The sequence below is a fragment of the Lacerta agilis genome, chromosome 1 (genome assembly GCF_009819535.1).
Source record: "Lacerta agilis isolate rLacAgi1 chromosome 1, rLacAgi1.pri, whole genome shotgun sequence".
Classification (NCBI taxonomy): Eukaryota; Metazoa; Chordata; class Lepidosauria; order Squamata; family Lacertidae; genus Lacerta; species Lacerta agilis.
In genome coordinates, this window is record NC_046312.1 from 19,961,134 (window position 1) to 20,249,491 (window position 288,358).

The 288,358-nt window shown below is 43.2% G+C and overlaps 10 protein-coding genes across 16 annotated transcripts in view; 4 read left to right on the plus strand and 6 right to left on the minus strand.

The window, feature by feature from the left end:
• The window catches only part of LOC117041578 (alpha-1-antiproteinase-like), a 13,344-nt gene extending 10,436 nt beyond the window's left edge, over positions 1–2,908 (plus strand). Inside the window, exons 4-5 of the mRNA XM_033140524.1 lie at positions 627–774; positions 2,659–2,908. Coding sequence (XP_032996415.1) covers positions 627–774; positions 2,659–2,850 — 340 coding nt within the window. The 3' untranslated portion in view covers positions 2,851–2,908. The remainder of the gene's footprint in view (positions 1–626; positions 775–2,658) is intronic.
• Positions 2,909–15,259: 12,351 nt separating this feature from the next.
• Positions 15,260–24,813, plus strand: SERPINA10 (serpin family A member 10). The gene is made up of 5 exons (XM_033140535.1): positions 15,260–15,395; positions 18,114–18,839; positions 22,348–22,621; positions 23,641–23,788; positions 24,597–24,813. The coding sequence occupies exons 2-5, from the start codon at positions 18,140–18,142 to the stop codon at positions 24,786–24,788; spliced, it is 1,314 nt and encodes a 437-aa protein (XP_032996426.1). The 5' UTR covers positions 15,260–15,395; positions 18,114–18,139; the 3' UTR covers positions 24,789–24,813.
• A 3,597-nt stretch (positions 24,814–28,410) lies between these two features.
• PPP4R4 (protein phosphatase 4 regulatory subunit 4) lies at positions 28,411–106,852 on the minus strand. Of its 2 annotated transcripts, none has more exons than XM_033140548.1 (25): positions 105,895–106,852; positions 104,840–104,913; positions 78,740–78,842; positions 67,887–68,034; positions 66,808–66,881; positions 61,901–62,007; positions 59,098–59,205; positions 56,612–56,733; positions 56,335–56,457; positions 53,586–53,755; positions 52,679–52,798; positions 49,767–49,844; positions 48,225–48,308; positions 47,592–47,774; positions 45,462–45,567; positions 43,725–43,872; positions 41,317–41,461; positions 40,482–40,523; positions 40,317–40,391; positions 38,853–38,928; positions 37,524–37,601; positions 36,656–36,749; positions 34,262–34,329; positions 33,518–33,660; positions 28,411–29,554 (listed from the first exon to the last, which is right to left on the minus strand). In XM_033140548.1, exons 1-25 carry the CDS (start codon positions 106,012–106,014, stop codon positions 29,477–29,479), a joined length of 2,667 nt encoding a protein of 888 aa, XP_032996439.1. In that variant the 5' UTR covers positions 106,015–106,852; the 3' UTR covers positions 28,411–29,476. The 2 variants fall into 2 exon arrangements, with proteins under 2 accessions (XP_032996439.1, XP_032996447.1); XM_033140556.1 differs by having other exon boundaries at positions 33,510–33,660.
• Positions 106,853–117,385: 10,533 nt separating this feature from the next.
• DDX24 (DEAD-box helicase 24) lies at positions 117,386–140,977 on the plus strand. Its single transcript, XM_033140568.1, has 9 exons — positions 117,386–117,622; positions 122,727–123,454; positions 127,649–128,038; positions 128,978–129,131; positions 131,030–131,545; positions 135,154–135,229; positions 136,246–136,434; positions 138,834–138,963; positions 140,079–140,977. Exons 1-9 carry the CDS (start codon positions 117,429–117,431, stop codon positions 140,333–140,335), a joined length of 2,634 nt encoding a protein of 877 aa, XP_032996459.1. The 5' UTR covers positions 117,386–117,428; the 3' UTR covers positions 140,336–140,977.
• LOC117041614 (cytochrome b-c1 complex subunit 6, mitochondrial-like) lies at positions 126,590–127,173 on the minus strand. Its single transcript, XM_033140581.1, has one exon. It carries the CDS (start codon positions 127,093–127,095, stop codon positions 126,826–126,828), a length of 270 nt encoding a protein of 89 aa, XP_032996472.1. The 5' UTR covers positions 127,096–127,173; the 3' UTR covers positions 126,590–126,825.
• A 6,876-nt stretch (positions 140,978–147,853) lies between the features above and the next one.
• LOC117041623 (cytochrome P450 2C19-like) lies at positions 147,854–170,039 on the minus strand. 4 transcript variants are annotated; one of them, XM_033140600.1, is made up of 9 exons: positions 169,828–170,039; positions 166,273–166,435; positions 152,982–153,131; positions 152,153–152,313; positions 150,604–150,780; positions 150,217–150,358; positions 149,223–149,410; positions 148,595–148,736; positions 147,854–148,253 (listed from the first exon to the last, which is right to left on the minus strand). In XM_033140600.1, exons 1-9 carry the CDS (start codon positions 170,008–170,010, stop codon positions 148,072–148,074), a joined length of 1,488 nt encoding a protein of 495 aa, XP_032996491.1. In that variant the 5' UTR covers positions 170,011–170,039; the 3' UTR covers positions 147,854–148,071. The 4 variants fall into 4 exon arrangements, with proteins under 4 accessions (XP_032996491.1, XP_032996509.1, XP_032996500.1 ...); XM_033140618.1 differs by lacking the exons at positions 166,273–166,435; positions 169,828–170,039 and adding exons at positions 154,486–154,648; positions 156,498–156,746 and having other exon boundaries at positions 152,982–153,137; XM_033140609.1 differs by lacking the exons at positions 147,854–148,253; positions 148,595–148,736; positions 149,223–149,410; ... (2 more) ...; positions 152,153–152,313; positions 152,982–153,131 and adding exons at positions 159,762–159,958; positions 160,273–160,414; positions 160,902–161,089; ... (2 more) ...; positions 163,885–164,045; positions 165,001–165,150.
• Positions 170,040–179,241: 9,202 nt separating this feature from the next.
• Positions 179,242–189,710, minus strand: LOC117041646 (cytochrome P450 2C19-like). The gene is made up of 9 exons (XM_033140629.1): positions 189,517–189,710; positions 187,760–187,922; positions 185,726–185,875; positions 184,431–184,591; positions 182,995–183,171; positions 182,492–182,633; positions 180,677–180,864; positions 179,795–179,936; positions 179,242–179,482 (listed from the first exon to the last, which is right to left on the minus strand). Exons 1-9 carry the CDS (start codon positions 189,697–189,699, stop codon positions 179,301–179,303), a joined length of 1,488 nt encoding a protein of 495 aa, XP_032996520.1. The 5' UTR covers positions 189,700–189,710; the 3' UTR covers positions 179,242–179,300.
• An 11,749-nt stretch (positions 189,711–201,459) lies between these two features.
• LOC117060815 lies at positions 201,460–215,160 on the minus strand. Its single transcript, XM_033173364.1, has 9 exons — positions 214,929–215,160; positions 210,533–210,578; positions 209,678–209,854; positions 208,240–208,397; positions 205,807–205,889; positions 205,344–205,570; positions 204,076–204,186; positions 203,253–203,369; positions 201,460–202,048 (listed from the first exon to the last, which is right to left on the minus strand). The coding sequence occupies exons 1-9, from the start codon at positions 215,027–215,029 to the stop codon at positions 201,863–201,865; spliced, it is 1,206 nt and encodes a 401-aa protein (XP_033029255.1). The 5' UTR covers positions 215,030–215,160; the 3' UTR covers positions 201,460–201,862.
• Positions 215,161–234,145: 18,985 nt separating this feature from the next.
• ASB2 (ankyrin repeat and SOCS box containing 2) lies at positions 234,146–254,709 on the plus strand. Its single transcript, XM_033173401.1, has 7 exons — positions 234,146–234,439; positions 240,848–241,111; positions 243,522–243,582; positions 246,302–246,540; positions 250,511–251,072; positions 253,684–253,837; positions 254,133–254,709. Exons 2-7 carry the CDS (start codon positions 240,891–240,893, stop codon positions 254,267–254,269), a joined length of 1,374 nt encoding a protein of 457 aa, XP_033029292.1. The 5' UTR covers positions 234,146–234,439; positions 240,848–240,890; the 3' UTR covers positions 254,270–254,709.
• A 7,754-nt stretch (positions 254,710–262,463) lies between these two features.
• On the minus strand, positions 262,464–265,975 carry FAM181A (family with sequence similarity 181 member A). 3 transcript variants are annotated; one of them, XM_033140660.1, is made up of 2 exons: positions 265,802–265,975; positions 262,464–263,820 (listed from the first exon to the last, which is right to left on the minus strand). In XM_033140660.1, exon 2 carries the CDS (start codon positions 263,643–263,645, stop codon positions 262,725–262,727), a length of 921 nt encoding a protein of 306 aa, XP_032996551.1. In that variant the 5' UTR covers positions 263,646–263,820; positions 265,802–265,975; the 3' UTR covers positions 262,464–262,724. The 3 variants fall into 3 exon arrangements, with proteins under 3 accessions (XP_032996551.1, XP_032996535.1, XP_032996542.1); XM_033140644.1 differs by lacking the exon at positions 265,802–265,975 and adding an exon at positions 265,164–265,406; XM_033140651.1 differs by lacking the exon at positions 265,802–265,975 and adding an exon at positions 265,128–265,406.
• Between the last annotated feature and the right edge of the window lie 22,383 nt (positions 265,976–288,358).

Consider the following 288,358-nt stretch of genomic DNA (forward strand, 5'->3'; position numbering starts at 1 on the left):
ACCGTCCAGGGATCCTTTACCTTTACCTTTACCTACAGCTCTGTCCATCAACATCTTGTTGTCACTCCCTAATTTCTGCCACCTAAGACAGCTGCCTCACTCTGCCTAATGCTACGGCTGGCCTTGTTCTGAGATAACGTACATGGAGCTCCTCAAACTTGAAATGTGCTCTGTAAATGCAAAGTATAACGGATAGAATATTCTTGCATGCTGCAACAAAAGGAAATATTGCAGCTCCATTCACAGGCTGTGGAACTGGGTGCCATTTTGCTGAGTACCTTTATACTGAACTGGGTGCCATGCCACAACGTTGTGCACCAGCTGAAGCCTTTGAAAGGTTCTCATAAAAGTTTGTTGCTGTAACGCAGCATTCAGCAACCTGGTGCACACAGGATCTTTTAGGCTACAGCTCCCATCAGCCCAGCCAGCAGGGCTGTGCTAACTAGGGCTTATAGCAACCGTAGTCCAAAATACATGGTACGTCCCAAGATGGTGATGGTGGCCATAGTTGGACAAGGAGCACATGTTTCTATCATATCCACTTGGGAGCCGTGAGGTGCCCTTTTAGATGTCAGCCATTTGAGCAAATAATTGAAGTAATTTATTGTATCTTTCTGTTCCTGAAGTGCTACAGCATCTGTGTTCCTTCCAAAGTTTAATATTTCTGCCAAATATGAACTAAAGGAGCCCCTCAGCAAAATGGGCATTACTGATGTCTTCAGTGATCAAGCTGATCTGACAGGAATCACTGGGCAGCCTTTGAAGGTGGCAAAAGTAAGTTGAAAACAATAATTCCCATTAGTCACATGACTTCATTTTATTTTATTTTTTGCAAAGGATCTTGTTTTATTTGGGCAAATTGAATTAATTGTGCTCCATCTCTTTAAATTATTCTTATTCTTATAAATTAAATTCATCCAAAGTTCCCATTAAATTTGTATACCGCTGTTCATCCAAACATAAAAATACAAAATGAGAACACAAAATACATAATAAAACGAAAACAAACCAATAAATCCCCTCCAACAAACACATTTAAAAGGGGTATAGGATTTTAATCACCAAAAGGCCTAGTTTAAGAGGAATTTTTCCCCAGCACCTAAGGATATATACCATATATACTTGAGTATAAGCCTAGTTTTTCAGCACATTTTTTGTGCTGAAAAAGCTGCCCTCGGCTTATACTCGAGTGAGGCACGCGGTGGGGGTGGCAAGAAAGAAGCCCTTTCTCTCCGCTCGTGCCGCCACCTGCTCTCCCCAGTCAACCACTCCTTAAGTGTACAAGAACGGCGGTTCTTTACTCTCCCCAGGCTGTTTGTTCCATTCCTGAACTGCTTGCATAAATGCAAACTTGGCAAAGGAAGAAGAGGAAGGAGCAGCCCAAAGGGCTGCTTTCGGGCTACTCGTTCCTCCTCCTCCTCCACAGCGGCAAAGGTGAACCGGCTTATACTCGAGTCAATAAGCTTTCCCAGGTTTTTGTAGGAAAATTAGGTGCCTCGGTTTATATTCGGGCCGGCTTATACTCGGGTATATACGGTAATGAAGGAAAGCCTCGCTAGTAGGTGCTGGTAGGGATGGTAAGCAAAGATTCCCTCTTACAAATCTTAAGGACCATATTGCCTAATAATACAAGTTGTGACATACCACAGAATTAAGGAGACGAGGACCAGAGAAAGTGGACATAGTGAAGAGGAAGGAGCTATACGACCTGCTCGAATGAATGATAGATTAAATTGAGCACAACTACGATAAATAAAATAAAACTTACATTTGGCAGGATTAAAATTTAGCCATAATGTAGGCCCAGAGCAAGTGGCAGAAGTGTTGGATACTACTGGGGTCTTGGCAGCTGTCCTAGGAGACTGAGTATTGAAGCCAGGCCTTGTCCACCCCAGTAGCGTCACAACAGGGGGGTGGCGGGTGCCATGTCTGGGGGGTGACAAGAAGGCGCCCTGCGGGGGCTCGCAGCAAACGGAGGATTCGCCGTTCGCGGCTTCAGCCGCAAATAACAACAACAACAACAACAACAATTTATTTGTACCCCACCCATCTAGCTGAGTTTCCCCAGCAAGCACAGGATCCCGGCACCGTCCGTACAGCGCTGGAGCGCTGCTGGCGGCATACCACTATGTACACCGCAAGTGCAGCGTCGCTATGTACAACGCATGCCCCGTATGTTGCGACGCCGCACATGCGCCATACATAGCGGTTTGCTGCCCCAGGTGTCACGACGCCTTTGTTCGCCCCTGGTCCACCCTGTTCTCTTTTTATTTGAAGATGTGTGTTTGAAATAGGACTGCGCCGTATGCTGTCTGACTATGATATTCTCTTCAGCGTTAGCCTCCTCAGTGCCAACAAAGCTCACATTTCTGAACATTAGGGTTCGCCCAAGAGTTCTGATACCCTTTTGAGTCCCTGGCTGCTAAGGGTCTCATTTGCCCTCATAGGCATTTATTGTGATTGGTTGCACCAACCCATGTGTTTTTGTGGTGTCACCTCAGCAAAGTTACTCATTGACAGAAGGGGAAATCACATAGATGGCCAGAGGTAAGTGGCAGTGAAGACAAAGGCCTTTAAAAAAAAAAAAAAGCATTTCCTTCACAAATGAAATCCTTTTCTCCTCTCCAAACTCTGATGTCTTTCTTTGTTCTTCCTCAGGCTACCCATAAGGCTGTGCTCACCGTGGATGAGAAAGGGTCAGAGGCAGCGGCAGCCACTGTTGTGGAAGCCATACCTATGTCTTTGCCTCCAACCTTAGAATTCAACATGCCTTTTTATGTGCTAATGTATGAAAGACAGACCAACTACACATTGTTTGTGGGCAAAATAGTAAATCCCGTTCAGCACTAAGTGTCAGTGAATTCTGAATGCAGCTCTGAAATAAAGCATCTTGGCAACCTAAAGTTAATGTGAAGTCCTTCTCTTTTTCAAACCAGAGGCAGTGCAGAATGATGTGGGAATGAAAAGGAGTCTCCAACTACTTGTTTTCTGACTATTTTCCATGCACCCTTCAGAGCATAAACAGTAGGTGTCCTGGTATTGTTTTTGCAACAAGCCAGAGGTTGAATCAAACATTACAGCCCCCCACAGGAGAACCACGAAGAAGACTGTAGTGTTTCCTGTGATTTTTCAGCTGATCAGATATAATCTATACACTTCCTAGATGGGTTGCCAAAGATCTGGATTTTCATGGACATTTCAGCGATTTCAGCCCAGACACTGCTTCCGATGGCAGAATCCCAGCTATGTCTGGGAAATTCCGGGTGTATGGCAGCCCTACAGGTGGTTATTGTTGTTATTGTTTACATTTATAGCCCACGCTTCCTCCCAGAGGAGCGCAGGACAACAAACACACAAACAGTAAAGCATATGAAAACAATTCCAGTACAGAAGCAGGCTATGAAATATGTCTAGTTGAAAGGCTTGTTGGAAGAAGGTCTTCTCGAGGTGCCAGAAAGAAGATGGAGTCATCATTTGTCTAATGTTTAAGGGGAGAGAATGCACAAGAGTAGGTGCAGAATGGACCTCCACATTAAAATAGGATCTTCAGGAGGCCCTCACCTTCAGTAACTGGACTGCAAGAAGATCAAATCTATCCATTCTCAAAGAAATCAGCCCTGAGTGCTCACTAGAAGGACGGATCCTGAAGTTGAGGCTCCAGTACTTTGGCCACCTCATGAGAAGAGAAGACTCCCTAGAAAAGACCCTGATGTTGGGAAAGATGGAAGGCACAAGGAGAAGGGGACGACAGAGGATGAGATGGTTGGACAGTGTTCTCGAAGCTACTGACATGAGTTTGGCCAAACTGCGAGAGGCAGTGAAGGATAGGCGTGCCTGGCGTGCTCTGGTCCATGGGGTCACGAAGAGTCGGACACGACTGAACGACTGAACAACAACAACAACATAATGGGTGGGACTATTTTTTTCAGGTTACAACTCCTATCATTCCCGATTGTTGGCCATTCTGGCTAAGGCTGATGGGAGTTCGCTGGTGTCCAACCACACCTCAAGGGACTCAGATTCCCACAACCTGACATGGATGATCTTCATGACACTAATTCACAGAAGTAGTTTTCAGAGGTGCTCCGATTTGGGGCGGGGGGGGGGTAATATTTGAAGGCCTTAATGTTTGGAGTTTGGCCCTGCTGGGTTAGATTCAGTTCTCACAGTGGCCAAATGATGAGACACACACAGAAATGCAGCTGGAGCATGAGCCCAAGCAACTGACACCTAGAAGCCATGGATAGCCTTATCTGCATGAATAATAGCACCATGAGCACAAATCATCATGAATGCAGAATAAAAAGGAGATCAAGAGAGGCCCCAATGATCTGTTACAACAAATTCTCAAGTCACCAAAACTGCAATCTTTATTGATTTTTGAGTGAAATCAAAACAATTAAACTTGCTTCCCTCTTTTTTTGTGTGTAGTATAAATGTCCCCTATCTCCTAAGAGAAGGATTTTGGTCTGAACCATGGAAATGCTCCCTTTTATTTCTCTGGCAGCTGTTTCTTCTCAGCCCCATTGCTGATCTTCTTGGCCATCCCTGTCTTTGGCCTCGTTTATCTTCACTACTGTTCAGCGTTGACTCGTGTTTAATTGTTCCCCATGGCATCATCACATCAGATTGTGATGACAAAATCACATATGTAGGTCTCTCGTCAGTCAATCAGATTCAATGGTTGTCGGGGGGTGCAAAGGAAAGCATAGGAAGGGCCCTGCTAGATCAGACCTAAAACCCATCTCATCCATCATCATGATCCTATAGTGGCCAATCAGATGCCCATGGGAAGTCCACCAGCAGGATTTTCTGCAACAGTGCCCTGCCCAGGTGTGGTCCCCAGCCACTGGCATTCAGAGGCACAGGGCCTCCAGCGGTGGACATTCTCCATGATTTTGCTTATGATCATTATTTTTTAAAGTCATCTAAATTGGAACAAAGGAGTCCAGAAAGAGTAACAAGGAAATGAAAGCAACCGGGAGAGAAAAGGGGGGCTTGAGCAGTATGCACAATGTATATTAACATACTTATTTAAAAGATGATGATGATGATGATGATGATGATGATGATTTTAGATTCATGAAAAACGAACAGGAAAGTAGATGACTGAACTGGTGCAAAAAAAAAAAGTCACGGAAGTCACCCACGTCTAAGTCCTGCTGTATCCAACGGAAGTCAAATCTGCCTCACCTTCATTAGGTTTTCTTTTGACTTAGATAATATACTGCCTAAGCAATTTCGTACTATAGTGCCAAGCCAGGAGCACAGCATCCTGCAAGTACATTGCCAATCATATTCACATGGAGCCAGCTCTTAAAACTATACTCCAGTTTCCAGGGACAGGATTACTTCAATGGCAGGTGCGCATTGGACAAATAAATCATAGCAGTATTCATCTCCCAAGCTTGGCTTCCTACCAGTGACACCTACAGAGACTACACATATGCTACCTTGACTGTCAGTTCCTTTGCATGCTGGCATCCATCTGTTTGAGAAGGATTGTGCAAGGATAGCTACACTATACTTGCATCGACAACGTTTGGAGTACTCCTTCGTTCCCTCTCATGTTCACACACGCATGGCTTCATTGGCAGCTGAGGTCCTGGGCTAGTCAGTTGGATTGATTCGATTGATTTAGATGCCCCCTTTCCATGATGAGCTGTGCCTAAAGTGGTTTACAACCACTTCTTAACAAAATGCAAAAGAGTGAGACATGGAGTCTAGGCGGGAGAAGGAAGTTTACAAAGCATGCCTGTAAAATCAAATAAGACCAGAAATTAGAAGCACACAGAACAAATTCAAGACTAGAAAAGATATAAATACATAAAAGCAAATCAGAAAAGAAAGTTATCGGACAACGCAGTTCCAACTGCTGGTGCAGCGCTTTGAGCACTCCAACAGCCTGTTTTAAATACAGTTGAGAGAGAGAGAAGGGTCTTCTCTGCAGGCTAGATGATTTACACTGATGACGACTTGAGACACAGAGGCGTGTCTTGCTCGTTTCTCAACCCAAAGCTATGACTTGGAGGCTGCCCTGGAAACCCAATGAGGAAGCAGGATTTGCAGGAGTGTTAATGCTGTGATCCCCTCCACCCTATGCTCGGGTTGTACATGTGTGTAAATAAAACCGCATATCCTAAAAACACCACAAACTGCAGGGGTATGTATAAAAAAATAAAATAAAATAAAATAAAATAAAATAAAATAAAATAAAATAAAATAAAATAAAATAAAATAAAATAAAATAACCTTCATTCCAAGGAAACTGAACCCAGGTTGGCACTGGAACTCCTGCAGTCTCTTGCTGCTCGGAGGTGGGGGTTGCACATCACCTTATGTTCTCTGGGCAGCTTGCAAACATTCTGTTTGCAGCACTGGCTGAGAGAGAGGGGAAAGAGTGGCCATGTTTGGAAGAGAGAGTCAGGAAGCCCTTTCTCCTCCCTCCCATCCTGCTAAATTCCAGAAATAGAGCCAAAGGACCATCGATCCTCCTGATTGGCTGGCTTGCACTCCAGAAAACATTTTCTGGTTTCTCTTCAGATTGTATAAATCTTTCGCCTTTTACACAAAGCGGGTTCTCCCTCAAAGAGAGCATGTGTTGCGGTGGGGGCCAGCAAGACACCTCCATTGCTGTGGGCAGAATGGTATAGATGGCCACAGCTCTGATTGGGCTTGGGGGGTGTTGTTAGGGAGATTCACATGTATCAATTGGTGATGGACAGCCAGCAGCCTATATATGGGTCAGCCTCGTGACTGACCACCCTCTTGGCTGCATGCTGTGGATCACCCACCCTCCGCGCCCCCCCCCCCCGTGTTTAGGCCTCTGTGTTGACCTTGCTATGCCTGTCATGGGGTCATCTGCTTTGGAGCAGGGGCCTGGTAGGAATTTTGCCAGTTGGCTGATTGGCTGTTGCCATCTGGTTTTTGCCTACTGCTTAGCAACTAGTCACAACTTGTAAGGTTGGCAGTTAGGCGTTGATCATTATGTGGGAGGGGCGGTAGTCTCTCCAAATGGTGATGGTGTGCTGGGAATTCTGTTAAAGGAATCCAGGGGCTCATATGCTAGTCCAAAACCCCAGTTGGGGTCAGGGCCCACGCAAGAGCCCCTGGGACCCACTGGGGAGGGGGAGGGTTCTGCGTACCAACCCCCAGATCTCTCCCCAGATGGGATTTCCCACTGCTGACACGTGGTGAGCTCTGTCCTGTCCGGCAGCTAGTCTGGACCAATGCCTACGCAACCACTCACATTGATTTGTAATTTAATAAAGTTGTACCCTAAATTCTGCCAAAAACCCAAACAAAAATGATGTCTCATGTCTGAATTATTTGGGGGTGGAGTTGGGGACCTCCACACGCAAAACATTTTTGGGGAACCTTGAAATCCACAGTGGAATCCAGTACAGGCAAAGTTTGTTTGTCTCCCTGATTTCCCTCACTTCTAATGCTGCAATATAGCGAGAGCTACCAGGGAGTGTAAATGAGCAACTGACACAACGTTCGCGCTTTCTCTGCCAAAAGTCACAATGTCCATTCCAATTAGTGTGTGTGTGTGTGTCCCCCCCAGTATTTTTCCCTTTCGCTGCTCCATGTCTCTATCGTGTTCGTTCTTTGCATTTTCTCTCTGTACCAGCCATTCTTCGCAGCCTCCCACTCTAATGCCCACATGGCAATAATTCCTTTCCCAGTACACAGCCATTTGTACAGAAGGTGGACTCCGCGATCTCTGCTCTTGCACAGCCTATGCTAGTTGATTACACTCCTCCATTTGATACCGGCATGGGCTTGTTCAGGAAGAAGAGGAACAGGTCCTGTGGAAGCTAAGGCAGCCTCTCACCTTCACCTCCACCAACATTTAGACAAGAAGAAGAAGAAGAAGAAGAAGAAGAAGAAGAAGAAGAAGAAGAAGAAGAAGAAGAAGAAGAAGAAGAGTTTGGATTTGATATCCCGCTTTATCACTACCCGAAGGAGTCTCAAAGCGGCTAACATTCTCCTTTCCCTTCCTCCCCCACAACAAACACTCTGTGAGGTGAGTGGGGCTGAGAGCCTTCAGAGAAGTGTGACTAGCCCAAGGTCACCCAGCAGCTGCATGTGGAGGAGCGGAGACACGAACCCAGTTCCCCAGATTACTAGTCTACCACTCTTAACCACTACACCACACTGGCTCTTGTAGCACCACACTGGCACACGTAGCATGATGTTGGCAAACAGCACTAGCTCCAGTTTCAGGGGGCCACTGGTAAGGACAGTACAGGCAAAGTTTGTTTGTCTCCCTGATTTTCCTCGCTTCTAATGCTGCAATATAGCGAGAGCTATCAGGGAGTGTAAATGAGCAACTGACACAACGCTTGTGCTTTCTCTGCCAAAAGTCACAATGTCCATTCCAATTAGTGTGTGTGTGTTTTTTTTCAGTTCTTTTCCCTCTCGCTACTCCCATGTCCTCCTCGGCCCCCACCACCTGGGATGAGAAAATGTCTCTATCGTGTTCGTTCTTTGCATTTTCTCTCTGTACCAGCCATTCTTCGCAGCCTCCCACTCTAATGCCCACATGGCAATAATTCCTTTCCCAGTACACAGCCATTTGTACAGAAGGTGGACTCCGCGATCTCTGCTCTTGCACAGCCTATGCTAGTTGATTACACTCCTCCATTTGATACCGGCATGGGCTTGTTCAGGAAGAAGAGGAACAGGTCCTGTGGAAGCTGAGGCAGCCTCTCACCTTCACCTCCACCAACATTTAGACACGTAGCATGATGTTGGCAAACAGCACTAGTGCCAGTTTCAGGGGGCCACTGGTAAGGACACCCCCTAGTCCTAATCCCGGCTACTGCTGTCAGCCCCCCAACTGCAGATTTTATCTAGATGTGGGTTAGGGTTGGGCAATATCTGGTTTTCAACATTGTGACAGATCACCAGCTAAACATTGCGATATAAAGGTAAAAAAATGGTAAATGACCCCTGGACAGTTAAGTCCAGTCAAAGGCGACTATGGGGTTGCAGCGCTCATCTCGCTTTCAGGCCGAGGGAGCCGGTGTTTTTCCACAGACAGCTTTCCAGGTCATGTGGCCAGCATGACTAAACTGCATCTGGTGTAACAGAACACCATGACGGAAGCCAGAGTGCACAGAAATGCCATTTACCTTCCCGCCACAGAGGTACCTATTTATCTAATTATACTGGTGTGCTTTCAAACTGCTAGGTTGGCAGGGGCTGGCACAGAACAACGGGAGCTCACCCCGCCGCGGGGATTCGAACCGCCGACCATCTCATCAGCAAGTCCAAGAGGCGCAGTGGTTTAGACCGATAGATCACAATGTCTGAAATAAGGGTGGAACTATGCAGAGGCGAACAGTAGGGCTGGTGTCAGGAGGCTGTCAGTGGTTCCTGGCTGGTTGTCCAGGAAAGTATAAAGACAAGGAAATATTTCTTACCATCCTTTTTCATTTCAGTATTTACAGAGAGAGGCTATAGAACCCAGCCTCTTGGATAATGGCATCGTCCGGAGTGAATCTCCACCCCTGTCTCTCCCACTTCCTCATTTGGGTGCTGCTATGTGCCCTCTGCCTTTGAGCTCTTTGTTCTCCTACTTTTAAGGCCTGCCGGGTTCTGGGAGATGGAGGGTCTGGGATGCTTTCTAATGACACCATGTCAGCCAGCTGCCTCTCCGCTTCTGCCCTCTCCTCCTCATTTCCCATGATTTCCCAACTTTCCCCCTCATCTGCCTCTGAGCTGTGACCCCCCGCAAACCCCTGTTGTAAATCAATACTGTCTTCCTCTTCCTCCTCCCTGGAAGGGTCAGGATGGGGAGGCGGTCTCCATCATTCCTCCTCTGCCCACTCCCTGACAGCTGGGTGATATCTGGTTTTCAACTTTGCAATATATCACCATCTAAACATTGTGATATATTGATCTATCACAATGTCTGAAATAAGAATGGAGCTATGTAGAGGCATTGGTCAACCTCACCCTTTTCCCCGCATCGTGATTTTTGCATAGCGCACTCCCACACAGACCACGATTTGATTTGCAATATATAGTCAGGTCAAAAATTATGAAACCGATATCACAGCATGGACTTCAAATGGGTTTGGGATGATATATCAATATATCGCCCAACCCTAATGTGAACTTATCCACTAGCCATGGCTGGGAAACAACTGACCAATTTGACTGCCCACAATACCTCAGAGCAACTTGATTTTCCCAGGATCCCTCCCAGGATCCCAGGGCTGCATTCTGATTCCCACTTACTGATGAGATGGGAGGGACCATGAGGATCGTCTAGTCCAACCCCCTGCAACACAGAAACCTTTTTTGCCCAACATGGGGCTCGAACCCACGACTCTGAGATTAAGTGTCTCATGCTCTACTGACTGAGCTATCCCAGGAGTATGTAAGCCCCTCTGAGCTCAGCACAACTTGCTTCTTTGTCAACACATAAAGGGTCTGTAAATATTTTAGTGGCATGACTAAAATGTAAACGAACCTCTCTTTTACATTAGTGAAAATTGCAGGGGGGGGGGGCGTCAAACGAATGCAGTGTACAAATTTTAGCACTACCAAAGTTTACTGCATAGATATTTCCTAGAGTGAGGAAGCTGAAGAAGTCACCTCAGCCTGCTCCCAGCTAGACTGCCCTTCTTCTTTTTGGCAGCTGGGCTGTGTGCCGCGGTGGAAATTCCAAACAGAAATTTCAGACCATAATAGATGAGGCCGGTTTTACAGGATTTCCTACACCAGGCATGCATTCTTCCCTTAATGCAAGTTAGTTGGAGCCTCGCGGATGCTATATCTGTGTTTTAACGAGTGAGGCCATCACCCCCACGCTGCAATCCTGTAACTCAGTCACTAAGTATTTTGCAACTCAATGAAGATGGCTGAGTGGGCTCACAACATTTCACCATTGTTTGTTCTGCTTTATCTCGTTGCTAAATAATCTAGCTAGCCTTGCAGAGAGCCGCTTTACCTCAGAAGGAAGACATTTTAGGTGCATGAAGGCACATGCATATATTTATAAAATGATTTGTGGTAAATTTTTGAAGTTTTTTGGGGATGCTTGGACCAGCTGGGCCTATGCGCTGTTCCAGCAAGGCGTTTCCTATGCTCTCCATAGCCCTCCACTGATGTGGCTTCTCAGCAACTGGTATTCAGTGATATATTGCCTCTGAAAATGGAGGTTCCTTAAAGCCATTATTTTTTGTTGTTGTTAAAATTACACACCTCTTGATTAGAAAAAGAAAAAAACCTCAAAGTGGTTTACAAAGAGCCACCTGAATTTAAGTCATCTAAGCTTCAAAGTCTCGGCATTTCCTTCTCGTAGACTCATTTTTTTACATTTCTGCTGCGCTATAATTGCTGTGTGGCTCCATCCTATGCCACTCCAACAAAGTAAGATCTGTATATGCATTAACACTTGGGAGCGCGGAAGCACCATCTGTTTCCAGCCATAGAAAGGGATGTAATCAAACTGGTTCCACCACTTTTTCCTTCCGATCAAAAAGGACTGCCATGACATCTAGTGGCGCCAGCTGGATCTGAACAAAAGACGTCTGCATTTCTCTTCCAATAACTGAAAGAATGCTAAGGAGCTAAGCCTTAACATGAGACGATGATGATGATTATTATTATTATTTATTTAACCCCGCCCACTCTGGGTAGCTTCCAACAAAATATTTAAAATACGATAAAGCATCAAAAATTAAAAAGCTTCCCTAAACAAGGCTGCCTTCAGATGTCTTCTACAAGTCAGATAGTTGTTTATTTCCTTGACATCTGATGGGAGGGCGTTCTACAGGGCGGGCACCACTACCGAGCAGGCCCTCTGCCTCATTCCCTGTAACCTCACTTCTCGCAGTGAGGGAACCGCCAGAAGGCCATCAGAGCTGGACCTCTGGGTCCGGGCTGAACGATGCTCCTTCAGATATAGACGCTCCTTCAGATATACTGGGCTGAAGCCATTTAGGGCTTTAAAGGTCAGCACCAACACTTTGTATTGTATTGTGCTTGGAAACACACTGGGAGCCAATGTAGGTCTTTCAGGACTGGTGTTATGTGGATTAGTTGTTGTTTCCAGGACACCTTCAAAGGTAGCCCCATGTAGAGCGCACTGCAGTAGTCCAAGTGGGAGATAACTAGAGCATGCACGTCTCTGGTGAGACAGTCTGTGGGAAGACTATAATGAGGCAAAGCCCATTAAAGGGTTGTTTTGTGGCAAACTCCTCAGGACTATGATCTCTGCATTTTGTACTTGGCGGGGTCACCTTCTTCCTCGTCACAACTTTAATCATCATTCTGTGCCTGAACCATCCTGAATATTCAGTGGCATTCTTTGCATGTGCTGTGATGTGTGATGTTCTCACCTGTAGCTTGCAAAAGTCCAAGCCACCACACAGATTACAAGAACCTCTAAATGGCATCTTTATTTTTTGCAATTGCAATTTTTATTTGTTTGTTTGTTTGTTTGTTTGTTTTGCCATCACTGAGTAGGGTTTTCTATGCTCTTTCCCAAATATTTTTTAGAGCTTGTGAACTACGTATTGATTGATGGAACCACCCCACATTTTTATGCTCCCATCAGATACTGATCTGAGACATAATCCAGACGGGCACATTTGCCCTCTGCTGCAACTTTTGCAATGTGCAATAAAAAAATATTTTTTCGAGTTACCAAATGTTGAAGGAACAAAACACAATTATCGGATGACAAATGTTTTGTCAAGGGCCATTACACCATTTTCTGGAATTTGTTTAATAAGGAGGTCTTTACTTTTGGGTGGAATATCATGAAGGCAAATTGGCCAGAAATACTAGCAATGCTAGCGAGAAAGCATGAAATTATTCCCAAAGACTATGACAAGATTTCTCCAACTTTGGCCTAATGCAAAAAAAAGTCTTGTGCAGCATTTCTTGTTGCTCTAAACGAATTATGTCTTTGTTAATAATTTTCACACACTCTCTCTCTCATTCTGTTTTCACCTGTTCGTTGTTCATTTTGCAAGATTTTCAGGTTCCGGGAAATGGTCCAATAATGTTTGATGGATGGCTGCCATCCAATAATTATGTGGTGTTTGTCCAAATGCTTCTGAAGATGCTTCTATCCCTAGCAGATTATATAAGGCTTTCAAAAAAATTGTTTTGTCCAGCTCATTTTAGTAAAGTTCAATATTGCACAGCAGTGGCCTATGTATTTGAATGCATGCTTTTAAAAGAAACTGCAGGGTACAATTGAACTCAGTGCAATTTTAGTAACCGTGGAACTTCAGTTTCCCTAGAAACTGAATAAGCCTAGAAACGAGGCATAAATCAAGCCATTTAAAATGGCATATCCAGCTGTTTTCAAAAGATACATATTTTTAAAATGAAATGGTGTTTAATCTTAAAGCTTATTGCCACCAGAGTTTGATTGTGAGCCCCCCTCCCTCTTGTAAAAGGTTGCAGCCGATGTGCTCTAATGCTTATTGTTAATCTTGTAACTGGGTTCGATGCCCATCTTTCCTAAGGACTTGAGATCAATTTGATCATCCACACAGAGACTGTTAACATGATGATGGTGGTGGTGATGAAGAAATTTAGTGGAGAAGGCACCTGCTGAATCTCTATTGGCAGAATGGGCCAATAACACAGAAGGCTTGGTTTTGTGTTGATGTCAAATGAGCCTCACCAGTTTGGGGCAACCAGCAATGCTCCTACAGACAATCTCAGTGGTCGAGCTGGGATTCAAGGGTTCAGGTGGTCCCCAAGGTAGCTTGGACTCAGTGGGGAGTAAGGAAAAGTGAGCTCAGTGCTACTGAAATAGGCACACTAGTCTGCTCTTTCTCTCTGGGCTGAGGAAGGTCCCCATTGCAGTGATTATGGGTATAGCAACTTAGGTCACACGCTACTTCATTGGTGCTCTTTAAGAAGACCATTGCCAGCACATAGGTCTGATGCTTAGATGCTTGGATTGGCTTCCCTTTTGCTACAGGGTCGTTTCAAGGTTCTTTACGAAGCCCTTAACAACATGGTTCCAGGACCACCTGGTTCTTTATATCCTGGCCCAACCACTGAGATCTTTGAGGGAGTCTCCTTTGACTGTCCCCCACGGCTCATAACTACTAGAAGGAATGAATGCATTGTAGTGGGCCCAAGACTGTGGAACTCCCTCACCCCCTGAGATTAGATCTTGCTATTCCTGACTTTCTTGCTCCCACGGGCATTTTGAGATCATAGAATCATAGAATCATAGAGTTGGAAGAGACCACAAGGGCCATCCAGTCCAACCCCCTGCCAAGCAGGAAACGCCATCAAAGCATTCCTGACAGAGGGCTGTCAAGCCTCTGCTTAAAGACCTCCAAAGAAGGAGACTCCACCACACCCCTTGGTAGCAAATTCCACTGCCGAACAGCTCTCACTGTCAGGAAGTTCTTCCTAATGTTTAGGTGGAATCTTCTTTCTTATAGTTTGAATCCATTGCCCCGTGTCCACTTCTCTGGAGCAGCAGAAAACAACCTTTCACCCTCCTCTATATGACATCCTTTTATATATTTGAACATGGCTATCATATCACCCCTTAACCTTCTCTTCTCCAGGCTAAACATACCCAGCTCCCTAAGCCGTTCCTCATATGGCATCGTTTCCAGGCCTTTGACCATTTTGGTTGCCCTCCTCTGGACACGTTCCAGCTTATCAGTATCCTTCTTGAACTGTGGTGCCCAGAACTGTACACAGTATTCCAGGTGAGGTCTGACCAGAGCAGAATATAGTGGTACTATTACTTCCCTTGATCTAGACGCTATACTCCTATTGATGCAGCCCAGAATTGCATTGGCTTTTTTAGCTGCTGCATCACAGATAATGTTAGTTTTATGATAAACCTTTAAAATGCCTAATAATAATAATTTACAATAAACACTTTAAAATGCCTAATAATAATAATAATAATAATAATAATAATAATAATAATAATAATATCCCAAGATTGTTTGTGAAAGGGAAGCCAGATGCGGGAGAAGTGTTCTTTCAAAGCTCTGAGGTGCATGTTGTTGAGAATCAGTGCTCAATACCTACCAAAACCTACCAAATACCACATACTGTTCCTCCAAGTATGTGGACAGGAAACCGACTTTGGTCTTGCCTTTCAGAAGTGTTTACGTTAAACTTCTTGAAAGCCCTTTCATGCTGTTGTTCTTTTAACTCCACATGCTGCTTACTGGAACCTGCCTGGCATTGCAGCACTTAGTCCTTCTCTGGAAGTCATATGTCCTGTTTGTCCTTTAGTTAATTTGCAACAGACAAAAGCATGAAGCTACACTTTGGAACAGCAAATATTTACCTCAGGATCTCACTCATTTGGAATAATAACATTGCAATTTGATTTGCACGGGAGTCAGAAAAGTAAGAGAGAAGCTGTCCCATTGGTAAGATTTGCAAATCTAAATGCATTTTAAAAGAATATAATGGAAGGGAGGTCAATTGAAAGTGGTCACTAGTTAATTCACGGCTGTATTTTAAACACTGGGGGTTTGTGTGTGTTTTAGGGCAGTTCAAAACGTATCTCCTACTTTTGAATGCTTTACTACTCTTAAGGGGAAATGTGAATAGCTCCACAGGGATTCTCCTCTGTATTTTTGAACTTTTTTGTTGTTCCGAAAGCAATCCCTATAAGAAGATGCATTTACTGTGGTGGCATTTCATTGGTAAATCCTTAAAATGTTCTGGATTAATGCCTTACATTACAAGCAACTATGGAACTGCACCATTTGCTTGGAATAGCTGTACCAAAAATAGGAAGCTGCTATATACCAGGTTTGGCTATTTGTCCACCTAGCCCAGTGCTGTCTACTTTGACTGGCAGCAGCTCTCAAGGATCACAGGCAATGCTTTCTTAATGCTTGCCATGTGACTCTTTAAAACGTTCTCAGACTGGTATCCCTGTGTTGTTTACATTCAAGCTAAGCAATATTTAAAACCAAGCTCTTTCTTATTCTGCATTCACACATCTCCTTCTTCCTCTGGGAGCCTTGAAGGAGGGAGACCCTGCTTTCTAACCCACATTATTTTGAATGTGCCTTTTGGGGGGACAGGAGGAGGGCAGGTGTGGAGGATTCCCTGGTCCTGAATGGGGTAGCTGTGCCCCTGAAGGACCAGGTGCACAGCCTGGGAGTCATTTTGGACTCACAGCTGTCCATGGAGGCGCAGGTTAATTCTGTGTCCAGGGCAGCTGTCTATCAGCTCCATCTGGTACGCAGGCTGAGACCCTACCTGCCCGCGGACTGTCTCACCAGAGTGGTGCATGCTCTGGTTATCTCCCGCTTGGACTACTGCAATGCTGTATGTGGGGCTACCTTTGAAGGTGACCCGGAAACTGCAATTAATCCAGAATGCGGCAGCTAGACTGGTGACTGGGAGTGGCCGCCGGGACCACATAACACCGGTCCTGAGAGATCTATATTGGCTCCCAGTGTGTTTATGAGCACAATTCAAAGTGTTGGTGCTGACCTTTAAAGCCCTAAACGGCCTCGGTCCTGTATACCTGAAGGAGCGTCTCCACCCCCATCATTCAGCCCGGACACTGAGATCCAGCGCCGAGGGCCTTCTGGCGGTTCCCTCACTGCAAGAAGCAAAGCTACAGGGAACCAGGCAGAGGGCCTTCTCGGTAGTGGCACCCGCCCTGTGGAACGCTCTCCCATCACAGGTCAAGGAAATAATCAACTACCTGACATTCAGAAAATACCTGAAGGCAGCCCTTTTTAGGGAAGTTTTTAATGTGTGATATTTTTGTATTTGATTTCTGTTGGAAGCCGCCCAGAGTGGCTGGGGAAATCGAGCCAAATGGGCGGGGTACAAATAATAATAATAATAATAATTATTATTATTATTATTATTAAAACTGTTCATGTATATTCCAAAGCCCACCCCTTGAACGCCCCATTTTTAATTTTTCATCTAATCAGAATGTCATTGTTATATCTATTTGAGACTGGCATTGCAGGGGTCTTTCCATTCACATTCGCATTGTTCAGATTTAAGAGCAGAATTAAATTCGGCAAGTGGCTTGGGTGGCTGCAAGGATAAAATGGGGGGCTATTTAATCTTAGGCTGTGTACACACCATACACAGTTTGTTAAATGTCCTGGGAATTGTAGCTCTGTGGTGGGTAAACTACCGTTCCCAGGATTCTTGGGTTGGGAATGTACTCCAAATTTATAATATGAATGCAGCCTCAGAGGAGCCTTTTCCGAATTTGGATGCTCAGAAGTTGTTGGACTCCAACTTCTATCATTCTCAGCATGGCCAACGGGCAAGGCTGATGGGAGTTGGGGTCCACCAATATCTGGGGACCCTAGGTTAAGGAAGCCAAACTTGGAGAAAAGATTAGATATGAGTATGATGCGTGGGATAAAATATACCCTCCAACATTTCTCCAATGAAAATAGGGGTGTTCTATTCAGTTGTTGTTGTTGTTGTTGTTGTTGTTGTTGTTGTGCCCTGCCCATCTGACTGAGTTGACCCAGGCACTCTGCATGGTTTCCAACATATATAAAAACATAATAAAACATTAAACATTCCAAACCTCCCTCTACAGGACGGCCTTCAGGTGTCTTCTAAAGGTTGTATAGTTACTCACTGTACCTCGACTTACGAATTACTCAACATATGAATTTTTCAACTTACAAATGGACATCTGTTGGCGGTTTTAGATGGGGTTTACTCGACTTATGAATTTTAGATGCGGTTTACTTGACTTGCGAATTTTTACGAATTTTTTGTTTCCAATGCATTCCTATGGGGAAATCGCTTTTTTCGACTTACGAATTTTCCGACCTACGAATGTGCATTCGGAACGGATTAAATTCGTAAGTCGAGGTACCACCGTATCTCCTTGGCTCAGGCATTGCATAACTCCATACTCCCCAATGTTTCTCGGATGAAAATAGGGATGTCCTAAGGAAAAGTGGGACATTCTGGGATCAAATCAGAAACCAGGATGGCTTCTGTAAATCTGCGACTGTCCCTGGAAAATAGGGACACTCGAAGTGTCTGAAATATACTGTATGTCTCCTGGCATTTTGTTTCACTGCAAGAATAAAGTATTTTCATCCATTTCTCTAACCTATTTTCATTTTATTCACCAGAAAGAAGTTCATTGCTGTACTCCAACATGAAATCTGCCTTTTTTCTTGTCTTATTTGAACTGTGGGCTGGCATGTGCTTATCAAATGAAACAGCTGTTGTTTCAGGGGTGGAGACAGAGCAGAGTGTCATCCTAAACCTCTGGCCTTTCAATGACACTGATAAACTATCCCTACATAATACTGTGCCAGATCCATCTGGGGAAGAGTTTGTGCCGGAGTCCTCCATGCGCAACTTCACCGAAAAGAACACCAATTTTGGATTCAATCTCTACAGAAAAATAGCGCTGAAGCATGACAACAATGTGTTCTTTTCCCCATTGTCCTTGTCCTTCGCTTTGGCAGCCTTCTTGCTGGCTTCTGAAGGGGACACACACCACCAAATGATTCAGACTCTAAACCTCCACTTTCTGGATGACAAAGAGAACCGGCTGCCATCTTTGTTCCAGCAGCTAAGTGTCAGCCTCGCCAAGAACAAGGAGTTCACTCTTTTGCAGGACAGCTTCTCTTTCGTCCAGAAAGGCTTCCAGATCAAGGACGTCTTCCGCAACTTGTCCAAGCGATACTTCGATATGGAGTTTCTGACGGTTGATTTCCACAACTCTACTCATGCCAAAAACGCCATCAACCAACATGTGAAACAAAAGACTAGAGGGAAAATCCCTAGCTTGTTCGATGCAGTCGATCACCAGGCTAGAATCATCCTGGTGAACTGCATTCTCTTTAAAGGTAACGATCATTGGGATCATAGATATCTTTGCTGTTTTTTGTTTTGTTTCTTAAGAGAGGTGAACAGAGCTGTGGTTAACAGCTAGGTTTATGGAAGAGTCTTTCTGCCTGCCATTCTACATTACCAGCAAGACCAGACCCTCCAAGTGTCCCTATTTTCCAGGGACAGCCCCAAATTTACAGAAGCCATCCTGGTTTCTTATTTGATCCCACAATGTCCTGCTTTTCCTTAGGACATACCTATTTTCATTGGAGAAATGTTGGAGGGTATGGAATAGGATGTCCCCAGGGCTTTTTTCAGCCGGAGCTCACCAGAACTCAGTTCTAGCCCCTCTTAGGTGGGCGCCATTGCCATTCTAAGAGAATGAGAGAGGTGTTCGTGGTGAGTTCCAGCACTTCCTTTTCTAGAAAAATAGCACTCAACATTTCTACTTTCACTGGAGAAATGTTGGAGGGCATGCAAGTCTTATCACCACATTCATTCCTTTTCTCTCATCTGTCTTGTTCCTTTATCGGCAGCCGAAGGGTCAGCTGCTTCTCTTTAAGGGGCTCTAGGGACCAGCTGCCCATCCCTAGACTAGAGCTATTCCAGAGAAATCTATGTATCTGAAGCTAGCATTGTTGCCATAAATGCCCCCCCCCCAAAGCAGTAACCAAATCTATAAAACAGGAGTCACCAGTCACCTCTCACCAATGTAGTGTAGCTATGTGAACCTTCGAACCACACGCAGGGTGAAGTTGGGTTGTGCTTGCATTCTGCTTCTGACCTCCATGCAGACGGTGGAAGTTGTAAAAGGCGCTCTCTCCCCCCACATATTCAATGAATTTCAGGAAGTGAAAATAGGATTCTTAAAACGTGTGCATGTCCATTGCAGCTCTCCCTGCTGTTTTCAATGTAGGAGCTGGTCTTCTCATAAGAACTTAACATAAAAATACAAGAAGAGCCCTGCAGGATCAGGCCCATGACCCATCTAAATGCAGCATTCTGGTCTCGGCAGAGGCCAACGGGAAGCCTACAAGCAGGATGTGAGTGCAACAGCAGTTGTGATTCCCTGCAAATGGTATTCACAGGCATACAGTGAAGGTAGAATACAGTATTAGCCATCATGACTGGTAGCTATTGATAGCCATATCCTACATGAATGTCTCTCATCCTCTTTTAAAGCCATACAAGTTGGTGGCTGTCACTGTCTCTTGTGGGAGTGAATTCAAAGTTTAAAGATGTGCTGCTTGAAGATACTAATGAGTTTTCTCCCACAAGATCAAGTGGTGGCCATGAACTTACACGACTTTCAAAGAGGGAACCACTGTGTTTTGTTAGGAACATAAAAAAGTTCTCGAGTCATTCCAAAGGCTCATGTAGTTCAGCATCCTGTTCTTACAGTGACCAGCCAGATGCCAATATCACTCTTCTCAATTGTGATTCCCAGCAATTGACATTCAGAAGTGCACTAGCTCCAACCATGAGGTACAACATCGCCATCATGCCTTGTAGCCATTGAGAGCCTTTCTCCTCTATGGATTTGTCCTAATCCTCTTTCAAAGTCATCCAGGTTGGTGGTCATCAGCACATCTATTGGGGTGTCATATAGATGCGGACCTACGTGGTCTCTTTGTTATTGCAGAATTTTGCATGGTGGCAAAAATCAAGGCCATCTGCGTCCCCCCTCAATTTCTGTCGACCCTTTTAATAAGTGGAGAAAAAGACTGCAAGGAATGTTTCCAGCCACTGGGTGTTGCTTGTCAGAAATATTTTCAAAGGGCTCCATGGCAACCAAAAAGACACTGCAATTAAATATCCCCTAATTTCTCTCTTCTATATTTTTAGCTCCTGTTCTGATTTTTCACTCCTTCACTAATTGTTGAGTTGCGATAAAGTGTGCTGATGAGAGAAAAAGAAGATAGAGCTATCTTGAGAGCACAGGGAGGCTACAGAAGCTCTGTTGGCTTTGGTGGGCTTTAAGCAACCTACAAATATGCAGGATGGCACCCCTTCTGCGATTGAAAGGGCAATCCTGGGAGGTCTAGAAGGTGACTCATAGAGAAGAAGAGAAACTATGTGGAGTGTGGAGAAAAGGATGTCATAGAATTGGAAGGGACCCTGAGGAACATCCAGTCCAACCAATATGCAGTTGTCCCTGTGGTGTAGTGGTTAAGAGTGGTAGGCTTGTAATCTGGTGAACCGGATTCGATTCCCCGCTCCTCCACATGCAGCTGCTGGGTGACCTTGGGCTAGTCACACTTCTCTAAAGTCTCTCAGCCTCACTCACCTCACAGAGTGTTTGTTGTGGGGGAGGAAGGGAAAAGGAGATTGTTAGCCACTTTGAGATTCCTTAAAGGTAAAGGTAAAGGGACCCCTGACCATTAGGCCCAGTCGCAAACGACTCTGAGGTTGCGGCGCTCATCTCGCTTTACTGGCCGAGGGAGCCGGCATACAGCTTCTGGGTCATGTGGCCAGCATGACTAAGCCGCTTCTGGCGAACCAGAGCAGCGCACAGAAACACCGTTTACCTTCCCGCTGGAGCGGTACCTATTTATCTACTTGCACTTTGACGTGGTTTCGAACTGCTAGGTTGGCAGGAGCAGGAACCAAACAACGGGAGCGCACCCCGCCGCGGGGATTCAAACTGCCGACCTTTCGATCGGCAAGCCCTAGGCTGCTCTGTGGTTTAGACCACAGCGCCACCCGCGTCCCTCCCTTGAGACTCCTTAGGGTAGTGAAAAAGTGGAATATCAAGTCCAAACTCCTCCTACTCCTCCTCCTCCTCTTCCTCTTCTTCTTCTTCTTCTTCTTCAGATCAAACCTGCAACTTATCAACACCATGCTCTAATCAACTGAGCTATCTAGCCAACTGTTCAGGGTGGGGACAAACAAGAGTCTTTTGAAGGTATTATGATAACCCAAAAGCCACATTCCCTTCTGGGCAATTTTCCAGGCAGGAACAGAGGCAAAAGTGGGAACAGCAATGAATGTAACCCTTATTTTTGTACAATAAGCTAGTTCCTGTACATGCACACACAAACCCCATCTCCATACTCCCCCATATAAGCCTGAGGCATCATCACACTTCAAGGACTCCTTTCATCCCGACAAAAATATGTATGAAGTATGTTCCAACAGGGGCATGGCTTGGGAAGGAGCTGTCTATGAGGGCTATACACCCAGGAACCCTATTAGAAAATAATAATAATATTTATTATTTATGCCCCACCCATCTGGCTGGATTTCCCCAGCCACTCCGGACGGCTTCCAACAAAAATCAAAATACATTAAAATATCACACATTAAAAGCTTCCCTAAACAGGGCTGCCTTCAACCAGTGATCAACCATGCCAAAGTTACATGCTTTGAAATCCCATTCATTTCAGCGGAAGGGTTAAGCACATGCTGAAATGGCAATAAATGGGGACTTGGCTTTGTCCGGATTGTCCCTGAAGTTTCCTGCAGCTGATGTGGATTATGTCAGCGTTATAGAATAAATGGTTGTGTTTCTGTGTCTATTCTCAGGCAACTGGCTACACCCGTTTCCTCCCAAGTACACAGAACCGGCCACCTTCTATATTGACAATTACAGGACTGTCCAAGTACCGATGATGTCCAAGACAGAGAGGGTTGCCATCACATTCGATAAGAGCTTGAGCTGTGTTGTGCTGAAGCTGCCATACAAAGGGAGCGCACACATGCTGATCGTCATACCTGAGAAGGGTGCTGATTTTATGTCCGTTGAAGACCATTTAACAAATGAGCTGGTGGAGTCTTGGCTTAGGACCATGAATAGCAGGTACAGGAAATGTTGTGCTTTTTGTTGCTAAGACGCTAGATTGATGCAAGCTAGAATATTCAAAGGAGAAGGAAAGAAAGAGGGCAATGTACCTGAATAAGGAAGGAAAGGGGTTTAACTATGATGGATCCCTGGAGCTTGTCACCTTTTCCGCAAAGACAAGTTCTTTGCTTTCACTTCTTCTGAGAAATGATCAAGCACTGGAACACAAAAACATATATATATATATATATATATATATATATATATATATATATATATATATATATACACACACACACACACACACACACACACACACACACACACACACATACTGTATCTAGGCCCAAACTTCCTACAGTATGCAGAGATGATGGGAACCATAGAAGTTACATTTCCCATGGCTTCCAGCCTCACAAATGAACACTTGTATGAACAAATGAACTACCATTAAGGGGTTTTATATGTTTGTCAAAGTCCACATTCTCTGAATGATATAGTTGACTCCCCTACACAGGGGTTACATTCTGGAGATATTGCATAAAGCCAAAATCATGTATAGTCAAAACACTCCCTCCCTGTGCCTCTGAACACCTTCCCAAGGCTGCTTGTAGAGCTGCCATACGCCTGGATTTCCAAGGACACAGCTGGGAAACGGGCTTGAAAATGGAGTCCAGGGGGATTTCTGCGAATCAGCAAAATGTCTGGGGAAACCCGGATATATGGCAAGTAGGGTTTTGTTTTTTAAAAAAATCTTCAACAATCCCAGAAAAGCCCATTAAAAACTCAACAACTTTGAAAAAAACCCCACAACTGAACAACTTTGACCCCCCCCCCACCTCACCCCCACAAATGAAAGCTCAACAACTTTTGTCCAGATTTTCACTTTGGGGAATATGGCAACCGTACCTGTTTGTCAATGTTCATTTATGCCCATTCTTCATAGCTGTCCAGTCAATGTGTACAATGAGCAGTTTTTATGCACGTTCTCCATTCAACTTACATTTGTCACCAAATATTGTTTATTTGCATTACAGGAAAATGGACATTTACTTTCCAAAGTTCAAGCTAGACCAGAAATACCACATGCATCAATTGCTTCAAGATCTGGGAATTAAAGATCTTTTCTCCAGTGAAGCAGACCTCAGCCACCTCACAAATGAGAGAGATGTAAAAGTATCCCAGGTAAGTGTGACCACTTTTCCTGCAGAACTGCATGCTATCCCATTTCACAAGGCACAACTGTCCCAACGTTGAGATCCAGGCACACTGCTGTGTACTATTTGTTCAGTATCAGTGTGCTGGGAAGAAGTTTGGCATTGCCAGATTAGACAACGCTGATCACCCGTTTGGAGGCAGGAAAAGAGAAAGGAAACTAGGATCTCAAAGCAATCAAGTGATGGTGCTTAGATTGCTCTGTATCTCTGACCTACCCAATAACTTGCAGATTTGAGGTGTTTTCACTTTTGCAGGACCCAATCCCAAAGAGTTGTCTGTTTGCAGAACCATGTTGCAGTTGTGTGGATAACCACCTTTGCTGGAATGGGACAACATGACTGCAATTAACAAAGAAGTTTTCGTTATATTAATTGCAGTGATGGAGCAGCCTTGAGAGACCGAGAGAGGGTGCATTTTAAGCAGATGTTTGGTACCTTCTCTCTTTGCCATGGTGCTGGCAAAAATCACCTTTCTGAACTTGCTATCTCAGCCTTTGCCAACCTGATGGCCTCTAGATGTTCTGTAGTCCAACCCCCCAAACTTGAGGGAAGCACGTTGGCAACGATTGTGCTATTTGAAGCTGCTTCAGCAATGTCTGGAGTCCTGTTCTCATATAAATCTCTAATGACCCCCATGAGGGGTACCCAGCATAGCGCCCTCCAGATATTGGACTACAACTCCCATCAGCTCCAGCTAACATGGCCAATGGAGATCAGTGTTGCATGAAATGCAGGCCGCTTTACTATGAAAACTCATCCATTTCCGACGTTCTCAGGTTCTCCAAAGAGCAGCTATTGAAGTGGATGAGTGGGGGACCGAAGCTGTAGCTGCCAGTGGGTCAGAAATCATGGCATACTCGCTGCCACCAGTCATCCGGGTGAACAGGCCGTTCCTTTTCATGATCTATGAAGCGAGCATAAATGCATTGCTGTTCCTTGGCAGAGTTATCGACCCTACAGAGCTGTGAATAAAAGCCACACATTTCTATTTGGTCCATCTTCTTTTAGTGGTCCTTTATGGGTCAAGCTACACGTTACATAAAAAGCATGCCTCTTTTCAAACGGTGTTTATTGCATTTCCTCTTCCAGAAAAAAAGCTGTTGTTTGGGACCACAGCCCATGGGGAAGAGATCAGCTCTTTCCTCCCTACAAATGGTTCGATTGGAGACAGCTGCTCTTTGTCCCTAAAGGTGCTGTTTGCATCTCCACAACACCTGCAAAGAGGAGCTTGCAGGTCTTATTCATGTGAAAGGGGCAATGTGGGGGAAGGAGATGAGAGGATGCCATATTTAGCCCTAGCCCTGGGGTTGGGTAAATCCTCCCTCTTCCACCATAATGGGCCATAATGACTGAAGCAGGGAGCCTCTCCTGCAAGCAGAAGCTTCTTGTGTGGTGCAAAATCTAGATCACACCAGAAGCCTCCACGTTTAAAGCTGTCTCCCTAATTCAGGCATCCCAACATGACAGTGAGAGAAGCCATGCAGCTCTGGGGATAAGGCGGGCATTCCACAAACACAGCCCCTTTCACCACACTTGTCCCATTCATGCAAATAATGCCTGAGAAGAACTGCAGTCAGAATTTGTTCTGCTCCTAATGCTGCTCAATAAAAACACTGCTAGTTCAGCTATGTTGTTGCTTTTTCTCACAAGGGTTAGCAGCCAGGGAACCTCTCCCCTCTCCATTTGTTATTCACCACAGATGTCTTTCTGATGAGACCATGCAGCAGATGATCAACAAACACACACAAACATCCCAAGGACGGAGGTCTGAATCTTGCCTGTTGCGTTGCCACCCGAGCACTAGCAAGATCTCAGAAGCTAAATTCGAAATTCACACTTCTCCGAAATTTGCACTGCTGTTCTCAGTCAAGTAAACATATGCATGTTCAAAGATCAAATGCATATATTTCTGAATGTTAACATTAAGGAATCCCCATTATGGGGAATTGCTTTGCAAAAATGTCATTCCATGACACCCCAATCTCTTAGCCACTCCAGGGGTTCCTGCCCTTATTTGGCTCGGTTGCCTTGGAATGAAGCAGAGACTGTGGTGTCTTAGGATATATGGCTTTATTTATACATATACACAACCTGAGCAGAGGATAGAGGGGCTCACAGCATTAACACAACGACAGCTTTAGAAACCAGGGGAGCACCAAAATCCAGCACGAATCCAACATCTCTCTCTCTCTCTGTCACTAGCATCCAGCCTGCCAGCTCTAATAATAATAATAATAATAATAATAAATTACTTAATTAATTAATTGTTTGTTTATTTATACATACCCTGCCCATCTGGCTGGGTTTCCCCAGCCACTCTGGGTGGCTCCCAACAGAATAAAACATTAAACATTAAAAACTTCCCTAAACAGGGCTGCCTTCAGATGTCTTCTAAAAGTCAGATAGTTGTTTATTTCCTTGACATCTGATGGGAGGGCGTTCCACAGGGCAGGCGCCACTACCAAGAAGTCCCTCTGCCTGGTTCCCTGTAACCTCCCTTCTTGCAGTGAGGGAACCGCCAGAAGGCCCTCGGAGCTGGACCTGAACAATGGGAGTGGAGCACTCCTTCAGGTATACCGGGCCGAGGCCGTTTAGGGCTTTAAAGGTCAGCACCAACACTCTCACAAAATACTGTGGCTATTGTTCTTCTGCCTAGGTTCACATGCTCTCTAGCCAGGTGAGTGGAGTGGGGAAATGCCTACCCCGCCTCTGGGAGAGCACCTTCACTTAGCTCATTCTTTGAGATGCTGATGAGCAGTGAACTGGCCAGCTAAAGCCATTACCTTGACAGGGTATGAGCTGTCCCTTTTACATTCAAGCTCCACAGATACAAGAGCCTGAGAATATGAAGCGACCCAGGGGGGACATCCAGAATGACCCTCTCCCAACTCATAAGAGTAGATATATGCAGAACTTCACACTAAAGTGCCAATGCATTTGCATGAGGACCTTTTGTAAGCATCACAAACTGATGCGGACATGTGGAGAAATGAACTGAAGAGCAGATAAATGAGAAACGGAGGGGAACCGAAATCGACGGATTTGACCATCCTTAGTGGAGGGTAGGAGGGGATGAAGGGATGGCATGGAAAAACAAACAAACCAACCAGCAGACAGTGACATCATCCTAATAAGTGGGAGGGAGGTGTGGTGGAATGTGATAAATGAGGATAAGGCATCCTGAGGATGAACTGGCTAATCTCCTGAAGCTATTGGTCCAGGTGCTTTGCCATGCAGGTTCACTACATATGCTACAAGTAAGCGTACATCACTTTAAACCTGGGAGGCAGGAGATAGGGACCACCACAAACCTGCTAATGCTGGGCTGCAACACCCCAGAAAACCCTTTCAGTATTAAGTATTAAGACTGTATTGACGCTGCACCAAATTTTCATGATGTTTGATTTTTGCAGTGATAGTTCCTGTTCTGTAGGTACAAATATTTTAATTCCTCCCGTCTTATCATGCCAGTTCAAAGACATTCCCACCCCACCTATGTGCTGCTGCTACTGCTTTTGTTGCGCTTGGACCCTCAAATATTACCAAAAAGGCACCAATCTTTTGCATGCTGAGATGAAATCATAGATCAGAGTTGGAAAGGAGCCTCAGGATCATCTAGTCCAACTCCCTGCAATGCAGGAATATGCTGTTGTCCCTTACAGGGATCGATCCTGCAACCTTGGTGCTATTAGGACCACGCTCTAACCAACTGAGCTATTTGAGAACCAGCTAGATCGGGGTTTACCATATATCCTTTCCCCATCTAAAATTACTGTCGTCACCCAAACCACTAAGCTGTCCTTTGCCCTGTAGAAGCCACAGTTGCAACTTACCAGGGTGAATCTTAAATCCATTGCAATGCCATTATCCACTGAGCTGCTGGGCGTTTCATGCAATTGCCCTGTGTCACCCTGCTGGTGCAGCATCTTCTACCTTATCCATGTGGCTCCCATCTATATTCCTTTTCTCATACCCATATCAATAAATTACGGGCAGGGATCATGACCATTGTGCATGAAGGCAGTGGTCACACCGCAGGACTCTGTGTTCCGGACTTCCTCTTGCTAGCCACACTGGGAAAGCCAAAGGCACCTGGTTTGCAATTCAGACTTCTCCATATTGTGCGGTGCAGTTCTCCAGCCTGATAACATGTACAGAAATGCATATACGGTGGTGAAGTTTAAATTGTTAATGAAAATATATTAATGAGAATCCTACAAAAGTGCATTATATTAGGGGAAACTGTTCTGGGGAAAGAATTGTATTGGGCAAGATTGTACACACAAATGTGTGTCCTAGGAGAAATTTGCACTAAAATGCTGATGAACCTCCATGAAGACTTGAAAATAAATAAATCAAGAAACTTAAGTGGAAAACTGAACTCAAGAGTGGAAAAATAAGAGAAACTGAAAGTAACCCATCCCTAGTTGCTATATCCGCCTTTGATTATAGAAATGTAAAATATTACACTACTGTTAGGCCTGGAGCCAGAGCCGCTGGTATAGTGATCATAGGATCCATGACTTTATGTCTCAGCTGCACTTCTTAATTGCAAAAATTAGATCTCTCCCACCCAAAACATGCAAATACTTTCATATCCTACGTTTTATTGTGCGTAAAGCATTCATTATTCCACATTGTAAAAAGTAACCACACACATATTCATTCACAAATTAGATTATCTTTATCATACACCAATATATTTTAAAAAACAGATTTCTGATATCAATATAGTTTTGCTGATTGCATTTCTGAAATAGAGAAGCTGACAATAGCTTCATACAGTCTCTCTCAAGTATTGGCATAAATAGAACTTTTTAAATAGAACTGCATGTTGCAGGCAAATTTTGATAGAAATGTTAGGATGAATACAAACAAAATGCCGTTGACATAGCTAAAAGCATGATAGCTTGAAATAACAACTAATTAAAAACTAGATTGCATTATTTCTAAAGTGTTGGATAAAGAGAAACTACAACCTGAAATACTAGAAGTTAAAACAAAGTATTTATACAATGAAACTGAGATATGAAACTCATGAATAATCATTTGTATGCATTTTTGGAGGTATTTGTTCTTATTAAAAGTTGAAAAGAAAACCCTCTTGAGAATTTGTATACACCAGGTAAGCAATCTTACTTAAAATTATAGCACAACTGTATTGTAAATGACTACTCAATATTTCTTTGTCCATGCTTCCAGGTTCAATACTAAAGCTTTTTTTTCCAGAGATAAGATGTTGCTTGGTCGGTTAATCCTATATGCAGAGCAATTTCACCTATATGGTCCTATTTCCATAGCAAATATATAGTAGGAGCCCTACACTCATAAATAAGTATATTTTAAAGTAGGGGGCACTTGTATTCCAATTTGAAGAACCTGAACTATTAAAAGGCATAATTGAGAGGGAGGAAGGGGAGGTAAAACCCTGTCTCTTTAGCTGCAGCAGTTTTTAAGCACATTGCTAAAGTAACATTGAATTAAACACTTCACTTACAACATTGGAATTCTGCACATATTACATTATTTCTATGAAGATATTTTACAACATAGGAATTTATTTAACTGACAGAAGATGTTAACATTGTGAGATGCAGTCAGTCTCTCCTCTCTGGTCCTTATTGTTCAAGATTTTACTCCAACTCCTGCCAATCTTTCACCCACGTTGCCTCCAGTGGTCTTTGGTGTGCATCCTTTTTTTCACCAGCTCTAGGAGTTTGACTTCCTGTTTTTCCTTCAGGCAAAAACAAAAGAACCCAAATCACACAAGTCAGATTGGAATAGCATAAAGCAGAACTGCTGAACTTCACTGCTTTTAAGTATATCAATGGGGGGGGGGAAATATTGACTTAGTACAGTCATATTTTAAAAGTTCTTTCCTATGGATTTTGTGATCCTCAACACATTTATTGCAAGGTAAAAACCCAAAGCCATTCTCCTCTCTTGACTAGAACAAGAAGATATCATATCCGTGCCTCAACTTTGGTGTCTCACGTGTCCCATCCCTGTACCCCTCCAACGTCACCTTGGCAACCATAAAGGCTTTGGTGTACAGAAGTCTTTTGTTTGGCTTCCCAAATGCAGGTGGAATTCTCCCTCACATGAAAGAACTTGCACATCTCTTTCTATGCAGAGAATCAATTAATGAATGAATGAATTCTTTGGTATTGATTCCACCATTCCATACTTTGAAATGAGTGTGGAAACTCGCATATGCTAAACAAAGGCACACATTGGGGCCTCAACTGAGGCAACAATCTAGAGAGGACTAAATCTATTAATGCTGAGTATTTTATTAGAAATATGAGCCATCACAGTATTATTTCTCATCAGTTTTTAAAACTGATCAACAGTTCAAAGTAGGCAGGATGTGATCTGCTTCTAAATTTCACACTGGTCCATATGGGGCTCTTAGTCAAACTGTGCCTTGGCAATACATTTCCTCCTGATTCAAAAGAGGAGCCACAGAGCATAAAAACCCATTAAGTATCACTGAATACAGCATACAGTCTACAGTGGGAACTATGGCACGGCAGTGGTGAGGGATAAGAATGTTCTGTTCCCCACCTCCCTGTGCATATGCTCAGTGTCATCTGGAAGGGCCATTTCAAGTGGTTAACCGGCAATTACATCTTTGTTTCTCCCAGCTAGAGGCTGATGCCTTGGCAGCCGACTAAGACTGACTTTCTAAACTCTTTGGCTGGGATCCAAAGAACTGCACTTCTAGTTCTGTACAGCTGGGGGGAAGTAGCACATCATAGCATGTATCAAACTGCTTTGGAAGCTGGGGTTTTCGTATCAGTAAGGGGGGAAATCAACAACTCCACTGGGCACACCCAAGTCTAACCATTAGCTCACTTGATCTTAGCCATAAACCACATATTGGAGGCATGCATACACACACACACATACACACACACACACACACACACACCTGCCTTCCTCATCTGATCTGTGTTGATCAGGGAAGGAGAGGGGAGAGGGTTTATTGTCCCCTTCTACTCTTCAGCTGATTGATCTGAGGACTGAGGAGGAATGATTTGCATTTGTATGTCGGGGGATGAAAAGAGTTATTGAAATCTTTCCACCCATGACACTGCCATCATAGATGGAAATCACCCACTCCTTGATCAATCTGGAGAGGAGATGATTTACTCACCCAGCACACTTTGGCCCTGCTCTCTGGCTTTGCTGTGGTGAGCAATTTCGACCCTTTCTCTTTCTGTCCTCACTGTTTGGCAAATCTGTGTGTGTGTGTGTGTGTGTGTGTGTGTGATTCCTTCATTGTAGTTCTACGCTGATCAGAGCAGATCAGAAACAGGAAAGGGCACTAAGGTCTTACTTATGTCTCCCAAGTGCTAAGGACTCAGGAAATGTTAAAGCATGCCAAAGTCCCCCCTCCTTTTCTGCTCTGCTTCAGTTGAGGGAGGGGTGGTTCAAGAAAAGAGGGAAGGATGGTTCTTCCTCAGAGGTGGTCCAGGGGGTGGTGTGCAGCTCAGACCTCTGTATTTCCCCCCACAACTCTCTCCACAGATTCCACCCAAATGGATGGTGGTCTTGGCGCCAAAAACAAATGGGTGGGGGGAATCAGACCCAGTCTATGGGGCAAAGTAGTTTTCACTCCTGTTCTTTATCTTGTCTTCAGCAAGGACTTGTTTCCATAAACTGTGAGAAAATATGACCTAAAAGCAACCACCTTCCTTAAACGTAAGACAGTAACAGAGCTCGGCCTAGAAGTCAAGTCCTCCCAACTCACACTGTGTTCAGTCAACACTGAACAATGTGTCTTAAAGTATACATGAAAAGATGCATTATAGATCACTGATATGTGAACATCTCACTTCTCGTTAAAGATACCTGTCTTTTGGGAACAGATGTTAAATTACTGGAATTAATTAGAATGTTGCCATGTACTTCAGCACTGTATGCCCATGTGGTAAATTATTACGCACACTCTCGCCCTAACCCATATTGCAGTGATTCATCTTACAAAGTAAGGACACCTGATTCCTCTCCAGATATATATTCAAATCTGTTGCCATGTAGGAGTGTAAGTGTAAGCTATTATGTTGAGAGAAAATTTCTAAAGCCCTTCACAATGAGCAGACACACAGAGGATAATAAAACCAAGCCCAGCATAATAGTAACAGAACAGATTCTTTTGTTAATCCCCATGTTTATGATTCAGGGCTGCCGTCTATTCTAGGATGACTCATTTAATGCAAACTCCTTTAGCAATGAGTTTGTATGTGCTTCCTTCCTGCCCCCCGAAGAATACCTCCCCTATGTGTGGTCTCCTGCGGGTTTGAGGCACTTGCTGGATGAAAACCTTTCACATTCTACCATGTGCTACAAATGAAATTCATGGGCCTTCTGTAGCAGAGGGCTGATTCAGATATCTGGGGATTCCCAGTGCTCCGAGCTAAGTAGTACCAAAACACACACACACGCTGGGGTGCAACCGTGTGTAACACTCATATTTTCAGGTGGAAATAATACATAACCAGCAAAACCAGATTAAATACCGCCTGTGTGCACACTGAACACATGTGCCTTCTGGAATCTCGCATTTCTCTGATCCATAAATCTACAGGTAGTTAACCTCCTTCCAGCATTCATATATTGGGGGCACACAGATGCAGTCACACAAAGTTTAGCTATACTAGACAAACCTATGTTGACTTTCCTCAAATAATCCCAGGAACTGTAGTGTGGTGAAGGTGCTAAGAATTCTGTCACAAATTCTCAGCACAATCATCTGTTACAGTCCATGGAGGGTGAATTTTTTATTTTAAAAAAACCTTATAGTTTGCTCTTCCCCCCGCAAGAAGTAACCCAAAGCAGTTTACATCAATTAAATATATATCCAATGAGACAAACACAAAACGCATTAAAATATCATCAGAAAATACCCTCATCATAAAAATGAAAACCAGGTAGGAGAAAATTACTCTTAGCAGTGTAGCTTACAGACTTATATACTTAGAGAAACCTCTTCAGCGCAGACATTATTCTAGCCCTCATGCTAGCCAGGCTGCCAGAATTCTAGTTTTCCTTACATCCAGGGAACAAGAACACCATATTTGTAGTTAGTTTGCAATTCTCATTGCAGGCCCTGTTTCTTTCTCTCTTCCTCTTTATTATTGATGTGAGCCATTTTGGGAAACAGTAATTTTAGGAAATAAAGTAAATATAAAAATAAGGTAAAATAACAAAGGAAGGTTGCACATTTTAAACTGTTTTTTGAAGTTTTGATTGTATTGTTTTAGAATGGACATATTTGCCGCTCCATCAGAGGAAGAGAGGGACATAAACCTTAAGAAATAAATAGCAATAGTTTTCAAGAGAACAGAATAGGCACAGCCTCCCCAAAAAGAAATTATCAAATACCAAAGCAGAGGGCTCAATTCTTATTTGCTTAGCTCTGGCTTGTTCAGTCCTATTAATGAATAGGCATGGCAACAACTGCAAATCTACTGCAACCACCAGCTTCACACTGATCCTGAGGCTGTGGGTAAATGCAGTAATTTTAAATAACCAGGCTCCTTATATACTTGCATAAATGTCTACATGGAGAACATTCTCATCATAAAAGCTAACTAACTAAAAATTCAAGGATGGAAAATTAGCCTTTCACTTTAAGGCTGCATAGCCTTAAAATTGTGCCCTAACTTTAGTTGATCACTTACAAGCTAACCTTCCGCGAATGGCTTTCTTTGCTCCCATTGCTCTTCTGATCAACTGAATTACTTGTATTACGAGAGGAAGATGGTAAGGTGGAAGCAGAGGAGAACGCAGCAGTCCCACTGGGGTTGCTAGAGCGAGCACGGAAGGAATCGTCTGAAAGACAATGAGGAAATGCTAACACAGTAATTGGCAGTATGTGGGTGCAGCTGTTGCTACCAGAGCTGTGATTTTGTTAGCTGCTTGTACTGAATGTTTATAAAGATCATGTGTGCTTGTTTATTTATTTCATTTCTTAAAAAAAATATTTTTATTGAATTTTCAAAAATTTTACATTTCAAATTAATTATCTTTTATTATACCATGCCTTTTCTGACTTCCCTCCCTCCCCTTCCAAGCTTCATTTAACTTATTCACCATTCCTGCATATTTTAGTGTATCCATCTAATTCTGTTCTCCTATCTTACATCACTTCAATATATGTAATACTGTTGAATTTACTTTAATATTGCCCATGTTTTCAACTGTGCACAATTATTTTCAATACACTCAACAACAAAAATCCACTCCTCTTTAAATACCTGTTATTCTTGCTCTCCTATTCTACACATTAGACCTGCTGCTTGCTTATTTATTTCAGTCTGGCCAGTGCTAAGGACAATGGGCCCTAAATGTCTTTGAGCACAAGGGGAAACTAATAAAAGAATTCTAATAAACACATTCCCCCCGCCCCCCAAAAAGTAACCAAGCTGCTTACCTGAAAAGGAGAACATAGAACCTTTTCCTACTGTTGAGACTGAAGTATATCCTGTTGAAGAACTTTTGCTGAAGGGGTACAAAAATATGTGGTGATGTTAACCATAACCATCATTAGTCATGAGCAGGCCCTCCCCCTCGCATTTCAGAATGGGCCCAGGTAAATAACAAATAATTTCCCTTCCCAAATGGAAAATAACTTGCATGATTTAAAATCCCATTCTAAGCACTTCTACCAAACCTTCTCCCACGAGCCCCTCCCCCCACTTTCCTTTCCCCTTCCCCCAAATGTGCCTGGTGAATTCGCAGCAACGAAGGCTGACACCAGGACTTCCATTATGTATTTATTGCAAAACATTTGTACCCTGCCTTTCAGTTCAAAAATCTTCATGGAAGCTCACATCAGAAACTAAAACTATCTACAATTCGTTAATAACACAAAGGCTTTAAAGGAGGGGAGAACCAAATTAATGGGTCACAAAATACAGCAGAGACATAAAACAACTGCAAGACATAACAGTGCAAGAATATCCTAATGGTCCATAAATATCAAAACTGAGGCTACTGGTGCTGGGCCTTAAAGGTAAGATAATTCTGCAACCTGGATGCCACTACAGAGAAGGACCTGTCCTGCATCCCAGCCAATCAGAACACTGGTAACTGACAGATATGGAATATGTCCTCCAATGATGGACACGGTACGTGGGGTGGTTCACATGAGAGAAAACAGTCCTTCAGGTATGGCCCAAAAATGTTTAGGACTTTATACATACTGTGTTTCCCCTAAAATAAGACACCATCTTATATTTTTTTTCCTCAAAAAAACACAGTGTGGCTTATTTTCAGGGGATGTCTTATTTTTATTACGTCAGGAGCAGCGTGCCTCTCGCTCACTGGCTCCCTGCGTGCGAGGAGCAGGCGGGCCAGGACTTGGGTGAGAGGAGTCTGTTTGTGCGCGCCTTTTGCTCGCTGGCTCCCTGCACACTGGCTCCCTGTGAGGGGGCGAGAGAGAGGCTGAGGAGGCGGCAGGGCTGGGACAGGGACAATGGCGGCGTTTCCTCCGAGCTGGCGACGGCAGCGGGGCCGCTGAGGCAACAATGGGTGAGTTGCCTGCTCTGTGCCTCGCAGCTGACCAGCCTCCGGCTCTCCCCTCAGCAGGAGGGGAGGAGGGCATTCTCTGGAGGGGCCTGGCAAGCACGGGGAGAGAAAGAGAGGACGCGGGCCAGCAGACTCTCCTTTGCTTTCAAAGCCCTCGTCCCCTCTGCCATCCGCACCAGCTCCGGAGGGCAGATGCTGCTTGGCGCGGGGAGGAGGGTCTCAGAGGGCTTTGTGGGGGCTTTTGGCACCCTCCAGAACTCCGCCTATCACTATGGCTTATTTTCGGGGTACGGCTTCTATTTCGCAAATGCGTAGAAATCCTGCTATGGCTTATTTTATGGCTACGTCTTATTTTAGGGGAAACACGGTAGTGACCAGAACCTTCAATTTGTGCCCATAAATGTACTGGTAACTAATAAAGATGGCATGGCATTGGCCCAGTTATGATTCTTGCTGCCACATTCTGTACCAGCTAAAGCTTCTGAACCCTCTGTAAGGGCAGCCCCACACAGAGCATGATCCACTCATCTCATTTAGATAACACAGAATCATAGAATTGTAGAGTTGGAAGGGACCACAAGGGTCATCTAGTCCAAGCCCCTGCAATGCAGGAATCTTTTCCCCAATGTAGTGCTCGAACCCACCACCCTCATATTAAGAGCCTTGTGTTCTACCGACTGAGAACTAGGGCATGTGAGGTAAGGGTGCATATGGTATACTAACTGAAACTTTGCAAAGGCAGTCCTGTAAAACTGACTCCAGCAGCACCCCAGATGTCAAACCTGGTCAGCAGAAGTGCTACTCCATCCAGAACAGGCTGTAGCTTTCATCCCTGACCGGTTCTGCTAAATGACCACTGTATCATTACAGTGTATCACTGTTCTTGCAGATGGAGGAGAAATCAACGTGAAGTTACATGGGGATTAGAATGAAACTTTTGCAGTGTGGTTTTTGACCAAACATATGCACAAAATGTTTATTTTTCAGACAAGAGGCACACAAAATGCATATTAGGAAAAATGCATATAAAACAATAATAGTTTAGATGTGCTTTTTTTTAAATCTGCAAAAAAACTGGGAAAGAATCGGCTGCTAGCCAAACTAATGCAGAAAGGAAATTGTCTGATCCATCCATCCCTAACTGTCCTTCATTTCTCTAGAAATCAACTAAAGAATAACACCATGCTATTAGTATACAACTAAAGAAAGATAAGTATGTTTCCATAAAGAACAACCATAGTGGTCTATAGGATTACTATCTCTGTCACAGACACATAAAAAAATAAATATTACATACCTGGGACACTTGTCTATGTTTCCATATTTTGAGTGCAAGGCTTGACTACTGAAAGACTGACTTCGAACCAATTTTGACTTTTTCACTTCTTTGCCTAGGGGACAATTAAAAAACCCAACACAATTTATTGTGGGCTTATTGCATTTCTCATTTGTTTTACTACAGCAGTTCCATCAGGTATGTGCCTCCTCCTCAGCACAACATGAGACTGAAAATGCTGTAGCAATACACAGTCTATAATTTGCTGGCAACAATAGGAGGATTCAGACTGCAGGGAAAGAACAATTGGAACAGAGACCTAGAAAAGCATGATGGAGTTCTGGCAATCAGTTTTCATCACTGATCGTAAAGATCTATCTATAATTTCGTGTGATTTTTGGTAAAAACATGTAAGCAGTTACCCGAATTTACAGGGCCTGATATAACTGAAGGTGACTGAGCAGAAAAAAAACTTGTATCAGGTACATGGCAATGAAACCTAAGGAGAGAGATTGCGGAAGCAAAGCCAGCAGGCAGGTTGTCTGAAACCCAAACTGTCCAGTTAGCTAAAGGACAAGGAGGATGTTCAAGCAACAAATGCAGAGGGGTGGGCAGCCACAGGGAATATACCTGTAGAAGCTATGGTTGCAAGGACACCTGTTCCTGGCAGCATGAGAGCATGAGACTGCAGGGACATTCACAGAGCACCTTTGGATCTTGGCTCCTACTGTTCACCATTTGTTCAACTCTGCACTGGCAGCTTGAGAATGAATGGGTTTGGAGCCCACTCAGCTGTCTATCCTGGGGTTTTCTACCTGTGTTTTCTTATGTTCACTGTGGCGTGGACATATATTTTAAAACAGACAAAAGGTGGGTTTTTTCCCCTTACCTGCTGCAGCACCCGGATTTCCGGAAACAGACATTGGTATAGTTTTGGCCAAAGTTGTTGATGCTTTACTGTCTCTACCTAAAACAAAGGTAATTTTAAGCATTCCACTCAGATTAACTGAACAGGTAAAGCCTGCACAACATGACAGTCTGTCATAACATCTTAAACACCACACAACCATATTGAAACTCTAGAAGAAAGTAGATGGGGTAATACATTATCCTGGAGAAAAATCTGTGACGGTGTCCCATCAATGTATCAATGCCATGCTTTCAATCACAGCAGAAACTGACTATACTGAAGAGCAGACCACTATCTATTGCAGATGTTTTAGATGTGATTTTTTTCCTGCTACAGGGCATGAATTGGACTAAGTGCCCCATGTTATTTCTTTCAGCTCTAAGGGGCTGACCATTGAAACTGATGCATGAAGCACTTAGGAAAGTGTGGTTTGGGGTCTACATCTGGATTGTATTTGTTGCTGATGCAGCAACAGGTATTGGCCTAGTGTAGATATAATGCTGGCTCCCGGAAAACCATGGTTTTACACCCCTTTTGCTTGTATTTAGTTTTGATTCAGATTTGTCATGCCCAATGGCTAGTTCAATAAAGTTATCTTGATTGGATTGAAATCAGGAGCAAATATATTCCTTCCTTTTCTATTTTCCAAAGTGATTCCTCCCAACTTCTCTTCCAGTACTGACTATGGTTTTGTGCTACCTATGCAGGACATGTTCTCTTATAGCTATTGTTTGCAAGCCCACTTCAAATTAGAATTTCTGAGCCTGAAAGGAACATAGCTTTCACTAACAATAGTTTGCATCAATGCACATGTAACACAAAAACATAGTCAGGCCTAGTAATGGAAGGAGGGCTAGATGGCTGTAGATTACAGGAGGCAGGCAGGAGGCAGGGTCAGAGGAACCTCACAAGTTATCCAAAAGGACATTTTCAGATTCCACAGATCCAGAAAGCCTGGCACCCTGCTACTCTGGAACCATCTGCTCTAGTGTATTGAATGAGGTTTTGCCTGGTAAGCAGCAGAGAACAGGATCTGCCCCAGTTGCCCACTTCAGTCACACAAGTTATTGATTGTATGACCCCGGCCAAAGCATTTCCTAAATGTTGGGTTGTAAGAGTGTGCTTTGACATGCATTTCTCACACTAAATTAGTAGCAGCCAGAAGATTAATATCGCCATCCCCGGTGTTTGTGAATGCAACATTAACCCAGTTTAGAAATAGTCCTTGCCACCTCCACCTCAGCATCCTCCACTCCCCATAGAAAGAAATTAAGAAGCCTCTGGGAAAAGAAACAAAAGAACACTTACGCTTCTTTTCATACATTTTATCGCTCATACTGGTAGACCTGCCCTCATTTTGCTGTTTCTCTTTTTCTAATTGTTCCTGTTGTGGAAACAATTTAACAACAGTGGTAATGGAAACTTAAAAACCTAAAATTTGTTGGCTGCAAGCTGCAGACAGGCATGCTTCCACAACCCAGTCAGCTTCAGAAGAGAGGAAGATGCAGCCTGAAATGCCACCAATTATAAGTAATAAATTATTATTATTATTATTATTATTATTATTATTATTATTATTATTAAACAGCCGTTTGCTCATAGCACACTCTCCCCAGAAATTGTCCCTCCCCTCTGCCCCCCCCCCAATTACAAATACCTCTCCAGTAATATCACACAGGGTTGTGATATTTTATACAAAGCAGAATGTGGTCGCTTTCCCTCAGCTTTCCCTCTCTGAAATGTCGAGGTAGACTATAGGAATTATGTTGAAAATTGAGCAACCCAAACTTGAACTCATGTGCAAGGTGAAACTTTTCGAGACTACTGCAAGAAAACAGTTTTTAGCACAGAGACTCAGAATATAAGCTGGGAGTCAAGATGTTCCCAGTTAAAATATTGCCTCGGTCATGAACAGGGACAGGTCTGCCATGCAGCAGGGTGAAGCAACCTCACCACTGGCCACAGGGAGGATAAACGAGGGTGTTCGAATAGTGCAGCAAAGTGTCATCCTCAGTAGGGTGTGTGTACCATTTGGGCTCCATTTCACGCAGCGAAAGCTCTTCTGCTAGAACTGACTATGAAATCTGATACCCTAGGGCACTATTCCTTTATTTGCATCGCAGTGCCAGCCTACCTTCAAAAGCTGCTTGCCAGGAAGGACGGAGCTGCCACACTAGCTTTCTGGCAGGTGGACCACTGTTGCTTACCAGGAGACAGAGGCAAAGGGGCAAGGCAGCAGAAAGGGTGGCACACTGCAAACACACTATTAGGAGTGGCAGATTTGCTCCGTCAGTGCGGCTGCAACACTCTGACCTCCCCACCACTTCGCCCTCCTGGTAAGCAACAGGGACCCATCTGCCCGGAAGTGAGCAAAGCAGCTCTGCCTAACCCAGCAAGCTGCTTCTATCTTGGAGAATTGCTGTGTGGGTTATTGAGATAACGTTAGGTTACACTATATAAATACTATTATTACTGCTAAAAGAATCACAAACCTGATGTAGTTTACAGGGCATTTTCTCCCGCCAGTAATATTAAATCTATATACACAGACTGCAGCTGCTAAAGGCTCTGTCCGTTTCCTCCTGCACCAGGACCTCCTCTCAGATAAATAAGTACTGTGACACAGTTTGTCTTGGGTTACATATATGGAGAATGTTTAGGATTGTTGTTCCCTGGCCCTGCTTTGTCAGGGAATTATTTTAAATCTTCACTCTGGATCCACTGGAAAGTCTACATGATACTCAGTTAGCTTAATGTCTATTGTAAACATACCATTTCCAAAAGTAGGTGCTCCTCTCTTTCTTTTTGCTGGTCCAATAGATCATTTTCATAAAACCTCTTCTGAAACTGTTTGAAGGTTAAAACAAACAAGCCATCAGTGATCATGCCAACAGTTTCAGCTTGTTATTTCAGGTTATCATCTTAGAAGATACTTACAGCATCCAAAGAGGTTTCCATTCTGTCCAGTTCCAGCACCATCTATTTAAAAAGTTTAATTGTTATTTTAGGTTGTTTCGTTTATTAAAAAGCCAGTTTGATCTCCTAACAGGAGTCTTGAAATATTTGTGGGATTTTTCACAGAGATTTCCACATAAATGTGGGTAAAGGTGTTGCAAAAAAGAAAAGGAACTAACTAGCAACATGGGAGTCTCACTAAAGTTTTTCGTGTGCATACATTTTGCATTGTTAGAGTAGAACAGTAAGACATTATAGTAAGGAAGCCCAACTAGTGTTCTGTCATCATCAGCATTCTCTGATCTATTGAAATCTAGATGAACACAACTGAAAATTATTTCTAACAACTGTGAAATTTACTGTCTTTTACTGTCTCAGCTCTAGAAACAGGCACTAAATCACAGTTCACACTTTTGCAAATAGGTGAAACATATTCAGAATTCTTCCCACTACACTATATAAACACAATTTTAAGAAGTATGACATTTGCAATCACTGAATGACCAAGGGTTGTGTCCAACTAAATTATACTGAGTAGATACATTGAAATTAATGGGGCTAAGTTAGTAATGTCCATTATATTTCATGAGTGGTATTCAACACTAGTCCTACTCAGAGTAAAACCAATGAAGTTAATGGTCATGAGTAAGGCCTATTAATTTCAATGGATCTACCCAAAGTAGGACTTAGTTAAGCACAACCCAATGGGTTTACTCTGTGTGTGACTAGCATTTGATACAACCCCAGGAAATTACTAAAATGCACTTGCAACATGAAAAAAATACTGGATGAGAAAAGAAGAAACCACCCCACATACTTTTTTAACAATGCTCAGAACATCTTTGTCTTTCTCCTCACACAGAAGTTTTCTTACACACAGTTCTAGCTGCTGCAGTAAATGCTTATCTGTGGGAACCTTGAGAGTAGACTTCACTTTTGGCAATAAATAACAAAGCTTCATTCTACAGAGGGAAAAGCAAGATTTATATAGGAGGAAAGTAAAGATCTGGCAACAGGTTAAGAAAAACAAACAGTGTATCTCTCCTTTATTAGTATCCCTTTGGTTTATGTACATAGGATGACAGGAAGTGGCCTTATATCAAGATAGACCTTTGACCCATCTAGCTTAAGAATGTCCACATTGACTGGTAGCGGCTTAGTGAAAAATACTGTGGTGCACATCACACTACCCCAGCCTCTCAAACTTACGTCCCTCAGATGTTGCTGGACTACAACTTCCATCATTCCTAGCTCTGGGTCCGGTGGTCAGGGATGATGGGAGTTGTAGTCCAACAACATCTGGGGACCCAAGGTTGAGAAAGACTGCTCTATCCTATATATTTTGTTTTGTTTACTCTTTTTAAAAGTGTGCATCCACCTTGACCCATGCATCTCTTCTGCCCTGTCACTTCAAATGCTCTCCCTTTTCTAGGTCAAAAGATTGCTGAGTTCTCAATTGCAAAGGAGCAGAAAGTACTGTCCTTTTCTTTAGCTTGGTCCTGTCTATCTATATAAGGTTTTAGGCCTCTGAGGCAAGGACCATGCTATTTATGTGTCCTCTCAACAGTACAATAGACACTGTACAATATAGAAACGCTAAACAATAAATGTTATGAGCTGTTGGAGAGATATAATGTTCCATCACTTAACAGCAACCAATTTCTCCTGGCCTGCTTTTTAATTATCCTTTCGTGTACAGTGTAGGGCAATAAAGTAATAGTAAGGGAACCAGGAAAAAACTGCAATCTTTGCTAAAATAAGGCAATGCAGTAACAATCTGCTGAACATTTCGGAGCAACGGGACATGCCACTTTGGGCAAAGCCCCCCTTCAAAGCAACCATTCTTAAAACATACGCTATCCTTTATGTATGTGAATTTGTGTAGATGTGTCCACAAGTCAAACAAACCAGCTGGTTCACCAGCCACAGCCATTTCTGGGTAGAAAGAGCTTGACCACAATAATCCATTCTCTAATAACCTCCTTTTTGGACTACTGCAATGTACTTTAAGATGACTTAGAGGCTTCAACTACAGCGGAATGCAGCTGGCATAGTATTAGTTCAGTTCAGTTAGTTGGAATCATGTGACGCTGATTCTAGAAGATTTACATTGGCTATCTACATGCTTCTGGGATGAATTTGAGGTGCTGGTAACCTATAAAGCCCTAAAAGACTTCGGGTCCAAAGAGCTGGAGGGACACCTCTCCCTGTATCTGTCTGCCCATGAGCCAAGATCAGGAGAGGAGGCCCCTCTTGACATTCTACCATTAAGACACATACATCATGCAATGAGACATAAAAGTGTCTGCTCTGCGGTGGCACTCCATCTATGGAATGTCATTCTCCTGGAAACATATTTGGCACTGACATTATTACTGCCAGAGAAAGATTCATTTGTTTCCCTGGTCATTTGCATCAGTCTTGTGGTTTTTGTAATTTTAAAGTTTGTACTGCACTCTAAGTTATACTTGTTCTTTGTTTGATTACTGTATTATAGTATTTTACATATTGGGGGGGTTGCAATTTTTTTTGCTGTACCCAGCCCTGAGAACTTATGATGAAGGGTGGGTTAGAAATGTATTTAATGTAATGAATACATAATAATCATGACAAGCTCTGCTACACACCCATTAGGGTCTTGCTGGAGTGTGGCCCTCATCTCCACCTCCTTTTTTGTGTCTGAAGTTGTCTATTACAGAGTCCCTTTCAACTTCAAAAAGTTATTTGCTCATGCTTCCTTTTTATATTATCTGGAAGGGTACATAGAAAACCACTTCGGCTTCTTCCTTGTAAATATTTTTCACACCTCTCTCCTCATATTTTCTTCTCTCCTCCATATGCCTCTGGGCCACATCATGCCTATTATATATTTTAATTTCTGTGCTGCTTAATACACAATTTGTCAAACAGCCAATATCAAACCTGCTTAAATCAGGAGAAATGTTAGCTTCAGACTTCAAAAGACTAAGGACTGCACTCAGAATAGATAACCTCTTCTAAGGATTGCCATGCCACTGTTACACAACAGTACAATATATTGCAGCATTAATACTGAGATAATACTGGGTAACAAACAAGGTGGCGTAGAGGTGAATTCTTACCACAATACTCAAGAAATGAATGCAAGGCTTCCCAAACAAATTGCCAATCCGCTATATACAACATCGATATAAAACATCTTGAACAAGCCACATAGATTTTTTTTTAACACAACTTGTGCAGTACCTCACGTTTGCAACTGGATCATGTGTAAGCTCAAGCACTGGGAGAAAGAAGTATTCACAGAAAAATGATTTGGAAAAGAGTTCTATGATGAATTCACATGTATCTAAAAAACGCAATCTGTTCCAGTAGCTTTTTCCTTGGCCCAACTCTGAAAAAAAATGATTAAAAGAAACTGACAATCACCATATGTAGATTTTCATTTTATTTTATTGCACAAGAAATGCATAGAAATGCAATATATAATCTCAAAGTTAATTTAATGGGATGAGCTCAATACAAACTGATCCTGAAAAATGTTGTATGTCAGTTTCAATAATGTGAAAAGATTAGTCATAAGTCCTGTCAAGACTCAAGACATAACACTGTTAATGTTTTAAATAAATCTGAAAGATCAAGAGATGACCGTGGGCTCCCTCCCCCTTCTTCCTGTTCTCTAGCATGAACTCCACCAGGGTTTAGCATTACATTGTACCAACAGCCAGCCTCCCACTTAAGGTGGGTCAGCAAACCAGTTTCAAGCCAGCTTGCTTTTCAATCTTAGTTAAGAGAAGCTTACCATGGTTAACACTAATCAAGGTTGACATTGGTACCATGGTACAGGGTTAAAGCTGACAAGAGAAAGAAGTGGAGGTAATTCATGTTAGAGAGCAAGAAAAGCAGAGGGGTCCCATGACCACACCCTAACCACAGCTGAGATCAGCAGTGTTTCATCTACACTGGACCCATTTATTTTCTCAATATGATTTGACCACCAGAAAAATGCAGCTTCCCATGGGAATAATTAATGCCTGGATTGGAAACAGAGATATATTTCATGCTATTGCCAATAAAGTTTGAAGTAAGAACATTTAAACTAATCAACTGTCTCTCATCCTTTACGTATTCTTTTGGTAGACCTACAAGTGCAGATCAGAAAGTCGGTGTCTGTCAGCCATTGTTACATTATTTAAAACCTCTAAATTTATAGATATAGATATATAGATGTAGATTAGATAGTTTTCAGAAACTTTAAAATGCAGCACTTTGAAAAATGGAGGCTCTGGTTACTCTGATACCAATATAACTGTGTTGAAGTGTCTCTGAACATGTTACACCACCATGGTTTCAGACCACTGGTCCATTTCTATTCCAGTTGGCAGGGGTTCTATAAGGTCTTGCTATATTGAGATCCTTCATTTATTTTACTTTATTTATTTATTTATTTATTTATTTATTACCTTTACATACCTTCCAAGAATGGTGTACATGGTTTCCCTCCTCCCTATTTTATTTCCTCCTTATAGCAACCCTGTAATGAGGTAGGTTAGGCTAAGAGATGGTGACTGGCCCAAGGTCACCAAGGGAGCTTCATGGCTGAATGGGGATTCGAACCCTGCTCTGTCAGGTCCCAGTCCAACACTCTGACCATTATGCTACACTGGCTCTCTCACACCTTTAGCTCAGAGATAGGGAACCTGAAGCCCTCCAGAGCTTATTAGACTAAACTCCTCACAGTCCCAACCTGCATGGCCCACTGATGAAGGATGGTGGAAGCTGTACAACAATGTCTACGGCCACAGGTTCCTCATCCCTGCTTTATCTGAAGATATAACTGAATCTGGGACCTTAAGATTGTAAAATGTTTGCTGCACTGTAAAGAGAGGAACCTTCCCCTCTTGTACAACTCTGCACACAGTTGCCACCCCTTTTTCCAAATTACACTGCTGTCCTCAAAACAAAGAGAAAATCAGGACTTACGCTCAATCAGTTTCTGGATGACTTCATGCCTCTGTTCTTGCTTGCGATTGTAACGTAAATATACACACAGGGTTCGAGCAGCTGCTTTTTGGACAGGTAAAACGTTCTTCAAGAAAGAAAGGAAATACATTTAATCCTACAGTCTCTGTAAGTATTCAGATAGGCACAGTGTTGATTGAAGAGCATTAAGGATAATTAATGGCTAATGGTATGCGAAGTGGGGGGTGAAGGGAGAGAGTAGAAAGCAACTGAAGAATTGGTACATAAGAAATCTGAAATGCACGTAAATTGAATTTGCCACTACTCCCCAAAGCCTAATCCTTAAAACTTGAATCTCAAAAATGAAGCATTTTCAAATGTTTATGTGATAGCGGGTAGTAAATTCTCAAAATCATTCCCAATTGATTGGTTTATATATTGCGTTTTACAGCTTATTTTATTTTGCTTATTTTTGCACATAACATATGCTAAGAGTGTTCATAATGTGACATTATTCCTACGGGGAGACAATCGGGCAGGGAGGGGAGCAGGGAAATGTGTGAAGTCAGTGCAAGTTTTTATTTCACTCATGAACACAGTCAGGAAATGGGGGGAGGGAAACACTTTTGTTTAAATGCAGAAGTCAATCTGCCCAATCCACTGAAGTGAATGGAGTAGGCTTTGGAGTTAGGCAAACCCCATTTGCTTCTGAACCGCTAACCTTGCAGCAATCAATAGATTAACACAGATGCCTTTGAGGTCTTCATCCAAAACATACAAGAAGCTGACTTTCCAAATGAGTGGATTTAGAATAGAGGTGTAAACCCTCTGGGAGGCTTCAAATAGAGCTCTTTCTCTTTTTGCTGTCTCAGCACAAGTAGTAGAGTTTTGACCACATTCCACTTTACTTTTAATTTTCAGAAGTTATGCTACCTGCTGAATACTTCAGTGACAAAATATACTTAATAGTAATGAAGAACATTAAAATAAAACAAAATAAAGTTCTCATGCTTCACACTGCTAACAAATGTTTTTCTACTACCTGGCATTTCATACTGCCGTGTCGTTTACTCTTTAAGGTTGAAATTCTACATCCAATTACCTGGGGATAAGACCCATTAAGGACGTGGGTGGTGCTGTGGTCTAAACCACTGAGCCCAGGGCTTGCCGATCAGAAGGATGGCAGTTCAAATCCCCGCAACGGGGTGAGCTCCCCTTGCTCAGTCCCAGTTCTTGCCCACCTAGCAGTTCGAAAGCACGTCAAAATACAAGTAGATAAATAGATACCGCTCCAGAGGGAAGGTAAATGGTGTTTCCGTGCACTGCTCTGGTTTTGCCAGAAGCAGCTTAGTCATGCTGGCCACATGACCCGGAAGCTGTACACCGGCTCCTTGGCCAATAAAGCGAGATGAGCGCTGCAATCCCAGAGTCATCCGCGACTGGACCTAACAGTCAAGGGTCCCTTTACCTTTACCTTAAGACCCATTGAACACAGTGGGGTTTACTTCAGATTAGATAGCAGCCCTGCTCAGAGAGCAGGAGAGCGAAAGATCCACCACTGCACCTGAAGCTCTGGCAGATAGTGCCAGCAGGGTGGAATCAACTTGCCAAGTTTGTCTGCAAGGCCATTTCCCCCCAAACCACGCCCACCCACTGACATCACTCCTGACACATCTAACGGGTGCTTGGGCATCGTTAAATTCTGCATTGGCTGCACACCCATTCCCAGCAGTTTGAAGGATTTAATCTCTGCTCATCCCACCCCATACAACTACACTAGTGGCCAAAATTGCAGAAACCTTTTGCAAAACGTGTATTTCTGAGGTTTGGTGACTAATAACACCACTTCTTTTTGGAGTAATACCATAAAATTATATACCAGCCCTCTCTGAGCAGGGCTGCTATCTAAGCTTGCTTTTGCCCTTCCCATATCTGAATCCAATTGTATCGAAAGAATGCACCACAACATCACCTAGGTGACCTCAGAGATCATTTCAATTTCAAATATTCTGATTATTTCTACTTTTTGTTAAGTATTTTTGTTTTTTTACTTGGTTTAGGGGGGCAACTGCCCCCCCCCGGCTATGCCCATGCCTCCTAAATTTCAGAAGGAAGTACAAGGAAGAAAGAGAGGGGTCACAGGGAACTCACGTTTGTCATAATGATGCTCAACATTCTATGCAAAAAGCGATAATAAATTTGATCACTTGAGATGACATGAGGCAGGCAGGCATATTTTTGTAGTAGCTTCTCATGAGTCCTCCATTTCAAAGAGGTTGCTGCTCTCTGCTCCGCTCTTGTTAGCGCTGGGATCAACTCTGGGAAATTCAATAACTAAAGAATGGCAAGGATCCAGGGGATGGGAGAAGAAATGCAAATTATATCATTGAACAACAAACTGCCATCTTTCAAATGCACACAAAGTCTACTTACTCTGCTATATGTGGTCTTCTGGACATTCACTGTGGTTCTCCCCCACCCCCAGTTGAATTCTCCCTAGAGCGACAGAGCAGGGGGCTACAGCTGAAAAGGAGGACTAGGACTCCCACCCAGTGTGCACACAAGTGCTTTGCATATGCACATGGGCTCTTTGGATCCCAACCGAATCCTCAATGTCAACTCCAGAAATAGCTTAGGTGGTGTGAGTTTGATACTTGGGCCATGTCTACCAAGCAGCAGAAGGAGTAATCTTGGTTGCTTTGTGCTACAAGATGGTAGTCAGTTGCCCCAAAGAGGCAATTGGGAAACACTTCCGATGCTCAGAACAGGATTCTGCCACCTTACCTTGCTCTCTGTTCCAATGCTTTCTCCTCCAGTAGAAAATAGTTCAAGAATTTCAGGAAGGTAGCCTATTAATGCATCTAACACCTAGTTAAAGAAAAGACGAGTCACTGTCATTTATGTGACAAAGACATATCATTAACGTTACATCTCTCTAGTTTTCATTTTAGTCTTCTCCACAGGACTACAGCTACTGCTGTGTGGGGAATTGAAGGGGAAAGGAAAATCCCCACCCTTATCTGTAGGATCCAGGAGGCAGTGGTGGAGGTAAGATACTATACAAGTCTACAGTCACTGAGTGGACAGTTAGTTGGCTGTGGTGCAGATGAAGGCTGTTAACATCAACAGAGATGCCTATCCAGTCAGCAACGGTATGTTCGTATGGTGCTAAAACATCTTTTGTCTCCCAGAACTTACAAAAAAGAGCAAATATCTGAAAGGCTGTCACATGGAAGAGAGCAAAATCTTGTTCACTGTTGCAGAACTAGGTGTAATGTGCTTAAAGTCACAAGATGATTAAGTTGGCTGAACATTAAGAAAACCTTCTTAATTGAAATAACAGTTTTACAATGCAACCAAATTCCTAGGAAAGTAGTAAGCAGACCCTCCCTGGGGGGTCTTCAAGCAGAGACTAGATAGCTATCTATCTCTGAATTTCCTGCATCAAGCATTGGTTAGACAGAGGCCTAAACCCCCTCCTATTCCACAATTCCTCTTCTTTCCAGCATATATTAAAATACTGAGAAACCATCAACATATCTATTGAACAATTCTTTTCTAATTTGAACATGCTTCAATCGGCTCATTTTTTCTTCTTATAACTTACTGTATTTTTCGTCTGTAAGACGCCCCCATATATATTTTAGGGGACTCCGATTTAAGAAAATGGAGGGAAATTTATCTGTATACAGTATAATACGCCCCCAAATTTTGACATTATTTTTTAGGGGGGGAACCTAGTCTTATACACAGGAAAATATGGTCTATTCTACAGCCTGACTTCATACATTTTGATTTACCAACATAAATTTTGTGACACAACTAAACACTTCATTGCAAAATGAGTTGTTATTAGTGTTAAGTAGAGAATTATTACTGATGACTCCTGAATATTATTTTAAACCTAGCCTATAAAATATCAGTAGTCTCTCACTGCTTTGTGCCATCATCTGCTGATAAATGATGACTTGATCAAGTCCAAGTATTCTACAAAGGTATTGAAGGATAGTAAATCCAAGATTGACCCGTTAATCCACGAATCAGTACTGTTTGAATGGCACTTCTGTGTTTACTGTACATTAGTTCATTTGGCTCCACATTTTTTAACCTCTCTTGGGAAGATGACATATGGGCTTAGGTGAAAAGAGTTCAGTCATCACTTTCAAATAAATCTTTACTAAACACTTATCATGTTCTTTATGACTAGACCATGCAACAAGCAGAAATGATTCATTCCACCAAGCCTTTCTTACTTAGTTTTGTTATAGTGTCATTTAGGATAATTGTAAATGATCTTAACGTAAGCAACAAATAGGTTTTTATTACCTCTAATGACTCATCCTGTAATAGGGCTACCAGTTCTTTATGTATTACATACACATCAGTATTTAAAAGCTTAGCAACCTGAAAAATACAGAACCAACAAAACAGGGACATTAGCCTTCTTAATCTGGTCGTATTTATTTTTCAGCAAGGTCTGAATAGCCAAAAGGAAACAAGGATGTAGACTAGATCTCTAATACCAACAATCATACTTAAGAGAGTTGAGGTCATGTCCTTTTCTCACTACTAAGCAGTGTGGCATCACACAGTAGCACAGAAAATGAACATCCTGGCAACAGCACACTTTCAAATTGTGCCCTTGGGTACTGAGATGACATTTTGCTTCTTTTTACATTTCAAATATCCAATATTTTGACACAGCCAAACATTTTAGCCTTCTGCCATGTAATTCCTATTAACTTAAAATAATATAGCTGATCTTCTCCTAGTTGGTCACGTATACTACTATACTAAACACAGTTCCCTCACTTTTTCCTCATTTCCAACAGAAACCATGGGTTGCATTCAGCTAGGTTTTACTCAGTTGACCCACTGAAATTAATGAGTACATTTACTTTGAGTAAAATATAGTTGAAAACCACCCCATATATTTCCACCATCCCACACAGGTCCATGGAATAGTGACGTTGACTGGACTGAATGACAAGTAGCTTCGAGGTTACGCAATATAATGGAAACTTTAAAAATAAAAAATATATATTAATGAATTGTCATCATCTGATAGATTCTATAAAATGGATTGGTTGATCACCTAGAACTTTTTCTTATGAGGATGTCAAAACAATAGAAAAAAAATTATCTAGCTCCCTGGATGAAACATACTTGTTAAGAGCTATGATTGTTTACTATCAGAACAGAAAGAGGGATCTGTAGTCATCTGCAGAATAATATATATTTAAAATATATCCAGTAGCAGAAATAAGTAGATTACTATGGTACAGGACAGCTGATGTAATCCAAGGTTGAAATTAACAAAAGGCACCAAAGATATGTATTTTTAAAGTCTAATAGGTAATTTTTAATTCATATGAAAAGTGTTTCAGATGAGTACATAAAATTATTATACAGCAACAGCCAATTAAAATGCCAGGTCTTACAGTCCTACATAAGTTATGCAGAAGCATTGCCAAGTACTGTATTTTTTGCTCCATAAGACGCACTTTTTTCCTCCTAAAAAGTAAGGGGAAATACCTGTGCGTCTTATGGAGCGAATGGTGGTCCCTGGAGCTGGATTGCCCAGGAGCCAAAAGCAGATTGTGCTTTTTATTTTACAAAGAGAAAAGGAAGTGTTGAAAGGACCCCGCTCAGCAGCTGATCAGAAATAGATTGGGAGAGAGATAAGAGTCCGGGCTCCCTTTCAGCCCCGCCCTCCTTTGTTGAATGTGCTGCAGAGGGAGGTTGTTTGTTTCCCCAGGACATGTGACTGGCTGATTAGATTATCTGTCTGGAAACAGTAGAAATGGCTCCTTTTCCTTAAGATTTTTCAGAAATGTGAGTTAAACCCCATAAAAATGGGGCTTTTCCTCTTTGTTTTTCCCCCTTTGCAAAAGGAGCTTTGCTTTCCCCCCTTTGCAAAAAAAGCTGCAAAACCTTTAGCTGATCCTCAAAAAAAACCCCAAAAAACAAACAAACCAGGGCTTTTCCCTTTGCAAAAAAGCTGCAAAGCCTTTAGCTGATCCTTAAAAAAAGGCCTTTTGCCTTTGCAAAAACAGCTGCAAAACTTTCAGCTGATCCTCAAAAAAGCCAGGGCTTTTCCCTTTGCAAAAAAGCTGCAAAACTTTTAGCTGATCCTCAAAAAACAACAACAAACAAACAGGGCTTTTAGAGGAGGAAAACCAGAAAAATGTTTTCTTCCTGGGTTTCCTCCTCTAAAAATGAGGTGCGCCCTATGGTCCAGTGCGTCCTATGGAGCGAAAAATACGGTACACCTCTCCCACCTCATCTCACATTTGTATCGAATTCCCTTCTGTTTTGATTCCCTCTTTCCCCTGTCATTGTACTGTTTCTGTCTGCTGACAAGGAAACAGAACTCTCCTTTGGCCCAAATTAATTTTCTAAAGCAAGACCCTAAAATCTAAAACTACATTATGCTGGGTTAAATCAATTAGAGCATCGTGCAAGAAACTTCCCTTCGCTCACCTCCCCCACATGCCTCTGCATTCCCCTCCTGATTTGCTTGGAGGGGTTGGCTTAACCCCCCAGAGCAGATTTGGGGGTGTGGGGTACATAGAGGGGGGGAGAAGGAGGGGAAGAATGAATACAGCCAATAGCTTTATTTGTTCATTCAGCCTTTATTGGCACAATTTAGACAATAAAAACCATTAAAAACCATGCATAAAACATTGGTTGTGCAGACATATTAAACACATAAAACATATAGAAGACTCAGTAGCCACCATTAAATAAAATGAAGGAGTTTTACATTTGAGTTTAAAAATCTTGACTACAATAGCTTTATTAAACTGTTGTCCTTTACTTCCTGTAAACAATTGGAAAAATCCAGAGTCCTAATAACACAATTTGAGTTGAAAATGAGCTGCGCATGGCCTCATGCACTTTATTTGTTCATAATGGGAAAAGTATACATAGATTTATATTATATTATATTATATTATATTATATTATATTATATTATATTATATTATATTATATTATATTATATTATATTATATTATATTATATTATATTATATGTATTATACATAAAATACACCTCAATGCAGTCATATGAAACAACCATAAACCAGTAAGAATCCAAGTTAGTAAGTTGTAAGTTGCACTAGTTTCAGTTAGGCAGGTTAGCATACACTAATACTGTCAAAGATGAACATATCAATGAGATTGTATACAATGAATAGTTGCTGAAATTAATCTAAGGAGTATTCCTTGACTTACTTCATAGAAGCCAATAGCCATCGTGTGCCTGACTAGGACTTCAGGGTCATGACATAGACAGAAGAATGTTGAGTACAGTTCCAAATTGAAATTTTTGGGATCCACGAAAACCATCATGGCCTAGGAATAGAAATGATGTAACATTTAATGTAGACAGGAACATATCATAACCACAAAGAGTGGACTCTTTCCCCAAATGCCTACCCTCATGTAGCCAAAAAGGAACAATTCAAATATAAGAAGGAAGCATCACAATGGGCTGTGTGGAATCCCAAGGTGTTTTTTTAAAAAACAGCAGCAGCAACAACAACTTTATATTAAAAACAAACCAACTGGGGGGTGGGGGACAGTGTGTTGTGGCCACATAATGCTGACTGACATTCAGGAGAAAGGGGACAGAAAACAGAGGATGGGGGGTGGGGGGTGGGAAATGGAACGGAGCGGATGGAACTTGAAGAGAAGCACTTTATACTGCAACATTTTGTTGCAGATCCCAAGAGAGCAGGCAAGTGGTAGTGGCCGTTCCACCATCCTCTGCCGCTGCCAGTGTAACAGCAAGGGATGCAGCCCTGCTAGCCTTATAGTCAGTGCTTTTTTTATTAAAAAAATGTTTAGAGGTACCGGTACTCTCATTTTGACTCAAGAAAAACACCATTTTATAGTTCAAATTGGGGAAAATAAATACAAAAGTACAAAGATTCACAAAATGTTTAAGGGTATGTGTACCCCTGTGTCTCCCCAGAAAAAACCTTTGGGGAAAGCATTCTGGAGGTGGGGACTACTCACCTCTTTAAAGCAAGAAGATTCACCAGATTTCATTTTTACTATTAAACTGATTTATATGAATTATAGACACATTGTGCACATATTATAAATGGATTTTTAAGCAAAATAGTAGCCCACTTACTGGTAAATTGTAAGCACAGTTCTTCCTCACTGAGATGTACTTCTTTTCCTGTTCTAGGGTTTGGAGTTGCACCTGGTTGTCATTGTGTCCATTTTCCTGCTCTAATCCCAGTGTGCAAAGCTTCTTGTAGAATTCCAAAAATCGCAAATGCTGCTCTGGTGTAAAAATCCCTTCAAACAAAGGCAATACGTGTTTATTATTTTACATTCACATAACAGCACAAGAATGGTCTGTCCAGTGAGTCGGGTTTGCATAGCAGCTACAGCATTGGAGTCAGGGCCGTTGATGCTTGGGTGCAGATACCTGCTTTGCAACAAAGCTCATTGGCTGATATTGGGCAAGTTACCCTCTCTCAGCTTTGCCTACCTTGCAGAGTTGTTGTGAGGTTTATTTGCACCATGATGTGGAAGAAACCCATTTGTTCCAGAAATCACAGTACAATGCCCTTGTCCATTCTCGTGAGACAACTCCCCTGGGAAAGTTTCCTATGTTAGTGTGAAAAGGCACTAAAAATTTGGAGGAACTAGATATTCATCCATGGGCACAATATTATTATTTCTGTATTATAGAATTTACAAATGCAAGTGCTACATCCCAACAAGCACCTTCGGGCATGCAGAAGGGCTTATTCACACACAGTAGGGCTTTCTTTCCTCTGCGCAAAAGCCAGCACTCCCTATCATGCTGCTAACAGTGATCTGAAATTTCCCTAAGACACAAAGCTAGGCATCATTACCACTGCATGTGATTTCAGCCACATATTCCTTTTGACCAGTGGTTTTCAAACAGTGTGATGTGGCACCCTGGGGTGCCTTGAATGATGGCCAGGGGTGCCGTGGGCAACACTGACCTCTGTCCCTCTTTCATTCCCTCCCTCCTCTGATGCCCTCTTGCACCTCTGCTTCCCAAAGGCTTGCACGGCTGTTTGTTGCAGCAGCAGCCCTGGCTACAAATGCCCCAAGGAAATGGTGCCTCTGGGGCTGGCCAGGGAGTCCTTCCCAGGCCCCTGTGGGGCAGTATGAGGAGGCACCTCTCTTTGGGGGAGGGGGGCGGCTCAGAGACCAGGGGCAGCAGCTGTGGCTGCCCAGAGGACTCAGGAGGAGAGGGGAGAAGAGGCTGAGGGAACACTCCACAAAGAAGGGTGTTTGGAAAGGGATGAGGGGCTGTCAGCTCTGCAGGCAAGGGGTGACTTAACTGGGCTCCTGAGCCCTCCAGGGATGCTGCAGAAAGAATGCAGTTGGCCAAGGGAGCCATGGACCCAAAAAGGTTGAAAACCTCTGCTTTAGACAGTAGCCATGGGGACTGTTTACTCCAGCTCTAAGGATTTAATATGAAAGAGGTATATATTCAGCTCTTGCATTAGGGCTCTTCTGCAATGTGTTGGAAGCAGATAAGTGCTAACCTGCACTGGATCTTACAGGGAGAAGGCATTGTGGGAGTAGGCTTTTGATCATTTAAGATAAGACCTTAGAGCTAAGGCATTGTCTGTTGTTTATAAGGCCTTAAGGCTAGTTCTGAAACTTAACACACTAGCAGAGATTTTACTTTCCAAAGCAGGAAGAACTATTGCACACCAAGTTCTTATCCTGAGAGGAGGAACTCACTGAGGCAAAGCTATTTGTATTGTTATCTTGCACATGCATATGGAAAATACTGACAATCCAAGGACAAAATATTACACGTTCCACAGGCTGGCATTCATTGTTAACACACTGAATATTCATTATACCGTATATTGAATAGTTTTCATGACTTCAGCATACATAACAAATGTAGATCAATGAATATTCATGTGAAATGTAAATGGAGGTATGTATGCTATATCTGTTATTATTAACGCCTTTTAAATGTGTGGTTGCAGCTACTGTACTGAGAGAAAGGGAATGGGTTTTTCCATCAATGCTCCCATAACATCAAACCTCTTTATAAAGAGGGTGTTTGCTGGAACTCTGTGGGAACCTGGCTTCAGTCTTTGCTATCATAATTGCAGGGGGTTGGACTAGATGACCCTCGAGATTCCTTCTAACTCTGGAATTCTATGATTCTGTGATTCTTAGCTGGAAGCAGGTAAGGGGCAGGGGTAGAATTGTTGTGATGTGGCACTGATCTGCTTTCGACTCTGTGCTACACCTCGCACTGACTGATCAGGAAATTCTTTATGAGAACCAGACTGATAAGAGCACAGAACCCTTTTCAAATTCCCTTCCATGGCAAACCTCATTTTAGTGTAAAAATCTTAGGTCAGACCTAAAGTTCTAAAATTTCTGGCACTTGCATACTGTTCAGAGATCTCTAGAATACTCACAAGAGGAATGTACCTTAAAATAGTCTAACTCCAAACAATAACAACAAATCTCTCCCTCTTCTGTTCCTCTTCAACTGTTACATCAAATAAAGGATTTAGAAAAATGTCAGGAACAACAGTTCACAGACAAGTCTGCCATTTCTGCTAGTAGTTAACAAAGTTTTAAATGAATTTTCAGAGGATGTACTGTATCTGTTTCCAATGCTATTGCTATGCAAACAAATGTAGACTATAAATTCAAATAAATGTCACATGTCGAGGGAGGGGGCAACAGCAAGTCAGATAATGTAATTATACACAGTTTTCACCTTGATCATATTTACTTTGTTATTAAAATCATTTATTTCATTTATTTTGGGTTGTAGTGATTAGGATACCAATGCAAATAAAAACAACCCAGCACCCCTTAAATATATATATCATACTAGGACCATTTGATCGTACCATATAGTCCATTACAAAGCTTCCCTAAATGGAAAGATAGTGAAACCAGAATAGATTCATCTGCTTTGAACGATTTTTCACAGAAGGATTTCACTAATGGGAGGACTGTTTGACTTCTATCATCTGAAAGACAGAAAATATTATAAAGATGAACAGAGCTATCCTTTTGTGATATTTAATCAAAATGTGAATAACAGCATATTGACAAAGAACGTAGTCTGGCAACCAGAGGAATGGCTGTAGTACTAGGTTCAATGCAAGTCAGTTCTGATCTTACCTGCATCAAACATTTCCAGCAGATTAACCAAGGTCTCAAAAGCTGCAAGACGTACACTGCTGCCTTCATCCCTCGCTAATTCTACCAGCTCAGGAAGCACTACATTTTTGGTTAGCTCAGTCCTACAAAAAGCATCAAAATATTTAGTAAAAAAAAGACAACTGCTGCACTATCCACAGATTCTCCAGAAATAGGCAGGGGTTTCAAGAACAAGCTTGCATTTCCCCATACAACGTACCTTGTAAACAGCTCAGAGGTTTTATTACAATCAAGCAGTATTTATGTTTTGTTAAATTATTAAGTCACCAGTCATAGGTAAAATGGCCATCCTTTCCTTTCTCTTTTCTCATTTTTATCAGAAACAGTGTGACCTTTGACATGGATATAATTGTTTGTTTATCCCAGCAACAAAAACCCAACCCCAAGAATCCCCATGTTCCCCCACCCATGAATGGGAGCTAAGTTAATCATCCCCTTTCCTCCCACCAACTGCTACTACAACTCAACAACCCCCTCAACTGCTTTTCACTTTAAAACACCCCAACCAATACACCAACAGATTGGATAGCACTGGACAGCACTGCAGGGTTGTTATATGCTGCTCTCTTTTAGCCCCCTGCCAGGTACAAGTCCCACTGGTGGGATCCACAGTGCTGGTAGCCAGCAGAAAGCCCCCAAATGCAGCATTCCATGGGAGAAGAGAGGGAGAGGCCGAGGCAGCCTGGGATACACCCGATCCTAAGATGGCCCCGATCCTAAGCTGGCCCCGCGGCCATCACATGCTGATTACTAACACCACCTCCAGGCTGGCACAGCAAATTGTCTGCACACCCACACCCATCACTACCACCAAAGCTGCGGGTGCGGGCCTGGCCCCATTGGTACACTGAAACACTGGATTTCTCCATTGTTTCCTCCTGGCAGCAATCACTTCTTTACCAAGGAAAATCTGTTATACCCCCAGGTTCTTTCAAGCCAAACCAGGAAGTCCTTTCTCCCATTGTCTGAATGCATAGAAAAAGTAGGAAGCCTCCAATGAACCAGGAAGTCCATTGTTGTATTCATTTCCAGAGAGAGCACACAAAAGAGGAGTGTGTATGTAGGTTTGCTTCCTCCACTGAATTTAGTGAGATTTGATTGTAAGTAGATGTAAACAGGAATGACAAAAGTGAAGGTAACGAAAGGTGACAAGGGAGCGATATAGCCAGATAAGGTGAAATTATGCTGGGGCAGGAATAGCTTTGCTGAAGAACTGGACCTTGAGGAAAGACTGGAAATGCAGAAAGGAAGTCCCTTGACAAGCAGAGAAGGAAGCTGTTGCAGGCCGAGGTAGAGGAGGCAGAGGGCACAGAGGTGGGAAAGGGAGAAGGAATCAAGGACAGGTGGATCTCTTGATGGAGACAGAGCAAGAAGCCAAGTAAGAAATGTCAGAGGTAGAAAGGCATGCAGGAGGCAGGTTAAGAAGATGGAAGACCAAGAAGGCACCCTAACATTGGACCAGAAAGTTAAGAGGCAGGGTGTTTTTTTAAGGAGTAGGAAGACATGAACATGCTTAACAAAAAAGGAAGAGCCAGAGAAAGATTGAGGATAAGGGCCAAACTACAAATAGCTGCATGCATAATTTGTCCAATATTTTCTTCTCTAACTGAAAACAGCCTCTGGGGCTGTGATCTTCGGCAGAAGAAAAGTCCTTTACTTTGGGCCATTTTTCTCTTTGAAACCCACGTCCCAGGCTGCTTTTTCATCCTGCAGCACAAAAGATATACCAGGTAGGTGCATGTATATTTTTGCCTATGGGGTAAAACACAACTGGGGTGGTACTTTGAGGCACCCGCAAGGTTTTTGTGACCATGAAAAGGAGAAAAGGGAAAGGAATCACTGAATACAAGATACACTTGGCTGCATGCAATATGTGATGAGACCCTGAGAATGTGTGCAAAACTGAGAGGGAGGGAGACAGAACTGAAGGAAGAGGACCGAGGAAGCAGGCTGTAAGAGTTAGGAAGCAAATGAAGCAAACAGATATGGCAGTGGGTGAGAGGGTGGGCAGTGGGTGATTCACACTGGACACAGGGAGAGAGTCTATATAGGTAGGAAGTAGTATACTAGTTTTTCTTCTATATTGCTTTGTACCAGTATTTTAAACATCTGACGAACTAGGTTTTCGCCTGTGTATATGTAGACGTCATAGTAAAGGGGCCACAGCACTTTCTGTTGCAGATCAGGCATGGGCAACCTTTTTTCTAAGAGTAGCTGGAGTCAACTGAGAACAGGACTGAAGCCAGCAGTAGGCATGTCTATCCCTTTTTCTCTCTTGTTCTTTCTGCTACTGCCTTCCTCCTCCTCCTCCGCTGATCATTTACAAAGGGCTTATTTGAATTAGGTTACAGGCCACATAAAATTAGGCCGAGGGCCACAGGTTGCCCACCCCGATTCATGCCGTTAATCTCCTGAAATCATTTCCACTCTGTAGTAATTATGCTCACCCTATTCCTTGAGCTATAAGCTCCAGTTGCCGACACATGCAGGAACGAACTTCATATTCTACATCCTGGCAGAGTGATTTTACCAGCGGAAGAATTTCTCTTTTAATTCTAAAAAGGCAAAAATTGCATTAATCAATAGACAGGAAAACCCCACTCCATTTAGTTGACATGTCCAAGTTGAATAATATGAAAGTAAAACATCACATTCAATATATAAACTTCATTTCTGCTTTTTTGAGTTTTGCATAATGAAGTAAGATGTAAGGGAGATACTGCAATTTTTAGAAATACAGTGGTACCCCCGGTTACGTACTTAATCCGTTCCGGGTTACAGTACGTAACCCGAAAAGGGCGTAACCCAAACAATTCGTAGACCAGAAAAACCTGAAAAAACGCAAAAAACACTCTGCTAATGCGCAAATTGCATGTGCGTCAGGTTGCGCTTCCGGGTTAGCGGAGTTCGTAATCCGAAAAGTACGCAACCTTGAGCATACGTAACCCGAGGTACAACTGTATATAGGCATGACCAGTGGTGTAGCATGGGGGGGGCGCATGGCCCCGGGCACATTTTTTGAGAGGCGCAACAAGGCGCCCCCACAACATGCGCCCCCATCAAAAGGCCGGAGCCACAGGAAGGGAAGCCATGCACAGGGCCAGGCCTCTGGGGCTGGGGTGGCAGCGGCACCCACTTCTCTTTGTGGTCAGTGAAGGGATGCTCATGAGTGCCCCACCCCTGAGCTGGACAAGAGGGGAGAGGAGGGCATAGCTGCTGCAGCCCAGGGGCGTCGCTGGGGAGGAGCGGTAGGGGCGGTACGCCCCCAGTGACAGGGTGAGCAGCGGCGGGTGGGGGTGTCAAGCGGCGGCCCCTCCCGTCACTCCCACGCGCCGCCGCTCCCTCCGTCACCCCGGGAGCAGCGGACGAAAGGGGAAAAGGGGGGGAAGCAAACTGGCGCTTTTCTCCCCTTTCGGACGCTTCTTTCAATGCTGGCTGGGCTGCAGAGCCGCAGCCCAGCCAGCACCGAAAGAAGCGTCCGAAAATGAAAAGGGGGGGAAGCAAACGGGCGCTTTTCTCCCCTTTCGGTCGCTTCTTTCGGTGCCGGCTGGGCTGCAGAGGCGCAGCCCAGCCAGCGCCGAAAGAAGCGTCCAAAAGGGAAAGGGAGGGAGCAAACGGCCGCTTAAACGCGCCTGTTTGCTTCTCCCCCCCGCTTTCGGCCGCCCCTTTGGGCGCCAAAAGGGAGAGAAAAGGAAGCAAAGCTGGTGCGTTCAAGCGCCCGCTTTGCTTTCCTTTTTTCCCCCTGCGGGGGCATCCCCAGGGGCGTGGCATCGCGCTGTGCACGTGCGTCATGACGTCATGACGCATGCACATGCCGCAATGCCCCGCCCCCAGGGGTGCCTCTTGGCTTGCCGCCCCTGGCAGCCAGGGGGCTAGAAACGCCCCTGCTGCAGCCGCCACTGCCCCTCCAAGGACGAAGGAAGAGGGAGTGACCAAGGGGTGGAAGCGGCAGAGAGGCTGCGGCTTAGCATGTCATGTGAACCAGCCCCCAAACTGAATAGTTTTGGACGATTCAGTCTATTACTTGTTTGAGTCATTGTCACATGTATCAATATTACACATGTGTCAATATTACTCACAAAAATTCGTGCATCTTGAAACATTTTTTAAGCTGAGAACTGTGCTACAACCATCAGAAAAGTGTGGAATCCAATAGTTTTCTACGTTACATTAGTCCAGGAGGTGCATTCATATCAGAAATCGTGATATCCTCAGGCATCCCTATCAGTGTAGCTACAAAAAAGGGACTGAGTTTGGGACACTGGCTGTGTAGCTTAATCCCAAAATCTGGTGCACAAGCACATGAGTTCAGGATGTGGCATTCCAAAATCAGCATACTTTTGGTAAAATCTAATATTTGGTGAGCATTCTAAGTACAACAGTAGCACACGGGAATACACCACCAAAAATATTTAGAACTGTGATACCTGCCTATAAAGCAAAACGTTACTGTGAATTCAGCAGCAGAACCTCACATGAATAGCAGGCCTTCATTGACTTTGACAGAAGATAAGTAATCAGTTGCTAGAGGGTACCCATCACAGCTGAGGGCATGCTTTCAAAATAAACCTTTATGTGGGATTATAATAGAGTTTTGCAGAGAAATTGAAAGCAAACTGGCAAAAAGTATTGGACAGTGAGATCTTCCACCTTTAAAACAAGACTGCTGTGAACTTGGACCCAACATTAATAAATCTCAGGGCATCTGCTGTGACACTTTTATTATTCTGAGAAATTTTAAGACAAGCAAAGAGATCCCAAGGCTATCAGAGGAACAAACAAGGTGGCACTTGCAGATGAAAAAGGAACGCCCTGGCTGTTACTGAAATTGGCTTCATGCAGAATGGGATGTTACCATTTTATCCACAATCTCTAATATGGGGCAGCAGTCTTGGCAAGGAGTTTGGAAACGATCCCAAAGAAAAACATGGCAGCCAATAGGAAAATTATGGAAATCAGGATGAAATTGGACAATTCATTTAAGTGACCTTGAAAATTCAATAGTGCAGAATAACACCTTTTTGGATTATGCCCTAAGTGTGAGAAAACACTGTGGTCTTTATTATGGGTACAACCTAAGAATTACTCATGCTGTGCCACCTTGGTGAGCTTTTGGAGAAAGGATAAGGATGCACAGCAGCAGCATTGGTAGATTGAGTGCTCATTTACGAACACAAAAGCAGGTCAATTTGTTTCCCTTTCTGCAAGTTTTAATTATTAGGACATCTGAAAAACACACAAGCTACTCACATATGAGCTTCAAACTTGTTAGCTAATTTCCCCAAGATTTTACAACTAACCAAGCGAGACTGAAGTGTTTGGGAAAGCTGTGCCTTGGAAACAAGAGGATTCAGGATCTATGGGGGGAACAGAAGAAGAAATTCAAACGGCAAATCTAGGGCTAAACAGGAGCAAAACAATAAAAATAATCAAGAACTACTTCACATATTAAAACTGATGTTAGTGTCAGCTGCCCAGTCAGCATTCTTGCAAGTTACAACATTCACACCCTACTTGAAGCAATATGGGGTACACTCTTTCACCTTCAGAGAAATGACCTCCATGTAAGAAAATTATTGGCCTTCTAGTTAATTCCAAAAAATTCCAAAATGCAGACTAAGGGGATGTTGGTGTAAATTAGCTGTACTCCTTATGTAAGATCAGAAAGAAGACAGGACAAGGACATTTATAATTATATTGCAAAAGTAGCACTTCCCACCCCTTTCCAGGAGATGACTTTTTCACAGTACATTAAGAACACATACATTAACAACATTAAAGTGAATTAAGAGCATCGGAGCTCAAAATATTACAGTATTATATGCTTTCAATTCTGTGCTTCTTGCCAGAGGCTTTGTGACCCCCACTAATTGGGACTAGCACGTTGCTTTGTAAATGATTTCTAAATATTTAGGAACATGTAAGTTATCTGCAGTAAGAATCATATAAACCAAGAACCACTTCTGACTTTACAGTTTTCATTCATGGAGATGCTCCCACAAGGCACTCCGTGAGAATTGTTGACATGAGTCTCAGGCAGTCCAAAGGCCAAGAAAACGCTCAGGTTGAGAACGCAATCCATGCATAATCCACAGCGTTGTGTCTGCGCATGCGCGGGCTGCGATTCGGCACTTCTACACATGCGCCGAAACCCGGAAGTAACCAGTTCCAGTACTTCCGGGTTCGGCACAGTACGCAACCTGAAAACACGCAACCTGTAGCGGCCGTAACCCAAGGTATGACTGTATTCCTGTTTATAGGTGCATTCAGACTAGTACTAGTTTATAGGTGCATTCAGACTAGTACTCTGACTTCATTTCAATTTGTCATTCCCTGGCTTTAAACTGCCTGGGGTCTGGAGCCAGGGAGTCTTGCAGCAAGACCAAAGAGCTCCACAATCTGCAGCATCACAGCAGTGCAAAAAAATGATGGAGCTGCTGCCAGGCTATACGCTGCCCTTGGACACCACCAAAGCAGCTGTTATTAAAAGATACTGCTGTTTGCTGACTCTGCAATTAAGAGGCGACAAGAGGGACTGAAAGAATTTCACACAGTCCTAAAATGCCTCAGATTTTTCCCTAGGTCCTCAGTCTGAGAAAAATGTTGAAGGAAAAATGCCAAGCTGCTGTATATCCCACATACCTGGCCATCTTTCTGCCCATGATCTGCTCTACTTCAGCCCAATCACCCTATTTACTTAGTGATCATCTGTCTTCTGCTTTGACAATGCCTCCAGGCATCCAGCCCTAACCTACAGGCTTCCTTTGGTGATTCGTTTAACAGGGCATGCAATATAATGAACCGCCATCTTGAGAACAAAGGAATAGGAGGGGGGGAGAGAATGGTAGGAAACAATGTGTATTGATTTTTACAGCAGGGGGTTCTTTTGCTCTCAGGATGGCAGGTGGCACTCAGTGCAAGATGAAGCAAAAAGAAAACATTTATGAGGTTCGTGCCTGTCCCTGTGGAGTGCCGCATGGGCACTTGTGATAGACGCGGACAGCCTGATTGGATGGGCAGCAGGTAAGAGCAAAACAGAGACACTTCTTTCTTTGGGGAGTGCCATTAAGAGTTTCAGACTATGGTTGGGGAGACCCAGGCTCAAATCCCCTCTCAGCCATGAAGTTCACTAGCCAGTCACTATCTCTCAGCCTAACCTACTTCACAGGATTGTTGTGAGATAACTGCAGCTCTTTGAATGGTCATTTCATAGAATCATAGAATCTCAGAGTTGGAAGGAACCCAAGGGTCATCTAGTCCAACCCCCTGCAATGTAGGAATCTCAGCTAAAGCTTCCATGACAGATGGGCATCCAATCTCTGTTTAAAAACCTCCAGGGAAGGAGAGTCTGCCACCTCTCATGGGAGTCTGTTCCACTGCCAAACAGCTCTTGCTGTCAGGAAGTTTTCCCCCAAATGCTTAGTCAGAATCTCTTTTCTTGCAACTTGATGCCATTGGTTTGAGTCCAGTTTGTGCAGTTTATATGTATGGATTTGTTCAGGAAGCCTCTAGGCTGGGCTTTTTCTCAGTCGGAACTTGCCTCTCAGGTGGGCGCCATTGCCATTCTAAGAGAACAAGGGACCTCTTTTTCTAGAAAAATAGCACTGCCTCTAGGTCAGTTTGGGTGGTTGACCTGCCCCCGCCCTCCATATGGCTTCTCACTCAGTCTTCTCTTAACTGCTACCGCAGAAGTACTGTTTCCTAACTCAAACGTTTGGATGTGGCTTTTCCCTTTCTTTGGGGCCTGCCAGGCTATTCCCAATAATAAATACTGAATCTGCATACACTGGACGCTCGGGTTGCGAACGTGATCCGTGCAGGAGGCACATTCGCAACCCGCAGTGTTCGTACCCCGTGCTGCTGTGTCTGCGCACGCGTGTGATGCAATTCAGTGCTTCTGCACATGCGCAAAGCACAATTTAGCGCTTCTGCGCATGCGCCGAAACCCGGAAGTAACCCATTCCGTTACTTCCGCGTTCGGCACGGTGCGCAACCCGAAATCGTGCAACCTGAAGTGGCCATAACCCGAGGTATGACTATACTTGCATCCCACACCCAACACCTACACACACTCCCAAAAATATGCATTCACTTATTTCAATTTCAGTCTTGATGCAGTGAATAGGGGGTGGATTCCTGTCCAGAACAATGACTGAACGTTTGCTTCTCCTTAACAAGACACATGATTCTGCACAAGAAAACCTAGTGCTCAAAAAACCCCAACCTCAAACAAATGAACCAGACTGGTTAATTCATGTTATTTTCTATTGCAGACCACTTGAAAGATCATAGTGGTCTGAGCACACCGTAATCCATCCCCATTTTGTTATCTCTCTTTCAGGAGTGGCCTGTGGGGAAGCGTCTGTGAATGAAATGTGTGAAATCAGAAACAAACCTAAAAAGGAAGACTTGACATTTAGAGCAAATGAAACTCCAGAGTGCTTTCGTCTACTCTAATTAATTAGATTATGAAAAGGCCTACATGCCATACCTGACACGAAGCTACAAACATCTTACCAATTATATTCTGCACAACGCTACTCATGAAAGTTAATATTATCTTGTTTTTACAGTGTTTCCAGGGAGAAAATGCAAGAAGTCAATTAATTTTTTAAAGTGGATTTTTTAAAACCAGAAGTGCTTTGCACCTCCCAAAACCAAAGTTTATAGTTTTTTCACCCTTTAATTGCATTTTTTTGAATTCTTGTCATTTATTTCATTTCCTGTGCAACCATTCATTTGATACAGCTTTCCTTCGGTAGGATGCCTGCCCCTTCTCAGAATTTACAATGGAGTGTGCACAACATACTGAGAACTATTCCTATGCCAATAATATTTGACATTTGTACAGGATATTCTGACTGTTCAAAAACCCTCACGTACCTTGTGCCTTCAACCTTTACAACTGCCCTACAATTTAGAATTTTTATTTGTTTTAGTACTTTAACTTCTGTATGTTTTAAAGTATGGCTGTAAATATTTATTGATTTTGTTGCTTTATCTTTTTGTAAACTGCTTTGAGAGTGGAGTTTTGGGGTGCAATCAAGCAGCGTATAATCTTTTTGAAATAAATAAACAAACTTGTGACTCACCAAGCTAGACAAGCACAGCTTACCATACCACCAAAATGGCAGGCCGCCACATGGCCTGGTAAGCTGCATTCATTCAACTAGATGGGCCACACGTTATCTATGCTTGCTTTTCAACAGGGTTTCCCAAACTTTGGTCTCCAGCTCTTTTTGGACCACAACTCCCATCATCCCTATCTAGCAGGACCAGTGGTCAAGGATGATGGAAACTGTAGTCCAAAAACAGCTGGAGACCCAAATTTGGGGAAACCTTGCTTTAAAACAATCAGTATGTCAGATGCTTGCACCCTTGCCAACCCAGAACTACCCCTATCTCATCCATCCTGGCAGGTGCAATGCAGTGCCACCAACAAGACACCACTGACTTGCCCCCCACCTCAACCACTGCTGTCTTTGCATGGATTGAAATTCGCTTCCAGTGCCCTTTAGATGTTCTCCCAGTCACATGAGAGCAACCTATCTGTGAACAGCTCCAGTGGGGCTGAGAGAATATTCAAAGGAACCAAGCACAGGGGAGTGAAACCTATTTATTGGGTCCTTCCCATGGAATCAGCACTACTCCAGGGGGATGAGGGAATTCAGATCTTCTCCTAGTCACACAAGAGCTCTTACAGGTAACTGGCTCCCTTGCACCTGAAGCAGGAAAGAGTAACCTGTGGCTCTCCTGTGGTTAATACTAAAATTCCTATCATCCTTGACCGTTGGTGATGCTGGCTGGAGCTGATGGAAGTTGGAACATGTGTCATTAACAACAGGAGTAGCTTCAGGAACTGGGATACCCCTACTTTGGCTCATGTTCACATATTTTGGCTCATGTTCAACTCAATAGCACAGTGCTGGAGCCCACTACATTTTGCTGCCTGAAGCACACAGCTGGGATTTTTTTGTAATATTAAGTGGTCTGTAGGTGCTTTTAATCAATCAAATATAATTGAACAGCGTGTCTAGTTTGACCCTAAATAAAAATGTTAGGCCAAATGTTCAGAAAACTATAGGACACACTACATCCTCCCCCCTTCCCAGACTGTATTCATGTTGCCTGTTATATTCAAAGGAAAACAAAATTACCTCATGTCTGATGGTTTCTTTTGGCAAAGCTTCTATTGCAGCAAGAAGGGTTTCCAGCCATGCATTACTGACACCTGTGAGGTACAAAAAAAGACTGTAGATATATATACATGTTATATCATATTCCTATGTCATGGAGCTCCTTCAAGTTGTGACCTCAATTAACCAAGCTCCTAAATGGCAACTAACATAAGGATGGACACACCCACGTGCAACTGCTGAGTGAAGGTCATCTGGAGTTAAAGAACGATGTGTCAGCAATATGCAGATGATATGCAACTCTCTTTTTCATCAAGGTAGCAGAGGTGCTAAAACAGTGCTTGGATGCAGTAATGGATAGGATGAGGATCAATAAACTGAGTCTCAATCTAAGCCAAATGAAAGTATCGCTAGCAAGTGGGTTTGCCCTCCCAGGTGAATGGTGACCCACCTTTTCTGGAGGGGCCTGCACTCACCCTAAAGGATTGGGTCTGGAGTTTGGGAGTGTTTTTTTGTCCATCTTTTTCATTAGAAGCAAGTGGCCTGGTATGAACTGGACACAGTATTCCAGCTGCGGTCTGCCCAAGGCAGAACAGAGCAGTACTATTACTTCCCTTGATCTGGACACAATGCATCTGTTGATGTTGCAGGCTAGAATAGCAGTAGCTTTTTCAGTTTTTTTCTGCATAGATCTTTGAAAATGGAACATTTCTGGGATGTTGAAGGGCTGTTTCCTGATCTAGGACATTATTTTTCTTCTGGACCGTGCTAACAAAATCAAGCCAGCTTCCGGAGCACATACACACAACATGAGATCTGTTTTTAATCTGCTGATAGAATTCATGGCTATTTGAACCTAAGCACAGGCACTTAAAGGGGAGTGTAGACTAGGAGATTCAAGCTAAGGCCCTCAAAGCTCAAAATCAAGTGTTGGGTAATCAACTGCATACTGCATTATACATAGTGTTGGCAAGATCGCACTATGGCACAGTTTTATTTTTTATTTTTTTATTGGTGCATGCACTGCTTTAAATAGTATATCACTGAGCAAAGAAAAAGCATAGCAAGCTAAGAAATCAGCAGCATGTCATGCCTCTGACCTGCATCTCTGTGCTCCAGATTCTGTAGAATGATGTGTAGGAAGGAGTGGGAGTAAGTATGGATGGATATTGACTCCTCTTGTAGAATAGTCAAAAGTGAAATAGCAGCTGTTAACTGCATTTCCACCCCTGCAACAGGCAGGACCTCCTGTGTAATCAGAGGGGGGAAGAGAAGAAGATTTAAATCAAAGAGTGAGGCTTATAGATATGAAAGGCAAACATAACCATTACAGCAAAAAAGAGCATGGTCAGGCCAAAAATTATCTGTACTGTACCAGGCAAAATGCACCATAATTTTATAAAACCAGAAGAGCATGCAAGGCAACGTGCTAATAATTCATCTTGAATCCTCTCTTTTTGCCAAATATAAACTGCCCAGCTAGTTTTGATGAGTTTCTTGCCTAGGCAGAAGAAGCTCAATTTTGAATTATTCATTTCTGCCCCCTCTTCACTGACCCACACGCACACAAATATCCTATCAAATTCAATCCAATGGCTATGGCCATTTTAGATTGTGTCATGTGTAAGCAGAATACAGTCCAGCCTACATTTCATTTGGTCACCAATATTATGTACCTCTGTTATATGACTGTCACATCACTATTCTTGGGAAAGAATTCAGGCGGACCTTACCGCTGGTGTGATAAATAGCAACATTCATCAAAGGGTTGGATCGTTTCCACGAAGAGTAGGTCCTACTTTCTGGCAGTCCTGACACTAATATGGCCTATGAACATTAAAGGTGGCTGCTATAAATCTTCTAAAAATTCATGTACCATATCTGCCTTGTTCTTTCTTTCTTTTTTGCTTATTATTATTATTATTATTATTATTATTATTATTATTATTATTATTTGTAAACAGCTGTGGGGCATTGTATGAACAGAGGCATATAAATATTTTAAATAAACAAACAATTTCTGCCTATCCTCATTACCTAAACTCACACTGGCTTGTTTAGGTTGTTCCTTTCGATATACACACACAACTATATAAATCATAGCAAGGACCCCAATATTGTGTATTGGTCACACTCTTAAATCTTAGGGATGTTGACAAGGATTATAATTACCTGGCTTGGAATACAAAATCATCCAGCTAATTCTCAAGTGGTACAAATTAGAACACATTTCACTCAAAAGTTAATTTCTGGAACTGGAATTCTGCTACATGTGCAAGTTCAGCAGTCAAGGCTGCTTAGGCTGCTTTGTCTGTGGACGTGCATTTGTTCTTTAATATTAACCCCTTACTCTTGCTGAAACTCTTCTTGGCTTTAAAAAATGCAAACAAACAAAACTGAGCCACTCTTGTTTGGCATCTTCGCCACTCAGGTCACTTCTATGAATTGTTTGTTACCAAAATTTTATATTAATGTTGCCGCCATCCAGTTCAAACCCCCCCCCACTTGCTCCACTTACTTCCTTTGGCATTGTGGGATGGGAGCTCACTTTCCAAGTGGCTTTCAGACATAGTTGGTGCTGGGAATTACAATTCACAGTGGGCAATCTGATAAGCTGCAGCACAATCAGCATGCATGCACAGTGTTTAGCCCAAACAAGCTTTTTCTTGAACACCCACAAAAACACAAAACCTTCAAAATACAAAGCCACTTCTGAAACAAGCTGAGGAGAGTTCACCCAGTATGTATTAAGATTCCCAAGATTCTGTTTTGTATGGGATCTGGCTCTGTTCTCAATTGATCCTGCTAAATTCTATTGGACAAGACAACTGGGCTGCAATGTGGAACACAGTTTTTGGGGCAAAACCTGTGTTTCACCCCAGATATGGAGTTAACTTGGGACAGGGGCAGGGGATTCTTAACCAGTACTGAGTGAACTCATTTATTTCATGCAGAGTGGCTGCCACTCACTCCAATTATGGTGTGGGGAGAGGTAAATTAAGTAGGGGGAAATGTGGCATTGTGAGCAACACCTGCCTGTCCTGCCCCCAGCAAAGTGCAGCCCAAACTCCCCTGCAGTACAGTGTGGGTCTTCATACAGAGTCTAGACAGGTGCCCTCTCTCCATACACAATCAGTCTATCACAATGATGAACATTGGTATAATCAATAAATGGCATAAATACACCAAAAGCACTGACAGACTCCTGTGCGTCAGACATCAGTATGGCAAAGATGCAAATGGATTATAATGTTTTGTACTGAATATCATTAGCTGTGGCTTTAGGTATCTTTCCTGTTTAGTGAGGCTTCTATATTCATGCGATTTCCTCCATGCACAGCATGAGTCTGTCACTACAAATCAAGTAGAACTCATTTCAATTTATGTGTTGTGCCTCTGAGCTGGAGATACAAATCTACTGCATACCTAGAAAAGACATCTAAAATGTACAGGCCAATATTTAACTTTACTTCCTAAATTATTGATATAGAAAGAACATTTATAGTACAGCAATGCCTCATCTTAAATGGGGGTTCGGTTCCAAGGGTTATGCGTATACGCCAAAATTGCGTATAGCCAAACCCTAGGAGATGCCCTGCAACTAGCCAGCCTGCCTCCTCTAAAGTGGCTGATGAAGGGGGGGGGGGGAGAGAGACAGCATCCCCAGCAATCCTAGAGCTAGTGTGCTGAGTGGGCCTTGCCTAGCAAACAAGGCCAAGAGCTTAAAAGCTCTTTTCACTCTGGGTCCGCTTGGGGTTACCCAGTAAGAAAAGAGCTTCTAGAAGCTCTCAGCCTTACTGGCACACCAGCTCTAAAAGTGCTAGGGATGCTCCCATGAGATCTTGCGGGAATTCACATTGTCCCACGAGATCTTGTGAGAGCATCCCTACCAGTCCCAGAACCAGCCAACCAAGTGGGTCTTGCCTGAGTAACCCCAAGCGGACCTGCCACTGAAAGAGCTTGTAAGTTATTAGGCTTGCTTGGGACCTGAGTTTCACAATTTCAACCAGACTGTCTTCCACTGTGTACGGTTGAAATTGCACAAGTCAAATGCGTATAAGATGAGATATATCATCTGGGAAGTGGGAAGGCAAGACATACCGTATTTTTAAGTATACGTAGAATGAGATTTATTGATACACTCAGCCTATTTGTTAAATGGTAAAGTAATCTGCTCAAATGGTTAACAATATAATAAATGAAATGTTAAGTAAGTTCTAATTTCTAGTATGCTGTCAGAGTGAAAGCTGACAATATAAACTGTCAAGCTCTTTTAAAACCTACACAAAGGTATTACAAAGGAATAAAAAGGTGCAGTGCTTCAACTTTCCTTGATGACTCTGATACATAGAAAGAGCTGCACCAAGGTGGAAATTTATGGCACAAAATTGAAACATTTGAGATCCAAGTGAAACATCCTGGCTTAAAGGTTTTGCTGACAGCTGTTGCGTGACTAGAACGTGCGCACATCATTTCCTCTATGCAAGACGAACAACCATGACAGCTCAATATGGAAATGTCAATCCAGAATTACACATATGAAACATAAAACTATAAGGAAAATCAATTATTCATCTTTAAGGAAGATTTAGATATGTACACCATAGTGCCTGTGTGCCTTGATTAAAGAGCTATCTTTAGCATTTTACTGGATGTTATGTGTAATTCAAATATATTTTACAATTCCAAGTTTCTCTGATTTTTCACTAAGGGATGTCTGCAAAGGCTTTGCCCTTGAATGCCATTAAATATCCCTTAATTTGCCATAGAACAAGGCATGGACATCTTGTAGTGGGAAAACAAATGGAGAGTGACAGAACATTGGGGAGAAAGGCAAGAAAGCACCAACAGATTAGGAGCATGAGCAAACTAGGGTCACTTTACCTCATTTATGCCCACTCAACTACTTGGATCTGCAGAACTGGCACTGTTATAGGTAGCATATCATACTAGATCCATACTTCTAAGAAATCAATAATTTGGTGTGGCAGCACCTACACTTTGGAACTGCCTGCTTATTGACATCAGACAGGCATCTTCTCTGTACTCTTTTTTGGTGCCTGCTTAAAATGTTTATAGAGACATGTAGAAGTTACATATGTTTTATTTCTTTTTGACCACTGTTGATTTCGTGATTTCATTTCATTATTTTTATAATCCACTTGGAGCTTTCCTTAAAATCAAGCAGTATATAAATAAACGCAATGATGATCAACAGACTGCCTGCCACAGTCTTTAAAAAGTATCAGAGCCTACCCAGAAGAAAGGTCCCACAGGGATTCGTACAATAGTGGTTGCTGCTTGGGAAAGGCAACAGATGATATCTAAAAGCCTTCTCAAATGACGGTCAGTTCTCTGTTCCCAAGAAAAACAATGGCAGCTTTGGAACTGTGACCTACAGGAGTGAAGTTACTAAACCAAACCTTGTGCTGGGCCATTGGGCAACTTGAGCTCTAACTCACACACACTTAAACTGAACTTGTCATAAGTGCAATGCTCCTTTTGTTGACCCAAAAGGATCCTAGTGATCAGGATTTACAAAGATGTTCACTTCCTTCTCCTTGAAAATACAGGGGTTTTTTTTAAATAAAAGAATGCATCATCCTTGTGTGTAATGTGCACACTTCCTGCATTCCTGATTGCAAGATATATTGAGCACTAAGCCAACTTGGCTTTTGAGTTTCAGCAAGAAAATTAACTAAGGGCAGGACCCAATATTACACAAGAGGAGCCTAACTTCCCTGCTCTCCCCTGCAGTCCCCCTTGCACTACCAAAAGCTGTCCCAGTGCATTCCTCCAATAATTTGGAGCAGATTTTGAGGGAACACAGCATTTTGAGGGAAGTCCCATTGCATAAGTGGAAGTCTGCTCTGTTTATACATGAGCAGCGTTGGATATACCTCTAAGGCATTACCAGAACAAAAGCAATGGGCCTTACACTAAAATTCTATTATTTAGAGCATATGTAACAGGCCAGGAGTCAGATTTACAGTACAAAATCTGTATTTATCACATTGCCACACCTGGATAAGAACCTTTTGAGGACCAGTGTTATTATTATAATTTGAGGATGTTACAGTATGCCCATGAGGCACTCCTCTGTCTAAATCCATCTTCTCAGAATGGTTTGCATTTAACTAGCTTGTAAACAGCGGCATAAATCCCAAGATTCCGGGGGCAAACCGTTACATGTCCTTTTTTTAATACATACTAAGCTTCTCCTTCCAATCTTCTCCCACATACCAGCTGCTTGGCTTGCAATAGCAAGAAACTCAGAATGAACAGTGCTGGCTTGCCCATTAGACAAATAAGACATTTGTCACAGGTGACAACCTTGGAGGAAGTAGCAAGGTGCCCCCCCTTTTGCTTCTGTTCCAGTTATGGAAGAAACCCCAAGTCTTGGTGTTCGTTTCACTCCTTTCCCACTGCATCCTGTCGTGAAAATGTCAGGTGGAGAGGACTGGGAGCCAAGGATGGGGTGAAAGGCTCAACTGAATCATTTCTGCAGCTCAGATCCACTTCCTATTCATGTGAAAGAGGTTAGAACCAGACTACATGAGGTCAGACTATTATAATGTTAGTTTGAAGCATGGTCACAAATGGGTCTTCACATATTTTATCCTGTGAACCGCCCTGAGAACTGCAGGTATAGGGTGGTATACAAATTTAATAAATAAAATAAAAAATAATAATATTTCATTTCTTGCCTCCTGGCTTGAGTGCTATTTAAATGTCATTTGATCATGATCGCAACACCCATACTTCAAACCTCCCTTGTCTGTTCATTCTGAGATTTGAGAAGTTTCTGATATTGGGTTGGAATCAAGAGCTTCTGTCACCATATACACTGACATTATTTAACCACGTGTAATGTTCTTCTTGATTAACATTAATAAAACTAACTCTTATGAGGATACCTGACTAGCAAGTGAGATAGGAAGACTGCACTGAGCTGGGAGACTGGGGAGTTTTGGGTTTCACGGTAGCCCTACCATGATTCATAAAGCATGGAAGGATACACAGGGCAGGCATAATTGCTGCTTTTGCCAAGTCCCCACCCATGCTGATATGCAAAATCATTATTCAGCCCACAATATATGACAAAATACAGTGGTACCTCGACTTATGAATTACTTGACATACGAATTTTTCGACTTACGAATGAAAAGAGCGCCCGCACGCCTACGAATTTTTCGACATCCAAAGGATATCCGTTGGCGGTTTTAGATGGGGTTTACTCAACTTACGAATTTTTCCGAATTTTTCATTTCCAATGCATTCCTATGGGAAAATTGCTTTTTTCGACTTACGAATTTTTCGACCTACGAATGTGCATTCAGAATGGATTAAATTCATAAGTCGAGGTACCAGTGTAATGTCAACAGGAGCAGGTTGGACTACAGCCATAATAGAATGATATACTATCTAAGAAGAGAGGCAAAAGTAGTCATGGGTTTACTTGCTATTCAGTACCCAAGAACAAGTCACTGCCTGGCTGTTCCACATCAGCTTACCAGCTAGTTTACTGACGTGAAATAATAATTAGTGCAAGATTATCCAACTATCAACCACATTCCCAGGAAAAGTAAGAACCCTGTTTATTGTCAGGTGTGTTAAAAAACGTGTTGAAGAACCATTTCCACTCCACTGAAATAAAGTTTTTAAAGAAATGGTGAAACGACCTACAGAAAACCTGTGAATATTTTGAAAGCAGTATAAGACCTTTCTGATTGTGTTAGCTGAGCAGGATAAGGATGACAGAATGCAAAATGTGTTGTGCTTTAAGCCATTTTGTTATATTTAGATTTCCCCCCAATTGATTGCTTGTACGCTATCCTGAAATCTCAGAATGGATAGTTTATACAGTATATTCAAATAAATGCAAATTAATATGTGAACATACTTCTGAAAAATCTAGATGCCACAGTAGTGAAATAAGTAATTACTAACAAGCCTGAACTTTGTGCAATACTACTAATGGCAACAACAGTAATCTCACATTATAACATTCAACTGCTATGAACAGCAACACAAAGAAGTAGAAACTTCACTTGTCCAGGTGCTTCTTTGGATGGGGATGCTATTTTTAGAGTAGGATCTGAAACAGGCCTAAGCCCTCTCCAGGCAACAAAAGAGTACATGTGGTCATACAATGGGTTGGGAAGAGATGCCTGTCCACACAAGCCCTTCTCCCAATGACTTGACCAGCTCCTGTCCTACTCTGCATAATCAGGATTCCTAATTGGAGAAATCTAATTGCATTCCATAAAATGCTGTTACTGCAGAACTGAATGCAAAAAGGTTGAAGGAGGGACACTAAGTGTGTACACCCTTCAGTGGATTACAAAATTTGAGCTCCCATATGTTTTTCTGAATATAATCTCTGGGCTTGTACACTTCCTCTCCCAATCACCTCGTCACTTGTGGAAGACAAAAGAATGCACCAGAGAAACCTCCTATTTATTTGCACTCATGATTTAAAGGTAGAAGGTTGCCCTCACTCAATACCTTTTCTCTGTGCTAAGGGCAAAGGTGAGAGTTGAGGAGGGTTACATGGGAGCCTGAAGCCCAAGTGCCAAATAGCACCCAAACAGGCAGTATGTTTCAAAATACTCTTCACCTCCTCTGCTGAGGGAAACCTCACAGTCAAGTTATTCTCAGAAGTCTTCTTCCTTCAGTAAAAAGGATACCCACTATAGTCAAGTAAGCTGACATTTTTAATAAGTCAAAGGTTCCTCTCATCTTGTCATTTTAAAGAGAAAAGTGAACCAACGTAATTTTCAACTCGCAGACCACCTAAGAATAAGAGCCATCACATGAAAAAGATTAGCCCAAATTATTAGCAATGATAGTCTGAGGCTCTTGCAAGCACTTACAGTTATTACTCCTTTTCCGTTTGTTCTGTTTCCCCCCAAAGCCTCCACAGTCACTATTATGGATGACCTTTAAAGTCTATCAAATAATTCAGGGAAACGCAGGAAGAAAGAGGCGGATGGGAATATGCTGGAAATATATTAAAGAGCCCTTGGGCTAAATTAGAAAATTACCACTTTGTTCAGAACTTAAATGAAAGAAGAACCAACAAACAAATGTTCAGATGTGTTCCAGAACTTCAATCAGCAAGATTTCAAATGCCACACATGGCTCAGCCAATTAAAAGGGGGCAATTTATCATTAGGACTCCTACTACTTCCTTACTAGAAGGCCACATACCTAATAACTAACAACAACTGAACCCTTCAGTAGATGTCACACTTGTAACAGAAAGCTGAAAGAAGAAAATAGAGTTCTTTAAACAAAAGGGAAATCTAAATGCTTCCTGTAAGTCAGACTGAAGAGACTGAGAAAATAGGCAGAGCACTTCTACGTTAATATTGTGCTGCCACTCCACTGATGGGACAGCTGCTGCATCCATGTGTGCTTGGCCCAAGGGGACAAGGTGAAAACACATAACACAGAAAACACACAAACAGCATAGCAATGACAGACACACCCACAACACCCCTGAAAATTCCGCCAGCGTCTACCACATGGTAAGCATACATGAAGGGGCAAAGGCACACAACCTGCTTCACCACACACAGAACATGCACAACGTCACGGCTGCCCCACTCCATCAGCCTCAGTGGTGCAGACAATGATGTCCCCCCAACTGCTAGTCCCCATGCATCCCTCCCTACAGACAGGGGCTTGAATCCCCTAATGCTCCTCACAACCAGTTTTACAAGCACCACGTGTGAGCACACATACACACAGGAACGGAAAACCTACATAGCTCCTTAGGCAAGATGCCTGCAAGAAGTACATAGAACCCACCTGGGACAAGGAATCATGAACCATTCAAGGGTTCATGAGCCACTTTTCTGGCAAGCAGCCAAAAGAAGGGACCAGGACATGCAATGAAGGCAGCCACAGAAATACAATGACAGCAGTGACCTCCAGCGGCCAACTCAGGAGGGCAAGGAGCTCTTCACTCAACCCGTCTTTCTCCCTCCTCAACTCTTTCGAACCCCCCTCACTGTCTCGTACACCCTAGCAGCATCCATTTCACTTGTGAATCCCAAGAGCCCTCCCCCATCATGGAACAGGGCACCTGAGTGAGTCAATAAAAGAGAGCTCACTGTCTTAGATCCCATCAAGCCTCCTGCCCACCCCCGAGGCCATATACAATTATTATTATTATTAGTAGTAGTAGTATCATCATCATCATCATAATCATCATCACTCCCATGCTTCTTCCCAAAAGGATGTCATGGCAGCAGACAGCAAAGAAACAAAGCAATCCATTTAAAAATAAAAAAGTATTTAAAAACAATAAGAACTTCGAAAAACATTTTTTTAAACACTATATTCCACCACTGGGGTGGGGGAAAGGGATCCCTGTCTATCAATCATTGACAACAAAGTAACAACACATACAGCACAGTCAAACTCTTTAATTATTGGCAAAAAAAAATCCCCTCACTCTGAAATCAGTGGGAGTAAAATTCTTGGTTCTAGCTCTGCAATGGACTTATTTTTGCAGGATACAAATTAAGTGTGCTTCTTTGCCATGCTGCCCACATTCCCATCCCATTTCAGCCTTTCTGACAGCGCAGCGTCATAAGCAGAATGGCTTGGGTGACTGAGTCATGGCCGCATTTCACCAGCATAGGAAGGCTCATGTCTAAACCTATAGGACCTCAAGTGTCAGACTGCAGTATAGAATTACATAAATAAATAAAACACTAGTTCATACAAAGCCAATGGGGGGGGGGATCCAAAAGGAAACAGTAAGATTAAGAATGTATACAAATAGAAATTCATTGGCATACCAGAAAACAACAATAAAAACAACAGCACAGAAAGAAAAATCTAATTAAAAGCTCCAAACCCCCCATGAATGTATTTATCTGGTGCCTAAAAGTTAGAAGGGTAGGCACCATTCAAGTGTCCCTTGGGATGTTGCTCAACAACCATAGTGCTGCCACCAAGAAGACATTGTCACCAGTCTCCACCTTCCTCAGCTCGCATGGGAAGGACACTTAGACCATGGCTTCCAATAAGGATCTCAAACAACTTCATATTTTATACAAGCATTTCCAAGCTACAACAGGATTCCATTAGCACAGGCAGTCTACACAGATGCACTATTGTCTGCAATCCCTCCACTACTTTAGGTGTACCAAAGAGCTTCTGCATGTTCCATAGGCCTTTTCATCTTACAACACAGCATGGAGCACTATTTAAGTCCAAGGCCACGTTGAGTGCCCAGAGCTAGCTGAACAGCTCCTTAAATAATGGGTTCTTTAGATCACATAAAACATGCAAGTGAAAGAGCAGGTGTTTGAACTGGGTGGAAGGAGTTCTCTTGGTGAAAGCTTGGGGTTTTGGAGGAGGAAATTAAAATTCTACCTAAGAGTTTGTGAAAAGTCTAAAATATTATTCCACACACACACACACACACACACACACACACACACAATTGCAAGCTCTTTTGCGTCAAAACCTGTCTCTGTCACTCCCTTGTTAAAAAAACAAATGTTTTGTAATCTGCCCTCAGCCCTGGATAGGATAAGCAAGCCTTAAATGCATACATAAATAAACCAGTAGACGAATTATTGGCTGGAGACAACTATTGGAAACCAATAGCACTGATATCCAAGAATAATGTAATAAACATGCATTCATCTCATCAGGATAGCTAGCAATTTTAATTTTCCATATATGGTTAAATAACTTAAATCTCATACAAATACACTAATTATAAAGAGTTACCAATACAGTGCTATTGGAGTATGTTATTCAATCTGAAGAACATGTTTTCATTTGTTGCCTTCTTTACTGAAGGTCTGACTCACAACTGTTAAAATCAATGGGAGCTTTGTCATTAGCAAGAATGGGATGTGGGTCGCATTCAATTATTTTAAGGAAGATAAAAAACAACAATCAAAGAAAGGCAAACTACACTTACTCTAACTTTTGGCAGGACTCTCCTTAGCGTCTCTGCAGGATTCTGTCGCATCAGAACTGGAAGACTTGCAACCACGCTCGTTCCTTGGATATCCTGACCAGAACTTATAAAAAACACATTTGTTTTAAAGTATTTTGCAATGAGAACATCTTTAGCAAAAGACCAAAAAAAAAACTTTTGCTCATATCTTTCTTGTTTAAACATTACAATACATAAATTACACTTATTTAATGCTTTGGAATTTAATTTAAAAGTGCATGCAACACTAATCTTCATTTAATTAACTAGTAGTAGCATAACAATACACAACGAAAACATTCTACCTCCTATGTGATGTGATTGAAATGCATTCAGTAAAGTCACAATGTATCCTTAAAACACCATTTTAATTGTTTTACCAAAACAGAAGCAACATGCAGCAGAGGCAACAAACTGTTACAAGCCAATGGAAGTGTTGACATTTCCAGATGCGTAGCAAGTACTGTACATTTTTGCATCACAAAAAAACAACTGCTAACTTGAGGGGGCTTGGTAAGAATGTAATCTCAACCCTGAAACCACAAGCAAATCTGTAATAACCAGTTGTTGTTGTTGTTGTTATTATTATTATTATTATTATTATTATTATTAATTGTACCCCACCCACCAGACTGGGTTGCCCCAGCCATTCTGAGCAGCTACCAACATATATAAAAACATAATAAAACATTAAACATTTAAAAGTTCCCTATACAGGGCTGCCTTCAGATGTCTTCTAAAGGTTGTATAGCTACTTATCTCCTTGACATCTGATGACAGGGCATTCCACAGGATGGGCACCACTACCAAGAGGGCCCTCTGTCTGGTTCCTTGTCATTTCACTTCTCACAGTGAAGGAACCGCCAGAAGGCCCTTGGAGCTGGATCTCAGTGAACAAAAGGAGTGAAGATGCTAAGTGCTTGGAATCAAATTATTGTAGCCCTGCTTTCAAAGTAAGATACTCCTCCTTCATCCACCAACCATTTCATCCAGAGGGAGCAGAACCTGGAAAAGGTTCTTCTATATTCCTCCCCATAAAGCAGGGATGGAGAACCTGTGGGTCTCCGGGTGCTGTGGGACTGCAACTCCAATCATCTGTGGCCACTGGCCATGCTTCCTGGCCTAATGGGAGCTGGAGTTCAGCAATATTTGTAGGGCTGCAGGCTGTCCATTCTTGCCACAAGGGCTCAGTTGGGTTCCAGACCAAGTTGTTAACATGGAGTTGTCCAAAGTCCGGCTCCTCCAGGCTAGTACCTGCTACTGACTGAGTGGCTGGTATGTTTTTGATTGTCTATGGCTTACATAGGAACATAACACAGGCAGCTGCATAATACTGAATTAGAGTATTGGTCCATGTATCTTAGTATTATCTATGCTGACTGGGAGTGCCTCTCCAGGGTCTCAAACAAGGAATCCCTTCCTAGCCCTACCTGGAGATGCCAGGGATGGAACCAAGTACTTTCTGCATGCAAAGCAAATGCTCTACCACTGAGCTATGGCCCTTCCCCTTTGTCTACTCCTGCTCCTTCCAGAATCTCTTCTCACCCATGGGCTTCTCTACATACAGGACAGGAGACAAATTTATAACATGAGCATGGGATGATATTTTAGGAGTCTCACAATAGCTGGTTCTGACACTTGAGCCTTATGGGGAAACTGTAACTTGAGTGCTGGGAAAATACCCTTAGTAGACAAATTTGAGATGAAAACCAACATTCAGTTACAGTAGTTCAGTTACGGATTCCAATCTACATCCTGGCATACAATCAGAATGGGTTTCTTAGTAATAAGGCAAGCTATTATGCAGAATATTGGATTTCACTAATTTAACTAACAGATAGACAGATAGATAGATATGTATGTGTATGTATTAGACAACTCTCATACTGGGGGATCATTATCCTTTAATAATATAACAGCCATTATAAAAACTTTAGGGATATTCAACTGGGGTCCTTTTGAAGGGCTGGGGAGGGAAGAAAGATAAGGAACATGAGAATAAGCTGATTGCTTATTTGTAGTAGAAAGAGACACATAACTCAAGAAACTCAAAATTGAATGCACAATGTTCTAGATTCAAACCACAACATATATGGTTAAAAGGAATTCAGATAGCGTTACTAGAAAATACATCTGTCTGAGACCTTGAAGACAGTATGCCCAGATGCACTAACTATCTGACTCAGTATAAGGCACTTTCACATGTTCATGTTTCTGTTAATAAATTCACACTATTTAAAAAAAAAATAAAGAGGTCCAGATGGAAATGTTAAGTACACAGTGTCAGTCTCTCAAACTATAGCGAAGTTTTGAATTGCTTCCAAGATTTGTCTTTATGGGAAGTTCTTAATTCTGTACTAGATAAATCTTTTTCATATTAATCATGCTTTTTTAAAAAAATCTTCATCACACGTTAACATGCTATACTATAATAAACACATATATGTAAATCCTTTTCCATAAACTTAACCAATAAAATGATGTGGCAGGGGGGATGGGAAGAGATTCGTTCATTTTGGCACAAAGAGGAAGCCAGCATTTGTGTAAACTGAATGTTAACACAAAAAACGTGGTGTGATGATATGCAATTCTAAAGAAAAATGAGGCCTTTCCTTTAAAAAAAAAAGGCTCCAAGTGGCTGGCTTGCTGTCAATTTAAAATGAGAAGCAGAGGGTTTTTAACACCTACACAAGATGTAATTTTCCAACTGTGGAAGATTTTTCTTTTATTTCTACTGAAATAGCAGAATTGGTGATCCTCTGCTCTTTAGCGATTCTGAATTAAAACCATCTATCATATTGTGGTCACTCTAGCAGTTTTAACACTGTAAGATGCATCAAAATACACACACACACACACTTTTTATTTCAATCAGGGGTTGCTGCAAATTCAGCATTGTCTAGAAACTGTCGTTTTATTAAAAGCACTAACCACAGGAAAGCTCTCCCAAAACTTAAAGTCAACTTAACTATTCTGCCATTGTGTGAACAAACGTCACAATGCTAAGGTTTTCATGGAGGGAAAATCATTTCCACATTTTCAATTTTTTTCTATAGAAGTTAAGCTATGTATATTGTGATATTGGATTACAAACAAGCGGGTCCTGCAACAAAATATTTCAGCGCTCAATGCTGTTAATCAGGATTTCAGTGCTTCATCCCATTCCCACTTCCACCCAGTTAGTTTGTCATCACCCCCCTCCAACTACCAAAAACCCCAATGGCAACACTAAGGCAGTATCCCGTGGCCACAGACTACAGTCTGTCCTCTTAGGCATTTTGGGGGGCGGGGGTCAAGCCCCCTAAATAACGTTTACCAGCCTTGGTGCTCCCTTAATACTGTTGATGGAGCCTGTGAAAAAGACTGAACTATAGTCTTAGAGCAGTGTTTTTCAACCACTGTTCCGCGGCACACTAGTGTGCCGCGAGATGTTGCCTGGTGTGCCGTGGGAAAAATTGAAAAATTCAAGAGAATTACTTTATATATAGTCAATATAGGCACAGAGTTAATTTTTTTAACATTTTCTAATGGTGGTGTGCCTCGTGATTTTTTTCATGAAACAAGTGTGCCTTTGCCCAAAAAAGGTTGAAAAACACTGTCTTAGAGTGATTGTATATATTATGGGAATGTTTGCCTTGCTTGTATGTCTTATTGCAACTTGAATGGGGGTTACCAAGTTAACTTTGCATTGTTCAAGTGGAAATCTCCCCTGCTAAAGGAATGGCAGAGTTGGGTGTTGCCTTTTGTGCTGTTATATACAAGACTGCACAATATCTACACTCTTTGATTCCAGTAGGAAGATCTGCACAGTTGGACAAGTTCTGCTCCAGCTATTTCCATGGTGAGAAGTAATTCAGTGAGTAACAAATGCAAAAACCTCCTAGACAGAACAATCCAGTAGTCATGGATATGCTTCTGCTACTGGTCTGTAAAGGAGTAGGCTGCGAGATCTACATGTACGTTATTGATTCCTCCCTTCCACACACACACACACACACACGAATAGATCACTCCCAATAAATACAAAGCTCAACTTTTCTAGCTAGTCTAGAGCATGTTGAAGGTTGTAGAAGCTGGGGGATCCTGCTCTAGCACTATGTTTCTGAAGTCAAAGCAGAGAGTTCTGCTCAAATAGACTTCAAGATAATGACTGATACAAACTCTGAATATATGAGCTTATTTATCTCAATGCCTTGCCTTCAGAAACATATTTAGAAAGCTTTCTTATCACCATTACTAAGTGGATAAGCAGATCCATTAACAGTTTGGGATGCATGCCTCAGAAATAGTAAGGCTGCAATTCTTAAATTACTTGGGAGCAACTCCAGTTGAATTCAGTGGGCCCTAATCCGTTCAAGCTGCGCATCATGAAGAAACATAGTGGGACAAAGGATACAAATGACAAGACTCTCCACAGTATATCAAAAAGTCATTTCACACGGCTGGGGGCAATATATACTCTTTGCAGTCTTCCAAATAACTTTTGAACAACCTGGCAGCTCATTGGAATCCTGACAACAGCAGTATGATTATTGGTGTTAAAATATGTATAAACTGCTTTAACATATGAAGAAATTCCAAAGTCGTGTACAAAAAAAGGACAAACAATGCTGAAATGTAAGATAAAATCAATTTAAAATACAACAATTCCACAAATCATAATAACGAGAGTTTCATTTACCTACAGAGCTCATTAATATTAATGTTGAGTTAATACAAGTAGGAATGGCAACAAAATGCTGTGGTTTGGAGTGCTCCTGTTCAGCGAGAAATGTTCATACCCTTTTGCAGGATATTCCATTTCACCACCGCCCTAAGCCCACTAAGCATGGTCAGTCCTCACTAGTCTGACTTTCATGTCCTCCACCACTTTGGGCCTTTTTCTAAAGGGCTCTGCATGTGGTTTTTTATACCTCTGCAAACCTTTGATACCTCTCTCTTATGCTGACACCTCCCTCTTGTTGATGGATAGGGCCATTCAGACTTCATAAGGATTCAGTTCACGATTGTTATAGATAAAATATAGAAAAGCAAGTTCCTAATCCCTTGTGATTTAAAAGATACATTTAAATATGACTTAAATAAGAAACCTCAAGATAAAATGGAGCCCAAATTCACCACGAATTATTAGCACTCAATATTCTGACCCACATAGTAAAAATTTCCATGAGTTACTGAAAGCTTTTCACAATTAAAGGTTACTATTATCAGAGTGCGATAGAATTAGTACAAGGCATTCACAGAACAGGAACTTGCATATTCATAAAATATGCAAATTACTGATTTCATGCAACTCCAGTGTGCATATTAACTGTGATCCTCCAACTCAAGATATATTTAGGAAACTGTCATTAGCATCAAGCAAGTCCCCGTGACCAATACCAACTTTAAAAACCTATTTTCTTCCCAAACATGGGCACAACCAATCAACCATCTTTGTTAGGGCTCAAACAATCCTTGCCAAGTCTACTTAGAAGTCCTGAAAAGAAAGTATAATTTTTGCTTCAGAACTACTGTATTGTTTCTACTCATATGCAAAGAAGCAATAATTTAATCAGCCAAGTGCATGACATGAGGTACAGATTCTCAAGAACCACTGAACAAGAAGGTTTTAGTGTTTGGCAGAAGCCCCAATACAGTAGCAGTGTTTCCCAAACTTAGGTCTCCAGCTGTTTTGAGACTACCACTCCCATCATCCCTAACTAGCAGGACCAGTGGTCAAGGATGGTGGAAATTGTAGTCCAAAACCAGCTGGAGACCCAAGTTTGGGAAACCCTGCACTAGAGGAATACAAGATATGACACCACAGTTACAGATATGCTAGCAGAGTCGTTCTGCTGGCTGAGCGGCTCCACTACTAAACATATATGCAAGGCAAAACAGGGCAGAAACATAGATGGGTCATGGGCAGCACAGGAGAGGAGCACACATGTGTCATACCCAATACTCCTTCCATCCATGGTTAGATCTCGGTTGATGGCACAACTTGTTGGTGGCTACCCCTTGATTTTCTTTCCCACTGACCAATGGGAGATTTAAATTTATATACAGTCAGACCTACATCAACAACTGTTAAACCTATGTTACAAAACAGGCTAGGGTGCTACTTGGCATCCAGTGAAATGTGCATGGTATGGAAGGAGCCAGCACAAGCCTCCAACCGGGTAGCCAGGAAGAGGACTTCAACAGCTTCCCAACACACACACACACCACTTTCTCCAAAACTCAGCTTGTTATGTCATCTGGGCTAGGGATCAGTTTATAAGAAGCTCAGTTTCAAAACAAGTAAATTTTGAACCGTGGGTTGTTATATTAACCAGAATTTATTATAAACCACAAGCCGTGATGCAGAGGACAAAGGAAGGCAAGATTCAGCAAAGCAAAAGCTTACTGAAGTCTTCCTTCTGGCTGTAGGAGAAAAGCGAGGGGGACCACAAGACACTAAGGCTTGTGGCAGCTCCTTCTTGCTTCTGCACATTTCACTAAAGTTTAACATGCTATGTAAACTTGGTCAGTGGGGCAGCGATTGGACAGTTAAATATACTAGAGACAGAATTCATCCAGAACTGCCTTCTCAATAATAATGGCTGGTGGTTTCAGTCAACTTTCCATCATCTCTAAAGGTAAGTTCTAAGGAATCCACTCCTATAGACTAAGTTGGAGTCTAGCTAATTTAATTTATTTCATAAAAAATTATACACCATTTATTGTATCATCATCATCATCATCATCAAAGTGGTGTACAAATAGATAAAACAAGAAAATCAAGATCAATTTACAATACAGTTGTACCTTGGAAGTCGAACAGAATCAGTTCCGGAAGTTCGTTCAACTTCCAAAACATTTGGAAACCAAAGCATGGCTTCTGATTGGCTGCAGGAAGCCAATTGGAAGCTGCAGAAGCCCCACTGAACGTTCGGCTTTCAAAAATAGTTCGCAAACTGGGAGCCAAAACATTCGAGAACTAAGCTGTTTGAAAACCAAGGTACAACTGTACTTTAAAATTTTCAGACCCAAAGGATAAAGGAACACTGTAATACATATTGTGTTCTTTTCTAGAATAATGTTGACATGATTGTTTTTCTTCTCCTTTTTTATTTATTAACCACTGAGCAACACCCAGCTTGTGAGCTCTTACTAGTTGGAACAGCTGACTGGATAATGTAAAATAGAAAAATCTAACTTCTAGCAGATTACAGGCAAATTACCTAGGCATGCAAATAGGCAGAGATGAATCAGGCTCTTTTCTGATTAGCCCAAGTAGTAAAATTCAGGCTCTGCTGGAGTCAAATGGCATGGAGAATTGTAATCCAGTTGCTACTCCAATGACTCTAGAATATTAAAAGCAAGATGATGAAAAAGAATTTGAGGATATTGACAAATACAGAAGTGTAATTGGAAGTTTGCTTTATTTAGCAAACATATCCAGGCCTGACATATCAAATGCAACTAACATACTTAGCAGAAAAATGTCCAAGCCAACACAGCAAGATTGGAAAGCAATGAAATGTGTTTTAAGATACCTTAAAGGAACCATTCATTATAAACTTAAATTATCTGAACAAAGTGATGGTGATCTCTGTGTTTAAACTGACGCAGATTGAGGGACTTCTACAGATAAAAAGCCCACATCTGGGACTGTATTTATGTATAAACAAACTTCCATTGAGTAGCACTCCAGAAAACAAAGTTTGGTAGCAGTATCAAGTGTTGAGGCAGAATATATTAGCCTATCTCTAGCTTGTAATGAGGTTGAATGGTTCAAACAACTTTTCAATGACCTACATGTAAATTTTCCAGAAGCTGTAACAATATTTGAGGATAATCAATTATGTATAAGTATGACTGAATCAGAAAAATGTAGACCCAAAACAAAACACTTATACATTATGCGCATGTGAAATATTGCATTTTAAAAGTGTGGCTCAAGCTCAGGTATTGTTCCACAGAGCTTATGACTACAGATATTTTTACAAAGCCTTTGACTGCTGTAAAATTTCAAATGCTGACTATGGAATTGGGACTTACTGAATAAACGGGGGGGGGGGGTACCAGGTGTTCAAGGCAACATTTCAAGTCAGGAGGGCTGTTGGAATATTCTAGAAGAAACTTGTAAATGGCCTTGAACAAGTTGCTAGGCAACGGAAAATTTTCCCAGGAACAGATATCCTTATCAGGGCATGTGGTCAACTAAGTTGGGGTCAGTGTAAATGAGTATGTGAATGAGTCAGCATTAGGATGGCTAAAAGGAGGAAAAGATTATGTTTCTTTATTTACAGGTGGGTAGCCGTGTTGGTCTGCCATAGTCAAAACAAAATCGAAAATTCTTTCTAGTAGCACCTTAGAGACCAACTGAGTTTGTTCCTGGTATGAGCTTTCGTGTGCATGCACAGGTATCTGAAGAAGTGTGCATGCACACGAAAGCTCATACCAGGAACAAACTCAGTTGGTCTCTAAGGTGCTACTAGAAAGAATTTTCGATTTTGTTTCTTTATTTGTTTTTTTCTTTATTAATGACCAATGTAAAGTTTTGTAAATAATAAAGACTCTGAGAACCAGAGCCAAATGGTGTTTATTCCTGTACAGTTGTACCTCGGGTTAAGAACTTAATTCGTTCTGGAAGTCCGTTCTTAACCTGAAACTGTTCTTGACCTGAGGTACCACTTTAGCTAATGGTGCCTCCCGCTGCCGCCGTGCCGATTTCTATTCTCATCCTGAAGCAAAGTTCTTAACCCGAGGTACTATTTCTGGGTTAGCGGAGTCTGTAACCTGAAGCCTGTGTAACCTGAGGTACCACTGTAATGGGAATTTCACTAAGAGATAGCTGGAATGCTGCCGCTGCTGCTGCTGCTGCTGCTGTAAAGAAGTAGAAGGCGCAGGAAAACTTTTCTGTAAAAAGAACTCTGCTGCAGAAATAAATGAAAACCCAAGAGTAGATGCTCACACACCAACAGTGCATACCGGTACAGATATGAGACATATGAAGTCACTCTCTCTCTCTCTCTCTCTCTCTCTCTCTCTCTCTCTCACACACACACACACACACACACACACACACACATGTACTACACAGTGTGAATTTTAATTAAGGGAAATATATACAAATGCATCACCAAGTTATTTTGCCCAAATAGTATTTGGGTTAAATACATAGATAATATTTGTAGTCATATTACAGCCTTCATCGGAGATCTGGGTGGGGTACAATACATAAGCTGCAATACAGAAGTACATAAACACACTAATAACCATCAGAACTATAAATCAGTATAAATGCCCACGCTGTTAAGAGATACCGGTATATGTGTTGGGAAGCCCAGATTGCAGTAAGCTTCCCCTGATATTATGGATTCAGTCAAGGACAAGCGTAGCACACACATACGGAGGTTTTCATGCTCTGGAGCACAAGTAATTCATGGGATACAGAACACATGTATAAATCTCATTTTCCCTGCTATTCAACTTAACACTCTCACATTGGTAGGAAAACAAGGAATGAGGCCACTAGGACTCTTCTGTATACCGGTATATCCATGCACTGTGCCTATGTTCAACTGGAACAAGCTCTATATTTCTGTTTCCTTGCTCTGGTTTGGAAACTAATGTAGGAAGCAGCTTATATGTTCTCATTAAATTCTAAAAGGTGTTAGGAAGGACATGGTTAAATAAAGCAAGCCTATCTTTCCTTTGGATATTTGACACTGATGAAAACTTAGGTTTGTTCATATTATCAGCAATTAGTGATTCTGCTTTTGTTTTTTGTTTTTGTTTTTTTTTTTGCAAATAATGGCTCAAATGCACAGACACTGTAGCTTGCTAATGGTGATTCAGCAGATTACACAACAGAAAAGTTTTGGACAACTAGAAGCATTTGAGTCATAATGTACATTTCATATCTAGTTTATTTAATTCACATAGCTATGAACAAAGTATTAAACACGATCAAATTCCTTCCTAACAGATCAATCACTTGTGACTGCAAAATGCAAATGGCAATAATAGCAAAAAGATGGACATTTATTTGTTCCATTCAGTTTGTACCAATGGTGTCAAGCTACAAATGCCTCATACTGATTCCTATACAAAACACTTACTCTGATTCACATCCACTGTAAAACAACATAGAGGCTACAATGATCACCACAAAGGGTCAAACGTGACAGAAGCTCATACAGGAACATGTAAACTAATAACCAGGTTTAAGAACTAATGTGGATATGAATACTTATGGAAGTCAAACCACAAATGTGTGAAAATGTCTGGCTATATTACAAAGAAAAACTAGGGACTTCAAGAACAGGTGAAGACTTCTTTTGAAGAAACAGCTTTGAAATTAGCACAATGGGCTCCTTCTGCACTTAAAAAAAGAAATCTCTTGTATAAATCAAAAGCATCACTGTGCTCACTGTTTGCCTGCTTTGGTTTTCAGGTCAGAGTAGTGTTTCAATTGAAATGCTGAGCTAAATGGGTACTCTGATCCAGAAGGGCTCTGCTTATATTCTTGTGGCAATGAACAATAAATGAAAGGTAAAACGCAGGGCAAGGGATCCAGAGTGTCCTACTGTCTTCAAAGGAAATGTTTTGCTGAAAGTATGTAAAATATTACTCTCCAATGCTTGATGAGGCCCACAACCACTTTTAAAGCATCTCTCTTTCCTCCCACCGCCATTCCTCTTCCTTAGGTTATCATTCCAGTTCTTAACATACTACCGTACCATACTTAACATGCCATTTTCCCATAACGCTCCCGTGTATAAGATGCCCCCTATTTTTGGGGACGCAAAATTTAGAAAATGGGGGGGGGGGGAGATTGCCCTGAGTTGTTGAGCTTTGGGGGGGGGGAGAGTTGTTGAGCTTTTTTAGGGGGGAATTGTAAAAAATCGCTCACCCGCCTGACCTATGCTACCACTCGCACGCGTCGCAAAAGCCACCTATCGTCTGTCCCTACAACACCAAAAGCCGCCAATCGCTCGCCCTGGTGCCGCAGTGACAGCCAATCAACAACGGTCCTTGCCGCAGACACCAATAACATGCCAAATACCCACTGGCAATCTCCAGCTCGCAGCACAAACCAATCCCAACTTCCAACTATGTACTATCCATGTATAAGAAGACACCCAATTTTGGACATAAATTTTTAATAAAAAATGCTGGTCTTATACACAGAAAAGTATGGTATATGATATCCATGCCCCAGCTGACACTCTACCGAATTTGTAACCACTGCAGTAGCCCAGGAGTTGAACACATGTTGGATACTTTCACAAAACTGAGAATCACATCATGTTAAGTCTCCAGAAAGCAAAGACCCTTAGCTTACCCTCTCATATATATATATTGTTATGAAGCTTTTTTGTGGGGGGGGGGGGAGTAAAGGTAAAGGATTTAGTAAATGACAGTAATAAATCAATGCTTGCAGTGTTAAGGGAAACTGACAGAACCTGAATTTAGCAGTGGGCCAAAACAGTTTTGGAGATGGGCCATTAGCAAGAAGCAATGAGAGCAGAGTACTGCATTAAGAACAACTAGCAATGCAAATACTGTCAACAGAGGAGTGGAGTCTGCCCCCCCCCCCACTGCTCCAAGTGAGTAGCAGAAGCAAAGGCCAATGGTAGCATACAAAGGCCAGGTTTAGGATTTCAATTTTCAATTATGTTTGTGGGGGGGAGGTTCTTGGGAGTCAAGGAGGAGGAGGAGGGACAGAACTCCACATGAGCAGGGAATGACAGGCTGAAACGAAGAGTCACAGAGGATGGCTTTTTTTGTAATTGGAATCCATTGCTGTGCTCCTACAGGAAGCAAGCCCCTCTTAAGATGTGAATGCTGGGGTCTCTCTCCATCTAGACGCAGGTTGTAAATAAACCATATTTCATAAAGACACTGCAGTGTCTGCTGTGCCTAATTTCTGAAGGAATCACAAACCTGGTTGAGTGCCAAGACCCCTGGAATCTCGCACCAATTGACAAAGAATGGAGCAGCCTGTAACACTATCAAGAGCTATTCTAGAAACTGAACTGGGAGTGCTGGGGTTTACTGTACTTTATGTACAACCTCTTCAATGATACCATGTTCTTTGAATAATCATTGCTACTATCTTCTTTGTTTCACCTATTAGAATTCAAGAATCACATTCTTTAAGAGATGATATGTCTAATATTCATTCGCCCATTAGCTGAGAAGACTCAGCATACGGCATCAGTGATTAGTCAACATCAACTTCCCTTCCAGGTTTTTAGTTCTCCATCTCCAGAGTGCACTAGTTGCCAAGACAAAAAAGAACTGCAGGTATGTATCATTGCCTTTGTGGCAGCAACCCAACTGCTAATTTCAGTACCGAAAGCAGAGAGTTATAACATCAGTTTCAACCAGTGTGATTTGTTCCTAATCTGCTGTTAGCATTTTGTTATCTAAATTTTAGGAGATTACAATGTTACAAGTTTAACATTGCTTTGGGCATAGTTGTCACTTCTGATTGTGCTTACATTCTCTACACAAAGAGAGATTAGAAACACCCACAGATGATATGCATGCATATGAAATAAATAAATGAATGAATGAATAATACAGGTACAGTCTTATTTCATCTGATAAAGGAAACATTTTCTGCAGAAGAAAAATGTGTTTTCTGTTATATGAAAATATGAATCTGAGATATTGGGGGGGGCACATGCACATATGTGAGCAAGCAGGAACACACACACACACAAGACCATTAGTCCATCTTGCCCAATACTGCATGCTCTATCAGAGGTTCTCCAAAGATGTCCATCCGTCCCCCATTTCTTTTGATAGGAAATTCCTGGGCCTGAACCTGAAAACCAGGGGAAAGTGCCAGGAAAAAAGTTCCAGCTAGCATGGGGCAATTGCACAATAATCTTTCTTTCCCCCTGGTGCTGCCTACATTATTTCCACTTATCCCCAGTCTGTTATGGCTAGCAGAGATCAGTACAGGGGTCAACATAAGTTTTTGAGTTCATGGCAATCTGAGCAGGCATACCTAACACTCAAGAAATTATCGGTCTACAAGCATCTTAGAACATTATGAAATGGAAAACAGGTGCTAGTCACATTTCACCTTTTGTTTACACAATGCCATAATAACTCCTGCAAGCACCAAACTGCAATCTACATATACTGGACAAAGAAGGTGGGGTAGCCTTGCTGTGTTATTTAACCAAGCCACAGGGTGCTATAGCAATCTACAATGTCTATTAAGGTCTTAACTCAATTCACTCATTCCTCAATATGGTTTTACAAAACAGAACTTTTCATACAGTGAGTCTCCCTAGAACAGTTTGAGCCTCCCCAACAGGAAGGCGGGGAGCCCATACTATTCCTCTGACACAGTTAACACTTGGCCCCAGGTAAACAGATTGGCAGGAAGGCAGTAGCCATTTAAAATGTGCAGAAATACCACACCGTGTGGCTCTTCTAGTTGCAGGTGCCTGATGGCATAAATGAGCACTTCCTCATATAAAAACAAACATCACCTTTTCTCTAAACTTAAAAGCCCCAAACAGTGTAACCTTTTCTAATAGGGGAGTTGCTAGGTTTATGATACTCTGTAAACGATAGTATGCACTAATGGGGCTGTAGTGAAAACACAAAGCCTAAAAGTGGTGCTATCCAAGAAGAATCTCATCATTTCTGTTTGTCCGACTTGGCCCAAGTGAGACACTGTGGGAGGTCAAAATACATCCTTCTTTCTAAATAGTGGCCCCAAGAGCCTGGGAAGCCCATTTGTCAGCCTCACGTGTCTTCTTTCAGAGACAGGTGAAAAGGTGTTGTTGTTACTTTTTATATTAATACTACTATTCACAAGGCTTTGGGGATTGGGCTTTTTGCCAGCTGCTGCTTCTTCTTTATTTTTTACCCATTATGAACTTTTAATGTTTTATTATGCTTTGACTGTTGTTTTTTTTTAAGCTGTTCATGTCAATAAAAAAATTAAGAAATCTGAAGCCACTCTGGCAACTCTCCACACCTTGCTGGGAAAGTCCACCTCCCACTTTGACAGCTAGAAGACCTTTAGAACAAAAGATTTCACCTTGCTTACATTGTCCGTCTCAGTTGTCTGGAACCAAAACTAACACACTCTATACACTTAGTTTAATTTGCTGCTGTTCTCATTAAGATATCTAGTTACAAACTGGCCTTTACCTGCCACAAAGCTTGTCTCTGAATTATTTAATGGGCTAATTCTACACAGGTTTCCTACTACTTCTGTTTTAAAGAAGGGAGTCCTTACATTTCAATGGTTTATTTAATTTACCATTAGATAGTCAACATGATTAGCCCACTGTTGTTTAACTATGATTAAATAAAAACAAGAATTGGCTGCATGCTACTGTAGCTATGTATCATAGTAACCTTGTTTACCAAGATCAGCTTGCTCAATTCAAGTTTCTTATTCCTTTGTTTTCTGACGAAAGAACTGCCAGCAAGAATGGAATAATTCAGACAAATGGCTATTTTGAGACATTGCCAAATCAAGTGTATGCCGATAATCTCTTTCTTTCTTTTTCAGAGTTTATTTCACCAAGTTCAAGCTTTAATTGCTGTTTGCTAACAGAAAAACCCCCACTCACAATCTTAAAATTAAAGAAAATGCTATAAACATTAAGGAAATATATCTCCCGTCTAGAAAAGCTTTAACGACACAGTACTAGAAATAGTGGAAAGCATTTCCTTAATGGCAAGCTGACATGCTGCTTCCTTCTTACTGAAGAAGTAATTGGAAATCACCAAAACACTTGTGTGGGTGTTCATCCTTCCGCTCATGACTTTGAAGCTAGAAGCCCTTTTCACACATTGAAGGGAAGGGAAGGGATGCACCATCCCTCCTCTTGATCTCCATATTCCGGGGAAGGTAAGGATAAAGTCTACAAGTTTTCAACTTGCACTTGTGTAGTCTCTCTCTGAATTATCAGGTGCCCTCAAAAAGGAAAGGACCCTAAATGTGCATACAGTTCTACGTTTTTAGACTCTACTTGGACCTTCCACTAAATTAATGTAGGATAAGGTCATGGACAGTGGGTATGATACCTGCAATGTACATGCAATTGAAACCTGAAAAGTTCTAAAGATTCAAACATGCAAAAATAGCACACACCACAGAACTTCCTGGATTGTACCCCTTTGAACTACAGGTAAGGGAGGGAGATCTCATGTTTTAAACATTCTGAAAGCCAGTATAGCAAACATAGTGCTGGACTTGGACCAGGAAAGTCAGAATTCAAATCCTCACTCAATCATGACCTTGAATCAGGCACTGGTCCTTAACCTACTTACTTCACAAGGTGGCTGATAATACAATAGGGTAATATGATCTACACTAGTGAAGCTTCTAGGCCTTTAACTAAAAGCTTCCTGCTTGTAGGGTCTTCTCGTTTTATTGCTTCCTGTTCCATTTGAGAATAGTAATTAATACCCCTTGGTTATCTTCAACTCCTGATGAGGCTTTAATGATCTATTCCTTTCATCACTTTTTCTTTCTTTTATAAAGTTTGCTGCAAAAGAAAATAAAAAAGAAATGTCACAATTAAAGCCCCCCACCCCAATTCATTAATTCCCTCAGCCCCACTGTACAAGAAGCAATAAAAGAGGTAGAACCTACATTGAGGAATCTATTAATAAACATTGTGGGGAATCTTGCAGCATTTGCTTGCAGGTAAACATTACAGGAGGATCTTGGTCATGAGGTGCAGCACTGTTGGATAATACAATGTTACATTTAGTGTACCATCATGACTTTATGTCTTCTACAGTTTTTACCTGCAGAAGTTTCACCCAGGTATAAAATGCTATCACGAATGGAGCTGTCTGCAGATCAATGTGAAAAGCATACCTAGAGTAGGCTAGGTTACAAAATTTACATATTGCTTGAATGCAAACAGAATCTCTAAGCAGTTTACAATGCGCACACACACACGCCTGTGGGCACCCTGCCCACCCCCACCATCACCAGTGGAGAAGCAGCAGCTTGAGATCTCCGTGTGGAATGACAGAAGGACACAGGAATGAGAGGCTGGCAACTATTTACAGTTGGACTCATGCACACTAATCAAGAGTTCTGTGACTCTGAGAGCATTTTCAGATACACATGGGACTCTTTTGTGAACATCGTTCTGCACATGCAAACCTGACCACTTCGTTAAAGATGGGTCAGCACTTCAAAGAAGGGAATGCTCCAGCTAGGGAAATGCATTTTAATGGTGCACTTTGTGTACCTCAAATTGCTTGGCCTGAGTTGTCATGCTTATACTGTTACAGTGAAAACTGTGATTCAGGCATGACGTACAGCAAAGGCAAACGTATGAATAAATCACTGCTGTGTGTGTCATATTTCAGATAAATGTGCAATCCACAAAATTGCACATTTTATGTCACCGTGAGGGAATAATTTGAAGAAACCATTTTATATCCAACAAACGGATCTAACAGCATGCCCAGATTGTGCTATAATTGTACAAAACAACATACAGCAAACTTGCAACTGCTTTTTATCAACATCTTACTTTTTCCACACCACTTATGTGCAGTAGAATGGTACAAAGATAGAAAGTTTATGAACACTGCTTTGTCATCTTACAGATATGGGTTGACTAGATCCAAGCAAATTGTAGTAGCTAGCGAAGCTGCCATGTGATTACTTCACAAATGATTGTCACAAAATCTGCCTAACGTGGAAAGTTTCACACAATCCACATTCTTGGAATGACAATTTGCTCATTTAAATCTTCAACACTGAAAACATGTATGTTCATGACTCAAATCTTAATTTAAAGGGATATAAACTGGTGCAACTTCTTTAAGGATTTTCAAAGACACTGGTAAGAAACCTCAGGACCAGGGACTGAATGTGGCCCTTCAGCTCTCAAAAAAACTCTTCAGGCCTCTTTCCCAAGCCACACCCCTACTCAGGCCACATACACACACCCTGCTCCATGCTCTCCTCAAATGAAGATGTTCAAGTTACAGAATATTTTGAGCCTATTCCAAATATTAGCTATTTTGTGTCTATGTGTGTGCTTTTATTCATCAAAAAATTAACTGTTGATAACTTCTGCTATCTTCTGACAAAGTCAAAGAGCACCATTCTCTCAGTTCTTCCCAAAATACCACCTAACAGGACCATTTTAATGTCTTATTGTCCCTCTGAGTTGCCACTTTTCTGGACCTTAGCTAAATAATGGGCTCACTAGTTAAGTTTAGGATCCCCTCCCCACCCACATTATTTCAGCCTTTTGAACAGTCTCCATTGCCCAGGATCAGGTTCTCAGAAGTAACAGCTACACCGTATCAAGCTAAGTTGCCATGTTTTCTTTTTTATTAGGTGTTAGCCATAGATCAGAGAGAGCTTTCTTACAGCATGAATGAATCATTTAAGGTGACTTTGCTTTCTTGCCACAGCTGATTCATACTCAGCTTTTTAAAAAGTGCTGCATTTATATTAACACAGCAATGAAAAAATGGTGGTAAGTGGTTATTTACTGAATAGGCCCAGGTCTCATTTAAGCCACTGGAAAGGTTTCATATATGTAGATCATACACACACTCAAATAATTAATGAAACAAATATCTAATTATCATTTTTGGAACTTCATTTTTACACAGACATGCATATCCTGGAACAGATCCCAAATACATTAGCCTTGCCTAAGCCATGTTGAAATCAACAAAAAATGCCCAGTAGCACCTTATAGACAACTAAGTTTGTTCTGCGGATAAGCTTTCATGTGCATGCACACTTCTTCAGATATTCAGGTGTATCTGAAGAAGTGTGCATGCACACTAAAGCTTATACCCAGAACAAACTTAGTTGGTCTCTAAGGTGTTACTGGACAATTTTTTATTTTTTAAATTTATTTCGACTGTGTCAGACCAACACGGCTACCTACCTGAATCTAGAATCATGTTGAAATCAGTGAGTTACTACCAACATTTCCTGGATTTCAGTGGAACTCTTGGTGTAACTAATTTTCTCTGGATAAATATAAATATTTAATAAATTTTTATTTATACCCTGCCCTTCCCGGTTCAGAAACCCGGGCTCAGGGCAGCTAACAACAAGTTTAAAATACTTAATGGTAATACAACATAAATGCAGCATAAAATACAGTATAAAAACATGAATAACAATAAAATTCAAAGTTCAAAAATCAATTTGGGGGAAATCCATCCAACAAACATTAGATAGTCACCAGGGCTAGCTGGCTAAATTAGTCCTACTTGGGCCAGCGAGGAAGCTGTGGGGTCCCAGAGCCGGTAATCTTCATAAAAAGGGGAGGGGGGAAGAGAAGGGAAATAAAAGATCAAGCTGAGTTCAAATTAAAGGCCAAGCGGAATAGCTTTGTCTTACAGGCCCAGAGAAGGAGCTTAAGTCCTGTAGGGCCCTAGACTCATGGGACAGAGCATTCCACCCCTCATCAGAGCCCCTCATCACTTTCATACACTAAATTCCAATATTCTGATCTCAGCCAACAAAATGGTTTTACCTACTAACTTAACTGTCAGTTTTACTGCACTTTATTGTAATTCACCATTTTCCAAAATTAAGATTGCTGTGTTTTGTTTCTTTATGTGTATCTTAATGACACACACAGGGACAGGCCTCAGCTGGTAAAACTTCCAATAAGAGAATTAACATCCTTCCACAGCTGGAAAAGAAAATCACAGTACAAAAACATCTACAGTGTAACAGTTAAGGATGAGCATTAAGGAATGCCCAAGAGCTGAACTGCACACTTAAAAATATATGAAAAAAGAAAATATAATACTCTTGGTGGATCAGTCTAACAGGTATACAAAAACCAAAGGTACTAGCAGAGTTCTGCTTCTCCTACCATTCATTGCTATCCCCCAGCATCTTAAATTTTAGAGAAATCAGGAGAATAAGGAAGTATTGCCCTGACCACCATAAAACCTATTAAATTTACATTATATGCAAAAATAACAAATAAAAATAGTTTGACTAGTAGTAGAGACATGTTAAACAAAATTGTTTTTCTTAAAAAAATTAAGCACATCACAAGTGAGGGTGACATTAAAAGGGTACTTAATGTGCTGCTAAAACAGTTTTCAACCTGCGAATCATAAATAAAAGGAGATAAGAATAAATGATATATTCAACATGCAGAATAATTTTCTATTCTTATATATCCATATATTATTCCTCCTACTTGTTTTCTTCTCGTGGTCCAAAATACAAATATATATACATAAGCATCCCACACACAATGATAATGAACTCATTCGCCAAGTGTCAATCCTCATGTAGCCAAAATGGCACCATTCACACATAGGATGGAGGAAGCAGCAGGCTTAGGGAACCTCAAGACCAGGGGTCCCCAAACTAAGGCCCGGGCGCCGGATGCGGCCCAATCGCCTTCTAAATGCGACCCGCAGACGGTCCGGGAATCAGCGTTTTTTTACATGAGTAGAATGTGTCCTTTTATATAAAATGCATCTCTGGGTTATTTGTGGGGCATAGGAATTCATTCATTTTTTTTTCAAAATATAGTCCAGTCCCCCACAAGGTCTGAGGGACAGTGGACTGGCCCCCTGCTGAAAAAGTTTGCTGACCCCTGCTCAAGACTGAGGATGTAATCTTTAAAAATTAGGGTGAGCATGCTGAATGTCCACGGAATACTGAGTGTCTTTTAAGGGTGTGGTCAGAAATCCAGGGCTCAGTGATGGCAGAATGAAGTATCCTGAAAAATCTGGCTGGCTGGCATCCTGAACACAAGCACTTTACAATGCAATATTTTGCCATAGGTCCCATGTGTGCATTTGTGTTCATGTATACACACAAACACACACAAACACACACACACACACCACTATTTAAACTGGAAGAAGTAGCAACATCTCACTGCACACCATAATCTTGAAACAGATACTTAATGAAAACAATAGGAAGGATTTTACTGTTTACAATTATCAGTGGAATTTCAGGACAAGCAACGCTGAGCCAGTGACTCATCCATTGCTTGATATCAGTGCAAAGCTTCCTGATCCAAAAGCTCGGCTACATCAGTACGAGTAACATTTTCTCTGCTCTTCCTCCCAGAGCTATTTCATCTGCATGCCTGCATGACAGCATAACTAATACTTTCAGTGTTGTGTAAATGGCATCAATATGAGTCCTTCACTCTCTCCTCCTCCTTCTCTGGTTCGAGTGTATTTGTTCTGAAGCAATAATTAATTTATCTTCAGTGCAAAAAGTTACAATTACAACGAACAAAAATCACGGGTGTTTAAAATGAAAGGCTGTCCCTGACTTATTACAAACTTAGGATCTGGTAGAATCTGCAAGAAGGTGACCCAAGGGACAAAAATATTGTCAGCTTGATAGCCAGCGTTACAAACTTCCAGAAGTGCTGTGGTGGGTATTTTGCAACACTTATGTGCTATTTCTGCCATAAATGCATTTCCAAATGCCATGCAAAGGCATATATATATGTGCTTCTACATTCAACACATTTGGTTCAGCATCAAGATTCAACATATGTGCTTCTACATTCAACACATTTGGTCCAGCATAAAGAGGAAATGCACCCTCTGTCCATTGTCTTACTCTGGGGCAACTAGGCTGGCCATCAGGAATAGTTGGTCACTTTTTTCCATTTGTGCCCTTCTCCTGGATCCTTTCCCTTTTACGTAATACTTTTCCAGCTTTTGATGAATACCCTGTAACTGCTGTAGAAACCCTGACAGCACTGTTACACACAACCATTCATGAAAGCTACCTTTGTGAAAGAGTAACAAGGCTTCCCTTGCCAAGATCCCTACCCCCATCCGCTTTCCTCAGGTGATCACATTTCCTCTTCAAACTAAAGCCTCAAAGTGCATGAGGAACAAGATCCTTCCTCACTGAAGGGCCGAGAGAAGAAATTTGGCTTACATATTTGGACTATTTGGTACAAGAGATGAATGGCATGATCCTAGGCAATAAAATATATGACTAGAAGATAAATGCGCACGTTAGATTCTTCTTCTTTTTTACCATGAGTGGCAGCTCTAATGACTCCTCACAAGGATAATAAGCAGCAAACAGTTTCTCCCCCAATCTTTAATAAGAATACATAATACCCCAAGAGGCATAACCCATTGGTTATGTTATTCTTTGAAAGTGCAAGACCTTGATTTTAAAGGGGAGGGGAGAATGCAATAAAGGAGGCGGAGGAGTATTGAGCATCAAAAAGAAATGTCCTGAGGCTCTCCCAAGTCAGAAGCTAAGCCCCAAGAGGCAAGACCTATTAGAGCTTATGTTCTAATTAGGTGGTCTGAGAGGCTAAAGTGGCTTTTCCAAATACATATGGAACAGGATAAGAAAGCAAAAGAAATGAAAGTCAAATTCAAGAACAATAGGAAAATATCATAGTCTGTGTACTTTCCCTTATAAGAATTTCTATACTGGGGGGAAAATGATATTTAGAATGTTACCTTACCACATGCTCATATCATTGTAACATTAGTAATCATAAGGGTTGAATGCAATTGCATGTTGAACTGCTTTTCAGAGGCAGATAATAAAGCCTAAAATGAAGTACAGTGGTACCCCGCTAGACGAAAATAATTCGTCCCGCGAAAATTTTCGTCTAGCGGGGTTTTCGTCTTGTGGAGCGGCAATGGGAGCCGCGCTCCGCAAAACGAAAAAAAAAAAAAGACGAATTTTTTTCGTCTTGCGAGGCAGCCCCATAGACTTTTTCGTCTAGCGGGGCTGCCTCCCGCTAGACGAATGCTTTCGTCTAGCGAGTTTTTCGTCTAGCGAGGCATTCGTCTAGCGGGGTACCACTGTACAGCACTTGTATAGCACAGTGACTAAGCAATGAATCAGAAAGTTCCACATTCAAATCTCACCTCAGCTGAAGTTGCCAATATTATCTCCGTTTCAGTCCCCATTCCTTTCCCTAGTTTACAGTATGGGGATAATAATACTGATCTACCCCACAGAGTTGATGAAAGGATGGCAAGAGTATGTGTGAACATTTTGAGTATATATATATATATATATATATAGCTACTATTATGAGCATATTTTGAGCGGTTAAAGAAAAAAAAGGCAAAAAGGATAGTAGTAAGTAGCAAGATAGTACGAACTAGGAGAAACTGCAAGGAGTAAGCAAGAGAAGCAAAACGCTGGACAAAAATGGGAAAATCAGAAGTCACCTTAACTTGCAAGAAAATTTGGTATGTGTTGATTATGTGCAAATAAACTGCAAAGGCAGGACATACAGGCACAATGCTTTCTTTCGGGGCAAACTAGGGAAAGATTGCCAAATTTTGGCACAAAAAGAATAGGGCAAAAAGTATTCCAATTGAAATATCCCAGAGCAAGTTCATTACCTATCTTTAGTCACCAGGCAAAAACATTTCTCTATAACCAGTTCTTTGGCTAAGTAACATTAAATGACCTTTTAAATGTGTTTGAGAGAGGGGTATTCTTGGTTTGTTTTTGCTTTTGCTTTACTATGTATTTTGCATTTTTATGTTTGTGAACCACCCTGTGATCTTCAGATGGAGGGCGGTATACATATTTAATAAATAAAATGTAAAATAATTAATAATGTCTGCAATGCTCTCAGAAATATTTTTTAGAAATAGTTGGCTTTTTATTATTACAGATTCATTTTCATATAAGATTTTTCTCTCTTCCACCCCACCCACCCCAATTTGGATATTTCAAATTAATTTTTCTTAACATTTTGGCTGTCAATTGTGTATGTCTCTTTGTACATTTTGTATACCTTTTGCATGCTTTCTGTGTTGTTTCTAATAAAAGTATTTTTTACACATTTCACACAAAAATCTTTAGATTTCAAAATAAAATGGAAACTAGCAAAGTTTGAAGGTCAAATGTCCAAATGAGGCAGGCTTCACTTGCAAGGCAAAGAAAGAAAGAAAGAAAGAAAGAAAGAGGAAGCTCTGCTATTTGATATAGCACACAGTGGCAGCAACCTGTTCACCCTGGGTCAATTTGCAGATTTGCACACTGTACAATTAACTAAAAATTTCTACAAAAGTAGTCCTGTCATCTATGTGCTGCAAAAGGGGACAGGTGGATGGGCAGAACCTACATGCATACAATAATATATGAAGCAAGCTTATTTTCTCCAGCTCTGGAGGATAGGACTCAAACCAATGGCTTCAAATTACAAGAAACTAAACATCAGGAAGAACTTTCTTGACAGCAAGAGCTGTTCGACAGTGGAATAGACACCCTCAGGAGGTTGTGGGCTCTCCTTCCTTGGACATTTTTAAGCAGAGGTGGGATGATCGTCTGTCATAGATGCTTTAGCTGAGATTTCTGCATTGCAAGGGGTTGGACTGGATGACCCTTGGAGTCCCTTCCAACTCTACAATTCTATGATTCTACAAAAGATTCTAAAAAGCCTATGTGCAAGACAGAGGCAAGGAGAAAATGTCTGCCCAAAGCTCATTCTTGCACCCTACTACAAGTAGAGCCTGTGTTCTGGGGAACAATGTGAACCACCCCATAATGAAATAATGTCCAAAAGTTATGTAATAATGCTGGAGATTCAAGGAGAGAATCATACAGCAAAAAATAAATAAAGAACACATATCAGTCAAGCCAACAGCATGCTGGTGATGTTCAGCCAGAAATATGACAATAAATGTCTAACTGGAAGAAAACAGAATTGCAAAAAACAACAAGCAAACAAACAAAACTAGTCTATAGGGGGAAAAACACAACCCAATTTGTTGCAGTTGTTACAGAAAAGCCTGTTCTGAAAAGTGTGGTCAATCAGGAAGAGGTATTCTATGTGCCACTGAATGTACAGAAAAAAACTAGGAGGTGAGGTTGGCATCACTGGCCGGGGGGGTGGGGGGTGGGATGCACCAAGGAACAACTAGACTACCCAAACAAGAAAAGCATGTTAGTGTTGCTACACTGATGAGACTCGACATTATTTATTTCACCATATGTCTCAACAAGAAAACAATTAAAAGCCAACCAGAGGAAAGGAACACTCAAAAGACTTTGTGTTCCACCAACACGAGACTACAAATTGACCTAATTCTCATGTCATAAGCCATAAACCATGGTTTACTGTGCACAATTGCTCCTGTTTTGCCCCGCCCTTTTTCCAGTTCATGCCAGGAAGAAACAACCTTTGGCTTAACGTTACAATCAAAACAGGGACCAAGGTTTGTTGGAACAAAACAGGATCAAACATAACTGTTGTAACACTAAACTAGAGGTCATAAGTTTGTTTCTCCCCAGTGTGAGCAAAGAGCGGAGAAACAGCTCAACTCAGTGCATTCATAGTAAACCATGAACTAGAATATACTATGACAGGTGAACTGGGCCACTGTATATTAAAGTGGGGGGGGGGGGAGTCAAGAAGAATACAAAACCAGTTAAGAATCCTCTTAAACTCTTAAGAACTGTTAAATATATCTTAGCAATTATCTAGCTACATCAGCAATAATAAAATCTTATCTTAATGAGACTTTTTTTTCTTTCAAAAAAAATATTTGAGGCCTGCAACCTTCCAATACAATTGCATTATTCTCTTTCTCTATCTTTGACAGCTTGCAATGTGTTCTATTCATGTGAGGCCAAAAAGTGGCAGAAACCTGCCTTGCATCATCAGACTGTGCAAACGCTAAGGGTAGGCATAGAATCACCAATGACAGCCACCAGAGTGGCCTCTACTACAGTGATTGGTGAGCAGACATTGGTCTAATCTCTGCTTACCCAGTCAAGACATATAAATATTGGATTGTGTGGAGGTTAGCTCCTTTTGGCTGCCCAAGGAAATGAGATGTGGCTCCCATTTGAAAAAAATAACAAACTATGGCGCAAGAACAATTTTTCATTATTTACCATATCTTTTTAAACAGGCCCCCCAAAGTTACTAGCCTCCTAAAAGGTTTGTAGCCTGCTAAGAGAGGTTGGAGCAGCAGCAATGGAGTGTTCCATCCATCCTCTGTCTGTCCATTCACTTTCCTGCATACAATTCCTTTTCATCTAAGTTGACCAAGCAAGTGATTAAATATGAGGTGGTTTGCAGACTGGAGGAACAATATTCAGCAGGTGGAGGTAGTAGCCATGTACAAAATTATTTTATGTCTCCAAACAACGCAAAGGTCACCCAGAGCTATGGAACCCAATATCTGCATGAACAGTATACTATTGATAACACTAAAAAGGGTAAATGGTGAATTCAAGCAGGGACTTCCAAATCACACATGAGTGAGATAATTAAAACAAAAACAAAAACAGAGCAAGATGATGGCTATTGCCAGATAGGAACTATTATCTGAAACATAAGTGGCAGATAAAAATGCTGGCTTAAAAAGTGACAAATAGATTATATTAGCAGAGCACATTTTAAAGAACGAGACAAACATGGCTCTGGAGCACTCTAAAAATAACTGATCAAACTGAAAGGAAGCTTACAGCTGGCACTTCAATTAGTGAGCATTGTATAAAAATGCAAGTTTAAATGAAAATCTTTCAGAACAGCGCCTCCTTCAAAGATGATATCTGCATGAAAGTCAAAGGAAGCCCATGTTTCGGACAGTTAATGTTCAAGGCAGTTAAACATCTGTTAAGTAAGCATTTCAAGTATATTGGGTGGGGAAGGGTACCAAGTATGATTGTGTCAGTGTTATCTGCATCTCTGCATTTCTCAGGTGCTGCACAACAAATCCTTTAAAACATTAAGTTGTACTATGGAGTTAGTCAATGTGAAATCTTATTAATACCACCACACAATTTGGTGACCCTCAAAAAGAAAAACAATAGCAGCCCAACTCATCAGAGGGAAGGACCATACTGTAGTAGAAAGCAGCCAACTTAATAGAAAGTACCGGTAGCTAAGCATCTGTGCATGACCATCCTTTCTTCATGCATGAAGGGCCTTATACAAATTTAATAAATAAAATGCTACCATCACACATTTTAAACTTTCTTCCATGGTGTTATTCCAAACAAAAAAAACCAAAACCTAAAAAACTCTTTTTTAAAACCCATGAAGCATGGAGATGGAAACATTTAGATAAAAAGTAACATTTAAAAACCCTCTATAACATTATCTGAAGAAATACCTGAGTAGATATACAGCCCTTTCAATATCATTGAGTTCTTCATCAACTGTCAATCTCTCTATTTCTTCTGGTGTCTGTCAAGTGTGAAACACAAATTAACATAATTAACATCTCAAGTCCATGCTTGAATGTGTTAACAACTACTTCCACCCCAAGTTCTACAGTACACAAATATACTTAATCATTGAGATCACTGTGACTTATTCCTGAGTGACTATGCCTAGGATGATGCTGTTAATTATGTTGTACAACTTGAAACACAAATAAGTTAAATCAGAGTACATGAAATTAAAAAGATACCAATGGAAAATGAATTCAAGTGTTCCTGCTTAATTGGTTATGAAGCTGTCTTGTATGAGTCAGACCATTGATCCATTTAGCTCAATATGATACCAACTAGCATCTGCTTTCCAAGCTCTTAGGTAAGGGTCTTTTCTTACCCTGCTAACTAGAGACAGTAAGAACTGAAGCTAGGATTTTCTGCATGCAAAACATGTGGTCTATAGCTGTCCCCTTCCTCAGTTTCTGAATCAGAATGTCAGGCTGTAATTTTTAACTCACTTTCTCTGGAACAGTCTCCTGGAAGTCTATAAACAGTTCCAGGGTTTTGAGGCCTTTGGTTTTTAATACTCAGAATCTCTGATAAAATTTCAAAAATTAGGTAGCACACTTTTTAAATATCAGGAATAGTTCCCCCCACCCACACACACACCCACACACCATTTATTAAACTACATCCTGAAAGAAAGGAATGGGAAAAGATCCCAAATTATATAATCACAAAACCTAATTCAAGTTAAAGCAGTTTATATCTAGTATTTCTTCCCCCTCACGCTTAAAACCCCATTTCTGAAATAATTCTACTGTCCGATGACATGATTTAATGCCCTTATCTGTGCAAACTATCTTTTCATTGTAAAACAAGCTGAGCCTGCATATAACAGATAGTAGCACCATTTGTTTAATAGATTCCAATCTGAAATAACTGCAGTTTGATTAGAAAGTACAGTTAGAGAGAGAGAGAGAGAGAGAGAGAGAGAGAGAGAGAGGTTTACCTTTAGACTCCTGCGTACTGGCCTTTCAATAATAGTTAGTTCCTGCAGATCTTCTATATAACCAAACAGATTGTTCTGGCTAAAATCCATTTTGTAGGAGAAGATGATTATCGGATGCATGTACTAGGTTGGAGCTCCAGTCTTTGACAAACCAGGGTTGTGTGCAAGCTTCACATTGCACTGAGGCCAGAGAGGAGAGAGGTAGAAGAGAGCAAGCAGGCAACAAACACCCTCTTCTCGTCTTAAAAGAATGCACTGGTGGAGGTGGGCGAGTAGAGGCTGCTCAGCTGCTGCTCTTGCTGCTTCCTCCTCCTCCTCCTCGTAGGACGCTACTGAGCCCCCACCGCCCAGGAGGAGCCTCAGCAAACACAATGCGGCACCAGCACAGCCCGCCGCCGTTGCTGCTCCAAGAGCATCACTCGCCACTCAGCCCAGGCTCCAGCAAGGAAACTTTCACTCCTGCTGCTTCACTTTCGCCTCAGTCCCTCCAGCGTTTCCAGGGAGAAGGAGACACCAACATCTCTCTTCCTCCTCCTCCTCCACCACACATACGCATATACGCACGCCCTCCTTTCACTTCACTCCTGCTTGCTTTTCTCCCTCTCTCTCTTTTGGTGGGGGCGCTAAGGGTGGAAATGCAAGGCGTGGGGGTGGGATGGAGGCGGGTCTGAGCGTGCAACTTTTCTCCTCTTTGGCCCAGGAAAGGAGGCAGATCTTGGGACCCCCTGCTCCAGGACAGATTGGGGGCAGATGCCCACCTGAAAGCTAACACTGAAGAGGGTTTTGCAGGGGGGGGGGGAATGGAAGAGAAATCGACAACTTGTTCCCCGAACGAGTGCAAGGGATTATTGGTTTGTATTTTAAATGTGAATTTAGGGGGCGTGCGGATTAGAGGAACCTGCACCCCCGCAAGAAGAAAGGTTGGTTGGGGAGGGCAGGCGCTGTTTCCCAGATGCTCCAAGAACAGGGGAGACGATTTCCCGGTGGGAAACGTGGTGGTTTGGGTGGCAGAACGGGGAGGTGGGCGTATGACAAGATCTATAGCTTTTTTTGTGTGGGGCTCGGAAGATGGATTTGGAGGGGCCGCTTACGGAGGGAAACGCAGCGACTCAGTCATACATATAAGCCAGAGAGTGCGGTGCGTTCCCACCCCCGCCAAAGGAGCGGCTCTCCTGCCTTCCCGCCGCCCCCGAAGCGCAGCGATTCGCCCGCCCCCCCCCCTCTTGGTGACGGGCCAGGATGGGGCTCCGCGAGCGGAGAGAGAGACAAGAGAGCGCCAAGCCGGGAAGGCCGGATGCCAACCCCGGGAGATGCAGGGCCACTCAGGGCCCTTCCGAGGGACGCGGCTTCATGGGCCCAGGCGGGCTGCCTGCTTTCCCTCGCCCTGCAGCTCCCAGAGGCGCCGCGCTCCCTCCCCCGCGACTCGAGGAGCCCCCGTGCCGAGGGGTGAGGGAGCCGGAGCCGCCTTCGCCTCCGCGGGCAGTGTGGCAGCGCCGAGCCCGTCGCCAGGGCAACGAAGCCGCTACAGAGGCCCCGGAGGGGCAAAAAGGGCCGACCCGAGCGCGCCAATATCGCAACGCGCCCGGGAAGACGGTCCAGGCAGGCACATCTCGTGTGTGTGTGTTTGTGTGTATTACGTATGGCGGGGCAAGGTTCCGTTTCTGCTTAATTTGTTGTTTTCCACCCCTCTCCCTGAGGTAAACTTGACGTTCCCGTTTGCCACATGGGCCCACCGCGTGAGGAAACTAGCCGCCGCCTGCTACGCGCACTGTGAGCCCCTTCACTCCGCTTCAGGGTGAAGGATAAAAGGGCTTTTTTAATCCACGGCTGCTGGCCGTTGGTTGGCTGCGCTCTTCCCCCTCGGGAGTGGAGGTCACGTGCTCAGAAAGCAAGGGCCCGGCCCACCCGTGAGGCAAGGTGAGGTGATGGCCTCAGGGGGGCGAGGATCTGCAAGGGCAGCAGACCTGGCCCCCAAGGAACGCATCTCCCGCTGACACAGGGACAGCAGCACACTCTGTGAAAGCCAAATCTGCTCCCTTATCAGCAACACCCACACACCGCCATGCCAGCTCTACAACAGGCCTCACAATGGTTTGCCTCGGGTGCCAAAATGTATTGGCCCTGCTTCCCATTGGGACGGCTGGTTGGGCACTGTGAGAACAGGAGGCTAGATCAGATCTTCTTATTCTTTATTGAATTTATATACCGCCCTATACCCAGAGGTCTCAGGGCAGTTCACAGAACAAAATATGTAATCAAAATATAGCCCACTGGCCTGATCCAGCAGGGCCTCCTTGTGTTCTTGGGCCTCCCCTGTAAAAAAAAAAAAAAAAAAGCAAAGCAGAATAGAGTGGTATTATTACTTCTCTCGATCTGGACACTATACGTCTGTTGATGCAGCCTAGAATAAGCTTATGTTATCCACCAAGACCCCCTAGATCCTTTTCACATGCTAGCAAGCCAGGTGTCCCCCATCTTATATTTGTTCAGCTGGTTATCCCTGTCCAAGTTTAGAACCTTACATTTGTCCCTATTGAAATTCATCTTTAGTTTTTTGCATCAACTCAGGCCCATTGGCCACTGTTATGACACAGGCCACCTTATGGGCACATACATCCAGGTGGGAGCTTCATTTGCAAGCTGGTCCTTGGGATGTCTTTACTGGTCACTGACAACAGTTAGGGTTGCATGTTTCAAAAGATTGAAGATTATGGAGCTTTTTTTTTTGCAGAATCTCAAAAAAAAAAGTTTTTGAGCTATTTTTAAAGCTGAATCCCAGCTATATCTGGGAAATTACGGACGATAAAAAAAAGGAAAACCAGCATTGTCTTGTGGATGCTGTAAAAAGTTGCATGCATGAGGAGTAAAGGTATAGGTACCCCTGACTGTTAGGTCCAGTCGTGGACGACTCTGGGGTTGTGCGCTCATCTTGCTCCATAGGCCAAGGGAGCTGGTGTTTGTCCGCAGACAGTTTCCGGGTCATGTGGCCAGCATGACTAAGCCGCTTCTAGCGAACCAGAGCAGCGCATGGAAACACTGTTTACCTTCCCGCCAGAGTGGTACCTATTTATCTACTTGCACTTTGACATGCTTTCGAACTGCTAGGTTGGCAGGAGCTGGAACCGAACAACAGTACCCTTCCACAATAAACACCTATCTGGAAGCACACTGGGGGTTGCTTTGGTTCATGGTAGAGAAATAGTTAAACGTGGTGCTGTTTCCTCACTTCTGCACTCCCAGGCAGGATGGAACAAGTCCTAGATGCCTCTGCACCTTGCCCATACTGCTGTGGGGACATAAGCAATTTCTTATTCAACTGCTTATACTTCAGAAGTCACTTTTAGGAATCAGGCGACTCTGAATATGCAAAGAGACAGGAGGGACAACCCCTTTGGAATGTGCTACCCAAGGCAAACCTTTCATGCTGTTTCATGTTAAGGTTGGGCCAGGGGGTGGTTGCTTCTTAATTAGGCATGTCAAAATTCATTTACAATAATAAGATGTAATGGAATACTGAATACACTTTTACTGGCACTTTATATATTTATTGGTGAGCCTGCCAGTTTAATTAGTCAATTAACCGTTACTTTTAACCAATAAATGTCAATTAATCTGTTAGCATAGAGCACTGGAGAATCAGAACTAGATACACAGATTTTCAACTTACAGATCCTACAAAGGGCAGGGTGAACTGACATTCCCTGGGGAAAATTCTGCCAAGAGTTGCTAGGAATAAATATAGAGAACCAATTTCCTCAATTTTGTGTTCTCAGTGGGCTGGGGGACCTCAGGCCCTGAGGCTGGATGTGGCCTTCTAGGTCACACTGTCAGTCAAGCACAGAGTCTCCCAAGTCCATGCACCCTCGCCAGCCCTGCAGTCTCCTTGAGTTGTTGTTTTTTGTTGGTTTTGCCCAGCTGGAAGTTTTCCTCTTCTATGGAGAGATGTGTGAGGAGGGTACAGAACCATCTGAGTTGTGTGACTGGAATATTGCCATCAGCTCAATGGCAATAATTGCATTTGTTGTACATTTACCTCTTGCTCTACACAGCACAGGCTTGTGCACATATACCAAGCCCCATGGCATCAGGGCCCCCAGATGTTTAGCTTTCGTTTTAAAAAGTAAGGAATAATAATCTGAGATGTACTTAATGTTGAAAAGAAACAGGATTACACCACAGATAGGGTAAAATGATTAAAATAACTTACACCCTGAACAAGCAGACATTGGCCATTACTCTCCATGAACATAGATAACAGTGATTCTGCCCTGACATCTTCATGGCTCACATCCTATTTGTCTGGCATTTTCTATTTAAGTTGTGACCTCATTCCATTTAATACTGCATGTGCCAAACAGGGCTGCATTTCTACTGCACCCCGTTGAGTTGCATGCACATCTATTCCACCTCCATAGCCCTGCCAAGCAGTTTTGTGGAATCTTTCATATTTTATATATAAATTCCTTGAAAGCTCTCTAGAGCATTTCATCACAGGCACACCAACAGAGTTTTGAAAGCATCTCAGGAAAAGGTAGAAATAAAGAGCAACAAACAGGGACAGTTATTTATCAGGGACAGGTAGCAGAAAACAGGCACAGTTGGTTATGGATAGCAAGCATATGGCACCGGAGATGAGCATTTGGGAACAGCAGGCGAGCATGGTTTGAAATGAAGGAGGGGCACGCTTTCACTCACAGTATGGAAAGGCCTGAGTGCTATTGTACAAGCAGAACAGCATTGATTACAGGAGATAGCTCCATTTATACAGGTGGATTTAGGGTTACATCCAAAGGCTACAAGCCCCAAACTACTCTGCTGTTGCTGAAAGCCATACTGAAAAATGCTTTCAGTAGAAGTTCTTGCTCTCAAACTGCTTTGATGCTAGTGCATTGCCTCTCTAGACTCCTGTAACTCTTCTTTTCCTCCATGTTATGCTGGATAACTCACTACACTAACAGGAAATGGTAGATCGACCAACCCCACAAGGCTTGGGGCAGGGGAAAATCAAATTATGTGATATATTATTTGACTTCATGCACATTCTAATTATACTTTTTATACTAAGCAGACACTAAGATGCAAGAGAACAACCAGTAATGTTTCTGCAAACGAAAATAATGAAACTATGAAGCAGTAGTTTCTTAGCAACAAACTGGAAGCTGTGTTAAGTAATGTTCTTATTTTTATCAGGGCTTGTGTGTATTGGCAATTTGGCATCTCTATTCTAGGAATTTTTATACGTGCAGATATTTCATTTCCCCCATCCTCTCTCTTGCCATATATATGAGGAGGTTACGATGACAACAATGATTGCTACCTTTTATCCAGATAGGTGCATTGTGCATTTAGCAATTGCCCAATATGTAGTAATTCAGCTAGGACAGTTTTCCCTGTAGATTGAAAAACAGTAATGAGAAGGTCTAGTCTGTTGAAGTTCTGGCAGTTGTGCAGCTTTTAAAGGCACAAATATTTTGTCAAGAAAAGGAGAAAGAAACCAACACTTAAAATGACAACATATTTAAAGTAGGAATTTCACCTAGTGAAAACAGTTCGTTTTACTAATGTGGGGAAAGCCTCAAAAGTACCATCTCTTTTTTTCTTTACCAAAAACACATGGGCTCTACTGAATGGTTTGCTCGCAGTATTTGTATGTGTGATTTGGCTACAGAGATCTTCATATCCCAAGAGCAAGCAGGACTCCAGTCCTATGAAGAAAGGCTACACCGCATTCAGAAGACAATGTAGCCCTTGTCAGTTGTCACAGTTTGTGCAAGAGAGAGCAAGGCAGCACCCATGACACCCACATCCCCATTGGCTCTATGAGTCCTAATTTGGGAGAAAAGTGGGATACAAATGCATTGAATAAATAAACATAAGATGACCCTGCTGGATCAGGCCATGTAGTGCTCCTACGGGAAACCTGCAAGCAAGCTGCAAATGAGTGCAGCTGCAGTTCCCAGTAATGTGTAATTCCCCTACAATCCAAGTGTTTTGTGGGTGCTTGTCTATATAGGTAAGTCATCATCTCCCTCTGGATGCAGAACTCTATTTATGCTTCACTCTGCCCTTCATACCCTGGGCATCCATGGGGTAGGGGGAGTCCCCACCCCTCTCACCCACCTCTGGATGAACAATAATTTATGGATCCCCTGCTTGCTTTCTTTTAAAAAAATCTGGCAGTTCTAGAACCTAATATTTTATGAGAGACTGGCTTGCCTGCCCCCTTCATTGTTTTACTTGGTCAGCCTTCTCCTCCAAACTCCTACAGACTCTGCTGCTTCACACAATTGTTAATCACATAAGGGGACAGGAACTAGGACTGAACAGAACTAACGTTCCCTATCGCTACTACTCTTGCAGAAGAAGCTATGCCAATATTACAAGAACTTAGCACCAGGTAGGGCCAACACATTTAACCAACTGCATCTGGTAGGTGGAAGTTTATATGCATCGATATGGAAGTTTGCAAATCACCTGGGAAACTCTTCTGCACAGCCCAGATGGAGCAGATAAGGATACCATCATTGATAATATCAAAAGCTGCTGAGAGGTCAAGGAAAATGAACAGGGACACATTTGCCCTGTTTCTATCCTGACAGAGGTCATCATACAGCGCAACCAATGCCATCTTTAAATATCTTAAGTGCTGTCACATGGAAGAGGGAACATGCTTGTTTTCTCCTGCTCTGGGCGGTAGGAATTGAGGCAACGGCTTCAAGTTGCGAGAAAGGAGATTCCAACTAAACATTTGAAAAAACTTTCTGACAGTAAAAGCTGTTTGGCAGTGGAACAGACTCCCCCGAGAGGTGGCGGACTCTCCTTCCTTGGAGGTTTTTAAGCAGAGGTTGGGTGGCCATCTGTCATGGATGCTTTAGCTGAGATTCCTGCATTGCATGGGGTTGGACTAGATGACCCTTGGGTAGCTTCCAGCTCTAAGATTCTATGAATGCAGTTAGTTCCTGTACCATAACCAGGTCTAAACCCCAACTGTAATGATTATTGTGAAGACCTTAAGGCCCTGAATTCCTTCTATGTAACAATATTTGTGCAGCTGGTAGGGAAGACTGGGAACTTCAAGTGTTACAACTTTCAAATGTCTTTAAAGTTTATCGTACTTTAAAGAACTGGCACGATATGTAATTCTGTAGATGTGAAGGCGTAATGCTTCAGGGAGGAAGGAATCAAATGTGTAATTGCTGATCTTCTAACAGAAACACATAACTTGTCCCTCAGATCAGCCTCCACTCCTGAGGAATTAGAAAGAAGCCAATGTAACACCAATATTTCAAAAAGCATGCCGGGGGGGGGGGGGATCCTGGAGATGATTGGCTGGTTAGCTTAACATTTTTCCTGCAAAAACTGGTGGAATTTATTGTTTAGTTTTTTAAAAGTTGCCAAGCATATAATGAACCTTGCTGAAGGAGAGCCAGCATGGCTTCTGAAGGACAAGCCCTGTTTCACAATGCTATTAGAGTTATTTGGAAGTGTCAGTAACCATGTTGTAGATCAAAGTCTTTTTATGTTGAGTTTAATTCTGCATTTTTTCATTTTTACTGGACTTTACTGTCATCCACTTTGAGGAGCTGCCAGGCAAGGTGCCAGCTTGCAAAACAAATAATAAATTGGGGTTGTCAGTTCTTTGTCATGATAGATTTCAATAGGATTCCTAATTTTTCCAATGGGCTTCTGCAGCTGTGCCTGTAACATAGGGCAACTTATGTGTTGCCAAAAAGGGGGGGGGAATGCATCGCACAAAAAGGTGGCCAAAAAATTAGCGTAAACCTTGCATACGGTAGTCTATTTTATATTTATGGATGCACATTTATAAAGAATTACTATAATTGAAGTAGAAACACATCTCACGATTACTTAGAAAACAAAATAGAAAATTCTTTCCAGTAGCACCTTAGAGACCAACTGAGTTTGTTCTTGGTATGAGCTTTCGTGTGCATGCACACTTCTTCAGATACTGAGAAGATAGTGGCTTGTGTGCCTGCTCAGTCTCCTATCCAGATGCTAATTGCTGGTGGGCATCTTCAGCTAATTGCTGATGGGCCCCTGCTCCTCTTTCTCTAGTTTTTATTTTTATTTTTATTTTTAAACTGTACTAGGACCAGAGAGCCCTTCATAGGACCTTCTTGACCTCCCTTGAAATAAAGTTGGACACATGGCTATCCTACTATAACAGCGGCTTGATCTGTCACTATTAGCAGATGATAAAATCTTTCTGCTCACTAGAAGGACAGATCCTGAAGTTGAGGCTCCAGTACTTTGGCCACCTCATGAGAAGAGAAGACTCCCTAGAAAAGACCCTGATGTTGGGAAAGATAGAGGGCACAAGGAGAAGGGGACGACAGAGGATGAGATGGTTGGACAGTGTTCTCGAAGCTACTAACATGAGTTTGGCCAAACTGCGAGAGGCAGTGAAGGATAGGCGTGCCTGGCGTGCTCTGGTCCATGGGGTCACGAAGAGTCGGACACGACTGAACAACAACAACAACAAAAATCTTTCTCCTGCCCTGAAAAGCATAATCCCTGCAGATCAAGCCTCTGTTAAAGGCACAGTTGCAGAAGCCACCTGAACAGTCCTCCACCTTCTCAAAGCCTAAAGAGTTGGCAGAGTGGTTCAATCTCCTTATGCCTGTGCCTCTGAGGTAATGTATAGTAATTATTTCCTAGGACAGAAAATGGTTTCAAGGTGCTGCTTTTCAGCCTCTCTTTACTAATATGGATGCATCAAGAAATATTTTTCAAGCACCTCAATGACTGAGAAGCAACTGCGGATAGTCTTAGAGAGATGAAATCATACTAATTATTGCAATAATTGCATTTCACTGTCTGGTCCCATAACTTTCCCTTCCAGAAATCTCCTGTTTGCTGTCTCTGCCTATGTGTCACAGTATAAGAGAAGCTGTTCCGGCCATCTGTCTGTCTTCATGCTTAACTCAAAAATTCTCCATTGTTTCTGGTGTATAATTTAAGCTGTACCTTTTTTCTTTGCCAAGATCAACCTGCAAAATGCTGTCGATCGCACAGGAGCAAATAACATGCTGTGTCTTCTGGCAGTGCACTTTAGCTACTTTGAATCCCCCCCCCCCTTCATCATGTTACTCTCCACATGCCCCTTCTCTCAGTGAAAAACACCGGAGGTGGGTGGAGGGCAAGAGGAGGAGAACAATAGGAAAAGTAAGAGAAAATAACATGGTTCTTTCTTAGGTGAAGCTTGAAGTGACATTCAAATCCACACAGCCATTGTATTAAGAACATTAACAGCCTTGCTGGGTCAGAACAGCAGACACTTAAAGGGAAATGATATAAGTGCACAGCACTCCAGAGGAGTTCTGCACTCCCTGTTCCTTAATTCTAACAGTGTGGTGAGGACTATTTTAAGGTTACTGGATGCAGCGGAAGATGGGGCTGCTTCCATAACAGCTGGGCAGAAAAGAGAATTCCAGGAAATGCATCTTCACATTCACATCTGTCAGAGGCTACCAGCCATGATGGGGGAGGCTGCTGTTGCATTCCTGTCCTGCTTGGGGGGATTCCCAAAGGCATCTGGTTGGCAACTGTGAGAGCAGGATGCTGGACTAGATGGGCCTTTGGCAGCCGCTTGACTCAGTAGAACTCTGATTGCAGGTAAGAACTGCTGCTCCATCAGCCCGACACATGTCCATCCAACATGTCAGGAGGCTAGCAGGTCACACATTCTGCCAGCCACACATGCAGCAACCATGAGGAGGACTTGTGTATACTGACATAGGCACTCACAGCTCTTCTATGTAAGGACGGTATCCTGAGTCAGAGTCCTTTCTCAGATGAAGAAATGTGATGTGCATTGGTACATGCTCAGGGCTCCTGCACATGGTCACCCAATGTATGGTTGTTGAGGTGGAGATGTAGCAGCAAGGTTTATTAGCAGGGGCTGAGACTGGCCTGTGATGCTCCTCAACCCCCTCATGTGGGCTTTAAACCCATAATCGAGCAATAGCAAAGCAATGCAAACACACTTAGCGCTGAACAGGATGCAGGTGGATTAGGTAGTGAGGTTTATCTGCCCACCTCTCCCAGTTGACTCCCCACCAGCTGAAGTTGGGATAACTATCTGCAAGAAAACCAACCAACCAAAGGGCATTCCTGGGATCTGGGGCAACCAAACTGTTTCCACTGCTATCACATGACAGTATCATATCTAATCCAGGCCTAGATCAAACCCAATAATCCTGCCTGCACTTTTGCCATAGCCATCCTGAGCAGGAAGGCTGCAGATACAACAGTAGTTATATTGCTCTGCAAAGCCCAGCCAACACCACAAATGAATCCAATGCACAATATGCAGTTAGGAAGCTGTCCAAATCAAGTCAGACTATTCGTCCATTAAGCCCAGTATTTGCTACTCTGACTGGCAGCTACTCACCAGTGTCCCTGAAAAAGATCTTTCCCAGCACCTACTTGTGTTTTTTTTCCCTAAGTGGAAAGGCAGAATTGAGCCTGTAGTCAAAAGCATATGCTCTACTGTTGAGCTATGTGTGGTTTCCCCCTAGAACCTGCCCTATTCTTGTGACTAATTTGATTTAAACTTTTTAATATTGCATTTTAAAATGGCAAGAATTGGACCCTTTGGTGAAGGACAAGTAACAGTAGATGGATGTGGATTTATTCGAAGTTTGGCGTGCACAAGATTTGAATCTGGCGTTTATGGGGAAATAGGTCACGTGAAAGACCGTAATGAAGAAAATGGACAACTTAGGAAAATATTATATTATTTTATTGAATATACTTTGACATTTTTACTGCTTCAATTTGCTATTCTACACAGGACATTGTTAAAAAAAATTGTGCATTGGGTTTGGGGGGAGAGGGAATGTTGTTTGGATGCCGTTTCTCGCCCCCTCCTTTTCAATAATTAATAAAATCAATTTTAAAAGTAGCAGTAGTAACAACAACAATACAAGGTGAAGAGACTTCAGCAACTTTTAACGAGAAAAATACAGGGCCAAACGATTCAGACCGAGACTACAGGCATGAGAGCACAAGCGTTCAGAAAGCGTGCAATATCATCATCCTCCTGTTGATCCTGTGATTAGCTGGAGAGTATGCCTCGGTTACTCGAGCTAATGAAGTGCTGAACAATTCTCTGAGGATAAAATAAAACAAAACAGCCATAATTAAGCAGCGGGGGTGGGGGAAAGCCCTTCCTGACATAGTTGTCAACTTTTCCCTTTTCTTGCGCGGAATCCTATTCGGAATAACGGAATTTCCCTTAAAAAAAGGGAAAAGTTGACAGCTATGCTTCCTGATAACATAACAACTCCACCAAAACTCCACTCAACTTATACCAGAGCAATAACGCTCATCTAAACCGACCATCGGATAACAACAACCAGTAGAATCGGAAGCCTCATCCTGTGCTTTCCCCCACCCTTCCCATAGAAACATGACCGCGCCAACGCAGCAACCGCAGCCTTCACCAACGCTGGAGAGGCAGCCAGGCAGGCAGCCTGATAAAAGTTCTGAAGCGAGCCCGGCGCTGGGGGATGACGTCACGGCATCATGGCCGCCCCCGTGAGGCTCCCACGTGGTGGGATTTCCCGGAAGCGTCGCTGTGCAGTGTCTGGTGGGATCTTCGCAGGGACTTTTCTTGGCGGGTGCAAACGGCGCTCTGCTGGGCTGTTAAACCCGGCAAGCGTGCTGAAGTAGCCTCGGAGGCCAGCGCCGCGGAGGAAGGAAGGCAAGGATTACTTTTGTAGAGATTTGTGCGGTGTAATGTATTTATGCATATAGATATTTCGGTGTAAGTCTCTTGGAGACCTTGGGTGACAAGCGACTAAGAAGTTCAAATAATAATAATAATAATAATAAATAAGAACTTGCAAGGAGATAACCGCGTGGGGCGGGTAGCAGGAAAGGACGGACGGCAGACCCCAAAGAAGGAAAATCGAGGTTGCTATTTACTGTTCTTGTAGTTTCATTACCATTTATAATGCTTGTTATTGCCACTTTGATGCCTCGCTGTTCCTCTCGGGAGCCAAGAGTGGCATATACCTTCTCTCTTTCCTTCCTTTCTCTCCCCTCCACCCCCCCTTTAATCTCGCGACAATATCAGTAAGATGGGTTGAGAAACGGCGGGGGGGGGGTATTTAGCCGGGGGTTCACCCCACTGAGCTTCATGGCGCTGTGTTGATTTGGAGATTGGTCTCCTCAGTACTTGGAAGTAAATCCCCGGTGAATCAGTTAAACTTCTGAATAAAACATATTTGGGGTGGCTTCCTGGTCAGCTGTTAATTCGTGCAGTTGGCTGCGTGTTGGACGCAAGCTCACAACTTAATGTTGTTGCATACCACTTTTACTGGGTGGACTGGCCAATTGGGAGGTTGCTGATTAGCAGAGATCCAAAAGTCTCTCATTATCTGAAAACCGAACACGTACAGTTCATTTCTATTTTTCATTCTTCCTTGTCCTCTGTTCACCTGCAAATTGGTTGGGGGTAAATAATATTTTCTGTTATTTATTTATTTATTTATTTGCTTATTAAAATAAAAATATACCGCTATATCATAAATATATATCACAGGGGTTTACAATAATATAAAACATTTTTTAAAAAATATTTTAAAAATCACATGACCTTAGCATAGGTGACAGCCAAATTTGATGTGAACAGCTACCCCCCCCCCCCAAAAAAAAATCATTGCAGTTACAGTGTAGGAGAAAGATGCAGCTATTTAATTTCCACCTATTGTACATCTGTTAATGTGGGTTCTTCTGCCTTACTTTCCCAAAGTTGCAGCCCTGTTTTAACAACTGTATGTTTAAACCTGGAAACTGAATCCCACAAAAACTGTAGTTTAGGATTAGGATTAGGATCGACATGTTGGACAATTAACTGTGTTAAATACTGTACTCAGATATTTGAAGTAAGCCACTGAGTGATGTTCAGCCAAGTCATACTCTGAGTAGACCCATTGAAACCAGTGGACTTCAGTTATTTAAGTCAGCTAATGATAATTATAATTAATTAATTAATTAATTTGTACCCCAGCCACACTGGGCGGCTTCCAACAGATATTAGGATACATTAGAATCATAGAATCATAGAGTTGGAAGAGACCACAAGGGCCATCCAGTCCAACCCCCTGCCAAGCAGGAAACACCATCAAAGCATTCCTGACAGATGGCTGTCAAGCCTCCGCTTAAAGACCTCCAAAGAAGGAGACTCCACCACACTCCTTGGCAGCAAATTCCACTGTCGAATTTGCATTAAAATGTCACAGATTAAAAATTTACCTGAACAGGGCTGCCTTCAGATGTTGTTTATCTCTTTGACATGAGATGGGAGGGCATTCCACAGGGCGGGCGCCACTACCGAGAAGGCCCTTTGCCTGGTTCCCTGTAGCTTTGCTTCTCACAGTGATGGAACCGCCACAAGGCCCTCGGTGCTGGATCTCAGTGTCCGGGCTAAACGATGGGGGTGGAGACGCTCCTTCAGGTATACAGGACCGAGGCCGTTTAGGGCTTTAAAGGTCAGCACCAACACTTTGAATTGTGCTCAGAAACGTACTGGGAGCCAATGCAGATCTCTCAGGACCGGTATTAGGTGGTCCCGGCAGCCACTCCCAGTCACCAGTCTAGCTGCCGCATTCTGGATTAATTGCAGTTTCTGGGTCACCTTCAAAGGTAGCCCCACGTAGAGCGCATTGCGGTAGTCCAAGCAGGAGATAACTAGAGCATGCACCACTCTGGCGAGACAGTCTGCGGGCAGGTAGGGTCTCAGCCTGCGTACCAAGATGGAGCTGGTAGACAGCTGCCCTGGACACAGAAGTAAACTGCGCCTCCATGGACAAGACCCTTAATCTCTCTCTCTCTCTCTCTCTCTCTCTCTCTCTCTCTCTTAATATGCTTTATTCTTCATACTTGCATCTGTACATCAAAGACTTACGGTACCTTCCTTATTTTACATAAGTCAGTTTTGTCAAAACGAAAATCCAACAAAAGAATATAAGTCCTCCTACGATATATTTAGTACATAAGTTTGACTTGCTGTCCTTTCCCAATTTTTCCACTCTAATAAACTTATTGCCTCAATATATTACTCATGAAATAATAATTTTCATGCAAGTATAAATCTGTTTTCTCCCTTTTAAACCTGTATTACTTGCGGAGATTACTCAAAGGTTGCTACCGATTTCAGATTGCAACAATTATGCTTTAAATATCTCCTTAGAGGTTCCCAGTTTGAAATGAACTCCTGTTTTGACTTATCTTTGATCTTTTCTGAGAGACTGTCTAATTCAGCATATTCTATCAGCTTTAGTAACCCTTCAGATTTAGTGGAATTTTGTCACTCTTCCAGTGTTTTTGCTATAAGTACTCTTGCGGCAAAAGTGGCATACAGAAAGAGTTTTCTTATCTTCCTAACAATGTCTGGACCTGTAATGCCCAATAAAAATGATTCTGGTTTCTTCAGAAAAGATACATTTAACATTGTTTTGAGCTCTCTATATCATTCCAAAATGTCTTAATCTTTTTACACACCCACCACATGTGGAAGAGAGTTCCGCCTGGTTCTCCACATCTCCAGCATGTATTTTTGTACATTTTGGAAAGCTTATAGGGGGTTAAATACCATCGATATAGCAACTTTTGGAGGTTCTCCCTTAATGTAAAACATGCCATAATTTTCCAATTAACTTTCCATAGGTGTTCCCATTGGCTCATCTCTATGTTGTGGCCAAAGTCTTGAGCCCATTTAATCATTGCTGATTTGACCTCTTCCTCCTTGACTTCCCAGTCAAGGAGGAGTCAATATATTTTAGAAAGAGTTTTGGTCTTAGAGTTTACTAGGTCGGATTCAAATTTGGAAATCTCCATCACAAATCCTTTCTTTTTATCATTTTTAAAAGTTTCAAATAATTGATAATATTGAAACCAATCTGACACCTGGTCTCTTATTTCTTCAAAAAAAATAACTTTTAACTGGATTTCTTCTTCTTTTAATAATGATTTCGCTTGTGTTCTTTTCACTTCAAGTGCTTCAGTTGGTGACATCCACCAAGGCACTTTTGGTTCAAGAAGGTCTTTATATTTTTCCCAGACCATGCAGAGGGATTTTCTGATGATATGATTCAAAAAGTTACTGTGAACTCTGAGCTTCCCATAACCCAGGTAGGCATGCCAGCCATACCTGTTGTTATACCCTTCCAGATCTAACAATTCCGGGTTTTTGAGTTTGCACCACTCCTTTAGCCAGGTGAGACAGGCTGCCTCATAATACAATCTTAAATTTGGCAGGGAAAAGCCCTTAATCTCAGGGTCATGGGTTAAAGCCCCATGTTGGGCAAAAGATCCTGCATTACAAATGTATTTTATATAGTTAAGCTTTTACGTCTGTCTTCAGTACATTTTATTTTATTTTATTGCTATGGCTAGTGGCTGATGCAAATTAATATTATTCTGATTCTGATTCCTTGGACTAGATGACCCTCGGATTCCCTTCCAACTCTTATGATTCTGTGAATTCCCAGCTGTATGTTTAGGATCCTTTATAAGGAAATATGCAACTAACAGTACAAGGCACCACTTCATTTCATGTCTTCTCTTTGCAAATTTGAGAAGGAAAAATTGTATTCCTTTTGTACATGTAATTTTCTACCACTTTTTGAGTCTAATGATTCCAATGCCACAGCTGCCAGTTATAGCTTGTGTTGTCTATGCTTGCTGCCTGAAAGTTTAGAAAAAAATAATACAGTCACTACCAAATCTGAGAGGATTGTTGTTGAGAACAAAATATGTAGAACCAAATGTTCAAAGAACCAGGAAGAGAACACAAGCCTATGAAGGGCATATTGAGACATGTTGCTGTAGGAGTTGCTCACATGAGTGATTATTCAATTCCCCCAGCCCCCAAGATAAATGTTAACAGTAAAAGTCCTAGTAGCTGTTGTCACTTTTCATATGAATGGACTTAGCAGGCTGGTAAGGACGACTGTAGAGAGAAGGTCTCTGCTAGTTAGCCAATGCGTTGCCCTCTAAATGCTGTTGGACTAGTGGTTATGGTGTCAGGCTAGGGAGACCAGGGCTCAAATCCTCACTCACACATGGTCTGGAATAATTGGAGTTGTAGTCCGAAACATCTGGAATGCATTAGGTTGGGAAACTCTGGTCTAGGAAAAGACAAGGTCTTGGGAGAAGGTAGCATGGCGTGGGAAGCAGGAAAGGACTAGGAAAGGAAGGTGGGAATGGTCTGAATGAACAGGAAGGACCTAAGGGGGGAAGAGAATGTAGACTGCTGAATGAGTGAAGGAGAGATGCTCATAGTTAGGAGCTGCAGAGAATTACATTTTGATTTGAAATGGCCTCATCAGATACACCTGCCTAGTCCAGCTTATAAATATATACCCTTCCATCAAATCAAAGAAGAGGCAGAGCAAAGTAGATTTACAATTAAAATTAAATTTATTGGCAGTGGCAGGAATATATAGCTCAATCCTTGAAAACCACACAAATTCTGATTGGTTTAAGAAAATCTGGGACATGATTTTAATATCCAGATTGACTTTTTTTTTTTACAAGCAGCTATAGCAGCACAAAACAGACTTTGTTTATTAATTCTAAAAACAACAAATTTCATGATGTACTGCCATATATCACTTTTCCTGCGTTATGAGTCACTTTAAAAAATTGATTTAATAATTGCATAAAGTGTTAAAACAGTGCACAGTGGTATCCTTTTTTCTTTTATCTCTTCCTTTTGTCCAATTTCATGTTAGGTACTTTATATAATGAATTTAACTGATAGCCATTTTTGGAATATTTTCCTTTGTTCTTCTTTGAAGGTCAATCATGAAGCTGAAGCGAGGTTCAAGTAAGTTTAAGACTCCATCCAAATTTAAGCGAAGAGGCATCAAAGTGACAGGGGCATGGAAGCCCATTGAGATTGACCCAAATCTCTTTGCCGATGAGCAACTTGGAGGCTTAGTGTGTTTTGAGGAGCTTACAGATTATAAACTGGTGTCTTCCTCGAAAGCGGGAGAAGAAAATGCCAAGGGGAGAAAATCTAGTAGGAGGCCTGGAGAAGAGGAAGAACATAGCGCAATTCCCAAAAAGAAGAGGAAGAAGGAGAAAAATCTGGAACAGGAAGTGAGTAGTAGTGATGAACCTAAAGTGGAGGAACTGGTAACAACTGAGCAGGAGGCTGAATGCAAAGAGGCCATCCCTACTAGCTTTGAGCAAGATGAGAGTGTGGAAGGAGACACCACAATCCTGAAAAGGAAAGCAAAGAAAAAGAGGAAGAGAGAGTTGAAGAAGAAAAAAACATGTCCTCCCCAAGATGTTGCTGAACCAGCTAAAACTTCTAAAAAGGCTAAAAACTGGACGGCAGAAGTCCTTTCTTTATCTTCAGGTCAGGAAGTGGACATGTCTGCATGGAAAGGCCTCTTCGTTCCTAAGCCTGTTCTTCAGGCACTGAGTGAATTAGGGTTCAGTGCGCCTACTCCAATTCAGGCCCTGGCTCTGCCTTCTGCGATTCGAGATGGCATGGATGTCCTTGGAGCTGCAGAGACAGGTATAACTCATTGCAACGGTGGTTGTTTCGCTTCCACTGTCCAAGATGTGTTTATTCTGTACCTCCATAAGCACATGATAGAAGTATGGGTTTTGGTAATCGAGCACAAAGTACAGCATGCTGAGAATTGCAGCTTTTTCTTCTGTGGGTGAAAAATATTTGGGTGCAGGGGCTGGTGAAATTGAAGAGGGCCATCAGGACAAGGCCAGCCCGAGACATTTTGCTGCTGTAGGCAAAACGCCCCAGCAATGCCCTTGCCCCCACAACAATTAATTTATTTTTATTTATTAAATTTATATAACGCTCTTCATCGTAAGATCTCAAGGCAGTTCACAGGAAAAAATACAAGTTAAAAGCAAAAGTGCAAACTTTCAACTTTGAAACGTGCTTTTTGATTGTAAAATTTTATATCGCAATTTCAGCGTATTAGATTTGTTGGCATCTCAGCTAAATTTGGCAGGCATCAAATATGGATTCTTATAACCTGCCAGTTGTCAATAACAAATTACAGACAGCTGCACGGGCACCAAGATTCAACTCGTATCTGTGTGTTTGTGTGTTTTTAAATATTCCAAGCTGTTCCGAGTTGCTTTGTACTCTCGTTTTCAATCTGTGCTCTTGGCTTCTAAGCCACTATGCATAAAACAAAGCTCTATGTTTTCCTTATTCACTGTAATGGGGAACCTGTAGTGACTATAACATTTCCCCCTTTTTGGCCAAAGTGGATAAAATTTTGAGAGACAAACGCCCTTCCGGAATGCAGTGAGCCTGCTAAATTGTAGACCGATAGAGAAATTTTCACGAAGGGCGCCTTTTAAATTTGATGAATCTTAACTAAAGGGAAAGTCTATGACTTTTTTTGATGTTCTGGCCGAATTGGATGCAGTTTGCAGGCATCACCACCCCTTTGAGGGGATGCGGCCTTCTGAATTTTAGAATGAATCATAAGGTGTGGGTGGATTTGATTTAAATCAAACTGATTTAAATCACGATTTAAATCACTAGTCAGTAAGGCTCAGGGCCAATTTAAATTAAAAAAATCCGATTTAAATAAAAAAATATCCGATTTTTTTTTAATTTAAATCGCCCGTGAGCCTTACTGACTAGTGATTTAAATCGTGATTTAAATCAGTTTGATTTAAATCAAATCCACCCTGGTGGTGGGAGAAGGGTTATTGGTGGAGTGTGTGAGCTCCCTCTGCCCCCTAAGACTTAGGGATTGCAACTTTTCTTCCCTAGGAGAGTAAGAGACCTCTACATTGTGATTGGAGTGCCCTGAGAAAATAATTATCTGCGATTCAAGGCTAAGACCTGCCTGTCAACATGACAGATTTCACCCCTTCCCCTTTTGAGCTCTGGGCACCTCCCCTCTCGGTTTTGTTTCATTTTGGTGGGGAGAGAATCGTTCAGTTTTTTGGAGAGCTAAAGCTACAGAGCCATTCTGCTGTTGTTGTTCAACTACAACTCCCATAATCCTCCACCATTGGCCATGCTGTCTGGGACTTATGAGATTCGTAGTTCAGCAACATCTGGAGGGCTGCAGGTTAACCACCCCTGGCTTATTGAATTGAGAAGGTCCCAACTTGGTTTCCCCTGAATTCACATTATCTCAACACTTGCTGAGGAAGAGCATTGGTGTGATAGAAGAAATGTCTGCCAATTACCCCTTCCCTAGGTGGACTTTCTTCCAGATTCAGAGGCCAGCCTGGGTGAACAACCTTTACCGCAAGACCTAGGGGCAGGGACATATGCGCAGGGAGACTTGGTGTGGGGGGCAGGGATTAAAAGAGGCCCTCCTGTTTGCCAGTTTTCACTTGGGAAAAATCCCTCCACTCCTTATGAGGGAAACCACTGGGTTAGTGACTCCATATTTCCTACAGAAAACATTCAGCCAAGGAGTTAAAAAGTCAATGGCAGCAACAGAAAATTGCATCACGATAGATGAGTTGAGTCGAAAGCGGTTTATCCTTGGCCTAGTTTTCATTTCTGTGTGTGGAGAGCGCTGATCAGAGCTGTCAATTAAGACAATTCCTTTTATAGAGCTTTTTAAAAAAAGACAGAGAGTAGAAGGAAAAATCCAACCAAGTACACATGTTGCACGTAAATAGCATTACACTACTTTGTATGTTACCTTAGGATGGTGGAAGCCTCAGATGAACCTTTGCACACCCAACAACAAGCAGGCCAGAAACCTCTACAATTTATTTTTAAATCAGAACAGCCATTTTGCTTTGCGGTGAGTCTTCTTACAGACTAGCTGCCTACAAAGCAACCAGTACTTTTTAAGAGTCCAGGCACTTATTGTTGGTTTTTTAAAAATATGTATATGTCCAAAAGATTTCACAGTGATTTATATTTATTAATTGCTACTGTTGAAAGGGAACCCACTGTGAAGTATCTTGGTCAGATAAGCAATGGCAGGTGTCTGTTTTAAAAAGCGCCAGTTTGACTCACTATAAGGCAACTACATATATTTACATAGCTTTAATTAAGAGAGGGAGCCCTGGCTGAGCGATAATGCATATCCTTTGCATCCAGAATTTCTGAGGTTCAATCCTCACCAACTTCAAGGAACAGGAAGCTGCTGAAGTAAAAGAATCCCTTGCCTGAGATCCTGGAAAAGAGCTGACATTCAAAGAAGGGTAGACAATACCAGACTAGTGGGGGGAAACCAGCTGGTTTGGTTTCTTAATTTTAGGTCTAAGCTTAGTTTTGATCATTCAACAAGTGTACAAAATATTAAGAAAATTGGATGACACGAGGTAAAAAAAAAGTTGGATCACTTGATATGGAATGACCTGGCTACACTAGTGTAAGGCAGTTTAGAAAACATTCAGAAAAGAGCGACCTGTTGAATGTTTGACTCTTATTTACACTGTACTGTATACAGATGGAGTGTTTCTTGGGGCATGGGGATGGTTTGTTATATGAATTTTTAAAAAACAAAACAAAAATAAAGATACGTTAAAAAGAAATGGGATGAAGCAAGTCCCCTATTTAAAAAGGTGCAGAATTTGGGGTTTTCTAGGGGGTCACGAAGAGTCGGACATGACTAAACGACTAAACAACAACAAAGTTTAGGGAAAAGGCAAAGAGAGGCAACATGTAGAAGTTTTTTTTTTTTTTTTTTACACATTTGACAGGAAATATCTTTAATATCAGAAGTCTACAGAAACACTTTGTTAAGCAGCCGCAAATCTTCTACATAACAGATGTATCCTGATGACAACTCTTAAATTCTCCCAGAATTACCATAGGGCTAGTTGCATTCACTTTCATATCACACGGCCAGAGCTGCATGTTTACTCAAACTGAACAGACTCAGGTTTTCATCAGCTATGCATGAGGAGGACACAGGCTTATATTAACATTTATTTCAATTTGCTGAAGAGTTTATGAGCCACACAATGGTCTCTAGCATGTAAGAAGTCAAAGAGTTCTTCTGTACACTTCTCCTCTGTATGGGACTTGGATGACACTCGAGCATTACACTCCTCTAAACGTTCCCGAGCTTTCACACATTTCTCAATCTGTTCACAATGCTCCCTGACAGTAGTTAAAGGATCCACAAGCTCTTCTTCCTCCTCCTCCTCGGGGTCCCCGCTCCGGCCCTCCAGCGCTTTCTCATCCTGCCACCCCATCGCCGCAAATCTCCCTCAAGCCTCGCTCCGCTTCCCCAGAAGGACGCCGAAGGGTCACCCAAAACCTCGGCGGAAATCCCGCCCGCAACATGTAGAAGTTTATAAAATTATGCATGGAGAAAGTGGATAGAGAAATGCTGTTGTTTTTCCACCCCTTGCTCCTCACGCTAGGACTCAGCCAATGAAGCTGAATGTTGGAAGATTCAGGACAGGTAAAAGAAAGTGCCTAGTTAAACTCTGGAGCTTAGTTCTGTGGGAGGCAATGATGGCTATAAAAGAGGGCTAGGCAACATCATGAAGGGCAAGCCTACCAAGGACTACCAGCCATGTTGTCTAGACTCTGCCTCCATGGTTGGAGGCAGCAATGCTTCTGAATATGAGTTGCTGGAAACCACAGGAGGGGAGAGGGCTCTTGGGTTTGCCAGTTTCCCCCAGGCATCTGGGTGGCCGCTGTGACAACAAGATGCTGGACTCGGTGGGCCATTGGCCTGATCCAGCAGGCTCCTCTTGTGTGCCTAGGTTTCTAACCTGTGTTTCATTTGTCCGTGTTTAGGAAGTGGTAAGACTCTTGCTTTCGCCATTCCAATGATCCATTCCATTCTGCAGTGGCGCAAGTCAACAGGATTGGCAAGTGGAAGGGATAGCCCACTTGACGAAGGAGAGGACGGTGAGGATGAGGTACCGAAGCAGGAAGAGAGTATGGATACAGGAGGCTTGAGCCCTGATGGGGGTGAAGCGAGTGGTGATGACGATGGCGACGGTGACAAGTCTTTGGCAGCAGGAAACCTGAAGGTGTTGGAGGGTGCAGAACGTGATCTGGGTTCCCCAAAACCTAATGCTGCTGCACATAAAAACAATCCTCTTCTGGGATTGGTCTTGACTCCTACAAGAGAACTTGCTGTCCAAGTGAAGCATCACATTGACGCAGTGAACAGATTCACAGGTAATGTCAATTCCTGGTAATCATAGAATTGGAAGGGACTCCCAAGGGTCCAACCCTCTGCAATGCAGCAATCTCAGCTAAAGCCCCCATGACAGATGGCTATCCATCAATGCTATTGTTGTGGTTATTATTTCATTTGTGAATCACTTCCTATGACGCATCTTGAAGTGATTCTACAATACAGTGAAGGGAGATGAGACAATAGCATGTATAAAATCAGTTTTGATTTTCATCTAACATACATATAAAGGTCTGTCTTCCATTATTTACTTTGCCTTTCCTAAAATGGAAACATGCTCTGCAGAGAAAGTTTCCTACGGTTTTCTGTCTTCTCTGCAGGGATGCACAATCAGTTTCCTGTGAAAATCCTTGTTTTTTTTCTTTTCTTTTTTTGAAATGCAGCTTTCTAACCTTCCTTGCTGTGTTTGAAGGTGTCTGGGCATGGCCTGTGGACATCTGAGAACCCAGAGAGGTGGTTGAGTAAGACGTCCAACGATTGGTGGTGGTGCTTCAGTGACCTGCCTGGTTCATTTGCTCGCGCAACTAGAAAGCCAAGATAAATTATTCAAAATAAGAGTGGTTGTTATTTGCATAATTTATACAGGTTGAGAATTGCACTTTGGGGGGGGGGGGGCTCAGCACCGCATTGGTATGGATTTTTAAAATTACACACTATTAGGAGGAGCGCACACCATCTTGAATACGGGATAAATGTTTTGGTCATCTTTATAGTTTGTTGGTTTTTTAAAATATATATATATTGGGAGATGCTTTGTGGAGGTTTGTGCTCCTAAAAAGGGGGGGGGGAGGTAAATCCAGTGATTTCTTACAAACATGGTGCAGCATCTCATGACTTTCATGCTAGATTTTTTTTTAAAAAAATATAGCTACAACAATGCTCCAGGGACCTTAATGTGCTATTGGTCTTCTGTCTTTTAGGCATTAAGGCAACCATTCTTGTTGGAGGAATGGCGCCTCAGAAGCAGCAGCGAGTTCTGAAAAGGAAGCCTGAGATTGTAATCGCAACCCCCGGGCGCCTATGGGAGCTAATACAGGAGAAGCAGCCACATCTCTCAAACCTGCGGCAACTCAGGTACTCAAGATCCCTTTTCAAATATGTCTTCCTTCTCCCAAAGGAGCAAATACTATCTGGGTATTTTTAAGATCATCCATGCTAAAGAACTTCCTGCTTAAGCAATAGTACAGAGGTAGTCAATGTATCACCCTCCAGATGTTGTTGGACTACAGCTCCCAACAGCCCTGACCGTTTGTGGAGGTGTTTTGGGAGCCTTCCGCAAGAAATACCTCTGCTCAGCCAGAGATGTATTTACAGTCCTTTATTATATACATATGTACAAGATACCGCTCATGATTCATGCGTCCGATCCCTCGCTCTCAGATCCCGGAAGTGGAGATTAATGGCTACGCCTCCAGCACAGCAATCTGGGAACTCCGAGCTTCTGCCTCTCCTCTCAGCGCTTAAGCCCCCTTCGCTCCTTTGCCGAAGGAGCAGGCACCACCTCCCCTTCCGTGCCACAACTGCTCAGGCGTTGCTGAGGCTCCTTAGCATCGGAGAGCCCCTCCACCTCTGAGCTCGCTTCCTGCATATAGCTTCCTAAGGGCTCATTCCCCTCCCTCGGCCCTCGGCCGCTCCCTGGCAGTCCCGTGACACCGTTGGTGGTTCTCGCTAGGGCTAATGGGATTTGGAGTTTAGCAACGCCAAGGGCGCCATGGTTAGCCACCTCTGCAATAAACACTTTGCAGGATCTTTCAGGGCTTTCCCTTGAAGTTCACAATTGCTGCTTTGAGAATCGGGGGACGCTTACGCATGCTTGATGTTGCTCTTGGACCACTTAGCTCTGTTGCACCTGCTTGCACATACTGTGGCTCATTCAGATGAACAGCAGAGACCATGAAGCTACTACAGAACAATTGAGGTGGGTGGAGGATGGAAACTGTTTCCATAATTGGCCTGACTTACCAGATTTTCCCCTCCACCCAGCTCATGCCACGTTTCAAAGCAAATTTCCAGGCACTGGCAAGTGGCGGCCAGTGTTAGGTATCAGCCAGGTGCATTTTGCGACTGGTGTGGGTCCAGCTGCGATCACCTGGAGATCTCTGGATGCCATGCTGGCGACTGGGGAAAGCAAAATGTCAGAGAAAGATCTGAAATATTTTCCTTGATGCGTGAACTTGTTGTATTCTGGATTGCTTTATTTGATGTTTCAATATGCTGTAAACCGTGGTATAGAAATGAATAATGATGATGATGATAATTAATTAAAAAATCCCATTGAAACGAAATGGCGCCTAGACATTCCATGGTGGCAACCACAACCTACATTTAAAGTTCCATTTGTGGGTTAGCTGGAGTGGCAGCAGTTTCACCCTGGTTCCTCCTGGGCCCGGGCTTGATGCAGCACATTCCTCCCTTGGTGTGCCAGGCAGTGGCGGCAGAGGGAGTCCCTCCATTGCCAGTGCCCAGCACATCAAGGAAATAACGAGCTCCATTGGCCACAGTGCTGATGGAACCTGTTCTACCAGGTGCTGGCGACGTAGAGTCCCTCTGCCACCAGTGCGCTCAGGGAATAGCAAGCTGCATCAGCTCCGGCACCTTACGGTCAGGAGTGGTGGCGGTTTCACCCACAGACTACCGTCGGTTGAAGGCGCCATCACGTTCTGGCCCTCAAACCAGTCCTGGGAGATGCATGGATACACCAAGCCTAGTGGTCGTCAGTTTGTGACAGCAAAGTCCTTGAATTTGCCGGTGCAAATTCCATCAGACTTTTGTTTCCCTGCACCTTGGTTTCCCACTTTGGTATCTATACAAGCATACGGAATAAGAATTGGCTCGTGGTTCTGTTCACGCACTGCAGGCCATTGTTCTCTTCTGTGTGCACAGTAGCAGGTAGGGCTCTTTTGAAGCGTGTCTGATTTCCTCTTATCTCAAAACGAAACGCTCTAAAACTGTCTCGCGCGTCCGTCTGACAGGTGCCTGGTGATCGACGAAGCGGACCGGATGGTGGAGAGGGGGCATTTCTTAGAACTCTCTCAGTTGCTGGAAATGCTGAGCGACTCGCAATATAACCCAAAACGTCAGACGTTTGTCTTTTCTGCCACCCTGACTTTGATCCACCAGGCTCCGGCTAGGGTTCTCCAGAAGAAGAGAGCTGTCAAAATAGACAAGAAGACCAAGCTGGAAATCCTGATGGAAAAAGTTGGCATCAAGGGCAAGCCCAAAGTGATAGACTTGACCAGGAAAGAGGCCACCGTGGAGACTCTCACCGAGACCAGGATCCACTGCGATACAGAGGAGAAAGACTACTACCTGTATTATTTCCTCCTTCAGTACCCAGGCAGAACCATGGTTTTTGCAAATAGCATAGATTGCATCAAGCGGCTCACTGCCCTCCTGACAATATTGGACTGCGACCTCCTGCCTCTTCATGCAAACATGCACCAAAAGCAAAGGTTGAAAAACCTGGAAAGGTTTGCTGAACGCAACAGGTTGGTTTCTCTTCCCCCCCCCCCCGCCCTTTGGTTTATTTTATCGATTAAGATCATGCAGCTTTTCAAAAGTGGATTGCTTGAATTGACAAAAACACAATGAGAATAAGAACGGAGTAATGCGCCACAGCACAATTAGCAAGGAAACGCTGAGAAGCTTACCAGAATTTAAAGCTGGGCGAAACTTTAAGGGGAAAAGTAATAATGACTTGCCTAAAGCTTAAAACGGAGGGAACCAACTTGGGAAAGAGTTCTCTCTGGGGAACTTTGTGGGAAGCACGGGGGCCGCAGTAGAAAAGGCCCTGTCTTAAGTGCCAACCAGCTATGCCTGCAGTGGAGGTAGGACACAGAGCAAGGCCTTTGATATTGAACACATTTGAGTGACAGGATCCTATAGCGTGGCCTCAGTTACCCATGCTCTGCCAACCTCCCGTGCAGATTGCTGCAGTGCATTCTACATGGGGCTTCCCTTGAAGATGGTCCAGAATCTGCAGCAGTGGAATGCAGTAGCTCTGGGCAGTGCAGAGCTGCCAGAGAAAGGCACATCGCTCCAATTTTGAGAGCACTGCACTGACTGCCGTGGAGCCACTGGGCCCAATTCTAGGTGTTGGAACTAGTGTGCAAGGCCTTAAATGGGTACTTGAAGAAGCCATATTCTCCATATGCCGCAACCCATAATTTGCAGTGGAGGGCAGACATCCTGAAAGCAGTATGGCTGTTGCAAGTGGCAAGGACGATGAGAGTGCACAAGAGGGCTTTCTCTGTAGTGGCCCACCATGTTTAGAACCCCTCCTGGAGGTAATGGTGCAGTCCCCACCCCCTAGCTGTGCTTGGGAGAAATTCGAAGACAGTTTTATTTGTCCAGGCCTTTGGGAGGGGATTGGCATTGTTAGGCTTTCATTTTAATTGTTGTGTCCTGGATACTGTGGGGTTTGACTTGAGGCTGTTAACTTCCTTGGGGACTCTTCGGGTAGGAACGTCCAGCTGTGAATTAAAAAAAGAATAGGAGGTGGACCTTCGAATATCTTTAGGGCTTTATCAGTAAGAATGGAAACATTTATTGATTGATTTGATCTCAGCGCAGTTCACAGAATAAAATACAGAACAAAACAGCAAAACAGTAACACACACGCCCTTCCCACAGGCACATTTAAAAGGCTGTAGAATATTAATCAGCCCAAGGCCTGGTCGAACAGGAACATTTTCACCTGGTGCCTAAAATATATATAGTGAAGGTGCCAGGCGAACCTCCCTGGAAGAACATACCACAAATGGGGAGCCACTACAGAGAAGACCCATTCTTGTGTTGCCGCCCTCTGGACCTCATGTGGAGGAGGCACACGAAGAAGGGCCTCAGATGCCGAACACAGTCTGGAATGGTTTACATGGGGAGAGGCAGCCCTTGAGATATTGCAGTCCTGAGCATTTGAATCGCTCCCACAAACAAAACTACCAATCAGTGCAGACAAGGCAAGAATCTATGATGTGTAGTCGTCACACACACTGTATAGCTTTGATTAATGGCTAGTTGTCCTGGAGGACTGGCTAGAGAAGGGGTGAGAGCTAGCAGGCCTCAACTTCACACATGAAAGTCGGCCTCACACAGTGTTTTGTGGCTGCACACGCAGTGTGTGTACTCCACCTTTCTTTTGCCTCTAGGGTGACAACCAGGCGGCAGCAGCACCTCCCTCAGGGCCACTGGAATTGGGCCAGGCATCTTTCCCCCACCCCCTAGACTCCTAATGTACAGGACAACTATTTTGTGCAGGGGAGTAAGCAAACTTAACGTGAGCTGGAGCGAATGACGTGGGTTGGATGTTTGGTTTCCTTAGCAAATGCTGTTCAAGGCAGCGATCAGCAGTAATGTACTCCTGCAATCAAATGATAAATTGCAATGAAATGAAAAAGATACAGAGTAAAAAAAACACAAGGCAGGTAAAACTTTATAAAAAACAAATTAGGCTTATTTACATAGTGTGGGTAGGAGAACTGAAAATAATATATTTCACATGTGGTTTCAGATAGTACAGGGGTAGATGAGTCTAAAAAGCCCAGAACACACATTTTCCAGTTACAGGTGGGTAGCCGTGTTGGTCTGCCATAGTCAAAACAAAATCGAAAATTCTTTCCAGTAGCACCTTAGAGACCAACTGAGTTTGTTCCTGGTATGAGCTTTCATGTGCATGCACACTTCTTCAGATACACTGAAAGAGACCATGAAGCTCTCTATATTGGACAAACAGGCCAAACCCTACGCCAAAGGATAAATGGACATAAATCTGATATCAGGAATCACAAGACAGAGAAACCAGTAGGAGAACACTTCAATCTCCCAGGACATTCTATAAAAGATCTCAAAGTAGCTGTCTTAATACAAAGAAATTTCAGAAATAGACTGGAAAGAGAAGTGGCTGAATTACAACTAATCACCAAACTTAAAACCACGGAGAAACCTGGTCTGAACAAAGACATTGGATTCTTATCTCATTATACATAACAAAGCTATCTTTAGCCATCTCACCACTTGCCTTTCCCTGCAAGACTAATTACAGCCATTAAGAGTCATCAACAGGTTTTCCACACCTATCAGCTGATCAACCATTCCCACCACCCTTCTGAGCAATACCCCTCCCCACTCCCTCACTATATTTAAGGATCTGGTGACTTCTGTTTCAGTGTATCTGAAGAAGTGTGCATGCACACGAAAGCTCATACCAGGAACAAACTCAGTTGGTCTCTAAGGTGCTACTGGAAACACATTTTCCAGGTCCTCCAGCAGTTATGGTGGCTCATTTACCAGAAGTAGTTTATTTACAATGGAAGTGTATACTCAATTCTGATCAAACTAAGCCTCCTAGAGCATGATTTGCATCGGGAGGCTTAGTTTGGTCAGAATCAGGTATACATGTCAAGAGTTATTGCTAAATACATCGCTTCTGGTAGATGAGCCACTGTAGCTGCTAGAGGGCCGTGAAAATTTGTGTCCCGGGCTTTTTAGACTATCTGAAACCAAAGGGGTGCATTGGTTGCCAGATGTGGATTCCCCCCCCCCCAGCTCTCATACCCCACTAACAGTGGCTATAACAAGTCAGCTTATGAGCCAAAGGGCCTGTCTTAATTTTAAAAATTGCCCGCCAGCAGATCACCATGGGGGTTGAGCTGAGCTCCCTCTGGCAAGGGGTTTCAGAGCCATCAAGAAGGCTCTCTGCTGAACATTTGCCCTGTGTTCTTCAGATGCCTCTCCCATAGATCTTAAAACCTGTGCAGGCTGACATGGATGAAGCCTTTCAGATAACCTTGCTCCAAAGATTTGCAGGCGAAAACTAGCAGTCTGAATTGTAACCGGAAAGAAACCAGTAGCCCCTGAAGGTTTCTCCACCCCTCCTTCACAGGCTAAGTAAAGCAGTCTTAAATAGATAGGTTACCTTCTTTCTTGCCCTCTTTTGTCTTTCTTTTCATTCTACTTATGACACAGTCCTATTTTGCTTATGTTACTGTATCTGGCCTTCTGGTAATACTGAATTCAGTGTTAATGCTCTTCAGGGAGCTCTTCCCCCTTCCCCTTTCCTTAATAAAAACAACCATTGTCTCCACTTCTGCAATTTCAGCTGTGCCCTCTTGACAACAGATGTTGCCGCTCGTGGTCTTGACATTCCTCACGTGCAGCATGTCATACATTACCAGGTACCGGAACAAAATGTATTTCTGTTCTCCGTTCATGAATTTGTAATACATTGATGGCTGGCGGTAAATTGAAGACCACAAGCAATCTTCATGGCCTGTCTTTGCGTTGTAACACAGAAGAAGACAGAGAGGCATGGTGGATTGGTTTAAATCAAGATGGTTTCAGTTAGCAGGGAGGCTGATTTAAATCATTGATTTAAGGTGGGTTTAAAATCAAGTTTCCCATGCACATCAACCTCTGACTTTTGTCTTCTGGGTTTCTGGCGTTTTTCCTGTTGTTATTCTGTCTCTCACAGCTACAATAAACGTACCATTAAAATTATGGACTGGTCATTTCTTCGTCAGAGGGCAGACGGGCAAATTTAGCAGGGGATCAAATACTTCCCCCCCCCCTCCTCACTGTATACTTCATGGTGCAAATTTAGCTCCTAATTGCAACTGAATAGGGTATTATTTACACGGCTGTTTCATTCTTAAAACCATGGTGTGTGTCTGTTTGTTGCACTGTATATAACAAACTCACACTCCTCCATTTCCTCCCAAGATGGATGCCAACAATATAATTTATATGTTTTCCATTATTCTACCTATAGATGGACTGTCATTAAAATAATCCCATGTAGGTTCTCAAGACTAGTAGGTGTCTCCATGATAGTCTGTTAGGTAAACTTAAATAGAATGTAGGAACAGACACACTTGGACCTTCCGAGTGTTGCTCCTTTCTGCTTTATTCTGCCGTGGCTCAGTCCTGCAGAAATGATTTTTTTTTTGTTAGTAGTTTTGTTTGAAACTGTGACATGTGCAAACCAGCCTGTCATTTCAGATTTCTCTGACGTTTCTGGGGTTGCACATAATTGTGGAAGCCAATATCTCCCAAGAGTTAGCGCACCTTGATAAACTGAAACAGTGCCATAGTAGGTGTGAAATTGCTTGCTGCTGGGGAGCATTATGCGTTCTCTTTTTGTGTACTGCAGACCCGTTCCTGCTGAAGTGCTTAATCTCTTTCGCTTTTGCAGGTTCCACGCACCTCTGAGATTTACGTGCACAGAAGCGGCAGGACCGCCAGAGCTGCCAATGAGGGCCTGAGCTTGCTTCTGATTGGCCCAAGCGACATGATGAATTTCAAAAGGATTTACAAGACGCTGGAGAAGAACGAAGAGCTTCCTTTTTTCCCTGTCGAAACAAAATGCATGACGGCAATCAAGGTGATATAGATCTTTCTTTTGAAAGTAGTGTGCTCATGGTTTTTGTTTTATTTATCAACCACAGTGCTTTTCACAGTTGCTCAAGGCTTTGTAACAGATTTCTGTTCCTAACACCTGATTTTGGAACTTGGTTGGGGAAGTGAGATCTGTAACAGTGGTTCTGACTGAGATGGCTGTTCATGAGCCAAGCTGGCTGTAATTTTTTTATTTTAAAAAACGCTTCTAGCAAGTGGGCTGGTGGAGGAGAGACAGGGTGATCCATCCCTTCTCTGCCAGTCAACATATTAGCCTGCATTAATGTCCTGGTCATCTGTGACAAGTTTTTAAAAGCAAGGTGGCATAAAGTTGGATATAGAATCATAGAATTGGAAGGAATCCCACAGGTCATCTAGTCCAACCACTTGCAATTCAGGAATCTAAACCAAAGCATCCATGACAGATATGTGCTACTGCACTCGAGCAGAGCCAGGGTTCAGCTTCTTCAGTGCTCATCTCTCCTTTAGATCTTGCCAGCCAGGGTTGGAAGACCAGAAAAGAAGACATTACTGTATGTTATCACTAGTAGAGAAAAGACAAGAGAGCAGGAGTTACTTGGAGACATTAAAATCAAAGCAGTTTTTAATGAGCTTAGTTTTCAGTAGTTGATTGCAGGTAATGAATGTTTTTCAGGACTAATTTTTCCTTTATTTGGCTGCTTAAGAATTTCCAATTGCTCATCACCCTGCTGTCACTTCTGCGGCTTTAATAATTTAATCCCTTATTAAATATGGAATATAGGCATAGATAAATCACCATGTCCCATTTGCAGACTTGCGTGGGACTTTCTTTGGTGCCTGCATTCTAAGCTCTTAATGTTGGCAGCGCCCTGCCAGATCTCATTTTTCATCTAGAACATTCATCTAGCAGAACTATTGAATTAAAACGTGTTGAAAGCTAAGGGCAAAAGACTCTGTGAATTGCTCTGGTGGTTCCGATATAACTTAGTGGAGCATAATCGCCTCCATTGCTTTGCATTGTAGAAAAGGCTCCTTTAGGAGGATAAGCAGAATATAAATTAAATTAATAAGATAACAGTGAAAAATAAATATATTTCCCCTCCAGTTTCTTTGTCATTTTCCTTGTTTTAAGTGATATGTAATTTGAAGCTGGGTCTATATTATTTATTTGTTTCTGTCTGTTGTGAGGTGGTAGCTTGCTCCATCCCAAATGTTTTGGGTAACAAAATAGAGGAAACAGCGGTAGTCTTACAAATAATTTTCCAATCTTTTTATTAATAATTGCAGTTGAACAAAAGTCCAGTTAAACCACCCAAACATAGGATATGTTTAAATCCACAGAGCTTGGTTGACTTAAGTTACACTGCACCCAAACTTCTTAAGGCAAGCTTGTAAATCACCATGTTACAAGTGGAAGGTAACTAATTGTTGTCAGTAGGGAAAGCTTTTCCAATTCAGAACTGTTGGCTTCCTCCTTCCCCATTTGAGTCTGCTGATGTCCCATAAAAGACCAGCGTAAGGCATGCTGGAGCTTAAGTTTAGTGTACTTAGACCCTCTTTCCATCTTGGCCTAATGGCAGTCCCGGAAAACAAGGTAGCCGGACAAATTAGCCCATGATTTCCCCAAGATCATCCAATGAACTTTGCAGCTAAATGCCAGTTCCAACCCAGGTCTGATCAAACCTATCCATTCTTAAAGAAATCAGCCCAGAGTGCTCACTAGAAGGACAGATCCTGAAGTTGAGGCTCCAGTACTTTGGCCACCTCATGAGAACAGAAGACTCCCTAGAAAAGACGCTGATGTTGGGAAAGATGGAGGACACAAGGAGAAGGGGACGACAGAGGATGAGATGGTTGGACAGTGTTCTCGAAGCTACTAACATGAGTTTGGCCAAACCGCGAGAGGCAGTGAAGGATAGGCATGCCTGGCGTGCTCTGGTCCATGGGGTCACGAAGAGTCGGACATGACTGAACAACAAAAATGTTTGTAGACTGAGGTCCAAGGGTGGCTTTACAAATCATCACCTTGAAGTATGTCCAGAAAATAACAGGGATGGCAAAATTTAGGGAGTAATGGTTAACCTAGGGTCCCATGAGTTCATTAGAGTTAGTGAATTCCTTACAAAGGCAAAGTGTGGAAGCTTTTTCATCTCCCCTGCTATTATGAGAGAAGGAAACTAACATGGTGAAGGGCAAGTGATTAAAATATTAATAATGACATCCACAGACCTCTACCATCTATTTGTTGAAGAAAAAGCAACCGTGGAAGACCAAGCCACGTCAAAACAGTGCCACTTAGCCCTTATATTGCCTTTGTCCATGTACTGCTTTGAGTGCCCACATCCTGTCCCTGCATGACACAAAAAACCGATGGCTGGAAAACCTCACTGTGCTTCGTTGCAGGAGCGGGTGAACTTGGCAAGAAAGATTGAGAAGGTGGAATATTTCAACAGCCGAGCAAAGCAGCATAACTCATGGCTCCAGCAAGCTGCAGAAGCGCTTGAGCTTGATTTGGATGATGATGAGCTAATAGGCAAGTAGCAGTGTGTGTGTGTGTGTTTGGGCTTGGGAGGGAGGGAGGGAGGAACCACCCCGAGGAAGGTGTAATAAGGGGCATATCTCCTGGGTGGAGCAATGAAGGCAATAACCTGGGTACTCTCACACATCTAAAGAGCTCTGTTTATGGATTCTTGTATTTAGCTAAAATGCATTCTCCTCCTTTGGAAAATGTTTGAGGTTGTACACAAGTTGGGCAGCGGGGGGAGAGCAGGTAAGGCATAAACTTCATTCAAACTCAGGAAGAGTGGGCACAGCTTAGCGCCAGTTCAGACATTCAGAAAAAGAAAAAGCTGCAAACCTCCATAATGCCAGTCTCATGTTTTAATGCTTCCCGAAGGATCAATGCACGTGGAGTCCAAGTGCAGCAGATGTTCATGTGCGTCAATCAGCCAAGGCAAGGTTAAAGAGGAATGTTTTTGCCTGGTGCCTAAAGGTGCACAATGAATCTTGTTTTACATGTCATCATTTAACTATTGGGAGTCAGAAACCCTTAACTATGTACTATAAATTGTCCAGTGATCAGTAGATTCCTATAAGGGTTCTGCTGGGGCTTCTCGCGAGTAAAGAGGCCTCGACTCAGGTCCAGTATATTTACAGGTTTTATTGTGCAGATATGTACAGTGCAGAGCTCAAAGTTCGTGACCAGCTTAGTCACTCTCAGATCCCGGAAGTGGCGCTTTTCGGGAGCGCCCCCAACATAAGAACTTGGGCACCCCCACTCTCCGCCTTCCCTCCTTATGTTTCACACCCCTACGCAATTGGGGTGACGGAACTCTCGTTGCTCCCTCCTCGCTTGGTCCGCTGAGTGGGTGTTGGGTCCCTGGAGCATCCCCCAGCCCTCTCCCCGCTGGGCTGTTTTCCCGCCTGTCGCTCCCGCTGGATGTTCCCCTGCTATCCCCGCAGCGCTGGGGCTCTCCGTCCTCTGACAGCCCCTGCACCACCCGGCTGGGCGCTGACTGTTCCCTGACAATTTCCCCATGCTTTTCACCAGCCCCCAGCTTTAAGTAACAAAACTTCTAGAACGCCTCTTGAAGATTTGTGCTGGGATTTATGTCTCTCCCCCCCCGCCCCCGGTGTGTGTGTCTACAGGAGGCCGACCCGACGAGCAAAATGAGAGTGAGAAACAGAAGATGCTAAAGGGGATGAAGAAACATCTGAAACACTTGCTGTCTCAGTCCGTTTTTAAAAGCTTGATGAAGACCAAATACCCAACCCAGTCTGGGAAACTGCTCTTGTCCGATATTTCGGGAGAACGTTCTCAGTCTGCTTTGGACACCATGTCAAAAGCAAAAGCGAAGAAGATGAAGAAGAAACCACAGCAAAATGCAGAGAAGTTGGGGAAATGATGGGACATTTTGGGGGGTGCGAGATAAGGAACACTTAATTCTCCCCTTCACAGCCATTGGATGCTCAGACCCCTTTTAAGCACAGACCTGTTCTAGAATGATTGCTGCTTCCTCTCGTGTTGCTGCTCTCAAGGCAGTCAGAGTGCATGTACAGAAACCAGCCACCTGGTCCTTCTTGGTGCTGAGTTTACCTGACATACAGGTGATGTCCAATGTCTTGAGTTTTGTGTAAAACATGCCACCTGAAAGAACCAGGTGAGTGGAAATCATTGCACATGATTGGGGTTGTGTAGAAGCAACTGCAAAGGTGGCAGTGAGCCCAGAGGAGCAGGTAAGCATAAATGTGTGTGTATCAGCTCTGTATCCTTTTAATTAAGTTCATTTATTCATTTAAGTTGCAGGGCGTTGCATATGCATTTCTAAAGAAAACCCTATGTTTGTAATTATTCGAATTTTGCGTTAACGTTTGATGCTTTAAATCGTAGCAGCCGTGGGGAATCTTCTCTTCCAGGGAAAGAAGAAATTAAAACATGTCGGGGGGGGGGGGAGACACACTGTACCCTAAAGTAAATTAGAGAATGAATTTCTTCCTGTTCTTAACTTGCCCAGCTGAAATCTTTATTAAAATATTTGTAAAACTTTTTCTTAGCGTTTTTATTACACACAAAGCACATAAAACAGATTTAGAGTAGGCAATGAGACAATAGGGGCCCTTCCAATGTATCCAGTGGTTGTGGGAGAAGAAGGTACAGCCAATCTTTCTCCTTTTGCTGTTCAGGAAAATCCCTGATCCACTGGAGAGGTGGGTTGGTTTGCTTGTTTACAGAAAGATCAGGGGGAAGGGTAGCTTTATGGAGGCGTTTGAAAGCAAATTATATTTTCAGAATTCATTGCCCTCAGCAACTTAGAAACTTCATGCAGGAGATCAGTACAAGTAAGTTATGTATATTTCTGGAAAATTACAGGTAGGTAGGAGGATAAGCACGACTATCCTGCTTGACAATCTTTACAAGGTCATTTGGTTACATGTATGCTCTACCACTCACAACTTTGGAATAGTTTACCAAAATATGTTTGCGTTGCAGCTGTTTCCTACGTGCAGAAAGATATATACCTCTCTCAAACTTAGGGGATGTTTCTATTATTATTTGTGTGAGCCAGCTGCCCTGGAGGCTCTGTGAAGCTATATTCAGTGGAGTATCTGTAATAAAATAATAATTAAATGAAATTCATTCATGACACAAGGAGCTTGCCAATAAAACTGCCTTGTGGGACGACTTCAGGAAAAGAAAAGGCTAAGGAGTAAACCCTACACAAATCCAGAGTGGAGTCCCTACGATGCTTGGATGACACCTGGTATGCCTCATTCCAGCAACTCCTGCAGTCAAGCTGGTGTCAAATGCATTGCTCTGCTTCCCTTTGGACCACATCAGCGAGGCCGAGAGGAGGGGGTCTTGTCGTCTGGGCAGCCCAGAACCTCCATACGCGCTGTCCAGGCTCGCACCCCGGAGGGGTCACTTTAGTGCTGCTAACGCAGCAAAAACAACGCAGGCGGCTGCAGTTATGAGGTACCGGTCTCTGCAACCACAGGAGTTGCTGCGATTCTCCAGTGGTTTGACTTCACCCCCAGAGGCACACTCCATTGTTTCTCGAGGTAGATGGATGCCAACTCTGGTTGCTGAAAAAGGACCTGCAGTATTCCTGTGTTACACATGACCATGAGGAAGAACTGGATCCTCAAGACTTCCTAAAGAAAGTTGGAGCAATAGTCAGTCCCCAAAATTGATGGTCTTTTGTCAGCAGTAGCTGGAGGTTAGCTATTGTAGTCCTAACTTTATCTAGAGTGCCACATGTTCTGTACCCTGAGTCAAGTGCAGCTTCTGCCATCACTGTTAAGAATTCAGAAATGGCTGCTTCAGTGGGATTTCTTGTTCTCATACTCTTATTTAAATGCACAGGAGTTCTGGACGGGCAGGACAGATGGCACACCACATTGGCAGTGTGAATCTTTGGTTTTGTTTGACAGTTTCAAGTATCTCCTTGTCAATTTCAGGCTATGAAGCTTTTCAAACCAACCTTACAAAAAGCAAAGGAGCTCCTGGGACTGTTAAGTGACTGATAGAGCTATTATTTTCTAGGCCACTTATAATTTCCAATTAGCATTGTTACAAATATAGCTGTACCCAGGAGGTGTTCCATGAAGAGCCGTACAATGCAAACACCTAATCCCAGATGTAATAAAACATTGGCACCTTCAGATTTTAAGTCACTGCCCTTGCACGGAGGTTGGATGTAGGTAGGGTTTGGGGTTTTTTGAAACCTCTCTGCCTTTGAAAGCAGCTTGATCTGCAGACATTAGGAGATGATCATCCAGTTGCTTCACCTCAAAAGCGAAATTATAGAAGTTGAAAGTGGTTCAGAAAATGGAGCATTGGGATGGAGCAACTCTCCTATGATTGCAGCATTTGGGGATTTCGTTTAAAGATAAGGTGAGTAAGAGGTGCCATGATAGAAGTTTCTAAACTGGAGAATGTGCATAGAGAAAAGCCCCCCCCCCTCCCATTATAGTATAATTCATGGACATCCAGTGAAGTTTAAAGGACTCAGTGAATAGTTAAACTGTGGAACTCACTTCCACAGGAGACAGTGATGGCCACCAACTTGGATGGCTTTGAAAATAGTTTTAAGCAAATTGAAGAAGGATAAGGCCATCTAGGCTACGGTGGCTGTGTTCCACCTGGACTGTCTGAGGCATTATACCTCTGAATGCCACTTGCTGGGAATTGCAGGTGGGCAGGGTGCTGTGGTCTTGCTTTCAGGCTTTCCATAGGCACCTGGCAAACTGATTTATCCCCTATGACCGTGTGGCAGCACCTAGTCTTTGGAACACCATATCCATTAATATTAGGCAAGCGCCTGTTTTTGGCACCTGCTAAAAACTTGTTCCTTTCAGCAAGTCTACGCAGGTATGTAATTTCAACACATAATTTTAGTAGAGGGATGTGGGTGGGACGGTGGTCTAAAACACTGAGCCTCTTGGACTTTCTGATCGGAAGGTCGGCGGTTCATTCCATTGCTCTGTCCCAGCTCCTGCCAACCTAGCAGTTCGAAAGCACACCAGTGCAAGTAGAAAAATAGGTACGGATGTGGCGGGAAGGTAAATGGCATTTCTGTGTGCTCTGGCACTCATCATGGCCCTCCATGCGCCAGAACTGGTTTAGTCATGCTGGCCACATGCCCCGGAAAGCTGTCTGGGCAAACGCCGGCTCCCCCGGCCCAAAAAGCGAGATGAGCGTCACACCCCATAGTTACATTTGACTGGACTTAACCATCCAGGTCCTTTACCTTACCTTACTCTGTTGAGCAAGCAGTATCTAGTTTCAATTTTTAAATCCTGCATACAGATTTTGCTATCGGGGCTGCAAATGCTATTAAAATGGAGGCTTTCAAAAGCTGAGCAAATGGAGGGTGCCTCCAAAGATGATGCTCCTCTGGATTACAGGCTGGACCTGATATTAAGTTCGCAATGAGCAGGAGAGGGGAAGCTGAATCCACTGGCTGTGCCCCCCCATCACATCCATTATTAAACATCCCCCTCACATGCTTTTGAAGCAACTGGGGCGAGAGGTGTCATGTGAACCACACTGGGAGAGCCTATGCAAATTCCCCATTCACCTTATCCAATAATAGAGGAAACGGGGATGCCATCCAAAAACAAAAAGGGAAATTATTTCACAAAATGGTATTTTGATTTGTCTCATAAACCAACACTAGGTGGTGGTAAAGCACCACATTTCTATAGGTAACTTCAAAGCAGCATTCTAGACAGTCAGGCTTGGTGTTACCCCTATTTTATCAGTTAGTATTTTTATTTGGAACTCTCTGAATAAGGTCAGGGGAGAGAGGAACGCCAAACATAGCCTGCTCCTTAACCCAATTCCTCTTTCTTTCATGAAAACAGTGGCCACTTAACCTCAGCAAATGGGGAGAAGATGGAGATAATCATAATACTGACCACCTTGCAAGGTGGTTCTTTAAGGATTTGAAGAGAAAGTGCTGAAGCAATGCATTCGGCTCAGTATCTAATATTGCTGTTATCTGAAGACTTGGGACTTTTCCTCACATACCATTTGTTGTGTATTGATTCAAGGGTTATCATATCTGTTTTACTATTGTCTGTATTCACATTAGGGGAAAGTAACTGCCTTCCTGTTCCAGAAGGAACAGCTACTATTGGTTCATTCAAGTTGCTGCATTTGGATCCTCAATCTTATTGGTTCCCACCAAAAGGCAGCTTTGTGATTGCTTGAGATTGTTCCCTCCAAAATGTATCATTTCTAGCCAGTCTACTGTCCCTATACATGTAGCTTCCCTCTCCTCAGTTCCCCAGTCTTGTTTACTTGAATAAAGAGTTACATGAAGAAGCTGTCTCCTGCCTGCTATGTCAGAGAGCTGGAGTCACTTGCTGAATCACTATCCCCACGCTACAACACCATTCATAGTGGAATAGTTGCTGTTTTGATCCGATTTTTTTAAAGAGTGAACGTGTAGCTGATTGTTATCACCTTCTCACGTGTCATTATTATTAGAAAGTCAATGCGAGGTTTACTTTTCCACACCAATGGCAGGTTGAGGTCGAATTTAGAAAAGTTCTATGGCTATAGTCACACCCCTGACATCCCCTTGTGTTCCCTCAGCCAGTTAATGCATTCCTTCATCTTTTTAAGTTTCAAGCATTTGTAGAACCTGAGAAACTAGCCTGCTCCCAGCTTTTGGGACCTATTTGCACTATACATGTGATTAGCTGCAGCTGCTTGCTGAGGTTACATTTTGTGATAAACCTGAGTTTACCTCTGCATAATATGTCAAATGGCTTGACTACCTCAGTTTAAATAATCGACTGAACAAATGTTTAAAGCAAAGGAGGGGTTGCATGTTGTCGAATTTATTTCTGGTTATGAATAGAAAGCTTCTCCCTACAGGAAGAGCTGGGATTAATTGATGGTTTATTACATTTATATCCATCCTTTCTTCCAAGGAACCCATTTTATTCCCCCGAAAGCCTTGTGAGGCAGGTTAGGCTAACAAAAAGTGGTTTTCCCAAGATCTCCAGTGAACTCCGGGGCTGAATGGGCAACTCAAATCCTCCCAGTCCTAATCCAGCAAACAAACCACTACACCATATATCCTGTTTTTATGAGTTACTGTAGTTTCGCTCCACCGGGGGGGGGGGGGACCACTGACTGCTAATGTAATTGAGTGTGAGATTTATGACACTGATAATAAGCTTCACCGACCTCTTGTATTTATCACTCAAACACGAATATTAACTGCCACTGTCATCAAGTAATTAATGAGATTAGGTCAACACATTTAAGACCTCGGCTGCATTTGAAAAACCGGTCATCAGAATCTTTTAAAAATTATAATATAGCATTTAAAAATTAAATTGCAAGTCTTCGTGGCTTCATGGCTATAACTCTCTTGCTCACTCTCTTGGGGTCAAGTTTCTGTACGAGAGGAGATAACGGCTTAGATTACTTAAAGAGTCCTACTTTAGGCTACTGTAATAGGGTTTTTTTTAGGACACAGGGTTGTAGGGTTTCATGGCTCCAGGCTAAGCCAACCCCAAGAAAGGATATTGCAGAGCTGGAAAATCTTCAGACAAGGGCAACCAAAATTATTTGAGGCTATTAGCAAGTTAACTATGAGGAAAGGTTGTAGCATGTGAGACTTTATCATTTACAGAAAAGACGAGTTAAGAGACGTATAAAATCATACATGGTGTGTAGAAAGGGAATAGGTAAAAGCTTTTCTCCTCTCATAACACTAGAACTTGTGCACATCCAATGAAGCTGAGTGTTGCATACCCTCCAATATTTCTCCAATGAAAACAGACTGTTTTACTATTTATACCCTGCCCACCTGACTGGTTGGCCTCTGCTACTCCAGGTGGCTTCCAACATATATAAAAACGTAACAAAACATTAAATATCCAAAAACGTCCCTATACAGGGCTGCCTTCAGATGGCTTGGAGGGGGGGGGGGTTGGACAACAACATTCCCTGCAACATTTCTCTGAAGAAATAGGGACGTACAAAGGAAAAGCGGGACATTCTGGGGTCAAATCAGAAACCAGGATGGCTTTGGAATCTGGAACAGTCCCTGGAAAATAGGAACACATAACTATTCCCCCCCCCCCGACAAAAGTACATGCAAACGAACTGTGAAAAAGACTCTTATGAATTGAAAGTGGAGACGAAAGATGTACTCCCCCCCCCTGCCCCCGTTTTTGTTCATTTTGTAGCATGGGAAAATCTTTTATAAAAACTATTTTTTTAATTAAAAAAACAACAACAACTATGGGATTTGCTCCCAGAGGTGGTAGTGATACCATAGGTATTAACTTTGGAGGGAGGGCTGTGGGGCTTAAGCCCACTCTTCATATTCCTCTGGAGGGGCTGAGCTCCCCTCAGGTAGCAGGCAGGGCCAGGAATACTGACAAGTTCACAGGTTTGCAGCTGCAGCACAGGGACGTCCCATCTCTCTGTTGTGTCGCACCACACTTGTTCCTGTTTGCCAGCACTTGTTTGTGTGCTTGCTTATAAAGAATTTATACCCTGCCATAAAGGGCTGATAATCCGGCTGGCTCCACCAACTTCCTTGAGAGCGACAGGCTGCAAGGCCTCAGGCTGGGCCTAACGGATTGCAAAGTCGTGAAGGAAACTGAGCCAGGTAAGCTCCCTAATATTAAATAAAACCAAAAGCTTCAATGCATTTAACAGGGACAATAACCATGCCCCCCCCCCCACACAGACAGTTTGGGGTATCTCTCTGTCACCACGAAGAATGACGAGTCTATGGGGACTTTTAAGGACTGTCTTTATATAAAGTGTAAGCCTTTGTAGGCCGGAGACTTCAGATAAGATGGATAATTTAAATAATAACAGTTTTACAATAATCAAAGAAACAAACAAACAAACCATCAATTGTTATACATTTTACTCTAAATGAAGCCATACGCCATGGTTCTTGTATTTTTGAACTTAATGACTTTCTGTAATTTTAAATTGAATGGCAAAATTTTAAATTGAATGACTATATATTATCAATTATATATTATCAATATTAATTATATATATTACCCCTACAAATGTTTAGGGGTACTCAGATGTCATCACTGGGGGGGGGGGGGGTGACAAAATGAGTTTTTTAAAAATTGGGCACATGAAACTTTTTAGGAGTGATATGGTGGCTTAGGCGCCTGCAGGTTCCGCACTGCCTGAAACAGCAGCGAGGGACTTGCGTCTGCCTACTGCCTCTCCCTCAGCTGCCCTACAGCTGTGGGAGAGGCAGCGGAGAGGCTCCAAGTGTTGGAGAGGCTCGCCCTGCCCCCATGGGTAGCTCGCACTGCCCCCGGCTGTAGGACATGCCCCTCCACCAGGCACTTGGGCATGTAGCTACACTGCTGCACACATATGCATATGAAGGGGCAAGAAAGATAAGAATGGGATTTTCGTGTGTGACTAATTTCTAAATCCTGCTATTTGTCCATTGCAATAATGTCTTCAATGTGCAATAATCTGTAGCAAGACTCCCAAAGTAAAGGTTCCATGAATAGTCAGGTAAGAAGATAGGGCTCCACACATGAGGAGATATTGTGTTACGAGTTCTTTGAACAAAGATTTGCCAGGCTGCGACTTTTCCACACGTGCAGCCCTCCTGAGGCAGGCTTTTCAGCGAGGGACAATGCAGAGCTGATAGGGCCGAGGGCAGTTGCCTATGCTGCTCAACACCGGTGTGATATCGATGTCCTTGGGGTCAATGATGGACTTCAGAGTGAAGTTCTGTAATATGGTGGTCAAGAAAAGGAAGATCTCCATACGGGCCAGACCTTCTCCCACACATATCCGCTTCCCTGCAAGGGAAACCCATAGTGTAAGATGCGTAACAATCACTTTGACTGTTACGGAGAAAATAACAATCAAGCCAAAGGAGAAAAGGTGCTGCTCCAAGAACAGCTCTTGGGAGAGTCACTCTTTCCACCATTTCTTCTGCTTCTGCTGGCCACAGGAATGGTACAAGGAGTTCTGATGGATCCAGAAGCCTCTGCCCCTCTCTCACAAACTGCGAACCCTTCCAGTGTAGGCTGCAGGAGGGAGGAGGTCCCCCTCATTGCCCCGACACCAGCCGATTAGGGAGACTGGAAAGACCTGAGCTGGCCAAGACTGCAGCCTACTGGGGAAGCAGAGATCTTACCTGCTGAGAAAGGCATGAAATAGTCACTCTTCCTGAAGGTGCCATCTTTGTGCAAGAAATGTCCTGGGTCAAATTCTTTAGGATTTGGAAATTCCTTGCTGTCATGTAGCACAGACGTCAGAATAGGATATATGGTAGTGCCCTGCAAAGAGTGCAAAGAAATGGGCTGGATGGCCATGACACCCAACGGAAGCATAAGATTGACTCTCACAAAGGAATAGTGTGGGAAGGCACTAACAGGAAGGATGGTACTTTGATAATACAGAAGAAGAATAGAGCAGCTTCAGAAGGCAATAGGGTGTTTAAAATGAAGTCCAGGCCTCAAGATGCCCAGCTACGCTTTAGGAGATGGGCTAAACAACTTCCCTTGCAATAAGATAAGAAGATAAGAATAGCTCTGCTGGATCAGTCCAGTGGCCCCATCTGGTCCAGCATCCTGTTTTCATGGTGTCCAACCAAATGCCCATGGGAAGCCCTTAAACATAATCCAAGCAAGGCATCACTCTCAACTCCTGTGGTTTCCACCCACTGGTATTCAGAAGCATTCTGCCTCTGGTCATGGAGGTGGAATATAGCCATCATGGCTAGTAGCCCACTAATACAACTCAGAGCCTTGAAAAGAGCTGACCTTTGGAATGACATATTGTCTGAATGGTGTGTCTTTGAGTACTGCATGAGGGAGGCTCAGTGGGATGAGAGAGATGAACCTCTGGATCTCATGGATGACAGCATCTGTGTAAGGCATTTCCCCACGATCTGCCATGCAAGGACTTCGTGATCGGCCAATAACTCGGTCAATTTCTTCATGCACTTTCTCTGTAATGGGAAGAATGAGGTTTAACACCAGTGCAGGGAACATCACAGAAGTAACTGAAACTCCATGGGTGTGGTTGCCAGGCCCTGCACATTTTAGAGTTTCAATTGTTTGTCACCACAGGCAAGTTATTGTACCTCACCTTCAGCAATCCATCTGTAAACAAGGAAACATCATAACTGCAATTATTTATATATTAAATCAATTTCTATTCAAAAGGAGCCCAGAGGGACAAAAGCCCCCTCTTTAGGGAAGTTACAGGAGCAAGTGATGGTTCAGCTTAGAGGGATTCCTATCGGAGGCACTGTCCTGCAGTGATTCTGATCCTACCTGAGGGCCCTTTGACCCCTGGCCCTTGTGGTTGTGCCTTTGTGGGGCTACCCTCCAGGTTGGCCCAGACAGTGCAGCTGGTGCAGGATGTGATGCCTTTCTCCAAGCAAAGGCAAGCTCCGCCCCCCCCCTCCGATGTTTGGGGCTACGATTCCCATCATCCCTGACCACTGGTCCTGTTAGCAAGGAGTGATGGGAATTGTAGTCCCAACATCTGGAGGGCCGGAGTTTGCCTATGCCTGCCTTTGTATATAGGATCTGCACTGGCACCACTACAATACTGACCCCCCCCCCCCCGCTGTTGTCTCCAGGAAAGCCTTTTGTTTACTGCTGATGTCAGTTGGGTTTTCTGTTCTGATTCAGCGATGAACAGTGGGTTTTCCTGGGGAAAGTGGCAGAACAACAACCTCTTGGACCTGTGACACTTAAATCTAGGAAAAAACTAGAACAATAGGTACTAACATCGCATCTGTTTTACCTTGTATCTCTGGGTATTTGAGGAGGGTCATAAGCCCGTATCGCAGGGTGGTGCTGGTGGTCTCTGTTCCAGCCGCAAACAAGTCAACTGTGCTTATGGCCAAGTTTTCAATGGTGAAATGGGATGCACTATTACCTTTTTCCTGCAGAAACACACAACACAGTCAGTGGAGTCAACTTGATTGTTCTGAATGCAACATAACAAGAATTTAACTGCGCCACTGGGACCAGCTCCCTTCCCAAGACACAGCATCTTCTCGTAAGTCCTTTTACAGCTCATTCCTCTTGACATTCCTTGCCCAGAGGGCTAATCATTAGGAAGAACTTCCCACTTACTGCAAGAACAAGTCAGCAATGGGAAAGGAGTCCTGTGAGTTTTCATAATTACCTGATCCATTTTCATAAGGAAGCAGTCGATAAAATCCCGAGGTGAGCTGGGGTCCAGAGTGGCCTTGTGCTCTTCAACCTCCTCCAGAACAAACTCTCTGGTTGCCAAGTTGTTTTTCAGCACTTTGTGGTGGGGCCCAGGAATGCGTTTCATCAAAGAAGGGAAGAGGTTGTAGAGCTAGAAGAAACACCACAAGAGACCCATTGGCACAAACCTCAGTCAGGGGTTAAAATATAAATGTAAATATAAATATAAAATGTTGGCCACTGTTGCTTTCTGTTCATTTCAATTCTGTGGTAAACACACACCAGCATTTTCACTACCAATGCCTCCAAAATCTATGTAGATGTTCCCCATCTGCATTACTGGGTGGCGCTTCATTGAATGTACTGCATTGTATTATCTTCCCTTCCCCTCAATTAGTGCTTTCCCACCCTCTACTTAATGTTTGTAGAGGTCATATGCAGATTTTTATTTTTCAATTTCATCTATGTGTACCTTGAGAAAAATCTGAGAAATCATGCAACAATACCCCCCCCCCCGCCAAAACCACCCCTGCCAGCTGGGTAGGAAGCTCTTATTTTATTTTATTTTATTTTATTTTATTGTTATCATTTATTGAATTTATACGCTTAGGGCTCAGGGCGGTTCACAGAATAAAATCAAAATGTAAAACCACAAAATGCATAATCAAAATAAAAACAACAACCCAATTAAACCCCCCCCCCCAAGAAAACCCCTCCACATTTTAAAAGGTTTATACTGAAGGAGACCGTTGGTCTCTAAAGTCAGTATTGCCTATGCAGCAGCTCTGCTGGGTTTCATTCAGGAGTCCCATCCCTAGCCAGGGATGCTACTAGGGATTGACTTTGTGACCCTATATAAACAAGCAAAATGGTGTAAAACTGAGCTATGGGATTACATACATATCTCTAAATTTAGTCCCATCTGCTCCTCCTGCTGAAACCACGCTGTGCACACATCGCTGGCTTAAAGTGCAGCAAGGCGCAACATTTCATAAGAAATGGCAGGATAGATATGGATTGTGGCTAACATCATGTATTCACACCTTTTCAAACCAGTAGTGGAAGCACACTGGATGCAGAGGCAATGGCAGTGCGTATACATCCCAAGTGATTAGTTCCAGTTATAAACTTGAGCCTGTTGGTTTTACAGGTTAAGCTTTACTTCCTGCTCCACTGGGCTGCTGTTAAGTCAAACCTTGGTTGCTAGACCCAGGCATTGCCATGGTATGCCTTGATTGGATCTCCACATTAAGAACATAAGAAGAGCCTATTGGTTCAAGCCAGTGGCCCATCCTGCTGTCACAGTGGCTAACCAGTTGCCCATGGTAAGTCTGTAACTAGGATATTAACAGAAATATTAAGAGGCAAAGGCAGTATGGGGCATGAGAAGCCTGGAAGCAAGACATTTAAACAGCAGGAAAATGGCCACAGCCAGAGGCAGTATCTACATAAAATAATTATCCTACATGCAAGTAAACTTTAGACTTTGTGGAAAAGGATGCATTTAACCTGATGGTACCTACCTGACCCCAAGAAGAGCTAAAAATCTGAAAGTTTTCATTCATTAAGCTCATAATGGATAGGAACTTCTTGTCATTATAATCATATCGTTTCCCAAAGACAATTGCACAAATGACATTGGAGAGAGCGCAACTGAGCGGGTAGGTTGGATCCAAGGGCTTCTCTGGAAGAAAAACAACAAAAGATTTATCCCAACCCCCCTGCAGGTTTTAAGGCAATAATCTAGTCTGGATAGAGAAGAAGCAGCCCAGCTTTAGTTGGAACTGGTCTGTGTCAGCATATTACACCCCTGCTGAAAGCTATGCATTGTTCGCCAGTACATTGACAAGGTAAGTGCATTACTGGTGTGCATGAAGCCCTCAGTGACCTAGGACCAGGTGACCTAAGGACCACCTTGTCCCATACACACTGGTCAGATCACTGTGACCATCAGGAGAAGCCTTCCAAATTGCCACACACTCAATACATATTTGTTTCATATCTATGCAGAAATCTATTATATCTATTAAAACTTTTAGCACAAAGGCACCAGTCCTTTGGAGTGTGGTTCCTATTGAAATTAGACAAGTAGCTAGAATTTTGGCATTTCATCACCTGCTGAAAATGTTTATATTTCACAAGTGTTTTTAGGCAATTTATTTGATTCAGTGTTGGTCACTAGTTCTGTGTTTTACAATTTAATTTTTTTTTAATGATTTCCTTGTACCCACCATGATATTTCTTTATGAGTTGATGGTTAATAATCTGTTGTAATGTACCCCAGCATCTGTTGTGATGTTTAAGGGGTCTTGTTTGATAAGCATATGTGGATGAGGGACCATGGCTACCCACCTTGAGTGTCCTGGAGCTTTTCTAGCAGGAACTGTGCTTCCTCCTGGATCCTCTCCTCAATACTTTTCTTTCCCATCCCAAAGTTGCGCAGGGTGGTAAGGGCAAAACGCCGGAGCTCCTTCCACACCTCCCCATTGCTGAATACAATTCCTGGAAAGCAGAAGGGGAAATAGGCATGAAGGAGATGGATGGACTGAAAGGGAGAGCAGAAGAAGCAGGTTGGAAGAGCAGGAGGCTCTTATTGTTGGCTCTGGACCAACTGGAGACTTGGTACTTTGGTGCCTCCTTATTCCATAATCAGTAGCTGACCAGTCTTCTGATACAAGCTCTTACTGTAAAATATATGTGTTTAGTGTGTAGGGAATTCTATTCCACCCTTTGGGGCAGATATGTGGATTGTTACATGTCACATGTCTGTTTACATTCTGGCACAGATTGCTGGCGTGAGTGGAACTTCTGCTCTGTATTGCTTTTGTTTTTCACTCTCTCTGAGAAGAACGGCAAGGAGAGAAACCATGTCTTGATTTATGGATAATAAATGTGTAGCCTTAGTACCATAACTACGCCTCGAGCCTGATCTGTTGTGAAGTTTACACTGCTGAGTAAAGCATGCTCAAGCATGCACTGCAGCTTGAGTTGCAGACACATGTCAGAGGGGTATGACTGATGTTATGTTTGTGTGTGTTGCGTATGAACCTTAGTGGAGGTTTGCATTTGCACAATGTCCATTTTGCAGCTAAATCTGAAAAAGAGGTTTCAATTTTTCAATATTTATGTTAACTGATATTTCATCTCTTGCAGCCCGGACTACATTGCTAGTTGTTTAAGTGCAATGTGTTGATCTGTACTTATTTATTTTTTGGGTAACAAATTTAAAGACAGTTTGCAGTAAAACTTTGAAACTCTTTCTTGGTGTGGAGAGCTTATTGATTCACAAGATCCAGGCCAAGGAATTCTGCTCACATAACTCTCACACTTACTGCCCACATTATTTTTAAAGGCTAGAGACTCATTCAATCCTGATTTGATTTCTGGTGCTTGCTCTAGACCAGAAGCGAAGCTAGCTACTCCGGAACCTGGAGCGGCCTATGGGGGCAGGGCTAGCCACCCGCGGGGTGTGGCAGCACATGTCCCAGGGCATTCGCCGGCGGCGATGAGCGTCCCAGGGGGTGTGGTGGTGGTGGCATGCATCCCAGGGGTGGCGGCGCCCATGCCAATGTCACCCTCCCAGGCATGGTACCCTGGGCAGACTGCCCCCAACTTTCTCCTCTACTGCTCTATACATTGCTTAAGTACTTTTATGAGATGGCTCATTTCTCTCTTAAATGACCAATATATTGCTCTGTCATTAAAAGTCTGCTAATTATCTATTACTACTGTCTAGTGGGAACATTAATTAGGAAAGATTATCTTGAGATGCAATGACTTTTTTGCTCTATTTTCATGAATAGAGGGATTTTCATGTCCACCTCCCTTTTTCCACTGGTCAACCAGTATAAAATACCTAATCCTTTGTTGATATCATCAGCTATCGGCAGGGGTCCCCTGGCAGCAAATTCATCTCCACGGTCGATCAGTGCTTCTTTCACTGCATCATAGCCGTGCAGCACCACAACACGTTCTGCTCCAAAATACATTGTGAACACAGAGCCATACTTCTCACTAAACTGGAAAAAAGAGAAGGACGCACATCTAGGCGGGTTTACGGGTTAGGAGAGAGTCATATAGCTGACATAGAGCCCCCCTGCCCCCATACTCACTATGGGCATCTGAACCAGATGACTCTTAGTAACATACAGAGGAGTTCTGCAGCTAGATCAGGCCAAAGGCCAACTAGTTCACGACTGTTACCACAGTGGCCAACACAGTTCCTCTGGGAAGCTCAAAAACAAGACCTGAGTGCAATAGCACTCTCCCCTCCTGCAGGTCCCAGGAACTGGTGGAGGTTCAGCATCATCACTAGCAGCTATGGGTAGCTTTATCTTCAATGAATTTTGTCTTAACATTGCTTTCAAATCATCCATGTTGGAGGCTATCATCACTACTTCTTTGGGAGTGAATTCCATAGTTTAAATATGCACTGTATGAAGCACTACTATCTTGCGTGTGTTGTAAATCTTCCAACAGTCAGCTTTAACTGAAGGCTCCAAGTTTTAGCATCACAGACCCTTCAAGTGTCCCTATTTTCCAGGGACATCCCTGATTTAGAGAAGGCATCCCAGTTTGATCACGGAATGTCCCCCCTTTTCCTTAGGATGTCCCTATTTTCATTGGAGAAATGTTGGAGGGTATAGAGTTATCCAACCCCCTCTGAAGGCAATCCTGAATAGGGAAGTGTTTTGTTTTTTTTAAAATGTTTAATCTTTTATTGTTTATATATATGTTGGAAGCTGCCCAGAGGGGCTGAGGCAACCCAGTAATGTGTGTGGGTTATAAATAGTAAAATTATCATTATGGAATGGGATGTCCCTATTTTCATGGCATTATGAGAGAGAGATAAAAGTGTTTTCCTGTCCACTTTCTCTATACTGTGAATATGATTATATGTTATGTCTCGCCTCACACCCATTTTTTTCTTTTTTCTTTTTAAAAATATTTTTAGTAAGGATTTTCTTGTTTTACACTGGTATATGCAATGTCTTTCTCGTGTTTTTCCATGTAACATTTTTACACATCTGTTTCATTTATTGAGACATTAGGAATGAACGGGGAAGAGTGGTGGGCAGGATGGGGATATGGGTGGGGTGGGGTGGCGATGTTTCCACTTTACTTAATATATGTAGGGTTTGGTTTCAGCGTCGCTTGTACAGGTTCTCTGTTGTTCACTTGTGCTCCGTTGGTGGTGACGGAGGTCGGGGTTGGCGTAGGCACACCCATTTTTTCTAAGGGAATTCTTAAAGTATCTTCTAACCAAGCACATTCGGGGGGAAATAAAGGAGCAGCTTTTCAAAATACAAGGAGACCAAGAACTCCACACTGTCCAGCAGAGGCTAAAAATGTACTGAGGGCAAAAATGCCGAAACCATCCATGTGTGGAGGGAGAATTGGACCTGCCCTCCCCCATCTCTGATATAGTATGAAAATTGCACTATGGCTTTTTAAAGTTCTTTACTCAGAAGGGGGCTTTATGGCTTTTATTTTAAGTATAAAACAATAAAATGACAATAAAATAACCCCCTTTGTGGAGTTGTGGGGCCTGCTCAAAGTCCACCTCTTTTCTGTGGAGCCTTTGGGACAAGCCCCTCCTCCCCATCCGTGCTGATATAGCCAAGCGCATGTCTGTGCCGATTCTGCTATTCTTTCCCTCCGGCCTGGGTGCCTCCCCACCCTCTTTTGCCTCTCCTTTGTCAAAGTGCAGAGTCTGTTGCCTTATACTCTGCAAATGTGCCCTGCACACAGATGGTACCATCTATAAATAAACAAACTGACAATGGATTGTCCCCTTCCAAAACAGTCAAATGGAAAGAAGCTTGCAAGCAGGTAATGGTCATCAACAGACAGTCATCTTTGACTTACCTCCTGGAGAACCTGGGCCAGGTTGTTGGTCTTCACCTGCAGAGCGTTCCCTACGATGGGCAGTGGAGGTGGGCCAGGCGGCAGCTGCTTTGCATTCTCTGGCGTCCTGCTCCTGACTGCAAGGAAAACAAGGCAAGAGATACATATGATCATCAAAATGGTCACTGTCCCTAGAGGCTCCATGGCACCAGCTAACTGTGACAGAAATGACCCTAGACGAATTAATTTGCTTTCCAGTTTTATATACTTTGAGGAGGTCACATATACATGGACTTTCACCAATAGGAATTCTAGGTTTCTCTGAGTAAATAAGATTAGCCATTAAGTAGATCAGGTTGTATAATCAAGAAATGAACTTCTCTGAACTTCAGTCTGTATTCTTTTTCTTCATCGATTAGTAAGGCAAAGATAATGGCATTACTGCACACAAGCTCTGATGTAAGACAACCAGGGGTTCCGTTTTTTCTGCCAAACATTGTAATGTAGCCTTGTGTTAAATGGTTCTGCTTTTAAGGTTCCTGCAGGAGAGCTACTTGAAACAGTGACTTGGTTGAAGAATATAATATCACGTTGTGTATATTAGCTGGCCTTTTTACACTGATTCACAGCTTAAATATACTCCTTGAACAGGTTATAGACATCCATAAAATTACTGTAGTTAACTGGGATAATATTTCCCTTATATCAATGCTAAATTCTCTTTCAAACTGACTTTGTTGATTTTGTTGTAAAAGTTCAAAAATAAATAACTAAAAGTTGTTTGCATTGCTAATTAAAAGTAAAAGGTTGTGTTTCTGCTGTCTGGATGTCATCTGCTAAAACCACATGTGTTTTAAAAATTGAACCTATACAGCAGAAATACGCACCACTGTGTTCAATGGTGCTTATTCCTAACCATGCACAGAACTGCAGCCCCATTTCAGTCTTCCCTCCCCCGTTTTTGCCTGGTTTCCCACACGTTATCCCAATGAACTTAAGCCTGCCTCCTCTCAGTCTTTCCCTCTCGTTTTCACCTCGTTTCCCACAGCTTATCCTGATGAACTTCTGCGTGCCTCATCTCAGTCCCCCCCCCCCCGTTTTCGTCTTCCTCCCACTCATGCGGCGTGATTTGTTCCCCTCCCCCACACTCTCCGTGGTCACTCTGAAACTGTGTTGCTCTCCTACCTCCCTTCTCTCCGGTTTCCCCTCCAGTTTCACCTGGCTCTCCACAGGTTGTTCTGTTCAACTCCTGTGCTGTGATTTGTTCCATCACATCCGCACTCTCATGTCTGTTGCTCTCTGTTTTAAAATGGGAATTGGCCAAGCCTGAGGCAAGGAGTTTTTATGGCGGTAGTAGCTAAAAGTTGATTTGGCCCCTACCCCGCCAACAGCCTATTGACTGAGGCGACCTCAAGTTCTGCTGCCCCTCCCACCCTCTTCTGAAGTCTGCTGTTGTAAAGCGTGTGTTGCTTTGACGTCCACTGGAGGGCACTTTTTTGCACAAATTCATGGATTTACCTGGGGAAAATGTGATATTTTTGCAATCTAGGTACCTAAGAACCTTCCCATATGGCCAAGGAATGTTGTGTCCAAATTTGAAGGCAACCGGTCAAGCAGTTATGGAGCAAGGCCTTCACGTCCGCGCACCCACCATGAACATTTATATATAGAGAGAGTTGTTTTGAATGTCTGTGTTTTTAAGGTGGAGGGTTTTTTACAACAATGTGTTAGAAAAAGCATGATATTTAAATCCCAGTGGCCTGACTCTGGATTTTATTATGGAGCTGTCATTGATGCAATACACAGTTAGGAATTGCCCTCAAATGTTGCTGGGAATCGCAAATGGGGAGCAGAGCACTGTAGCACTCAGTTGCTCCTTGAGAGCTTCTCATAGGCATCTGGTTGGCCACAGTGAGAACAGGATGCTGGACTAGATAGGCCTTTGACCTGATCCAGCAGAGTTCTCTTATGTTCTCTCTCCCAGGGCCAGGTTAGACTGCCAGAATCTTCTGAGAGCAGCCATTCAGACCACCCTAAAAAGCAACCTACTGAGCATGCTCCAGCAGCTATCTCTTGGAAGAGAAGGGGCAGTGGGGTAGGAAGGGGGGCAGAGGGGGCAAGATGGCCCCTGCCTCCCCCCAGGTGTAGAGCAGCCGAGGGCGTGGTGTCCGTATGGGCTGCTGCCTGTGAGCGGCAGCCTGTACGGACTGCGCATGTGTGGCATCCCATATGGTCACTGCACATGCGCAGTCCGTATGGGATGCCACTCATGCGGCAGCTTCTACAGCCGCCATACGTGAGTGGCAGCCTGTACGGCCGCCGGAGAAGATTCTTCCGCCACTGAGAAGGGGGTACAATAATTGCCACACCTTACTCTAGTAAATGAAGTTGTGCTGGATTGCTCCTAATACAATGAATGGCAGTAGCTTGGGTTACATTAGAAACAAAGGCTAAACTCAGAAGTGCGTAAGCAATGCCTGGTAGAAACTAGGAGCTTAGGATTTCAGGGGTGAAGGTATCAGTGGCCTGCAAAGCAACTCTTTCCTCCTGAAGCCTTGCAGAGTCAGAATAAATTATGCAAAGCAAATGTAGTTTACTGCATTAGGAATCCTTTGTATTTTACTGTACACAGCTTCAGTAATGTTTGGTTGTGAAGCAGTTTATAAATCTGCAAATAAAATAAAATTGCTATACTTGCATAATCTTTACAAGTGACAGCATTCAGTTTGTCATAGTATTATTTATTTAGCTCTAGGAGGGTGAAGTACATGTATAAAGCCATTCCATTTCACACACAGGTAAAAAAATACATACATCTGGATGTGCTCTTATTCTCCAGAAGAAGTGGTGAAGTGGTTTTCTATGCTAGTGAAACCAGCACACTTCTCCAAACTTTGGTTTGGAGAAGACCTTCAGGAGTTTCAAAGGGGACAGAGGAGCTCCAGTAAGATCCCGAGGTTTCTGCAACCAGAGGTGCCTGTTCTGCGCATGAGCGTGGAGTGATAGAGCGCTTCTGTGCATACGTGAGTGGCGAAACCCAGAAAAATACTTCCCGGTATGCTGCTTTCGCAACCTGAGGGTAACATCAGTCAAGGTTCTACTGGACATGCTATTTGTCCATTGCAATAATGTCTTCAAGTGAAATAGTCTCTAGCAAGATCCCCAAGTAAAACTTCCACAAATAGTCAGGTAAGAAGATAGGGTTCCACACATGAGAAGTTATTGTGTTATGGGTTCTTTGAACAAAGATTTGCCTGGCTGCGACTTTTCCACACATGCAGCCCTCCTGAGGCAAGCTATTCAGCGAGGGACAATGCTGAGCTGATAGGGCTGAGGAACGTTGCCTAAGCTGCTCAACACAGGTGTGAGATCGATGTCCTTGGGGTTAATGATGGACTTCAGAGTGAAGTTCTGTAATATGGTGGTCAAGAACAAGAAGATCTCCATGCGGGCCAGACCTTCTCCCACGCATATCCGCTTCCCTGCAAGGGAAACCCAAGTGTAAGATGCATAACAACCACTTTGGCCGTTATGGAGAAAATAACAATCATGCCAAAGGAGCAAAGGTGCTGCTCCAAGAACAGCTTCTGGGAGACTCACTCTATCCACCATTTCTTTTGCTTCTGCTGGCCAGAGGAAAGGTGCAAGGAGTTCTCTCACAAACTGGGAGCCCTCCTAGTGTAGGCTGCAGGAGGGAGGAGGTTCGCCCTCATTGCCCCAAAACCAGCCAATGAGGGAGAGTGGAAAGACCTGAGCTGGCCAAGACTGCAGCCTACTGGGGGAGCAGAGATCTTACCTGCTGAGAAAGGCAAGAAATAGTCACTCTTCCTGAAGGTGCCATCTTTGTGCAAGAAATGTCCTGGGTCAAATTCTTTGGGGTTTGGAAATTCTTTGCTGTCATGTAGCACAGACGTCAGAACAGGATATATGGTAGTGCCCTGCAGAGAGTGCAAAGAAATGGGCTGGATGGCCATGACACCCAACGAAAGCATTAAGATTGACTCTCACAAAGGAATGGTGTGGGAAGGCACTAACAGGAAGGAAGGTACTTTGATGATACAGTAGAAGAATGGAGCAGCTTCAGAAGGCAATAGGGTGTTCAAAATGAAGTGCAGGCCTCAAGATGCCCAGCTACGCTTTAGGAGATGGGCTAGACTACTTCCCTTGCAATAAGATAAGAAGATAAGAATAGCTCTGCTGGATCAGTCCAGTGGCCCCATCTGGTCCAGCATCCTGTTTTCATGGTGTCCAACCAAATGCCCATGAGAAGCCCTTAAACATAATCTAAGCAAGACAGCACTCTCAACTCCTGTGGTTTCCACCCACTGGTATTCAGAAGCATGCTGCCTCTGGTCATGGAGATAGAATATAGCCATCATGGCTAGTAGCCTACTATTACAACTCAGAGCCTTGAAAAGAGCTCACCTTTGGAATGACATATTGTCTGAACGGTGTGTCTTTGAGTACTGCATGAGGGAGGCTCAGTGGGACGAGAGAGATGAACCTCTGGATCTCATGGATGACAGCATCTGTGTAAGGCATTTCCCCACGATCTGCCATGCAAGGACTTCGTGATCGGCCAATAACTCGGTCAATTTCTTCATGCACTTTCTCTGTAATGGGAAGAATGAGGTTTTACGCCAGTGCAGGAAACATCACAGAAGTATCTGAAACTGCACATTTTGGAGCTTTCAATTGTTTTCTGATGCCAACTTTCTATTAACTCATCACCACAGGCAAGTTATTGTAGCTCACCTTCAGCAATCCATCTGCAAACAGGGAAACATAGTAACTGCAATTATTTATATATTAATTCAATTTCTATCCAAAAGGAGCCCAGAGGGACAAAGCCCCCTCTTTAGGGCAGTTATAGGAGTAAGTAATGGTCCAGCTTAGAGGGATTCCTATTGGAGGCAATGTCCTGCAGTGATTCTAAGTTCTGTTAGCTAGGGATTTTGGGAACTGTAGTCCCAAACATCTGGAGGGCCGGAGTTTGCCTATGCCTGCCTTTGTCTAAAGGATCTGCACTGGCACCACTATAATACTGAGTCAAGTTCACGTTGTTACTGTTTGTATATAAAATCCTGTGGTCAGCTATAAGAGCTCATCCACACTTCTGTTTTGGCTGGGATTTCTAGGCACAGGACTGTGATTACTAGGCATGGGTCTGAGCATTTTGTCCGTCGACGTCCCCCCCGCCCCCCTTTTCTCCAGGAAAGCCTTCTGTTTACTGCTGATGTCAGTCGGATTTTTTGTACATTAACATTTGTTCTGATTCAGCGATGAACACTGGGTTTTCCTGGGGAAAGTGGCAGAACAACAACCTCTTGGACCTGTGACACTTAAATCTAGGAAAGAACTAGAATAATAAATACTAACATTGCATTCGTTTTACCTTGTATCTCTGGGTATTTGAGGAGGGTCATAATCCCGTATCGCAATGTGGTGCTGGTGGTCTCTGTTCCAGCCACAAACAAGTCAACTGTGCTTATGGCCATGTTTTGAATGGTGAAATGGGATGCACTATTACCTTTTTCCTGCACAAACACACAACACAGTCAGTGGAGTCAACTTGATTGTTCTGAATACAACATAACAAGAATTTAACTGTGCCACTGGGACTAGCTCCCTTCCCAAGACACAACATTTTCTCTTAAGTCCTTTGACAGCTCATTCCTCTTGACATTCCTTGCCAGAGGGCTAATCATTAGGAAGAACTTCCCACTTACTGCATGAACATGTCAGCAGTGGGAAATGAATCTACTCCAATGGGGTGTGGGCAGGAATCTCTTTCCTTGGCATTCCCCACAAACAAGCTGGATGGAGGTCTGCTGGTTGGGAAGCTTCAGGAGTGGCAGGAGAACCCACCTGGAGAGTTCTGTGAGTTTTCATGATTACCTGATCCATTTTCATAAGGAAGCAGTCGATAAAATCCCGAGGTGAGCTGGGGTCCAGAGTGGCCTTGTGCTCTTCAACCTCCTCCAGAACAAACTCTCTGGCTGCCAAGTTGTTTTTCAGCACTTTGTGGTGGGGCCCAGGGATGCGTTTCATCAAAGAAGGGAAGAGGTTGTAGAGCTAGAAGAAACACCACAAGAGACCCATTGGCACAAACCTCAGTCAGGGGTTAAAATATAAATATAAATATAATGTTGGCCACTGTTGCTTTCTGTGCATTTCAACTTTGTGGTAAACACACACCAGCATTTTCACTACCAATGCCTCCAAAATTTATGTAGATGTTCCCCATCTGCATTACCGGGTGGTGAGACATTGAATGTACTGCATTGTATTATCTTCCCTTCCCCTCAGTCAGTGCTTTCCCACCCTCTGCTTAATGTTTGTAGAGGTCATATGCAGATTTTTATTTTTTAATTTCACCTATGTGTACCTTTAGAAAAATCTGAGAAATCATGCAACAATACACCCCCTGCCAGCTGGGTAGGAAGCTGTCTTAAATTATTATTTTATTATTATCATTTACTGTAGTGAATTTATACCCACAGGTCTCAGGGCGGTTCACAGGATAAAATCAAAATATAAAACCACAAAATGCATGATCAAAATAAAAGCAAAAACTCAGCCCCCCCCCAAAAAAACTCCACATGTTAAAAGGTTTATACTGAATGAGACCATTGGTCTCTAAACGTCAGTATTGCCTATGCAGCAGCTCTGCTGGGTTTCATTCAGGAGTCCCATCCCTAGCCAGGAATGCTACTAGGGATTGACTCTGGGATCCTTTATAATCAAGCGAAATGCTGTAAATTGAGATGGGATTACATACATATCTCTAAATTTAGTCCCATCTGCTCCTCATGCTGAAACTAGACTGTGCACACATCGCTGGCTTAAAATGCAGCAAGGCACAACATTTCATAAGAAATGGCAGGATAGATATGGATTGTGGCTAACACCATGTATTCACACCTTTTCAAACCAGTAGTGGAAGCACACTGGATGCAGAGGCAATGGCAGTGCGTATATATCCCAAGTGATTAGTTCCAGTTATAAACTTGAGCCTGTTGGTTTTACAGGTTAAGCTTTACTTCCTGCTCCACTGGGCTGCTGTTAAGTCAAACCTTGGTTGCTAGACCCAGGCATTGCCATGGTATGCCTTGATTGGATCTCCACATTAAGAACATAAGAAGAGCCTATTGGTTCAAGTCAGTGGCCCATCCTGCTGTCACACTGGCTAACCAGTTGCCCATGAAGTCTGTAACTAGGATATTAACAGAAATATTAAGAGGCAAATGCAGTATGGGACATGATAAGCCTGGAAGCAAGACATTTAAACAGCAGGAAAATGGCCACAGCCAGAGGCAGTATCTACCGGTACATAAAATAATTATCTTACATGCAAGTAAACTTTAGACTTTGTGGAAAAGGATGCATTTAACATGATGGCACCTACCTGTCCCCAAGAAGAGCTAAAAACCTGAAAGTTTTCATTCATTAAGCTCATCATGGATAGGAACTTCTTGTCATGATAATCGTATCGTTTCCCAAAGACAATTGCACAAATGACATTGGAGAGAGCGCAACTGAGCAAGTAGGTTGGATCCAAAGGCTTCTCTGGGAGGACAAAAAAAATTAATAATTATACAAACCCACTACAGGTTTTAGGCAATAATCTAGTCTGGAATTTCTGAGCTGCCATTTCCTGGCTCCTTGCCTCAGTGGTCAGACAGGGAGCTCCCTTTCTCACAACAATGCTGGAGGCAAAGGCATCTTCAGTGGCTATGAGTGGTTTCTTACAAGGACATGCAGGGTGCTTTCTTCCAGCTTCAGCCGATATATCCTTAGATAGGAAAGGGTGAGCACAGTGGTGCAGGCCTTGGTGAACTCTAAACTAAAACTAGGGATTCTAAAGCACTTCAGATGCTGCTAGACTATAGACAACTCCTGGACAACTGATGATTGTTGGGGCTGAAAGCAGATTGAATTCATTATAATCTGTGGAGCATTCTTGCAGTTGATAGAGAAGAAGCAGCCCGGCTTTAGTTGGAACTGGTCTGTGTCAACATATTACACCCCTGCTGAAAGCTCTGCAGTGTTTGCCATTACAATGACAAGGTAAATTCAGTGCATTACTGGTGTGCATGAAGCCCTCAGTGACCTAGGACCAGGTGACCTAAGGACCACCTTGTCCCATACACACTGGTCAGATCATTGTGACCATCAGGCGAAGCCTTCCAAATTGCCACACACTCATCACATACTTGTTTCATATCTATGCAGATATCTATTAAAACTTTCAGCACAATGGCACCAGGGCTTTGGAATGTGGTTCCTATTGAAACCAGCAAGAATTTTGGCATTTCATCACCTGCTGAAAATGTTTGTATTTCCCAAGTGTGGTCACTAGTTCTGTGTTTTACGATTTTAATTTTTTTTAATGATTTCCTTTTAATGATTTCTTTATGAGTTGATGGTTAATAATCTGTTGTAATGTACCACAGCATCTGTTGTGATGTTTAAGGGGGGCTGTTTGATAAGCCTATGAGGATGAGGCACCGTGGCTACCGACCTTGAGTGTCCTGGAACTTTTCTAGCAGGAACTGTGCTTCCTCCTGGATCCTCTCCTCAATAGTTTTCTTTCCCATCCCAAAGTTGCGCAGGGTGGTAAGGGCAAAGCGTCGGAGCTGCTTCCATACCTCCCCATTGCTGAATATAATTCCTGGAAAACAGAAGAGGAAATGGGCATGAAGGAGATGGATAAACTGAAAGGGAGAGCAGAAGAAGCAGGTTGGAAGAGCAGGAGGCTCTTATTCTTGGCTCCAGACCAACCAGAGACTCCTTATTCCATAATCAGTAGCTGGCCAGTCTTCTGATACATGCCCTTACTGTAAAATATATGTGTTTAGTTTGCATAAAATGCTATGTTTTTGTGTGTTGTGTATGAACCTTAGTGGAGATTTGCATTTGCCGAATGTCCATTTTGCAGCTGAAGCTGAAAAAGAGGTTTCAATTTTTCAATATTTATGTTAACTGATAATTCATCTCTTGGAGGCTGGGTCTCTCTCTGAGGCTGCCAGGGTAATGAAGAAGCAATAGTTCTTGGACTGTATTAACCAGAAAGAACTTAAAGAAAACTGGACTACATTGCTAGTTGTTTAAGTGCAATGTGTTGATTTGTACTTAGTTATTTTTTTGGTAACAAATTTAAAGACAGTTTGCAGTAAAACTCCTTCTTGGTGTGGAGAGCTTATTGATTCACAAGATCCAGGCCAGGAAATTCTGCTCACATAACTCTCACACTTACTGCCCACACTAGAATTACCCCCAGACCATTGTTTTTAAAGACTAGAAACTCATTCAATCCTTATTTGATTTCTGGTGCTTGCTCTAGACCAGAAGCGGAGCTAGCTTCTCTGGCATCTGGAGTGGCCTGTGTGGGCATGGGTAAGCACCCGCAGGTGTAAGGCACTGCGCATCCCAGGGGGGTGCGCTGGGGGCCGTGCACATCCCGGAGGGGGGTACCGCCTGTGGCAATGTCACCCCCCCCCAGGGATGGCACCCGGGCCGGACCACACCCACCTTTTTCCGCTACTGCCCTAGACATTGCTTAAGTACATTTATGAGATGGCTCATTTCTCTCTTAAATGGCAATGGTCAATATATAGCTCTGCCATTAAAAGGCTGCTAATTATCTATTGCTACTGTCCAGTGGGAACATTAATTAGGAAAGATTATCTCAAGATACAATGAATTTTCATTGCAACCATTTTCACTTTATTTTCATGAATAGAGGGATTTTCCTGTCCCCCCCCCTCTCCACTTGCCAACCAGCATAAAATACCTAATCCCTTGTTGACATCATCAGCTAATGGCAGGTGTCCCCTGGCAGCAAATTCATCTCCACGGTCGATCAGTGCTTCTTTCACTGCATCATAGCCGTGCAGCACCACAACACGTTCTGCTCCAAAATACATTGTGAACACAGAGCCATACTTCTCACTAAACTGGGAAAAAGATAGAGAAGGACACACATCTAGGCGGGTTTACGGGTTAGGAGAGAGTCATATAGCTGATGTAGAGCCCCCCTGCCCTCATACTCACTATGGGCATTTGAACCAGATGACTCTTAATAACATACAGAGGAATTCTGCAGCTAGATCAGGCCAAAGGCCAACTAGTCCGACTTCCGGCGGCGACGCCATTGCGGAGCGGTCGTGGGTCGCCTCGGCTGCGAGGCGACCCAGTCCGTCCCGGGGGTTGGAGCCCCGCTACCGCAAAGCGGGGCTCCGATGGGGTGCGGGAAGAGCGTCCCGCACCCTGGGCTCCCCGGCTGTGCCCATTGTGGCTCCTTACCCTTCCCTCGCTCCCCCTGTAAAGGGGGAGTGGGGGTGAAGGGAAAACGGAGCCGGGCTTCAGGGGACATGCCCCAACCGGGACGTGGAGCGGCGGTTGCCCCCGCGATGAGCGTTAATGTTCTACCTGTCAAAGTTCGAGCTAAAGAATCCCGGTGTCGTGAGTATTGGATTTGATTTGTTTTTGCGCTTTGATGACGACCTGGGAGACACTTGGAAAGGGAGCCTGCCTCTTTCCCCTCGGGGGATAGAAAATAACTAGCTTAAGAGACTGCTGTTACAGCGATGGCTACAAAGTATTTAAAATTTGATAAGTGAGACTTTTGGATTTCCCTTCGGGGAATAAACTGGTGGACAGTATCTCTTTTTAAAATTTTTGGTTCTTGCGCCCTGGATTCAGGGAAAATGGCCGTGAAGGACTTTGACTGAATGGAAAGTTACTGGTATTAAGATGGAGAAGTCTGAGAACCGAAACTGTAACTTGACACCTATGCCCGCTTCTGCCATGCTTGGCTTTGTTTTTGACTTGGTTACGAACTGCGAAATGACCCATGAAGAAAGGATTATTCTACTGAGACTGGAACTGCTCAACCGAAAATTGGAAATATTGAACTGTCATATGTCAGAAAAGTTATACCCCACAGAGGAGACTGTACAGGAAATGGCTGTATTGGAGGAGAACCTTGGCACTGAACTGAAGGGGCTGATTGAACAACAAGATGAAAAGATATGGCGACTCCGGAGTAATGGATCGTCCCTTGGGGGTGGCAGACCCAGGACGGAGAAAATTGTTATATCTAACTCCCGAGGTGAGAGCTTGGGAGTGAAGGTGAGAACTTTACGTTTATCTTTAGAAATAAAAGAAGAATGTGATGATGAACCGGAGAGGCTGGGAGAAAAGGTGCGCACCCTGACGTTCTATGCAAGGATTACTGTGGACTTAGTCTGGATCTGTGGACATGCAAAGAAAAAGGACACTTCGAGGAGCAGCTCTGGAGCAGGACGACCAAAGAAAATGGACAGAAGGGGGATAGGGTGAACAGTATTAAGGTATAAAGGAAAAGGGATGTATTATGGTAACCTGAAACTGGTGTGTCAAGACTTTAAGTTTTAGAGAAAGAAAAGAGGTATTTTAAATTTCTGTCATTAACAGCAGTTATAGTTAATGAAGATATTTGTTACGATTTATGTTGAAAATAAGTGGATAAGAACTAGAATCTTGTGTGGAATTAACATGAAGCTATAACATGATTTGATTTATTTTAAGCTAAGAATGGGAAAATATTGTTTATTATGAAACAAGATTTGTTAGAAAGAAGCTTTAGATTTTAACTTTTAGATTTTTGATTTTTTAAGATTATGATGGCATAAGATGTTATTAAAGTAATAACTGGGATTGGAACCGAAGGTGAAAAGGCAGGGGAAGTCTGTACCAAGATTCGACCAAGAAATTTTTTTTTTACAGCATAAGAAGAAGAATTATTGGTGTTTGTGTATTTGTTTACTTTCAGTTGGTGTTGGGTTAATGTGGGTGTTGTATTTGTTTGTTGTTTGTTGTAAAACCAATAAATTCTTATATAAAAAAAACAAAAAAAACAAAAACAAAGGCCAACTAGTCCACGACTGTAATCACAGTTGCCAACACAGTTCCTCTGGGAAGCTCAGAAACAAGACCTGAGTGCAATAGCACTCTCCCCTCCTGCAGGTCCCAGGAACTGGTAGAGGTTCAGCATCATCACTAGCAGCTATGGGTAGCTTTATCTTCAGTGAATTTTGTCTTAACATTTCTTTCAAATCATCCAACATGGAGGCTATCATCGCTACTTCTTTGGGAGTGAATTCCACAGTTTAAATATGCACTGTATGAAGAACTACTATATTGCGTGTGTTGTAAATCATCCAACATTCAGCTTTAACTGAAGGCTCCAATTTTTAGCATTACGGACCCTTCAAGTGTCCCTATTTTCCAGGGAGATCCCTGATTTAGAGAAGCCGTCCCAGTTTGATCACGGAATGCCCCCCTTTTCCTTATGATGTCCCTATTTTCATTGGAGAAATGTTGGAGGGTATAGAGTTATCCAACCCCCTCTGAAGGCAATCCTGAAAAGGGAAGAGTTTTTTTAATTTAATGTTTAATGTTTTATTATGTTTTTATATACAGTATGTTGGAAGCTGCCCAGAGTGGCTGGGGCAACCCAGTAAGATGTGTGGGCTATAAATAGTAAAATTATAATTGTGGAATAGGGCGTCCCTATTTTAATTGGAGAAATGTTGGAGGGTATGGCATTATGAGAGTGAGATAAAAGTGTTTTCCCATCCACTTTCTCTATACCGTGAATATGATTATACTGCTCTGTTATGTTCCCCTCACACTCATTTCTCTAAGGGAATTCTTAAAATATCTTCCAACCAAGCACATTTGGGGGAAAATAAAGGAGCAGCTTTTCAAAATACAAGGAGACCAAGAACTCCACACTGTCCAGCAGAGGCTAAAAATGTACAGAGGGCAAAAATGCCTAAACCATCCATGTGTGGAGAGAGAATTGGACCCGCCCTCCCCCATCTCTGATATCGTATAAAAATTGCACTATTGCTTTTTAAAGTTCTTTATTCAGAAAGGGGCTGTGTGGCTTTTATTTTAAGGATAAAACAATACAATGACAATAAAATCACCCCCTTTGTGGAGCTGTGGGGCCTGCTCAAAGTCCACCACTTTTCTGTGGAACCTTTGGGACAAGCCCCTTCTCCCCATCCATGCTGATGTAGCCAAACGAAAGTCGGTGCCACTAAATCACAGTGATTCTGCTATTCTTTCCCTCCGGCCTGGGTGCCTCCCCACCCTCTTTTGCCTCTCCTCTATCAAAGTGCAGAGTCTGTTGCCTTATACTCTGCAAATGTGCCCTGCACACAGATGGTACCATCTATAAATAAACAAACTGACAATGGATTGTCCCCTTCCAAAACAGTCAAATGGAAAGAAGCTTGCAAACAGGTAACGGTCATCAATAGACAGCTGTTGAGGAATGTGCTCTTCTTTGACTTACCTCCTGGAGAACCTGGGCCAGGTTATTGGTCTTCACCTGCAGAGCGTTCCCTACGATGGGCAGTGGAGGTGGGCCAGGCGGCAGCTGCTTTGCATTCTCTGGCGTCCTGCTCCTGACTGCAAGGAAAACAAGGCAAGAGATACATATGATCATCAAAATGGTCACTGTCCCTAGAGGCTCCATGGCACCATCTAACTGTGACAGAAATGACCCTAGATGAATTAATTTGCTTTCCACTTTTATATACTTTGAGGAGGTCACATATACATGGACTTTCACCAATAGGAATTCTAGGTTTCTCTGAGTAAATGAGATTAGCCATTAAGTAGATCAGGTTGTATAATCAAGAAATGAACTTCTCTGAACTTCAGTCTGTATTCTTTTTCTTCATTGATTAGTAAGGCAAAGATAATGGCATTACTGCACACAAGCTCTGTGATGTAAGACAACCAGGGGTTCAGTTTCTTCTGCCAAACATTGTAATGAAGCCTTGTGGCAAATGGTTCTGCTTTTACGGTTCCTGCAGGAGAGCTTCTTGTATACTCTGAGTGCTTGGTTGGAGGTTTCTTGCACCTCAAGGTAAAGGTAAAGGGACCCCTGACCATTAGGTCCAGTCGTGACCGACTCGGGTTGCGGCGCTCATCTCTCATTACTGGCCAAGGGAGCCGGCGTACAGCTTCCGGGTCATGTGGCCAGCATGACAAAGCCACTTCTGGCAAACCAGAGCAGCACACGGAAATGCCGTTTACCTTCCCATCGGTGTGGTACCTATTTATCTACTTGCACTTTGACATGCTTTCGAACTGCTAGGTGGGCAGGAGCTGGCACCGAGCAATGGGAGCTCACCCCATCTCGGGGATTCGAACCGCCAACTTTCTGATCAGCAAGCCCTAGGCTCTGTGGTTTAACCCACAGCACCACCCGCGTCCCCACACCTCAGATGCCCACAAATGTGACAAATTGTGCCGGAGGTGTAGAGAAAACTTATATTTTTTATTTTTTATTTTAAATCAAAGGTATGTATGCCAGACAGCTAAACATAAAAAGATATCAGATTTCATGGCTTGGAGCAACAATTTTGGGCAAGTCTGGACTACTGGAACACACATATTTGAAATAAACTTGACGGCAGGTCCATAATGGACCTCAGCCTCAGCACAAATATATCCCTGTTAGCAGACATTGCAGCTTGGGTGAATTAGACTGAGAAGTTTATGTACAGTTTCTGGATGTCTACAGCTTTATTAATGCAGGAACAAAATTATCTTGGCAAGAACTATTTACAGGATGAGTAGAGATAAAAAGAGAGAGCAATAGCAGGCATCTTTTCAGGAGAGAACAACAAAATGGTTCAACTTTTACAGGTGGAGGTAACTTAGAAAAAGACTACAAGCCAGTGCTGGCTAGATTGCTATACAAACTGTGCTCTTGTGTGGTTTAAAGTAATACATGCATTAGCTAGAGGTTCAGGAGAAGGAAGTTTATTTGCTTTCCCCCAACAATCCCATCTAGCACGACCCACTCATGTGGACAGGACACACCAAGATAGCTTTTGGAGACATAAACCTGGAAGTGCTTTTGTATTGTAAGACACACCAATGTGCTCATGGAAACAATGTGCCCTAGTGGGGACAAAACCATGTTCACTAGTGCACATGGTGACACAGAACATTAACTTCTTGTTTACATTTAGTCCAATTCTTCCACCCACCTATGGACATCATACTTAGTACAAGAGGGAAGCATGCAGATGATGGAATCCTGCCAAGTTATTTACAGTATTTAAGGTATTGAGCGGTCACCTTTTAAGGGGTAGCTCCTAAAACAGGAGTGATCATATCCTCAAGCATTTCAAAAAAAAGAAGTCAAAAAGAAGAGAGTAAATATCCTGCTGTGTATATTAGCTGGCCTTTTTACATTGATTCACAGCTTAAATATACCCCTGGTACAAGTTATAGACATCCATAAAATTACTGTAATTAGCTGGGATAATATCTCCCTTATATCAATGCTAAATTCTCTTTCAAACTGACTTGTCAGTTCAGTTTGCATAAACTTATTTGAACTCATGGTTCAGTTTGTGAACCAAAGTGCACCAGGTATTCTTGCCAACAACCGTTGCTGCTGTGTGTGTTTTGAGTCAATCTCCTGTCAGTGCAGATCACAGAAATTCAGCCCATTCTAGCCACGGCTGGCACACTTTTTGGCTGCTCTGCAGAGAGAGGCCAACTCAGTTCACCAGAGTTCTGATTGCCTAAACTGAGTTTCTTTGCCAGAGCAACTGGTGAGGTGGTAGAGCCTCTGCCTTACAAGCACATAGAATCATAGAATCATAGAGTTGGAAGAGACCACAAGGGCCATCCAGTCCAACCCCCTGCCAAGCAGGAAACACCATCAAAGCATTCCTGACAGATGGCTGTCAAGCCTACGCTTAAAGACCTCCAAAGGTCCCAGGTTCAAGACCCGTTATCTCTTGGTAGGGGCTTGAAGAGCCCTTTGACTCAGGGTAAGCCAGCTTCTTATATTCCTGTGTCAGGGAAAGGCACCATGATCTGATTATTATAAAGGCAATATAACTACACCATCATGCGCCCACAAAGGAAGGAGACAGAATGAATAGGAGGCTGCATTCATGATGCTGCAATTGTAGGTAACCAGTGCTTAGTGTCCAAATGTGAGGTGCATGGGGATGCTCGGGGAGAAAACATGCATTCTCTTTTATTACTATATATTGAATTCTTTCCTGCTTTGCACCATGAAGTCCCAGGGCAGGTTACATCAATGTAAAATTTCAACATTAATCTGTAAAATGTTGCACCCCATTCACACCGCTTGATGCTATTTGTGAAGGAGCCACACCACAGGAAAGCCAGGCATCAAGTAGCCTTCGTGTCGTCATGGCTTGTCCTGTTGTAAAAGGAGAAGCCCATAGATTGGCCTATTCTCTAGCACCTGTTCATCTGCACCTATCTAGCGTCAGTCAGCACGAGGTTCCAATAATTTTTATTCAATCAATCCCATTAATGAACTACTTGTCAAAACACCTCAAAGCAATTTAACAATGAACAATTAACAAGAATATATACCGGTATATGCATATAACAGGGACCCAGGTGGCGCTGTTGGTTAAACCACAGAGTCTAGGGCTTGCTGATCAGAAGGTTGGCGGTTCAAATCCCTGCCACGGGGTGAGCTCCCGTTGCTCGGTCCCAGCTCCTGCCCACCTAGCAGTTCGAAAGCACATAAAAGTGCAAGTAGATAAATAGGGACCGCTCCAGCGGGAAGGTAAACGGCATTTCCGTGCGCTGCTCTGGTTTGCCAGAAGCGGCTTTGTCATGCTGGCCACATGACCCGGAAGCTGTCTGTGGACAAACGCCAGCTCCCTTGGCCTATAGAGCGAGATGAGCGCCGCAACCCCAGAGTCGGACACGACTGGACCTGATGGTCAGGGGTCCCTTTACCTTTATATATGCATATATTTTACACGGAAAAACAATGCATATTAAGTAGGCTCCTGGACTTCCTCTGCTATTCTTAAACTTTTTAAAAAATGATGTCCTTGCCTTTGGAGGGCTGAGGGTTGATGCCCCAGATATGGTGCTTTAATGACTGAAGGAGGATTGTGCCACTCTGCCTTTCTGTTTTGTTTTTGTTTTGTCTTCCTAGATCCTCTTCTTCTGTTGTCTTCCCTTCTTCTGGCTGTCTACCACAGACACGAATCCATAGCTGTCAACTTTTCTCTTAGTAAATAAGATTAGCCATTAAGTAGATCAGGTTGTATAATCAAGAAATGAACTTCTCTGAACTTCAGTCTGTATTCTTTTTCTTCATCGATTAGTAAGGTAGTGATAATGGCATTACTGTGCACAAGCTCTGTGATGTAAGACAACCAGGGGTTCAGTTTTTTCTGCAAAACATTGTAATGTAAATGAAGAAATTTGAAGTCCTTGGGGAATACAGGTAATCAAATAGAAAGGTTGCAAGGACTCAGGCCAGGATGAAAATAAACAATGATTTCCTCTATTTTTGTTGTTTAAAGTATGAAACAAATTCCAGTTGTAATGATTTTTAACTCCAGGACAAGGCCCTGATTCATTTATTCTTCATCAGCTGGAACAATAAAGAATCTCAAATTAAACTTATATCTTCTGACAATATTATCTATTTAGTCATTTCTGTCAAAACAATTGTGTGACAAGCATTCTGACATCCAGAGAAAGTTTATCTATGTTTTATCATATCTATATGAAAGAATACACATAAAAATTATATATAGAAAATTATAGTAAATAATATAGCAATTCATGTAGCAAACAGAGACAGCTTACCTGTCGTTTCTTAGTTTATGGTCAAAGTGTACCGAGTGTGTCTGACTAGCTAACTCTGTTTGCAACTTATAAATGTAAGTTGAGGTGTTATCTACTACACAGTTAAAGAGACAGGACTACATTGTGGTAAATGGTTCTGCTTTTAAGGTTCCTGCAGGAGAGCTTCTTGTACACTCTGAGTGCTTGGTTGAAACAGTGACTCACATGTGCCCTAGTGGGTACAAAACCATTGTCACTAGTGCACCTGGTGACACAGAACATTAAATACTTGTTTTCATTTAGTCTAATTCTTCCATCCACCTCTGGACATCATACTTAGTACAAGAGGGGAGCATGCAGATGATGGAATCCTGCCAAGTTATTTATTTAAAGTATTGAGAGGTCACCTTTTAAGTGGTAACTCCTAAAAAAGGAGTGATCATATGTCATAAAGAAGAGTGTAAATATCATGTTGTGTATATTAGCTGGCCTTTTTACACTGATTCACAGCTTAAATACACTCCTGGAACAGGTTATAGACATCCATAAAATTACTGTAATTAGCTGGGATAATATCTCCCTTATACCAATGTTAAATTCTCTTTCAAACTGACTTGTCAATTCAGTTTGCATAAACTTACTTGAGCTCATGGTTCAGTTCGTGAACCAAAGTGCACCAGGTGTTCTTGCCAACAACTGTTGCTGCTGTGTGTGTTTTGAGTCAATCTCCTGTCAGTGCAGATCACAGAAGTTCTGCCCATTCTAGCCACAGCTGGGACGCTTTATGGCTGCTCTGCAGAGAGAGGCTAACTCAGTTCACCAGAGTTCTGATTGCATAAACTGAGTTTCTTTGCCAGAGCAACTGGTGAGGTGGTAGAGTCTCTGCCTACAAGCACATGGTCCCAGGTTCAAGACCCGTTATCTCTCGGTAGGGGCTTGAAGAGCCCTTTGCCTCGGGATAAGCCAGCTTCTTACATTCCTGTGTCAGGGCAAGGCACCATGATCTGATTATTATAAAGGCAGTATAACTACACCATGATGAGCCCACAGAGGAAGGAGACGGGGCTCTGGTCCACACAATGAATAGGAGGCTGCATTCATGCTGCTGCAATTGTGGGTAGCCTGTGCTTAGTGTCTGTTGTGTATTGATTCAAGGGTTATCATATCTGTTTTACTATTGTCTGTATTCACATTAGGGGAAAGTAACTGCCTTCCTGTTCCAGAAGGAACAGCTACTATTGGTTCATTCAAGTTGCTGCATTTGGATCCTCAATCTTATTGGTTCCCACCAAAAGGCAGCTTTGTGATTGCTTGAGATTGTTCCCTCCAAAATGTATCCTTTCTAGCCAGTCTACAGTCCCTATAAATGTAGCTTCCCTCTCCTCAGTTCCCCAGTCCTGTTTACCTGAATAAAGAGTGTTACATGAAGAAGCTGTCTCCTGCCTGCTATGTCAGAGAGCTGGAGTCACTTGCTGAATCACTATCCCCACGCTACAATAGTGTCCAAATATGAGGTTCATGGGGATCCTTGGGGAGAAAGCAAGAATTTCCCCTTATTGCTATTTTGAATTCTTCCCTGCTTTGCACCATAAAGTCCCAGGGCAGGTTACAGCAATCTAAAATTTCAATATTAAGCAGTATAATGTATAGGTGTACTCTCATTTGACTCAAGAAAATCACCATTTTATAGTTCAAATTGGGAAAAATAAATGCAGTAAATGGACAAAGGGCCGCCATCGGGGGGTAGCAATGTAACTGACGATTCACCGTGCTAGAGAAGAAACTAAATATTTTAATTTTTTTAGTTTCTTCTCCCATTAGATTCACAAAATGTTTATGCCTACCCCTGCGTCCCCCCAGAAAAAAGCACTGTATATTATTAATAATACTAATACGTTGTTGTTGTAGCCACCCATTCTGCGTCTGAGGAAGTATGCCCTAGCAAATCTTACTCACTTTACAAATAAATACAGTTAAGTCTTTAAATTGCCACAGACCACCTCCTATTTTTATATACAATTTAGATAAAAAGAAGCAATGGCAAACTGCTTAAAAGTGTGGGCATGGGAGTGGGTTTTCGTCAGCTAACATAAGCTTGTTCAGTGGGGCAGTTTGAGGTAAAATAATATACATTTCTTTAATCCTGTGTAGAAATGATCTATAAATGTCTGTAATTTCCGGATTGTTTATATCATAACCAGCAGGTCATCCTTAGATTAGATGTGTCAGGGGAATTGGTAGTGAAAGTACAGGTTTGCCACTGATCATACAAACAAATACAAATGCTGTGGGGTGGGAGGGGGGAGAGGATTAAGGGAAATTGGGGCTAGGGAGGAATACAGCGGTTTGGGGGCATGTGAGGAAGGTGGGGAGGATGCATAGGGGAGGTGGGGACTGTTTGATTTTGTTGTAAAATTTCAAAAATAAATAACTAAAAGTTGTTTGCATTGCTAATTAAAAGTAAACGGTTGCGTTTCTGCTGTCTGGATGTCATCTGCTAAAACCAAATGTGTTTTAAAAATTGAACCTATACAGCAGAAATACGCACCATGGTGCTTACTCCCAACCATGCAAAGAACTGCAGTCATGTGCCATAAATTTAATTATGAGATTTTATTAGTAATTTGTTTTGAATGTCTGTGCTTTTAAGGTGGAGTGTTTTTTAAAGCAATGTGTTAGAAAAAGCATGATATTTAAATCCCAGTGGCCTGACTCTGGATTTTATTATGGAGCTGTCATTGATGCACGACTACACAGTTAGGAATTGCCCTCAAATGTTGCTGGGAATCGCAAATGGGGAGGAGAGCACTGTAGCGCTCAGTTGCTCCTTGAGAGCTTCTCATAGGCATCTGGTTGGCCACAGTGAGAACAGGATGCTGGACTAGATAGGCCTTTGACCTGATCCAGCAGAGTTCTCTTATGTTCTCTCTCCCAGGGCCAGGTTAGACTGCCAGAATCTTCTGAGAGCAGCCATTCAGACCACCCTAAAAAGCAACCTACTGAGCATGCTCCAGCAGCTATCTCTTGGAAGAGAAGGGGCAGTGGGGTAGGAAGGGTGGCGGAGGGGGCAAGATGGCCCCTGCCTACCCCCAGGTGTAGAGCAGCCGAGGGCGCGGTGTCCGTATGGGCTGCTGCCCTCGAGCGGCAGCCCATACGAACTGCACATGTGCGGCAACCCATACGGTCACTGCACATTTGCAGTCCGTACTGATGCCCCTCATGCGGCAGCCTCTACAGCCGCCGTGTGCGAGTGGGCAGCCTGTACGGCCGGCGTATGTGAGTGGCAGCCCATACAGACTGCGCATGTTCAGCATCCCATACAGTTGCTGCACATGTGCAGTCCGTACGGGATGCCACTCACGCAGCAGCCTCTGCAGCCGCCGTGCGCAAGTGGCAGCCCGTACAGCCGCTGGAGAGCGTTCCTCCACCACTGAGAAGGGGGTACAATAATTGCCACACCTTACTCTAGTAAATGAAGGTTTGCTGGATTGCTCCTAATACAATGAATGGCAGTAGCTTGGGTTACATTAGAAACAAAGGCTAAGCTCAGAAGTGTGTAAGCAATGCCTGTTAGAAACTAGAAGGAGCTTAGGATTTCAGGGGTGAAGGTATCAGTGGCCTGCAAAGCAACTCTTTCCTCCTGAAGCCTTGCAGAGTCAGAATAAATTATGCAAAGCAAATGTATTTTACTGCATTAGGAATCCTTTGTCTTTCACTGTACACAGCTTCGGTAATGTTTGGTTGTGAAGCCGTTTATAAATCTGCAAATAAAATAAAATTGCTATACTTGAATAATCCTTACAAGTGACAGCATTCAGTTTGTCATAGTATTATTTATTTAGCTCTAGGAGGGTGAAGTACATTTATAAAGACATTCCATTTCACAAACAGGTTAAAAATATATATACATCTGGATGTGCTCTTATTCTCCAGAAGAAGTGGAGCAGTGGTTTTGTATGCTAGTGAAACCAGCACACTTCTCCAAACTGAGTTTATTGGAATATCTTTCCAAATACAATTGTGTGGCCTGTGCTTTATTTTTAGCACTGACACATCTGCCAATCTCAGTGTTCAGATCTAGAGAAGGGTTACCAAAAAAGCTTATGTTGTCACTCCTTTAAACAACTTTGCAGTATCTCAAGTAGGACATGCCAGGGAATCAAAAGGCCATCTCAGACAGGGGCCTCGACCCACCCAGCTTCTACAACCTGCAGCACTTCAGCCCACCAAGTCAGGGTTGGAGATCTTGTTGCTGGACTGCAGCTCCCATCATCTCCAGCCACCTTGCCAATGAAATGGGATTATGGGAGTTGTCCCCACTGAGCCCTCATGGCAAGAATGGGGAACCTGCAGCTCTTCAGAGAATTCCTGGACTCCAGTTCCCATCTGCCCCAGCCAACATCAGGGATGATGGGCGCAAGAGTCCAACCACCTTTGAGGGTCACCAATTCCTCAGTGGTTGACTCAACTCCTTCCACTCTGATTGGCTTCATTGAGCACAAAGAGTAACAAGACTTTTTCTCAGTGGCTAAAAAGCTTCCATCTTGGCAGATTTTACCCATCACACAAATACAGTGGCAGAGAAAAGAGGGTGTGGGGGTGCACCCTGCCCCAGATGTCATCACTGAGGGGGTGTGTAACAAAATGAGTTTTAAAAAAGTTGGGCTCACGAAACATTTTAGGAGTGACGTGGTGTCTTAGGTGCCTGCAAGTTCCACGCTGCCTTAAAAAGCAGTGTGGGACTTGCGTCTGCCTACTGCCTCTCCCTCAGCCGCCCTACAGCTGTGGGAGAGGCAGCGGAGAGGCTCGCCCCGCCCCCATGGGTAGCTCGCACTGCCCCCGGCTGTAGGACATGCCCCTCCACCAGGCACTCGGGCATCTAGCTACACTGCTGCACACATATGCATATGAAGGGGCAAGAAAGATAAGAATGGGATTTTTGTGTGTGACTACCAGTAATTTCTAAATCCTGCTATTTGTCCATTGCAATAATGTCTTCAATGTGCAATAGTCTGTAGCAAGATTCCCAAAGTAAAGGTTCCATGAATAGTCAGGTAAGAAGATAGGGCTCCACACATGAGGAGATATTGTGGTTACGAGTTCTTTGAACAAAGATTTGCCAGGCTGCAACTTTTCCACACGTGCAGCCCTCCTGAGGCAGGCTTTTCAGCGAGGGACAATGCAGAGCTGATAGGGTTTAGGGACGTTGCCTATGCTGCTCAACACCGGTGTGAGATCGATGTCCTTGGGGTCAATGATGGACTTCAGAGTGAAGTTCTGTAATATGGTGGTCAAGAACAAGAAAATCTCCATGCGGGCCAGACCTTCTCCCACGCATATCCGCTTCCCTGCAAGATAAACCCATAGTGTAAGATGCGTAACAATCATGCCAAAGGAGCAAAGGTGCTGCTCCAAGAACAGCTCCTGGGAGAGTCACTCTTTCCACCATTTCTTCTGCTTCTGCTGGCCAGAGGAAAGGTGCAAGAAGTTCTGATGGACCCAGAAGCCTCTTCCCCTCTCTCACAAACTGGGAGCCCTTCCAGTGTAGGCTGCAGGAGGGAGGAGGATCCCCCTCATTGCCCCAACACCAGCTGATTAGGGAGACTGGAAAGACCCGAGCTGGCCAAGACTGCAGCCTACTGGGAAAGCAGAGATCTTACCTGCTGAGAAAGGCATGAAATAGTCACTCTTCCTGAAGGTGCCATCTTTGTGCAAGAAATGTCCTGGGTCAAATTCTTTGGGATTTGGAAATTCTTTGCTGTCGTGTAGCACAGACGTCAGAATAGGATATATGGTAGTGCCCTGCAGAGAGTGCAAAGAAATGGGCTGGATGGCCATGACACCCAACGAAAGCATTAAGATTGACTCTCACAAAGGAATGGTGTGGGAAGGCACTAACAGGAAGGAAGGTACTTTGATGATATAGAAGAATAATGGAGCAGCTTCAGGAAGAAGAAGAAGAAGAAGAGTTTGGATTTGATATCCCGCTTTTCACTACCCGAAGGAGTCTCAAAGCGGCTAACATTCTCCTTTCCCTTCCTCCCCCACAACAAACACTCTGTGAGGTGAGTGGGGCTGAGAGACTTCAGAGAAGTGTGACTAGCCCAAGGTCACCCAGCAGCTGCATGTGGAGGAGTGGAGACGCGAACCCGGTTCCCCAGATAACGAGTCTACCGCTCTTAACCACTACACCACACTGGCTCTCTGGCAATAGGGTGTTTAAAATGAAGTGCAGGCCTCAAGATGCCCAGCTACACTTTAGGAGTTGGGCTAAACTACTTCCTTTGCTTGTACATAAGATAAGAATAGCTCTGCTGGTTCAGTCCAGGGGCCCCATCTGGTCCAGCATCCTGTTTTCATGGTGTCCAACCAAATGTCCATGGGAAGCTCTTAAACATAATCTAAGCAAGACAGCACTCTCAACTCCTGTGGTTTCCACCCACTGGTATTCAGAAGCATGCTGCCTCTGGTCATGGAGATAGAATATAGCCATCATGGCTAGTAGCCTACTATTACAACTCAGAGCCTTGAAAAGAGCTCACCTTTGGAATGACATATTGTCTGAACGGTGTGTCTTTGAGTACTGCATGAGGGACGCTCAGTGGGATGAGAGAGATGAACCTCTGGATCTCATGGATGACAGCATCTGTGTAAGGCATTTCCCCACGATCTGCCATGCAAGGACTTCGTGATCGGCCAATAACTCGGTCAATTTCTTCATGCACTTTCTCTGTAATGGGAAGAATGAGGTTTAACGCCAGTGCAGGAAACATCATAGAAGCAACTAAAACTCCATGGGAGTGGCTGCCAGCCCCTGCACATTTTTGGAGTTTTCAATGTTTTCTGATGCCAACTTTCTATTGACTCAGCACATTAACTCAGAAAAGTTATTGCACCCCACCTTCAGTAATCCATCTGTAAACAGGGAAACATAGTATAACTGCAATTATGTATATATTAATTCAATTTCTATCCAAAAGGAGCCCAGAGGGACAAAAGCCCCCTTTTTAGGGACGTTATAGGAGCAAGTGATGAGGGATTCCTATTGGAGGCACTGTCCTGCTGTTGTTCTGATCCTATCTGAGGGCCCTTTGACCCCTGGCCCTTATGATTGTGCCTTTGTGGGGCTACCCTTCAGGTTGGCCCAGAAACTGCAGCTGGTGCAGGATGTGATGCCTTTTTGTGTTCAGACCCAGAAACCTCCCCCTAAAGAATTCACCCATGACTCAAACATTTGGTTTGGTTTTTGGCAGAATTTAGGCCACAACTTTATTGATTACAGCAAGTGAGTTGGTTGCATAGGCTCTGGTTCGACTAGCTCCCTGCTCTGCAGGTAGGGCTGACCCAGGGTTCCAGCATAGGTCAGCCAAGGGTGAACACCTGGATAAGTGGAAAGCTGGGAACAGGCTCTCTCCGCCACCCAAATGTCCCCCAGGATTCAGGCACGGGCACCACCCCCTCTCAGGGGTTGACCAAACCATCGAGTCCCTGGATTCCTTTAACGGAATACCCTTCACATAGGGATGGCGAGAGTGTTGTCCCATCCCTATCACCTGAACCAGAGCCTATCCGCAACCTTATAAGTTGTGACGATTTGCTACGCGGCAGGTGAAACCCAAATGGCAACAGCCAATCAGCCAAGTGGGGAAAATTCCTGCCGTGCCCCTGTCCCAATGACAGATGACACATGCTGGCATAGCAAGGTCCAGCGCAACAGTCCTAAAAGTAGGGAGAGGTGGGCGGGTGTTCTGATGCACGCACTGAAAGAGGAAGCTCTGGGACACGTGCATGGGCATATATAGGTCCCTCGATATACTTAGACTGCGTCCCATTGGCCAGATTGAACCCAGCATCGAAGGACCTTCCAATCGGGTGTTGTGGCTGACTGATTGAACCCACCCACCACACAGGTTGTCGGTTTCCAGGTCTCACCACAATATGTGCCCTCTTTGAGGGAGGACCCAATTTGTCTAAAGGATCTGCACTGGGTGCCACTATACTACTGAGTCAAGTTCACATTGTTACTGTTTGTATATAAAATCCTAGGGTTTGCAACATGGTGCTATAAGGGCTCATCCACACTTCTGTTTTTGCTGGGATTTCTAGGCACAGGTCTGCGATTACTAGGCATGGGTCTGAGCATTTTGTCCGTCGATGTCGCCCCCCCCCCCCATTTTCTCCAGGAAAGCCTTCTTTGATGTCAGTCAGGTTTTCTGTGGATTAACATTTGTTCTGATTCAGCGATGAACAGTGGTTTTTTCCTGGGGAAAGTGGCAGAACAACAACCTCTTGGACCTGTGACACTTAAATCTAGGAAAGAACTAGAATAATAAATACTAACATTGCATTCGTTTTACCTTGTATCTCTGGGTATTTGAGGAGGGTCATAATCCCGTATCGCAATGTGGTGCTGGTGGTCTCTGTTCCAGCCACAAACAAGTCAACTGTGCTTATGGCCATGTTTTGAATGGTGAAATGGGATGCACTATTACCTTTTTCCTGCACAAACACACAACACAGTCAGTGGAGTCAACTCGATTGTTCTGAATACAACATAACAAGAATTTAACTGTGCCACTGGGACCAGCTCCCTTCCCAAGACACAACAGCTTCTCTTAAGTCCTTTGACAGCTCATTCCTCTTGACATTCCTTGCCAGAGGGCTAATCATTAGGAAGAACTTCCCACTTACTGCAAGAACACGTCAGCAGTGGGAAATGAATCTATTCCAATGGGGTGTGGGCAGGAATCTCTTTCCTTGGCATTCCCCACAAACAAGCTGGGTGGAGGTCTGCTGGTTGGGAAGCTTCAGGAGTGGCAGGAGAACCCACCTGGAGAGTTCTGTGAGTTTTCATGATTACCTGATCCATTTTCATAAGGAAGCAGTCAATAAAATCCCGAGGTGAGCTGGGGTCCAGAGTGGCCTTGTGCTCTTCAACCTCCTCCAGAACAAACTCTCTGGCTGCCAAGTTGTTTTTCAGCACTTTGTGGTGGGGCCCAGGGATGCGTTTCATCAAAGAAGGGAAGAGGTTGTAGAGCTAGAAGAAACACCACAAGAGACCCATTGGCACCAACCTCAGTCAGGGTTTGTCCACACTTGGGCATCAGTATAATGTTGGCCATTACTGGGTGGCACTTCATTGAATGTACTGCATTGTATTATCTTCCCTTCCCCTCAATTAGTGCTTTCCCACCCTCTACCTAATGTTTGTAGAGGTCATATGCAGATTTTTATTTTTTTAATTTCACCTATGTGTACCTTTAGTAAAATCTGAGAAATTTTCTATGCAACAATAACCCCCCCCCCCGCCAAAACCACAACAGCTGGGTAAGAAGCTGCCTTATATTATTATTATTATTTTATTATTTCCATTTATTGAATTTATACCCACAGGTCTCAGGGTGGTTCACAGAATAAAATCAAAATATAAAACTACAAAATGCATAATCAAAATAAAAACAACCCAATTCCCCCCCCCCAAAGAAAAAACCCTCCACATTTTAAAAGGTTTATACTGAAGGAGACCATTGGTCTCTCAAAGTCAGTATTGCTTATGCAGCAGCTCTGCTGGGTTTCATTCAGGAGTCCCATCCCTAGCCAGGGATGATACTAGGGATTGACTCTGGGACCCTATATAAACAAGCCAAATGCTGTAAAACTGAGCTATGGGATTACATATATATCTCAAAATTTAGTGCTCCTCCTGCTGAAACCAAGCTGTGCACACATCGCTGGCTTAAAATGCAGCAAGGCGCATAAGAAATGGCAGGATAGATCTGGATTGTGGCTAACATCATGTATTCACACCTTCTCAAACCAGTAGTGGAAACACACTGGATACAGAGGCAATGGCAATGTGTATACATCCCAGGTGATTAGTTCCAGTTATAAACGTGAGCCTGTGGGTTTTACTGGTTAAGCTTTACTTCCTGCTCCACTGGGCTGCAGTGAAACCATGGTTACTAGAGCCAGGTATTGGCATGGTATGCACTGCCCTTGATTGGATCTCCAAATTAAAAACATAAGAGCGTAAGTAGAGCCTATTGGTTCAGGCCAGTGGCCCATCCTGCTGTCACAGTGGCTAACCAGTTGCCCAGGGCAAGCTTGTAACTAGGACATTAACAGAAATATTAAGAGGCAAAGGCAGTATGGGCCATGAGAAGCCTGGAAGCAAGACATTTAAACAACAGGAAAATGGCCACAGCCAGAGGCAGTATCTACATAAAATAATTATCCTACATGCAAGTAAACTTTAGACTTTGTGGAAAAGGATGCATTTAACCAGATGGCACCTACCTGTCCCCAAGAAGAGCTAAGAACCTGAAAGTTTTCATTCATTAAGCTCATCATGGATAGGAACTTCTTGTCATGATAATCGTATCGTTTCCCAAAGACAATTGCACAAATGACATTGGAGAGAGCGCAACTGAGCAAGTAGGTTGGATCCAAGGGCTTCTCTGGAAGGACAACAACAAAAGATTTATCCAACCCCATTACAGATTTTAAGGCAATAATCTAGTCTGGAATTTCTGAGCTGCCATTTGCTGGCCTCAGTGGTCAGAGAGGGAGCTGCCTTTCTCACAACAATGTTGGAGGCAAAGGCATCTTCAGTGGCTATGAGTGGCTTATTCCAAGGACTTTCCAATGTACTTTCTTCCAGCTTCTGCTGATATTTCCTTGGATAGGAAAGGGTCACCACAGTGGTTCAGGCCTTGGTGAACTCTAAAGTAAAACTAGGGAATCTAAAGCACTTCAGATGCTGGTAGACTATAACTACTGGACCACTGATTACTGTTGGGGCTGAAAGCAGCTGGAATTCAATAATATCTGTGGAGCAGATAGAGAAGAAGCAGCCGGGGTTTAGTTGGAAGTGGTCTGTGTCAGCATATTACACCAATGCAGAAAGCTATGCATTGTTTGCGAGTGCATTGACAAGCTAAATTCAATGCATTACTGGTGTGTATGAAGCCCACAATGGCCTAGGACAGGCACTCCCAACCTGCTGCCATCCAGATGTTTTGGCCCACAACTCCCATGATCCCTAGCTAACAGGACCAGTGGTCAGGGATGATGGGAATTGTAGTCCAAAACATCTGGAGGGCCAAAGGTTGGGGGTGCCTGGTCTAGGACCAGGTGACCTAAGGACCACCTTGTCCCATACACACTGGTCATATCACTGTGACTATCAGGAGAAGCCTTCCAAATTGCCACACACTCATCACATATTTGTTTCATATCTATGCAGATATCTATTACAGTATATCTATTAAAACTTTCAGCACAATGCCATCAGTGCTTTGTAATGTGGTTCCTATTGCAATCAGACAAGTAGCCAGAATTTTGGCATTTCATCACCTGCTGAAAATGTTTGTATTTGACAAGTGTTTTTAGGCAATTTATTTTATTCAGTGTTGGTCACTAGTTCTGTGTTTTACAATTTTAATTTTTTTAACGATTTCCTTGTACCCACCATGATATTTATTTTTGAGTTGGTGGCTAATATTCTGTTGAAATGTACCCCAGCATCTGTTGTGATGTTTAAGCGGGTCTGCTTGATAAACCTATGTGGATGAGGGGCAGTGGCTACCCACCCTGAGTGGCCTGGAACTTTTCGAGCAGGAACTGTGCTTCCTCCTGGATCCTCTCCTCAATACTTTTCTTCCCCATCCCAAAGTTGCGCAGGGTGGTAAGGGCAAAACGTCGGAGCTGCTTCCACGCCTCCCCATTGCTGAATATAATTCCTGGAAAACAGAAGAGGAAATGGGCATGAAGGAGATGGATGGACTGAAAGGGAGAGCAGAAGAAGCAGGTTGGAAGAGCAGGAGGCTCTTATTATTGGCTCCGGGCCAACCAGAGACTTGGTACTTTGGTGCCTCCTTATTCCATAATCAGTAGTGGGACGGTGTTCTGATACATGCTCTTACTGTAAAATATATATGTTTAGTGTGCATAAAATGCTATGTTTGTGTGTGTTGTGTATGATACTTAGTGGAGGTTTGCATTTGCAGAATGTCCATTTTGCAGCTGAAGCTGAAGCTGAAAAAGAGATTTCAATTTTTCAATATTTATGTTATAAAATGTAAAGGTAAAGGGACCCCTGACCATTAGGTCCAGTCGTGTCCGACTCTGAGGTTGCGGTGCTCATCTCGCGTTACTGGCCGAGGGAGCCGGCGTACAGCTTCCGGGTCATGTGGCCAGCATGACTAAGCCGCTTCTGGTGAACGCCGTTTACGTTCCCACTGGAGCGGTACCTATTTATCTACTTGCACTTAGACGCGCTTTTGAACTGCTAGGTGGGCAGGAGCTGGGACCGAGCAACGGGAGCTCACCCCATGGCGGGGATTCGAACCACCGACCTTCTGATCAACAATCCCTAGGCTCTGTGGTTTAACCCACAGCGCCACCTGCGTCCCTTTTATGTTATGTTATGCTAACTGATAATTCATCTCTTGGAGCCTGGGTCTCTCTCTGAAGCTGTCAGCATTATGAAGAAGCAATAGTTCTTGGACTATATTAACCAGAAAGAACTTAAAGAAAACTGGACTACTTTGCTAGTTGTTTAAGTGCAATGTGTTGACAAATTTAAAAACTTTGAAACTCTTTCTTGGTGTGGAGAGTTTATTGATTCACAAGATCAAGGGCAGGACCGCGGCCTGAACACTAGTAGCAAAGAACTGGACAGGGGAAAATGTTCTGACTATAATGGATTGGCAGAATAAGTTACAAGAATATGTGCAAATGGCACAATTGACCAACAGCCTAAGGGGCAGTTCAAGACAAGAATTTGCACAAAAATGGGATAAATATAAGAGATATGTACAAAAATGTAACAGTGGTTTTTCGTCTATGGCAGCATTTGATTGACCTTGGATAAAGAAATATATGAGAAATAAGAGCAATGGTACAAATTGCTGTAAGAATGTATTAGAGAATATATAAAGAATAGATTAATAATGGTAGGTACATTCACTATTAGAATAAAATCATACAACAGGAATTGACAGGAAGTCCAAAGACTTTATGATATTTTTTGTTAATAATCTTTGCTAATAATTTTTGTTAATAATCGCATAAAAATTAGCATAAATACAGCTGAAGCATAAGGTTCATAATTATGTAAGAAAAGTTAAGTGTATGGTTTTTTTTCATTTTTTGTGTACATGATTGAAATTTCAATATACCGTACTTTAAGAAATGTTATATATATATATGCAATGTATTGTAAGACTATTAATAAAGCTTGTTACGTGTTTTGTTTTTTGTTTTTTTAAAGATCTAGCCCAGGGAATTCTGCTCACATAACTCTCACACTTACTGCCCACTTTTTTTTTAAAGGCTAGAGACTCATTCAATCCTGATTTGATTTCTGGTGCTTGCTCTAGACATGGCTTAAGTACTTTTATGAGATGGCTCATTTCTCTCTTAAATGGCAATGGTCAATATATAGCTCTGCCATTAAAAGGCTGCTAATTATCTATTGCTACTGTCCAGTGGGAACATTAATCAGGAAAGTTTATCTCAAAATGCAATGAATTTTCATTGCAACCATTTTCGCTTTATTTTCATGAATAGAGGGATTTTCCTGTCCCCCTCCCCCTCTCCACTTGCCAACCAGCATAAAATACCTAATCCCTTGTTGACATCATCAGCTATTGGCAGGTGTCCCCTGGCAGCAAATTCATCTCCACGGTCGATCAGTGCTTCTTTCACTGCATCATAGCCGTGCAGCACCACAACACGTTCTGCTCCAAAATACATTGTGAACACAGAGCCATACTTCTCACTAAACTGGAAAAAAGATAGAGAAGGACACACATCTAGGCGGGTTTATGGGTTAGGAGAGAGTCATATAGCTGACATAGAGCCCCGCTGCCGCCAGACTCACTACGGGCATCTGAACCAGATGACTCTTAGTAACATACAGAGGAGTTCTGCAGCTAGATCAGGCCAAAGGCCAACTAGTCCATGACTGTTACCACAGTGGCCAACACAGTTCCTCTGGGAAGCTCAAAAACAAAACCTGAGTGCAATAGCACTCTCCCCTCCTGCAGGTCCCAGGAACTGGTGGAGGTTCAGCATCATCACTAGCAGCTATGGGTAGCTTTATCTTCAATGAATTTTGTCTTAACATTTCTTTCAAATCATCCAACATGGAGGCTATCATCGCTACTTCTTTGGGAGTGAATTCCACAGTTTAGATATGCACTGTATGAAGCACTACTACCTTGCGTGTGTTGTAAATCTTCCAACATTTAACTTTAACTGAAGGCTCCAACTTTTAGCATTACAGACCCTTCAAGTGTCCCTATTTTCCAGGGACATCCTTGATTTAGAGAAGCCGTCCCAGTTTGATCACGGAATGTCCCCCCTTTTCCTTAGGATGTCCCTATTTTCACTGAAGAAATGTTGGAGGGTATAGAGTTATCTGACCCCCTCTGAAGGCAATCCTTCAAAAGTGTTTTTTTATTTATTTAATGTTTAATGTTTTATTATGTTTTTATATACTGTATGTTGGAAGCCGCCCAGAGTGGATGGGGCAACCCAGTAAGATGTGTGGGCTATAAATAGTAAAATTTTAATTGTGGAATAGGGTGTCCCTATCTTAATTGGAGAAATGTTGGAGGGTATGGCATTATGAGAGTGAGATAAAAGTGTTTTCCCATCCACTTTCTCTATACCGTGAATATGATTCTACTGCTCTGTTATGTGAGTATGTCTCACACTCATTTCTCTAAGGGAATTCTTAAAATATCTTCCAACCAAGCACATTTGGGGGAAAATAAAGGAGCAGCTTTTCAAAATACAAGGAGACCAAGAACTCCACACTGTCCAGCAGAGGCTAAAAATGTACAGAGGGCAAAAATGCCTAAACCATCCATGTGTGGAGGGAGATATGGACCCGCCCCCCGTCTCTAATATAGTATGAAAATTGCACTATTGCTTTTTAAAGTTCTTTATGGCTTTATGGCTTTTATTTTAAGGATAAAACAATACAATGACAATAAAATCACCCCCTTTGTGGAGCTGTGGGGCCTGCTCAAAGTCCACCACTTTTCTGTGGAACCTTTGGGACAAGCCCCTTCTCCCCATCCGTGCTGATGTAGCCAAACGAAAGTCGGTGCCACTGAATCACAGTGATTCTGCTATTCTTTCCCTCCAGCCTGGGTGCCTCCCTGCCCTCTTTTGCCTCTCCTTTGTCAAAGTGCAGAGTCTGTTGCCTTATACTCTGCAAATGTGCCCTGCAAACAGATGGTACCATCTATGAATAAACAAACTCACAATGGATTGTCCCCTTCCAAAACAGTCAAATGGAAAGAAGCTTGCAAACAGGTAACGGTCATCAATAGACAGCTGTTGAGGAATGTGCTCTTCTTTGACTTACCTCCTGGAGAACCTGGGCCAGGTTATTGGTCTTCACCTGCAGAGCGTTCCCTACGATGGGCAGTGGAGGTGGGCCAGGCGGCAGCTGCTTTGCATTCTCTGGCGTCCTGCTCCTGACTGCAAGGAAAACAAGGCAAGAGATACATATGATCATCAAAATGGTCACTGTCCCTAGAGGCTCCATGGCACCTTCTAACTGTGACAGAAATGACCCTAGATGAATTAATTTGCTTTCCACTTTTATATACTTTGAGGAGGTCACATATACATGGACTTTCACCAATAGGAATTCTAGGTTTCTCTCAGTAAATGAGATTAGCCATTAAGTAGATCAGGTTGTATAATCAAGAAATGAACTTCTCTGAACTTCAGTCTGTATTCTTTTTCTTCATTGATTAGTAAGGCAAAGATAATGGCATTACTGCACACAAGCTCTGTGATGTAAGACAACCAGGGGTTCAGTTTCTTCTGCCAAACATTGTAATGAAGCCTTCTGGCAAATGGTTCTGCTTTTACGGTTCCTGCAGGAGAGCTTCTTTTATACTCTGAGTGCTTGGTTGGAGGTTTCTTGCACCTCAAGGTAAAGGTAAAGGGACCCCTGACCATAAGGTCCAGTCGTGACCGACTCGGGTTGCGGTGGTCATCTCGCTTTACTGGCCAAGGGAGCCGGCGTACAGTTTCTGGGTCATGTGGCCAGCAGGACAAAGCCACTTCTGGTAAACCAGAGTAGCACACGGAAACGCCATTTACCTTCCCACCGGAGCGGTACCTATTTATCTACTTGCACTTTGACATGCTTTCGAACTGCTAGGTGGGCAGGAGCTGGCACCGAGCAATGGGAGTTCACCCCATCTTGTGGATTCGAACCGCCAAGTTTCTGATCAGCAAGCCCTAGGCTCTGTGGTTTAACCCACAGCACCACCCGCGTCCCCGCACCTCAGATGCCCACAAATGTGACAACTTGTGCCAGAGGTGTAGAGAAAACTTATATTTTTTATTTTTTATTTTAAATCAAAGGTATGTGTGCTAGACAGCTAAACATAAAAAGACCTCAGATTTCATGGCTTGGAGCAACACACGTGTAAAATGAATTACTGCAATTTTGGGCAAGTCTGGACTACTGGAACACACATATTTGAAATAAACTTGACGGCAGGTCCATAATGGACCTCAGCCTCAGCACAAATATATCCCTGTTAGCAGACATTGCAGCTTGGGTGAATTAGACTGAGAAGTTTATGTACAGTTTCTGGATGTCTACAGCTTTATTAATGCAGGAACAAAATTATCTTGGCAAGAACTATTTACAGGATGAGTAGAGATAAAAAGAGAGAGCAATAGCAGGCATCTTTTCAGGAGAGAACAACAAAATGGTTCAACTTTCACAGGTGGAGGTAACTTAGAAAAAGACTACAAGCCAGTGCTGGCTAGATTGCTATACAAACTGTGCTCTTGTGTGGTTTAAAGTAATACATGCATTAGCTAGAGGTTCAGGAGAAGGAAGTTTATTTGCTTTCCCCCAACAATCCCATCTAGCACTACCCATTCATGTGGACAGGACACACCAAGATAGATTTTGGAGACATAAACCTGGAAGTGCTTTTGTATTGTAAGACACACCAATGTGCTCATGGAAACAATGTCCCCTTGTGGGGACAAAACCATGTTCACTAGTGCACATGGTGACACAGAACATTAACTTCTTGTTTACATTTAGTCCAATTCTTCCACCCACCTATGGACATCATACTTAGTACTAAGAGGGAAGCATGCAAATGATGGAATCCTGCCAAGTAATTTACAGTATTTAAGGTATTGAGCAGTCACCTTTTAAGGGGTAGCTCCTAAAACAGGAGTGATCATAACCTCAAGCATTTCAAAAAAAGATGTCAAAAAGAAGAGAGTAAATATCCTGCTGTGTATATTAGCTGGCCTTTTTACATTGATTCACAGCTTAAATATACCCCTGGTACAAGTTATAGACATCCATAAAATTACTGTAATTAACTGGGATAATATCTCCCTTATATCAATGCTAAATTCTCTTTCAAACTGACCTGTCAGTTCAGTTTGCATAAACTTATTTGAGCTCATGGTTCAGTTCGTGAACCAAAGTGCACCAGGTGTTATTGCCAACAACTGTTGCTGCTGTGTGTGTTTTGAGTCAACCTGTCAGTACAGATCACAGAAGTTCAGCCCATTCTAGCCACAGCTGGGACACTTTATGGCTGCTCTGCAGAGAGAGGCCAACTCAGTTCACCAGAGTTCTGATTGCATAAACTGAGTTTCTTTGCCAGAGCAACTGGTGAGGTGGTAGAGCCTCTACCTTACAAGTACATGGTCCCAGGTTCAGGACCCGTTATCTCTTGGTAGGGGCTTGAAGAGCCCTTTGACTCAGGGTAAGCCAGCTTCTTACATTCCTGTGTCAGGGAAAGGCACCATGATCTGATTATTATAAAGGCAATATAACTACACCATCATGCGCCCACAGAGGAAGGAGACAGAATGAATAGGAGGCTGCATTCATGATGCTGCAATTGTAGGTAACCAGTGCTTAGTGTCCAAATGTGAGGTGCATGGGGATGCTCGGGGAGAAAACATGCATTCTCTTTTATTACTATATATTGAATTCTTTCCTGCTTTGCACCATGAAGTCCCAGGGCAGGTTACAGCAATGTAAAATTTCAACATTAAGCAGTAAAATGTTGCACCCCATTCACACCGCTTGATGCTATTTGTGAAGGAGCCACACCACAGGAAAGCCAGGCATCAAGTAGCCTTCGTGTCGTCATGGCTTGTCCTGTTGCAAAAGGAGAAGCCCATAGATTGGCCTATTCTCTAGCACCTGTTCATCTGCACCTATCTAGCGTCAGTCAGCATGAGGTTCCAATTATTTTTATTCAATCAATCCCATTAATGAACTACTTGTTAAAACACCTCAAAGCAATTTAACAACGAACAATTAACAAGAATATATATATATATATATGCATATATTTTACACGGAAAAACAATGCATATTAAGTAGGCTCCTGGACTTCCTCTGCTATTCTTAAACTTTTTTAAAAAAGGATGTCCTTGCCTTTGGAGGGCTGAGGGTTGACGCCCCAGATATGGTGCTCTAATGACTGAAGGAGGATTGTGCCACTCTGCCTTACTGTTTTGTTTTTGTTTTGTCTTCCTAGATCCTCTTCTTCTGTTGTCTTCCCTTCTTCTGGCTGTCTACCACAGACACCAATCCACAGCTGTCAACTTTTCCCTTTTTTAAGGGAAATTGCCTTATTCCGAATAGGATTCCTCGCAAGAAAAGGGAAAAGTTGACAGCTATACACCAATCACTAATCAACATGGACTGAAGCAGACTGACTGGCACCCAGCCATAAATTCATTTCTGCTCCCCACCACCCAGTAGTCTTAACTCCATCCAACCACATTATCCAAATTATTCCAAACCTGCACCCACCAATTGAATATATGCCTATTATCCTTACTTTGCATACTGAGAATTCTAACTCACAGCTGTCAAAGTCCCACAATACAGTTAAGCTAATTTTCACCACACCAGATGGAAAACTTCCCTGTTCCACTGCGGTACAAATGTCAAAACACAATACTGATTAAAACAGATTACACAGGCTGGGCATTGTTAGTATGTGGTAAGAAATTAAGGTTTTTAACTTATAAAACATGACAGTGCAAAAAAAAGCCCAAGGGAATATCTTCAAATCTTAAACCCTACAAGAGAGGAAGAAATTCTTCAACTCCTAAATAAACCCAAGAAGAACAGGAGGGTATAAGCTTCAGCTTCCATAACTATTCCATTTATTTCCTTAACAAGATCTGTTTGCAATTTTTCCAGAGCCCCAAACCTCAAATCTGTTACAGAATGATTTTGTTCCACAAAGTGACTGGGTTTCTTGTACCACAGATTCCATCCTATTGTTGCACACCATCCCATCCCTTCCACCAGACAACTCCTCAACTGGCATGCTGACATTTCAACTTCAGCTATCAGTGATTGAAAGCTAACTGTTGAGAAGCTGTACTGGAGATGAGGGTGGGGAGAACAGAAACCAAGGCAGAGTGGAGAAGCCCAGCAGAAAAGGGCTTATTCACACTAAAGGAGAACAGATGCCCCCAAAACCAACTAGGGAAAGAGTGGCCTGCAGTACCCAGTGGCCTCCCAGCTCCTGTTCTTGGGAGCCTGGGACTGTTCCCTACATATTATATAGTTTCCTCCTTCCCTCTCTCTCTTTTAAATCCCACCTTCTTCTAGTGAGCTGAAGGTGAGGCATATGGTCTCCCCATTATATCCGCACAAGGCTGAGATACTGTGACTAGGTGCAAGGTCAATTTGTGATTTTTGTGGTTGAGTGGGGATCTGAGCTCTGCTCCCCCAGGTCCTACTCCAACACTGCATACATACATTCTTTAATTCGACCGTCAGTCGGAAAAAATACATTTGTACAGAATTAAAAAAAAAACCTCTGAAGGAACTTTGAAGGGGAAAAAAGGAAAATATAACCCACAATGGAATGGAGCTAAACAGATAGCCCCATATCAATACTATCAATTAAAATATTGCGACGCTTAAAAGCTAAAAAAAGAAATTTAGCCACCTGGGAGGCTGTATTTCTAGTGACATTGTTCAGTAAGTATAAAACCTGTCTTTCTCTGGATAGAAAGCTAAATTGACGTAAAAGTGGAGCTATAAAGTTTTGCCTGAGTTCTACATAAAGAGGACAAGTCAGAAGAATATGTTCGGTAGACTCAACTATGCCCATAGTACAATGACAGGTTCTCTGGGTGTATGGAACTCCCTTGTACCTTCCCCACAGCGGAATCAAGGGCGTTTAGTTTAGCCGCTGTAAGGAGTCTGCTGTATTCCACGTAGTGGATTTCCGCAAGATAAGGGGCTGGTGTCAGTTGATATATCTGGTCCCCTAGGAACACCCCTGGTTTCACTTGGGCTATGTCCTCTTGTCTGGCAATATCGCTCAGTCTCCGGGAGATTGCAGTTCTAGCTTGATTGTATGTCATAGACTCCAGGTAGAGGTGTGACAATCCACAGGACTGAACCTCTTTTATGACCTCCCTTTCCCACGATGACTGGAAATCATCCCTCAACGTCAAGGGGGCAATGCCCACTGGCTTAAAACAAAGCTTGAGCCATAGCCAAAGCTTCGTCTTCAAGGCCACATATCGTAGAGCTTGCCAGCCAACCTCAAGTCTCATAACCACGCCCGCCACTGAGGGGGGGATCCTAAGGATGGCTCTAAGAAATTGTGTTTGGACAGAATCCAGTTTCAGGAAATCCTTATGGGAGCCTAAGGAGATGCCCACCAAAAGAAGAGGGAGGACTTTCATTTGGAAAAGTCTCAAGGCAGCTTTCACTGATTGAGCCTGGTTCTTAGCATATAGAGATATAATCTGTGTAGCGGCTTTAGATGCATTAGCAGTTATATAGTCTCTATGGGCCAGAAAAGATCTGTTTGATCGAATTATTTGTCCCAGATATTTAAAGCAGTTAACCTGCTCTAGGGAAATCCCATTCATCGACCATCGGATCCAACACTGCAGCCATCCCACCAATCTGGTATATTTATTAAATGCATTCCTGTACAGTAAATGGTTAATAAATATTGAGGTTGAGTGAAGTCCAGCACCAACAAAAACAGAAATAAACTTTCTAAATACTAATCTTATTGTTCCATACGTACCCTACCACCAAAAGTACATCCTAAAATATCATTTTACTAAAAAAAAAAAAAAATCATTTAAATCTTTACCTAATACTTTCTTATTTACACCAACGTAAATAAATTATAGCATTTTGTATCAAAATTGTACTTATCTTGGTTGGCTTTTTCATATTTTAGTTCTTTGTCAGTGACTTGACAGCTATGATTCAAAAAGTGGCATAAAATGAACATTATCCTACTTACCATGCATGCATGCATGTATTTATTAGATTCCTTATCCACCCTTTACCATAAACTCCTGGGTCAGGTTACAACAATCAAATATATAATGCTAAAACAAATAAAGCAGTTACAATCCAGGAGGTTTGCAAACAAGCAATATTTCCCTGCAATATTTCGGAATTGGAAAAAAGTGCATTTGATTTACATTACGAAAGATTTGGGCTCCTTATGTTAGAATAAAAACAAGATGGGTTTTAAAAAACTCTACGATACTGTGTGTCTTCTCTCCACGTGAAATGGGTGTATGGGACAATTGTTCATGGAGCTCACCTTCATCCACTTTGACACATTCAGTACCCCTTCATAATCCCATTCTTCTTACAAATTTGAAGTGCTGCATATATCTGTATGGCTGCCTTGGGATTATATCTGGGTGGAAAAATGACCTCACTACACTGCACACCAAGTATAAACTATAAAAGATCAATCTCATGAGCTTGCTCCAAGGTTTAAAACAATAAATGTTGCAATTTCTTTTTTTTAAGTAATTCCAGAATTGATTACTTTATATTACTACTGCTGTTCATTAGGTTTGTCATTTATCCACCCCTTCCTGTGATATAAATGAGTGAATTTATTAAGTGTGCCACCTTGGGGCACGTCAGAGGCCATTTTATATAAGCACAGAGTAATCAGCTCCCTGGCTGTGATTTTTCTCTGTGACATTTGGACCGTTGACCCTGAGAATCTTGCAGGAGCCTTCTTTCATTTCCAGTGCTGAGAAACAGTATTGATGCTTCCATTAGCAAGGCTGTTCTGTTAGTTTTCAGGCAATATTGATTAAAAGCAGACATTATTTTTAATCTGATGCATTAGGGCCAAGCACAAGAGTTATTAGCATTCTAAATGGTATTGGATCATTATTTAATTTCATGTACAGGCTGACATTTATGTTACATTTCCAAGGTAGTTTCCCTTTCTCTGTAACGAGGAGCTGGTAACATTATTTACCGTTTCACATTGTCTTGTTCCAGATAGTTCTAGGTAGAGATGCTGGAGGAGCTTTCTTTTTCTTTTTTTAAATTAGATTTTATTAAGGCTTTTCATAAGACATTCCAATAAAATACAAACTAATGTAAACCAAAATAAAAAGAGAGAAAAAAGAAAAAATGCTTGAAGTCTTCTCTCACTGGTAACTCTTAACTCTTGTCTCACACAAAGTGGACCTTCCAAGCTCTCACCAGAGGCGAAGCCTCGGAGCGGGGGCTACCGGAGCAATTGCCCAAGGCACAATTTTTTAAGGGGCTCACCACTGCAGCTGCCACCTTGACCAGAGGGTTGTGACAAAACAGTTTGTTTATTGAGCAGGTTGAGTCACCGAGTATTTTTCTCCCTGCCAGCAAACAGTTAACTAGCAACAGCTCCTGACTGGCCAGGGTTCCAAGGGAGGCAGTTGGAGTGGAGTGAGAGACGGTGTGTGAGATTGATTAATCAACGCAGAGTCTTCTTCATTAACAGAATAAAACTTCTACTTTTTTTTTTTGAAAAAAGAAACAACTTTATTGTTTGCTTGTCGTATACAAAATGATTAATAAAAAAAGATGCACAGAAATTAAGAAAAATGTACAAAATATACACCCGACATTAGATAAACAAATAACTGTGTACCATATTACATAAACAAATAACTGTATATCATTTTACAAAAAATAATACAGAGACAATAATAATAAAAAACAAGTGATAAGTTTACTGAACTCTAATACGATTACTTAATTTGTTGTTACTTCTATCTTATATTGATTTCTGTGTAATTATACTATCATACAGATAAATCCGTTTTAGCAAAAAAGAAAGAAAAAATAAAAGAAAGAAAAAAATTAGAAACTACCCACCCCCTTCCCCCCCAAAGAAACCCCTATATCAATATTTTCAAACCATTTTCCAATCCCTTCCGACTTCCTGTCATACCCAACCGTATAGTTCACTCTTACTTATAGGTGTGTTTCAACCAGTCCACATGTCCTCATATAGATCTTTATAACACTACTCTTTCCACCAATGCCCTATTTTCCTTCGAATCCTTCCTTTTTCTCCTAGGCGAATAAAACTTTTACTTGAGAAAATAAAATTGTTCATAAACAGCATAGTTAAAGAGCATACACAGAGTGCTCATAGCAGCTATCTGGCTCTTCACAGAGGCACAGTCTTAGTTACTGATTTACGTACTAGAGTCCTGGCACAATTTTTGTTGGCACAACACAACACAACACACACACTGGCTGAGATACAAACTCACACAGACACGCAAAGAGACCGGCTACTTTTATAGGGAGAATGAGTCATCACTCAAGATGAGTCATGAGTCACAGTGACTTAGCGGTTTGCTGTTAACAGCAGTTAGCAGGCTTGAATGATTGTGTAGGCCTTGTGGGCCTTACTGCATCTGCTCTCAAGAACCTTTGTCTGATGACAAATTCATGGGGTCTGGGAGTCGGGTTCTGTCAGGAGAGTTTGTTCTGACAGGTGGTAGAGCTGAGGAGAGCCGAGAACTCTCAGTACAGTGGTGCCCCGCTAGACGAATGCCTCGCTAGACGAACAGCATTCGTCTAGTGGAAGATGCCCCGCAAGACGAAAAAGTCTATGGGGCTGCTTCGCAAGATGAAATTTTTTTGTCTTTTTTTTCCGTTTAGCAGAGCGCGGCTGTCATTGCCGCTTCGCTAGACGAAAAAAATGCTATTTTCATCTAGCGGGGCACCACTGTATATGCTTTAAGGTTCTGAATCGCAGAACACGGTTAAAATAGAAAATACACAGTCCCACATGGTGTTTACAGGGAAAAGGGTCCTCTGAGGGAATACTCTGACAGGAAAGGGCAGTAGTGATTCCAAGGCCAAGGAGGATTTGGGGGTCTGTAAGGGAAACAGTCCAGTTAAAAACCTACGTTCCTGAAGTGTGAGTGAAGAAGTCTGATCTATGGAAGATGTGCAAAAGAAAGTAACCTAAAGACTGAACAGCATACAGCCTATAACTTGGAACAGTATACGTTTTAATAAAAAGCAACAGCACTGTTTGTTACATTTCTGTGGAAGAAGAAGAACCAAAACTCATTGTTTACATCTGTTATAATAAAGTTTGTTTGAAACCTGTTTTACCAAAAGAAAAACCCACCATCGCTCGTGATTCATTCTCCATTGGGGATTTTACCTGAAGGAAAGGGAAACAAAGGCCTGGCACAGCGGTGCCAGGGAGAGGGAGAGTGCTCGTTGCGCCATTGCAAGGGGCTCCCTGTTCTGGCCCGCCTCATGCTGAACAGGAGCTGGGAGAGGATGGGCCCTTTCATCCCTTGGCCAGGTGGCATACCTGCTGGCAGAGGAGGCGGGCAGACAGCAAGACTCACAGTGGTGGCAGTGCCCCAGCCTGAGGAGGCATGCACATATCCCAGCACTGCTCTGCAGTTCCGCCTGGCAGCAGCAGCAGCACCTCATGGAGCCGCTGGTTAGGGAGTGCCAAACTTTCCTTGCCCTGGGTACTGGCAACCCATGCTACGCCACTGGCTCACCTGGAAGATTCCCTTTCTCTCCCACCCTGGGAGGTCTTCCTTTCCCTGCTTCTCACACAGAGTCCTTCGCCAACCATCCATGTGAATTCCAATCTGAACAGACTTGATCTGCATCTCTGATGCAAATATATGAATAGCGATTTGGGGGGATGACCCACTCATAGCTGGGGAGCAGAGAGTTAACCCCCACATGCCCATAACCCTTCCTTACCCAGATGCAACTCCACTGTCTAAAATGTCTGCTACTCCTTAATGAGACATACAATGCTTACTTCAAGCGAAGAGAAGGAATTTCAGGATGGTCACAACTGGGAAGGGAAGGATGACCCCTTCCTCCCCCTCCAGCTCTGACTTTTGAGGCCATGATTAAGCTTCACAGCCAATCATATGCAGTTGTGGTATCTGTGTGGTTGCAGTGGATGTGCAGTTTCTCCAGTTTGCAAATGTGCTCTTGGGACCAAAATGGTTTGTGGCCCCACAATGGAATGTTCTTCATGCTGACTCCTCAGAAGCAGAGGGAGAGAGATGACCACTCGATCCCTCTGATCTAATGAACTGGCACTTTTACAGATGCCACATAATGTTTCTTCTGCACTTGTACAGAATCAGTATTTTCAGCAGGGCAGCAGCTACACTTCAACATTAGGCAGGTAATCTTTACTGTACTGTTTTTGTCACCTGCTAAAACCTTTTTTCGCTTAGGCAAAAGCTGACATGTGTTTTAATATGTAAAGCTGACATGTATTTTAATATGTAATTTTACATTTTAATGCATAGCTTTTAACTGCTGGGTTTTTTATATATCTTGGGGAGAAATTAGGCCAACTTGTTTTTAACTTCTGATTTTTATCAATCATTTTAATTTATATTTAAAAAATGTAAATGGTTTAGAGCAGGCACAGGCAAACTCTCGCCCTCCAGATGTTTGGGACTACAATTCCCATCATCCCTGGCTAACAGGACCAGTGGTCAAGGATGATGGGAATTGTAGTCCCAAACATCTGGAGGGCCAGAGTTTGCCTATGCCTGGTTTAGAGATTTTTACAATTAAGTGGTATACACATTCTGATACTTTAACAATATTTTTATTACATTAATATTGGCTCCAGGTAAAGTATCTGAACACTGAGGGCATCAAACCTGCAAAATTAAACTGGCTTTAATAGTCATTCCCTCTCCACAGATGACCCTGGGAAATCCATAAAAAAAATATCAGCACCTTCACCATACCCAATGTTCTTTTGCAGAAGCCACACTGGAATAAAACCAATATATATATTTGTAGGATATATTAAAATTGGGTTCTTTGGGTGTCTTACCAGACAAAAAATGAACAATCAGCTTTCTTATTGTAACTGATAAGACAACATGGGAACAACCTGCACTATTGTTAGTAACCATACTGAAATAAATAAATAAAAATCACTGTTGGCCAAAATGTACAAAATTGCCAAGTCAATATTTGGAGAATGAGTCAAATGCACTTTCACAGCCTCCAAAAGTACAACTGCTGTTCACATATTACATGTATTGTGCAACAAAGGAATTGAGAATTGCATCATTTATTTTATAACGGCGAGAAACATAGTTGGAATATACAAACAGAGTTTTTGTAACAAATCCACTTAAACTTCATTTCACAACCACAGTTGGAAAACAAACATATCAGCCTAACTGTTAAAATGAGACTCAGAAAACAAACAGTCTATTGGGCACAGATTCAAAATAATTTAATGGTTAGAAGACTCTTCTGCTCCCCGTAGTTTTGTAAAACCCAAAGGGATATGTTGATAATTGTCTTGAACTGAATATAAATATATACCCGATACTAAAGTTGATAGAGCATGAGACTATTAATCTTAGGGCAATGGGTTCGAGCCCCAGGTTGGGCAAAGCCTTCCTGCCTTGCAAGGGGTTGAACTAGATGATCTTTGTGGTCCCTTACAACTCTATGATTCAATAATTTTGTAGAAGCCTAACAGCCTACCAATGTCTACTCAGAAACACACACACCACCTTCCAAGGATCTCAAGATGGTGTGCATACTTCTTCTTGTCCTCATTTCATCCTCACAACAACCCTGTGAGGGAGGTTAGGCTAAGAGATGGTGACTGGCCCAAAGTCACCCAGTGAGCTTCATGTCTAAGTGAGGATTTGAACCCCACTCTCACAGGTCCTAGTCCAACACTCTAACCATTACATCACTTAGCAGGCTGTGCCTTTAACTGCTTTTCATCCAAAGTGTATCAATGTAGAATCTAAACTACATATTGATCCGACAAACGTGTGGATCACTGTTTGAATGCTCTGAATACAGAAGCTTGCAGATTGTACTCCTGTTTCTGTTCCTTTAAAATATGTGCTGGGATTTAGAGCCAAGTACAGGTTACATTATCCACTTTTTTTTTTTAAAGCGTGCTTAACTGGCACGGGGCGGGGGAGCTGCCATGTAGCCCAGATCAAGAGTAAAGAACATGATGGCTAGATTAGTCTTCCCTAGAACTAGCTATGGTCAGTTTGCCAGCTAATCAAAGCCATTACCTGACTGGAGAATGGATGGCTGTAGGAGCACTTCCAAATTGTACTCCTTTCAGAGATTGGCTTCCACTCCTCCAGTAAGCCCATAAACACCAAAATACATAGAATTAGCAGGCAGAAAGAAATTGCCCCCTCAAGATCACTCAGCCCATACTTACAAAAATGAGCATGAAAGACCTTTTCACCCACAAATCAAAGCATTTATGGTAATGCATTAACATCCATCTGTGTTGATTTGTGTGCAGAACCTACTATAAATATTCCACTAGTCCATGCAGTGTCTCCCATTCTGTATATGGAATTTTTAAAAGAGATTTGTCTCATTATGCTTTTTCTCCTATGTCTTCCAGCTTGTCGTTACTGGCAAAGCTTAATTGCTTTTTAAGTTGTCCCCTAGAAAGAGTAGAAGTTGACCTTTCCCTCAAAAGATGAGAGGATGACCTTCTAAGTTCATCAGACTGCAATGCTTTTGTTTCCTCTACGATCTGTTTTTTCCTCATAATGGACTCCTGAATAAAAAGAGAGAAAGGTTCTTATTAAAGCTTAGTTTCTAAAAGGAGAGCGGCTTAAGCTGAAGTACTGAGAAAGTGTCTTGCAAATTCACATGGAAAATTAATCTTGCACAACACATTGGGATAGTTCACACATAGCTCTAAAACAGCTATCCAGATCCTGGTGCTCTCCAGATGTTTCAGTTTTCAACTTCCATCATCCTTGCTCTATGCTGGTTGGGGCTGATGCAAGTTGCACTCTGAAACTTCTGCAAGGCTGGAGGAGGCTGCAGTAAACCATGGTTAAATACTATGTGCCTGAGCTGCTACACGCAACATGCTTGAGCAAAGCCTCGGGTTCTTGAGCTTCTCCTTCCCTTTTTATCTTGCTGCATGGCCAACAGGGCTGGATTATCAGTGGTGCAATTGCACCAGCGCCCTGCCTGCAAGGGGACCCAGACTCTAAACTTTCATAAAAAAAGAAAGTCAACCAGCCACGTATTTTAAAAGTTTGCAACTGAAACGTGCAGACTGTCTTTTCCTGCTTTTCAGTGTTTTTTAGTCAACAAATGAAGTCAGTGCTATGAATAATGTGCGAGTTGTTTCCACACCAAGAGATAGGAATCCTTTGGTTCTAAAGAGTAGACATTTTCCCCTACCCTTTAGAGCACTTTCTGTCTCATTTTCCAGTGCAGGCACGTCCAGCTCCCAAAAGACTGCGATCTACTCACAGTACAGTATTAAAATACTGGCTGTGATCTACCCATTGTCATTGCCAGGGAAAATTGTTCAGCTTTTCTTTCGGGGAGGCAAGGTTGTTGAGCTTTTTTTTAGGGAAGGCAAAGTTTTTGGGGGAGGGGCAGGCAAGTTTTGATTCCTTTTTTCTAACGCTTTCGGAGGACAAACGCTAAGGGTCATGCGATCGACCGCGATCTACCATTAACGTCCCGCGATCGATCAATAGATCACGATCGACCTGTCGAACATGCCTGTTCTAGTGTGTGCAGTCTGTAGTCTGCCCAGGCCCGGTGGCAGCAATCAGTCAAGTCAAGAGGAAGAGTGGGGCTGAAGAATGGGGTAAAAATGCTTTGTGTATTATTGCTCCACTCCCTGATCTAAAAATGCATGCTTTATCCCCTTAGATTATTGCTGTTCATAACAGTCATGGATAAAATGTTACACTCAGTCTTGGGTTTTCAAAAACATGGCTGGTTTCACTTACTTGGATCATGTCCAGCTTGGACTGCAACGTCATGTCGACCAAAGGGCCATAATGAGGCATGTAGCATAACTCTGCCATGTTGTTGATTGCTAACAGCATCCTGCTTAGATCTTGCCTCTGCATGAGCATAAAGAGATGGATGAACTTTGTCCTTCTCACCACTATACATCCACATATACTTGGAGAGTAGTGAAAGAAGACAACTCTTATCAAGAGTGAGGTTAGCACTTTTTGAAGAAGAAGAAGAAGAAGAAGAAGAAGAAGAAGAAGAAGAAGAAGAAGAAGAAGAAGAAGAAGAAGCTGGTTCATCATATTCATTATCAATATAAATCCATTTTCATCCCAGCTTTGCAATTCTCATTTCATATGGGACACAGCAGCAAATTCAATCCCAGTTCAGCCATCGGTCCTGCCCCTCCACTATCCTCAAAGTGGGCTTTTTGCAAATTAAGGCAGGCATGGGGAACATTTAGCCCTCCGGGGGGGGGGGCGGATCTACACTTGTGGTTTATAATGCTAAAATGCATTGCTAAAATGTGACACCAGAGGGCGCTGCAGAGCAGCAAGTGACTGGCAAAGGGAAACAAATGTTCTAGAACATTATGTTTAATAATGTTTAAAAGAGTAATGTAGATCCAGCCCAGATATTGTTGAACTCCCATGCTGGCTGGGGCTAATGGGAGCTGTATTTTACTTTATTTACTTAAAAGCAAAAGTATTTATAAACCCTGTAATATATACATTTTTAATCTCTAAGTTGTATACAACATCCAATCAATAACCAGGAGCTTTGGGGGTGGGGTAGGGACTCAGAGAAACTTACCTTTTGATCAATGAGACATTCCTCATTGTTAATGTAGTGACACAAGTGTGCCTTTTTTTCTTGTAGCGCACTTTTCTTAGACTGAAGTTCAGAAATTTTGCCGAGCAGCATCTAGGCAAAGCCATAAAATGGGAATTTAGGGATGCGCTGTAAGTACATTTATTTTACGGCATTTGTAATCTGCCTTTTACCCAAGGATCTCGGGGCGGCATACAGTAAACATTAATGTAATAATTAACAATAAAAATATTAACCAAGCTTGCAAGAGGAAATAGAGGCTTTGCAAGTGATTTCACCCACCTACATATGCAAATATATGCAGAAACACTTCACAGTCGCATTAGACTATTTGGAACTGTATGGCAGCTGAAGGAAAGAGAAATTGTATCTGGAGAGGTTTTGACTGTTTTGAGTTTTCCTGATGGGCACATAAGAGCCCTGCTGGAGCACGCCAAGGACCCACCTAGTCCAGCAACGGGTATTCAGAGGCAAATTTCCTTCAACAGTGGAAGTAGAACATAGCCATCATAGGTGCTAGCCAGGGAAAGTCAGGGTAGGGTATTTCAAGGCTCCCAGGCTTCCCTGAGAATAAGTGAGCGGCACTGCCCAGAAAACAGCAGCCAATTCCTAATGGTACGAAAGGGTCTGGTGCTGTAATAATGGCTTTTCCCCCTCCACCACAGCAGCGCTTAGGCTTATGGGGAAGAGCCATAGCTCAGTGATGCAGTACATGCTTTGCATGCAGAATGTCCCAGGCTCAATCCCAGGAGCGTCTCCACTTAACAGAACAGGAAGCAGGCCATAGGAAATATCTTCTACCTGATATTCTCGAAAGCCACTGCTAGTCAGAGAAGGGAGATGTACACTAGTAGTACACAATGAGAGGGAAGATGCAAACTAGTAGAACACAATGAAACAGCAGCAGCAGCAGCAGTACACTAGCAGCACACAATGGGGGAAGAGGGGGAAGCCATAATCATATTTTTCAAAAAGACTTTCAAAAAGATCATTCACCCACTTCCTGCAGAAAAAGAAAACAGCAGTAGCAGCAAATCCTCTCTGAGGCTTTGTGGTGTGACCAGTTATAGAGTTAATTGGACCCCGTTCCGCAGGGATCTAAAAGTTGAGAATACTAATGAATTACACAGCATGGGTTTCCTACGTGCTGCAAATAGTTCTCAAAGCTTTGTTGGTTTCAGAAGACAGAATTGACCTTCTCTAAGGTTTCAGAAGAGAACCAGCACACTCGGTGCTTAGTACAACCAGACCTGTGGAATGAATGGATTGGGCTTCATAAAAACTACATGCTCAGTGAACATTACAAATGACGCAGTGTTGTGTTCCTCTCGCAAGCTCCCTAATTCTTTTTGGGTTTCCTCAATGTGACACTGCTGGATGGACAAATTCTTCACCAAGCTCTGGTTTTCCTCAAACAGTGACTTGTGCCTTTTAATGAGGGCTTCAACCACAGAGTCTTCCGGATATCCAAGAGAGGCTGCAATGGAAAACGGGGAGGATTATGCTATACATGGAAAACACATATCAGGGTCATGTTTTTATTGTTTCGGTATTTTTGTGCTACTCTTTATTTTTGATGGCTCTTCAAAAGTGGTTTATGAAAGATGTTTTGTGGATCCTTTTGTGAGTCAAAAGGCAAGAAATCTAAATACGCATTTGTCAAGTACAGAGTTCCCCCCAAGTAAAGTGTAACTGTTTAATGATTATACTCACCTGGTGGGAATGTGGCGGCAACTTTCTTCATGAAATCTTCGACGCTTTTGTATTTTGCCATCTTTTTCTGTAGTTCCTTTTTTCTGAAGAAATATATATTAGGGGTGCTTGGAATGCCTCAGACATTTAAAATTGTCTTATCAACAAATGACTAGAAATTGCTGGAAAGGGATCGTTGCTGTAGCACTACCAGTGGCGGAGCTTCGTTCTCCGGCACCGACGGTGGGGAGAAGGCGGGGGCGGGGCTGGCATGCGCCCCGTGGGCGTGGCATGCATTCTGGGGGCGGGGCGTGCAGCCTGCGGGGCGTGGCATGCGTTCGGGGGGGGTGGTGTGCAGCCTGCGGGGGCGTGGCACCCAGTGCGGGCGGGGGGGGCAGCTGCGCTCCCATCGGCCCCCCTTCCTCCGCCCCTGAGCACTACTCAGAAATGTGAGGGACAATCCTACCCCATCTCAACCTCGGCTGCCATGGAAAGCCAAAGATCTGCAGAGATGGCCCATGTTTAGTCGCACCACCAGTTCCTGCCAGCTGTGCATTTGAGTGACAGACCAGCTCAGCCCAGTGTTGGCTGCCTGGTGCCTATTGGGACTGGTAGGGAGGAGGGCAGAGAGGTCAACAGTAGGTAAAGCCAGAGCCAATGATGAGCAGAGTCAACTAACTCTAGTTATGTTCTCATCCTCCTCCCTAAGGAGTTCTACTGAGGCAACACTGAGACTGAGTGTCTGCCTGTGGAGTGGATCTAACTAAAAAGGCAAGCAGGTAGGGGCTGGCTGGGGGCACAGTGAAGTTGGTGGAATCCTGCCCCTTTTGCTCTAATGGACCAGCCTTCACTGTATCAAGTTGGTGATGATGATGGGAGAGCCAGTGTGGTGTAGTGGTTAAGAGCGGTACACTCGTAATCTGGGGAACCGGGTTCGCGTCTCCGCTCCTCCACATGCAGCTGCTGGGTGACCTTGGGCTAGTCACACTTCTCTGAAGTCTCTCAGCCCCACTCACCTCACAGAGTGTTTGTTGTGGGGGAGGAAGGGAAAGGAGAATGTTAGCCGCTTTGAGACTCCTTCAGGTAGTGAAAAGCGGGATATCAAATCCAAACTCTTCTCCTTCTTCTTGTATATATATTTATTTATATGCCGCCTTTTCCCCCTGACAGGGACTCAATGTGGCTTACAGATAAAAATGTGGTCAGCACCATCAAGATGTTGTCCTGAGTACCCAAAAGGGACTTGGCTTTTGTTTCATTCATTTATCAAAATATTTGTGACCAGCTCTACATCAAATTGTACTCAGGGCAAGGTACACGGATACATTTGGAACCACCCTTTTGTTACTCAAGCAAGCAGATAAAAATGAATCACAACCATCTTAAAACACAGAGTGGCTGATTCCCTTATTATTACAAAGCACAGTTAACAATTAATAAATCCCCAAGAAAGCAGTCGAGTCTTCTTAACCTGGGACCAAAGCTGAAAGTGAGGTAGGCACCAGCAGAACTCAGGGGGAAATATATTCCACAGCTGGGGTGCCATTGTGTTTTTAAAGGAGGGAATGGTGGCTGAGTACTATAAGCTAAAGGGTAAAGGGACCCCTGACCGTTAGGTCCAGTCGCGGATGACTCTGGGGTTGCGGCACTCATCTCGCTTTACTGGCCGAGGGAGCCAGGGTACAGCTTCTGGGTCATGTGGCCAGCATGACTAAGCTGCTTCTGGCAAACCAGAGCAGCACACGGAAACACCATTTACCTTTCCACCAGAGCAGTACCTACAGTCATACCCCGGGTTGCGCACACCCCGGGCTGCGGACGTTCGAGTTAAGTTTAGACCACAGTGCCACCCGTGTTCCTGTACTCTTAGTTAATTAAACATTTGCTCTACGTAAATATGTAAAAGATTCAATTTAGGAACACAGAAAGCTGCCTTATATTGAGTCAACCATTGGCCCAGCTAGCTCAATAATGTCTGCACTGATTGGCAGCCCTACCTGGAGATGCCAGGGATTGAACCAGCAACCTTCTGCATGCAAGGCAGATGCTTTCTCACTGAACTACAGCCTTCTCAATTTAAGCTATGGCCCTCTTAGCAAGCCCCCATTCTTAAGAAATAGAATTTTGATGATGATTCTATTCTGCCAGGGCACAGGACCTTCAGATCAGGAAAGCCAGCCATGCTTGCCGGCTGGAGAATAATGTGCAGTGATGTTATCAGGAGAAGACTTTGAGACTGAAGTCCAGGGCCCCACTCAAAGGAATGTCCCCAGCAGGAGAGTCCCCAAATACAGCAAAGCTGGCTTACAGCATTTTGAAGTAAGTGAAGTAATACACATTGGCATCTAAAGATGGGGCCTCCAGAAGTCCAGTGTCTAAGATTGCCTCACTGCACCCCTGCCCAGATACCCGTGGCTCAGTCTCAAATCCGTCTTAAAAGCATCAGTCACATACCTAACTTGGAGTTTCTTAAGCTCTTTTTTCAGTTTGAATATCTCACGCCTCTTTAGTACTTTAAGTGTGTGTTCCTGGTGGTACAGCTGAATGACACGCTCCTTCTTCTGATTACACTCTTTAATATATGCGTCAAATTCAAGAATTCGGTTCTTCCTCTGAACAATGAAGGAGAAAGAAGGCTTAATCAGTTTTGCATCAGTTTTGCTCAGTATTCAAAGGTGGACGCCCATGAAGGGGAAGTCATTTGTTTCAGGGGGAAAAAGGAGAATGAATTCATCCTACCATCCTGGACACTAACAAAAAATGGAGGGAAGACTGATTAAGCTGCAGATATTTACACACTTACCTAGGACTAAGTTCACAGCAACTTGGGGTTCGTTCACACTTCCACTTTCTCCATGCCTAGGAAGCATGGGTCCAAGTGGTTTCCCACTTGTTCCACACTTTTTAGGCGAGGGTCCAAGCACTTTTGCCTTATACCTCGTCAGGCTGCTGGTTTATCTTGCCCAGTATTGCATATTGCAACTAGTAGGAGACTCTTCAGGGTCTCAGGCAGGTCTTGCTCATCATCTGATACTTGAAGCTTTTAAACAGAGATACCAGCAGCTGAATTGGGAACCCACAAAACAAAATGCTAGTGTTCCATCTCAAATCCCATCTACAGTCCTCTTGTGATCATGCTGCCTGCCTGCACAGTGCTCTGGAGCTACAGTTGAGGATGAGTGAATGTCATTTCTGGTTTCTTTCACTTTCTCATTTTTCCAATTGTCTGGAGGAGGCTGAGCACTGAAGCTGTGCCGTGCTTAGATCCACACTCGGCCTCCTTTGCCCCCTCAACATTGAGGGGGCCTGGCCCCCTTCCAACAAATACAGAGGGGGTGAAGACATCTCGGCTCCCTATAGCTAGCACACCTGACTGGCCCCCATTGACTGGCCTTGCATCATTACAGCTGTGTGAGAATGGTAGTGCCTGAACCCTTCTGAATCCAAACAAAAGTGGTATATTTTGACTAAAGTCCAAGCAAACATCATTACTGCCTGCTCTTCAGCCCACCACTGAGCAAGGTACCCAATTGGTGAGGATCTGCTGAAAACCTTTTCACATGTAATGCAGCTAAATCACAGGAGGAAGGAGAAGGGTGTCAGCCTGAGGCTTACTGTTGAGGCTCATTCCCGCAATGCTAAAACTATGGCTGAACAGCAAGTGTGAAGCAGACTACAGTCTAGGGGCAAATCTACATTCGTGGTTTATAACCCTGAAAATACATTATTAAAATTTGACACCAGAGGGCAATGCCGAGCAGCAAGCCACTGGCAATGGAAAACTGTTGAACGTTATATAACATTATATTTAATAACGTTTAACAGATCAATGTAGATCCAGCCTAGACCCCAACTCCAAATGCCCTCCTTATAGATGCAGGGTGATGCTTACATCCTGATCTTTTTGTTCAAGTGCCTCTCTTCGTTGGGCCAACACTTCCATCCTCTCTTTGAACTCTTGCTTCTTGGCAGTCAGTTCCGCAGAAGCCTGCTCATTTTCAAATTCTTTCTTCCGAAGCCGGAATTTTTGCAGTGCTTTTCTGTGATGCCGCAAAATGTCACTGGTGCTCTAGAAAACAAAATTGGTTTTTACAAATATACACACAGAGAGAGAGATGGAATGAGAGAGAACTGTAGAGTGGGAAGGGTGCCCTAAGATTATCTAGTCTCTCTCTCTCTCTCTCTCTCTCTCTCTCTCTCTCTCTCTGTGTGTGTGTGTGTTTGTACACACAACTTTTTTTTCTTTTAAAAAAATGTTTAGGGGGTATTCTCACAATGAGGCAACTGCCAGAACAGCCTCAGAGCTGTACCTCAGTGTCCAGGCTGAACGATTGGGGTGTAGACGCTCCTTCAGGTCTACAGGGCCAGGGATGATGGGAGTTATAGTTCAGTGCCATCTGGAGGGACAAGGCTCCCCATATGCAGGGAGCCTCAGCCTGCATGAGTCAAGCAAGCTGTCCACTGCACATGCTGACAAGAGGACGGAGCTAACATGCTCATTCCTGCTCTCCCCTCTTGCATGTTGAATTAACACAGAAGGCAAACTCCCAAGTAGGGCTTTAACAGTTACAAGAATATTATCTTCCCCTGGATACCAGTTCAATCCCCCAGGCACGGTTATTATCGGAGAATTGCTTGACTTCTGCCAAAGCTCTGCTTTTGGCACACCTAATAAAGAAACAGAAGCCCTGTCCTATATTTAACCCAGCCCTCTTGTCTGAGAAAGAGAATGACAAAGGCAGCTGACCTCTCGCATGCCAGGAATCCGAGGCACATCTTCATCCTCTTTTTTCCTAGAAAAAAGGTAAATTGTTGTCATAGACCCTTACCACCTAGAAATGACTCTCCTTATATGAAAGGCAGCTCCGAATGTTCCGTCACACTTTGGTGTGACCAGGAAATGGAACTCAGGATGAGCTTATGTAGATGAAGACAAAAACAGGCACCGTCTTGATTCTCAAGGTCTGGGTGATCAATGGCATATTACAGGCAGTGGCATAGCATGGGTGGTTGGGGTGGCATGACACATTTTTTTTGAAGGGGGCCCCGCAACAGGTCCCCTAACTGGAGCTGTGAAAGAGCTGTGGAGGCAGCATTTTTGCATGGCGGACCAGCACTGCCAACTGCAGCTCCAGAGAGGAGAGTTGGCGCCAACATTGCCACTCCTCTCCTTGGCTGCATTGTGGCACACAATGTTGCTGCTGAGGAAGCTTTCTTGTGCCTGGGCCCAGTCGCAGCTCCACTCCTGGGTCAAGCCTGATCCGGGATGCAGCAGGCTCCCTCCATGTCCGGTTCCCCTATGATATGAAGGTCTACTTAGAAGTAACCCCCACTAGGTTTTGTGGGGTTACTCTGAAATAAGTATACAGAGAATTTCTTTTCTTTTCTTTTTATGTAAAGCAGACCAAAACAACCGCCATTTTAGAAAGCAAATAAATGTAATTCCTTTCTAAATTTTGTGCGCTGCACATTCAGACATGCACACACATACTTGCATGATGGAAGCACAACAATTTTATTATTATATGTTGTACATACACACCATAAAACATAACCCAAGTAGGGAGGGCAAGGACTACATACAAATTTTCTCAGTCTATACAAAATCAAAATGGAGAGACATAATGATATACTGTATAAAACATTCACAAATCCTTCAGAAAGCCACATTTCACGCATAGGCAAAGCCATACAGTCCCAGAGGCTATTTGCAGCACTGTAAGAAATGCCCTATCCCCCCTATCACAATTCTTGCAATGTCTTCCATTTTTGTACAATAGATGTCCTAGCTGCTGCCAACAACCATGTGATGAGTTCTTTTGTATGCCCTTCTTGATTCTGATCGCCCCACAGATTTCAACGTAGAAGCTGTGGAGTCCTTTGAACAGGAGTCATACAAACAGCAAGATTCCCCCCCCCCTTCAAATGGGGTGTGGGTTTTTTTTTTAAAAAAATGAAATCCCACCTTCTCCAATTATTGAGAAACTATATAGAAAGATGGAGGGAGGCAAAGCCAGCGACAATAGTGATAAAAATAAATGGAATGTAGGATTCCTGCAGAAAGAAATGGATAGCGGCAGGTTTGGGGGGCTGCATAAAATGGCAATGGGGCCACATGAAGCCCCCAGGCTGCAAGTCACCCACCTGTACATGCTCCTTAAAACTCCAGGATATAAATCTGTGCTGTAACTTTTGGAGACTGACAGCAGTGACAACAGAAGTATCTAGGAGTTGGGGGAGATAGCCAGAAGCATCACAATGGCACCTCTATGGCATCTTGCTTCATCCTTGAGCACCTACCCTATACAGGGTAAATCCCTTAACATACCAAGTTTACAGGAGACATCGCCCCCTTTCAACACAAGGAAGCAACGCTTAAGGGGAGTAGTTCGGCAGCGGCTCCTTCCTAAATAGTACCGCTAGCGACATAGGGTTGCAAGGTCACAACTCAAGTGATCCAGGTGGGACCTTTACATTGCCCCATTCAGGAGGAGACAAAACAGTTGTAGTGCCACCTGCTGGGTTAGTTCCATGGTCCTATCACTCAACTGCTATCATCAGAGCAGTCTTTGCCAACCTGGTACCATCCAGATGTATTGAACTGCAGTTCCCGTCCACTGATGGGAGTTGTAGTCCAAGAAATCTGGGTTGGCAAACACTGCAGTGAGAGGTGTTCAACACAGTTGAAGAGGAACCAGGACTGATGACAGGACAAAGGGAGGAAATTAGGGTTTGATCACATATTACTAGATTTGTCACCCAATGAAAACTCAGGCTGCGTTCACACTTGCAGTTTTCTAGCCTCATTGGGCCTATTTCTGAGTAGCCATATGGGATTGGGCTGCTAGCTGATTTAATATATGTTTTAATTGAGGAATTAGTGAATTTATTAATATACATTAATTTACATAGTTCTTAAGAGGGAAAACCTGCTTTGGGTTGTATCCAAATACGGACCACATCTGCACTATAGTTTTAAAGTAGCATAATACTACAGCCATGGTTTCTCCCAAATAATCCTGGGAACTATAAGTGTGCATGCAGTTGTTAGGAAATCCCTATTCCCTCATTCTTGATCACTGGTCATGCTGGCTGGGGCTGATGGGAGTTGGAATTGGGAAGGTCTTTTCTACACAGGGTCCTCCTGACCATCTTTACAGGCAATTGCTGCAAGCATACCTGAATGAATCAGATTAAATGGCTAGAAAAGAAGCCCATGGCATGGCAAATAAAGGTCCTAGTGTGAGCAACCAAATGTGGAATGCAAATCCAAGTTGCAATTACACATACTCTAATCCTGCAGCTGTGCTTTGCAAGGGATCATTTTCTATACCAACAAGTTGGGTTGCCACCTGATCTGGAAAAACCAGATGCTTGCTTGCCTGATCTTGTGCTGGAGCAAAAAGTGCCAAAAAAATCAAAAATCAAAAATCAGCCAGGGCAGCTCTTCAGCACAAGTTGTTAATCCTCAGTCTGGATCAGATGATATGATACCTTCAATAATTCTCCTACATATTGTGAGGAGTAAGAAGAACCCTCTTCCCTGCTCAGCCACCCAGCGGTAATATGAGGCAGTAACTTTTTCCAATGCTTTATTTTCCCACAGGAAATTTTCCAGTTCAGAATGGCCAGGAGTCTACTGATACTCAGGGCTCGTCCTTGTTTCTGCTTGACCCACGCTTATTCTAGACATGGATCTAAGCGGTTTCCCCATTGTTTTCCAAGGGAAACCCCATTCTTTAGCAATGGATCGGAACAAATGGCAATCTGGGGGAAACCTGAATCGCTGTTTTGTCCAATTGAGCACTAAAGAGTGGTTTTCTCTGGTGGAAAGCAGCAGGAAGTGTGAATAAGCCCTCAGCGAAAAACCCTGATGACCTTCCCCATATTGTTTTGGGGGGACTGAGTGGGGAGCAGGCATGATGACACTGAGGGCGAGGCACTGCCCCTCCCCTCACTTTCACCATTCACATGTTCAGGTAACACTTACAGCTGAATTCCTGGAGAAAGAATCTACAGTGCTGACAAGCCTACTGTAAAGCATTATCTGGCAGACCAATGACATATTGCAGACAGCTAAAGAGACGCCCACATGTAGAAGCTGCAAATAATTCTTCAAATCCATCCAGGCCTTTTCAAAGCTGTCTCCGCCAGCTGGGCATCTAAGTTTATGAGGATGCATGGGGGTTAGTCAGACCTCCCTAGGATCGCCACAGATCCAGGGCCTATGTGTTTTGCTGCTCTCTGCAAAGTTCTTGCTCCGTTTTCTCACGAGTAAATGTGGGCAGATCTGAAATGATGTCAACAGCTTAAAAAAATTCCACGGTGTGTTTCCACTCCACCCCCCCCCCCAGCATGAAATCTTCTTTGCCCCATGCAGCGCAAACACCAAATGCGGGGGTGTCTGTGGGAACTGTTTTATATGCCATGTTACTGTTGGTCTGGCATTTTAATGCTGTGGAAAGAGGCAGCAGTGACATCATCCCTGGCCCCAGCCATGCAGTTTGATGAGATCCACTTGAGCCGTACCACCAAGTGATTTGATCGGGATAAGAATGGGTTTGTTATGTTTTTCTGTATCCTGTTGGAAGCCTTTGGTGTGTAACTTGGAAATGATAATTTCCTTGAGCAAGCAGTCCCAGTGACGGCAGACAGTGTGGGGTAGTGGCTAGGGCCTTGGGAGACCCGGGTTCGAATCCTCACTCAGCCATGAAGCCTACTGCGTGGCTTTGGGCCCGCCTTTGTCTCTCAAGCCTGACCTACCTCACAGGGTTGTTGTGAGGATAAAATCGAGAGGGAGAGAAGTGTTTGCATCACCTTGAGCTCCTTGGAGGAAAGGGATGGGCATAAATATGCTAATTAAATAATAATAATTAAAATGCAACTAGCCTGTCAGAAAATAGGTATGCCCATCTAACATGTATACAAATCAGTAGCATGCCTATAGGCACATCTATCTTTTCCATGGCTAGAATGTAACCCACTGTACAAGGGAGTAAGAGCAGCATCCCCTGACCCCACTCACCTTGGCATGTGGCCCCCAGATGGTTTCCCAGCTGACAGTGCGGCCCTCAAACTGAATAAAAGTTTCCCCCACGCCCCTGTTTTAAGGAATGCATCACACACGTTAAGGGCCATCTTACCTGTGTTCTCCTAGCTGGGTCACGAAAACATTTCCCGGCCCGTTTTCCACCTGCAGAAAGCATTTGGGATCATTGTCCCTTGTCATCATCAGAAAAGTCATGTTTCTTTAGGAAGGAAGAGGGGGTGCGGAAATGCTTCCCCGTCCACTTTCCTGCAGGAATCCTGTGTACTGTTGTGCGCAGCAGTTTCACCCCCTGGGAAATCAGTCAAGAGGGGGAAGAAGTGTCCAGTTTGCCTTGGTTTGTCTAAAGCTTATCTCGGCACGACCAAGTGAGGCTGACGGTGCTGCTTTCGCTGCATTGACAGAGACAGAGGTGTCTGTTTGAGCAGCAAACCCAGATCTAATTGCAAAGCGCAAGGCTCAGTGTGCCAGGTGAACTTTCTGCGTTGCTACTTCAGTTACCTTTCCGCCTGCTGCTGCTTCCAGTGTCCCCCTGGCAACCCCAGCACACAGTGCGGATCAAGGCCCCGAGTGCCCAGGGAGAACTGTCCTTGTGTTTCCCCGGGGAGTGATCTCTCTCTCTTTCTCTCTCCCCCCTTCTCCCCAGCACAGCTGTAAACAGAACGGCGCAAACACTGCAGCAGCCTCTTTGCTAAATCACATTGGATGAAGACATTTTTTGTCTGCCTGCTCACAAGTATAGCATGAAACAAAGCATAGTATTTGTTTGTTTGTTTGTTCATTTAGAACAGCGTTTTCCAATATTTGTGTCTCCAGCTGTTTTTGGACTACAGTTCCCATCATCCCTGATCATTGGTCTTGCTAGCTAGGGATGATGATAGACCTCCGGGTATAGGGCAGTATATAAATTCAAATAGATAGATAGATAGATAGATAGATAGATAGATAGATGATAGCAGTACATGTGCAAAGGATCTAGGGGTCTTGGTGGACCACAAGCTTAACATGAGCCAACAGTGTGATGCAACAACGAAAAAAGCTAATGCTCTTCTAGGCTGCATCAACAAAAGTATCGTGTCCAGGGACTCAGCTACATTAGTAAAAAAAAGAAAAGCATAAATGCGTAACAACACTGTGACACTAGGTGGCACTGTAGAGTTCGATCTTTGGCAATGTGATTTTGCATTACTTTACAGTCAAATCTCGGTTGTCGAACATAATCCGTTCCGGAAGCCCATTTGGCTTCCGAAATGTTCAACAACCGAGCTGCAGCTTCTGATTGGTTGCAGGAGCTTCCTGCACACAAGCGGAAGCTGCGTTGGACATTCAGCTTCCGAAAAACGTTTAAAAACCAGAGCATTTCCTTCCGGGTCTTCGGTGTTCGGGAGCTGAAACATTCCAAAATGGAGGCGTTTGGGAACTGAGTCTTGACTATATGAGATTTATAACACGTTTTCCTAAAACGTTTTTTTGATGTGTCTAGATCCAGCCCAGATCAAGGGAAGTAATAGTACCACTCTATACTGCCTTGGTCATACCACACTTTGAGTACCGTGTCCACTTCTGGGCACCACAAATTAAGAAGGATGTTGACAAACTGGAACATGTGCAGAGGAGGGTAACCAAGATGACCAAGGGTCTGGAAACCAAGCTTTATGAGTAACAGTTGAAGGAACTGGGTCTGTTTAGCCTAGGAAAGAGGAGACTGAGAGGAGATATGATAACTATCTTCAAATATCTCAAGGGCTGTCACATGGAAGATGGAGCAAGCTTGTTTTCTGCTGCTCTGGAGGGTAGGACTCAAACCAATGGCTTCAAGTTACAAGAAAGGAGAGTTTGGCTAAACATCCGGACAATCTTTCTGACATAACTGGCCAAACAATCTGAATAGTTGTGCAATTGGTCACCTATGTGGCGAAATAAGGCCTGGTTCATCATGGGTTAACCTATCACTCCCATGTTAGGTAGGTGTTCCCTGGGAGGCGGAGCTACTTGGCATTCTAAAAGGAGGGGGAACAACCTGGAAAGGCAGTTGGGGGTTTTGGCAGTTGGGTGTGGAGGTTTAGAAAGAGAAACTGCGAGGTTAGGCTTTGGGGAATGGAAGGAAAGGTCATTACCAATGCTAACGGGATGCAGGAAAGATTATAACTGAGCTGGATTATATGAGAAGATTTGTACCAGTAACAACTCAAGACATCCATGTTTTCACATTACCTTAATAAAGTTAAAAGTGTTTAAACGTTCGCTGACTGTGGCAGTGCGTCAGTGCCTCAAGAGGTGTGGCTGAGGGGAAAAGCACTAAGGGTTTCCTGTGATAGAGGGAACGGGTGGCTTATTTTCCTGGCATACAGAGGACTGGGCAGGGAAGCCAAAGGTGCCACGCAGTTGCCAAAAAGGGAAGGCAAGCTGCAGTATTTTGGGAACCCAGGGCGGGAGATCCCAAAGGTGGCAAGAGTTGTTTCGAACGTAAAGCACTGAGGTACCCCAGAGACACTCCCATATAACCACGGAAGGATTCATCCTAGTGGACAGTGAAACTTTGGGAGAGTCACGGTTGGGGAAGAATCGAAAGGGTGAGGGAGTGGGATCTCTCACATTTATTGGTGGCAGCGTCGCGATTCGAATACAAAGCCCACACGCCAAGTTTTGTGTGATTTTGATAAGATTTTCCAGTCAGGAAAATGGCACATTTGAGGAAAGCTAAAGAGGCAAGGGGAGATGAGAGAACAGAAGGATCTGAGGCAAGGGAAGATCCGAGTTCCGCACTGGAGTTAATGAAACTCAAATTACAAATAGCCAAGGTTGAGGCAGAAAAGGAGCAGTCTAAGATAGCTGCTGAGGAAAGAATGCAATTGGCCAAGGTTGAGGCAGAAAAGGCTAAGATAGCTGCTGAGGAGAGAATGCAATCTGAAAGAATACAATTAGCCAAGGTTGAGGCAGAACGGGAGAGATTTGCTATGGAGAGAGAAGTGCAGTTGGGAAGACTGAGGCTGGAGGAGATACGGCTAAGAGCAAAATTATCTCAGAGCCAAGATAGTAAAGAAGTCACATTCTTTAAGCCTTCACAGAAAAATAAACTGTGGCAAGTTGGGGAAAGAAAGGAAAAACAAGAACCCAATCCTGTCAGACAATCCGAGTCTGATAAGTCTCCTCAAAAGAAAATTACGTGCTTCTTTTGTGAAAGTGAGAGTCACATACAAAATAAATGCCCTCTAGTGGTCAAAGCACAAACTGCAGCTGCTGTTGCGAAGCCAGTAAAACTGTTACTTCAAACAGATACTAAAAACCTTCCGCAGACGCCAGTCCAGGAGCCAACGTATAGTCAAACAGAGGCTTCTGCAAAAGTTATGCAGGTCTGGAGATCTGAGGAAGAGGTTAATAAGGAATTTTTGGAGACTGTCAGAGTAAATGGACAAGAGTTAGTGGGACTACAGGACTCTGAATCGGAAGTTACTCTGATGAGATCTAGTTGTATTCCTAAGGAACAATATCTCCCAAACCAATCTTACAGCATAAAAGGTATATGGGGACCGGAGTTTGAGGTGCAGGTAGCAGAAGTGAATATTCAGTATCAAGATTTTAATGGCAAGTGGACAGTGGGTATTTGGGATGATCTGGAGGTTCCTGTCCTGATAGGCAACGACCTAGCCAAACGGAGACCTCAAATACATGCTATCACAAGAGCGAAACCAGAAGCCCTTGTGGGTTCAAATCCTGCCATTAATGCACCAACCACAGAGCCTGTGGGAGAGGAAGTACTGATTACGCTACCAAATGCACAGGAATCTAGCACCCAGGTTTTAGTGGAACAGAGGGAAGATGAATCTCTGAGAGACTTGTGGGATGAGGTGCAGGGTCCTGACTCTGAAGTGACTTTAGAGAATCCCTGCCTATTTACTGCAATAGAAGGGAGACGTCATAGAATAGCCAAAAGGAGAAAAGGTGCAGCCAAGTGGAAAATGAAAATAGCCAAAAGGAGAAAAGGTGCAGCCAAGTGGAAAATGAAAATAGCCAAAAGGAGAAAAGGTGCAGCCAAATGGAAAATGAAAAAAAAAGTTGGTTTTGCCCCGGAAATACCGACTACAAGTTTTACAGCTGGCACTGGAGTCACCCATGGCTGCTTATCTAGGCATTAATAAAACCAGAGACAGAATAAAAGCGTGGTTTTATTGGCCCGGAATGGGAATGGAAAGGAACCCATTGGGAATGCGGACGTCTTAACCTATCTTCAGGATCTACAAAGTGATTTACAGGAACTTAAGGAACTATCATCCTGTAATTTAAAAAGAGCACAACAGAAAAGATGGTACGATGCACACGCCAGAGATCGGAATTTACAAACTGGTGACCAAGTCCTGGTGTTGAGGCCCAGACGACAGCGGAAGCTCGAGGTTTCCTGGGATGGACCCTTTAGAGTGATAGAAAAACTATCAGCGGTGAACTATCTAGTTGAGTTAAATGTTGAAGAGAGACGATGTAAGGTTTTTCATGTCAATATGTTGAAACCATATTTTGACAGAAACCAGGTAATATTGAAGGTTAATGGTCAAATTGGCATGAGGCAAGTATGGTATTTGGGACACATTTTAGGAAGTGGGGTCATCAGGCCTGACCACAGCAAGGTCAAAGCAATTAATGAATGGCCTAGACCTGTCACACAAAAAAAAACAACAACACAGGTTAGAGCGGGAGTGTTTAGCAATAGTGTGGTCGATTGGAAAACTAAAGCCTTACTTGTGGGGAAGAAAATTCACCCTGTGTACCGATCACTCTCCTTTGAGGTGGTTAAACCAAGTAAAAGGCACCAATAATAAATTAATTCAATGGAGTATGCCTTTGCAAGATTACAACTTTGACATTAAACATGTAAAAGGGAAGGATAATGTCATAGCTGATGCATTATCAAGATGTTTCAAGGACTGAATGCTAGAGTGAAAAAAAAAATAGAAAGATAGCAAATGGTATTCCAAATTAGAAATGTGTATAAGTGCCAAAGTAGTTGTTATGGTGGAAATAAGATACAGGAAAAAGTAAATTATTTGTTAAGTTATGTTGCAACATAGAAGTTGTGTACAAAAGGGAAGTACTATGTTGTGGGTTTTGATTAAGCTCCAATACATTGCTTCGGCATTGTTTAAAGTGTATAACTATGCCTATGCAATGACTTTGGGGGTGGGACGAATGTGGCGGAATAAGGCCTGGTTCATCATGGGTTAACCTATCACTCCCATGTTAGGTAGGTGTTCCCTGGGAGGCGGAGCTACTTGGCATTCTAAAAGGAGGGGGAACAACCTGGAAAGGCAGTTGGGGGTTTTGGCAGTTGGGTGTGGAGGTTTAGAAAGAGAAACTGCGAGGTTAGGCTTTGGGGAATGGAAGGAAAGGTCATTACCAATGCTAACGGGATGCAGGAAAGATTATAACTGAGCTGGATTATATGAGAAGATTTGTACCAGTAACAACTCAAGACATCCATGTTTTCACGTTACCTTAATAAAGTTAAAAGTGTTTAAACGTTCGCTGACTGTGGCAGTGCGTCAGTGCCTCAAGAGGTGTGGCTGAGGGGAAAAGCACTAAGGGTTTCCTGTGATAGAGGGAACGGGTGGCTTATTTTCCTGGCATACAGAGGACTGGGCAGGGAAGCCAAAGGTGCCACGCAGTTGCCAAAAAGGGAAGGCAAGCTGCAGTATTTTGGGAACCCAGGGCGGGAGATCCCAAAGGTGGCAAGAGTTGTTTCGAACGTAAAGCACTGAGGTACCCCAGAGACACTCCCATATAACCACGGAAGGATTCATCCTAGTGGACAGTGAAACTTAGGGAGAGTCACGGTTGGGGAAGAATCGAAAGGGTGAGGGAGTGGGATCCCTCACAACCTACACCTGGATAAATTGTGCAGTTGTTCTGTTGTGTTAAGGGGAAGAAACAAGATTTTCTGAGCTCAGATGGGGATGGGGGTAGGGGTGGAATCTGAACAGAGAAAATATGGGAGCAGGATGTTATGTTCATGATATCATGCGGATGCCCTGTAATAAAAGTGAGTGAGCAAACTGTGATTATTCTACAGTAAATGTGCAGTGTGGAAGCAGATCCTGTTTCAGACTACTGTTTTCAGGATAGGGTTACCAACTGGTGTGGAGCAAATTTAGAACAGATCCCGTATCATTCTCCATTGAATCACAGGCTTAAAATAGAAAGCTCAGGCAAGGGTCCCAGGGAGGGCATTCTGAAGATAGGGTGCCACCACAGAAAAGGCCTTGCCCCAAGGTTAGGAGGAAGCAAAGAAACTTATTTTGAGTATTAGTTGGCTTTTATTTCATGACCTGAAATAGATAATAGATACTTTTGAATATATATTTTTTTCAATCACTGATTTTAGGACTTCTGCAGTTCAAAAATTTGGCTGTTGTCTGCTGCTTGGAAAAAATACTGAAATGTTTATACAAAATAAAATAAAAAATTCATTCTGGTAGCACCTTATAGACCAACTAAGTTTGTTCTTGGTATGAGCTTTTGTGTGCATGCACACTTCTTCAGATACACAGAAGTATCTTCAGATACACAGAAGAAGTGTGCGTACAAACGAAAGCTCATACCAAGAACAAACTTAGTTGGTCTCTAAGGTGCTACTGGAAGGAATTTTTTATTTTATTTTGTTTTGACTGTGGCAGACCAACACGGCTACCTACCTGTAACTGAAATGTTTATGTGTGTGTACATATATAATGGCCATATAATAGTTTATCTATCAGTCATCATCATCATTTTATTTGTATGTCACTTTTCCATAATCGAAACCATGCTCAAGATGGCTTACAACATGTTAAAAATTACGTACATAATACCCCCACCTACCTTAAAATTTTGTGTAGGCATTATTTTATTTGTTAACGGTATGTGTTTTTTGTCCTTCTTTAGTTAAAATTGCTTAAAATGATCTGTACTAGTTGCTAGTAATAGAGAGAGTTCATCCAAAAACTGATCAAACATAAGATAACTTGTTCTACTCGTTTGTTGGATTGTCTCTGTTCAGTCTTCCCCGCATACCTTTGACCTCTATTATTGCTGTAAAGTTTGTTTATCACACTATTTGATATAATACAGGAGCCTGCCACATTTGTCAAGTATATGACTATTTTTAACCAAGTTAAATGCTACACACTCCTATGGTATGTTGTGCAACAGATATCCTCTCGTGTCATCTGACATTTTGCCCAGACACTTGTGCTAAATTTAGCTTCTCAGGAGGGATGCATGACAAACGAATAAATGTCACTTTTTCGAAACAAGATTGTGGCATGGGAAGGTTTGATTTCTTGAAGAGAAACATCAAAGAACTAATAGCTGTTTCAATCATTGCATACTGCATTTTTAATACTGCATTGGATTGGATTTTGCTTTTGTGCTCTGTAAAGGCCACCAGAGAATATTTGTTGAAGTATGTTTAATAAATAAGAATAAATTAATAATATGGATGTTTCATGGGGAACCTAACCTTTTGAATGGGGTCCTCATTCACCTTTGAGGTTGAATTGGGAAGTGTTTGCAGCCCTGCACACAAACATCCATAAAAGCAAATAAATTATACAAGAATATATACCAAAGATCTCTGGCAACACACTGAGAATCTTCATACCACTGTCTAGCATTCCAAGCAACAGCAGCCGCTGTCAGTTGCACAAAGAATCTCCAGATGAGTAAACTGCTTGATATGATCAGTTGATTTCCACGTGCTTTTGCAATGGGTAAACTGGCCCTAAATGACATGTGTTCCAGGAAAGTCAGCAAGGTAAGCCATGTTTTGGTAATTTACAGGAGCACCACAAAATTATTTGGAGGGCTGCCTACACACCCTTATGAACCTCCCAAAGAATCATGGTGTCAAGCTCCATGGAATCGGCTCCCCAACCCCCTGGCAGTAGATAAGCAGAACAAAGGAAAAGGAATCTTCTTACCAGTTAGAAACTTTAATAATCACAGTGAGAGAACAAAGAACCCATCTCCTAGGAATGGCGGTGCTCGCAATTAAGAATCCCAACCCCTGACGTCCCCATTAACCCATGACACTTCTATGTCTTGTAATCTTGAGCTGGTACCCTCTGTGCTTTGTGTGCTTTCTGTTCAGCCACTTTCTCAGCTCTTCTTGACCTCTGGGAGAGCGGATGAATGCTTTCCAGAGACAGTGAATCTGTTAACCCTCTCTCTCCGTGTTTCTTCTCCTAGCTGCTCCCCATCCAGTATTTCCCAGCTTCTGCCTTCTGAACTATGTCCCTCTGCAAACCACTGTTCCAAATCTATACTGTCCTCCTGCTCCTGGGAAGATTCAGGATTCGGAGCAGGAGCAGGGGAAGGGGGAGGCTTGCACCATTCCTCCTCTGGGCAGCCCTCCTCAGCACGGCCCCTGACACATGGGAACTGTAGTTTGTTAAGGGGGCTGTGAGTTGTTAGGGGACTGCTATTCCCCTCACCGAGCTAAACTGCCCAGTGTGGTTTAACAACATAGGTGCCAGCTCGTGGTGGCCCAGCTGTTTTGGCTCCCCCATAATTTTTTTGGAGGTGCCCCCATGTTGGAAAAAAATAGGGGTGGAGGAGGCCGAGCGTGGCATGGCTTCAGTGGTCGGCTCCTTCTTCTCCTCTTCCTGCCATGGAGGGGAAGGAGGGGGAAATAGCCCCCAGCCGGTGGCGGTGGCAAGAGGAGGCCGAATGTGAAACTGGGTGTAGCACAGCATGGCTCCATTGGCCGGCAGCTCTTCTTCTGGCTGTGTGAGGGAAAGATGGGGGAAGTAACCCACAGCCAGCAGCAGGTGGAGAAGAAGAAGAAGAAGAGTTTGGATTTGATATCCCGCTTTATCACTACCCGAAGGAGTCTCAAAGCGGCTCACATTCTCCTTTCCCTTCCTCCCCCACAACAAACACTCTGTGAGGTGAGTGGGGCTGAGAGACTTCAGAGAATCCAAGCAAAAAAAAACCCAAATAAACATATTCTATGCTTTATGTTGCTTATAAAAATTTATAAAAGTTTTTCCAATTAACGAAGCAGAAAAGAAATAGCAAAACGTGGTAAGTTTAAAGAGAGAAAAAAGAAAAGAGAGAGAGGGTAAAGGAAAAGGAAAAAGAACGAAAGAAAAAGAAAGAAAAACATGAATAAAGAAAGAAAGGAAAGGGAAAAGAAAAAGAATAAGAGAGAAAAAAGAAACAAACTTATTCGAAAAATACTTCCACCGCTTATACAACGATTCATTTTCTAATTTCTACATCATTCCATCTGTCGAATTACAAACCAGTCTTTCCCATTTCCCATTACAAATTATTACAGCGCTCCAGTCATCATCACAGAGATACTCTCTGCTGGGAATGGCTAAATCTGTTGATTTGGTTTCTCTCAGAATCTAATTTCACAATCTTCAGTTCAGTTCCCCCACCTTGCCATGTCAGTTTGCGAATTGTGTTTCCCCCAAAAAGTGTTTATGAAACCTCATCAGCATTTTTGTGTGACTTTCTCTTAAAACAGACACGTTTATATGCCATTTTTGCAAAGCCATTTCCCATAATAGAATGTGTATTGATATTTCTCTCCCCACCCCACTAATATATGCATTATTGTGCATATTACATGGCTAGAGAACAGCACTGGAATAGTCAGAGAAGTGCAAATTTCAAAGGCAGGTGCATTGGAAAAGTGCAAATTGGCTAAATTTGCTTAAAAGTAAACTAAATCAAATTTCCACCCTGCCCTACTCTCTAATAAGAAATCAAATTTGTTGTATCTAAACCAAGGCACAACTGAGCCATCAAAGGAGTTCATAAACCAACCAGTTATGAGTTAGTCTAGAGTTGAAGGAGAGGTTAGCAAGACTTGTTTTAGCAGTCACTGCTGGCTATTTTGGGCCAGAAAGCAGAAACAAGTTTTCAGAACTTGCACTTCTCATTTCACACCGCTACTTTCACATCCTCTGTTGGCTTCTGCTTTTGCCAGTCTTGAAGTGACAAGAGCTCATGGATTTAATTTTGCAGGCGACAATCTTTTACAAATGCTTTGAGACTGACTGCTAAATTACCGGTAAGAATTCCTAGAGGAACGTATTATTGCAGCCTCTACACTGCTAATAAAGCCTAATTACTGTTTTGAGACATTCCCAATTTGTTCAGTTGAAACTTTGAGCTTCTTTTCCATTGTCTGTTAAATTCAAACATGCAAAAAACAGGATGACTTCAATTTGAATGCTTTGCCCTTAAAATAAACATAAGAGAATGAAAGTACTAGCACTGTATCCCCTGAAAGATTCAGCAAAATCATTCAGTCCAAAATAATTCACCTTCACTATAAAGCAAGGATGTCAAATGTTTGGAGAATTCTTAGCTGATTAATCATCTGTCTTGCAATTAATTAATCAATTACTTAACACTCCATATTACCCAAATCTCATTGTAAGTGGCTTTTAGGGATACGGGGAGGGGAGCTGTACAAAAACGGAGAGTCAAAACAAAATAATGCTACCAGTATTGTTAGAAAGACTTCTTTACCTTTTTCTTTCCCATAATCTGAATTTCTTTGCATTAGTGCATGCGTTGGCAAACTAAGGACCGCAGGCCAGATCAGGCCCAATTGCCTTCTAGATTCGGCCCGCGGATGGTCTGGGAATCGCTGCATGGCTCACCAGCATGTGAATCACCAGTGCACGTGTTCTTTCCCTCTCCCTCACACGGCAGCGCTTTTCTCCTCAGGGACGGAGCAATCTTGTCCCATGCCGGGTGCTGTCAATGGCGGAAGTCGGCTCACCCGCCTGCCCGCCTCAGCAGGGCAGCGCTGTGAAGGGGGCATGTGACACTGGTTGCCGGCTGCTACTGTGTTTCCTTCCTGCTATTACCCCCTCTCCCTCAGTCCGCCCTTCCTTCCTTCTCCACTCTCCTTTTCCACACTGCTTCCTCGCGCGCTTTCTTCATTGCCGCCTCCCTCCCTCCTTCATTCCTCCCATGGACTTCAGGCAGGTTGTTGTGGTGGCCATGGCCGCCATTTGAGGGTTGGCGGGTGGCTCTGTCTTCTTCTCTGCGGTGCCTCTTGGGAAGCAGCAGCAGCAGGTGGTGGGTAAAAGCTCCAGCGATGCCCAAGTTCCCCCACCTCCATCCATGGCTCCTCTGCCAGGGCTGCTGCTTCTGTCTTTGCTGGCCAACATAGCTTCTTCCCCGCCATGGCGCCTGGTTGGCTGGAGAAGCCCAACAGCGGCTATTGGGACGACAACTGGGACAGGTAAAGTGAAGCCTCAGGCCTCTTTGCGGGCGGGCAAAAATCATTCATTTCCCTCCCTCCAAAATATAGTCGTCGTCGTCCCCCACAAAGTCTGAGGGACAGTGGACCGGCCCCTTGCTGAAAAAGTTTGCTGATCCCTGCATTAATGTAATGGAGCTGTGAACACAAGATAGAGAGGTTCAAAGCTAATGGTTGGTTGGGCACAGCATTCTAAAATTATAGAAAGTTAGCGTAGTTTACAGTTAGGTTGGTGTAACTTACCCCAATTCCAAACTCAATTCAGGAGAAAGGCTGACTGCTCTCTGAGCCAGCCCAAGCCTGGCTGAGGCAAAAATAAGCCTTTGAAATACGATTTTGACTTGTACCATGTTTTTCGCCGGTGCATATGTCTCTGGGTTGCTAGGTTATATAGCTGAGTTGAAAGGAGTTTGGAATAGAGGTTAGTTGACCTCTGCCCCACTTCATCCCAGAACACCCTTGTTCCAGAAGTTATCACAGCCTGGATTGAGCCAGCTGATCCTCAGCAGAGCTGGGATGTAGAACTTTTGCCTGTGTATCTCTACCTTTGGTGGAGTGGGATTTCAGCTAGCATTGCCTTGGCTGAGCCAGCTGGGCTTCACCCGAGACCCACCTCTCCCAAACTGCCCCTCATGTCCAGGAATGGTCTGAAGAAGAGGACTGAAGAATCCATTCTATTGCAGACCAGCTTCTCTCTGATAGAGATCTGGAGGGAGAAGAGTCGCCTCCCTTGTCCACAGCGTGTTCAGAAGCAGAGAGAGAGACAGGAGCTGAACATCTTAGAGGGGAGTTACCCAGTTACGACAAGGCAGTGATCCATGGTTTACATCCCAATCCCAGATCAGTTTACATCCCAATCCCAAAGAAGGGCAGTGCCAAAGAATGTTCCAACTACCGCACAATTGCACTCATTTCACACGCTAGCAAGGTTATGCTTAAAATTCTACAAGGCAGGCTTAAGCAGTATGTGGACCGAGAACTCCCAGAAGTGCAAGCTGGATTTCAAAGGGGGAGAGGAACCAGAGACCAAATTGCAAACATGCGCTGGATTATGGAGAAAGCTAGAGAGTTCCAGAAAAACATCTACTTCTGCTTCATTGACTACGCAAAAGCATTTGACTGTGTCGACCACAGCAAACTATGGCAAGTTCTTAAAGAAATGGGAGTACCGGATCACCTCATTTGCCTCCTGAGAAATCTCTATGTGGGACAAGAAGCTACAGTTAGAACTGGATATGGAACAACTGATTGGTTCAAAATTGGGAAAGGAGTACGACAAGGCTGTATATTGTCTCCCTGCTTATTTAACTTATATGCAGAATTCATCATGCGAAAGGCTGGACTGGATGAATCCCCAACCGGAATTAAGATTGCCGGAAGAAATATCAACAACCTCAGATATACTGATGACACAACCTTGATGGCAGAAAGTGAGGAGGAATTAAAGAACCTTTTAATGAGGGTGAAAGAGGGGAGTGCAAAATATGGTCTGAAGCTCAACATAAAAAAACTAAGATCATGGCCACTGGTCCCATCACCTCCTGGCAAATAGAAGGGGAAGAAATGGAGGCAGTGAGAGATTTTACTTTCTTGGGCTCCATGATCACTGCAGATGGTGACAGCAGTCACAAAATTAAAAGACGCCTGCTTCTTGGGAGGAAAGCAATGACAAACCAAGACAGCATCTTAAAAAGCAGACATCACCTTGCCGACAAAGGTCCGTATAGTTAAAGCTATGGTTTTCCCAGTAGTGATGTATGGAAGTGCGAGCTAGACCATAAAGAAGGCTGATCGCCGAAGAATTGATGCTTTTGAATTATGGTGCTGGAGGAGACTCTTGAGAGTCCCATGGACTGCAAAAAGATCAAACTTATCCATCCTTAAAGAAATCAGCCCTGAGTGCTCACTGGAAGGACAGATCCTGAAGTTGAGGCTCCAGTATTTTGGCCACCTCATGAGAAGAGAAGACTCCCTGGAAAAGACCCTGATGTTGGGAAAGATGGAGGGCACAAGGAGAAGGGGACGACAGAGGATGAGATGGTTGGACAATGTTATCGAAGCTACTAACATGAGTTTGGCCAAACTGCGGGAGGCAGTGAAGGATAGGCATGCCTGGCATGCTCTGGTCCATGGGGTCACGAAGAGTCGGACACGACTGAGCGACTGAACAACAACAACACCCAGTTACGAGATAATGACAACAGAAACAGAAGGGAGGGGGCAGCTAGCTGAGAGCGTGGGGTCCACAGACTCGGAGGTCCAAACGTATCAGAGAGTAAAGGAGTCAGAGGGAGGGAGGCACTTCCCATTGGCCTCCAAAAGGCTGCGGATGTTGGAAGTCGGATTAGACTAGCCAGCTGCAGAGAGCTGTGTATTTGTGCTCGCAACATGATGCTGTAACAAAAGCACAATAAATCTATCAACTGCTTGTTAATTCTTATCTGTGAAGTTACTGAAGGGAGGGGAGGGCTCTCCACGTCTGACACCTTATCCTAGTGGATCTGGGGTGCAGATTGCTCCCTAAATCTCCCTCTTTTCAGGTTTTCTTCCCCTTAATGTCAGCAGATACCAAATGGATGGCAATCAGATAGTTGAAGCCAGAAAACAAAATTGGACAAAAGTCATATGGACAACCTGAAACATCATTTTAAAGTTCTGTTTTAGGCATTTTCTGTCTGTCTGTGAGTCTCTCTCTCTCTCTCTCTCTCTCTCTCTCTCTCTCTCTCTCTCCCTGTGTGTGTGTGTGTGTGTGTGTGTCTGTTTATTACAGCGACCCTTCAAAACAAGAGGCCAGATTTTTATAATGTTTGTTGGTGTAGATCAGTCAGAATAATGTTCTTTATCACCGCCTGAAGGTCTTGTCTTAGCAGTGACAAATAATTCCCATAGTATGAAGTTTCACCACGGACGATGGTCAGCTGCATCTGATATTTCTAAGGAAAGCAATGTCCTTGCGTTCCTTGATACAACCAATGATGTCTTCGCAGCCTGCAGAGTTCAAAGAATAGCACAAACAGATGCTCTCCTTGATAGATGCATGCCTTGAATGCAGAAATGATGAGCTATATTTTGTTCTATGGATGTCGGGAAATGTCATGTCTAAGACACTGCATTGCAGTTAGTCTTCTCAAGGTTTGCAGAAGACTTAACAACAACAAAATTAACACGGACAAGAGTGTTAATAAACATCCTTTCCTTTGTTTTATGTATTGTTTCTTCAAATAGTGTGGAATTTTTTAAACAGCAATTTTGATAAACATAGTACATAAAACAACAGAAGAGGTGTTTTTACATGACTACAAAAACTTTATTAGGACCAACCAAAATGTTGCAAATCAGGTGGGTAGCCGTGTTGGTCTGCCATAGTCGAAACAAAATAGGAAATACTTTCCAGTAGCACCTTAGAGACCAACTGAGTTTGTTCTTGGTATGAGCTTTCGTGTGCATGCACACTTCTTCAGACCAAGAACAAACTCAGTTGGTCTCTAAGGTGCTACTGGAAAGTATTTCCTATTTTGTTTCGACTATGGCAGACCAACACGGCTACCCACCTGTAACTGGAACTATGGAAGGCACCACATTGAGCCACATGAAATGGAAGTCCATCAATCTCACCAAGAAACTGGCACAGGTACAGACAGACATCTCCTTTCTAAGTAAATGCAGGAACCTGGACATTATTCCCAAGGGTCTTAGAATTAAGAACCCTCTTCAATCCACTTATCCTACTGAATATGCAAAGAAACTCTGCCACACTCTCTCCAAGAAGCTGCTCAAACATCTGATCAGCGTTCTGTACTCCAAACAGAAGATAATAAAGGAGGAACTCTCTGTACTGGACAACTCTATTAGGATTCACCCAGCTTGGCAGGAGTTCCACAAGGAAAAGCAAACCATTTACCACTCTCAACTGGAGGTACTGAAAAAACAGAAAAACAAAAAACTTTCCAACCTTTCCAACCTACAGGCTACCAATCAAAACAGCAAGATCCACAATCTTGTCAATCTCTCACAGCAAACTCTCAGCCCAGCTGAGGAATCAATCCTTTCACGTGGACTATCATTCTGCCCTGCCAAATCCCCACACATGATTCAGTTCTATGGGGACTTGGAAGCATTTTTCCGCCGTTTACGCCTGAAGGAGTACTTCCAACACACACAAGAACAATACAAAGAACAAACATCTTCACAACACAACATCTCTCAACCTACTGCGGAACATCCACCACCCTCCAAACACATTAATGAACAGAACATTGACCACCAACCTTCTGAAGAAGTGTGCATGCACACGAAAGCTCATACCAAGAACAAACTCAGTTGGTCTCTAAGGTGCTACTGGAAAGTATTTCCTATTTTGTTGCAAATCACTGAGTGAGCTTTCAAGTTCTACAAAATGATTCATCGAACTGAATGTTAAACGAAGTAGAGGTGGACCTAGGACACCTGGGACAGCACCTGAAAGAACTGTGCAATCCTATACACGTCAATCAGAAGTACACCCAGCTGAGGTCAGTTGAATGTACTTCCAGGTAAGTTTGTACAATAGCATTGCAACCCAGCAGTACAATCTTGTGCACACCCACTCTGAAGTAAGTGTCAATGAATTTGAAGGTTCTTACTCCCCTGGAAGTGAGAGATGGACCATATAGAAGGCTGATCACTGAAGAATTGATGCTTTTGAATTTTTGAATTATGGTGCTGGAGGAGACTCTTGAGAGTCCCATGGACTGCAAGAAGATCAAACCTATCCATTCTGAAGGAAATCAGCCCTGAGTGCTCACTGGAAGGACAGATCCTGATGGTTGGACAGTGTTCTTGAAGCTACCAACACGAGTCTGACCAAACTGCGGGAGGCAGTGGAAGACAGGAGTGCCTGGCGTGCTCTGGTCCATGGGGTCATGAAGAGTCGGACATGACTAAATGACTAAACAACAAGTCCCCTGTAAGTGCACATAGTAAGTGTGAAGAACCTTTGGCCCACCAGATGTTGCTGAAGTGGGAAAGTAGGGGCGGATCTACACTCTTGGTTTTTAACATTAAGGAAGGGGTTTGATAATGTAGATGGACACATGAAGTCCTACTTTTTACATTCATAAAGCGTTATTACCTTGTCTTTTTTAATCACTTATTTTTTTATCATTTTCTGCAGCTATATCGGTGAAATACTGCCCATATGTCTCTGTAGCATTTTACCTATTTTTTTTTTTTTACTGTATTCAAACTCCTATCCCTCTCCAAAGGTATTCGAGGGGCAGTGTTCAGTTTCTCCTCCTGCCTTTTGCTTCTTCTAGCAGTTTGTTTTCATTTCATTGTTTTCATTTCCCGGTTCTCTTTTGCAGTTCATGCAACAAAGGACACCGAGGGAGGGAGAATTAAAATGTGGCACCAGAGGGCAGAGCAGAGCAACCAGCGACCAGCAGCAGGAAAAGAAACCATTTTGGAAAATGGTGTGGTATTACTTACATTGGACAGGGAGAAATAAGGTTAAAGACATTTTAACTAACAAGTATGCCCTGTGACGTTTTAGAACGACATATCTAATATTCTAATAGGGGGAAATAACGTTAAACAGGTCAGTGTAGATCTAGCCCAGGACTCTGAACTAGATGGGCCATTGGCCTGATCCAGCATCAGCTTCTTATGTTCTCCCACCATCCCTGCTCATTGACCATGCTTGCTGGGGCTGATGGGAGTTGTAGTTCAGGAATATTTGCAGGGCCAGAGGTTCCACTCTCCTACTCCAGGTTTAAAAGATGGCAGCTTTAGACTGCAATCTTTCCGAGTTCCATGTTAAGTTTCCTATGTTTTAATCAGGAATGGGATTACAGAGGGGGACAAAGGGTTAAAGTCCCTTCCTTGTCCCACCAGAGTCCCCGTCTGACAAGAGATGCAGCTCTAGGGTTTCTTGACAATGCAATAATTAACAAGTCACCCGTACTTTAGAAGAGCCCTGTGGATCAGAGCAAAGGCTCAGCTAGTCCAGCTTCCTGTTTCCCATCGTTGGCATCCATCTGTCTTGAGAGACAATGGAGTGCTCCTTCAGCGGTGAAATCAAACTGCTGCGTTAGCAGCACTGAAGTGACTTCCCTGGGGTGCAATCCTGGGCAGTGTGTATGGAGGTCCTGGGCTGCCCAGATGACAAGACCCCCCTCTTGGCTTCGCTGATGTGGTCCAAAGGTTCTTTAGAAAATCACAGACCATAGTTGTGGCAATTTGGTGTGCTTCTTGCAGCTTGAGGCTGTCACGCAGCTCAATTACCTTCTGCTTTTGACTTAGAACAAGTTATCCATCTTCTCTCTGTGGTTGAAGGCAGCACTAGGCATTTCCTTATTCCCATAGTGGCTGACCAAATGCCCATGGGAAGCCAACAAACAGAACATGAGTGTGATAGCACTTTCCTGCTTATGTTTCCCAGCAGCTGATCTTCTGAGGGATGCTGCCCCGATCCTGGATCATAGCTTGCAGCCACCAAGACAAATACCCTTTGATAGCAGCAGTGCTTTTTTCTGGGGGGATGCAGGGGGACGCATACCCCTAAACATTTTGTGAATCTAAGTTCGGCCTCCAGAGTAGGAAAATGAGAGTACCTACCCCTAAACATGAAGGGCACAAGGAGAAGGGGACGACAGAGGATGAGATGGTTGGACAGTGTTCTCGAAGCTACTAACATGAGTTTGGCCAAACCGCGAGAGGCAGTGAAGGATAGGCGTGCCTGGTGTGCTCTGGTCCATGGGGTCACGAAGAGTCGGACACGACTGAACGACTGAACAACAACACCCCTAAACATTTTTTAAAAAGAAAAAAAGCACTGGATAGCAGTATCAATAAGTCTCCAGCTTGCCTATTCTTAGGCTGTGTATACCTTCAAAGCATATCTGAAACACATTCTGTCCCTCAAAGAATTCTGGGCATCGTAGTTTAACCCTCACATAGTTATAATTCCTGGCAACCCTTGACAAACTGCAGTGCCCAGAATTCTCTGGTGGAAAGAATGTGCTTCAAATGTGCTTTAAAGGTGTGGTATGTACACAACTGTAAAGAACTCAAATGTGAAATTGCTGATCTTCAAAATACGTAACGCTCTGAGACTCGGGCTCTGTAACTGAAGACAGGAAAGCAGCCAAGGCAACACATCTGTTTGCCCCCAGAACCCTAATTCTCTCCCTGGAAGAAGTCAGTTCAGGCACAAGCATCTACCCTACATCTTTTGATGTCTAAAGAATGAATGTAGCATCTTTGCAACAGGTTGTCCTGTTTGGATTTCCCTTACTTGTGACAAAAGTTAGCTGCTAAACTATGGCATAGTAGACAGACACTTGGACTTTAAGTGGGTAAACTCAGGTTCAAATCCTTGCCTGGTCATGAAGCACATTGGGTACCTTTCGGCTTTCCACTGATCTGGTTTGTATGATACTCAAGCCAAACCGTAGTTTACTGGGACTATGCAAATGTGTAAATTTTGCTCATCCCTTAAGTTTTTTGCTTGTTTATTTTTTGTTCCCATGAATTAGTGAGTGGTCTGAACCCAGGTTTGTGGTAAAGGTTTTTGTTTTTGTTTTTGTTTTACTACAGTTCATAGTTAGTGAGTAGGAAGCTCTCCCATAAGCCTGGGTTTGTACATCACACAAAACCAAACCATCACTTGACTCAGCATGCTAGTTGCACAGTCTTGGTAAGCCATAGTTTGGCTTACCATTTTGCAAAACAAAGCCAGTGTCTCCCAGAATGGCTTAATTTGCAATGTTGTTTTGGTGGTTTAAAAAGTGTGTATGTGATGTGTGTGTAACTGTGTGTGTGTGTAACCCTGAACTCCTTTGAGGAAGTATGGGATAAAAAAATAAGATTACATGTGCTAAAAACAACCCTTGAAAAATATCAGTCCGGCCATAGTCATCTGAAGATTGCATGGCCATTGTAAACTGCTTTCCAACTTTCAGCAACATGGCCATATATGGTTTACTTGTACAGGGCAATAAATAAATAATGATGTAACAAAAAGGTCAGGCTTATGTCATTTCGGAAAGGGATGTTGCAGAAAGCGAAGTTCTACAGATTATAATGCTGCAGGGAGAAAACTGGAGAGGGGAACAAGTCGCTTTGCCACAGACTTCACACAGGAAATCTGAGATTCAGAGCAACTTATATTTTGGCTTGTAATCGTCGATCATGGGGTGATCCAGAAATAAACTCCGCACTTCAAAGAGGGAGAGAGTTCAGAGCTGCTCTGCAGTTTATCAACACACAGAGACGGGAGAGAGATGCACCCGAAAGGGGATTTTCTGAATTAAGAGTTCACCAAGGAAAATCACTTTGGGGTAAACTTTGTTAGCTACAGAAGCTATAAGGTAATGCAGTTATGCATGCTTTGAATGTATTGGTTGGGTGCAGAACCTGTAATTTGCTTACAATGTGCATAACCGTTCCTTTCTCCAAATGTAGGAATGCATTAAATTAACTGTGGGAAATGACTTACACATACGAAATCTTGGAAGACAAAGGACTTTTTAAACAGAATTTACTTTGGATCCTATGTGGTTCACTAAAATGTAAATATGTAATTTATCACTCCCCCACCACTGCATATGCATCCATTCGAAAGGAATGTTATGATGTCTTTACTTCTGAAATATTATATGCAGAGGTGATTGATATTAGAAGAGGAATCTGAATGTCTGTAGTGCCTGATCTTTCAACAGACCCTACAGGGAAATGCTAAAGCCATCTTAAGTTACCATTTCTTTCATCCAGATTGTTTCTATTATTTCCATGGCTATGGCAAGATACAACAGTTGTGATGATGGATGCCAAGTGGTATGAATGTTGAATGTTGGAAGATTCAGGACATATGTGCAGCACATAGTTAAACGATGGAACTTGCTTCCACAGGAGGCAGTGATGGCTATCAATTTTGGATTAGACAAAGTCATGAAGGAAAAGACTGTCAATGACTATTAGCGATGATGGCTTTGCTCTTCACGGTTGGAGGCATTATACTCCTGAATACCAGTTGCTGGAAACTGCAGGAGGAGTGAGTGCTTCTGTGCTCACATTTTGCTTGTGGGTTCCCATATAAGCATGTGGTTGGCAACTGTTAGTACAGGATGATGGGCTAGTTGGCCCACTGGCCTGAGCCAATAGGCTCTTCTTAGGTACTTATGGTAAGGACTAAAGTATAACAGATACGGGGGTGGGTGAGCGGTCCGATTGCATGGAAGTGTTGTTGTTGGCGTCCAAGATGTGCCAAGGCATAAACAGTTTGATGTATCCAGACAGCTGGGGGCTGGCGGGATTCATTTACTCAGAAATGTTTCATCATCTGGAAACTTAGTTTCCCGTGCTTTAGCAGATTGCAGTAATCGTTGTGGCAAAAATATATTTGCCTGACCTACATCCTATGTAGCTGATCTAAAAATATTAGCTCTCAAGGTCTGCACGTTCCATCATACGTGTTTAGGATTCGGGTGGCTGGAAATTTACAGATCTTGCAACAGGCAATTGTGGCAAACAAAGCAGAAGATTCCCACTGTACAAAAGCAGCTGGTGAGCTAAACCAAGAAAAACATTTAAACAACAACAACAACAACGCCAACGCAAGGAGATAGAATTTATAGGTGGCCAATCTGCCCCCCTGCCTCTGAAAGGAATGTATGTGTATTTCATTATTGTAAAATATATTTGCACATTTAATCCTTTGGTGAAATGAACACATAGCCTGCAAGTGTCCCATCATGTCCCCCCCCCCCCCGAGCACACGGTTGCTATTTTGGGCACCGTGTTCTCGTGAGATTTTGCACCGAGATCTCACCCCAAAAAGCACTTTTTGCAGGGCCACGTTCTAGCCTGGCATCCCAAGACACATGTTTTTGGATGCCATGAAAGCATGCCCCCCCAATGTGCATCTTGGGGGCTCCATGATCGATCATGGGTCATGTGACTCTTGTACAGACAGGAAGACATGCGTCCTGGTTTTGAAACTCTACATGTTGGAGGGTATGTGGACACAGAAGACATTCTAGTTGTGGTAGCTCTCTCTCTCTGTGTCCATGCAATGCATTGGAGCTCCCATGACCCAAAGAAGATTACTGGACTGTTGGTCACCCTTGACTATCCTCCATGCTGCCTGGAGCTGATGTGAGCTGCACTCCAAGAGAGCACCAGGTTGGTGAAGGCTGATGTAGGCTTTTTACTGCTAATCAGAACCCAGGTTTCCTGAGCCTTACATGTCTACAGCTGCTCATGTGAAGAGACCCTTCTCACATTCCACCTGATGTACATAGATAAGGGGGAAAGGAGCAGCAGCCACATGCTGATAAAGGGCATGGCCAGTAGCTGTAATCCTGCCTCTCTTCTCATGTAATTGAGCATGTGGCCTGGAGAATATCAAAAAGGGCTGTAGTCACCAGAAGCCACCGGGAGACATCTCTGATATGGGTTAATGATAAAAAGAGGGATTCTGCCAACAACCTAGTTAAAAGCTGATTTGAAATCCGATTTAATGGGCAGGATACCCTTAGCCCGTCTGCAAATCAAGAAAGGTCAGGAGTCTGGCCCTGACTCCTTTGTCCTCAGGTTCCTGCGAGTTCAGTTAGGGGAAATACCATTCACTGAAGGACTTCTCCATTTCAGTTCCCAGGTTCCTTTTTCACAGAACGACCCAGAGCTGTATTTTTGTTTTGTTAAAGTTGGGCTCTTGTCATAACATTTAGATCAGACTTCCCCACCCTGGTGCCCTCTAGATGTTTTGGACTACAACCCCCAACAGCTCTAGCAAGCCTGGCCAAAGATCAGGGATGAGGAGAACTAAGACATCCTGAGGGCACCAGGTCGAGGAAGTCTGATAAAGATCACCGGATTAGGGTTGCCATATTCTGGCAATCAAAAACCCAGACACACACACACACCCGCTATTGGGGCACCCTGCCATCTCACATCTCCCTCGCTCGCCCCCTCCCTGCCACTAACCCCTTCCTCACCCGCCTGCTCCCCGTTCTTCCCTCCCCTTTCTTACTTTTATTGTCTTCGGCCTCCTGCTCATGATGGGAGGCTGAGTAGCCCTGGGGATGACGTACAAGGCCTAGTGACCGCTGGGAGCACCACGAGGTCTAACACGGCCCTGGGAAAGCCGTGCAAGGCCTGGTGGCAGCCAGGAACAACACCAGACCTAGCGTGACCCCCGGCAGGCCGCTCCAGGCCATCTGATGTGCGCTTTCTGTTCTGGGGCACAGCGCCTTCTGAGCATGCACGTCCCCCACAAAAAATATTTTAAAAAATAAAACATTAAAAAACAATAAAATAAAAACCTCAAACACAGACATTTAATCCAAAATGCAAAATCATCCCAGATGGGGGTGCTGTCCCCTCAAAGCAGGACGTTTCCCCAAAATTCCGGACATATGGCAACCCTACAGCTGATAGAAGGCTTTGCACTTAACACATGGCCGTGAGGCAGGTAGCTGAGTTGAGGAAGCAAATCCCAATAATTTGACTGATTCCTCTCTCTTCTGTTCCACAGCAAGACATGAGATTGGGGAAATCTAGATACATGTTCAAAGATAGCCAAATGCAAGTGTGAAAATGCAGCTCTGGCAAACTTCTCTGAAGTTGTTACACCAGTGTCTGCCTTGGGGCTGCCTTATGTTGCAGGCATGTCCAAAGTTCGTTTTGGGGGCCTAATCCGGCCTGCCGGTTGGTTTAATCCGGTGCCTGTGGCAGTTTATTTCCTGGGGTAAAAATCCTTCAACAAGTTCAATCCTAAAAGAAACTCAACAACTCCAACCCTAAAAAAGCTCAACAACTTCAATCCTAAAAGAAACTCAACAACTGTTGGCCCTTTGGTCAGCGCCCACGGCCCTTCACTTCATCAAATCTGGCCCTCTTTGAAAAAAGTGTCCAATGTGGCAGACGCGTGTGCCATATGCATACACTCCACAGGGGAACCATGACGGCGGCAGCTCTCTCTTGGGTATACTCAGGTTTCCCTCAGGGTAATGTGTGAAATGGCCGTCAGGTGGAAGGTAAGACCCTCCTGGGATCTGGCAGCTCCATGGTGGAACTGTTTCTAGCAATTGCTTCTTTCTGTCTGTGTGCCAGTGGCCAGTTTGTATCAAACTGGTTAGCTGGTTTATATGCTAAGAGCAGAGAGGGTGAAATTTGGACAGCACCCCAGGCAACGGGAGTTGACTTAAAAATTCAGCGTGAGTTCAGCTTTACCTCATTGTGAACAGTCAGTATATTGACCTCAGAAGCTTAGAAAACAAAATGGCTGCCATGGTGTGTGTGTGTGTGTGTACAGGACTTTGAACCATCTTCCAGCATATCCAGACAATTGTCTTAGTACTGTTACAAACACCCATGGTGATTCACGCGGTGCCCTCCTGAAGGAAATGTTCTTCCCTGCAATGCTCCTCCTCACACAGTGACCTCCTGTGAGCTGTTTATTTTCCTTTATGTGTCATATGAAATACTTGGCAAATGTCAAGTTGCAACCTGATCTCTAATGGAGTATTTTTAAAGGGTGACACAACTCAGGAAAGGAGGACCTGGGAGGTAGGAGGGGAGAGCTGGTACGTGACAACTCTAGCAAGAGTCTCTTTTTGGTTTTGCAAAGAAACATAAAATGGCCTGAAACTTAACACCAACTACTGGGAATAATCAACTTTCAGTGATTAAAAAAAAGGTCCTACCTCACCCTTAGTTTGGTTTTGCTACTAGAAGTGAGGGCAGAAAGAAAATTGCGCAAAACGGCAAAGCTTTTTGAGTGAACACGAAGGAGAGGTGCTCCTTGAAAAGCTGCTTTTTTAAAGCTCAGTTGGTCAGAGCGTGGTACTCATAACGCCAAGGTTGCAGGTTCGATCCCCACATGGGACAGCTGCATATTTCTTGCATTGCAGGGGGTTGAACTAGATGACCCACAGGGTCCCTTTCAACTCTACAATGTGATTCTATAAGGCGTCACCTCTCCAACCCCAATTTATATATGAACAGACTTCCGCGTGTGTGTGGAAAGTGGGGTTACGTTGAAGGAAAGCAGCCAGCATAACCCTCCATTTTCTCCCTTGTAGACAATTTTTATAACCTCTGCTCTTGTGCTCTTGCAAACTTATTGTACCTGCGTGGATGCCCAGAATGGAAAATGAAAGGGAATTATAGGGACAGAACTACCCAAACTATATAGAAATTTATTCATGTATGCAACTATAGTGGCAAGAATGTTACTTGCCCAAAAATGGAAAGAAGAAGTCCCAGCAAAAGAAGAATGGATACAAAAACTTGTGGAGTATGCAGAAATGGCAAAACATACCAGAAAAATAACAAAAATCAAGATAGCAAACTTTTTATAAAATAATGGAAATGGTTTATTGAACATTTACAAATAAATTGTAAACAGATAAGAACATTGGCAGGATTATTGTAATAACCTGCAGTTTTAAAAGTTTATATTTAAAGTAGATGAATAAATGAGTAAATTAAGTTAATTTGGATATGCAGAAAATACTAAAAATAAATTTAAGGAACCGCAGAAAGAGGGGGAAGGAAGTCAAGTTTTAAAATGTAAAAATGATTATAAAATTATTGACATGTATAAAATTGAAAATCGTAAAATTAATTAATTAATTAATTTTTTGGAAAGGAAAGAAAAAGGGAGGAGTGGCAGAAGGGCAACAGCATCACACAGCCCAGAAACATTTTGTAAAATTCACAGCATGCAGTTTATTGAGAGAGAACATTATGTAAAGATGATATACAGGTGGTACTTAACTCCTGTAAAACTAGCTAAAATTCATCATGGTTTAAGCAACAAATGTTGGAAGTGTAAGCAAACAGAAGGAACATTTTTTCATATGTGGTGGTTGTGCCCTAAGGTAAGAGAATATTGGGAGAAGATATATAATGAAATGAAAAAAGTGTTGAAAAATACCTTCAAGAAAAAACCAGAGGCCTTTTTATTGGGTATTTTAGGAAAGGACATTCCAAAATGTGATAGAAATTTAGTTTTGTATGCCACAACAGCAGCTCGAGTTTTAATAGCTAAGAACTGGAAGACGGAACAATTGCCTACTATAGAAGAATGGCAGATGAAAATGATGGACTATATGGAGCTTGCAGAAATGACCGGGAGAATCCGTGACCAGAGAGACGACGCGGTGGAAAAAGAATGGGGAAAATTTAAATTGTATTTAAAAGAATATTGTAATATTCTTTGGGGGGAAAAGGATAGGCTGTAGAATTAAAGATGAGGTAAATGATTTGGATTTAAGATTGAGGTAAGATGTAGAGATAGAGATAGAAATTGATATATAGATATAGTATTGAGTAAGGGATAAGAGAAGATAATGATAATTGTTGTTATTAGAAGAAGGATAGATATAGTTTAAATGGGAAGTTACTTAAGATATTTGCAAAGGACGCAGAAGGAGGAGACAGGAGGAAGTCCGATTAAGATGTGAGGAAAATAGAGGTTGTTTTTGTAGTTTTTTGTATTTTTTCTTTTTTATGTAGTTTGTTTGAATTGTTTTTGTTGTTGTTATAAAAATTGTTTAATAAATATTATTTAAAAAAAACCAGAAACATTTTGTGAAGCTCCACCCACTGGTGTGGATGGCAAGTGGTGGAGCTCCAACCATGACTGGGGGAAAAGGGGGAGTGTGCGATCGATCGCCTGCCAGTCATGCACACAGGAATATCAGATCCACATGGCCAGTTTGCCGCCCCCCGTCTGGACACAGCCTAAGTCTCAATTCTGTGCATTCCAGGTGTTTGGAGCCATCTCTTTCCGACTTAACAGGGAAGCGGAAGATGGCGACACAGGTCACGGTGGCCAGGAATTCGCAGGCGGGAGCTCTAGGACATGAGGACTACAGCCTCTATAGCAGTATGAGCGAAGATGAGCTCATTCAGTTGGCCATCGAGCAAAGCCTGACGGAAGACCCTGCAGAGCAAACAACTACACAGAAGACAACCACGCCGACCCACAACGACCCTAACTGCCATAATTTCTATCTTTACCCTTGGCAAAGGTAAGGGAGCAAGGAAAGAAAAAAAAACCCACAAAAATACCCCACCCCTTCCTTCTGTAAATTCACTGCATGTCCTGCAACCCAGTCCTAAACATTTGTCTTAGGTGGGTTAGATGTTAACTCTGGCTCTGTTGCCTGATACGGTTGCCGCTCTGAGGCTATGCAAGTCCTGCCCTGACTAGTAACCAGGCTGGAGATAGACCACAAAGACACCTCACAATATGCCCAGAAAGCATATTCTATTTCTATAGTTGGGAAAGTTCCAGAAAAAGACAACCAAAATTATCAAGGGGTTGGAGCAAGTCCCCTATGAGGAAAGGGGAGTAACAGGGGACACCATGGAAGTTTATTGAACAATGCATCTGGAGAGAGTTGGTGGGGAAACAGGTTTTCTCTCTCTTGCAAAACACGAGGACTCGGGGACATATCTAGTGAAGCTGCATACTGGAAAATTCAGAACAGGCAAAAGAAAATATTTCACACGGTACCTAGTTAAAGTATGGAATTTGCTCCCGCAAGAAGAAGTGATGGCTGCCAACTTGGATGCCCTTGAAAGAGCATTAGATTAATTTATGGAGGATAATGCTATCAATGGCTACAAACCACAACGGTTATACTCTGCCTCCACAGTTGGAAGCAATAATGAGAGCCAGTGTGGTGTAGTGGTTAAGAGCGGTGGACTCGTAATCTGGGGAACCGGGTTTGCATCTCCGCTCCTCCACATGCAGCTGCTGGGTGACCTTGGGCTAGTCACACTTCTCTGAAGTCTCTCAGCCCCACTCACCTCACAGAGTGTTTGTTGTGGGGGAGGAAGGGAAAGGAGAATGTTAGCCGCTTGGAGACTCCTTCGGGTAGTGATAAAGTGGGATATCAAATCCAAACTCCTCCTCCTCCTCTTCTTCTTCTTCCTCAGAATTCCAGTTGTTGGAAACCACAGGAGGGGAGAGGGCTCTTTTGCTCATCTCCTACTTGTGGGTTTTCTACAGGCACCTGGTGGGCTGCTGAATATAGTATAGTATAGTATAGTATAGTATAGTATAGTATAGTATAGTCTATATAAATAAAAATGTAAATGTTCATTTGTTACTAATCTAAGATCTCAGAAAGTCCTTGACTGATCACTTTGAAATTTTGACAAAACGTTGGGTTCCATTCCTGCCGTGTTTTTATGTAAAAATATTACATAAATGTCACACCTGTGACAGGTAAAAAAATTGATTTTTGGCAAAAATAGTGCCATCTGCTGGACGCAGAAGCAGCACACGGTAATTTCATCGGCCATCTGCGTGGGGGCGGAGCCAGCACTTTTACAGGAATGTCCATTGTGTGCGCGCGGGGGGCGGAGCCATCAGTTTTGACAGAAGAGCCGTTTCTGAGGGAGGAAGACCATGGAGCCTCTCCGCTGGGAGAGGAGGCAGACGGGAGTTCAACGGGGAAAGCTGTGGGAAGGGAGGCGATATCTCCACAGAATTACAAACGTGCACTTTCTCTTTTCTATCTTCCTTTTCAATTGAACCAAATGAGCCACAGCAACGCGTGGCTGGGTACAGCTAGTATAGTATAGTATAGTATAGTATAGTATAGTATAGTATAGTACAGTGGTACCTCACAAGACGAAATTAATTCGTTCCACGAGTCCTTTCGTTTTGCGATAATTTCATCTTGCGAAGCACGGTTTCCCATAGGAATGCATTGAAATTGAATTAATGCGTTCCTATGGGCATAAAAAGTCGGGGCTGCTGCCTGTTGCCGGCAGCAGCAGCAGCGACTCCCAGCTTTGCTCTGCTTCTCCCCTTAGGCGGCGGGGCGGGAAAGAGGCTGCCGCGTCCTGACTGGGAAGGTGGAGCCGGAGGGAGGGAGGGAAGAGCAGCGGAGCTGTGCCTGCTTCTCCCGCCTCAGCTGCTGCCGCATCCCCTCAGGCGGCGGGGCGGAAAAGAGCACAGTCAGAGTGCATGCACCCCTAAAAAGGACCCTGGGAAGAGTAGTTCACGCCGCGCTGCAACTCCCAGCGCCCAGATTCTTTGATGCGGGAGGGGACGTGCTTTTGAGTGTCAGGGGTGCAAACAACTTGAGCGGGAGTTAGCAAGTGGGGAGCTCCCCGCCCCACTTTACCCCTCCTGCTCCCACCACAACGGCCACCCCAGCAAGGAAGGAACCTGGAGTCACACCCCGGCCCGTGGGGTGGGGCGTGGCGGGGTTATTTTCCAGTAGCGGAGGCTCGACCTGCCAGCCTGCCTTCCGCAAGGAAACAAAAGAGGCACTTACAATGGCGGAGAGAGGGTTGTATCATCGCGGCTCAACGGGAGGAAGGGAGGGAAGGGAGAAGCTGGCCGAGCGCCTGTCCCAAGTTTCGAGGGGGAGGCCCAGTGAGGCACGAGGAATGCGCTCCTCTTCCTCCCTTCTCCTGCAGCTCAGCCTCCTGCAAGCATTGTCCACAGCTGCGCTGGGAGACGCGTGCACGAACAAATACTGTAGGTGGGGGGCGGAGGTTGCAGCTGCTTGCTGGGAGCGCGCGGGGCTTCATGGAGGAATTCACACGCCGGAGGGAAGATGCCCAGAGGGAGATTTGGAGCTAGCAATCCCTCCGAGAGCCGCGGCGAAGACAACGAGGAGGAGCCGCTCCGTTTCAGGTTCCGCCGACGCGCTTCTTCTTACAGTGGTACCGCGCAAGACAAATGCAAGACGAATGTTTTCGTTTTGCAGGTCTCGTCCATAGAAAAATTCGTCTTGCGAGCCACCTAAAAAATCGAAAAACCCTTTCGTCTAGCGAGTTTTTCGTTGTGCGAGGCATTCGTCTTGCGAGGTACCACTGTACAGTATTTATCCATGGCTTGCTGGCTGGCAGGGACCCTGAACAGGAGGACTCTTTGTATATGAAAATAAGTTGCCAACTTTTGTTTCAGGTACTACTTGTCCTCCTCTCAGACGTATCTTACAGAGACTTAGCATTTCTCCAAGAGGCAAAAAAGGAGGGGGGGGCAGAATAAAAACAGTCCTTTACCAGAGACAGGGACAACAATGAGGGGGTTGTCCCTGGTAAAGAGGGGTAGTTGGTGCATATGGGACTGAACGGTTAAGGGGAAATTGAAGAGTGACTGAGCTTGGTTTTCATTTCCCATGGATAAAACATAATAATCGCAACAGGAATATACAATAAAACTGCACTACTATTCCAAGCTTTTAAAGCCCCTCTGCGAACACCTATAATAACTTGATTGCATCTGTACAATGCGCAGTGCTTGTCATAAAATAAAGATTCCGTTTCTCTCCCTCATTTAGAAGTAGCCCCATGTTGGGCTTCGCAGTTGTCTTCCTAGTTACAGTTGAAAGTACATTAAAGCTTCAAATGCAATGGAAAGACTTTGCCGCAAAGGAGCAAGTTTTTCTTCTTGTGCAACCGATTCCGACCCATGTCTGTTTGGAAGCAAATCTCACCCTGTTCAGTGGAGCTTACTCCCAAACTAAGTGTGGGTGGTTTTTGTAATCAAGCAAATAGAATTCTGGCACATTAGAATTTCCTAGTACGGGACTAAGGTTGAAATTCCGCAAACACTTACCTAGGAGTAAGTAGAGTTTCCATATTTCAAAAAGTGAAAATCCGGACACAACAGTTGTTGAGCTTCTCTCTCTCTCTCTCTCTTTTGGCCAAAGTTTTGGAGCTATTTTTCTTTTTGAAATTCGCCAAAGAATCAACACTTCCCAGCTATGTCCAGAAATTCCTGTCGTATGGCAGCCCTAGGAGTAAGCCCCAATGAAGTCAGAGACACATATGTCTAAATAGACATTATAGAATGGCTTATTCGTGTTATGTGTATTCATCTAATACACATTACAGAGAGGGAAATTGTGTCGCAAAGGGAAGCAGTGGGTACGTCCTGTCTCATTTTACACTGAATGTGAACGTATAGAGGGTGTAGAGGGTGTGCAAGTTTTTAAACTTTTAATTACTCCACTGTATTTTGTTCTTAGAAGTTCCATTTGTTCTGCTATTCATTCATTTGCTTTTCATTTGTTTTCATAAATAATTCAGGTTATTCTTAATCCGACTGTTTCCATTCATGATTCCACAGTTGATTTCAAGGCAAGACCTAGTGAGTCTTTTGTTGCCAGAAAGATGTTGGTGTTTTTAATCCAAATAACACAACCTCTTCAGGAATTCTACTACTCATTCAAAGCATCACCCTTGCCACATTTCAGACAGGTGGGGAAAGGGGTTGATGTTTAATTTAAAAGGGCACACATCCTTTAAGCTGCCCATTGTTTCGAAAAGAAGATGTAGCTAAAAGGATCTGACCTGCCAAATTTCAGAGAAATAGGACATTTTATAAGCACCACTGTATATTTTTTCACTGCTTTTTCTCCCTGTAATCTTTCTCTGACCTGTACAGGCTGTCCCAGACAGTTTCCATTTTTCATCCCAATAGAAACAACTGAAGCTAATACGAACCAAATGGTTCCCCACCCCCTGCCCCATCAGATCTCATTTGTTTGAATTCCCATTCATTTTTATAACTAAGAGGAAATGAGCAAGACTCCTTTCTCTAATTGCTAGTTTGTTTTAGAATGCACATCCCTAGAAATCTACTTCTGATGGAGATAGGGAGCCCTGATCATAATGGCTGCTAAATTCATTGTGTCAGGGCCCCCTCCTCTGAAGGGCATGTCATGGCAAGGGCATGTCATTGCAACCTTCATTGCGATAAGCATGATGCCTGAATACAAGTGTGTATTGAAAACCCTGCACTTATGTGGTTTGTGCCACCTCATTGGCATATACAAGTCTTAAGGCCCTCTTTTGTTACCTAAATTTCAGGCATTGAAATTTAGGTTTGATGAGGCCCTAAGCTATTGAAGGTAATAGGGCCCTTTAAAAGTCCAGCTGTCCTTTGTCAACAACAAATTGTCACTGTTTTTTGTGTTCAATATAGGCTACATGGTAATTTATGGACCTAATAGGTATCTAAAACCATTCGCACATAACAAAATATGTATTTTATCAAAGTAATTGTTGAACTGAAATACAATTAAGAAGAAGCATATTAATAGTGAAATGCAACTGTTTTTTTATCTTATATTTTGGAAATGTACATCCAGGTTTTTTTTTCCTTTAATTTTTTTGGGGGGGCCCCAAGAGAGTGGGACCCTAAGCTATAGCTTCTTTATCTTATACTTAAATCCAGCACTGCATAGAGAAATATGCTGTTGATTTCCAGATGTTCCAAAAGTGAGCCTTGCTTTATATTTCTTTCATTTGCAGGTGCTGACATCAATACCCAGGCCAGTGACAAAGCGTCTGCCCTTTTTGAAGCTTGTAAAAATGGACATGATGAGATTGTAGAGTTTCTCTTGTCCCAAGGAGCCGATGCTAACAAAACCAACAAGAATGGCCTCTTGCCTATTCACGTGGCCTCCAAAAGAGGCTATTATGAGTAAGTTACTTTATTCCTGAGGGTTGTTGACAGATTTGGGTAGTTCTGCATAAAGGTAAACAGGGGTTCTTTAAAAAAACACCATATAAGCTTATGTATGTGAATCCACAGTTATCATGGGGATTTGGGTAGCAATGAATGTACTACAGACAAGATCCAAAACAAGTTGTTCTGTTTAGAATATGAGTTTGCCCTGGGGACATGTTGCCTTCTAAGAAGGCATTTTCTCTGCCATCATTTTCTTCCAGTAATCTCACATCTAATGCACAGTTTATCCTCTGTGATTGGAGGGGTTATTGTTTTATTTGTTTGTTTGTTTGAAATATTTCTAAGCTGCCTTGGAAAGTTTTAAGCAGAGGTTGGGTGACCATCTGTCATGTATAATCAAAAATAAATAGATCCAAAGACTTCACTTGCTAAAATCACACAGGCTGATGTGTGGTTGAGAAGCTGGTTGAAATGTACCGGTAATAACCAAACATCTTCATTGCAAGTAAGTTATTAGACTCAGCTCTGCCGAAAATAAAATTTAAAAAGTAGATTCTTTTACTTTGCAAAGCTCTGTCAGCGTAAAACTGCATTGATACATGAGATCAGAATTAGGTTGAAGACCCAATGTTTCTGAATAGTTAAAGATCAAGCACTTGTTAAAAGGTTTCAAGGTGAAAGTATTAAAGAGCTTCCCATCTTTAGCTGCTTGGACAAAATATTTATCCAAGTGGCAAACTTTGCCCCCGCATGGCCAGTCATTTTAATCCCTTTGGTATTCTGAATAACAACACTCTTCGCGGTGACCTCTCTTTCTAAGCATGTGGATTTAATACATAATTCTGCAGGAATTCTGCATTCAGACTCACTGCCAGGACACGAAGCCTCCATAATATGAAAAGGGCCAAGGGGATTGTTTCTATTTTTTAAAAACTCTTGTTGCTTGACGTTTGTTTATTGTACTTAATGCTCTCACCCTGTTTGGAAGGCTAATGTGAAACTGTATCTTGTCAACTCCATGACCTTAGGGGCATATTCTTTAACTCATACGATCATGAATATTTGTAGCTGTGAAGTGGTTGGAATTTATTCCTTTCTAGATATAGTATTAATAGATATAGTATTTATTACGTTCTTTATTAGCGGTATGAGACTTAGAAGAGTGGGACCTGATGAACAGTATGATGAACCTATCAAGTAGCTGGCAGAGAAGGAGAATATTAAGAAGCAAACCCGACAGCAGGATCAGAGTAAAAAGGAGCAGACAGGCAGTCATGATAACTAGGAATTCCTAAGGGATGATTCACATGATCACTCTAGAGCCAGTGTGGTGTGTGACCCAGTGTGGTGTAGTGGTTAAGAGCAGTAGACTCGTTATCTGGGGAACCGGGTTCGTGTCTCCGCTCCTCCACATGCAGCTGCTGGGTGACCTTGGGCTAGCCACACTTCTTTGAAGTCTCTCAGCCCCACTCACCTCACAGAGTGTTTGTTGTGGGGGAGGAAGGGAAAGGAGAATGTTAGCTGCTTTGAGACTCCTTCGGGTAGTGAAAAGCAGGATATCAAATCCAAATCCAAACTCTATGCTGGTGTTGTGCAGTGCTGAATCGATTGCCTGAATAGCTCTTCCTCACAAGCACAAATTGCCACTGCTAAACTCATGCCAGGATGGTTTGTTGTGGCTTAACAAGCCATGGTTTGTAAAGATGAGTCAGATTGCCCTGATTTAGGAACCATATGCACAGTGCAATCTAGTTTGGGAGAAGAGCTGTATGAATTAGTCCTGAATAAGATAATGTAAGTTTGCAACTTCTAGTGCCATGCTTGTTTACAGAGGAAGATGTGTTTGCATAGTCTACTTGACAAATGCCTTTTAAACTGTATTTTGTTTTGGCATTATTCAGGGCTATAGATTAGCTTTCTAATTTCATAATTATCCACTACAAGTCTTGGGGAAGGGATTGACCTATACCGTAGGCCAAGCTTTTGCATAGTGTTGGCTTTTAAGATATGTACTGAACCATCCGTCTCTCCAACATCCAGCAACCGAGAAGCAACTTATGTATATTCTTTACACAGCAGTGACAGTCATGCTGGAAGGATTCTCCTTAGACTTTGTTGGTGTAATACTCTTCTCTTGTTATTCTTAGAGTTGCATGAATTTCCTTTCAGATCAAGGGATGAAGTCCAGATGTTGCTGGACCTCAGCTCCCATCATCTCTAACCACTGGCCATGCTGGCTAAGGTAAATGGGAGTTGGAGTCCAACAACATCTGGAGAGCCACAGGTTCCCCATCCCTGACCTAGATCATTCCTTTAAAAAATTGCACCACAGCGGCACAAGGAGCAACTAATTAAAACAACCTCTCCTCACGAGCACCTTTCTTCACAAACCAGGTGGATAAGTGTTGGTGGTAATCTGAAGGTTCTTTGATGTTGACCCTTCCATCCTACCCCATCTAGTTGCCTCCCATAATTTAGTTTAGATTTACACCCAAAAGAACATGGCTTGCTCTGTTTCAGAGCTGCATTTGATCAGGTTCTTTAATACCCATAAAGGTTATGCTTCTTTATGTTCAACAAGGTATCGGTCCCTTACTGAAAACAAAGCCTGCCGTTCCTCTTTAACCCAGCTCTAAGAAGCTTGCTTGAGCAGCAGAATAATCTCAACCCTTAAATGTTAATAAATCCCAGTAGAATCCAGGATGACTAATGCTAGTGCTTGGCAAACTCTCATTTCGGCACTGTGTGTGACTTTTCAGCTATTATGGCTATTACAAAGCAGTTGTTAGTGGTGGATGTTTGCCAGCTAAACAGCACCCAGGCTTCCCGCCTTCCAGGGAGCATCACTGCTGTGTGAGGTCAGCCTTTCTGCTTTGAGAAATCATCTGCACATGAATTTCCTCCTGTGGCTTTGATTATTTTCTTCTGATGAGGGCATAATGTCTCGAGAGCATGGATAATGCAAGGCAGGCTGGTAGCTGTTGTTCCATGGACTTTTCCACTAGTGATCCTGTTCCAGCTGTTGCCTAGACCTTTCCTCTACTTTAACTGCACATGTTGAACTTCTTCATGCCATAGGCCTGTCTCAAACTGATTTGCTCAAGAATGTTTCTGATAGAACCACTCATGCTGCCTGTCTGCCCATCCCACTCTTGAGCACTGTGGACCAGATGAGCTGTTTCAGTCCACATTGTGAAATTACATGCCTCACTCCATAAAAACCAAAGACAATGTTCATGCAATGTAAGGAATATCAGGGGGAAACCATTCACCACGGCGGCCTATATCAATATAGTTTATAGATCTCATTCAGAAAGAGTGCCACTTTAAGAAAAGCATAGGATATAAGAACTGAAAACAGAAGAAAGGGGAGTTGCAAGCTGGGATGGAACAGCTTAGTTTTATTCAATAAAGTTATCCGAGGTTGGTATGGAGTTTGGCTACACAAGAACAGGCCTTTTCAGTGGTAGCCCCGATTTGTGCAGCGATCTCCCCTGGGAAATGCACCTTGTGTACACCTCCACTGTTGCTCTTTAAAGAACCAGGCTGTCATTGTTTATTTACCCAGGCCTTTGGTAGTTAAGTTGGCCTTTGCTGTGGTGCTAATCTTTCAGTGGCACAGAGAAAGACTTGTCCTTCCGGTTGTGGTGTTGGATGAGCATGATAAGAATTTTTCATTGTACAATTTTGGGCTTTTGGTTGCTTTTATCCGTATGTATTTTAGCCTTGTCTTCAAGGCTAAGGAAAAATACCACCTGTACCCAGCCTTAGCATTCAAGATCATTCCTCAGGTGCTGTGGCCACCTCTCTCCCCTTGCCTTAATAAATCATAAGCAATCTGAGGGCAGAGATGATTTCACTGCTGTTATATATGCCTGCAGCGCCTATCATAACGGGACACCCAGATACTGCTATAGAAACAATAACTTTGCTAGAAAAGCAAGCTTAAGCTCACGTCTGGCCCTTGATTCATTTCTGCTAGGATTGTGAAAATGCTGCTCCCGGTCACCAGCCGCACTAGAACCAAACGCAGTGGAATCAGCCCTCTGCATTTGGCAGCTGAATGCAACCGTGACGATGTCTTGGAAGAGCTGGTTGAGGCTGGCTTTGACGTGAATTTCACTCTCTCTCCTGAGCGCTCGCGGCTCTACGAGGACAGGCGCACCACTGTCCTCTACTTCTCAGTTTTTAACAACAACGTTGAAGCTGCTCAGCTGCTGCTTGAGGCTGGGGCCAATCCCAATGTCGACCTCATCAACCCCCTGCTCATCTCCATCCGCCATGGCTGCATGAAGATGATGAAGCTGCTTATTGACTATGGAGCCAATATTGATGCCTACGTGGCTTCCCATCCAACGACCTTCCCTGCTACCATCATGTTCTCGATGAAGTATCTTGCTCTGCTGAAATTTTTGATGGATCTAGGCTGCGATGCCATCTCCTGCTTTAAATGTCAGTATGGGTGTGGCCCTCATCCTCCCATTGAGGCTAAGAGAGACAGGTATCATGATCCCCAGGTGAATAAAGAGCAGAGCATTGTACAGGTGAGTCTACCCTTACTAGCTCATATTTTCTATGACATTTGGAGGAGCTGTGGTTACGGCCTTTCCTTAGGAAAGGCTTCAGGTCCAGTCACCAGCTTTTTCATTCTAAAGCAGCCTTCTTCAATCCAGTGCCCTCTGCATGATTGGGACTATAGTTCCCATTAGCGCCAGTCTGCATGGGTAATGGTTAGGGATGATGGGAATGGCAGTCCAAAACATTTGGAGGGCAGTAGAATGGGGAAAACTGGTTTGAAGTATGTAAAGTAGGTCTGGGAATGCCTCGCTCTGAAATTCGAGAGAACCATTAGCAGTCTGGGTGATAATAAAGCAGAGAGCTAGCTGAGTAATTGGCTGAACAGCATAATCCTACGGGGGGAAAGGCAACATAGAAAAATCAATGATACTTGATAAAACTCCCAAACTGCTGGGTGTCAGATGTTTTTGAAACTTATTATGGACTCATATTAGATAGCGTATATATATATATATATATATTTCTCGAGTCAGCCACCCATATTTCCTATTGAATAAAAAATTTTGTTTAACGATGGTAACTGAATGCAACATCTGTCCATCTGCTATTTTGTGTTTTTATGTTGTAACCCAGCCTGTGATGTCCGGATGAAGGGCGGTATATGAATTTAATAAATAATAATAATCTTACCAACTTCACAGGATTATGATGGAGATAAGTGAGGTCCTAAGCACTGTAAATAAATTTCTAAGACCAAAACATCTTGAAATAATCACATGCCCAGAGAGGTGGAAGCAGAAACCATTCCTGCTTACCTAGGCATTTGGTAGCTGAAGTTCAGGGCAAAATCTGAGATCAGTGGCTGAAATAATGTTTTGAATTGTAACTGTTTTTATAAAGTTTTAACTGTTTTAGATATATTTTTGTTTCTTTAAAAAATGTGGACGTTTTGCTGCCCTGGACTCCTTCAGGAAGGGCAGCATACAAATTAAATAAATAAACAAATAAATAAATAAATAAATGAGAAATGGGCAATGTTAATAGCATACAGGCAACCATCTGCATGCATGCAATTGTGCATCATTCGGGCACACCTAAATCAGAGTTGCCTGTCTTAGAAGTGGGGCCTGCAGCAAAATGTTGCAGTGTGAAATATTACTGTTCAAGAGTTCCAACCAGATAGCCATGCCCTCTTCCAGGACACTATTTTCTGAAGTTGTTTGTACCTCTGCAAACACTGGGGCTTACCGAAGCTTGCCTATACTTCCCTCCAGTGGAGAAATAGTGCTGTTTTGGGCTAAAGTAAAATAGGCATTTGGGGGATGAGTTTGCTAGGATGTAACCTTGAGAAGTAATTTATCTGAACGCCACTAGAGGGCATTTAAACTATTTCACAGAGAGTGAAGTAAGAGCTGCTAGCAGCAGCGTGATTCGTTATACATCTGGAGAATACTTATTTTACTTTCAGGGCAATCTTATTGGGAGATGCTTCTGTTAATATGGAATTTAATATCTAGAACAATATTTTCTCATGTTGTTTGGAGTTGGGTGCTGCAATGTGCCAGGCATATATGCAATGTTCAGATTTTCTGCAGCCTTGCATTTTCCATTATGAATCCATTATGAATGCATGTGGACAAATCATAGTGTTAGAACTATGCAGCAGAAACAGGGATGGGGAAACTGAGGCATTCCAGGTGGGTGGACTACAGTTCCCTTTGGCCTTGCTGGCTTGGGCTGATGTGGGCTGGGATCAAACAACATGTGGAGGGCCACAAGTTCCTCATTCCTGAATGGAATGAAGGACAAGGAACAAAAAGCTATTTAGGCTATGCATTTCAGAGTTTCCTATGACCAGACATACAAAACAGGAACTTACAGCCACTGTCAAAGGCTGCCCATGAAGGGCCACATTTTAGAGTTGATCTGCACAGCACACAAATTGAGGTGGTAGAATTCTAGATTTTACCACTTCAGGATATATGTGGTCATAGTTTTGAAAGCTCTGATCATGATGTAAACAAGCACATCAAAGAGCGGGCCAAGTTGAATATTTCTCCACAGTATGATTGCTTGCTACATGCAGGAATGGTAACAATAACAATAACAATAACAATAACAATAACAATAATAATATATTTATGCCCCACCCATGTGGCTGGGTTTCCCCAGCCACTCTGGGTGGCTCCCAACAGAATATATAAAAAGCAACAAAACATCAAACATTAAAAACTGGGCTGCCTTCAGTTGTCTTCTAAAAGTCAGATAGTTGTTTATCTCCTTGACATCTGATGGGAGGGCATTCCACAGGGCAGGCGCCACTACCGAGAAGGCCCTCTGCCTGGTTCCCTGTAGCTTTATGCTGAATGCAAGCATTCAGAATGCATTGTCCCCACCTCTAACTTTAAATGATAGGGTCAAGGATTCTGCGACCTGCTTTCCCGCATCTTGATTGTAAGGCAACCAGGTGAATCTGTTGTAAATTTGAGCTCTCCCTGCAAAGTTCATGACCTTCCACCACCTCTTTTGCATGTTGTCTGCTAGTGGTCTACTTTGGATTTGGGGAAAGGGTGGGCTGGGGTGTCTGTTGCTGTTCTTCTACAATAACGAATTTTATATATCTTGTTTTTGCCCCAGTTTTGTGAAATGGTATCAACTCCAGAAATGTGTCGTTGGGCTGGGCCTATTATCGATGTTCTTCTGGATTATGTGGGCAATGTGCAACTTTGTTCCCGGCTCAAGGAGCACATTGACAGTTATGAAGACTGGGCTAACATTAAATACAAAGCAGGTTAGTTAAAATAATTCTGAGTAATCTAAAATAGAAACTAAAGTTTTCAAACTCCTCCTTCACCAGAAGAGGCGGGGGGAGTGAGAGCCTGAGACTAAACTATGCAAACCACCCTGGGGGTTTTTTATTGAAGGATTTAAGTTTGGAAACTTCAAAAAACTAATTAGTGAAGACATTTGCTTCTGTAAAAAAAAATCATAACACTCTCTGGTGACTATTTCAGGCCCCAAAAAGCAGCATAAAAATGTATTTTTGCTTGCTCACTCACTTACCCTACATATATTATCTTTTCCAGAGCCACCAAGGCCACTTGCTCACCTCTGCCGGATCAAAATTCGAAGTCTGATTGGGAAGAGCCGTATTTCTCTTATTGACACTTTGCCTCTTCCAGGGAGACTGATGCGCTATTTACAATATGATTATACTCGCTGACCTAAGGTGAACTTGGCAGTCAATCATTTCCTAGAGTGACAGCCACAAGATGGAGACAGACTGAGATAATGGAAGAAAAGGCCGGCTTTGCTATGTAAGAAGGAAAAAGGATATCGGAAAATCAGAATTGCAGAAAAGGCAAATCCAACAGTATAAATAAGTATAGGAAATAAGTGAAGAAGTTGGGATAAAAGACACTGGTAGCACATGGCAAGAAAGTGCTATGCTATTTTGTAGAGAGAAACATTAAGATTTCTAAACACCTCAGTATCACATGTAAGGAGAATATGAAAGAGTTCACAAGAAGCAAGCAATCTCTAAGTATGCTCTCTCACACAGACAAATGTAATGTATAAACCAGATGATCCCACACAATTTTAATAAATGTAGTGGCATTTTATTTTGTTTTTGCACCTGTGGCAATCACATGAATTATTGTCTACTATATTCATCATCTGCCAGTTCACACATTGTATTTGTCTGCATAACTGGTTGCACACCAGAAGCAATCAGGATTGCTCACATGGACAGCAAATGTATTTTTGGAATGGTCCTATACTCAAAAGCATCTCAATCTAATGCAAAGATCTAAAATGCCCACATTTCAGTATGTTTCAATTCATTAGTTGAGCTGCAGTTTAGTTTAGTTTGCAGGATTGATCAAACCTTCTGGCTGCTATTTCTGTCTCATTTGATACCACCTCACATTTTCGTGTAGTTTAGTTGGCCTTTCGGGATATATAGTTGACTTTTTTCCTTAGTGATAAAAGTTTTTGACAATTATTTTTGTTCCCACGTTAGTCATTTAGTAAATACTGAATCTAGTAAAAAAAAAATTGTGACCCCAATTAAAATTAAACAAAGACTTAACCAAGTGTGTGAGCTGAAGGATTTAACCCACAATAATTATGTGTATTACATTAAATAGGCAAAGGAACGAGGTGAAATTCTGTTTTAGTTTATTATACTACATCAGCCTTCAATTCTTATGTCATTGAAGCCAATGGTATTTAACCCTTCTGTTATAGCAGTAATGAAGGAAAGAGCTGATTCAGCACTTGCGTTGCTTTGGAAAGAAGAAAATGATTGATGTATTGTTGCTGGAAAGCACGGACAGTTATTTGCAGGGCTTCAGAAAAACACTGAATCAGCTTCAGATCAAATACTCTGGCATAACTTGGGTTGTGATTTGGAAACTCAGATGCTTAGCTGCATGATGCCTAAGCAACAATCCAAGCAGAATATTTTTTTAACACTGAATGACTTATGGCTTGTATGTATGAAGCAGTAACGTAAGTTTGCTGTTAAACCTTAGAACAATTCCTTCAAAGTGGAACCATGACTTGGCTGAGATGCATTTAAATGAGCTAAATAGGCCATTGTGAGGCAAATTGTCCACCCACTTTCACTGAGGCCTGTGATTATCTTCCATTGACATTCTCTTCATGTTGAACCCTTTCATGAAGAAGTGTCATGGTTTTAACCCTTCCTTTACCAACCCTTTATTTACCAACACATACCAGTGAAATAGATCTCTCAGGTAAATACAATTTGTCCTTCACTTGTTGTAGTTCAAGGTTACAGCCGTTAGTTATTGTTTGAGAAGAGTGACAACAGGAATAACCCTAGTGACGCTGAAGCTGAGGCACCACAGCAGAATCAAGCACATCATTACATACATCTCAAAAGAGCTTGGTGATGTCCAAAATAGAATGCATGACACTTTGCAGAGAGAATGGTCTAAGGTTTTCACATCTGAAAGCAGGGGTAGAGTGTAATAAGGAACACATAGCCCAGGTTTGACTACTGAGTAAAAAAAAAAATACAATTCCCATGTACAGTATAGTAACAAGGCTTCAGTTTTGTTTATAGCTTGAAATGTTCTAACTGGTTGTGGATGGAACAACAGTACTAATTCTTGAACTAACAGTCCAGTGTTTATAACATATAGGAGTGTGGTCAGCTCCTTTTTTTAAAAAAGAAACTCTTTTATCCAAGATATTGAAGAAAAAGAAGCAGAGACAATACCCTCCCAGTTTTTCTCCCATCATACATGAATACGTAGCCTGGAGATCTGACTTCCCCATTCACATGCACATATACTAGGAACAACCCTAGTTGAGCCCACTGGATCCATAGTGCAAAAAGTTAGCACAAACCTCAAGAAATAAAGGTGTCACTAGCTATGCGCATAGATTGGGGTGGGAGGTGGGGAATAGTCTGCTTAAAAGCTACCCTGACAATTGTACTTTCACTTGATTCTTTTCGCCATCTTTTTTACATGGTTGGTTTACATTTTAGTGCAAATGCATGCTACCTCTCCAACTCCACACACACACCCAATCTAGCAACAGAGAGCCATTTACAGAAAGGTTTTCATGCACAGGTTAGCTGGACTGGATTTGAAAAAGGCTACTGGATGAGGACAAGAGTGTTTGAACACTGGGTTAATGAATGCAAATTGGCACAAGTTAACCCACTTAAATCCTCATGCAGCAGGCTGTGCTGGGGAAATACAGGCCCAGTCGTGGGTACATGTCTTTCTGCTTCACCAGTGAATTCCTGGATCTGGGGAACTAAATTTTCACAACACACATTTCACTAGTTATACCAAATTTGTACAAAGTCAACTGCCTTTTATAAAAGTCAATGGAGATGTATAGAAATGGTTGCAAATTTGAAAGGTAGAATATTTACTACTTTATATAACAAGTCCTGCAATTCCAGGATATAGAATGGTAGAATGCATTAACAGATGGTCAAAAAATCCTAGTCAACATATATATTTAACATTCAAATAATAGCCTAAGCCCCCCCCCCCCGGAACATTCTAACATTCTGTGACCTGATTGATGTATTATTTCCATAGGCATGTGTGCAATTATTGTGTCATAATGCACTTTTGAAGCCTTTAGTTTTGTTACTATAGCTTTTTTAAACTGTGGGGTTTGGTCGGGAGGGATGGGTGTGTGCAGTATTGATAAAAGTGTTGTATTTTTAGGTTTTATTGCTTGCATTAAATATGAGTAAAAGTACCTGCTGTGACCATTTTTAAAACTATTAATAATAATAATAATAATAATAATAATAATAATAATAACCTAAATAAGGAATTTCAGTGTTAGGTGGTGCACATGGAAGAAGGGACTAAATTAGTTTAGACTGAAGAAATCTGAGCCAGTCTAAACCATAATAATTGCTGCAGAGAAAACTGCATTTTCAAATGTGATGTGCTGCTGTTTTTCCTCACACCATGAACTTATGAGGCATTGTAGGCTGATCTGGAATTCTATGTGCATTTGATACAGAGCTCTGGCATGAGTAAACATTCCTAATCACTTCACTGGAGTTGGGATAGCTGCACACATGCACAAACCAATGAGCAGGAGTTGTTTCCTTCACTGAAGTGAGTACATGAGGTTACACGAAGTCAGTGTGGGCACTGGGTAGATAAGAAGTGTCATGGTAAGCTTATTTGAAGTTGGTATCAGAAGCCAGAATCACAATGATATGCATAAGCCTCCTACACTCGTTCCTTAGTCTCTTCCTCCTCAAAACACATGTCCACCCAAAAGCTGGCAAAATATTTTTTTATATGATGCAATGGTAAGTCAAAATACTATGGCATGAAATATAATTCTCTTGTACTCTGGAACAGCCTGGGAAATAAATTCCCCAAAGTTATCAGTCCACAAATGTTTACTAGCCTGCCCACATAAGTACATTAGCCATTTGTGGCACATTGCCAGACTGAAAGAAAAAGAAATGTTCCTTTCAATTTACAAAAGCTTCCCTGCCTGGTTACCTATATTCAATTCTGTCTCATCACAGGTGATGAGGTAAGTGGCTGTTTATAAGCCTGTTCTTACACTTGCTTTGTCCTGCTAAGTAACTTCAAAAAGGGTGCAGGAAGAATAATATAAAAGACAGATTTTGATTCTCACTGCTGCTTTTTGAGGGCACACAATTTGACACCTGTGCAGTCACTGAGGCATGCAGCAAGTGATTAAAGTCTACTTTGAATGGATAACAGCTTGCAAACAGAGCTGGCTGGCTGGCTGGCTTACAGTCACAGTCTGACTGTCCTGTTTCTGTAAATACATGACAGTCCAGTAAAGTCTGCTTTCCCCGTGTTAGTAAAGGCATGACTCTTATTTACTTGCGCTATAGTTAATATCTAGAAGATAACAATTAACTAATTAAAGCACATATGCTCTCAAATTGAGTCCCTGGAAAGTTTCAAGCTACCTTCACACACGAGCATTAAAGATCTGCAAGACTTTAAGACATCATTTCATGATTCTGATATTTCAAAAGCAAGATTCATAACGAGGCTTAATGGAGAGTCTAGGATAGGTTAAAGATTAAATTGCAAAAATACTGTGTGCTTCAAGAACACTGGTTGTAGTTATTAACATTTTTAAACTACTGCATAATAAACCAGAAACATGTAAATGATACTGAGGAATAATCACATGTGGTCTGAAATACGAAAAGGGAAGGGACTGCCTATCACCCCTCCTAAATGGCGCCTGTACTATTTCTCTTGACCCCATTATTTTATTCAACATTAAACAGTGCAGCAGGGCAGTATGCAGAGCAGACTATGTTTCAATTTTTAAGGTTTCCCTGCTTGGTCACCTATAGCCAATTCTGACTCACAACAGGTGATTTAAAAAGTTGCTGCTTACAAACCTGCTCTAAGAGAACACCTTAGAAAAAGCCCTCTAGGGACTAGGTCATGTATCTGCAAGAGCCTTATAATCTTTCAAATATAAGAAGAGACCTCCTAGTTCAAACCAAAAATGCATCTAACATCACCCTGTTTCTCACAGTTGCCAACCAGATGGCTCCAGGCAGCTCACAAGCAGCACATGAAGGCAGCAGCTCTCTCCAACTGCTGCTCTTTGGCAACTAATATCCAGTTGCTTACTGCCTCTAAACATGGAAATCCATTTAGCCATTATTTCTGGTAGCCATTGACAGATCTATCCACCATTATTCCCCCCCATTTAAATATATTCCTCATTTGTAGGGCACTCACATCTGTCCCATGTCTCCCAATCTGTTTAAGCTAGTCTAGTTTTGATGAGAACTGGTTCATATCACTGAACTTGTGAGCAAAACCAAATCCATAATATTTAGGGCTTTTTTGCTAGTAGTTTAACTTCAATATTGGTCTCTTATAGGTCAGTGCAACTCTTGCTTTTAAAAGGTAGACAGGGAACGTAAGAGCTCCAATGGATCAACCCAAAGTCCAACCTTCTCTTCTCACTGTGGCCACCCAGATGCCTAGTGGAAGCCTGCAAGCAGTACCTGGTTGTAACCTCACTCAGAACCAACACTGCTACTGCCATTATATCCAGCAAAATAATTGAACGGTTGTATACATGGCACTTTCTGCAATAACATGCAATGCAACGTTACATAAATCACTTCTTTCTCCCACCTCCCTCAAACATTTATTTGCAAATATGAAGCAGCTTTATTTGGTCTGTCTAGCCAAGTATATTCTATGTGGACTGGCAACAGTATGTAAGGTTTCAAGCATCGGGAGATCTTTTTTTATACCTATGAGATCCTTCTACCTCTGCCTCTGCCTCGAGTATGCCCCCTTCCCACAGTGACAAACATGTGTTTCCAAAGGCATACGTTACTTGTCAGTGATAAAAAGATTTTAACACATATCCTGATGGAAAGTCTCTCATCCCAAAGTGTGTAATGGATGCCTGGTGAGAGCAGTGCAAGACCACTTGCTTCAAGCTGACAAAAGCAACCAGAGAAAATCATGCAGAGCTGGGAATCACCCCTAGAACACCCCTAGGACTTCCGGCGGCGACGCCATCGCCGGGTGGTCGAAGGCTGCTTCGGGTCCGAAGCGCCTTGTCCATCCCGGGGGTTAGGAGCCGCGCTACCGCAGCGCGCGGCTCCGGTTGGGGTGCGGGAAGAGCGTCCCGCACCCTGGGCTCCCCGGCTGCGCCCGCGGAGGCTCTGAACCCTTCCCTTGCCCCCCCTGTAAAGGGGGAGTGGGGGTGAAGGGCAAACGGAGCCGGGCTTCGGGGACATGCCCCAACCGGGATGCAAATGCGGCGACAGAGCCCGCGGTGAGCGTCCAAGTTCTACCTGTGAAGAATGGAGCTAAAAGAACCCGGTGGTCGTGAGTAAAGAATTTGATTAGAAATCGTGCTTTTGGAACGATCCGGGGGGAAGGAGAATGGCAGCCTGCCCTCCCTCCCTTCGAGCTCAAGAATCTAACCAGTTTGACCGATTGCTGCTACAGAACTGGTTACAATGTATTTAAAATTGACACAGGAGACTGGCAAACTTTTCTTTTGGGAAGTTAACTAGAGGAAAATATCTCCTTTTAAAGTTGCGGTATTTGCGCTCCAGTTCAGGAAAATGGCGACGAACAAAGAGGGGAGTAGAAATATGATACCCACTTCCTCCTCCTCTGCCAGTATGCTGGGTTTCGTCCTTGAACTGGCACTGAACTCTGGACTAACGGACGAACAGAGACTCACTGCCTTGAAGGTGGAACTGCTTTATAGAAAAGTCAAAGTCTTGTGTGGGGGTCTGAAATGGAACCAATTGCCCACAGAGGAGGCTTACAAAACTTTTGATACTTTGGAAGAAAGCCTTGCCAAAGAGTTGAGAGGATGGATGCAAAGATGGAGTGAAATGAATGAGCTACTTCGGAGAAGAAATTCGCTTTTTGGGGGTGGCAGCCCCAAGGCGACGTTAAGATTTCGTATATCCAGTCCCCGAGGTGTGAGCTCGGGGGCCAGGGACAGAGAATTAAGGTATTTACAAGAAGAAAAGGAATGTTACAAAGAACCGAAGAAGCTGAGAGATGATGAGATGGACACCTCTGAACTCGCGGCAAGGAGAGGTTTGGACTGTGCCTGGATCTGTGGACGCTTGGAGAGGGAAGAGATATGGAAGTTCAGTGCTGATGCCATTAGGAGAAGAATAATGGACAGAGGGGGTGTGGGGTGAAGCATTAAGTAAAACTTTATGCAGCCTGATATGGTAAATTGAAATTGGAGGGTGAATACTGTCAACAACTTTTTGTTATATTTCTTATTTGAACATGAAAGGAGATATTTCAAGTTTTTATGTTACTAGCAGCAACCTTAAGGATAGAAGAGATAGATTAGATGTGAATGATTTGAGAAGATTTATGAGGTGGAGTATAAGCAAAGTGAATTTAAGTGGATTAAGTTTATGGATTTAGAAGATTAAATGGTGAGGTATTATTATGATGATGCATTTTTAGCAACTGTTGAAGATATAATTGAATGTAATTATACAATTGTAGTTAATGTTTTTTTTTGTAGGAGAAATGGTTATAAAATAGACTAAGGATACAAACTCGAAGGTGAAAAGGCAGGGGAAGTCAAAAGTCAAGATATGGAATTAGAAATTTTTTTTTTTCTAGAAAGATGCAATAAGAAAGCTTGACATTGTTTGTATTTGTTTTATTTGTTCTGCATTTGTTTATTGTAGGTGTGGGTGTGGGTATATGTTTGTTATAGAAAAATGCCAATAAATTCTTATATTAAAAAAAAATAGAACAGGGGTGGGGGACCCTTTTCAGCTGGAGGGCCACATTCTCTTATGGGCAACCTTTTGGGGACCACAAGCCAGTGGTGAACGAGGCAATGAATTTGCCAGTTGGCTGCATTCCAGCAATACAAAAGCCTCAGGTTCTTCTACACATGCATGGATCTCCATTCAGGCAAGCGAGAGGCATTACTGCATTCAATGACACATTCCAGATTAGCTGAAACACTGGAGGGAAGCACAGAGTAGGGCTGCGGTGAGCAGAATGGGCTAAGGAGAACCTCCTGGGTCAGACAGAGGAGCCTGGTAGGCCATATTCAGCCCTGAACATCCCCACCCTTGGCCTAGAGATCAGACTCAACTACAGGTGGAAAGAGCAATTGTCATACATGCAGGAGAAGCAAAGCAGCTCCCTTCCACCTTTTGCAGACAGAAAGGCAAAGACTTCCCCACCTGAAAGCATTTGAAGGGTGGAGGCTCAAAGAAAACAACTCATTGGCTTTTTATTTACTTTAGTGCCCTTGGTATTTACATGCCAGGAGGAACGGAGTTCTCCTTTGCAGAAGCAAGGCCTTGCACTTTTCTTGCACGCCCTCTTCTGCAATTGTACGGGGGGGGGGGAGGGAAAAAGGTAGTCAACTCCTGAATAAATTCACCATCATTATTTCTGTTCCTGATGTCTCCTTGGCCAACCCAGCCAGGGGGAGAACGCGGGTGGTCCTTGCAGGGGTCCGGATTCTCGCCCCACACAAGAGAGGGAGAGCAGAACCAGGCCGGCCATTCTTTCAGGCCTTTGTCCCCGCTCCCTCCATCGCCGGCGACGCGGCGCTGCTGACGGTCCAGCGAGAGGCAAGGCCCTCGCAAGGCGGCGGCGAATACAGGCCCGCCATGCCTAGATGTACCCAAAGACGCCGAAGATGGGGGGCGGCGCGGCGGGCTTGGTGGGAATGGGCTTCCAAACCACCGGCCGGTGCACTTTCGGGCCTGCCCCGCCGCCGTCCGCCTTGCAGAAGGGCTCTACCTCCGCCGGCGAGGCCGCGTTTTTCCTCCACAGGCCCAGGCCCGGGAAGGGGCCTACCGGCGGAAGGGAAGCGGCGAGCGGCGGCGGCGGGTAGACGCCGGGAGAGGCTTGCGGTCCGTGGTACTGAAATGGACAGCAGCTCCAGGCGCTCAGTACCTGCGCGGCCTCAGCGTCCGGCCTGCTTCCCGGCGGGCTCTCGGCAGCGCTAACCGTCCTGCCATCCGGACTTTTTTTATTTTTCTTTGCCTCAAGGACAGGCAAGTCCTTGGAGGAGGACGACGACGACGACGACGGTGACAAGGAGTTGGAAGCGGCTCCCGCCGGGAAGGCGACGCCGTTCCCGCCCAGAGGGCCCGGGGCCGGCCGGGGCTCTTCCCAAAATGAGGCGGGCAGCTGCCTTTTCCTCATGGGCACTTGGTCGGGCCTAGCGGTCGCCTCAGAGACGCCCTGCTGCTGCTCGCCGGCCTCTGCGGCTTTGCAGGCCTTGCTGTCTCTGTCGCCTCGGCCGACGGGAGCCTCGAGGCCTCCTCGCGCTCTCTCCTCAGGCGCCTTCCGATCCCTGGCGGGCTGAGGCGGCTGCTGCTGCTGCTGCAGGTGGTGGTGGTGGTGATGGTGGCAGCGAGGCAGGCGGGAGTATTTCTGGGAGAAGCGCTTGAGCTGCTTCTGCAGGTACTTCCTATGGTCGACGGAACGCCGGCACGGAGCCGACTTGTCCAGGGCCGCCTTGATGTCGCTCGAGGCCAAGTTGACGAAGTTGAGGAGCGTCTTCACCTCGCTGTCGGCCGAGGCCATCTCTCACAGCACCGGGGAGGAAGGCCCGTCCATGAAGAGGAAGGATCCGGCTCCCGCGCTCCCCAGGCAGCGCGGCTCGGCAACCCCGAGTTACACGGCAGGTGATGATGCTCAGGCTAGGCCAGTGGTTCCCAAACTGGGGTCCATGGACCACCCCCAGTGGTCTGCAGAGTGTCTGTGAAAAGGCAATTAAAAATCATGCAGCATCAAGCGAGGATCATTGCAATAGATACAACAGGCAAACAACAACAACAACAACAACAACAACAACATAAAGCGACTGCCAAGACCCTCTGCAATTTTCAAGTGGTCTGTGGGAGGAAAAGTTTGGGAACCACTAGGCTGGGCTAAAGGGGGACGCCCTTTAAAGTCGCCCTTGGCATAAACCCCTGAGGGAAGGGACAAAGGCAGACATGCTAGAAAACTTTTGCAAAGATAAAATACCCAACACACACCATTTTCACATTTCCCTTTTGCACACACCATGCATTTGGAGCATCTGCAAACGCACGTGCCGGGATGGGATTCAGGACATGTGTGTATCTCCCGTAATGTGTGAAAGTAGAAGGCGGCATCCCTTTTGTTTTTAGCTGAATGCAAAGTAGAGATGCATTTAGTTTGACGTTAAGAAGTGGCGTGGATTTGTGCTGCAGGTCTGTTGCACGTACATTAAAGACCTTTTTATCCTTTCCCACAAAAGGTTCTGCCTATGTTACCTACAGTGTTAAAAAGGGGGGGGGGAGACTTTCTTCCCCATTTTGCTGCAGTGCTGCTTTACTGACATCTACATGTATACTTAGGGCAAGAGAGATTAAGATGTGCTTTTAGTGTCGCTTATGAAAATGCCCAACATATTGACATGTTCCGCGTCTCACACATCTATTATACACATCTCTGTGTGTGTGTGTGTGTGTGTGTGTGTGGACACACATTCTTAATGCCATTGATAGAGGCTTCACATAGTTATCCACAAAGCTGTTAAAAGCTCCATTCTGATACCCAAATGCAATTGTGTTGCAACTTTCTCTCATGCACACACATTCAGGTTACACTATGCAAAATACAGAAGCAGCACTTGAGACAATAACTTTAGATAAACATGCATTTGGTCCCAATAACTAGCCAAATAAAAGTATTGTCTCACATGCTTGTTTCTTCCCATGTAGACTGAAGACCACTGTGAAGGTGCTGCTGTACTAAACACACATTTCTTTGCAACCCTTTTACAAACTCACCACTGATGCATACACTCATACCCTATCTGACATATTCCTCCCCCTCTCTCCCAGTCTTACAGTCATCATTTTCTACTGCTATGGCCCCACTCGTCAATCTGGTTAGACAGGTAGCATTTAACCATTGATTAGAAATCTATGCATCATTTTCTTGGCACTCGATAAGTCAAACACACACACCCTCCCAGCTAGATTGTCTCTTAAATATTGAGTGTTACTGTAACTCCGTGGTAGAGAAGAAGCTCACCAGCTAATCTTGTTACATAGGTTAGACACTACCAACCTTTAGAGAAGCAGCCGGACCCTGTGAGTGTTTTGCGGCACTTGAGTAAACTGAATGAATATCAAGTCCTTCTAGTTAGGAGGCTTTCTCAGGCCAATCAGAAGCCACTTTGCCAAATACAAAGCATCCCAATCAGGCATTAGGCTCCCCGTTCTCACATTCTTTGCCATCACAAATTGTCACCATGGGGACAGCCACAGAAAGACAGCTAATAAATACGATGATTTCCCTGTGATGCCTACCATTCCCCCCTTTCCAGCCCCCTGCCCCCCTTTTCTTAAACACAATCAAACATGATATGCTGAGGATGAGTAAAGCAAGTTTGCTGGGGCCCTTTTCTCTAAACTACTCCAAAGCTGTCTGAAGGCTGGCAGTAGCCATGCTTGAGTAACACTGGACAATGCTAGTTTCGAAGACCTGGCTAGCCTACTTTTTAAACTGTTCTTGATCGGGGCCTCTGCTTCCACACACACCCCCCCAAAAAAAATCCACCAAAGGGAGGGTGATGTCAGAAAAAGGTAGGAATGGAACAAATCTCTAAAGAGATGTGCAGATATCCATGGAAAAGGAGCTTGAGCGCTCAAGAATCTTGTCTTTATGTTTGCCCCCTCAATTGAGCCACACAAAAGCTGAATTACCCATTCAAACCACCCGGACAAAAGGATGGAGTTGGATAGTACTCTTGCATCTGTAGTCAAACAGTTAGAGACTTAAATCGAGTCGTCATGATGGAGAAAGAGTTAGACAAAGCCCATAGAATTGCCATCAGCAAACATTTTCCTGTGTCATATTAGTGGGTCTCCATGACTCCCCCTGGCCCAGGGACAATAGCACAAGTTTGCACACTCGACTACTGTCACCCTGCCAACGCTGGCAAGGAGCAGAAACAGGACAATCCTTTAAGGGGAAAGCATGCCCACTGCAGGGAAGGTAAGAAGAGAGGGAAGAAAAGCATGTGAAATGCTAATTGAGCTGCTTCCTTTATTGATTCAGAGTTATGTGAGTCCTCATCCTCCTTGCAGGATTGTCCTTAGGGGTGGCAATAACTTAATAGCATGCTAAACCTGGGAGTCCCACACTGTGTGCTATCCCCACAGTGATCTTTAAGAATAGTGGGGGGGGGGAGTGAAGTTACCCTGAATGAATTTCAGAAATGCTAGACATTCAGGAATACAGCCAGCTTGCAATGTGGTACGTTCACTCACAACTGAGACTGGAGCAGACAGAAGTCCAAGTGTTTTTCAGTCTTAGCACATGCACTGCGGACTTCATGATATATAAAATTCTGTATGAACACTCAAATACTGATGCTGATCAGGGCAGCAAAAGCTGTACCCCACCAGGGCACTAGCTTGTCAACCAGTGTTATAAAAAAACCATAGCTCTATATGATACTTGAAGTTGAAATATCAGAAGAGCTTTAGAAATAATAAATTAGACTAACATCCAGATCCTAACCTTATTTTTTTCTGAAGCAAATTTCATTGATATAAATGGAGCATACTCCTAACTAGCTTACTCCCAATGAAGTGCATGGGACTCTGGTGTTCTATTTTGTGAACATTTATAAAAGTTCTAGAAAATATACCTAGAGTTTGGATAATTAAAATTTATCATCTCCCTTTGAGTCAAAACTGTTTATTTTGATATTTGTCCCCTTAGAGCACTGTGTAGCTGTGAATTGGTTGGCAATTTTTGTAGACTGGATTGGAGTTAATTACCACAAATTAAGGGTAAACTCACATAACTTTTTTGGAATGTCAAGAAGTAGGTTGTGCAATTTGCATACTGACCCCAAACTGTTGGTGAAGCATTTTATCTTTTCTCTCACCATGGAAAAAGAAAAGTTAACTTGGATAATTTCACATTATGCCAATTGTTATTTCAATGTTATAATTACTAGCCCATAATCTTTTCCAGCATTTATTTCAACAGCAGTGACCCTTACCTTAGCTGGAAGATGTAGTACAGACAAGAGGTTGCTATTTTTGTGAACTTGCTTAGAGCAGTTCTTCTCGACAGTGTCTGAAAGCTAGTCTACACCACTAGCTAGGTAATAGATTTGATAACCTTCTGCCTCCCAATTAGAACAGCAATAGACACATCAGCTGCATTGCTTCTGTCTTGGCTTATGCAAGGGGCCGAACGTCTGAGATGCTTAATAACGGGAATGCTGTGCCAAAGCCTCTTGCTGTTCACACTGAAGAAAAAAGTCAATGAGTCCTTTGCTTCTGCCAGGAGAAAGTGGCTGAGGGGCACATGTTTGTGTGTTGAAACAAAATTAAAAAAAATCCTTCCAGTAGCACCTTAGAGACCAACTAAATTTGTTATTGGTATGAGCTTTCATGTGCATGCACACTTCTTCAGATACCATGTTTATGTGTATTGATCTTTGGAATTAAGGACTATTCTAGGAGTCATACAGAAAGTTTTTGAGGGCTGTTCTTATACCCATTCCCAGCTTTTCTCAGCTTTCCCCCAGAAATCAGTTTGCTTTAAAAAAAAGTTGTACAGCAGCTTTTAAAGACAAGTCTCGTTCTACTTTAGGAACACATGATGCTGTGTTAGACTGCGTCAGACCATTGGTCTATATAGCTGGCAGTAGCTCCAATTTCAGGCTAGGTTCTATCCCAGCTCCAGCTGAAGATACCCAGAATTGAAACTGGAACTTTCTGCAAGCAGAACAGATGCTCTGGCATACTGGCAGAGCAGCAGAAATATTATTTTCCTGAAAGCAAGAACAAGCAACTTGCAACGCAAGCCTGTACATGTCTTCTCAGGAGTAAATGATACTGAATTCAGCTTGTAAGTGTTTATAAAATTACAGCCTAAGTTACTGAAATGTTGCAAACAATGTTACTGCTGTAGTATTTCATGTTCAAGAGAATTGCAGAACATTGGTGCCTGGAAACTGGGAATGGGTAAATTGACCATGTAATGTTTGAGGTCATCATCTGAATCATCCCACATAATCCTGACTCATCATATATCAAGTCCCAATATTCACACAGCGTGCCAAATTTGGACCGATAGAAATAGGTGCCATTGGTTAATATTACACAAACTATGGAAATGCAGAGTGGTGTGAGGCACTTTTGTAAGGTACTGTGGGATATGCTCAGCTAAAGAAAGATATTTTAAACACATCCTCCAAGTCCAGAAAACATACTTTTTATAATACCGGTATAGGCACTTGCACATTTTTATATCATTCTCCATATTCTAAAATTCAGTACATGCAACCAAATTTTTTGATAATTCAGTTTCTAAAGAAGACACACAATTCCAGCTCCAAACAAACTTTGTTCTTGGATTATGATAGGCATGGAATGCATCTGTGAACATCAGTAGCAATCAGGTGAATACTGCACCATCTGTGCATATGTCTCCCCTGCTGGATCAAAATGTATGGATCAGGTAAGCCCCAACATGAAGTAGAAATTCAGTATTCACCAACAAGCCATACAGATAAGAAAACGATCATTGCACCTTTTAAGTAGGTGAAGCCATATTATTTTAAGATGCTGGTAGTTCATTTAGGTTGATTTGCTTATGCAAGTCGAAAGTTGCTTTGGTTCCCACCACCAGGGAGAGGGCCTTTTCAGTAGTTCCATCTTGGTAATGGAAAATATTTCTCAGATAGGTTTGCCTAGCACTATCTTTGTGTTCACAATGGCTATACTCTGCCTCCTAAAGGGAGTGGGTGGCGCTGCGGTCTAAACCACTGAGTCTCTTGGACTTGCTGGTTGGAAGAGTGGCAGTTCGAATCTGCATGATGGGGTGAGGTCCTGTTGCTCTGTCCCAGCTCCTGCCAACCTAGCAGTTTGAAAGCACACCAGTGCAAGTAAATAAATAGCTACCGCTATGGTGGGAAGGTAAATGGCATTTCCGTGCGCTCTGGCTTCCGTCACAGTGTTCCGTTGCACCAGAAGCAGTTTAGTCATGCTGACCACATGACCCGGAAAGCTGTCTGTGGGCAAACGCCAGCTCCTTTGGCCTGAAGTAAGATGGCTGCCAAACCCCATAGTCGCCTTTGACTGGACTTAACTGTCCAGGGGTCCTTTACCTTTACTTTTTTTTTTTTACTCTGCATCCACAGTCAGAGGGAGTTTGCTTCTGAATAGCAATTGCTGGAAATTTGAAGATGGACATGCTGTGTAGCTTGGAAGAGAGGTGTTATAAAATCTGTGGTCAGGCTAGAGTTGCAAAGAATGTTACCTCATTTTGATTTTCAGGTCAAAATTTTCAGTAGGCAGAAATATGTCCTGCTAAATTACCTTTTTGAAATCCAACTCTTTGCTGTTGCTTCCCCTGTTTGCTGCTTCTTTAGTGTCATTTGCCCTGCTTCTGTGATGTCTTTTTTCTGAATTTCATTACATGGGTGATCCCAGTCAACAGGTGATCTCGCATTAAACAGAATGATATCACAGCATTAAATACATAGCAAATCAGATTCAGCTACGTGCCCCCATCACAGAGGGCAAAGTCAATTCAAACTAATGCTTTCCAAACAGACATACTGTATACTTCTAAAGCAATCACTGAAAAATTCTGAAGCACCATTCAATTCTGCTGGGGGGGGGTCACGAAAAGCAGTGAATGCTTTTGGCTGAATGAGCTCCAGCCCACAGTCATTGCAAGAAAGTTTAATGAGGTACAAGTTTTACAAATCACAGCAATCTTGTGCCAGATCCTGAGTGATTATTAGTAGCAATGTGTATGAAAAAAACACCAGTAGGGATGCAATCCCATACTATATTCTTAACATCACATTCCTATTTGCATTATTTTTAAAGACCTGATGTATTTAATGTCTTAAGACCCCCAGCTAAATACTCCATGCTGCTGCAGAAAGTTGTTCTTGATGTGCCGACATTCCCTCCTTTAGAGACCCCGTTCCCCTGCCGCTGGATGACAATAGGGCAATGGAGGGAAGAGCACGGTTTTCTGAATAAAGGAAACCCTTTCAAGGTCAGACTCAGGTTGAGCTGCACAGGGGTTTTCCAAAGAGGCCACCGGAACCCTTTTGTTCCTCTCTCCTTTAGCCATGTACGTCCCAATGTACAACTGAAAGAAACAATTAACAATAGGGCACTCCTCTTGGAGTTTGTAATGCACTTTGAAGTGCCCACTGAGGAAAGGCATAAGAATGATACATCATTTTAACTGTGAGACTGTCAAAGTCGTACAGCAGTTGAAAAAAATGCCTCCACATGCCTTCCCAGCATGCAGACAGGGACCAGCTGTAGAGCCACTTCATATCTGACATGTCACTCTGTTGACAGCTGGCTTCCTGAGTGTTCTGGTATGCGAAGGTTTGAAAGGGGTGGGGAATATTTCACAAGAGCAAATGCATTTAAAATGCAGCAAACCTTCCTCCTATCTTTCAAAACCTCTTTCTTTTTCTCAAAAGAGGAAAATGTTGGGGGTTTTTTTAATTAAAAAAAACTACTTAAGATGATGTCTTGAGTTTGGCCATCTCCAAATAAAATACAAAAAACATACTGGTATTCATGTATACAGACAGACAGACAGACAGGCAGACAGAAGACTTAATAAGAAGTCATAGTTGTGTACTCTTTGATAGAGATGAGAAACTATTCACCCCATATGCTCAGTTGGTACAAGGGGGTCACCACAGAATGTGGCCAGGTTTATTCTCTACCTTCTGGGTACTCCAGTGCACTCAGTGGCTGCTATTAACTTCTTTGAGGGAAATAACACTTGTACTTGTGGACAAAATTTCATTGGGTATAAAATGGATGGCTCCACTGATGGAGAACCACACAGAGTCACAAAATGCCTCTGTTGGTAGAGTCATAGGGATGTCTTCCACCGTTTTGGGCATCACATGGCAGGACAGAGTCTCAAACAAAGATGTACTCTCCCAAGCCCACATTCCCACCATGTTCACACTCCTGTCTCAGCAATGTCTACACTGGCTTGGTCATGTCCACAGGATGTGCTCTATGGGGAGCTGGCTTCAGGCACCAGGCCCATTGGAAGACCAACTCTGCATTACAAAGATGTGTGCAAACATGACATGGAGGCTGGCAACATTAACCCCACCATATGGAAATCCTTGCGGATGATCACAGTGCCTAGAGATGGGGAAGCAAAATCTGTTAGGAGTGTTACCAACATACGTGTAACTAAAACCATGCATCCTGTAGTCTCCATTGACCTTCATTCTAATGAAACCAACCCCTGGCTAAGCACAGGAACCTCTTGACACAGAGTGGAGCAGTGCATAATAATAAATACTAATAATAAATGAAATAACTAACAATCTGCTGCCTTTTCATGACACTCAAGATCAGCTGCCTGGGATGGCTGCCTCATTCTGTCTAGTGGTAGGGCTGGCCCATTATTTCCTTCTGTACCCTAAATCAATCTGCAGGGGTGAAGTGGGGCAAATGCCTTTCCCAGTTTTCATGGGGATCTGGCCCCTAATCACTGAGCTACATCTCCACTTTCTTACTAGCCTCATATTAAGCATGCAGCTCACAGTAGGTACGGTAGATTATATAACAAGGAAACAGAAACTAAGCACCATAAGTTAAAAGAGGACATCTCAGAGGATGGTCTAGACTCTGAAGCCATGTGGCATGCAGTTCAGCTGCTGAAGCTTAGCAGGGTCAGGACCCTATAAGCTGCCTGCAAACTATATGTAAGCTGCTTTGGTACCCTCTTTTTTCTTCAAGGATGGATAAATAACATTTAATTTTGGGGGCTCACAGAGACACATTATCATATCCTGCTTGAAATTCAAACCAGGCTGATTGATACCAGCTAGCTGAGGAGGCTTCAAGTTAGAGACCAGCACTGCAGAACATTCCACATCTATTTCGAGAGTCAAGACCAGCTTGAGCTTCCTGTCTTCCTTTGTCCAGTTCTCATGCACCAATCCAAAAGTGCAGAATCTTCTTCCTGTTCAGGAAAGGGTGCAGTTGACTCACCAGCTGAAGCAGATGATAAGTGCCCTGGGCCTTGATGGACAAAGGTGGTTCCAAGAGCACTCATAAACAGCATGCTTGTGCTTTCAGAGAAAGTGCAACCCCCATCAAGGACACTCAAAACCCCAAATTCTTGGACATGGAAACCACAGTATTTGTTACCTGATCTTCACTGTAAGGTCCTGGAGTGGGTTAAGTGCCCTAACAATAAGAGTTCAAAAGCCCACAGAAAAGAGACATGTCTCCAATGACTGTCTAAAGCTATAAAGAGAGAAAACAGCAAGAAGGCCACAACATGAGGGTAGCATCAGGGCTGTGTGCTTAATATATCCATCTGTTAGCCAGTGAAGGGGCAGTTGCTCCAAAGCTTGCCTCTTCCTTTCCCAGCTTCAGCCCTGTCTCCACCCCTATTGCTCAGCCCAGACACGGAGGTCCAGCGCCAAGGGCATTCTGGCAGTTCTTTCATTGCAAGAAGTGAAACTACAGGGAACCAGGCACAAGGCCTCTCAAGGGTGAAGGGGTGTTCATGGGGCGGGATGTCAATATTTGCTTTCTCTCAGCTTCTCATTTCTCCAGTCCTAATTTCAGGTAATCCCATCCATTTGCTTCCCCCGCCTAAAAGTTTGCACAAAAATTGAATGCGTCTTCTCACACACTTTTTCTAATAAGTGCATTTTTGTACCCAATTTTGTCTCATGTATGCATTTTCATCAGATCTTTTCAGTAATATGTGCATTTTTTGTGCATAGATTTGGGAAGTGTAAAATGCAAACTGGACCAACTTCTCTCCCATCCTTATGAATGAGTGGGAAGCTAAATTGACACTAGAGCACTCAGTTCATCCAAAGTAAGCTTGTGTCCATAAAAGTGGATGGATGGATGGAGAAACTAACAGACAGTTACATAGATGGATGGATGGATAGATAAATAGATTATACATATACACACATATAGTGACATATAAGTGCAATCAACTCCATTGCTTTTCTGGGGCTGGGTGCAGAGCAGAGTTCACAATCTTGCACGTCTCCTCTTTGCCTCTCTGTCTCTTCTACTCTGGAGATTTACATTATGAGCTAAATTTTGAGGCCCATGAGGACGGCATGCAGGGGGAGGGGAGGAGTTGCTTCTACCCAGAAGCCTGCCATTCAGGCAGATGGTGGAATGATTTGATATGAATAGCCGCTGTCAGTCTCATACAGCGAACTTTTCAATTGTGCTTTGCATTGGACGGCATGTGACTAACGCCATTCTTCTGCAGGCTGCAGGCAGGACACAGCTGTTTCTTTAAGAAAGAAACTGGTTTCACTAATGGACAGAAAATTTATGGCTAAATCATTGGAGGAAATGCACAGTGGCCAACACTACGCTTACATAATGAGAGCCAACCAAATCCCATAATCATGGCTGTAAGCAACTCTTTTTCTTCTTGAAAGCATGGAGGTGTGTGTGTGTGTGTGTGTGTGTGTGTGTGTGTGTGTGTGTGTGTAGAATGGAGAGAGTCTCTGATCTGAGGTTGAAGTTTGTGCTCATTTTGTAGCTTTGCAATCTTAAGCCATTAAATCTCCCACCTAACATTCTGCATGAGAAACAGCATTTGGGTTGTTAAAACACACAGAGAGTTGGACGCTGTTAAAGTGGGTGAGACGGCAAGCCTGGTCCTGGGGGAGGACCATAACTCAGTGGTAGAACAACTGCCCTGCATGTAGATGGTCACAAGTTCAATCCCCATCATCTCTGGGTAGGGCTGGGAGACACCTCTGTCTGGAACTCTGGAGAGATGCTGTGTAGACACTGCTGATTTAGATGGATCAATGGTTTAACACAGTATAAGGCAGATTTCCTATGTTCTCCCCTTACAGTTCTGCAATGTCTGCTTTATTAAAAAAAACTGGGCCATTGCTGTCTGCAACCTTGCTACAGTGGAACCTCGGTTTTCGAACGTAATCTGTTCCGGAAGTCTGTTCGACTTCCAAAACATTCGAAATCCAAGGATCAAAGGACTGTCAGCAAGTTCAATGGGAAAAATTGACAAACGCACCTTGGAAGCTGTTCGACTTCTGAGGCACATTCAAAAATGGAAGCATTCACTTCTGGTTTTTCAGCATTCAGCTTCCGAAATGTTCAAAAACCAAGGTTTGACTTACAGGTGGGTAGCCGTGTTGGTCTGCCATAGTCAAAACAAAATAAAATAAAAAATTCTTTCCAGTAGCACCTTAGAGACCAACTAAGTTTGTTCTTGGTATGAGCTCATACCAAGAAAGAAATTTTTATTTTACAAGGTTTGACTGTACTCTTTTTTTCTGTCCCTTCTCCTCTTCACTAATCTGGCATCTGTCAGTTGACTTTCAGGTAATGACACCAATAGGTGCTGCCTTCCCATTGCAAATGGCCTGCCGATGGCACCCTGGTTTGAACTGGGACCATGAGGGGCAAAGAATTAAAACAACCCACCCAGCCCACAGTCCTAATCTAGCTTTCTTTCCCATTACAAGCTTTTTATTTTTATATTAAATCTTGCATACCTGAGCTAAAGACATCAAAAACATTGCATCTCGATGCAATACCTTGGCCAAAGGAAGTAAAGCTTGTGATTGTATGGATAGATATTAATCCGCAACAAGAGAAGTGGATTCTCCTGTCAACTGTTTAAATACTTTTCCTGGGTTAATTGTCTGATTTTCCCTGGACATGTTCACCAAAACCTTTTGAACCAATGGAAGGTTAACCCAGCAAGTAGCAGGTGAAGGCCCCTTGACTGGGGCTACAGCAGAGAGCAAAGTGTTAGACCCCCTTGCTGCCTGCCAGGCTCCTGAAATTGATCTCCCTGTGCCTGGACTTTACTACTGAAATATCATTCATGCAATGAGTGAGTGAGTGGTGTCTGTTCTAGTTCGGTCCTAATATGTAGTTAGCTCAGGAGAAACTCAGGACTGCAAAGCAGTGAGCAAGAACCCTCAAACTCAGTTCTTCAACTCCGCACCCCCACCCCCAGTCTTAGCTAGAACATGCAGTAGAGCATGAGACTCTTTATCCCAGGGTTGTGGGTTCAAGCCCCATGGTGGGTGAAAGATCCCTGCATTTCAGGGGGTTGGACTAGATGACTCTTGTGGCCCCTTCCAACTTTACTATTCTATGATTCTATGCTCCCACCTGAAATGCCTTCTATAAACAGCAGCTATAGGGGTTATCACAGAAGGCAGGAGGTGGTCTCCTCGCCCCCTTAATTTTACCCCTGCTATTAATGGTCCAATGTCCTATGCAGGGCTCCATCACATTTGCTTTTCCCCCCTGTTGCCTCCAAGGTCCTGCTGTTTTTAACGGCTTTAAGTATATTGTTTTTATTCCTGTAAGACATGATCCTAAAGCTGGAAAGGGAGAGTATAAATATTTTTAAACAGATGCATACGCAGGATAGTGCAGTGAGCGATTTGTGTGCCAAGTGCATGCAATGGACAGGCCTTTCCTTCATCCATCAGAATGACATGCATTGCACTAGTGGTGCTTTAAATAGCAACGATTATTGTGCCTCTTTCCCAAGGCCTCTGAATTTCCCTGGGTTTTTTTCTTCTCTTTCCTACATAGGAGCAAATGTGAGAACACTGTCAAATCAATGCAACACAGTTTCCGTGAAGTGACACCGGTTACAGTTTTCATCCATACTACATATACAATTGTCCTCCCTTCCAGGCACTGTCCCTCGGGACTTCACCTCCAGCTCTGTGCCCAGAACTTGCCAGTGGTACAGATATTAAATCTTTGGTTCTGTTCAGCATTGGCCCTAAGCTGTGTGCAGACACCTTGAAGTTTATTTTATCCTAGTTACGTGGGAGAGCATTGCTTACATGAAGGTATTGCGATGTCTGCCTTGGCACACAATGGGAGAAAGAGGCCAAAGAAGGTCTGTTATTGAGATTCTGGGAGCTGAACTGGGAGTCTGGTGGGTCTTTCTGTAGTAAGCTGGTATTTGTGGGCTAGGAATTCCTGTATTTTATGTCCCGTTCTTGATTCTGGTTGTACACAACCAGCTGGTCAAAGTTTCATGGATTTAATGCAACCCCAGCAAAATGAGACTACAACCCCAAAACTCAATACTAAATTCAGCAAGCATTCACCTGACCGCAAAAAGAAGTTTAATTGCTTTTCCTTAATATGGTATAACCATATGCAGACATACAATAGGAATGCAATGCCATGAATGCAATCCGTTTTTTTTCAAAAGTAAAGCACGTTTAAAGCAATAATTTGTGAGTCAGAGAATATCAGATGTGACTACAGAAGTCAACTTGCTCCAACAGACAGCCCTCAACAGTCTCCATCCATCCAGGACCTGATGAACCCAGTTAGCATGCAACTTACAGCTGCGGGAATCAGCCATTACTTTGGACATTTTGCAAATATTCAGCATCTGGACAAAGTGCTTTTGTACTGTGACAAGCTCCTCTCCCCCCTTGTCTCCCAGAACTGGAAGACGCATGAAAAGGGCGGAGCAGAGGTTGGTTTCACGCAGACATAGTCTATGATTGCTTAGAAAAAGCCCTGGAGAGGAGGGGACTTAGATAGCTGTGAAGAGGTGAGGACTTTCGGTCTCAGCAACAGATCCATGGGGGCCTGACTAGCTAGCTGGAACATCGAACAGGAGCATTCCATCAGGCAAATTCAGGTCCTACCTAATATAGCTAATAAAGCTAATAACTGTTGATTAGAATTAGAACTCTTCTTCATTACATCTAAGATTGTGGCTGTCATCATGTTATTTTTTTGTTGTTGTTGTGTGAAAAGACTTTTCCCCCTCCTAAATTGATAACCCCAAGTGCTGGCATGGGTAGAGATACGGGGGGTTGCAGTAGAGATTTTCCCTATTAGCGTTCTCATGAGCAAACCTCTGATAATATTAATTATTCTTTTTTAATAACTTATTCGCTTCAAGTCTGCATTAAATTACCCCTCCCCCCCCAAAATGCTTGTTGCATACAAAAACATACAGACGCTGAAAAAAACAAGTAACAAAGAAAAAGAAAGAAAAAAATAACAGAGCTGCAGAATGAAATAATGACAGCAAACCAGTTTACCAAATCACAATCATACTTCACTGAATATCAAAATGGTATTTACATACCCCAACCCTAAGGAAGAATAAGAAGCAGGCATACATTAAAAGAAGAAAAATGGGGCAACCAAGACATCTCACCATATTTCAGATGTGGGTGCACCACAGAGTTATTACATATAAACTAGACTTGTCTGTAACGGGAGATGGCATATCCATAATAGCAAAGTTTAGCTGTTGGGGACCAGCTAAATATATATATATGACTCCCTCTAGTGACTGGATCAAGTAAGCATACCTTCACTGTTATTTTCAGTGAAGACATGAAGAAATTTGTTTGCAGGGGTGTTCTGCAATTTGTCACTGATACAATAATAGTGCATTAGTGGTGCATTTATACTGGGCTGTCCACACTTCATTCAGTTTTATTAGTTGTTCTGTGATGCTTCCCCTGTGTCCCTGTGCCAGACACCTGGAGGGATGCTCTTGCACAGTAACACAACAAAAGCAAGAAAAACCCACCAATCTTGGGAACATTTGTAATCTGAAAAGCTACACGATTTCAGCAGGAAGTTACAGGACACGCACTGCTTGGAAATGAAGTAGTGTGTCTTCCTTGGAACTTTTGCACGTGCAAGTAGCATCATTAGCACAATTCATCATGTTTAACGATGCCTCTGTTTAATGATGGTCCAAACACATGCCCCAAAGGAAATAAATCACAAATGCACAGGATTACAGCTCAGATTCATTAGTCTAGAACAACTACCGTGTCTGGTTTTATATTCATAATCATTAAAAATTGTTACTGTGCTCTGGATGACCTTGGAAACTTTTGTTGATGGGCAGTAGGCAGTAAATGAATGAATGAATGAATGAATGAATGAATACATAAAATTTAGAGCCATCAACACATTATAAAAAGTCATTCAAAGAAAGCTGTACAAAATTAATATCTGCAGTAACTGTAACAGAGGATTAGACAAATTCGTAGAGGTTCGGGCTATCAGGTTGTCCTTCCACTGTCAGAGGCAGTATGCCTCAGAATATCAGCCACCAGTATGGATAATGCTAAATAAGGTGGGCCATTAGACAGGTCCAAAAGGAGTCTTCTTCTTAAGTTTCTATGTCTCCTCTCCTGCTTGCTTGTCAGATGGCTTCCCCGTGGCAGCAGTATATGCTCTATTTATATTGCAAAAATCTGTAATGGAACATGCCAGGAATGGTTAATCTATTTTCTGTGTGTGTGTGTGTGTGTGTGTGGTTCCCCCGCCCCATCTGTAAGCTGCCTTGAGTCCCACTAGGATAAAGGCAAGGTATAAATGATGATGATGACGCCGCCGCCGATGATGACGACGACAACAACAACAACAACAACAGCAACAGAAGTATTTAAGCTCAATGGCCATGAAAACAGTTTCTGGGGTTGTCTTGTATTAAACTTGCAAGGTAGTGCACAAATTGACTGGACTGGAGATCTGGGAACAGGCTTGATTCAGTTTGCATTTAAAGTCAAATTTACCTACTTCTCACTTCCTGAAACTTTCTGATATCTTTCCATAGGAATCTGGTTGGCCATAGTGAGAAAGAGGATACAAGTCTAGATGGGCCTTTATTCTAATCCAGCGGGGCTCTCCTTATATTTTTATACATGCAGTATTTTTAGATTTGTCATGAGAATGAAGCCATTTCTTCGTTCCATCTGCAAATCATCTTATTTAATATGAAAACTGGCAAACTTGCGTGCTTCTGAGCCCCATGGAGACAGTTAAATCAAAACAGTTTTTGATGGATTTTATATATTGCTTATTCAGACAACGTTCAAGAATCTCTGCACCACTGGAGGGCACTGTAAGGACCACATTGAGACTTTCTGTTGCGGTGACAATTGCTAGACTCTTTACCATACAAACACCATTGTCAGCTGTAAGAAAAAGTGGAGACGTTCAGTCTTGGAGAGCAGATTTTGATACTATCTTTCATCAGTCACACTTTACGTTTTAGGTGGACACTTAACATGTCATAAGTGTACGCTTAACAGTGTAATGTGTGAAAAGGCCCCTAGCGTTGTGATATTGAAACACCTTTTAAATTACAGTGGTACTTTGGTTCTCAAATGGCTTAGCTGCTGAACAAATCGGCTCCCAATCACCGTTCCAGTTTGTGAACATTTTTTGGAAGCCAAAGGTCCAATCTTGAGTGCAGGAAGCTCCTGCAGCCAATCGAAAGCCGTGCCTTGGTTTTCAAATGGTTTCTGGAATCGAACGGACTTCCAGAACAGATTAAATTTGAGAACCAAGGTTCTACTGTAATGAGATGCGTTACTTGGGGCCACTGAAAGTAAGTAAGAAAGAAAAAAATATTTGCAGATTACCAGCAGAGACACAAAACTAAAGTTCAGTATTGTGAAAAACACCCCATTGATTTTGAAAAGAGGTTAACACCAGTGAATGAACTCTCAGGAACACAGGAAGATGCTTTATCTTCGAGAGCCAGTGTGGTGTAGTGGTTAAGAGCGGCAGACTCATAATCCGGGGAACCGGGTTCATGTCTCTGCTCCTCCACATGCAGCTGCTGGGTGACCTTGGGCCAGTCACACTTCTTTGAAGTCTCTCAGCCCCACTCACCTCACAGAGTGTTTGTTGTGGGGGAGGAAGGGAAAGGAGAAAATGTTAGCCGCTTTGAGACTCCTTCGGGTAGTGAAAAGCGGGATATCAAATCCAAACTCTTCTCTTCTTCTTCTTCTTTATACTGAGCCAGATCCATCAACTCATCTAGGTCAATACTGTCTACACCGACTGGCAGTGGCTTTCCAGGGTTTCATGCTGGGGTCTTCCCCTAGCCCTACCTGGAGGTGTTGAGAATTAAACCTGGGACCTTTTGCATGCAAGGCAGATGTTCAAGCACCTATGATCCTTCCCCTTGTGATGGGAGAGCTGGGAGGATCTGCTTTTCATGCAGGAGGATCTGCTTTGCATGCAAAACGTCCTGGAGCAATAAAGGAAACATACAAGATGCTGGAGGAACTGGGCATGGAGGAAAGGGGTAATTTCCTTCATGAGCACAAATCACACACCCCCCCCTTGGAGGAGGTAAGTCAACAGGTCAGCCAAGCCAGTTGCCACGGCAACAGCCCAGTGCCATTAATATAAATGATTAAGGCATGTCATCTCATTGGTCAGGTAGTTAGTCTGTTCGTGTGTTGGGGTCAGTCTTGAGGAGCAGGAGTCTGGGTTACGTCTTGAATTGCTGGAGCAATAGAGATACTTTCCACTTGTAAATATCTGTATCTGTATCTGTATCTGTATCTGTATCTGTATCTGTATCTGCACCTGCATCTGCAAAGCCTACAGTACGTATATATCAATGTCCGGAACTGTATTCATACCCTCCAACATTTCTCCAATGAAAACAGGAACATATTCTATTATTCTTATTCTTATTCTACCCTGCCCATCTGACCAGCCACTCTGGTCAGCTTCTGGCATATATAAAAACATTGTTGTTGTTGTTGTTGTTCAGTCGTTCAGTCGTGTCCGACTCTTCGTGACCCCATGGACCAGAGCACGCCAGGCACTCCTATCCTTCACTGCCTCTCGCAGTTTGTTCAAACTCATGTTAGTAGCTTCGAGAACACTGTCCAACCATCTCATCCTCTGTCCTCTGTATAAAAACATAATAAAACATTAAACATTTAAAATAAAAAATCCCTATGCAGGCTGTCTTCAGATGTCTTCTAAAGGTTGTCTCTTATCTCTTTATCTCCTTGACTCAGGCATTATATAACTCCATACCCTCTGACATTTCTCCAATGAAAATAGGGGTGTCAATAATAATAATAATAATAATAATAATAATAATAATAATAATAATAATAATATTTTTATCATTTACATCCCACCCATCTGACTGGGTTGCCCCAGCCACTCTGGGTGGCTTCCAACATATATAAAAACATAATAAAACTTCTGAAGATTGTATAGTTACTTGTCTCCTTGGCTCAGATAACTCCATACCACCTGACATTTCTCCAGTGAAAATAGGGACATCCTAAGGAGAAGCGGGACATTCCCGGATCAAGTTAGAGACCAGGACAGCTCCTGTAAATCCCGGATCATTCCTGGAAAATAGGGACATGTGGAGAGTCTATAGTTTGCACCTGTCTTTGTCGGTGGCTCCCAGGGTTCTGCTTAAAAGAAGAAGGCAGTACCCAAAATCCTAAAATCTGCTTATCCCAACCTACACTACAAATGTAATTTTGTGAGGTAGTTTTATACATGTATGTTTAACTGTCAATGTTTCCCCAAGTATCTTGGGACATGCAGTTTGCTGAACGTGCTGAGAATGATCTTTTCAGAGTCCACTGCTCCTGCATTTCCCTGGGGAAAGGAAATGCCTATAAAAGTAGCTGGAGTCTGTGTTGTGTATATGTCTGTAGACTCAGTGCTGAAGAACCTTGTTTTATTTACACAAAGTGAATGGTAGTTATATTAATCACCCGTAGGGGGCGTTTCTGCTTTATATCTTCGGCATCATCCAATAATGATCCAAACTGTTCTTGAAAATGCAAAATTATATTTCTAATACCGAGGCCTACAGATAATACAGTGGGGCTGCAGCTTTATATACATTCACTCTGGAGTGAATGCTATTAAGCTCTCTGAGTAGACACATAGAATAATAGAATCACAGAGTTGGAAGGGTACCCCAAGGGTCATCTAGTCAAACCCCCTGCAATACCAGAATCTCAGCTAAAGCATCCATAACAGATGGCCATCCAAATTCTGATCGAAAACCTCCGAGGAAGCAGAGTCCACAACCTCCCAAGGGAGACCATTCCACATCTATACACATGCGCTGTATACCTTCTATAAAATATAACATTTCTTGTTGCTATGCTGCCTCTCTTTTGGTTTCTGTTGTCATCTTTGAGTACAGATATCTGACTGTTACATCCATGTGCAGTGCATGAACATGTCAGGTGCAGAAACGTATGGACCACCATGGACCATTTTATAATAGGCATACATGGTGATTCGGCTGAGACTGGGCCTCTGTCCATATTTTAAAGGAGACTCTGCTGGATAGATAGATAGATAGATATAGATAGATAGATAGATAGATAGATAGATAGATAGATAGATAGATAAATGCAACACATGTGTTTAATGTTCTGGCATTCATACCCACTACAACAATAAGAAAAATGCTGCAAAAGTAGAAATCCTATAGGCCAGTGGCAGAGCAAGCATTTTTGCATGCAGGAGGTCTCAAGTGCTCTCTCTCTCTCTCTCTCTCTCTCTCTCTCTCTCTCTCTCTCATTTTATTTATTTATTTATTTATATTTCATTGATATCCCACCGTTTTCTCCAAGGAGCTCAACGTGGCCTACATCGTTCTCCCCCTCCCCATTTAATCCTCACAACAACCCTGTGAGGTAGGTTAGGCTGAGAGGCCGTGACTGGACCAAGGTGAGCTTCATTCTCTTTGAGAGAGTCCATTCCAGTGTGGAACAACTCTTCCTGTCAGAAAGTTCTTCCTGATGTTGTCTTGGACTCTCCTTTCTTGTAACTTGAAGCCATTGGTTTGGGTCCTACCCTCCAGAGCAGGAGAAATCTGAGAGAACAAGCTTCAATGTGACAGGCCTTTAGATATTTAAAGATGGCTAACATATCTTCCCTCAGTCTCCTCTTATCCAGGCAAAACACACCCAGCTCCCTCAACCACTTCTTATAAGACTTGGGAGCCCTGGCAGGAGTCTTTTCCATCCCTCCTTGGAACTGCACCAAGAATGTACCAGTATACACTTCTCTGATTCCCAGCATACCTGTGAACTCCAGAGTTGCACCAGAAGCTTTTCAGTTCGTGGGTCCGCCTGCGATCCAGCCATGGCGATATTTCACATAAAACTACAAAACATCTTTTTCACAAACAGACTATCTCTTAAGTGCTATTGCATTTCCAAAAGTTGGGCTTTACTTCATCTTTTCTAGCAGGCAGCGAATGCAAATAAGCAGCGCCGCTTTCCACACTTGTCAAATTGATAGAATTTTACAGAAATGAAAATTAATGGCTCCATCACCACCCCTCCCTTTCCCCAACTAGGTCACTTGAATGTAAATTTCCCATTCCCCAGAGGATTTGGTGGCGGCGCTAACGGACATGTGCTACAAATCAGTCCCCCAAAGCACTTATCCCAAAGCACTTCTCTGTGGGTCAGGGAGCAAGTCTGGCTTTCCTGAACAGTTTTCAACCTCACTGAATGCCTCCCCGGGGGATTAAAATAAAACAGACGATTCTCTGTTCAGGACATGACTTCAATGAAATATTGAAGTCCTAAGATTCAGCTGCACAGGCTGCCAATTAGTTTCCAGACCCAATTCAAAGTGCTGGTGCTCATCTATAAAGCCTTACGTGGCTCAGGACCTTAATACCTTAAGGACTGCCTCTCCCCATACAAACAGACCCAGACTCTGTGCTTGTCATCCAAGGCCCTTCATTCTCTATGTCCCCCCTCTCTGAGAAGTTCCAAGGGTGGGAACATGAGAACAGGCCTTTTCTGTGGTGGCTCCCTGTCTGTGGAATGCTCTCCCCAGAGATGTTCGCCTGGTGCCATCATTATATGTCTTTTGACACTAGGTGAAAACTTTCCTCTTTACCCAGGCCTTGAGCCATTAAATAATCTATGGCCTCTTAAATGTGTGTGTTGGCGGGGGGGGGGGGGTCTAGGTTTGTGGGCTCATAGCTTTTGCCTCACCATACAGTCAGTGGCATAGGAAGGGGGGTGAAGGGGGTGGGGTGCCCCGGGTTCCAGGCTGGAGGGGGTGACACTATGGGCAACCCCCCCCCCACGCAACACCCAAGCCGAGCCCCACGGACGCTGGGGAAAAGCCACGCTCGGAGGTGGGGCTCGCAAACCTGCTCGGTGCGTGCTTTGCTATTTCCAAAGAGAGCCAGTGTGGTGTAGTGGTTAAGAGTGGTAGACTCGTAATCTGGGGAACCGGCTTCACGTCCCCGCTCCTCCACATGCAGCTGCTGGGTGACCTTGGGCTAGTCAATGAGAGCCAGTGTGGTGTGGTAGAGAGCCAGTGTGGTGTAAAGGTTAAGAGAGGTAGACTCATAATCTGGTGAACCGGGTTTGTGTTTCCGCTCCTCCACATGCAGCTGCTGGGTGACCTTGGGCTAGTCACACTTCTTTGAAGTCTCTCAGCCCCACTCACCTTACAGAATGTTTGTTGTGGGGGAGGAAGGGAAAGGAGAATGTTAGCCGCTTTGAGACTCCTTCAGGTAGTGATAAAGCAGGATATCAAATCCAAACTCTTCTTCCGTCTCGGGCAGAGGCGAGGGGCGAACCTGCCCCTCGCCTCTGCCCGAGCCAGAAATAGCAAAGCGTGCGCCAGGCAGGTTAGCCGTCGGCGTGTGCTTTGCTGCTTGGGCTGTGGGCAGAGGCAAGCTGTGGGCCAAGCCCCGCCCCCTCCCCTCTGCCCGCAGCCCGAGCAGGAAGGAACGAAGCAAAGCGCCGAGCAGGTGCTGCTCGGCGCTTTGCTTCGTTCCTTCCTGCTCGGGCTGTGGGCAGAGGGGAGGGGCGGGCTTCTCTTGGGCTGCTGACGCCCCTCCCTGGCTCGCCTCCGCTCGGTAGCGTGCATGTGCAGCAAATGTAGTGACGTTGCGCATGCATGCTACGGAGTGACTCCGCCCCCGGGTTTGCTGCCCCTGCATACAGTTTCCCTGAAGCAGAAGTAGAGGTGCGGTTAAAATATGCAACACTGCAGCTCTAGGAGGATAGATAACTCCTACCAACTACAACGGTGATTTGTGACGGAGGAGGGACATTTCTCTTCTCCAGGCAAAAGGCTGTCATCCCTGACTCTGCATAATACAGATGGTGCTTGCATGACATGAAAAAGCTATTATCGCAAGCCACCTCTCTCTGTTCTCTAATAAACGCATCCCAGGGAGAGAAGAGGCAGTATAAAGAATGCAGGAGAGGGGAAGAGGGCGGCAGAATGTCCATGGGAGGAACTTCTCCGTCTCCCGTGGACATTTCCTAAGATTTATTTGGCAATGAAGCAGATCCTGAAATTCATGGGGATTTTTTTTAAAAAAGCCAATTGTCAGCTTTTCATGCACCAGTAACTTACCGGCTGTCAAAGACCCTTCCAAATAAGCACAGGCTCAAAGATTCAGAAAAGTTCCTGCTCCGGCAGTTGGATCTGGACGAGCTTTTTGGGGAGGCAGCGGTGGCAGCGTCGGCGGGGGAATTAGGAGAGTGTTTATGCAATGATACAGCTTTTCCTAAAATGTAAGATGATGAGGGAGAGAGCAATAATCACCCCCTACTAAGCTGACGTTTCCGTGCGCTGCTCTGGTTCGCCAGAAGTGGCTTAGTCATGCTGGCCACATGACCCGGAAGCTGTACGCCAGCTCCCTCGGCCAATAAAGCGAGATGAGCACAGCAACCCCAGAGTCATCCGCGACTGGACCTAATGGTCAGGGGTCCCTTTATTTTTACCCTTACTAAGCTGATAGATATGTAGGAAAACAGCAGGGAAAGAATCATTCAGCAAGGCTGTTTTCTATTGGTGGAGTTGGCTTGCTCCATTTCAGATCTGCCCCCTTTTCTAGATCTGCGGCACAAACCCTGCTCCAGCTTCTATGGCCTTTCGGAAGCAAAGCAGGTAATGATGTGAGGCAGGGCCTTTTCAGTGATGGTGCCACAATTGTGGAATACTCTCCCTAAAGGCAAATGGCACTGAAAACAGTTTTATTATATCTAGTGTTTAATGGAAGGTTGATTTTTTAAATAGTTGCTTTTATTAAAGGATTTTCATAGTTAACCAAGGGTACATACAAGTCTCTGTTTTCAATTCATTGAGTCCTTGTTGGTTTTATTTTTCTTGTTCCTCTGTTGCTGTTTTTACTTAGAACTTCTGTTTCCAAAAAGGTGCCGTTTAGTGGTTTGTAATATCTTATTATTTGCATTTAATGATAATGGGTTGGATTTCATTGCTAGCTGCTATGGAAACTTTGGCTGAGAAAGAGAGAGATCTTTCAAATGAAACTGACTCCTTTTATAGCATTTTTATAGCCGTTAATTATAACAAACATAGTACTTTATTTACTAACCATACTGGGCGTAAGGCCGTATGTGCTCCATGCCATATGTGCACCAAGGAAAATTCAAATTCTGCATCAAGGGTAGTTTCTGCAGCCTGTATAAATTCTGCAATTTGAGCAGATGTATGTAATTCCTCTTATCTATCAGAATTGACTCTAGCATTTTGCATTCTGTTTTGCTGCCTACAGAGAGGGACAAGGCAGGGCACACAAACCTCCCCCAAAACCTAGAAATAATATTGAGGAATCTTTCTGTGATTTCAGGTCCTTTTCTATGATGGCACCTACATTAGGGAACTCTCTTCCTAGACATGTTTGCCTGATTGCATCTCTGATTTATTTTATTTTATTTTATTTTATTTTATTTTATTTTAGGTGCCACACAAAATCTGCTCTATTCTTTCAAGGTTTTGATGGTATTTGAGGTCTTTTAATATTTGATGGTTTGGCACTTTTATCTCTGTGACTTGTTATTTCTGTCTTGATACATTGTTTTTATTGTATTTTACGGTTTGCTATAAGCTGCTGTTCAGGGGGCTTGCAGTGAACGGTGGGGTGTAAATCCCATTGGTAGTAATAGCATACATGGGAACTAAGAGCACAGCGGTGTTCTGGCACAAATCCTGCTCGCTCCATTGTGTCCTGTGAAAGAGCTGGAGATTGTCAAGAGATGCTCGAGGGTTTTGCTCAGTACACATTTTTAAATGGACTGGCCTGATTTGCACTTCCTAGACCAATGTACCAAGAAAGCTCAGTCAGCAGAGCATGAGACACTTAATGTTAGGGTCATGGGTTCAAGTCCCACACTGGGCAAAAAGTTCCTGCATTGCAGGAGGTTGGACTTGATGACCCTTGTGGTCCCTTCCAACTCTACAATTCTGTGATTCTACGGAGGTAAGGCTAGCCTGGCTACTAGCCAGGATGGCTATGTTCTACCTCCAGTGGCAGAGGCGGTATAGCTTTGAATATCAGGTGCTGGGAATCACAGGTGGAGAGTGTGCTCTTTTACTTAGGTTCTGCTGATGGGTTTCCCAGAGAGGCACCAGGCTGGCTGCTGTAAGAACAGGATGCTGGACTGGATGGGCCTTTGGCATGATCCAACAGACTGTTTTTACGTTCTTAATTCTCAAGTCAAAACAAAATGCATATGGAAATGCACACAAAATTGCGTATTTTAGAACAGAATGCCTATAAAAATGTTTGTTTTGGTGAGGTAAAATGTGCACTGGGGAAAAAATGCCAGTTTCTTGTGCAGCTTTTAGAAATTGCACAGTGATGTAGAAATGGAACAGAACAGACTTAACAATGAACATGGACCACAGATAGAGGGCTCCATTCATTAATAATAATAATAATAATAATAATAATAATAATAATAATAATAAATAGTTTTATTATTTATACCCTGCTCATCTGGCTGGGTTTCTCCAGCCACTCTGGGCCACTTACAGCATATCTAAAAGCATAATAAAAACATGAAGCATTAAAAACCTCCCGATACAGGGCTGCCTTCAGATGTCTTCTAAAAGCTGTGTAGTTCTTTATGTCCTTGACTTTTGAAGGGAGGGCGTTTCACAGGGAGGCCGCCACTACCGAGAAGGCCTTCTGCCTGGTTTCCTGTAACTTCTTTTCTCGCAGTGAGGGAACCAGCAGAAGACCCTTGGAGGAGGACCTCAGTGTCCGGGCTAAGCGATGGGGTGAAAATGCTCCTTTAGGTATAGAGGGCCAAGGCTGTTAAGTGGTTTTCAATGTGAATTACATTGTGCACTTGCTATTAGGCAGGGAAGATATGGGAGATGGCATGTCTGAATAATCCCGCTTCTCTGCAGAAAAAGAAAATAAACCCCCCAAACCTTCTTGCACACAGAAAACCAGTATGTCAGGAGGAAGACTAGGCTACACCTCTTATTGACACCCTAGTTTTCTACTGTAGTATACAATCTCCTGCCCTCTCTCCAAAGTGGTAAATGCCAGTGAGAGCTGCACCATGTGACTCCCCGTTTGTGCAGCTTAGCTCCCACTTTCAACAAAGAAATACCTCAGTTCATCGTATGAGGGGTTAACTCACCAGT

Excerpts from the sequence above, each read along its gene's own strand:
- SERPINA10 (XM_033140535.1), top strand. The coding sequence starts at position 18,140 with ATGAAATCTGCCTTTTTTCTTGTCTTATTTGAACTGTGGGCTGGCATG. Across the intron at positions 18,840-22,347 it reads GAACTGCATTCTCTTTAAAG|GCAACTGGCTACACCCGTTT; the intron begins GTAACGATCATT and ends GTCTATTCTCAG. Across the intron at positions 22,622-23,640 it reads CTTAGGACCATGAATAGCAG|GAAAATGGACATTTACTTTC; the intron begins GTACAGGAAATG and ends TTTGCATTACAG.
- PPP4R4 (XM_033140548.1), bottom strand. The coding sequence starts at position 106,014 with ATGCATCCGATAATCATCTTCTCCTACAAAATGGATTTTAGCCAGAAC. Across the intron at positions 68,035-78,739 it reads GAGTCCTGCCAAAAGTTAGA|GAGGTCCTGCCTGTTGCAGG; the intron begins GTAAGTGTAGTT and ends CTGATTACACAG. Across the intron at positions 36,750-37,523 it reads AAATCCGGGTGCTGCAGCAG|GCAAAGAAGTGAAAAAGTCA; the intron begins GTAAGGGGAAAA and ends ATTGTCCCCTAG.
- DDX24 (XM_033140568.1), top strand. The coding sequence starts at position 117,429 with ATGACGTCACGGCATCATGGCCGCCCCCGTGAGGCTCCCACGTGGTGG. Across the intron at positions 129,132-131,029 it reads TCAAACCTGCGGCAACTCAG|GTGCCTGGTGATCGACGAAG; the intron begins GTACTCAAGATC and ends TCCGTCTGACAG. Across the intron at positions 131,546-135,153 it reads AGGTTTGCTGAACGCAACAG|CTGTGCCCTCTTGACAACAG; the intron begins GTTGGTTTCTCT and ends CTGCAATTTCAG.
- LOC117041614 (XM_033140581.1), bottom strand. The coding sequence starts at position 127,095 with ATGGGGTGGCAGGATGAGAAAGCGCTGGAGGGCCGGAGCGGGGACCCC.
- LOC117041623 (XM_033140618.1), bottom strand. The coding sequence starts at position 156,680 with ATGGAGCCTCTAGGGACAGTGACCATTTTGATGATCATATGTATCTCT. Across the intron at positions 154,649-156,497 it reads TGGCCCAGGTTCTCCAGGAG|TTTAGTGAGAAGTATGGCTC; the intron begins GTAAGTCAAAGA and ends TCTTTTTTCCAG. Across the intron at positions 148,737-149,222 it reads GACAATATGTCATTCCAAAG|GGCACTACCATATATCCTAT; the intron begins GTCAGCTCTTTT and ends CACTCTTTGCAG.
- LOC117041646 (XM_033140629.1), bottom strand. The coding sequence starts at position 189,699 with ATGGAGCCTCTAGGGACAGTGACCATTTTGATGATCATATGTATCTCT. Across the intron at positions 182,634-182,994 it reads TCCTTATGAAAATGGATCAG|GAAAAAGGTAATAGTGCATC; the intron begins GTAATCATGAAA and ends GTGTTTGTGCAG. Across the intron at positions 179,937-180,676 it reads GACAATATGTCATTCCAAAG|GGCACTACCATATATCCTAT; the intron begins GTGAGCTCTTTT and ends CACTCTCTGCAG.
- LOC117060815 (XM_033173364.1), bottom strand. The coding sequence starts at position 215,029 with ATGACTTTTCTGATGATGACAAGGGACAATGATCCCAAATGCTTTCTG. Across the intron at positions 203,370-204,075 it reads AATGTCTCATTGATCAAAAG|AGGCAAGATCTAAGCAGGAT; the intron begins GTAAGTTTCTCT and ends ATGCTCATGCAG. Across the intron at positions 202,049-203,252 it reads CCAAGCTGGACATGATCCAA|GAGTCCATTATGAGGAAAAA; the intron begins GTAAGTGAAACC and ends CTTTTTATTCAG.
- ASB2 (XM_033173401.1), top strand. The coding sequence starts at position 240,891 with ATGGCGACACAGGTCACGGTGGCCAGGAATTCGCAGGCGGGAGCTCTA. Across the intron at positions 243,583-246,301 it reads CGCGTGCACGAACAAATACT|AGAAATATGCTGTTGATTTC; the intron begins GTAGGTGGGGGG and ends AGCACTGCATAG. Across the intron at positions 253,838-254,132 it reads TAACATTAAATACAAAGCAG|AGCCACCAAGGCCACTTGCT; the intron begins GTTAGTTAAAAT and ends TATCTTTTCCAG.
- FAM181A (XM_033140660.1), bottom strand. The coding sequence starts at position 263,645 with ATGGCCTCGGCCGACAGCGAGGTGAAGACGCTCCTCAACTTCGTCAAC.